This window comes from Ictidomys tridecemlineatus, chromosome 3 (genome assembly GCF_052094955.1).
Source record: "Ictidomys tridecemlineatus isolate mIctTri1 chromosome 3, mIctTri1.hap1, whole genome shotgun sequence".
Classification (NCBI taxonomy): Eukaryota; Metazoa; Chordata; class Mammalia; order Rodentia; family Sciuridae; genus Ictidomys; species Ictidomys tridecemlineatus.
Window position 1 is genome coordinate 179,003,288 of NC_135479.1, and position 243,793 is coordinate 179,247,080.

General features: G+C 34.6%; 3 protein-coding genes, 2 long non-coding RNA genes and 1 other non-coding gene across 9 annotated transcripts; 3 read left to right on the plus strand and 3 right to left on the minus strand.

Moving 5' to 3' along the window:
• Positions 1-39,751: 39,751 nt before the first annotated feature.
• LOC144376452 (uncharacterized) lies at positions 39,752-43,169 on the minus strand. The gene is made up of 2 exons (XR_013436955.1): positions 42,756-43,169; positions 39,752-41,841 (listed from the first exon to the last, which is right to left on the minus strand). It is a non-coding gene; the product is annotated as an uncharacterized LOC144376452 (long non-coding RNA).
• Positions 43,170-128,444: 85,275 nt separating this feature from the next.
• Positions 128,445-141,789, minus strand: C3H3orf38 (chromosome 3 C3orf38 homolog). 2 transcript variants are annotated; one of them, XM_040286935.2, is made up of 3 exons: positions 141,655-141,789; positions 139,217-139,458; positions 128,445-137,215 (listed from the first exon to the last, which is right to left on the minus strand). In XM_040286935.2, the coding sequence occupies exons 1-3, from the start codon at positions 141,779-141,781 to the stop codon at positions 136,553-136,555; spliced, it is 1,032 nt and encodes a 343-aa protein (XP_040142869.1). In that variant the 5' UTR covers positions 141,782-141,789; the 3' UTR covers positions 128,445-136,552. The 2 variants fall into 2 exon arrangements, with proteins under 2 accessions (XP_040142869.1, XP_005334223.2); XM_005334166.5 differs by having other exon boundaries at positions 128,445-137,218.
• Positions 141,790-142,150: 361 nt separating this feature from the next.
• On the plus strand, positions 142,151-194,796 carry LOC144376453 (uncharacterized). The gene is made up of 3 exons (XR_013436956.1): positions 142,151-142,287; positions 158,125-158,206; positions 194,203-194,796. It is a non-coding gene; the product is annotated as an uncharacterized LOC144376453 (long non-coding RNA).
• Znf654 (zinc finger protein 654) lies at positions 157,115-232,722 on the minus strand. 3 transcript variants are annotated; one of them, XM_013362343.4, is made up of 9 exons: positions 232,402-232,722; positions 208,008-208,153; positions 185,522-185,603; positions 173,781-173,916; positions 171,014-171,216; positions 170,309-170,448; positions 164,055-164,196; positions 158,155-160,501; positions 157,115-157,567 (listed from the first exon to the last, which is right to left on the minus strand). In XM_013362343.4, exons 1-9 carry the CDS (start codon positions 232,591-232,593, stop codon positions 157,560-157,562), a joined length of 3,396 nt encoding a protein of 1,131 aa, XP_013217797.1. In that variant the 5' UTR covers positions 232,594-232,722; the 3' UTR covers positions 157,115-157,559. The 3 variants fall into 3 exon arrangements, with proteins under 3 accessions (XP_013217797.1, XP_077900548.1, XP_040142867.1); XM_078044422.1 differs by having other exon boundaries at positions 164,097-164,196; positions 232,402-232,721; XM_040286933.2 differs by lacking the exons at positions 208,008-208,153; positions 232,402-232,722 and adding an exon at positions 203,665-205,415.
• On the plus strand, positions 164,959-165,094 carry LOC120890476 (small nucleolar RNA SNORA70). Its single transcript, XR_005734689.1, has one exon. It is a non-coding gene; the product is annotated as a small nucleolar RNA SNORA70 (small nucleolar RNA).
• Positions 232,723-232,881: 159 nt separating the features above from the next.
• Cggbp1 (CGG triplet repeat binding protein 1) lies at positions 232,882-239,955 on the plus strand. The gene is made up of 3 exons (XM_005334167.5): positions 232,882-233,100; positions 233,695-233,897; positions 236,054-239,955. The coding sequence occupies exon 3, from the start codon at positions 236,073-236,075 to the stop codon at positions 236,574-236,576; it is 504 nt and encodes a 167-aa protein (XP_005334224.1). The 5' UTR covers positions 232,882-233,100; positions 233,695-233,897; positions 236,054-236,072; the 3' UTR covers positions 236,577-239,955.
• Positions 239,956-243,793: the final 3,838 nt, after the last annotated feature.

A 243,793-nucleotide genomic window follows, 5' to 3' on the forward strand; every position in this document is an offset into this window, starting at 1 on the left:
ATATTTCTTTCTTTATTTTATAAATCCTAAAATTCTGACTGCTGCTCATATTTTAAAAAGATTTTTACAAATACATATGTTATTTAGCTTCTTAAAAATTCCTAATTCAATAGGACTTTTTGTAAAAAAAAAAAAATCAACTTTTTCTTAAATTATAAATTCCTCTAAATATTAGAATTCCAAATGTCTCATATCTCAAAATTGTGCTAATTATTACCAAAATTTCTTTAGGACTTCTCAACTTTGGCATAAGAACTCATGAGTACACCTACAAGTTTTAATTTAATTTGTTCTGTTCATAGCAAATAAATTTACATTCATGGTCTCAGAGGGTTATTGGCAATATTTCAATCAAAATTTCGTTGTAATTCTTCCTGTTTTAAAACTGGGAGTATCAATTTAATTTAAAACCTGAATAATCACTTATAGATTATTTTAAATTACAGGCTTAAAATTAAAACATGATTTCATAAAAAATAAGAATAACATGAGAGAACTGTAAAAGAGACAAGTAAAAACAAGGTCCTTCATTATTGCTTAAAATGTAAAATGACAAGCGGAAATCTAGGCTAGGAAATAGACTGACGTAATTCTAAGGTCAGAACCTCTTAGAATCTCACAGGCAACTATTTTTTCCAACTAAATGAAGTTTGTAGAATAACTGAAACTTCTAATTGTATACTGAAAAGTTGATCACTGTTGATTAACTTACCAAAAAAGGTGTTGGGGGAGGAGAATACATGTTTCTCATGTTTCTTATTTGCATCTAAGGCAGGTGACATTCTTTTCATATTACAACTGCAAATTAGTGTTTAAAGCCTAGTGAGCTGCAGAAACCCTGTCCTTTGATCAGACTGTGAGCATGCTGTTCTCTAGAATTGGTTAAGGCAGATCCAAGGTCCCTTACCACTCTTAATCTCCTTATCATACTTTCTTACTATCAATACTTCAAGAGAACACAAGAAGTGCCAATTAGAGTACGATTTTCTATCCACCAAGAGTCAACTTTTCAAGTATCATTTATTTGTTGGAAGGTATGATTCATACCATTTCACAATGAAAACTTTAGAGCATGATGTGATTGGACAGCACATGAGATCAGAATTTTCTGTATCTAAAGTCCATGTAGTTTCTAGGCTTCAGGGCATCTGCAATCCTAAAACAGTTAACGTGTAAGAAACCCATTGAGGAACATGTTTCAAATCAAAGAGAAGGAGAGAAAGGCAGCAGAGAAGAATGGCTCCAAGGTTTGTGGCCCAAGATGCATCTCTCAACACACCACAAACTGATAACGACAAGTGAATCAGGTTTGGAAAGGTGTTCAGAAGGTCAGGGATTCATTTTTGTATGGGTTAACTTTGAGATTCTTGTTAGGTAAAACTAAGCCATCATGACCTACCTAGGCACAGAGACACAGGCTGGTAAGAAAAATAAAATTCCAAAACATGCCTAGTTCATATAAGTAACAATGCTATAAGGATGTGCTAAAGAAATCCTGGGACACATTGTTCTTGAGTTTTGTACAAAGGCTAATTTTCTTTCCACAAGCATTTAGAGAGAAAGAAATCAGTTTTGCCTTTGAGAACTCATTTTCTTTCCATATGCATTATTTGTTGTTGTACTAGTGATATATAGCTATTAAATATGGTTATAAATATTTAAGCTATTAATGGTTGCATTACACATTACAAATAGCCCTATGAGCTCACCAAGCACTGTAAGTGATATACTCTAGTTCCCCAAGGAACTGCGGATAAAGTCACCGCCACAGTGGAAGACATAATGTGCCTTCACCAGTGACAAATGAGTGCTGTCTCAGTAACAGATACTACATGGAGTTTATTTTAGTCAGTAAAATTGTGGCACAGAGAGGATATTATGTAAACTGATAGTACACAAAGACTATGAAAAAAATTAAACTCTTTGGATTCATTTTACACCAGAATAAACCCTGAAATGAATGTAAAAGAATGCATTGATGATACCAGTTATTTAAGGACCCTGCGCACAACATTTTGAATTTTCCCACTCTTATCTCTTGCTCCTTTTTCTACCCTTACTTTTTTTTTTTTTTTTTTTTGTACTTTTCCATTCTATGGGCATTTCTTGTGCTCATACTTAGGATCATTGCCATGAGGTAAAATTAATAAGTCATCTCAGCAGACATCTATAGTATAAGGTGCAGAAGGGAAAAAAGGCCAAGTTGACAGAAGTCCAGGTTAGGTTGGTTTCTTCATTTCCATGAGTTTTGATTGTGTTACACATACCTATTAATCTCTGGGTATCAGTTTCACAGCTGATAAAGTGGAAATTAAAAACCAACCTAACAGCTATTGTGAAATTAAATGAATAAATATAGAGAGCTGTATAGCATAAGCTTCTATACTAATAATATCATATAATATGGCAATAATTACCTTTGTCTAATTGAGACAAATGTGTATACAAGTGCCTTAGGCTAATTTTATTATGGAACAGCCCTCAACTATATGTTGGCTCTGCACTGGATACCTATGGAACATTATCTTTAATTTTTATAGCAACCTTGAAAAGCAGACATTCTTTCTCCATTTTATAAGGAACTGAAACCAAGACTCAGAATAAGAGATGTGCTCAAAGTCACACTAACAGGAAGTGGCAAAGCCAGCCGGGCCTTGTCTACCTAATTTCAAAACCTGCGTTCAGTCCCAAAACCACAAGGACAACGGAGAGGTGACCAGGGCAGAAGCACTTGACTGAAAGTCACCCAACACACACCCACACCCCACCCCAGGCAAGTTACGGGAATCTGTTGAAACTCAGTGTTCTCATCTCTAAGATTATGCTAGATGATCTTCAGAAACCCGGGAAAATGATTTCCCAGAATGAGTGAAGATTCTGGGATCTGTATATTTTTTAAAATGTGGTTTGTTTTTGCAAAGTCAGTTACCTAATTGAATCCTTTGCTGTTCTCAGATTATTCTCAGGCAAGTACTGATGTCAACCCAGAGAAAGAATTTCCTTAGGTCTAAGAAGCCATGAGCAAGTCATCTAAGCTACATAAACCCTGTTTGCTCTCTCTTTATGCTGCTTTTTGTTCTAGGCCTTCCCCAGAAGAATGAAGTTCAACACTGCCACAAAGAATGACTGTATTTTCATGTACTTACATTATCCGTTTTAAATATTTTTAAAGAATACTTTATTAACTATTTTGATGATAATAAATTATTTTCTAATTATCATTTGATGATTTCTATATTAAATATAGATAAATAAACTTGATTTAATGCTTTACTCTTACACAAAGAATATGAGCATCTTCTGGGATTTAAAAATATGAAAAAGAGTTTATGTTTCCAACCTTCTCATTATTCTATACATCTGGGCTTAGAGTCAATATATTTGGACTACATCAAGCCTCTTGCAGTCACTATGGACTGATTCTAGTACATACAAAAAAATTCTTGTATTACCCAAAATCCATATTACAAAATTCTTACCCCTTATTTGATAATTGCAAACTCATTCATTAGATTTTATGATGATACAGGATAAAGTTACTACATCTCCAGCCTTCAGATATTCTTTAAAGGAGAACAACAATACTGTTGGAATTAAATTCCTAATTGATGACAGCTAAGGAGATTCCAGAATAGATTGTGGTATAAGTATTTTCAATACATAAAATTAAAATGCAAAGCTGAAGTGAAATTTTTTTCCTGATTTTGATTAAGTATGAAATTAATAATAAATACAAAATAAAACATAAATAAGTAAATTAGAATAATTGCCTAACCCATGCTGCATCTTTGTAGTTTATGAAATTTTTACTTATTTTGTGTAAAATAGTTCTAATTTCTTAAGAACCCTCACATTAACTAAATTAGTCTACTGCATTTGAAATCACAAGAGATTCTATACATCAAAACATTATGTTGATTGATTGTGATACTTAACTATGCTTAACACTTATTTAGCACTTTACCTCCTCAAAGCACTTTGCAAACATGAACTAATTAATCATCATGTCACTGTGATGTCAGAGATGTGGTAGAATTCCCATCTTTGAGATGAAGGAATTAAATGAAGTGGCCTAAAACAATGAAAGAAAAAAATCTAAACATCAACACCTTACGAAAGTTCCAACCAAATGTCTAGAGCAGAGAGTTGACTGTGTGCATATAATAAACTGAAAGCAGTGCAAGTTAATTTCATATCATAATATAATTATGGCCCCTTTCCCAACCATATGTAGGATATATGGTCATTGCCAACAATCCACATTTCCCTAATAACATTTACTGTTCACAGAAAGATTTATACAAAGTAATTCTGCCTAATGTTACACATTTTTAAAGTATAACATTTTAATAACTTAAAAATTCCTATGAATTTAAAAAAATATTTTATTCCAGAATTTTCAATTTTTCACCATTAATCGCAGTTGAGAAAATCAAGTACTAGAAAGCTTTTTAAAAATGTTTAAAAAACAACAAATATTGACTCAGAAGTCCAAGTTATTCCCAAGGCAGATTGTTATTTTTTTAAATGCTGATTTTTCTAAAATATGGTCAATAAATAATTGACAGCTTCCTAATGCCACTCAGAAAGTGTCACTATTTCAATTTTACTGAATATTTTTACTTGTCACGTTATATGGTACTGTTGATCTGACATAGATAAAACTCAGTATTCTACAGATTCCAAAAGCATATTAATTTTGGATTGAAGTATAATATACAGAGAAAAAAGGAATATACATCATACGGCTTATTAAATTTTTACCAAATTAATACAACTGGGTACCCACCAGATGGAGTGAGAAATAAAACACCAAATATTCCCAAGTTCTTCTTCTGAGTTATTGCCTTCTAAAGGCAATCTCTGCTCTGACTCCTATCACCATTCATTACTTTGCTTATTTTCAAGTTTGTCATAAATGTAACTGTACAACATGTACTGTTCACTGTTTTTGTGACTGGTCTTAATAGTTTTGTGGAAGAATTATTCGTGGTGATATATGCCGGAGTTCCTTCATTTTCATTGTCTTACAATATTTCCTAATACTGTGTGTGTATGTGTGTCTATACACATAACACAATTTACTGATGGATTCTACTGCAGATAGACATTTGGATCATTCCAGTTGAAAGCTATTATAAATAGTATGATTATGAGCACTTTGTATATATATTTTGCTGCACATAGCTATAGATTTCTATGTAAGTCTAGGAGTCATGTATGAGAGTTCCTGTTTCATTGCCTCTCCTCAAGGCCAAGAAATATTATTTTATGGATTCTTTTCTATAAACTTTATTGGCTTATTGTTCATTTCAAATTATAAAATCAGGTGAAAGGAGACCCACATCACTATACAAAATACATGTATGAAGATGTGAATTTGGTGTCAACATACCTTATATATAAACAGAGATATGATAAATTATGATATAATGGTGTATTAAGAATTTTAATGAAAAAATAAATGAATTTTTAAAAATTTTGCTTATGATGTAATTAAAAAATTGATTCCATTAGTATACAGATGACCAATTATATAATTCATTTAAGAAATCCTTTCTCCACAATACTGAAATTACCTTCATCAAAAATGAAGTGACCATGTATGTAAAGATTTGTCATGAACTCCATCTCACTTCCTGGTTGTCTATATGAATGATATGCTAGTATTCAGATTTTTGAAGTAGCACAGTTTGGAGCATATAATATACAATATACAATATACAATGTGAAACATACAATGTAATACATACAATACATACAATGTAATCCTGGCAGCTTTAAGCAAATGGCCAATTAAAAAAAATCTAGTCAATAACTAAGAAATTGGAACTCTATTAGTTAACTCATCATATTTAGAAGCACCTAAAATTAAAATTTGTGATTACATAGAAAAAACAAATCATTGCTCTTCATTCCATTTCATTATTTCTCATTATTTCTCACATAAACCACATATCTGGTCCTATTTTAGTGCTTTGATATTTTATTTCTAACAACAGGAAGATGATTACCTTTTTTTTTTATTGAGCTTTGGTAGTATGTCAATGTGATGATGCAGTGAAAGGTGTCATGGAGTAAATATACCCTAGAAGACTAAAGCCAAAAGAATTTAATGTATATGGCAGTGCTGAATGTGTGAAATTGAGCTCCAAAGCTAAAAGTTCTACAAAAACACTTTTTAGAAAATAATTCATTTTCATGTATATATTTCAAAATACATTCTACTGTCATGTATAACTATAAAATAGAATAATTCTTTACAAAATTTTTTAAAAAGAAAACAATTCATTTAGCTGGGCATGGTAGCACATGCCTATAATCCCAGTGATTCCAGAGGCTGAGGTGGGAGGAATACAAGCTCAAGGTCAGCCTCAGCAACTTAGTGGGAGGCCTAAGCAATTTAGCAAGTCCCTGTCTCAAAATAAAAAATAAAAAAGCTGGGGATAGAGCTCAGTGATTAAGCACTTCTGAGTTCAATCTGTGCTATCAAAAAGTAAAAAAATCAAAATCAAAATAATAAATTTATGTTATAGTTACATCAAAACGTCCATGAATTTGATTTTTGAAATACCAAAGACCTTTTCAAATACCAAACATCCTTTTTAGTTAATTGACAATAGATACATAGATACAGATACAAAGATATTTTTTACTACTCCTTAATCTAAATAACTATACTTTAAAATTTCTATTGAATTTTGGTACTGAAATTTTTTTTTGCTTGCTTATTCATATATCTTTGTATCTGTATCTATGTATCTATTGTCAATCTGTAATATAGATATGTAGTATGCACATATATATGTGTGTATGTTTAAACATTTTGTCTTCTTTAAAATATTGGCATTGATATATCAATTAACTATTTTGTGGTATGGGATTGAGTGTAGGGCCTTGAGCATGCTAGGAAGCACTCTACCACTGAGCTATATCTCCACTCTTTAAAACTTTTTTAAATAAAGAATATTCTTTAATGCATATTCTAAGTTCAGCTCAATAGCCATATTTTATTAATAATTCCTAAAAGAAATTCTGAAAAGATTTCTATAAGTGTGTGGGAATGCATAGATTCCATAACTATGAAAAAATAAATCAATAGATATTTTGAAGAGAAATAGTAAGTGGAAGATTTTTTTTTTCATGAAATGTCAGTAGGTTGTGTTTGTGTTAATGAGAAACATTATCTTACCAAATAATCCTGGTATCCTCATTTCCATTTATATAGGAAATTGATTAATACTTAACTAATTGGCACATGCAAATGGGGATTAACTGAATTCACTTTCTTCACAACTCAACGACTGTAATTTAGATCCTTACTTAGATTTAAATCTTTTATTATTTTTGAAGGTAATCATCTTCCTGTTGTTAGAAATAAAATATCAAAGCACCATGCTAATTATAGCTTATTTGTGTCTCACAAATTAGCTAATTAACATTACTGAAATGTGAGTAAAGTTTAAACTTCTGAATTGGAGTCAAGCCTTTTATACAATACTATGATAAGATACACGCTATCGCAGGACACTGGGTCAGGTAGACTTTGGAACTAATAACTGTAGTCAGATATTCAGTTTTACTTCAAAAGGACACATTATTCTGATGTTTCAATGCAATTACATCTGTGAACTTTTTGCAATTAGCCCTCCCAGATGCAGAAGAGGTGTAAGAAGATGGGAAAACAAAAAGATGTGCATGACTGGGAAAGCAATCTTTTAAGTAAAATCTCAAAAGGTTTATTGCATGCATGACTTGCTTAGGGAAACTATAAAATCGATTGTGTTTATGCTTTTTGTGTTAGCTGATATATTTCAAAACCTAAAATGCTGGCAACAATAATTCTTTAGGTTCAGGGGGGAAAATCTTGTTTAACAGTTCATTTAGATGGAAAAAGCTAGAAATCCAAGAGTTTCTTCATTTTTGGTCTCGCCCTGCTTTGTAAGGAATACATCAGCTGTCTCCAAAACTAGTAGCTCCCTGGCTTCCATCATTCATCTGGAAGCACACCACTCTCCTGCTCTGCCTTTTCCTCTCCTCTTTTCTGTAAATCTCTGTGTGTCCCCTGTTCATCCTTTCAGTGCCTTTCTAGATAATTCAATTAACTAATCTGTGTTCAAACTAATATGGTTTAAATCAGAGAGAATGTTAGTAGTGACCTTCTGGAAAAACACAACTCAACCAAAAGGTAAAGGGCTAACAAGGAGTTCCTTATATGTGGAAAGCAAGCACTCTGCATCCTTAAAATTATAGCAAGAAGACTGTTGCTCACCCTGCTTTGCAATGAGCCTTAGATCTTGAAAGTTAGCTTCCCAAATTACAGAATGTTTGTTCCAACAAAGAAGGTTTGCCTCAAATAAAGGGCTTTCAATCATCATGTGAGCACATAGGAAAAGAATTGTTACTGGCAAGGGAGAAAAACCTCTCCTCTTTGACCCAGTGTCCCACAGAGTGGAAAGCATTTACTTTGATTCCACACACAGGTCAATGTACCACAGAAGCCAAAATCAGTTCTTAAGAACAACAATGCTAACCACAAGCCACCCAAGAATCAGACACTTTTATATAGACCAGCTTCTTCCCTCACATGCTCCCTCATTTTCAGGGCCACATAGGTAGGAAGAACATTGTGCATCCCTGTCAAAGTGGTTTTCAACGTACATGTGAATGTGTTAGTTCTGACATATTTTCTGATTATAAGATTGTAAAAAAAAAAAAAAAAAGTAAATGTCAAGGAAAAGGAAGATGGTTTAATTTATATGTATAAAATAATTGATATCTTCAAAACATAAGAGAGAATACCTAAAGAATAATTATTTTGGTTATTTGCACTTCAATTCCCATTACCTAAAAAAAGGAAATATTGTTCAAAAATAATAAAATGGCTTTATTATAATATTTCCTAACATAAAAGGGAAATTATGTATTCTACTGACTGCTTCTTAGCCAATGTATTGTGTTCATTTCTTTCAGCTGTTGACCCCAAGAAACCTTTTCTGACCCCCATAAACCATTTGCTCTTGTAATATTACACCAATAGTACTGCTTTATTTTCTAACTGCTTTGTTCATTACATGTCTCTCCAAGTCAACTCTTCATTCAATCTTTTACTTCATTAATAGATTTTAATACAGTACTTCAAAATACCTAATGATTGAATGAGCAAATAAACGAGTAAAACGATGAATGAAAAAGTGAGCCAAGTTTTTATTTGCCAAAAATTCAGAGGAACAGCTGTTTAGATAAACATTATCCTTTGATTTAGAAGCAATATAATTGAAAATAGAAATAAAACACAGTAAGAAGAGTAGAAAGTTCAGTATTTTTTTTAAGATCATTAGATAATTCTCTTTTCTCAGTATATATATTTGGTAAGTTCTTTCAGACCAGTAAGGTACCAATTTATACACTGAACTAGAAAGTTACTGAAAATAACACCCTGTTTATGTGAAAACTCATGTAACTTTACATTGTGATAATCATAGAGCAAGTAAGATTCTAGGGAATAGCTCGGCGTGGTAGCGCCCACTTGTAATCCCAGCAGCTGGGGAGACTGAGACAGGAGGATCTCGAGTTCAAAGCCATCCTCAGCAAAAAAGTGAGGCGCTAAACAACTCAGTGAGAGCTTATCTCTAAATAAAAAATACCAAAAAATAAGGCTGGGGATGTGGCTCACTGGTCGAGTGCCCCTGAGTTCAATCCCCAGTACCCCCCGCCCAAAAAAAATAGATTCTAGGGAATAAAACTTGCATTTCTATTTCAGAACTATAGCAATAATCAACAAGTAAGGCTGGAGATATACCTCAGTAGCAAAGTGCTTCCCTGGCATGGGCAAGGCCCTGGGTTCAATCTCTAACTAACTAACTAACTAAATAAATAAATAAATAAATAAATAAATAAAATTCAGCAAGGAGCTACTTTTCCAATTTTATAGTCATGAGAGAAAAAGGTTATCTTTTGTAAAATATTAATAATGCCAAATGAACTTGTATGTTTGGTACATTCAACGAATGTTTTAGTGATCTTTTTTGCTGTTGTGACTAAAAGACCTGACCAACCAGAAAATTTTAGGGGAGGAAAAGTTTATTTGGGGGCCCACGATTTCAGAGGTCTTAGTCCATAGAAGATTGGTTCCATTCCTCGGGGCTTGAGGTGAGGCTGAACAACATGGCAGAAGAGTGTGACAGAGGGAAGCAGCTCACATGATGATCAGAGAGCAGAGAGAGAGACTCCACTCTCCAGATACAAAATATATAACCCACAGCCATGGCCCCAGTGAACCACTCACTTCCTCCTGCCACACCTCACCTGCTTCCAGTTATCACTCAGTTAATCACATCAGGGATTAATTCACTGATTAAGTTAAGGCTATCACCCAATCATTTCACCTCCAAATCTTCTTGTATTATCTCACACATGAGCTTTAGGGGGACACCACATTGAAACCATAATGATGAAGCTTCCTTATTTTGTCTGATTTTAATAAAATGTGATATTTTATGAAAATGACATGAATAATACCTTAATAATAAGTGGCATAAACTGTTCTTTGTAAGTTCTTTGCATTAGTATTGTATTATTAGTATGATTCTCTTTGAAAGCAAAAACTCATGATAAATTTAATATGCTAACTTTCAGGTGGGGAAACAATAGAATAGGGGGAAAAAGTACCTTGTCCAAACTAATCAAAATTAGACCTAACCTTTGACCCAAATTCTGTGCCATTTCTGAACTCAAGCTTATCGTAATTGTATTGTTCTTCATCATACATAATGTAGGAACGTAAGTTCCACCAATACAGGTTTATTTTTCTGGATTACCAACATGTTACAAGTTCAGATCAATGCCTATCACATATAGTGGGAACTCAATAAATATTTGTCAAATGAAAGGATGATAAATATTGATGATCATCTTTGAGGAATACTATGTTAATACTCTCTAATCAGTTCTCAACAAATCTAGAAGATTTTAACCTGAAACAAAACAGTGGTTAAGATGTATGAAGTTGGTTAAAATTTCTCCTGCCAATCATGCATTAGTAGTGCCTCATTGTCTGCATAGAGTAAAATATTTTTAGAATATTGATGGTAGTTTGGATAATTTATGATCTCGCTCTAATACTTGCACTAAACATTAGAAAGATAAGATTCTTTTGTCTATTGAAAAAATTTAATAATTCTTAGAGGAGCCTTAAAATACATGTAGTGTTAAATAATCTATTAAACACAAAATTCAATGCAATATCTAAATAACTACTGAATAGAGAAGGAATTTAATGTACTGATCAGAAGACTCATAGGTTCTTTAAGCCAAAGTAATCTACTTGCTCACATTTCTCAAAATAGTATTGGTGAAATATTTTGTATTATGCATATTATCGCAACTCTATTTTTATTATTTCACATGACCAAAGCATGAAAGAAAGAACATTAATGGACCAGCAGGGTTTTTAAGTAATAGTTGCCTAAGTGGCTTTCTGACTCATAGATTCTATCCCATGAATCTGGTATTGTTTGTGCAAAACACACCTTGTTCTTCCATGCTTCTACCTATCTTCTCATGTTTTTATCCTACTTGGAACACATTCTCAACTATCCAACTGAATTTCTAGGTTTAGCTAGTTCATACATCATTTCTACAAAGACTTTCCTAAGAAAAATATTGACTTAAAAGTTTGGGAGCAATTTAAGAACTAAAGTAACCTATCTCTCCTGCCTGAATTTAGCATAACTTTTCCTCTACTGTTAGTTGTTCTTGTAGCCTGGGCTTCTACTTCTCAAGAGACAAAAAGTTGTGAGATTATAAGCCAGGTAGTAAGCCTCCAAGTTCAGGTCTTTATCCCCAAGATGGATCGATGATAGATGATGGATGGATGGATAGATAGATAGATAGATAGATAGATCACACACATATAATTAAAGGCATGTAAATTAACAATGGTACACACACTCTTCTTGGATGGAACTTGTCTGTGACAGCTCTATCTAGGAGGTCTACTTCAGCAAGGCCTTGAAGAATATAAAAGATTTGAATAGGCAGAATGCAGATGAAAAGGCTTTGTAGATTCGAGAATGATCACATGAAAAAATTCAGAAGGGAAAACAGATAATTTTAGGTAAATATTGGTAGGAAGATAGATTATCGGCTGCAAGAGAAAATTAACATTAGGATCATAAAGTGCTGTTGATGAAAGAACTTCAGTGGCAAATGAATTGGATAGTATTCTTCGAGATAAGACATAGCAAGCAGGTTCTTAAGTAATGGGAACAGCATGATGAAAGTGACTTTGTTTGTCATCACCATTAACTTCTTGTCTTACTTTTCCATCTGAATTGTACCTTTTCTTTGATACAAAAACAAGACCAGTCAGAGGTTATTTGCAAGAATCATTTTAATGATAAAAACTTCTAAGAAACCATTCCAACCAATAAAAATCTAAATTCAATCCTATGAGAAAAAAAAAACACTTGGGTAGAACAAAAATAAATGTTAAAACTGACACATAATAAATGTAGAGAAACTCACTAATGAAAAAAGTACATTTTTTTTCCAGACAATAAAACTTAGCCAATACTTATGTGGTGGAAAATTTTAACCTACATCAATTTTGCCAGTATTATGGGGTAGTTTTAATTATTGAGACTCCAGAGACTTCCCTCATTTAAGAAAAATATTACTTAAAGATATAGGATATCAACTTTCACCTTATATATTATAATGCAAAGAAGTTATTTTTGTGGGTTTTTCACCATGAGGGAAAATCCTTTCAAACAAATTACTTTCCAGTTTAAAATATTTTTCTGTACATCAGGGACCAACTCAATAATCTTGATTGCTTTGAGGGTGAAACACAGGAAATTCTTTCATCTCTCAGTTGGCATGTTTCCTCTTCACCACCGGAACATCGCACTTTGCATTGATTGGGTAAGCCCAGGCTGGCTGTCCCACAACCATATTTGGCTTATTTGGTAGGCCAAGTTTAAGGGAAAGGTTCTCAGACCAGGTTAAAATATTCATCAGGGTGGCAAAATTGATTGTAGTAAAGTAAAATACCTTAGAGAAAAATGTTCATTTACATTGTGTTTTGATTTAAGAATAATTTCCTAAGTTAAACCAACAACTCATCCCTAACTACCAATACCACATGTAACTCGGTTCACCATGTCCAAACAATCTTTGAACTTTTGAACCATTGAATTATTGTACAATCTCAGAAATTAAATATGATATTACTAAACATCTTTATGGACATGAGGTTGATTTTTGTCAGCAACCAATATATTTTTTCAACTTTGATCATATATATATATATGTGTGTGTGTGTGTGTGTGTATGTATATATATATAATGATGTATATATATTATATATAATATATAAATATCACTCATCATTTTGATTTGATAGTTGTTACTCTAGTATTTGATCCTGTACCCTCAACCATTGTATTGTATTTCTTCTAATTATTTTTTTTAACTGTTCATGTTCTTTCTTTCATAACAAAGAAAACAGGCAAAAGAGATATACAGAATTTTACTAAAGAATACATACAGGTCACAAATATATGAAAATATGTTCAACATATGATTGCTTTATCTATTTCTACAAAAAAAAGATGATATGTTCAACATTACAAATGCTTAAGGGAATGCAGTTAAAACTACACATTTATTGATGGGGTAAGTCCTAAAGGACCATACCAAATATTGGCAGAAATGTGGAAGAACTGAAATTTCCCACAGTTCCCTAGTGGGTAGGCAAAAGCCAACGGCCACCCTGCTCACAGTCTGGTGGTTTCTTTCTTTGTTTTGTTTTATGTTTTTTTTTTAATTTTTTTTATTTGTCACCAACCAATATTGAGATGGAATTATTCTAGAGAAAATGCTTTGTTCCAAAAATTAATAAAATATTAACATTTATTTTGTATTGCAGGATAGTTCATACTAGATTATATAGAAAGCTTAGTAACTCAGTATCAGGAGGTAAACAGTTTATATTACATCTTAAGGAACCGTACCTTATCTCCCATGATATGATTATTGTACTATGTCTGAAACCTAGCACACATACAATGTTTATTCATAAACATATTGTTTAATTATGTGGTAAGAGAAAGCAAAGTAAGGAATCAAAGTCAGATTGGTATTATTTATTTTCAGGAATATTTATATTTCTTTCAGGAATATAAATATATTACCTTCAGGAATATAAATAGAACAAGATATTTTGTTGTCTAAGTTAGAAGGCTATAAGTTTCAGGACATATTGTAAATTAAAACACATAGATGCATTAGGAAGTTTCAGTCAAACACAGACCACATATATAGAGCATAGGTGTGTATTAGGCAAAGTATGTAGTATACCATCTAGATTTTGGTAAGCATACTCTGTGATGTTGCACAATGACAAAAACCACCTAATGATATATTTCTCAAAACACATCCCCAGATATATCATTATAAATTGCATGACTTCACCTATTTGTGATGTTTTTATTTCTGATATGTTATGAACTTATAACATACCCATTTACATAGACAATGAAATTTCTTCTCCTGATCATGCTCCTGAAATAAATATAAATATTCCTGAAAATAAATATCAATTTCAATGTGTACAAGTAATGCCTGACTATAAACAACTTTGGCCTGTTATCATTTGGTCATTTCTGTTTTTTTATTTTTTCTGGCCTTAATAGAATTTTATAGTTAAAAAAAAAAAGATTATCATGGAATGTATTCTAAAAATAGATAATTGCAACTCAAAATATAATCTAGAAATGGTGGCCTGAAAATATTCTTATTTTATTCCAACAAATAATGACACTCTTTCAATTTAGCTAAACATTTTATTTAAAGACTAACAAATCTCCTGGTGTGCCTTTGGAGAAGCATTAGCCATCATTAAACAAATAACATCAGGTGCATGTGTTAAATCATTTTGGCTCCATGGAGTTGCCCATTTAAGAAGCAGCTCATTTGCAAATCAATGCTAGCAATTCAGTGCATCTATCCTTGAGATTTCCCTATGAGACTCTCCTTGATTTCTGTGTCCATGTTGTCTCAACATAGGCTTCTACTATGGCCAGCCACTTGGGATTTTTGTAGTATCTCAGTTTCAGATGCTCCTATAGCTCTTAAGTACCATATAAACTACATAAAAATATGCACATAAATCTTCTATGACACATACTTGGAGAAACTCAGGGAAAAATCTAATGGAAAACACTGCTTTACCATTTTCAGTCAAAACTATTTGAACTAACGGAATGTTGAAATCTATGAAAAGATTTTGTTATTGTCCCAAACAGATCAATATCGGCAAAGGAAAAAAAAAAAAAAAAAAGAACTACCTAATACCTAATACATTCAAACATAAGTAGAGAACAAGGTTTTCCAGAGTGCAGTGTTTGTAAAAAATTTTCAACTAACAGAGAGGTTTAATTGGATAAAGAAGGAGCTGGGGGAGTTAAATATGCCTATGAGGACAGCAACTTTAAACGGGGGTATTATTAAGATTTTCTAAAGGAGAAAATCAACACATTTTCCCCCTGGATCTGCAAATTTGCAAAAATGTTTGGTGGTGAAATCAAGAGAAATTCCCCTGTATTCATCGTGGAACTATCAGGGGCCCAGTTGTTGAAGCCAGATCTCCATAATTTATCTTGGACTCTTTGTGTTCCCCATCCCCTATTTTTATTGAATTCTCACATTCTAAATCTCTTGAATTTATCTCCCATTCCCACATCCTGAAAGAACTTTCTGCCACTTCTTACATTATCAGTATTTCATACTGTCCCTTGTTTTGTTTCATTGTACCCCTTTCCTGCCCTGGAATAATATTTTATTATATTTTCTTTTTATTTCAAATAAAGTCGTGTCACTCAGATGCTTAACATTTCTCAAAAAGTCTATACCCTATTGGATAACATCTAACCCTTTGTCTTAGTGATCTATGTATTCTTCCCCCTCACCTAAAAAATTCACCTTTCATTGTTCTTTTATATCTGTATTCTCCAAACACATTAAGCCTATAATGGTTTCCCCAAAAGACATCATGTTTTTGTGTTGTGGACAAAAAAGTTTCTGTTTCTTTTACCTAAGAAGTTCCCTACTAGTCATATGCAGCTCAATTGTCACCTCATTTTGAAGCCTGCAGACTCCAGCTCTTCCCAAACTCTTTGCTCTTTCTTTGATCTTATACATAGTACTTTGTAATGGCCTAGCATGTAGTCTTCGTTCACCAGGCAGAGTGCCTGAAAAGCAGGAGTTATTTCTTTCTCTATTTTGTATGTGAATATACAGTGTCGGTAATAAATACTTGTAAATAGGGATCTGGAATTGAAAGATTTAATCTGTTGTCTCTGGTTCAGTTGCTCAGAAGCTCATACAAAGAACTGGATTTCTGTGCAAGGGATTCACATAGGGAGTGGCCTTAGGAGAGCCCTGTAGGGCAGCAAGGATATCAAGACATGGCAGAGGGAGAACCTAAGCAAAGATTAACTTTAGTTGATTTCTTGCCATAGTCTAACACCATTGGGAGCTCTGAAGTACTAATGGCATACCAGAATTGCGTTTTTTGGACCAAGTGGGTCAGGCTTTTAGACCTCTGTATTAGTCATCTATTGTACTTTGTCAAGGGTTAGAGAACAGTGCTGTAGGAATCAGGACTTACCTATCCATCTCCAGGCAAGCAGTTAGGGTTAGCACAGTCCAGGTTTTGCCCACTGAAAACAATTTTCTATAAAAAAGAAATAACTTAGCTCTTAGTAGTCTGTATTTACTGCAGGTAAATCATGGGAGGATTCTATATAGAATGTTCTGAGCTTCTATTCCAAACTTCAACACAATGTTTCATTAACATTGTATTAGAAAATTTCTGCTAACCTATTTAAAAATAGGTTATCTAAGCCAGGAATGGTGGTGTATGCCTGTAATTCCAGTGACTTTGGAGGCTGAGACAGAAGTACTGCAAGTTTGAAACCAACCTCAGCAACTTAGCAAGGCCCTAAGAACTTAGTGAGACCCTGTCTAAAAATAAAAATCATAAATAAGGGGTAGAGATAAGACTCACAGGTTAAGCAACCCTGGGTTCAATCCAGGTATAAAAAAAAAAAAAAAAAAAGAAGAAGAATATGTTATCTAGGAGTGTTTGTTGGTTTTTGTTTTTATTTCTTCCTATTTCCTGATTCCTCTTCTACTCAAGTGAATTCCTACCTTTACACCTTGAGGTACTAATTTCCCAATAAAACATATTTGGGTGCCTTCTATAACCTACCTGAAATTATGTAGCCATTTTCTGTACAAAGCCACATCCATGAATTTAATGAACTACAAATGAGTAATGTAGTAGTTCTTCCAAATGAAATTTCTAAGCAGCCCCATCAGAAAAGTCCTATGGAAACTTCTGTTTTAATATTTAGTGTTATCTGTTTATTAATAATTTCAAGCGACCCCCAAGTCACCAGAAAATACCAAGAATATTTCTCTTTTTTCCATATTTTTATTGGTGCATTATAGTTATACATTATGGTGGGATTTGCTATATATTCATACCTGCACACAATGTAACAATATCATTTGGCCAGTATAAGGAATATTTCTTAAAAGTATTTAATTTTTCAAACTCACCACAGGTATTTTTGTTGTTGAGGTGATCTTGTGTGTCATAGCTGAGGTTTGGTCCTCATTAGCCTTATCCAATTGGTCACCAAACATGCTGGTGGCCTTAGAGATCTGTTAAGTCTGTATGGAGCTTTGTAATATTTCCTAGACACTCAAAACTAAATAAACAGTACCTCATATATTCCAGGCACTTATCTTAGGATAGAAATATTTTAAAAGACTTGCATTTGCATGCCATAAGAACATTAGTTTGAATAGATGTTATTAATATTCATGCAGCACTTAGACATGCCTACCCATATACAAGTGGACAAATAAAACAAATGGAAATTATCTTTCAACTATATTTCAGTATTGTTTCATAATTAGTGCATTGTAATAAACAACTATTCCAAATATTTTCTAAAATGAATAGTACAAGGTGTCAGAGAACATTGATGATAAAACTAAGTCTCCAAAGCAAATATTTCTTCTAGCTTACAAATAAACAGAGGAATTAAAGACAAGACAGAAAATTCCGGCTAGCACACATGCAAATTTTAATCAATAGCAATGCAAAGATGCATGTAGCAATAAGAAGCTGATGACCTTTTAAAATTTAATTTTGCACATTTTCTGTTTATTGTGTTGGATTCTGACCACAGATCCCTATTAAGATCACTGAATATTAAATGAAAGAGAATTCTACTTGCTTAAAGCTAATTTTGAGAAGTATTTGTAAAAGTACAATGGCATCATATGTCACATTAGTAATGGGTGTGAAAAGGTACACAAGAAATGTCAATGGCAGTCATGTGTAACTGAGGGCAGAGAAGAGAGCATATTAATTCAGGAAATTCTGGCCCCACTCCAAGGATTTTTACAATCCCTAGACTATTTTTAAGAAGTTCTCAAAATTGAATCACACATTTAAAATGGAAAAAACAACTAACTGCATCCAACTCAGGTATGAAACTGAAGATAAGGAAATTCAGGCAGCACTTGGCAGTGTGGTTTGAGCAGATAAAAATGGAAAATGTCCAAACCCTTTGACTGTAGAAAAGTCTCAACATTTGCATTTTGTTTCATTTCATTCTTCAGGCAGTATATTAACGCACAGGGGATTACTATTATAATTTTCATTAACATTGAATGCTCTAGATTCCGGTTGAACACATAATGTATTATTGAAACCTTGATTTCCAATTTTTAATGGTTGAGAAAGCAAGTGATTATATCCTTCTCTGAAACAATTTTAAATGACCTTCTATTAAATCAGTTATACAGAAAAGCAGTAATTTAGTAATGAGAATGAAAATCAGGCTGTTTGTATCTATATGAAATGAGGAGATAGATAAAATGAAACAATAAAATTAGCAGGATTATTTAAACAAATAGATTTTGATTTAACTAAGATTGAAGTAAATGTAATCATGCCATAGATAGAGCTTAAAAAATTGTTATTTGAATAAATTAAGTTTCAGACAAGTGAGATTTGATACCTCAAGTTCTGAAACTTTCATTTAATCATGTTATAAAACATCTTTAAAATATATTGTGCTCTTCTTTATGATCTCATTTGAAGAAAGTGGTGACACCAATTTTAATGAAATAACATATCCTTAACAAATTAGGATTATTTTATAGATGTGAGATATAGTATATTCAAAGAATTTTCAGGGGCTGGAATTGTGGCTCCGTGGTAGATGGCTCGCCTAGCACGTGCGAGGCACTGGGTACAATCCTCAGCAACACATAAAAATAAAAACAAACTTTTAAAAAAGGTATAAAAAAGTATTTTTAATGTATCCCCAAACTGATTAAATACTGTTATAACATGAAGGCGGGGGTGAGTATTGGGAATTGAACTCAGGAGCACTAGACCACTGAGCCACACCCTCAGCCCTATTTTGCATTTTATTTAGAGACAGGATCTCACTGAGTTGCTTAGTGCCTCACAGTTGCTGAGACTGGCTTTGAATTTGTGATCCTTCTGCCTCAGCCTCCCGAACTGCTATGATTACAGGTGTGCGCCACCATGCTTGACTCTGTTATAACATTTAAATGTGGCCAAGTTACATGCTCAGAATTATTGAAGTAAATATGATTTTTCTTCCTTGCTAACATCCCCAGAGGGCAATACTTTTCTGGTTGCTGTTTCTTCTTTTTGTTTTTTCACATATGACCAGATTATTTTTTACAGTAGCTCTCACTGCTGTTAATTTCAGCTGTCATTTCTGTTCTCTTTCACTGTTTTCCCTTCATCTGCCCACACAATGCTTTTCTGTCTTATTTTCCTCTGTTTTTTTTTTTCCAAAAGTCCTCGTATGACTTCACTTTCATCTGACAAAAACTATCTTTGAAAGCTAGCACCACAAAAATAAATGCCAGTTATTTTTTCTCCTGTAGTTTTTCCATTGGTAACTTTTGGGGGCAATTTTAGATGATGCTCCTGCTCAGTAGCCTTATTTTCAAATTATTTCTGGTTTTTAATTATTTAAGACAGTTGAGAATGCCAAACACCTGAGGGGCTCTATGTACAGTGACGAATTTCTTACCTTTTATAATAATCTAAATCTATACTTTCCTCCAAGGGTTTTAAAGTATTTCCCAACTCTTTCCCTGCATAATTAGATTTTCTCTTATTTAAAAAAAAAATTCCATGACAATGTCCTAAATACTAATCTTTCATATAAAAATACTTAAAGAAAACTCCTTTCTCTTAATTATATTGCTTATATGAGAAGAAAGTATTCCTAAAAGATATGAATAATTCAGAAATATCATTTTGATGAGTAAGAATTTATGTCACATTCTCAGAACTACAGTAGATGGTTAAAAAGCAAAGAAGTGATTCAAAGCTACATTTGAGATTTTTTTTAAATGTCAAAATAAGATCATTTACATAGGGGTAGTTTATGCTTTTAAGAAATTATATTTCATTGATTGATATTGGTTAATTTATTAGTTGAGCTTCCTTAATGTTATTAAAGACAGGGTCATCCAACCCTAAAAACAAAATGTAGCATTATGCTCATATTATCTAGACTAAAATAATATCCTTATTTGGACACATATTTTAATGGATAGCTTCACTTCAGTGACTTTTGTTATACAATTCAAACCCATTAGTTCTTTCAAAAGTCCCATCAAAGCTGGTTTCTGCTTAACCTGTCTGGGATTCTCTTTCATCCTCACTTCTAACTCTGTGTTCCATCCTTTATTGAATCGCTTTAAAAGTGCCCTTCCATATTTATTATCTCTTCTTGAACAATCTGTTCCCTCTCTTCATTTTCATTCTCCTGTATTCCATTTTCTGTGGCTAGACTTTGGGACTTTGGGTCTCAATTCAGAAGTTATTTCTCTAAGAAACTTTCTGGATGCCCTCCATCCTGCCCCAAGTTCAGGTCACAGTACACAGAGTGTCACCAGCTCAAGACTGTACCAGTATCTTGAGTTTCATCAGTTTCTTCTTTTCAATGCCAGCACAATTAATCAAAACTGAGACCTTTCCTAAGTGCACACTTATGACAATTTACTTGGGGCCAGACTAGGTTTCATTAAAGAAAAAGAGAGACATTTATATAAATCTGTTTTTATTTTATGGTGAAATTTAATGGAAAAAGTAAATGATCTAGTTATGAGCACAAGGCAAAAATTAATATTTATCAGTAAAAACCCTGAAATAACAGGTAACTGAAAAAAAAAAAGAGTGGAGGTATTAGAAAGTGACATGGGAAATATTACTAGCAAGAGGACTTTTACCCCATTCTGATTAAATGAAGAGGGAATACATTCCATTTTCAACTGAATCATTTATATGTTAATAAGGTATCCAGAACAGTGATGTGGCTTCCAATGGAATTAATCATATGTTTTCTATTTAATCCAAAGACACTATGGGATATGCAAATGTTCAAATGTAATATTAATTGAAGCAAAAATAATATGACCTTGGGAAATTGGTCAACCAGAAATTAATGTTTATCTACCCTGAAAATCCTTTGTTTGAAAATAATACAGCAATAAGAGGAAAGGTAGAGACTTGATTTTACCACACATTTATGATTTAAAATATGAGATTCTCCAAAGGAACAACCTGAGATATGTCACAGTGCCAAAAATAAGCCAGAAAATTGAGCTTAAAAAAAGAAGAGTGAATATGGACTATGATTTCTTACCAATGAGGTATAGCTAAATGAGGCTAACAAGTGTAGCACATTTCATAGACACAAATATCATAGATGCAGAATGGAAACCTTCAAGTAAAAGATTCACTTACATCTGTGTGGGCAGTAATCTGAAAAATGAAAGAAGACCAATGGATATAATTCTTCAGAAATATACCCAGATGTTTTGGGGCTCTAGGTTAGGGCTAAGATATATACTTAATGTTATTTAATAACTGCATAGTGTGCATTTGCCTATATGTGTATGGATAGATAAATAAATGATTTATAATATACAGTTATATATTATCAATATTTGAGAGATAATATATACATAGATCAATAGGTAAATCAATAGGTAGATGTGCAAATATGGATAGAAGATATATATATAAAACAGATAACAAAGAGACAGACAAAAGGTAGATACATAGATAGATGGATATGTAGATACATAAATGGTTAAGCATATATAACATGATAGATGTATGGTACATAGATAATAAGAATGAATACATATATATTTTTTACACCCATCCATACATGCATCTTACATTTTTACAGATAATTTCCATTAGATATAGTATAAACCTCAAGAGGCTCAATGAAATAGTAAATTTTATTCATGAAGTCACTATTCAAATTAATTTATGCCTGTACAATGAAGTCTTAAAACCAAGGTTCTTTCTTTCTCTTTTACTTCACACATATCATAACTCACTACCAGCCATCAATGTATCACTGACTCCTTGGTCTATATTGCTGTTATTAAATGCACAACACTAATAAGAAGCATTACTACTCAAAGTTCATATAACCAGAATAATCTCCGAAGATTTATTTTTTTAACTTCAGTCTTTCTTCTAAAAGGTTATCACACCTGCCAAAATAAGCCCTTTGAGGGGAAGAATCATGACTTTAAGTTTACTACATCCAAATCAACCTAAGAATAGTTTTTGCTTCATAACAGGCTATTTATAAATATTTATTGACTGATGTAACTTGAAATGCCTCAAGAACCTAAGCCACAAAGTTGATCAAGGACTTAGGCACTAGAACAGAGACCCTACGCCTAATAAAAGAAAAAGTAGGCCTACATCTCCACCGTGTCAGCTTAAGAACTGACATCCTTAACAAGACTCCTAAAGTGCAAGAACTAAAATTAAGAATCAATAAATGGGATAGATTCAAACAAAAAGCTTCACAGAAAAGGAAACAATCAAGATAGAAAAGAGAAAACCTACAAAATGGGAGAAAATCTTTACCACATGCACTTCAGATAGAACACTAATCTCCAGGTAATATAAAGAACTCAAAAAACTTAACACCAAAAAAAAAGAAAAATGCAGTCAATAAATGGGCTAAAGAACTGAACAGACACTTCACAGAAGAAGAAATACAATCAATCAACAAATATATGAAAAAATGTTCAACATTTTTAGCAATTAGAGAAATGCAAATTAAAACTACACTGAGATTTCACCTCACTCCAGTCAGAATGGCAATTTTCAAGAATACAAGCAACAATAAATGTTGGGGAGGATATCAGGGAAAAAACAAACTCATACTTTGCTGGTGGAACTGCAAATTGGGGCAACTACTCTGGAAAGAGTATGGAGATTCCTTAAAAAAATTGGAATGGAATCATCATATGACCCAGCTATCCCACTCCTCAGTTTATACTCAAAGAGCATAAAATCTGCATACAGTGATATAGCCACATCAATGTTTATAGCAACTCAATTCACAATACCTAAACTATGGAACCAACCTAGGTGCCCTTCAACAGATGAATGCATAAAGAAAATGTGGTATACATACACAATGGAATATTACTCAACCTTAAGGAAGAATGAAATTATTGCATTTTCCAGTAAAAGGATGGAACTGGAGAATATCATGTTAATTAAAATAAGCTAATTCTGAAGAACCAAAGACTGAATGTTTTCTCTGATATGGAGATACTAATTCACAATAAGAGGGGACTAGGGAAGAATGGAGGAACTTTGCACTAGGCAGAGGGGAGTTAAGGGAGGGGAAGGGATATGGGGGTACAAAGGATAGCAGAATTCATCAGACATTATTACCCTTCATGCATTTATGATTACGGGACTGGTGTAATTCTACATCATGTACAACCACAAGAATGATAAGTGATAATCCATTTATTCATGATGTGTTAAATTCATTCTACCGTCATGTATAAATAAAAAAAAAATAAAGAACCTAAGCCAAACAATGAAAGATGATAAAATTTAGCAATGACTTTACTAATAAAACTATGCACCCGTGATCATAATATTATTTAAATTTTATGTCAAATATGAAGCAAATAAACCATGGGAAGTACAGTAGGAATTTGGGGGTTGGAGGAAAAAGGTAGACACAGCAGCAGTGTTTGGGGCAGGGGGAGGAAACTACATAAAAATGCATTTTTAGATTCTAAATTGAACTGTATCTTTGTGACAGTTATTTAGGAAATTCCAAGTTTTCCATGGTTTCCTAAGTATGGGGTCTGGCAATAAAAAATAATCTGGCATTTATCCTGTGGAATTCAGGCAGCCACAGAAGCCCAAATAAATCTAATTTTCATAGTTCCGTGATTTTAATAGCCATTTGCAGCATGGAAACTGTGTTTGCTATTAAATTAGAACTATAAATATCATGTAATCTGTATACTATAAATAATTCTGTAAAGACCATGTAACTTCATTTGTTACTAATGAAATCAGGTTTATGATTTCCCACTATACAGAGGAGTTAATAATTTCAGATGTTCAATGTCAAATGGGGCAAAGGTGGTGATTTTCACACACCCTTCTCTCAGAACTAAACTACCTATTTTTTAAAGCAGGGTAGAAGAATCATAAGAATGGGGTAAAATGTCACTTTCATTCAGCTTATGTTTTGGTCTATATAAAAAATTTTAATAGGTGAATTTTTTTGGAGGGGAGGGCATGCCAAAGTTTGAAGTCAGGGGCACCTGACCACTGAACCACATGCCCAGCCCTATTTTGTATTTTATTTAGAGATAGGGTCTCACTGAGTTGCTTAGGTACCTCGCTTTTGCTGAAACTAGCTTTGAACTCAGGATCCTACAGCATCAGCCTCCCAACCTGCTGGGATTATAGGCATGCACCACCACACCCAGCATAGGTGAAATTTTAATAGCAAGTATTATGCTCAGAAGAATCAGTACTAAATATAAGAGTACTTGTCATATTCCTGAGGAGATATATAAGATAGGACAAGAAGCCTATTTACAAATGTTGGAACTCATACAAAGTTCTACGCAGATAGGAAAAGTCATGTATTGAAATATGAGTCACTGATGTTTCCATAAAGCAAAAAAAGTTTCAGCTCTATGAGAGGAGATAATTACTGTTCCAAACCTCATTTTATTGTGTTGTGCTCCCATTCTAGCTCATAAATTTCTATATTTTTTAAAGCACTAACATTTTTAAATCTTTATATAGAATCTTAACATTTTAATTCTAGAAGAGATCTTGGACAATGACTATTTTAGACCACAAGAGATGGAACATACATTAGAGAAGGGAGAAGCAGGGAAAATATCATCCAGACCATCACAAGTCTAAAATCCAGAACTGTCTAAAGGAGGAGATGTAGAACATTCAACAGGAAATAGAACCCCAGGCAGGACAATCCATGTCTGTGGCAGTCTAAGAAATTTTTAGCCTGGTCTTTTCCCCTATGTGATTGTTTGAAAGAAAAAACAAAAAGGGTTTCAATTTCAGAAAAGCAGGAAATGGAGATATTGGGGAATGTAACTATTTCATCTCCTGATGTAAACCTACAAAGAATCTTCAGAAAAAGGAAAGAGAAGTGGTAATAGAAGTACTTAGCTGAAGTTCCTGCTCCAGAATAAATAGGCTCCAGATCTGAAAAGCCAGCATGGTTGGATTGTGAATGGTTGACGAACCCATGAATTGCTTTGGCAATAAATGCCCATTTCTATAATTTCTCAAAAAGAAAGTGAATGTTTTTCCTCCTTAATTCTTCTTAGGAAATTTATTAATAACAGTAATTTCTATACTCTCTCAATTTTATTATTCATGAATTCTTCCAAATTCATCTGTCCCCAGAGACACAGATGGAAGGGTTATAGTTTTGCACTACAAGTTATAATAAGTTATAAAATTACCTCAATAAAGGTTCTTTGTTAGCCCTCTTCAGAACCAAAAGAGGGTTTAGAGTTATTTTATTGGACTACAAGCTTTGGGGGATTGGAAGAAAAAAATCAGAGAAAGATTGGGGCCCTTGATATAATCTAACTCTCTAAATGAGGAAATAGAAGGCTCAAGTATCTTCCCAAGGCCACTATGATAATTAGTAACATCGCAAGATCTAGAAGCCAGTCTTTCCAAAGTGAATGTCTCTCTCCCCCAAGCATCTAAAAGTTATTAGCTCTACAGTTCAGTGATCAATCTCCCAGTTAAAATCCTGCAGAAATATACATATGCATAAGAAACTAATCAAATAATCTTCTTCCTTAGCCCCACTACTCATAAAGTTATGAAAGACAAGGTCAGAGTTCTTTTAACCATAGGCCAAAGCACAGTAATTTGCTGCCTGCTAATATTTATTTTCCATCAAATAACTCATATAAGGAGATATTAAAACCATGATTCACCCAGGTTTTCGGATTTCCTAAAAATTAGTTTCTGAGGAACATTCCATGTATCTTCATTTAATTCACTATCAACTTCACAATAAGAACTTTGAAAGTAAGTTTCCCTTCTTTCTCATTCACGAACAGCTAAGCCTAAGGATTCTAGAATGTGGCAACATGACGTAACAAGGCTGCCTCTGGAACATGCCATGTTTTGTGACTTTAGTGTTGAAACTAATATGTATAGATAAAGTATGTTCATACCAAAGTACATTTCTCCCAGTTCTTTTTCATATTTCAAGTTCTAATTCAGATTAAAACTGTTTCATAAGGTCTTTTCCTGCAGACCCATCCACAGCTATTTCTCCCTGCTAGGATAATCTGTAGAAAGGTGCATATTCTGCAGGTGGCAAACTTTGTCTTTCCTTCAGAAGTACACCATGTGAGCTCTCAGCCCCACCCCTGGGCATCCAGAAAGGTGCAACTTTCACTCTGACCCTCAGACAGTTTTGTTCTCCATGTTTAAATTTGGAGGGAAGAGGAAGAATTAAAAAAAAATAAAAATCCAGAACTCAGTTGGAATTTTCTAAAATGTCTTTCCAAAATGGAAAACAACTTTTAAAAAATGAAAAAGCAAAGCATAGTAACAAATTCATAGAAACAGTACCATTTTGTTGCACACTTTTAAACATAAACTTATAATAACCACAAACTAAGTTAGCTGGTTTAATTTTGGGTATGCAGGCCCCTGGTTCTTGATCTAATCAATCTGTCTGTTCCAGATGCCATAAATCTCATTTGGAGAATATTCACAGACTGGAGCTTTGATGTCAGTCATCTGGCTGGGTACTGGGCCACCTCCATGTTTCCTATGACTTCACACTGCCCTGTCTTTTATCTGGACAGCTACCTGAGCATATAAACCCAAGTTCTGATCTTTGGGCTCTGAGAAAAACTCTCACTTCTTGGAAAGTCAGCATGCCTCTGCAGATTCTCCGCCAACCTCCTTTCCAAAATTGAAACCTATTCATCTACCAGAGTCTAAAGGAAAACAAACACACAAAGAATATTGGAACCTCCGTCCAGGCCCTCACAAATCCTCGAAGTTCATGCACAAACCCCATATTTTAATCTAGTGACCTTGCCTCAGATGGAGAGTACGCCTCCCAGGATTTTTTCCTTATGTGGATTTATGTCTGCTCCTTCTCTGTCCCCACTGTTCCTCACCTGACAACAGCCGCAGATTTCTACCTTTTCTATTTCACGAGCCACTCATCTTCATTTGGCACTCTCATCAAGTTCTCCTCTGGAAAGATACTCTAAATTTTCTGTTAATTTGTAGAGGAGAGAAGATTGACATCTTCTAGCCCTTCTCAGAAGCTGACAATTCCCTGTTCTTTCAGATTCTCCAAGGGAGATCCCCCAGGGGGCTTGTAAAATTCTACACTTTGCAAATTTGTGATGTTAAAATGAACTTTTAATTAAAAAAATATATATATATATATACACATCTAGTAATAAAAGTTCATTTCCTTGTGCTTTATGATGTTTTTACTTTTAGCCATTGATCAAATCAAGTTATTTAGGAGAGTAACTTTTTTCTGTTTTTTTCCCCTTTCGCTTTCCTTCATTTAAAGATGCCTCTGTGGTTCACTGCTTCAGTGGAAGCAGACCAAAAAAAAAGTAGCTTGAAAACCTTCCTTATTTTGGTATTTCAAACAGTCAAAACCCAGGAGAACTTGGAAAGTTTACAAACATAAACAGAGGGGCTTTGAAGAAACCTGAAGGGAAAGTGATTCACTCCAGAGAGAGGACTTATCCTGGGAAAGAACAGACAGAGAGTACAGCTGCTTTTCTTTAGAGCACTCAGGGTCCTAGGGGACACAGCAAGACCTCGCAAACCCAGAACGCTACTGTGATAGAGCAGTCAGGCTCACAGTCTTGAGTTCCCAGTATGACACATGGAAAGGAAACAGCAAACTGTCACAGCCCCTGAGGATGCCATGCAAACAGGGACCATGAATTTCCTAACATTAACTTACATGAATTAATAACCACAAACCAGGGTGCGCCCTAGCCTGACTTTATATAAGCCTCAGATTGTGTGTGGCACAGCTCTGTTGAAGGGTAGGAACTTCCCCAAAGTCATAAAATTAAATGAAATTTTTCATACTACATTATTTCATAGAAAACAAAAATTTGCCTACATTTTTTATGCCTGAGCTTGTGGAATCGGATTCATATATTCAATTTACTCCTACACCCTATTTTTCTAACTACTTTTATAATACTTGAAAACAAAGATCAGTCTGAAACTCTTGTATCTCTAGAATCTATAAAGGACCTTGAATTTAATAAGCACTCAGTGTTAATGAATTCTGTATATATTTTTTTGTCTTTTTATTATTTTATTTCTTAATTGGTTCTTCTTAGTTATACATTACAGTAGAATCTATTTTGATAAAATTGTACAAGCACCACATAAAAATAAAATAAAGGTATTGTGTTCATCTACAACTAAAAAATAAAATAAAATATATTTTTAAAAAATTCCCTGATCTACCTAAAGTTTTATATTTGTTTACTTTCCAAAATAATTTTCATCTTCTGAAGGGTGATGGTCATATCCTCAAATACCTTCTTGAAGATTGGGACTTATTAACAGGCACACCTGTAAAGTTACTTTAAATAGATATTGCACACTTAAAATTATCTTCCCAAATACCACCATAGTGTTCCAACTACTTTTACAAATACAAAAGATATTGGTTCTGATTATTTTCAACACCACCTCCTTCCTTGAGGAAGAAGATGTGGCTTTGCCAGATGGTATAAGTAAAGGCCCTGAGTGTCATGCAAACCCTCTGTTGGGGATTATATACTATATTCAGGACAATCCTGACTTTAACCTGCATTCCTTTGTCCTCAGAATACTTGCTTCTTCCTTGCTTCCCAAGTTTTTCTTTTTTTTCCCTTCCAAGTTATGGGTGGCTTAATTTTAACCTCACTTAAACTACCTTTAAAATATTTAAGGGGTAAGAGAAATGAATTTTGAGCTCTATTCCTCATTCTTTGCCTCCTTTTCTTTTGAGTATAAGTCTAGTAGAAGCAAGTTTCCCCCAATTCTTCCACTCTTCAAGAGATTCTTCTCTTACCAGGCACAGTAGAGCATGGCTGTAATCCCAGCAGCTCGGGAGGCTGAGACAGGAGGATTGTGAGTTCAAAGCCAGACTCAGCAACTTAGTAAGGCCCTAAGCAACTTAGCAAGAACCTGTCTCCAAATAAAAATTTCTAAAAAGGGGTAGGGATGTGGCTCAGTGGTTAAGAGCTCCTGGGTTTAATCCCTGTACCAAAAACAAAGTTTTGCCTACCTTGAAATAGCAATTTCCCTGGGCACACTACCGTGGAGAATCTAACATCTCACCATATTCTTTAGACTGATTTAGCTCAAATTTTTAGGTCCATCTTAGAGCTTGAACCCCCTGCTTTGCACAGTGCAGCTTCTGTCTTCTCTATAGAACCCCAAAGAAGGTAGACCTTCTATTTCTTCATCTCCCAGATGATTATTACTAGCCACTTGTCTCTATTTTCACTAATGATATGGGGAGATCATGGCATAGGACCAAATAACAAAAAACTTTAAAAGTAATATTTAGAATATCATTTTTCTTTCAGTGTTCCTTACTTTATACAATCACTATAACTACAACAACTTTCTCACTGACATTCATCTTCTTTGACCCTTGTCTGGTAAAATTTAGTGCATTCCTGTTTTAAATGGCTTTGTGTCATTGTAACCAAAATACCCAACAAGAACAACTCAGAGGAGGTAAAATTTACTTGGCCCACAGTATCAGAGGCTCAGTCCATGGTGGGCCTATGCCATTCCTCTAGTCCCAAATGAAGCAGCACATCACTGAGAAAGGGCATGGTAGAGGAAAGCTGCTCCATTCACAGCTGGCCAGGAAACAGAGAGATGGAGAAAGGGACAGCAGGGAAGATGTACCCTTCCAGAATGCCACAATCAGCGCAGCCAAACTAGCGGGTTCTAGCGAGGGGCTATGGGAGATTGGAAGAAATAAAGAGTCAACACATGCAGATCTTGAAAATAAAACAGCTGGGGCCAGATGGAGCGCTGCTCTCTGATGGAAAAGAAGGTCTAAAGAATTACCCCAGCAATCTTTATTATAAATGTCTCTAAATCAGGTTAAAGACTATGCAAGTATTATCCTTTGTATTCATGAAAGTTACAGAGTTAGCAACAGTATGCAGCTATATCCTCAGTTACCTTCTATAGTTGCAACACACAATGTTAGGAGCATGGTGCAGCTCTCAAGAAAGTCTATTGTTTAAAGTTACTAGTTTGCTGGAAAATTCAGGAGCAGCAGAACCGGCGAAACATTGTGGTTATCTTAGCAAGGAAATTCCTTCATTCCCAAGAGCTGCCATGCCTGAGAATAAGGTCAAGACTGAGAAGACGCTAGCATGGAAGATCTCTCCATAGCAATTGGGCATCCAATGCCTTTCCACAGAAACTTTCCCAGTCACCAAGTATGCAACAGCCCCAAGTCATCAGGGACCCCAGTCTCAAACACTGGTCTCCCAGTCACTGTCACCGCTCTCCACAGCAGGGCATGCCTCCAGAGATCCACTTCCTCCAGCCATGTGCACCTGCCTACCTTCACCACCCAGTCTGTCCATTCAAACTAGGATAGACCAATCAGGTTACAGCTCTCAGAATCCAATCATTTCACTTCCAAACATTCCTGCATTAACACAGGAGCTCTGGGAGACACCTCATATCCAAATCATAGCAGTCCTACTCTCACTTTTTTCCCCCAGTACTGTCTCCTCTCAACTACCATTCCTAGGCCCCTTCAACATATCACTCTTTCCAGATGCTATATTGAGAACCCTCAACTTCTCTTACTTAATTACATAGCATAAGTTATCTCACATATATGTTATTCTTCATTTCAGACTAAGTTCTAAGGTCTATTTTTTTTTTAAAGAGAGAATGAGAGAGGAGAGAGAGAGAGAATTTTTTTTTAATATTTTTTTTTCAGTTTTCAGTGGACACGACATCTTTGTTTGTATGTGTTGCTGAGGATCAAACCCAGGGCCGCACGCATGCCAGGCGAGCGCGCTACCGCTTGAGCCACATCCCCAGCCCTAAGGTCTATTTTTATATAACCAAAAAGTCTTGTTGATGAAAAAAGGCCACATATCCTTGAAGCTTAATTATCACATTCCTATGTGACTCAGGAATAATACTAATATTGTATTATAGTAGTAACTATTTTTCCCAATATGAAAACTTTGAGTCTTTGTGTGTCTAAGAGGAACAAATTATTCTAGTCTGACTTCCAAGTGAAAAATGTCTGTTTCCAAGCCACGTGTTCCAGCTCAGGAATAATCAAACCAATGTGAATAGTCTCCATTATGGTTTAATAACTACTCTGCCTCCCAAATTTTGTTGATGGACCATGGCACAAAACAAATGCCTTAGATAATTTTAAAAGCCAGTATTTTGATGTAAATATGTCCTCCATTTTCAAAGTTTTGACATGTGTATCAGATGTCTGCACTATAATCTCTAATATAAGGTAGCATCTTCTTGAACCAAGGCCTACAGTATAGGATAGCAGTCTGTGGTTGGGATGAGCCAGGCAACACTAGCTGTCCCTAGGCAGGCCCTTTATACTGACTGAAAGCCAGACACTCTTTACCAAGTAGACTCTGAAAAATGGTGCACGTGATCAATGATGGCGGTACCATCATACCCAAGTGCAGCTTCAGGCCTTCCTAGTTAATCTGAAGCAATAATAAGCTGAGGAAATCTTGTTCTCATCATCAAGAATCCAATTTATTACCAGGTTCAATGGCACACACCTGTAATCCCAGGGACTTGGGAGGCTGAGGCAGTAGGATTGTGAGTTCAAAGCGAGTCTTAGCAGCTTAGCAAGGCTCTAAGAAACTTAGCCAGACCCTATCTCAAAATAAAAATGAAAAACAGGCTGGAGATGTAGCTCAGTGGTTAATTGCCTTGGGTTCAATCCCTGGTACAAAAAGAAAAAAAAAAAAAAAGAAGAAGAAAAGAAAAGAAATCCAACATTTTGGCAACTTTAATGCTATAGCCAAGGGCTCTCTCGCTGTTTTCACCTCTAGAACTTTTTACTGAAAAAGGAATTCTCTAACTACTCAGCTTTCCTCTTTGATGAACAGGCTGTAAAGTAATTTGGAGCATCACATGCACATGGAAATCGAACAAGGGACTATTTTGAGCAGCACTACAAATGACCTAACTCTGTGATGATGCTTTCAGGCACATGAGCATTGACATTTGCATCCCTTCTTTTGTTGTTGGTAGAGATTTTCTCCTCACTCATGAGTCCCACGACATTCACAGAGTCAGACTGTGTTCACATCAATTGAATGATCTACCAGATTGGATTTTGTTCTTAATGATCACTGGTAGGCAGTTTTACTTGAACCAGCTTAAAGATCAAGCATATGTTATTTAGTTATATAAATCATTTCAATAATAACTTCATAGAAAGTTAATTAATAGTTTATTTAATTATCCCAAAGTTACATTAATTATGAAAGAAAATTTCAATTCAAAAGGCTAAGTCAGTTATTATCAATTTTTTTCTCCGTGATCTACATCAGCCATGAATATCTTCAAAACAGTAGTGTTTTAAAGCAGCTGATTTTCTAAATTAAAAATTTCCTAGAATTTCCTTTCTGATGCCAAAAAGCATAATGTTTGCTTTTTTATTCCATTAAAAATATTCTACTATTGCTAAAAGCTAATTTTTGATGAAGCCAGAAATCCACTGCAGGATCTTTACCATGCTATAATGACTCCCTTTCATCCATTCATTTGTTCATCCATTATCTTTTATTGAGGTCCTGCTACAAACAGGTCCTAACAAGGTAATTGTGATAACTAGGTAGAACAATTTATTTTTGTCGTGATATTCACAAGATTGCTTCTTGCAAACTTCAAAGGATCAATTCTCGGTCCAAGTCTGAGCTGCAATGCTTCAATTACACTGATATAGCAAGGGTTAGTTATTCAATCAGAGCCACGGGAAATGAGAGAATGCAAGAAAAAAAAAAGTTGCTTGTACTGATCTTACTGATTCAAAGTCAATGATGACACTTACAAGCATTGAAGAAACTTCCCAATATTTTCACCTCGCCTCCCACTGAGAGTCTAAGGGGTGAGTGGTTGGGTGGTTATTTTTCCTAGACAAGTGGAAACAAGCATGGTGGCAGACTGACAAAACAATGCACTGAATTTGCCACTGTGATATACGGAACCCAGCATTTAACAAGCATTGCTTCGGAAACACAGGATCCAGGGATAAAAAGCATCTAATATTAAAGTGATAAACGATAATATGTCTGTAAATGAGAGTTTTTTTCTTTTTTTCTGCTTGTGAAATAGAAATCCCAATTAAATATATATATATATCAAACACACTGTGTGTAAACACATGAGAAAAACTGCATGGTTCCACTAAACTAGAACTGGTTTTCTATGTACATGTGAGGTGATTTAGTGCTACTGCTGCTGGATGGCTTTACCCTAATCTGTAATTGCATTTAGACAAGGATATGTGGTACAGGCCTCATGGCTAAGTAAAGTTCTGCTTGAATTAATACTCAGTACCTCAAGGTCAGATTGTTATAATAACCTCCTGATTGTCTTCCAACCTCCCCACTACAATAGATCCTCAGACCACTGCCAGACTAATCTAATTAAAACACTGCTTGCTCTAAAGTACATTCATTGAATGGCTCCCCATTGTCTAATAAATAAAGTAAGAAGTCTTCATCCTGGCATTTGAGGTTCTCCACAATACAGCACCAATGTAACTCTCTAGCTGATATGTGAGCCCTCCACTCCAGCTGCACTGGGTTTCTCATTGCTCCCCACATAAACAATGCTGATTCCCTTCTCCATAGTCTTGTTTATGCTGTGGTTCTCTACATGTAACCATGCTAGAGGTTCATGGAAAAACACAGCTCCTCAATGAAAATCTCCTGGTCTTTCCTTCCCAAAATGACTTTTACAAGGAATGTTCAAAACAGAATTTCTCAATTGCAGCTTTATTGATATTTTGGTCCAGGTAATACTTTATGTGCCAATATTCTTGGTCTCTACCCACTAGGATATCAATAGGAGTCACCCTCTAGTAGTGATCATCATACATCAATATAGAAAAGTCGATTGTGTTTCTGTACAATAAAAATGAACAATAGAAAATTGAAATTTAAAAAAATATAATTTGGAATGGTCTCAGAAAATGTGATTTACTTAAGGATAAATCTGACAAAGAAAGATCCAAGCCCTGTATACTACAAACTTTATAATATTTCCAAAAGAAATTAAAGATCTAAAATACCATGTCTATGGACCAAATGACTCAGTATTATTAAGTTGATCTTTTTCTCCAAAATCATCAATATGTAAAATGCTCTGGGCATACAGGATATATTTTGGAGATCATATGCTTGTATTTTTTTTGCTCTAAAAATATTTTTACATATGTAAAAAATTATAAAATTGTATATTGCAAATATATATAGCTTATTGTATTTCAATTATACTTCAAGGAAAAAACCTGTTACAAAATAAGTAAACATTTCTAACATGCCAATGTGTATTAATAATTTGAAATATAGTCACATACTTGACCAAGGCTTTATATTTTGGGCATCTGTTTCCATAAAACATGACTAATAAAAGGCACAATTACTATTCCCCAACTACACTTTACCAAAGGGCAATTAGGAAATTTTAAATTTCATTAAAAACATAAAAATTTTTTCCAGCTTAAATAAGAATTTTCAAAAATGCCAATGTGTATCAATAGTTTTAAATATATTCATGTATCTGATCCAGACTTCATATCTTAGGGCTCTATTCCAGTAAAACAGCTGACTAAAGATACAATTGTTCCCTAACCACACTAATTTCCAGAGAAAAGGATGTTACCGCATGAAATGAGAAATGAGGTTTGCAATTTATACTTTTCTTTCTCATCTGCTCCTCTATTTTGATAGACTTTCAAATGTTTACTTTTGAGACTACTATTTAGATTAACCAATAGTATCCTCCAATTGTTCTATACCCTACCTTTTTAATGCCGTTCACTGAGTTTTCAGCAGCAACCAAATCAGTTCTTCCCTGCTCTGGGCACTTCTGACAACATTTCTGCCACTTTGCTCATCAGCAGAAGAGCAACTCAGTACCTAGAGGGGTTCTCTAGTCCAGAAGATGCAGCTCCCAGCATCTCTGAAGTAGGACTTCACAACTTTTCTACGGTGTAAGCCAATGGGTAGACTGAGATTTTTTGCAGCCGACAGCTTTATTGGGTTTCCTTTCCTAGCAGCAATCTGGAAGCTCACCAGCTTAGTGTGATTGTAACGGGCTAGAAAGGACTGTCTGAGAAGCCAGCAATGCCAGTCAGACACATGGAAATCTTTAACTAGAGCTAAACCTATCGTGTTTCTGTTTTGTTGTGTCTCTTTCTTTGCAATCCAACTTTTGTTTATACAACAATTAGGGGCAGGGCTACCATATTATTATTGCTGTTGTTGTTATATATTTTATTATTCAGTCACAATAGGGAGACAATTCTCAAGGTCTTAAGCAGCAGATTTTTTTTTTTCAATTTCAATCAGATATTTTCTAAGACAGTGCAGGCAGCAGACTTGACACTTGCACAACCTTTAATCTATTTCCACCGAAACAATCCTTACATTGCAGATAACACCAAGAGACCTTGCCATCCTAGGACAGTGCCTTTGGTGCCATCCACATTTATCATTACTTTAGATTAAGCTTTTACCCCTAGGCTCTTGTTAAAAATCACATCTGTTACCCAGAAAGTTTAGCAGAACAGCCTATCTGCCCAGAGAGCAGGCCTGTGGCAGTCTGTCACAACATTTATTGAGAATGCAGCTGGGTGTCTGGAAAAGAAACCCCCACTTGAAAGTGAGTAGAGCAGGGTCCAGATCCTGTCTCAGCTTATTGCTTACTGATTATAAGCCTCAGTTTCTTCAGATCTGTTTCCCTACCAATAAAAAATAGAATTATACCCACTGACCTCTAAGATTTCAGCTCATCTTAAAATACGGTAATTCTATTTTCTGAACCTAAAATGTATACTCTGACACCTCAGCCAACAAGAATAAGGTCTGATATTTTAAAAGGCAAAAATATTGTATTTTAAATATCCATATAACATATCCACATAGATAAATTTTTTAAAAATTGCAAATAATTCCAGCTGGTTAAATTTAGAATGCTTATATTAAAACCAATTCAACAATACTCTCTGGCACTATTCCCAGAACATTTCCATTTGATTGGGAATTGTTTAAATTTTAATCCATTTTAAGCCTTTCTCTCTCCCAATTGTGCTCCTCTTAGAATGCCACATTTAAAATATTGACTGCAATAGCACTGGCTCTCTTATTGAATCATGTATCCCAGCAATGTTACAGCTACCCATTTGGGTTGTTTGGGGGCTACATGCAGAATGTGCAGTGGGGAGGGGAGAATGCATTTATGTGATTATGGGTGTATTTCTGTAGAATCCCTTTTCCTTCCAAGAGTGACTGCCAAATCAGCATCAAAACTCCTTCTCACAGCCCTGATCTTTTTCTTTTCCTTTAAAAACATTTAAGATAATAGCAAAACAAGCTTCCTAACCATTTTTGCTGGTACAAATCAGGAAAAAAAATTAAAAACTAATCAAATTCTGCCAATTCCTTAAATCAAACAAACTCGTTTTCTGTAAGGTCATAATCACACAGTGTTCTTCCTTTCCTTTCTAGTGCTTTCCTTCTATTCCAAAATTTTATTCATCCCAGATCTTAATCTTTATTGACCTTGGGAAGAAAAAAAAAAGGAAAGAGTGGTAGCCAAAGCTGTGACAAGGGCTTCCAGCAGGACCTCTGTTGGAAGATCAAGCCCCATCTCCCACCCAGAACCCTCCTGAGCCTTCACTTTGGGTTTTATCACTGTATGCAACAATCGACTACCACATTTTCTTAACAACTCTTTCTCTCCTCCTCCTACTCCTTTACTGACCCACATACTACTTGAGACTCTAAGATTTATAATAAGAGCTATAGTTGGATCTGAAGAGCTCTCCTCTCCTCTCCTCTCCTCTCCTCTCCTCTCCTCTCCTCTCCTCTCCTCTCCTCTCCTCTCCTCTCCTCTCCTCTCCTCTCCTCTCCTCTCCTCTCCTCTCCTCTCCTCTCCTCTCCTCTCCTCTCCTCTCCTCTCCTCTCCTCTCCTCTCCTCTCCTCTCCTCTCCTCTCCTCTCCTCTCCTCTCCTCTCCTCTCCCTTAATTCCCAGCCATGTGTTGAGTGGCTTATTCTACCACATTCTCTCTGCCATGACATACTGCCTCACCCAGGTCCAAAGCAATAAGGTCAATCAATCAGGGTTTGAAACCCTTGAAACCATGAGACAAAATATACCTGCCATCTTTATGAGTTATTTTACTTCAGGTATTTTGTTATGAATGGGAAACTGACCACCATAGATACTTAGTGAGGAGACTTCCTATGTATACCAAGCATGAGTTATTTGTTTCCTTTAAGTTTTGGCACTTAATCCTAATACAATCTTACTAGTCAAGCTTTACCTTGTTCATTTTAAAACTAAATAAACTGAAGCTAGATATGTTAAGTAATTTACTTAATGTTCACAAACAATGTGGAGTTGGGCCTAGATATATACCCAGGTCTAACTTGATTTACTATGTTTTTATATTCTTTAAAGTAATAGTAACCACAAAGTTGGAGAAAGTAGAAAGTAGCACAAGAGTAGTAAAGTATCACCAGAAAAACCTTTCCCAGAATTTTCTACTTGTATCTGTAACCTGTGTCCCATAATGACTCTTAGTCATAACAGAAGCTGAGAAAATTAGAACTTAGTTTTTTCTAATTTCCTTTGGCTGCATAACAAGAAGAAGGTTGGGTATAGAAATGTGTTTACCAACTAACTAGGACTACTCCAGAAATGATTCAAAAATAAAATGAAAAAAAATTAAAACTAATAAAAATTCCAGGAATAGTAAAATGTGGTATTCTTCATATTATAAAGTACATAGTATTTAACAAAATATTGAATAGGGCTTTCTTTCAGAATAATATCCAGCTCACTTAAATCCACTTGCTAGCTAACATATTTGTAAAAGGAGATTGTCCTTGTGGGTGTGCCCAGAAAGAGGATAATAGGACCCTGCTTCTCTCTTCTCTCTCTCTCTTAATTTCCAGCCATGTGTTGGAAAGAGAACATCAATGTGTTAGCTTTCTATTACTCTGACAAAATATCTGAGACAATCAACTTATAAGGAGGAAAAATTGCTGAAATAAACAATAAGGAAGAAAAACTTGGGGGTTCACAGTTTGAAGGTTTTAGTTCACAGTTTGTTGGCCCATTGCTTTGGAGGCTATATAAGTCCTACTTCACAGTGGAAACTGGTAGAGGAAGCTGATCACCTCATCAAGACCAGGAAGCAAAAAGAGAGAAATAAGAAGGGCTGAGATCCCAGTATCTCTTTCAAGGCCATGATCCTAATAAACCAACTAGGCCCCACATCCTAAGGGGTCCATCACTTCCCAATAGCACCACAGGCTAGTGATTAATCCTTTAAAAGAGGATCATTGAGAAACACTTTCCAGATTACAGGAGACAGGAAATGGAGAATATAAGGGAATAGTAGTTCTTGGGATATATAAACATCAATGTCCATTTCCCCACAGAGAGGTCCCTGATGAGTCTTCTTTATGAATGTGCAAGTGCACATTTTGGACACAAAATAAAACATTATTTCTACCCATTCTTATTGAACTAATGCTCTGGTTTGAATATGTCTCCAAAGTTTATGTTTTGAAAATTAATTCCCAATGCAATGGTATTGAGAGGAGCGACCATTAAGAGATGAATGGGTTTCTGCTAAAAGGAGGAGTTTGGATCCCTTCCTTTCTCTGTCTTTCACATGTGCAATCCCTTCCACATTATGAAGAGGTAAGACAAACTTCACCAGATGCAGTCCTCCAGGCCTGGATATCGCAGCTCTCATAACTTTAAGAAATAAATTTATCTTCTTTAAAAGTTTTTCAGTATCAGTTATTCTGTTATGGCACCACAAAATAAACAAAAACAGTTATGTCAGTGTTCGTTGTAATATACACAACATATGTATATGCTTCTCTGCTGTGGTTTTGGTCACTAATGTGGTCAATTAGTTGCTCGGCCACCTTGTCATGGGAGGGTAGAGACGTGGAATCAACACACAGACTCTGGGAGCTGGTGAGAGAACTGGCTGGAGACCCACCTCAGGTCATCATCCAGTAGCTCAGTTTATTTTTGGAATGCATACAATTGTTACAGGGTTCAAGTGGGGCGTGCCCATCAATCATACACAAGCAAGATAGTATCCATAAGCCAATCATGCCTAATGTAACCGCACGATGAGGATGCTCTAAATATTGCTATCATAGGAAGGGTCTTTGTCCCTAGGGGAGCAGGTTTCTAAGTTGGGAGTTCCATGCCTGAAGCTCCTGGCTATCAGTTTCCTGGCCTGGCAGCTTGGCAATGCTAACCACAAGTGCTAAGGATGTAGTTTCACTATGGGCTCCCTAGAGCAGAGCATCCCATCATGCAGGCGTTCCTATCAGGCCTGAACGAGTGTAGATTCTTCAAGCATCCGAGCTGCTCATAGCTGCTAGCTGCTAGCTGTAAACTGAAAGTTATTCCAACACTTCTCTTAACATTTATAATTCTTCCTAATCATATCTTTCGAAAACCAAATTATAGCAATAAATAGATCCAAGCTAATATAATTTTTGTTAGAAAAAAACATTAATGGAAAGGAAAAAATTAACTTCAGAAATAATAAATAAAATACAGCTCTCAAACATAAACATAAGAATTTGATTAACAAAGAATGGGAATAAATTATCTGATAATGTATACTGTTGATAGTTCAAATCCCTTGATAAGATTATACAGATAATAAATATTATGGTAAATTTAGGTGTCTCATTCTAAAACATTTCTTCTATCTGTTCTCTCTTCTCAAAAAAAATCATAAAAATAGTTCCAATTGTCTTAAACCATGAAATAGCATTACACATTTTATTTAATAGTAGAAACCAACCTATCATGAAATCATTAAATGCAATATAAATTTAAACATGCATTTATGTTGATTCAATTTTAAAATATGAGTGCAGGCACTCATATAACTAAGTCTCCAATTATTCAAACAGCCCATTAGGTCATCTCATGGTTTTGTGTAGAGCTGAGGTGTCATTAACTACAATATAGGGCACATTGCATGAGATTAGAATTATAAGCATAAAATTATACAAAATGAAATATGAATGAATTAAAAACCACCAGAGAAATTAGGTCAATAACATAGTTTTTAACTGTAATCTCCTGAGATTTGCATTTTGAAATGGAGTAGAAACCCAGGGATTCTGCATGAGAAAAAGTAATCCCATTACAATATCACTACACTGTAGCAATTGAGCTGAACTCTGTGCCACATTTTATGAAGGACCCACACTGACCTCACTAAGTCCCAGTTTCAAGAGATTTTTTTGATTGTTATTTAATGCATTCAAAACCAAATAAAAGAACAGTTTGTGCAATTTAGTATTACCACTAATACCATTAATATCACTAGAAATCCTCTTTTCTTTTCAAATGCTTGATAGGGTAACAAATGGCTGCTTAGCCACACTACATGCAACTGGATCCTGACTTCTACATTCTGTGACACAGAATAACAATAATGTCCACTATAAATCAGTCTGTGACTCCTTGGTAACATAAACTCCTTCTGTGAATTGCCAATAGATCATATTTTCTCATCATTATGGTATTGTGCAAATGTGCACTCAGGGCTGTTAACAATGCTCTCTGCTTTGACACACACCATGCAGGGTGTTGATGACCAGCCACATGAATATTGCCATTGCCACACATTCCATGGAGACATGAAAATGACCCTTGTGTCATTCCAAGATGATGCAAGATTATAGTGTTCTATAGGGAATGTTTATAGAATTTTTAATTATTTTAAAATTTAAGAGATAAAAAATGAGACAAATATTTTAATTTTAATTCATAAAAGAGAATGAGGGAGCTAATATTAAATTCAAATAATCACTTCCAGCATTTCTTTGATTAGACACATACACATAAAAGACCTTTAGTGCTATGGACTTTAATGAAGGCTTGGAGAGAGAGCAAAGATATAAAGTGTCAAAAACTTAAAATTCGATGTTGGATCCTTCTAAGAGCCCTTCACACACCTATGATGTGGCTCAATCTTTTCCACCGTCTACTCTCATTTCTTCCCTTTCTGCTCTTCTGTTAGGCCACCCTATAAAAAAGAAAAACACTGTTCTATCTTACCCAGTTAACCAGCTATCTCCAGTCTCTAAATTCAAATCAGCAAACCAACATCTTTTGCAAGTCCAAAGGCACATTAATCAATTGAGCTCACTCTTTTACTCCCTATGTATGTTTTTCAGGAAAAAAAAATGAAAAATACAATGAGTTTATGTGCCCACAATATGCCATATAATAGCATCCTTAGAAATCAAGTGTTGACAGATCTATATTTTAAATAACTAATTTTACTAGTTTAAATAGACCAAATGTTTAAGTAAACAACTTAAAATCCAACTTTTAAAGTGTATGGTTTTGTTCATTTAAAGCATATATTGGTTTTAAATGAAAGTCAATAATTGCATGACTTATAAACAAATCTAAACAAAATATAAAATAAAGTATAATGTCTATAGTCAGAGGAATTTTAAAGATCAAAATTAGAATAAAGCAAGTGATTATTCTACATCAATTTTCAGAAAACAACTCAGTCCTTTTCTGTAAATGAGATAACAAATTGAAATAACTCTTCATAACATGAAGATGGAGATCTAGGGACACTTCAAAATCTGAACTATGTATGACATCTTTACAGTCTACATCGAGTTTATTACTCTGATTATATAGAAGTAACTTTATAAATAATCCTACAAGTTCCAACCGTGATAGAATTTTAAAATCATTAGTCAGATGAGGATTCAGACAAACACTTGCCCCTATTGGTTTCTGGTGTGTCTGCATGTACCTTGTGCTTTCTGATCCCAGACATGTCCACAGGTTTTATTTTCCTTTATGAGATAAATTAAAACAAATTCCCTAATAGAATTTAATTTCTTCTGATTCCTAAGATCAGAAAACTAATTCAATCACTTGGGAAATATGTCATCTTAGGAAGGTGGTACTTACATCATCCAATTGTGAATTAGTCACTTTTCTGCAAAGGCAAAGAAGGCAAAAATAAAATTATTTTATTTAAAATATTTATATCTTTGGTAGACAGAAGGAAGTTTTAGAATGGGGAGAAGATGCAAACATGTGTAATAAGTTTGATATTTTGTAACAAATAACATTCAAAGTTATTATCTATAAAAGTGGCAAAGTTTTATTTTTAAATTCTGAATAAGAACTATACATTAGAATATAATAAATTATCTTGGGATTTAGGAAATCGTGCTATCATTATCAACTAGTAATCCAGCAAGAGTTCAAGAAATGATCTAAAATAGAGATTAATTATATTTACATCTTTTTAAAAAATTTAGAAATACCAAATCACTTGAGTTCATCAAGTTATAATATGCACTGTCTTTAAAAAAACTAACTAGCTATCCCTTAAAATTATATATATATATATATATAATAATTAACAATTATATATAAATTATTTTATAGTTTCTAACACTTGCGTCTACATGTAAAACTTGAGTTTTACATTTAATTTTGTGACTTGAAAGAAAATAAATCCAAATTCATTGCTACAAGATAAGATTTTAAATGCTTTCACCATGAAAAATGTATGAGGAGATAGATATGCTTATTCAGATTTGACCATTATGCAATGTATACATGTATTGAAATACAGAATACCCTTAAATACAATTTTTATATGTCAATATAAATTTTTAATGATAAACTAAAAATGTGTCTACCAAGTAATGGAATTAAAACCACAAACTCTAACATTTAAGCAGACTTCATACTTTTATAAATAGTGAAGTAAAAGTATATTCCCTATTATTTACTAAATTTTAGTTATTAAATTTAATATTTTGTCATAGGCAAATACATATATTTATTTAATTTTTAAAATAGTTCCATATGTTAATTACCTTTCACTTACAGATGAGTATATTGAGGCTCAGAAAGTTTAAGCCACTTTCCTACATTCAAGCCAAGGTGGGAAATCAAGTAACTAACTTCACTATTCATGTTATTAGTCATGCTTCCATAATTCCCGACTAAGATTTATAGCTGTTTGGAAAATAATTGTTATGGTTTACATATGAGGTGTCCCCTGAAAACTTCTGTGTTAATGTAGGAATGTGTAGAGGTGAAATGATTGGATTCTGAGACCTGTAACCTAGTCAGTACATCCTAGTTTGAATGCACTGACTGGGTGGTAACTGTAAGCAGGTGGGCATGGCTGGAAGGGGTGGGTCCTCCAGGCTACACTGAGTGTGTTCCCTGAAGGGGTTTATATTCTCTGTGGCCACTTCCCCTTTCCCTCTCTTTGCTTCCTGGCTGCCATGAATAGAGCAGAGCTCTTCCACTGCACCAATCCACCATTATGTTCTGCCTCATCTTGGGCCCAGAGCCATGGAGTCAGCCAACTGTGAATTAAACCTCTAGAACCATGAGCCAAAATAAACTTTCCATCCTCTAAGCCATTCTTGTCAGGTCTCTTGATCAGTGATGAAATTTTGACTAACATAGTAACACTTTCTGAATATTTATGTGTATCAGCCAGAAGTTCAAGTCCCCAGTAACTTTATGTCATCAAAGAGATACATGCATTGAAAAACTATCCTTGATTATAAATACATATTTAAAGCTCTTTTTCTGAAATTTAATTTTGTCATACAATTAACACCAAAAAAAAAATCTTTCCCTTTTCAGACAAATTACTTCTTGAGCATGTGAGAACTTATCCAGTATAAGAAGCATCTATTCATCTGAAAATGACCTTGATAGCACATGTGGTTATATCTTAAATAAAATTAGCCTTACTAACTATGAGGTTAAAAATTATCTGAATTTTTATTAAAATGCAGTACTGAAGCAAACACCACTTATTTCCTCACCTATAAAAAGGTTATAAGATAGTCATCCACAAATCATTATAATGATGAAGTGTCAAGATGCAGAACAGTGCTGGGTTTATAACAGGAACACTGTAAACTGTCCCTATTTGCTATTTGGAACAATTCTAATCAGGAGGAAGAGGAGTTGGATTCAGAAGAGTGCAAAAAAAAACTGCTAATGGATAATTTATGAAAGATTAAAAAGTATATTTCAACAGAGGAATAAACTGCTTAATTTTTTTGTATGGCAATCACCAAGGCCTTCATGGGCCCTAGAAATGGATGATGCTTCCAAGGAAACTGTTGATCCTTGAACAATGAAGAGGGAGGGGCAAGGGGTGCTAACCTGGGACCCATGTAATCAAAAATCAGTATATCACCTTTTCCTCTTTTTAAAATTATTTAAGACATTTATTAACAGGTGCTTACAATTTGCTGATTTGGGGTGCTAGTGAACAAGTTGAGAATTTTTATTACAATTTAAAAGTGAAGTTCTTAAAGATATAAACTTGAGAAGTGAAACGATTTTCAAGAATCTTAAAGCTGTCTGACAAAAATAGATAAAATAAGCCAAGTTATTCATTATTAAAAAGAGCCATCTTTAGTAAAAATAATGACTCCCATGCTGCATAGACAATGCAGATAGTTCTAGTTACTTGGTCAATGAGCAAATACTAAGAACTTAACGTCTTCTGTTCTAATTTTTTGTTCATTTGTTTTTGGTGAAATTTCATACACAATTCTTCCTGTTGCATGATTGGATGATACCAATTCTCAGCTGTGGATTAGATGCTTTTGTCACTTTGCCATCTTGTGATTTAGTGTCTTCCAGCCTCCATACTGAAGTTAGGGCAGTACCCACATGGAGGAGGCTGCTGACCTTGGGTCTCATGCCCTTGACGTTTCTTACCCTCGCCATTCTCTCTAAACTATGGAGGGCTCCTGTGGAATCATGGTACACAATTCCAGTACATATTCTGTGTTATGATTTGGATGTGAGGTGTCCCCCAAAAGCTCATGTGTGAAACAATGCAAGAAGGTTTAGAGGAGAAATGTTGGGTTGTGAGAGTCTTAACTCAATCAGTGAATTAATCCCTTGATTAGGATTGACTGAGTGATAACTAAAGTGGTAGGGTGTGGCTGCAGGAGGTGGGAACTGAGGGTGTGGCTTTGGGGTATATATTCATAACTAGCAAGTGGAATCTCTCTCTCTGTTTTCTGATCACCATGTTAGGTGCTTCCCTCTGCCAGACTCTTCTGCCATGATGTCCTGCCTTACCTTGATCCCTGAGGAATGGTACTCAGTCCATGGACTGAGATCTCTGAAACCGTGAGCCCCTATATAAACATTTCCTACTTTACAGTTGTTCTGGTCAGGTTTTTAGTCACAGCAGCGAAATACCTGACTAAAACATTCTGTCTCCATGTTCCACCTGGTTCTCCCACATGCTGGTTGTCAGCACCCTTCATCACTGCTTCTTGCATAGGGGGGTTGGCACACTGTGGTCAAGGCCCACTGAGGGGGTCTCTGCATGTGGTAAGGTGGGAGCCTGAGCATGTGGTAGGACCAGAGTAGTTCCAAAGAACACTGCTGAATGTCCCAAAGGAGCACACTCCAATTGCTCGTTCTTTTCTCCGGTCTTATGGTCATTCTGCTGGTGATTTCTTGGAGAACTTTACCACTTGGACAGTATCTATAATGGCTACATTAGGTTGTGTATCCACTGCTGAACTGAAAACACCAGAGCAGTAACACTGTGACCCTAGTAATCTTTTCTCCTTCAACAACATCAAAGTCTAGTTTCCATCTCCTCCACGGGGAGGGTATTCCTGCATTTATTTATTTTTTTTTTTTTGTAGCAGTCTGGTGCACAAATACATCTCCTTAAGTGGACTACATCTGTCTTAGCATTGAACCATTTTAATTTCCGAAACCTTCCTTGCAATCATTCTCTCATCCTTGCCAGCAGACTCCACCCTGTGGGGCTGCCCTGGTAGATTGTCCTGTAGGGTCACTGTCCCTGGCTTGGAGCCAGGCTTTGTGTCCGCAGTGCTGACAGGGGCAGTGGGCAGCTGTGGTCCATGCTGCATCTGGTGGCTGGATGGTTACTGCTCCAGCGGCAGAAGCTGTGTGGGGTGATTAGTCCAGTGGCCACTGCGGAACCTCTCAGGGCACATGAAGGCCAGCTTTCTGCTTCCAGTCCAACAGCAATATTAACTTATGATACCCAAAACCGTTACTAACCTAGCCCGCTGTGACCATAAGCCTTATATCCATGCAGTCAAATATCATGTAATTTGTATAGTACACATATTATATAGGGTGAGCAATACCTGAGGAGCAGTAAAGATATCAATTTTTGTCACAAAATATGATCTAGTGAGGCACAAGCTGCTCATCAGATGATTAGTGTCGGTTTTAAGAAGATACTCCAAACACTTGATCTCACCCAAATAGCAACAGGAGGTGGCTCCAAAATCATTACAGCAGTACAGTATGTACCACAGTTAATTTTATGCAATTATAATTGAACACTGCATCTTTAGGTCTGTTTTCATTTCTCTCTACTCCAAATGCCATTTATGGTCTATATGTGTGTGCATGACTTTTGATGAGTGTTAATTTTTTGGTTGTAGACAGACGTAATACCTTTATTTTATTTATTTTTTATGCAGTGCTGAGGATCAAAACAGTGCCTCACGCTTGCTACCACTAGCTACAATCCCAGCCCCAAGTGTTAATTTTTATAATGTATTATTTTAGATTTTATGAGATTAAATGATGCAATAAACTATTATCCGTATATATTTTATGCATTCTTGGCATACTTCTTTGATATTTCTTGTACAATTTATCAATCAGTTTTATTAAATTGTCACAAAACTCAAAAAGAAAAAGACACATGTAAGTAGACACACACAATTCAAACCCCTGTTGTTCAAAGGTGAACTACAAAGCTGTTTAATACTATCATTGGAACACATTCAAAAATATTATTTTAACTCTTGTGGTTTAAAGCACATTTTATAATTTTTCTCCCCTACTCCTCTTTCTCAAAGAGTACGGTATCTACCCCATCCACAAATCCCTTGATTGCTACCACTTACAGTGGGCTAGTAGTACCCCCCAACCTCATGGCAAAAGATATATGTGAACGTACTTGGAAATAGGGGCTGTGCAGATAATAATGAGTCAAATTAAGATGAGGCCACATAGGGTTGGGGATATGGCTCAAATGGTAGAGCACTAGCCTGGCATGCGTGAGGCACTGGGTTCAATCCTCAGCACCACATAAAAATAAAATATAGATGTTGTGTCCACCAAAAACTGAAAAATAAATATTAAAAATTTCTTTCTCAAAAAAAAGTGTCACATTAGATTGGATAGAGAGAAAGGATGGGAGAGGAGGGGAGGAGTAGGGAGGATAGAAAGGGCAGCAGAATAGACAATATGATTGATGTATGTACATTCCATGTATGTATTATATGTCAAAATATATTCTGCTATCATGTATGACTAAAAAAATAAATAAAAATTTAAAATAAAATTTAAAAAAAGATACAGAACATCTCTATCACCCCTAGAAAGATCCCTGCTGCCTGTTTCCAGTGAAACCACCCACCAGAAACAAACTTTGATATGATTTCTAATATTATAGTCTCATTTTTCATATTTTAACATCTCAAATAAGTGAAATCATACAGTGTGTACTCTTCCATTTTTTTATTCAGCATAGTATATTTGAAATTGATATGTTACACATATCAAAATAAAAAAAGGGATGGGGATGTGGTTTAATAGTTAAAAGCCCCTGGATTCAATCACTGGTACTAAAAGAAAAAAATTTACTAACTACATTCATTGCAGGTAAGACTGAAAAGTTGGATAACCTGCAGTTGTGTAAAAAGTTAAACATATGGTTTCTTTATGTCCCACCAACTCTTTTCTTAAATATTTGAAAGAAATCAAATTGATATTGATATGTGTAACATATTTCTTTTTAATGATGACTGGTATTACATTGTATGAATGGATCCCAATCTCTTTATCTGTTCTTCTGTTGAAGGACATCTTGTTTCCAGGTTTTCACTATTATAAATAACATTTTTGTAACCATTAAAAAGAAAATTTCTTTCTCTCTCTTTAAAAAAGTAAAAATAAAAGAAAAATGAGGCAACACTAGCTTGGGTGAAAATCCAATGATCGGTATCCTTATAAGAGAAAGAGGAAAGAGGTCTAGTAAAGACAGAGATTGGTATGAAGCAGGTACCAGCTGAGAAGCGCCAGGATTGTGGGGAGTCAACGGAAATAAGAAGAGGCAAGGGTGCCTCGCCTAGACACGGCAAAAGGAGCACACCTTAGTTTCAGACTTCTCAATTCCATAACTGTAAGAGAACAAATTCCTGTTGTTGTAAGTCACAAAATGTGTGGCATTTTATTATAGCAGCCCTAGAAAGCCAATACTACTTCCTTGGTATCCTAAATGCTCTTCTATCTCAGCAGAATTGTCCAACTCTTCTCTCAAATTGTACATCTCTTTGATTCCTTCTGATCTCATTAATCATCTCTCTTCTCAACAACGACAACCTGCATCCATTCCCTCTGATTTAGCTACATGTTGTAAGTTTTTCAAAGGCAGAGCCATAGTTGATATCTTTCTAGCCTCATTGTGTCCTATTCCTTATTGATGCTTATTTTTAAAAAGGCACCTGAGAAATTCAGAAATTCAGAGCACAGACTCTAAGCATCAGAGCCCAAGCTCTGGATCAGATCTTTGCTCTGCCAGCTACAACTCTATAATGTCAAACAACCTCTCATGTAAACTCTCTGGGCCTTACTTGCCCCAGGTGTAAAATGAAACCAGCAGCAGTACTTATGCTACAAATTTTTCCAAAGATTTGAGCAAGCTAATACTATAAAGCACTTAGAGCAGTCCTTAACATGTAGTGATTAAATAATTCTGGATGCTATCATTTCTATTGTAATTATTACTATATCCAAAGGAAGGTATATATTAGAATATACCTATTAGAGACTGAGCCCAAACAGATGAATAGAAAAAAGCTACAAATGAACAAAGTAAATAAAAAAGCATAATAATGATCAAGGGTTTTACCCTCTGAAAAGGTAAATGTTTTTCTATAATAATCAGTAAAGCCATTATTTTTGGATGAATCATCTAAACATTTCTTTTTTCTAAGAAAAACCATGATCCTCTCCAAAGTTATTATCCAAAATTCTGGGTATCTTCATGTGACTTATTTCTGCCAGAACCCCTTGTCTCCATTCAAGAAGTTCCTTCCCTGTGATACTGTCCTCTGCTCTCCCCAGGCAACTCCTGGCTCTCTTTTAGATCTAAATTACCACCTGTGGCATGGTTGCTTTTTCAGTGACTCAAGACCATCTTAATCCTTTCATGCTATGAAGATTTCCAAAATGCCATAAAACATAATCCAGCATGTGCATACAGATAATCAAGAATTTCTTGTGTGTGTGTGTTATCTTCTCCCAAGAATGAAAATTCTGGAGGAAAATCCTTACTTCACAATTCAGCAGATGACTAAAAAGTCTGTCTTCTGATTGCATTTCTGTGGCTCAATCCACATTTCTCACACAATTGTTAGACTTTTTATTCAGGTAAAGTGTCCTGTACTTATTATTTCTTTTTTTTTTTTTTTGTAGTAATTCAGGGACTGAACTCAGGGCTTTGTGCATGCTAGGCAAGCGCTCTACCAACTGAGCTATATCCCCAGTCAAGTGTCCTGTACTTAGTAAACTGTGGTGTGTGTGTGTGTGTGTGTGTGTGTGTGTGTGTGTGTGTGTGTGCGCGCGTGCGCGTTTGTGTTACTGGGGATCAAACCCAAGGCTTTGAACATGATAAGCAAGCAAGTAAACCTTACTTTTAAATAAATTGAGAGGGAGTAATTTACTACTTATGTCTGGCCCAAATAAAAATTCTGTTTTATAACATATACAGTGTGATATTTTGCTATATCATAAAATTATTTACAACAAAGTGACTTGAAAAACAAAGCTGTGAGAAAAAGCCTTTAAAGGAAAGTTTCAAAGAAATGAGATCATTTAGGCTGAAGAAAAGAAGTCAGATAAATGAAACAACTAAAGTTACTTCTTTTTATGATACCTGCATTTAAGTTTCTGCAGAAAACAGCCAAGTGAGAGATAAGAATTTCATAAAGATATAAATTTATATAACATAAAATCAAAAAAGGAAGAGGAAATAATTTCCCCTCTTTTAGAACTACTGAGGAGGTTAACTCTCTAGCTGAACAGATAGTTTGCAGCTCTGCCTAAAAGTCTAGATTTGGGTAATATAGTCTATTCTTTAAGTCCTGAAATTGGCTTGAAATAAACATACATTAAACACGTTTGGTTTAAAGAAAACTATCATCTGTAATTTTATTCCTGCTGTTTTTCCTCGGAGAGTGATGATTATAATCAATTCTTTAACCTTTTTAATTACAGGAAAATGGGCAGCTTAATTACACATCATGGGATAGCGTGCAGTGGGAAAGCAGCTGCAGGGGTTAGGATTCAGGTAATACAGACATTGTGAAAAGAAATACTCATCAGACAAAATAAACAGGCTGCAAGAAAAGGCAACTGGACAAGTAAAGGGAGGAAATATCTATAATAGCTTGAGAGGACAAAGGGGGAGAAAATATTGGCAATCTGTAGAGAGTGGAAAGGTGTGGAATGGACATCTCTGAGGGAGTGTATGATGGTGGTATGGGGTCCATGTAGGTGTGAGTTGATGAGAAATCACTGGGCACTGTTTGATACTTTCCTTGAGTTGCACTCAGCTACTCAGTAGAAGGCACAAGGTCAGAGGGTCAGATTTAACCAAAATTTGATTTTTATCTGACAAGTAACACAGATAGAGCAAGGGATAGACAGCCCATGTGTGATAGAAGCTTTCCTTAGATAAACATATCCTAAAATCAATTCACTGATATTTGTGTTTATTGGCTTATACTAATTCTCATCAATCAATCGATAGATAGATAATAGACAAGAGGGAGAGTTGACACCTTCTGGTATAGTAGGAAACTAACTTCGTATATACAAAAAGAGAAAAAAAGAAGTCATAAAGAGAAAGAAAATGTATACAAGTTCAACAAGAAATAGTCTCCTTTTACATGAAGTAGGAATTGAAGAAAAGAATAAAACTGAACTGCATGACAAAAGTGCTGCTTTGTGGAGAAATTCAGAAAAAAAATTAAGTTCTTTATTCAGGAACCCACATGTGAGATGGCAAGTGATCCTTCATCTAGTTTAGAATGAGCAAGAAGCTGGAGCACCAGGTGAACTTGGTAACTCGCAAAACCCTTGAGCATATCAATGGTCTTTATACAAAGAGCGAATGCTGGTTTGCAACAGTCTTCAGTAGATTTTAACACCAGAATGACATTATTTTTCCCTAGGGTTACGTGTTTAACATTTACACAATTCTGTTTACCCACAAAATAAAGATTATTCAACTAGAAGCTATCTCCTCAGTTCACTTTCAGCTTTAACATCCTAAAGGTTTTCAAGGAAAAAAAAAAAGAAAGAAAAGAAAAACCCACAAGAAATTAACCTTTGACCCCTCATCCCCAACCTAAAAGCGACAAACTGAATATAACCCAACTTGAGTTTATTGCTACATCCGTAATCATTCCCCATTCCCACTGGAATATATGCCTTAATGGAGAAAGGGCAATTCTCCAGCTGCCCCCATAAGCTTGTTTAAAGTGATTAGCACTGTGAAAGGGCCATCAGGAGGCGATCTCATGGAGAATGGCTTTCCAAGAGATGGGGATCTTCAAAGGAAGTCACACTGTCATGTGACAGGACTCTCTGCTGCTCCTAACCATTCATTTCTACATTGTAAGTATACTTTCCAAGACTTCAGTAATTAAATGAATACGAACACTATGTTCTCAAAGGTTAATCTTACAGTACAGAAATAAATGTTATATCATCGGCTCTTTGTTTATCTTGGAATTTTAACATCACTTCTTGAAAATATAAACATGCATAGTTTCCATTACTAATTAACAAAGAAGTTGATTAAAAGGCATGTTCTTCATCTACTAGATACAGCATCTGGGAGAAGGATTTAAGAATTAAGATAGTTTCCAGGTGAAATGAAACAGACCCTTTAAGGAAAGGAATCTTACACAGCTATAATATTTACAACACTTTTATCAAGACATTAAAACAGAAGCAGATGCTTCTCCATAATTCTAAAATATTAGTTACACATGGTATAATGCATTACAGAAAACATAATAATAATAGATGAGCGAAGAAGGACAGAGCAGTTTTCTCTTAGAGTTGGATACAGAGCAGATCTCAAATATTTTCTAACTTAATACAGATGGGACAATCCTAAATGTGATACAAAATAAATTTCACACTAGGGAGATAGGAGAAAGTATATATTTTTTCAAACATCAGAGTTGGGGAAAACTATACATATATCCTCATTCTTAATAAGTATGAATTATTAAAGCATCCATAATGTATTTGTGCTTAACTTTTCCTATTGATATGCTTATACTACTTGTACTTAAGTGCCGACTCCAAATCTGTTTGTGGGTTCATGCTGCAGTACAGTCTTGTAGCTCTGACTCAACTAAGACCAGACTCCATAGTCTCAGCTTTTGACTCCACTGCTTATTATCTTTACAACACAAATTGAGAAATGCTTCTATGTTGATCATTTTGTGAAGCAGAGGGGACAGACACAAAGACAAAGCTCTGTCTTGTTTAAGTCAAGAGTACACACGAGAGGACAAGATCATCTCTCACCAAATTCCCTCCATGCAGGAAATTGGGGCCAGAAGTGAACTTGAGAATTCACAAAAATCTCAAACATGCCAATAATCTTTCCACAATTTGTGAAATGGAAATATGTGGAATCAATTTTCCAGTGGAGAAAGCCATAAGCAGGAATAAGCACACAATAATGTGATAAGAACCTTGTTGCAGGTCTATATAAGGCACCACGAGGGCGGAGATAAAGCAACTAAGTGCTTCTGGAGCTGGATACCACTTTGTCAAGAAGGAAGTCATATTTCAAGGCTCTGGAGGGATGAGAAAGGAGAAATACATCCCTGGGAAAAGGGGACAGACACCATAAGTGGAAGAATGACTTGAAAGATCATGACACAGTCTACTTCATAAAACCTTCCAAAGCTATAATTTGCCAATCTAAGGGGGAAAATAGATTGAAGTGTACATACTATTTGTGTTAGATTTTTCTCACTGTAACAAATACCCGAAAAAAAAATGACTTAGATGAGGAATGATTTATTGTGGCTAACAGTTTCCAATGTTTCATCCATGGTCAGCCGACTTCAATGTGCTTTGGCTCTGAGTGAAACAGAACAACATGGCGGAAGAGCACCAGGGAGAAAAGCTGCTCAGCTCATGGTCGTCAGCAAACAGAAAAAGAAAAAGAAAGGGACCAAGTATAAAAAATATCTTTCCAGTGCACATGCTCAGAGACCTACTGCCTTCAACCAGGTTCCACCACCTATAGTTTCTATAGCCTTCCAGTCATCCACCTACCCATCAATGGTGTAATTGACAGATGAGGTCAGGGCCTTCATGGTCCACTCACTTCCAAGAAGCTCCATCTCTGAATATTGCTGTATTGGGGACCAAGTCTTCAACACATGAGTCTCTATGGCACACTTTATATCCAAACCATAACACCATTTCTAATACATATCAAATATTGTGAAGAATTTACACAGAATGCATAAGTTAACTCCTTGATATTACTTCTTTCTTGCAAAAGGCAGCTAAGCTCAGCCTCTGTATAATTAAATTTTGTTCTGAAATTAAAGCATACTTCTTTTCCCCCGAAACATAACTCTATCTTTGTTTTCTGAAAAGCAAGAGATGCTCATTGTTAAAACAATTCAAGACACATAGAAAAATATAAAGAAGAAAATTGAATCCAACGTCCTAGAAACAAACATTGTTCACATATGGGTATACAGTGTTTTAATCTCTGGGTGTGCACGTAATTGTGTGTAGCCTCAAAGTTGTTTAACAAGTATGATTTGGGGTGATCTATATATCCATGCCTGGTATTGTCAGCCAATGCCTCTTTGCCCTGTTGAATCACAATAACATCAGCTTTAACCTTAGATCCATACCCTATGGATGAACCCTTCAGTTTCCAGTTGTTTTCCTCAGATCCTCACCTTAACTCCAGACTCTAAACTTTACACAGTTTCTTCATCTGATATGAAATTCAGCTGCTTCTTTTTTTTTTCCCCCTACAAAAAAGGTCTACATTACACAAAACATCTGGAAGCAGAATAGACTTTACTTAAAGATTTACTGGAAAGATAAAAGCAGAGTTTTGTTTGTTTGTTTTGGTTTGGTTTGGTTGTTTTTGTCACAGCAACACCAATATTTAAATCAAACCTTACCCATCCACATTCCAAAAGGGTCTTTGCTTGGGGAAGCTCCCTACTAGGGAATTTGCACTGGCCTTGAAATCTAAGCAATCCCTTTTACATAATATTTAACAGCACCCCTGTCTTTTCACTACCTTCACTCTCCTCTGCTCGCACTATGAAGAGCAGAAGGAATAGGTCTTTTGATTCTTGAGTTCACTCCATTCATGTCTCCAGGTTTCCATCTTCAACCTAAGTGTTTTCACAAAGACAGTTCCTCTCCAAACAAAAAAAACTAGTACAATTTGTTATGAGTTCATTTAATATGTAGATAGGTTTAGCATCATCTCATGCTGTAACTACAGAACAACATCTTTTTAATGACTATATGATATTCCACTTATTGACTCAACAAATCATTTTATTTATTTAAATCATTTCAATTCATCCCTACTTTGGTTAACATCAGAGCTAATCAGTTTACCATTACTGCAACAAAATCCTAAGTAATCAGATAAACAGAAGAAAAGCTTTATTGTCTCACAGTTTGGGAAGTTTCTGTGATTGGCCCCACTGCTCTGGGGGCCAATTCACTGGCCTGTGATGAAGCAGCAGATCTTGGCACATGGCAAAGCCATTCACCTCATGGCCAGAAGTGAAAGAGAGAAGAAATCCGTGTCCTACAGTTCCCTTCTTTTTTGTAGAGGAAAAAAGGCACATTGCCAGTGACCTAAGACCTTTCACTAAGTTCCCCCACCTCCTAATAGTTACACAGGCTGAAGACTAAACATTGAATACATGAGCCTTTGGAGAACATTCACCCAAACCATACAACATCTTTGTAGAAATATTGCAAATATTTTATGAAGTGAATTCGGAAAGTCTATAAAATATTTATTTTATAAATTCTTGTCTTAAATTAAAATAGATGGATTTTTATTCTTCCAAATAAAATGATTCATTCAGTCACTTACACATGCCAATTTAAAAATATACTCTTTCTTCTCCCTTTCCTTTATTTTTAATCTTTTTATTGATAATAAAACCAGGCCAACTACCTGTTAGATTAGGTTTCAAACATCAGAATTCTATTTTACCAATAGTCCCATTGAAATATTGTAATATATATTATATATTTTATGTATTACATATTATATATAATATTTTATTGCTTAATTCATTTGCTAAATGGTGAAACCTTAATAACAGCAAAAAACTTAATATTAACCACTAATTTTGTTCAAGTGAGCAAAACTATTTCTTTTCAGAATGGTAAATTGATCATCTAAAAATTTAACTGATATCAATCACTGTTTAATCTGTGCTTGGATTTCTTGAGATTTCCAAGATTTATATTGCAAAAGTATCTTAATTTTTTTTTCAAAAACAATATTTACAAAGTCAATCTTCGCATTTTTATTAAATGACCTACATTAGTCAGGTTCTCCAGAGAAACAGAACCTGTAGGAGGAATGTACGTGTCTGTATATATTTATATATGAACATATATACACACACACAAAAAGAAAGATGGAGAGAAAGAGAGAGACGAGACAAAGAGAGATCAACAGAGAGAGGCAAATAGTCAGAAATGATAAGGAATTGGCTGGCATGTTTATGGAGGCTAGCAAGTTCCAAGATCTGCAGGTGAATTGGCAAGTTGAAGACTCAGGAGAATGATACTTTAGTTCCAGTTTGTGTCCAAAGACCTGAGAAATCAGAACCAATGATATAATTCCAGTCCAAAGCATGCAGGCTGGAGATCCAAGAAGAGAAGATGATTAAATCTAAAGGAAATAAAAATACTGATGTGCCAGTTAGTTTGAAGTCCCTCCAACAAGAATTCTCATTTGCTGGTGGAATGTCAGCCTTTTTTGTTTTTTCAGGCCTTCAATTGACTGGATGAAGCTCTCTTATATTAGGGAGGGCAATCTTTATCACTCAGTCTATTTATTTAAATGTTAATCTGTTAATCTAACTCAAAACCAGCCTTACACACACACTCAGAATAGTTTGACTAAATGTCTGGGTACCTTGTAGCCTAATCAAGTTGGCACATCAAATTAACCATCATATAACCCCAGTAATAAAGTATTCATCATGACCAGAATACAAGTATAAAACTACTCCATACTCTTTTCTAATTGTATTTGAAGAACAAAACAAGGTTTTAGGGTTTCCTTTCTGACCAGAGCAGAAAATCCTTCTAAATTCATTCCTATTTTTAGGACAATTGAACCATCTTTCCACAGCTATTTGTTTGACTATTCTGATCACATTAATTGCACTAAATTATAGTTTTATTTTCCGTCTTCCTCCTCACTTAACCCCCAACACCTGATTCATCTTGGTTTTCTCATGACCTACATATCATTATTGCTCAATAATGCTTGGTAGATAATTGAATAAAACCAGGTAAAAAAAAATCTCAGGGCCAGTAAGTGACAATCCAAGCCTGGTACAGAATTCATCCCTTAAATAATTTTATCTACCACAAAGGATCCTAACTTCTTCAGAAGTCATTAAAAATCTCATTTCCATTCCCCTATATTAATTTTAATTGTTTAAGAATGCTCACTTTTCAAATTTCTTCTAAACACAGAATACAAATTTAAAATAGGCAAGAGCTCATCATAGTTAATAAATAAATACCAATTTCATATTTCTTTAACTCCAATATGAAAACATCAAAAAACTAAGGTTTGAATGATTCAAGTCTATTTCTTTCTTTTTGCAAATTTTAGATATCAGTTAAATCTGACCTCAGTTTGTCCTAGGCAGTCCCCAAATTATGTCTGATTTTGAAACATGCTTATTGCATAAAGATTTTGAAGAAAATTGTATACAAAAAAATATCTCAAATTTGTTAAAAACTGTTGGTGCAATTGTGATTTTTCTAGTTACTGCTCTAAAAGTCAAAAGAAATACCCACTTGCCAATTATTCAATTAAACACAGGATTCAGAACAATTTCAAATTCAACATGGCTAAAATTAAATCAATTCTTCCCCTCCTCACCCAGTATTTTTACTTTTTCCTATGTTCCCATTTCTATGAAATGTACCATACCACTCACATTTGACAAGACAGAAAGCTGAAAATTGCCCTCTCACCAATAAGTGCTGATTACACTACTTGAGGAGTCTAAATCTGTTCTCTCGTACTCTGCGCTGACTTACTTTCTTGTTTAGGTCTGCATTATCTTTTGCCTGTATTTTAACACCATAAACTTGGCCTCCCAGTTCTAATCCTTATGCATGTTTCCCAGCCCATCCCAAATGCATTATCCTTTCTATAACCGACACATTTAAAAAAAATCAAAAACAAACAAAAAATAAACCATAAAGTCAGATAATGCAATTGTTTAAAATTCTTAAATTATTCTTCATTTTCTTACAGAGGCATTTCTAAGTTTCTTAGCACAGCAAGGAACTCCCTTGTAATGTTGCCCCTGTAACATATTCCGTCTCAACACTCAAGAATAACCATTGCTATTTGCAGTCTACTGTTATAGGGAAATATGTGTCAAAGATCAGAAGCAACTTCTTTATAATCCCAAGCTCTTATATAACTAGCTGATCCTTCTCATAATCAAAAAAGTTAAATGTACATATTGAAAAAAAAATTTTACTAACTGGATGAGCCCATTTTCTGTTGCAATAACAGAGTACCTGAAATTGTGAAGTTGAGTACTTATAAAGAAAAGAGGTTTATCAATCTCACAGTTTTGGAGGCTGAAAGTCAAAGTTCAGGTAGTCTCATTTGCTTGGTGTCTGGAAAGGAATTCTGTAACTGTGTCACAACATGGTAGACAATATTATGGCATGACTGCATGAGGAAGAAGAGAACAAACAGGAGACCACAGAGGCATCTAGGAGTCAGCCTTGCTCTTTTATAACAACTCACTGTCATGAGAAATAACTTAAAGCCTGAGACCATTATTAATCCCTTCTGAGAGTAGCATCCCCAAAGACACAATAAATGACTTCCCATAAGATCCCACCTCTTAAAGGTCCTACCTCCTCCTGACACCACCACATTGGGAACTGAACTCTCAACATGTGAACCTATGAAAGCCCCATCCCAACCAAAACACCAAAATTCAAGATAAGCTTAATAATATTTAGGTTTTATATTACCTATTTTTCATCCTATTTATCTAGTAATGTTTCTTTCCTAAAATTGTTTCCAAAGTTGAAAAGTGAAGCTACCTACCCATCTTGCAATATCTTAAGAGTTTGATAAAAGACATTATTCCCTGGAGCTATGCCTCCTCAAAGTTCTTGAATAAATATTTTTTTTCTCCATATAGTATTCCAGTTCTTTTAGGAAAGTTTAATGCCCCAGAACTAAAATGTGAAAAAAGACTTTTTAAGAATCTTTCAAAGTAGTTTCAACTCTTGGGACTATTTCATTTTGTTAAAAAAATAATAATTTACACATAATAATGATGAGTTCTATTAAAATAGTCTCCCAAAATGTACGAATTCATAAATAGTGCTGACACGTAGAAACTTCAATAAAAAGATGACAGAGTATTTTATGTGAATTAAATCCAATAAAAATGAAAGTTTCTATTCAAGTTTACTAGTAATTCATTTGCATTGTATTTTATAAGACTATCAACCCAAGACAGAAAAGATACATGGACATACAATTTTTTTAAAAAGGAGAGACCCAAAGTTTTCAAGTGGGAATATAGAGGAGGTCACTTTCCTGGCTGCTATATGGTGTGAAACCAAGAAAGCAGACAGGCAGCTTCTCTACAAGGAGTGGAACCCAGGGAAGATCCCTGGGGTACACTATAGTCTTCCGGTATGGACCAGCAATCACTGGGCTCTGGAGGTGTGCTGATTTAAAATATCCAGACCAACTGGCATTCATTGAAGAGCCTCGACCCCACCAAAGCCTAAACCCTGCCTCCAGGAATTATCCCTATGGGATTAGCTCTCTCGCTCCAGCAATCTTGAGGGTGGAGCATCACTTGCCAGACAACCTCACCTAAAACTGCTGAGAATCTTTTGAACTCCAATGGAAAGAATTCTTTAACTCTTCATCATTTTTTCCCCTTCTTTTTTCTTTCTTCCCTATTTTTAAATTCCTTTTTCTATTTAATTGTGATCTTCATGGTACATTGACATTTATACATATGCATATTTTTTTCTCATTTATAGCATTTTTAAAGCCAACAATGTGGGGCTGGGAATGTGGCTCAAGCGGTAGCGCGCTCGTATGGCATGCGTGCAGCCCGGGTTTGATCCTCAGCACCACATACCAACAAAGATGTTGTGTCCGCCGAGAACTAAAAAATAAATATTAAAAAAATTCTCTCTCTCTCTCTCTCTCCCCCCTCTCACTCTCTCAAAAAAAATAAATAAATAAAGCCAACAATGTTTCATGGATTAGTTTTTTGAGGACTAGGATGTTTGGTTAGTATATTTTAATTTTGTTTTGTATTATTTCATTTTATTTTTAACATTTTAAAATTTTTACTTTTTGTATATTTTTTTCCTCTTACCTATTTCCCTTGATTTTCTTTCTCTCTTTTCTTCCTCTAAAAGCCAAACCTCTATTGTTCTCTTTTTAACTCTTCTTTCAATTTTTTGCTTCTATCTTCTCTCTCCCTCCCGCATAATCATTTTCATTTTTGTTAAATCTTTCTGATAATTCTTTTTCTGTGGGGGGAAGGGAGTAACCAGGAATTGAACTCTGGGGCACTAGACCACTGAACCACATCCCCAGCCCCTATCTGATAATTATTAAAGTCTTGAATTCCCTTCTGCTTTAATCAGTGATTTTACATCACACTGTTGCCCCAATTTCTTATTAAAATAATTTATTAAAACATGATACAGAAATTTTGCTTTATGCTTTTTTAAATTCACGGTTCTTTTCAAATCCAATAAACGTGGGAAACTCCAAGTTCTTGTGTTTTAATAAAGTAAGTTCCAGAATGTCTAATACATTTTTGGGGACAGCTTCATAAAACACGTGTATTATGACCAAATGCACTAAGAGATCTAGTCCGTTCATTGGCTACATGTCAACTTTGTTCCAATAACTTTTCTACCACACAATCCCATTTTACACAGAGGAATGCAATGGGGGAAAATAGCAGCATTCATTGAATCCAAGCATAAGTCTACTGACTTACTCTTGTTGAAACACTAAGTCCAGAGCACACAAGAAAATCAGACAGATGGAGTGCAATGCTTAGTTTAACATCAGCACCCCAAAACATCATAGTTTCCACAATAATACCAAACCAGTATTTTAAAAAAAGGAAGAGACACTTGGAGCCTAGGAAGGAAGTCAAATAATGTCTGCTACTCAAACATTTTCTTTCTTTTTTTTTTTTTAAAAAAAAAACATTTTCTAAATATGAACTATAAGCATCTCAAGAGCAGGTACTTATCTTACTCACCTTATTCACTTATCTTATTCACCTTCATGTTTCCAGACCAAACAGGCCCAAAATATGCAAGAATGTATGGCTGAATAGATGGATAATAAAATTTTGAGGTTAATCATATCCTTCCCTTGTAAAAATGTTTTTTAAAAACCTGAGAACAGCTGGGCATGGTGGCTCATACCTGTAACCCCAGCAACTCAGGAGGCTAAGGCAGGATTGCAGGCCAGTCTCAGCAGCTAAGCAAGACCCTAAGCAACTTAGTGATCCCTGTCTCAAAATTAAGAAATAAAAGGCTGGGTATGTAGCTGAGTGGTAAAGTAGTACCCTGGATTCAGTTCCCAGTACAAAAACAAAAACAAAAAACAAAAAACAAAAACCTGGCCTTACTGATTATAAAAACTAGATAAATCCTGTTTTAACCTTGTAATTAATTGAATTTCTCAACTACAGTAGAAAAGAATCAGAATGATGAGTTTTCCACAAGCCAATTTAGACATAAATAAAGATTTAATGTCCTAACTCAATGGCTCATATAGGCCAACATTATCAGAGTTCAGAGTCCAAGATCCCACTTACACCTTATCTCATTGATTATCAGTCAAGTTGATTATCAGTCAAGGGCTTGACTAAACAAGAGACAGGAGCCATACCATACCACAGAAAATCTTGGGGTACATGAAACAACTTCTGATGTGAATACTATTAGCACAAAATATCCTGCTTTTTTGGAAAGGAAGGATCCTATCCGAAAAATAGTGACAATCTCTGGTTCATTTCAGCTGTCGTAAGAATATATAGAAACAAGCAATTCAGTCTTCACTAGGGGACCAGACTTCAGGTAGATACCAGATAACTGGTAAAACAGATTTCTTCAGGCCATTTTCAGGACCTTGATTATGCTCACATAACTTCAGAACATTGGTAACCAAAGAAAACACTTTTGTGGTAAATGTGACTCCCTTTCCTTCCTAAGTTTTCATTAAATCTGAAACTTTGTAAACACTGGCTAACCTTTGTATATAATAAAGAAGTCAGAACATTAGATAAGCAGACACTGGTTTAGAAACAAGATGTCAAGATATTAGTCTTAATATATTATTTCAGATTTCAGAAACTTACTTGAGTGACAACTATGAAATCTAACCCAATTAAAACGAATATAGTCAATATTTCTTTTAATCTTCAAAGAGATTAAAAATTAAGTTTCTTTTGACTTCAAAAACCACATTCTGATTATAAGGACATTTGCTTTCTAGGAGCGCAATACAGATTAAAAAGTATAACATTTTCATATATTTAATTCATTTTAGCTTTAGTTTTATTTTGGAAATACCATTGGAAAAAGAAGATTTAAGATTGAGGGAATGATTTAGTCATCTTTTATGCTGCTGTAAAAGGCCTGACAAGAACAATTATAAAGGAGTAAAATTTTAATTGGGGGCTCACAGTTTCAAAAGTCTCAATACCTAGACAGCCAGCTCCATTCCTCAGGGCTCAAAATGAGACAAGACATCATGGCAGAAGAGTGTGGAGGAGAGAAGTGACTCACCTGATGGTCAGGAAGCAGAGAGAGACTCCACTTACCAGATACAAAATATGTACCCCAGAGGCACGCCCCCAACCACCTACCTCCTCCAGCCACACCTGACCTGATGTCAGTTACCACTCAGTTAATCCCATCAGGGTATTAATCCACCAATTGTGTTAAGGCTCTCATAAATCCAATCATTTCTCCTCTAAACTTTCTTGTATTGTCTCACACATGAGCTTTTGAGGGACACCTCACATCCAAACCATAACAGGAAATAAATTAAAAGGCTAGTTGTGAGCTCTAAAAATATGTTCAAGATCTAATTCCCACCTAAGCCACTGGTTTGGGAAAGTTCTTGGGATAGATGAAATGAAATAGACACTGTGTTTACACAATGTGGCAATCTCAAATCCCATTAAGGCTCTTTGGGAGTTCTTGGAGTGTCAGGAATGTGAGTTTATTTCACATAATCAACATTTGTATAGATTGTGTGACACCGCCCCCCCCTCCCCCCCACACACACACAAGCTAGACAAAGCCCTTTCAAAAGACATATTCAAGACCCAAAGATCCTGATCAGGAGGGAAAACACTTCTCAGGCCTTGCCCCACTGGTGAATTATCTCCAGGGTTTAGGAAGCTGACTAAACAGTTCACAATGGACCTGAAACTTCTGTCTTCCTCACTGGGAAATCATTAAATTTAAGATTCACCCACCTGAATCACCTAACCAAAAGGTTTTTATCTCTGCAATAGTTTACAGTTCATAAAATTTATCACCACCTTTCTTCTTGCCTCAGGTGCCCTGTGATAAGTAAAGAACTGTGCAGAGTTCTATCTGAAGCAGGCAGCAAGGGTAATCGTGGTCCTTATGCTGTGACCTCCAGAGGCAGAGAGAGGATTAGCAAAGGATAGAAAGGTCAGGGTCAGAAGCCCCTAGAGCTTCCTGGGCTTCAAACTCCTTCTGGCCTGACTCTGTCTTATCCTAAAATTCAATGGTGGTGCCACTGGTTCTAAAGCTCAAATAATAGCTAAGTTTGATGTCCATCTTCCTACCAATAGTTTGGCATCTCTTTGCCTTGAGTGTCCTAATTTTGTCTCTAGCATTCACTTAGAACGTGTTCCCCTTTACTCACTGGTGGAAATCCAATAGCCATTCCCATGGGTGAAGGTCAAGTGATTTTTTTCGGCTCAACTATTAATGCCTTGAAATTCATCATCAGCACAACTCTATTTTGTATGAAGCAGGTCAAGGGGTTAATCTTATGACTCTGTAATATTGAAATAACTTCAAAATTACTAATAGCTGGTTTGATATACTATCTTATGCTTCAGAAAACTAGATTTTTTTTTTTGCAATTTACCAGTGCGATTTCTATTTCTAAAAATAAATGGATGGTTTTATTGTGTCTCTTATTACATTCATTCTGTATATAAAAATATTAAATTAGAAGTTTATCTTAAATATTTCTCTAGCAAATTCATAAAACATTAAAATCTCTAATATTCATATAGAGTAAAACAATATACTATCTGAATTTAGAGCTCTAATTTGTAAGGTAACCACTGTAATGTTTAGGGGAAAAAACTTAGACTTAATTAAAGTTGTCAGATGCTAAATGGAAAAATAACTTTGTGATAAAATTTTTAAAATTATTAATTTCAATTGGTTTGAAATGTCATGAAAAACTTGCCATAATTAATCTGAGTTTGAGGAAGAATAAAGTCAAACACCTTGTTAAGACAGCATGTGTGTGTGTGTGTGAACAAGAAATGAGTGAAAGATTCACAAATTATTGGAAAATAACCTAGAGTAATTGACTTTATTTTAAATGTTGAAACAAGAAAATCAATATTTATAAATGAAAGGAAGTACGACAAAATTTATAATACTTATGCATCTTCCTTATAGAATATAAGAGAATAAATGCAGTTTTCCCAATCTACTGCTTTTGACCAAAGAATAAACTTTATAAATGACTATCGAGATCTCAAAGAAGTTCTACAGGGATCTGCTACTTGCTTTAATTTTAATTTAAAAAATGACTAACATAATTGAAATAAAGAATCCGCATTAATCTATAAATCAAAAGGATTTACAATGAGATTATAATTAATTACATGCCAAAAATATCTTATTGAATAGGGTGGTGACCTTAGTTACTTTGTTTAATCACTAAAACAATTCAATTCCCAAACATGAATTTGGATCAATTCCAAATATATCCAATTAAGATTATCAATTCACTAAGAACAGTGACAATAAACCTCAAAAATAAACTCTTTGAAACTTTTCTTTTTGATTAATGTGTCTGTACAAATTTTTATTAGTACTTAGGTGCTTAAGAAAAACATTCTTGGCAGGAGGGCCCTGCTGGCCCCAGAATGCCTGGGGGTGAACATTTCCATAAAAAATCCTGTTGCTTTTCCGTTCCATTACCAAGCACATCTGTTTTCACCTCTAGGCCCATTTGCAGCAGAACAAAGTCAAAGAATGTTATTCTCATTGTCTTGTATACATCCTTAGAAGTCTCTCAGATTAATGGAGTTTTCTCTTAAAATGTAGAAAACTCCTTTATAATTATGATATATTCCTATATGCATGATTATATACTTTAAACTCAGACAACTTTTATTTCTCAAATTTCACAGCAACATGGTTAGAGTGTCCTAGAAAATAGACAAGTATCAAAAGGTTATAATACAGTTCCCTAGCTGAGTACTGGGCAGTTACATAGAGATGATTCAGAAACTGGAATAGGAACAAATCATGTCAGGTATGTTATAAACAAAATTTTGCTAATATTAAATAACTTACCATCAAGTGTCCTCAAAAACTATGAGAACTGTTAGTTTTTCAAAGGTACATATCTTTTGCCACATGAAATGTCTAGTACTTTGTTAGTACTCTAATAATTAGTACAAAACACTAAACCAGACAAACAAAAAGTTTTCCAAGGAGCTCCTTTGAATGTATTTCAGAGGGAAACAAAGCAAGCCTTCTCTAAGCCAGACAAGGGTTAAAGAATTTAGCTTATTTATTTTTTCAGCGTTTACACTTGCTCTGTTTACACATGCTCTGTAACTTTGAGTTTGTACCTGTTTTTTTTAAACATAATTAACATTCTCAACTAGTTAGAAAGTGAATATTTTTTGAGCTCTCATCTGTGCACAGCACTCTCATAATGTACGTCCATTGAACTTCTTCCCAGGATTCTGCCAAACTCTTTTCTTTGACCTTAGCTTCAGCCTTGGAATTTGGAGCCCCTCAGAACTACAGGACCATTGGCATCTTGGAAGTTGTGCATAAGCAATGACAGTTTTTGATAAGTTACCAATGTATCTAATCAGTATAGTAATGTAATATAATATAAATAAGATATGTCATTCTGATTTATTGTCAAGCTTTGAAAATTTACATTCAAATATAGATAAAAGCATTCTAGACGTAACCTGGACAGAAAAATCTTGTATGCTTTGTATGTTGAAATTCTGTCACTAAGTTGAAGTAAGTAAGATTTATTACCATCAGAATTAATTTCAAAAATAATCAATATTAGTGAAAGTTGAAAAACTGGTCAAAAAATGTTAAGAACTTTCCAAGGGTTGAATAAAAAATTACTGACAGATAATATTAGTATTAGGAGAGAGTACATTATTGATAACATTAGGAAAACCACATTGTTTTTGAGACAAGAAATAAGTTAAAAAAAATTTTAAATAATAATACTAGGCTTATTGGCAAAGATTAGAATAAAGCTGTATCAGCGAGTTTATCTTAAAAAGAATCAACATTAGAATTATGAGAATAGAGAATGTTATATAGATATTAGGGTTTACATAATCATCATAGATGGGTAGCGAAGATCTGGCAAGACATCAGAAAACATTTAGCTAACAACTTCAACCTGAAGCCCTGGACAATGGATAAGCTCCTACTTGTAGGGAGGATAGAGAAACCACCACTACCACAATCAGAAAAGAAAGCTCAAGAAGCAGTCTGAAACCCACCACATCTAACTACCATGATTCTCCAGAACATGACTTCTAGGGTGCTTTCACTTTTCAAATATCATGAAGATGGCTAACAGGGAATGATAACCAGAACCATCCAGCAAAGGGAATTATGAAAAGCATGGTTCTCAGCTGCAGGAGAGATGTCTCGGTGCCAAATTAATAGACAACCCATCAGTATTCATCACTTTAATCACAGTAGAATTGATTACTGCACTAACAATTAAAATATGAAAGAAAATTATCTTTAAGAACTACATTTAATTTTCAATTACTTAAGTCCATCAGAACATTAAGACTTTCAAAAAAATTCTCCTGAGGAACTTGCCTAGTTTTTGTGGATAAATTAAAATCAGAATGTCAATTTTGCAATGATGACATTTCACTAAGAGGAATAATTAAAAATTCTATATAACAACTTCCATAATAAATCATTTCCAAAATAAACATATTAAAGATTATAAGTACAAACAAAAAAGAAAGTGTTAAAGAAAAATCAGGTTCTCAGTTTACACTTTGTTCTCACTGATCAACTTCAAACTAAAAATTCCATAAGAATTCTCGAAGAAGATTTGAGTCTATTCGGTTAAACTAATTTAAATGATTGTTATTCATGTTTTGAAGATAAAGCTTTTATAAGGTTTACCTTAGGCTTACTTTATACAACATGTAACTAAAAAAAATAAATTTCTAAAATAAATTCTGTTGGATACAAAAAAGTACTAATATTACTAAGTATACCAGCTAAAAGCAGACATGCCTGTAGATAGTCATGTTGTTACAGTGACAATGGCCATCCAGAGGGTATGAGGTTGCAGAAACTATTACTCTGAATCCACAATGTTAATCTTTCAAAATTTGATTTCCCAAAATTTGAATAATCATAATCTTAAATGTCTGTATAAAACTTTAGGTACACTCCTTTATTTCACAAGTTTATTATGTTTCAGTGATATTTAAATTTAGTTTTGGCTTTGAGAAAATATTGGTCTTATTCTGCCAGTCAGCATTTGGCAAAAAAAAAAGAAATCACATTTTAGAATACATCTCTAAAATTATATCAACATAGTGCAACTATATTTTTTGAGGATTGCTTTCTGTGTGTATAAATATCCTATTCTCTTTTCTTATTAAAACAGAATAAATTTTCAAGGCCTACCACCTTTATAATACTTTCCAGTAATCATAGAGCCAGAGCTTTCTACTTTCAGAGTTCTCTCTTTTGTTTATGTCTTCTTATCTCTCCAACTAATCTGAAGATGATTTAATAGCAAGATCATCTGTTTTTATCTTTTTTCCATACCCAATAATGATTGTGAATCAGCAAACTTCATGGCATATTCAATCTACAAATGCATTTGAATTGGTAGGAATAATGTGTGCGAATGTGTGTGTGTGTGTGTGTGTGTGTGTGTGTGTGTGTGTTTCCCATGCAGTTGTTTTTTAAGTATGAATCAATCAGCTTTCCACCACTCTAATGAAATACTTGAGATAATTTACTTATACAGGTGTGTTAGTCAGATTTTCTGCACTGTGACCAAAACAACTGAGAAAAACAACTTCAAGGAAGAAAGATTTATGTTGTCTCATAGTTTCAGAGAATTTAGTACATGGTTAGCTGGATCCAAAGAAGAAAAATCATGGTGAAAGGGTGTGGAAGAGGAAAGCTGCTTAGCTCATGGCAGTTGAGAAACAGAAGGAGAGAAAAGAAGAGACCAGGAATGTTCATTCAGATTACTAAACCATCAAGTTATGAGGTTAAAGCCCTTATGATCAAATAATTTTTTTAAAAGCCTCACTTCTGAACATAGCTGCACTGCCTAGAACATGAGATTTGGGGGAACATTCCAGATCCTAACCATTAAAAAAAGAGAAAATGTTTATGTTGTCAAATAGTTTAGGAGGCCCTGCCCCCCTAAAGATTCTAATACCTCCCAATCTCACCACTGTGGGGGCTAATCTTTTAACACATGGATCTTTGGGGAACACGTATCGGAATCACAGCAAACTATATTCACAGAATTGTACAACCATCACCATGATCTGATTTTAGAAAAAAATCCATCCTCTGCAAAAGAGACATATCCATTAACAGATATTCTCTACTCCTCTTCTACAAATGTAGGCAACCACTTATCTATTTTCTACCTCCATAGATTTTACAATTTCACCATTTCATATAATGGAATGCTATCATATGGACTCATCTTTTGCTGGATTCTTTGACTCAGAATAACATGTTAAAGATCAAGAATGTAAATTAATACAACCATTATGGAAAACAGTAGGGAATTTCCCAAAAAATTCAAAAAATCATAGTTGTAACTACTATATGATCCAGGAATTCCACTATTGGATATTTATCCAAAGGAAATGAAGTCAATATATACAAGAGATATTTCCACTTGCATGTTTATTCCAGCACTATTTACAATAGCCAAGACATAGAAGTGTCCACCAAAGATGAATGGATAAAGAAAATTTTACATATTGTGTATATACTATATACATTGTATATACACAATGGAATATTTCTCAGCCATAAATAGAAATGAAATCCTATGGTTTGCAAAAAAAAAAAAAGGATGTAATCTGTTACATGAAATAAGCCAAACACACACACACACACACACACACACACACACACACTGCATGTTTACTTTAATGTGTAGAAGCTAAAATAAAGTCACCCTGAATTAATAAAATGATAACTAGAGGTTGGGAAGATGGGGAAGGAGAATAGCTAAAAGAAAGTTGAAAAATAGGTACTGGGATGACTATAGTTCTAAATTACCTGTGACACATTCTTTGAAGATCCAGAAGAGAGGAGATTGAGGTTTCAAAAATAAAGAAATGGTAAGGAAAGGAAAATGATAGTTACTGTAATTTGATCATTGCATAATGTTTACATGTGTTGAAGTATCACACTGAACCCCATTAACGTGTGCAATTACTACTTATTAATTAAAAATAAGAATCTAATTTTAAAATAAAGAGAAAATGTGGAATCAGATACTATTCACCCATAAGACCTCCAAACTGTAACACTTATTTATGAGGGGAAGAAAAAAAGAAATGTCTGGGAAACTTAAAATCTTGTTTCCTTTTTCCAAAATAAAAGAAATAATATCAAAATTACCTTATAAGTATTTTTAAAGGCTTTTTATTTTTTTAAAGAGAGGGACACATTTTCTAGTGACCACTCCTTCCAATACAATCAATCAAATAAACATGAAAAAAATGTTTAATATCTCTAGCAATTAGAGAAATGAGAAATGCAAATCAAAACTACTTTAAGACTTCATCTCACTCCAGTCAAAATGGCAATTATCAAGAACACAAGCTGGGCACTGTGATGCATGCCTGTAAAAATCCCAGCAGCTCATGAAACTTGAGGTAGGAGGATTTTGAGTTCAAACACAACCTTAGCAACAGCAAGGCACTAAGCAACTCAGTGAGACCTTGTCTCCAAATAAAATACAAAATAGGGCTGGGGATGTGGCTCAGTAGTTGAGCACCCCTGAGTTCAATCCTTGTACCCAATAAAAATAAATAAATAAATAAAATAAAGAACATAAGCAAAATAAATGTTGGCCAGGGTGTTGTGGGGAAGGTACACTTATGCATTGCTGATGGGACTGCAATGTTGTGCAACCACTATGGAAAGCAGTATGGAGATTCCTCAGAAAACTTGGAATGGAACCCCATTTGACCTAGTTATTCCATTCCTCAGTTTATACATCAAAAGACTTAAAATCAGCATACTACTGTGATGCAGCCACATCAATGTTTATAGCAACTCAATTCACAATAGCTAAACTATGGAACCAACCTAGATGCCTTTCAGCAGATGAGTGAATAAAGAAAATGTGGTGTATATACACAATGGAATATTACTCAGCCTTAAAGAAGAATGAAATTATTGCATTTGCCAATAAATGGATGGAGCTAGAGCATATCATGCTAAGTGAAATAAACCAATCCCCAAAACAGTCAAAGGCCAAATGTTTTCTCTAATATGCAGATGCTAATTCAAATTAGCAGGTGTGTGGTGCTAGGGAAGAATAGAGGTTCTTTGATTAGTCAGAGGGGAATGCAGGGAGGGGAGAGGGAATGGAGATAGGAGTGATAGTTGAATGAATTAGACATTATTATCCTATGTGTACACATGACCGCAGTGATAGTACAACATGTATAACTAGAAGAATGAGAAGCTACTCCATTTAAGTATGATGTGTCACTATGCATTCTACTGTCACACACAACTAATTAGAAAAAAATTTTTTAAAAAAACTTCGTACCTAACCTACAAGAGTAGAGTTGCCATTAGGAAATGTATGTCTATTATTTTGCTAAGAAATAGATAAACACAAAGTGAAACTGGGCTTTTATGAGGTCCATTAAAGGGTGGAGAGTGGCTGGAATCACTTGAACTACAAAGATGGTCTGAACTAGTCAACAAGACCAGGCCATTTTACTCTCTAGGAAAAGATTCTATTCTATGCTTCCTTCTAGAATGCCTTTGAAGACAGAACAGGGTACAGTGGTGGTGGAACATCTCAAAGAAACACAGTTGAAAAGTCTTAGATCTGGCTTCCTCAACCTTCCTCCCTTTGGACTTGAGTGGTGGGTTCCAGGCCAGATCACAGACTTCACCTCAAGCTAGCCCTCTCTTTAATAGAGAGAAGCCCTCATTCCCTTTTTCACCAACTGGTCCACCAAAGTTCTTGCAGGTAATTTCTCTGACCCTCAAAAAAACCAACGCAAAATGGATCAAAGACCTAGAAATTAGACCAGGAAATTTGCAACTTCTAGAAGAAAATGTAGGATTAACCCTCCAGCATATAGGCCCAGACAATGACTTCCTCAATAGGACTCCTAAAGCTCAGGAAATAATATCAAGAATTTAATCAATGTAATAGCATCAAATAAAGCAACAACATCTTCTTCACAGAAAAGAAAACAAGAGTGTGAGGAGAGAATCAACAGAATGGGAGAAAATCTTTGCTAGCTACTCTTCTGACAGAGAAGTAATATCCAGAATATATTTTAAAAACTCAGCTGAGTGTGGTGGTGCACACCTGTAATTCCAGTGATTCTGGTGGCTGAGGCAGGAGGATGGCAAGTGTAAAGCCAGCCTTAGCAACTTAGCAAGGTCCTAAGCAACATATCAAGATCCTGTCTCAAAATAAAAAAAAAATAAAAAGGTCCAGGGATGTGGCTCAGTAGTTAAGCATCCCTGGGTTCAATTCCAGGTACCAAAACAAACAAACAAAAACTCAAAAAAAAAATTATCACAAAACACACACACACACACACACACACACACACACACACACACACAAATAACCCAGTTAATAAATGGGCAAATGAACAAAACAAAGATTTCTCAAAAAAAGAAATACAATGTCCAAAAATATTTGATTTCTTTAGCAATTAGAGAAACACAAATCAAAGCCACACTGAGATTTCATTTTACTTCAGCTAGAATGGCAACCATCAAGAATATAAACAATAATAAATGTGGGAGAGGATGTGGAGAAAAAAAGGAACACTTTTACACTGTTGGTAGTATTGTAAATTAGAATGTCTACTATGGAAATCAGTATGGAAGTTCCTCAAAAGATTAGAAATGGAACAACCATGACCCAGCTACCCCACTCCTTAGAATTTATTCAAAATAATTAAAGTTATTATACTATAGTGATACATACATGCCCATATTTATAGCAGCACAATTCACAGTAGCCAAATTATGGAAACAACCTATGTGTTCATCAATGAATGAATGGATAAAGAAAATGTGGTATATATACACAATGGAGTTTTATTCAGCAATGAAGAAGAACGAAACTATGTTTTAGCAGAAAAATAAATGGATAGGCTACCTTTTCTCCAGTGAATGTTTTTGGCACCTTTGTCTAGTATGAGATAACTTTATTTATGTGTGTTTGTCTCTGTGTCCTCTATTCTGTACCATTGGTCTACAAGTCTATTTTGGTGCCAATACCATGCCATTTTATTACTATCACTCTGTAGTATATTTAAGGTCTGGTATTGTGATGTCTCCCACTTCACTAATCTTGCTAAGGATTGCTTTGCCATCAGATCTTCCTAGTCCTTAAAGATAAATGTACTGAAGTCAAACATGATACAAGCTTCAATTCACTTCTACTTCTGTCTGGGATTCATATCCTATTCATAAGTCCCTTGCTCTAAGTTCTAATCTTATTGTAAGGATTGAAGTAGTTAAGCCAATTATATTCATAGCATCTTTCTCCTATAATTACTCAAAACACATACTCCTGAAGACCTTCCTGGTATTTCATTTGAGGAAAGAAAATTATATTTGTCTTATTGGCCCACAGTCAACCACACTAAGGCAACAATAATGGTGCCATTACCCTGTTCCCCAAGCTGGTGCACACAAAAACCCTTGTCAAGGTTGGGGGCCTTGCCCTCACCATCCACATCCACTTTCTTTCACAAGACCCCCCTTCCTTTTCTTGTACCCTGAGAAAGAAGCCCTGTGTATTCAAAGGAAAGAATCTGAGGTTTTCAGTTGGTATTATTTTAACTGTGAATACAAGAGCAATATTTTGCATCTGAATCAGGTAGATATTAACAAGGAAAATGGCTCTTAGGTCCCCTGACATTGATTAAGACTTTTCTCCAATCGTTCTGCAATTACTGTGTCCAGCTGTGCTGCTTTCCTTACACTAATTTTCAACAAAGAAGCCAAACAATTACATGGTTTCAATGTCAAAGCCACTGGGATCTCCCCATAAACAGTTCACGGGAACAGTGGAGAAGATTCCCAATTTCTGGTTGAGAGATAGAAAGAAAGAATTGACTGGAGGCACCAGCTTCTCTAGAGAATCTGGAAGGTTCCTGTGGTCTCCCCAGGGCTCTGTGAGGTGGAGGTGGGTCTAGGGTACTCTAAGCTCTCAGTTTGGCAGAAGATGTCTGTCTGTGGTGATAGAAGAAAGCACCCTTGAGAGAGAATGGATGCTGCTCCTATCTGAACAGAATCATTTCTATTCTCTGAGTAGCATCTTGCTGATGGGACAACAAATGAATACTGCTTTCTTAAACTATCTACTAGGGCAATCTTCATATTGTCTTTACTGTTCAGTTACTCAAACATGTTTTTGAAGTTGTTGTTTCATTCCTCAGGGATAGAACAAATTGTTCATTATAGATTAGACACTTAAAACACGTTCGTTTTAACTGAGTCACATCTTTATGGAAACTTTCCCAGGATTGAATTTGCAAAAAAATCCATGACTGGCATTTATCATAGTTATTAAGCATAATGAAATCCAAACCAGGACGAGTTCATCTACTCTATCAGCCTCAAGGGCTCCATTTCATGTTCTGAAGGTGCAGGTTGTGAATACTGCTTTTAACTGAGACCCTGTTACCATCAGGTAAAGACTCTAGTTAAGAGAAGTTAGTTTAGTTTAGTTAGATGTTATTTTAAATTCAATTGGTCAGTTTCTGCATTTAAAATAAAACTCTTGGGCTGGGGTTGTGGTAGAGCGCTTGCCTAGCATGTGTGAGGCACTAGGTTGGATTCTCAGCACTGCATATAAATAAATAAATAAAATAAAGATCCATCAGCAACTAATAAAAATATTTTTATAAAATAAAATAAATCTCTTCAGAAACATTTAAGTTTTAAATTTTGAAGATTTTTTACTTTCAAGGAAAGAAAATGGTCAATGCCATATTTAATAAAATGAGTATCATTCTAAAACATAGTAATAAAAATTGTGCTTTATTATTTATGCATAATCCTAGAAAGAAATGGAAACCATAAAATCTCAGTCAGAACAATATTAGATATACTCTAAAGCAGTATGTCACAGCAGCAGTACTCTTGACATTGGGTACCAGGAAATCCTTATTGTGAGGGACTTTCCTGCACAGGCTGAGATTATGATGGAAAATGTACCATTCTGGAAACAGTATAGAGGATGACTGGAGAAAAATGTTTTTCTTTTTCTCTCTCTCTCTTTTTTTTTTTTCTAATGACCATGCTGTTTACTTTCATAAAGGAAATTCACCCAGAAGATTCTTGTCATGGCCTCGGTCATAGAAGACTAGAATTTCAATTGCGTCTAAATTAATGCAATTTCTCATTTACATATAAAAAAGATAACTGGACAAATGCTGCATATGTTAGCTTTTTGCTTCTGTGACCAAAATATCTGACAAGAACAACTTAGAGGATGAAATGTTTACTTTGGCTCATGGTTTCAAATATCTCAGTCCATTGATTGTCAGCCAGCTCCACTGCTCTGGGCCCAAGGTAAAGAAGAACATCACAGAGCACAGAAAGGCAGAGAAACGCTGCTCGGCCCTGCAAGCAGGAAACAGAGATGGAGAGAGGAAGGGGTCAGAAACTAGATAAACTCGTCCAGGGCACACTCACATTGGCCTACTTCCTCCAACTAAATCCATTTCCCAATTGTCTATTCAGCTATCAATAGATTGGTCTAACAAGTAAATAAATCCATTGGATGAAATCAGCCCTAGTCATTGCCCTAATTAAAGTCCCACCTTTGACTCTTTCTGTACTGGGGATCATACCTGTAACACATAAGGTTTGGGGGACATACAAGATTCCAACCATAACACTGCTCTAACAGCAAAGGAAAAGTGTGAGCATGGTGCCAATTAAGAATATGGTAAAGGGTTGGGGATGTGGCTCAGTGGTACAGTGCTTGCCTGGCATGCGTGAGGCCCTGAGTTTAAATCCCCAAGGACTATATATATACACACACGCACTCATACTCTCTTTCTCTCTCTCTCTCTCTCTCTCTCTCTCTCTCTCTCACACACACACACACACACACACACACACACACACACACACACACACAGTGAAGACGATAGTAACAGATGACATTTTTTAAATCCTGCCATTTGCAAGTCACTGATTCTAGTCACTTTCCACTCAGTAGTACTTACTCATTTCACTGTCATGTAAATTACAGCAGCAAATTACAGAAGACAAGAAGTTCAACCCATCTTTGAATGTTCCTTGAAATGTGATTTCACTCCTTCTATCAGGGATGGAATTTACCTCTTCATCCCTTCATTCTGAGCTTAACAATGGAATTTGCTTTAATTAAAGGACATAGCAAACATGACTCAAGCAGAGTCTAGGAAATGAACTTGCTCTCTATAGCTACCTTGAGATCACTATATGAGGAAACCAGGGCTAGCCTGTTAAACAGTGACAGGCTCATTGCCTTCACCAGAAATGATACCTGGCAGATATGAGTGTGGCCATCCTAGATAACTAGACTGCTAACCTCCAGACATGTAATTGAAATTATCCTAAATAATCCAGCCCAGGTCAGCCACGCCTGTCTAGATCAGACATACCTCCAAGTCAATCCATAGAGTTATGAAAAATAGTTGGTTTTGGTTTTTTGTTTGTTTGTTTGTTTTTGAAGAAAGTGGATTTGGGGTAATTTATCATATAGCAGAATCTTATTGATAAACTTTACGGCAGTGCTAGGATATGATACTGTAGTAATTAGCTTTCCATTAACAGAACAAATACTTGAGATAATTAACTTGTAAAAGAAGTTGGCTCACAGTTTTAGAGGGTTCAGTCCCCATTGTTTTGGGCCTGTGATGAACTGCACATCATGGCAGGAGTGCATGGAGAAAAGAATCTTTTTTTTCAGTATTTAGTAATGGAAGTTATTAATGCATTAATGGTAAGACATTTCTGGTTTAATATAAATTTGAGGATGTTTTCTAGTTGTGCATGAATGCTGGCAACTTAGTAAAGTTTTGACAATTGTTTAAATATGTAATGTTAAACTTACATTTAAAAAAGCTAGTAAACTGGGTGTTTGTCATTTACTTAAAAGAAAGAAAATAAATGTGAATGTGTTTGGTGTAAAAAAAAAAAAAACAAGTTGGGGAGCAGAAGAGAAAGAGATCAAGGTCCCACAGTCACCTTCCAGAGCACACTCACAATGCCCTAACTTCTTTCCACCTGACTTCACCTCCTAAAAGTTCCAGCACCTCCCAATAGCACCACCTGGGGACCAAGCTTTGTAACCCTGAGACTTGGGAGGTGGAGGAAATTAAAAATCCAAACTATAGAATATACTAAAATTACTGCTATTTCGGGGCGGGGGCGGAATTCAAACAAATGAAAGTCAGGTGATTTGACATGGTTATCAAGCTAAGAAATGATGGAGACAGGATTTGAACTCAGTTTCTAGATTGATGCAATTTCTTTGGTGTTTAGTCTGCAACACTGTAATAATCAGTATTGAGTTTTCTCAATTAAGGAAGCAGATTTCACTACTACTTTAAAAGAAAATGAGAGTGAGGAAAACATGAAAATAAGAGATCACAGGGAAAACCCCCCATCAGGTTTGTCACCAACAACTAAGTTACAACAGAATGACAATTGCATTGCAGTGATTATCAAAAATAGCAACTCATAGTCCATCAGTCAACTAAAAGACTCAGTATTCTACAGGGGCTTCTAGGGGTCCCCCTGCCAGTTCATGGATCTATGATCATGAATGACATTGCAGTTTGGCATGGATGTATTTACCATATACCTCCATGATGTGCTATCAAAATGCCTTATAATTCTTCATATTTACTCTTTCTTTCTCATTTAGTGGTGGCAAGTGAGAGGGATTTATTACCATGCCATGATCATTAGGCCTGAAATGTTTGAGACCCACAGCAACCAAGCAGATGGTGAAAGTTCTCCCAAAGCATTCCAACCTGCTGAAACAGGAAACAAGAAGTTTCATGATAATGAAAAAGATAGCAGTGGGAATGTCGTTAGGCACAGACACCACATAGAATGCAGTTATACTGTAAAGGTAAAAAGAAGCAAATTTTGATTTATTGAGCTGCAATTCCATTGAGGGTTTCTGGTGACTCCAGCTTCACACTTGTGGGTAGAGTATTCCCAGAACCCCTCAATGGACTGATTTCCTGAAATGCACACAGCTGCCTCTTATTTATTTTATTAACTTTACATAAAAACCATGGGAGCGCAGCTTTTACGGTATTTGACTATGATCAGCCTTGTCTTTTCAAGTTGGTGGTAAGAGGGAGAAAAACACAAAATGCAATGGAGAAGCATTTAAAAACTAAGAATTTTCAAAGGACTGATAAGTAGAAAGGTTTTTTTGCTTGGGGTCATAACTTAACAATGAAATTTCCTTGGACTTAACGTATGATAATTGATTATGTTTCAAAACAGATCAAGATCCAGATTTTATACCATGAAGGACAGTTGTGCAATATATAAACACCTAACTAAAAGTCAGGTGCTGAACTCAATTGTAGACTTCTTATTAAGGAGTAAAGTAATTTAATTTGTTATAGAATCTATCATGGTCCATTCTTAATTTTGTTTCAAGTGTCCAGATTACATCTAAAAAGATTCTTTAAAGTATTCATCGTTATTCAAAAATATCATTACAGACTATTAAAATAGAAACTACTAAGAGTCTGCTTCCACATTCTAGAGTTAAAACAGGACACCAGAATGCAAAAATCAGTATATTGCAAAGAAAATTTAAGTTACAAATGCACAATTATTCACTAAATTAATGGTACATTTTATAGTTTTGGAATAAATTTGCATCTTTTAATAAATTCTCTTCTATGATTGTTTTGACCATTTTTTATAATTATAGAATATTAAGTGCAAATAAACCACAATCTAGTGTTAATGCCACAATGTTTTCTTAATTGAACAAGGATATAATCAGAAATTCCTCATGAAGTCCAACATATGGAGTTTATAGCTCTTCAATTATGTCAACATTTATTAGTTAAATAGAAATCACAAATCATCCTTAAGAAAGTGATCCCAGATGCCTGCAATTAATATTTCTCAGTCCCACAGAAGATACTATAACTTAATTCCTAATGTCTTTACTTTCAAGAGCTAAAAACTCACAAATTATGTCATTAGAAACAGCAATGGCTAACCAGAGGTTTGTTGTAATGTATTTTCGTTAGCTGAAACTAATTGGAGCCAAATGAGAAGAACAATATAGTAAGGGCACATAGAGAAATCCTGGGTCTTTAGGAACTGAAATAAATGAGGGTAATCAGCAGTATATGCAGAATACAGTGCATTCAATTAATATAAATAGAATGCAGTCAGCTGCAAACTGCCACAGAGCATGATGGGTTCTGGAGGATAGCAGATGTCCTATAACACTGGGTAAATACAAACAACATGCCAGACTGAACCAGATCAAATAACAAGCAAGCAGGGAACCAGGAGCTCAAGTGGGAGTCTTTGCAAACTTTTCTGGTGCAATTTCACAGACCATGGTCTGGTCTTGATTGTCAATTTGTGTGGGTTGGCTGGTAGGAGATAGGCTGCAGACAGGTTGCCTTTTCAAAGACAAGAAAAAAAAAATGCAGCTGAATGAGATAAAGCCGCTACTGTATTTCAACCATGGCAACAATTATTTTCACCCATACAGCCATAAAATAAGCATAAGAATTATTTTAATTTCGTATTTGATTTTTACAACAAATGTTGTTCTAAAATAGAACAATTACTGAGAAATCTCCTGAGATGTTGACATTCAGTTCTTAAGGAGTTAAACTTTGCAGCTTCACTTTTGTTTGCATGGAACTTCAGAAAGATGGACTTTTAATAATGGACCTTTTTGATGAGTTCCTCTTTTACAATGAAATAACATTAAACTCATCAATTGGAGCTATTTTGAGCACAGCATATCTAAGCATTGTCAAAAAGCTCATGTGTGAGACAATGTAAAAATGTTTAGAGGTAAAATGATGGGGTTATGAAAGCCTTAGCCTAATCAGTGGATTCATCCCCTGATAGGGATTATCTGGGTGGTAGGGTGTATCGGGAGGAGGTTGGTCCCTGGAGGCAGGTCTTTAGGGCATATATTTTGTCCTAGTTGAGCAAAGCTCTCTTGCACGCACTCATTCTCTCTCTCTATTCCTCTCCCTTTTCCTCTTTCCTTCCTCCTCCTTCCCCCTCTCCCCCTCCCCTTCTTGGTGGCCTTGTTCTGACCTACTTTCCTCCACCATACTCTCAGCCATGATGTTCTACCTCACCTGGAGCCCAAATGAATGGATGTGGCCTTCTACAACCTGAGACCTCTGAAACCATCAGCCCACAAATAAACTTTTCCTCCTCTGATTGTTCTTGCCAGGTCTTTTGGTCACAACAATGAAAAAGCTGACTAAATCAGGCACATTTATATTGAAATTATCTTTCTTCCACTGTATTCTAATTTAGAAAGGCCAACCCTATTGTCATTTATCAAACATATATGTAATAGGTATGTTTTCAATAGCCACTGAAATAAAACAATGGGATTTCAAATGAGTTCATATTTTAGTCATAAAAGCCATTGTATAGTGAGATTCTTGGATTCAACCCCAACTCTGTGATTGGGGTGATTGAATGTCAGCCTCTCTGGGTTTCAGTTTACTCCCCTTAAAATGAAGGACTGGTTTGGATAACCTTTAAGGTTTCCCAGCTCTCTGAGTCTAGGTAAACTGAGAATCAGTCAAATCGTATGAAACCACTAATAATTCAGGCAGAATGGTCTGTTTTATTGTAATCTTTATAGCTAAGAATATTTCTGGGGCTTCTGAAGTCCTAATTATGAGTCATTACAGGAAGTCATATAGGAGTCATGTAATAAGGCAAATTGAAAAATTACAAAATACAGGTCAGCAGAAAGAAGAAAATATAAACCACAATCTTAAAGATTTTAAGACTTTACTAGGTAGAAGGGAAGAAGAGGAAGGTAGAAGAGTGATAGAAGAAATACTAGAAGGAAGAAGTGATAGATAGTGTGGATGTAAAGCTAAAAAATGTTGCAGCCAGTTCAGATGTGGCTATAGACATGGTACCTAGACATTAATTATACAAGAAGACGTAGGTATAACATACTCTTCTCACTTTTTTAATTGATGCTCAAAAAATCAATATTTTCTTAGGTTATTAAACTCTTCAAAATCAACATTATTAAGCACTAGCTATTAGTAAAAAGGCTAACTACATGCTAATATAGATATACTCCATATATGTGTGTGTGTGTCTGAATATATACATACATATACACTAATATTTTTAATTTTGTAATAAATATCTTATAGCTAATGTTTTACATATATCCATCATTTTAGGTTAAATTCCTAGACATAAAAATAGTATAGGAATACTATGCAAAAATTTAAGACTTCTGGCAACCATTGACAAGTCAAGCATGCATTAATAAGTACTTTATTTAGGACCTGAGGCACAGTAAGGATAATATTAGGTTGTGCCTAGTAAAAAGGGGGTGTTGGGTTTGTGGCTCAGTGGTGGAGCACTTGTCTAGCATGTGTGAGGCACCGGGTTTGATTCTCAGTACCACACATAAATAAATAAAAATAAAGTTCTATCAACAACTAAAAAATATATATATTTTTTTAAAAAAAATAGGAAAGGGTAAGTAAGGAAGACTCTTGTCCTATCTTAATCTGAATTGGTTGAAAATTAGAGATCTATCTCCTGAAGCGGGATCCAGATTGGCCCTGCTGAGGTGTGAGAAGATCCCTTGTGAAATGTTCAGATCCCAGGCAACAGCGGTTTCCTCATTTAATTCGTCCCCATCCAGTTCTAAATGGAAGAGGCAGGACAAGTAGAATGCCACCTCAGAGACCAATCTCCGGTATTGCTTTTCAGAGTTCTCCATTTCCCTCAGAAGAAGAAAGCAAGGAGGAGAACAGAAGCCAGAACTGTACAAGAATGAAGACAGTCCTTTCAATAAATTCATAAAAGAAAGCTACACTCCTGATTTTTCATTTTTAGATCCCCAACCACATAATGAATAGCTTCTCAAATTCAGTTCCTGAGTTTTCACGTTTCACCTTCGGAGACTTCTATGACTTTCCACAAAGTATATCCACTGACCTTTATTTTTCTGATTATTAAAAATCAAATATCAAGACATTTTCTGATCAGAAGGTCATTAGTATTGAATTTTGCACTTCAGGGGGACTGTAAATGTAGAGGGCATTATTCGCCTTGGGTGGCTTATTGAGAGGTTTCATTTTCTGGGATTCACCACCCACGTTGAAGGACTTCTTCTTCCCACATTCCAGTAGATATTTACAGTCCTACCTTCATTTTCTTAGAGTAAAAGAGGATCTCAAGCATCGTTGGGGATGGGCAGTGAAGGTAGAGAATAAGAGAACATTCTATTTTTTTTTCCTTTTCTTCTACCCTTCAAACCTGCATCCTATTTCTCCTGACACTAGCAGCAGTTAGTTTTCCATATTAAAAGAATCTGAGAATTCCTTTCCTGTGAGAAAAACAGTGGTGAACTTTTGTAGTAACCAGACAGTCTCAGTTGCTCCAGGGAAAGTATGCACATCGTTATTTACCGGAAGATGTGTACAAGTTAGTACTATATTCATACAGGGCACCAGGTCTGTCCAGGAAAGGATTTAGAACACCTGTTCCCTGAAAACCCAGAGGTGAGGTGGCGTTTTATAGAAGTACAGAGTGAGCCACTATGAATAAGCCAGCTCATGGATAAGATTCCAGCAATATGAGACAGCAGATCAATAATCAGATGTGCTATCCTAGGCAGGGGAGGGAAGTTGGAGAAGTGGACTGGGTGGGTGGGATGGGGTAAATTATTTTTAAGACATTTGCCTTTCTACAGAAAGAGTACAATCCCTGGCTCTGATAGGGAAGGGCTGGTGATATTTAGAGGGCTGGAAATGTTTCTGGAGGAAGCCTTAGGAAAGTCACAGTGAGCAAAGGAAACTACACTAACCACCCCCTGCAAACAAGGAACCAAGTAGCCATTCAAGGACAATGTGATGAGCAGACCACACCTGCAGAGAGCCATGTGGCAGGTCCTTCCCAGGTCCCACCCCACTGTGGAAAGATCTCCTTTTAATCAGCATGAAAATTATAAGTACTTGTTATAGGAAGCAGACAGAGACAATGGGCTATAGAGGGCTGAACATCCTCTTTCATTTTCTTGTGTGTGTGTATAGTGTCAACTATAAATACAGTCTTACATTGAAGTATTTTACCCAGTTTCGTAAAAGTAGAAAAATCGGAACTTGGCTGAATTGTCTGCTTTCTAAGAAAAGACTATTTTAGGTTTCTGAAAAATGACTAGTGTTTAAGAGGCATTTTATCCTCCAAAAACATAACCCAAAGTTCTTTGATATCAATGGCTTTTTTTTGTTTTATCATAAAAACTAATAGAAATTCAACATAATCAGAAAGGAAAACTAAACTGAAAAAAAAGTTCATGTAATTTTATGATATGAGGAACTTGAATATGTGCAAAGTGAAGTAAAAGAAAGGATCTTATAGGTTATAATAGTGAGTTTGTTAAGTAAGATGGGTAAACACATCCTGATGACTCAAAAGAGTAAAGATTGATATCATCACCTAATCTCTTACCCAAAGCAATGCAAGTACTTAAAAAAAAAAAGCGACAGCAGCTTTAAAATAAAGATGACTTAAATGAGGGAATATTATACATTTGTACTGTAAGTAAGTGAAATCCTATCAAAAACATAGCTTATATATAAGATTATCATCCCGCCCATCCCCACATCACAAGAGAAGTCTGCAGTAGGATCGGTACACCTAAGATATCAAAACTAAGGTTAGACCCATGACTCTTCACACTGACCAAAACTGACTGCAGACATTGAAGGGTTTCCATATGTTAACATCAAAGGCAGAAAAGGTCAGCATTCTTTCTTTTGTTGCTTTGAATGAATGAGGAGACCATTTCCTAGAAACTCCTCAGAGCACTCCTCTAGCACAATCGGGTGATAGAAATGAAAGTAACTGTAAGATGCTGACCAAATTAGGAGCCCATGTATTGTTGGAAAAGATATGGCTCGGCCACTGGACAGGCCAAAAGTTGGCAGGTTTAACCAGACCTGTACTGACCAGGAGTTTGTGCACACACACACACACACACACACACACACACACACACACACAAATTGTTCCCTGCCCTCTATGTAGCCCCCTCCCCCACACCACCACCCCCTACCCTGAGCCAACCCAGGGCAAAGGCTTTTAGAGTTTGTGGGCTTCAAGGAACAGCTATTCTCTGTGTGGATTGGCCTCCAGCCCCCAGCTCTTGGGTCACAAGCAGCCGCATGCCTACTAGCCAGGTTATCACCAGGCTTAAGATACAAGATCACAGAGATTATGTTCTGGGCCTGTGGCTCAGACAAATTCAATCCCACTACTCCAGATCCCCACAATCACAAGACAGATCCTCAACTCAGGCTGTATTTGCAGGGAGCCACTGCGCTGTTTTTCCAGCGCCCTCTACTGGGGAAAAATAACAAACATCACAATGACTTTCAAGAGGAAGCTGAAGAAAGTCTCTGATCAGCATATATCGAACCATGCGTTCAGAGTTGAGACAATAAATTAAGAGCTGCCCCATCCCAAGATGATTTCATATTTTATTGGCCCAAAATTCATGAAATGCACATGCTTAAACCAATAGTTGGAATTCACATCATAATGGGCTTAGACTAATCAAGATTTACCCCTAGGACTGAAAAGGAACTTTCTTTGGAGTGCTGGTGAACCACAAGGTCAATCTGGGTGGTGTCCTCAAGAAGAAACCTGCGAACTGACAGAAACCAAGAAACCATTTTCTCTTTAAAAATAATAAAATTGTTCCAGAAATATCTTAACTATAGTAAAAGTTTCTGGAATAGTAGAATTTTATAATAATGAAGTAGCTGAGGTTGGTCAGCTACTCAGAAAGCTGAAGCAGGAGACTTGCAATTTTGAGACTAGCTTTGCCAGCTGAGCAAGACCCCGTCTCAAAAAAAAAAAAAAAAGCCTCTATGTAAGTTTTTCATGGTGTGAAAAATTATCACTGTCTTGAAACCAGAAGCTTCTTTTAAGAAGGAAAAATTAATGCTTGCTTGATAGGAAAAGACAATGGTAGAAAATTTCAAGTACCCATCAATAAAATTTTCTCTAACCCTCATCTACAGAATTCTCCAGAAACTACTTGACCACCTAACTACCATCATCCCAGACCTCTGATGCAACTTGGCTTTTCCTTTTATTACTTGTTGGTCTCCACTCTTCTGTTGCACCTCTCTCAGTCTTACCCCTGTAGCACCCCATTTTGGAGCCTGTCTTGAAGGGCCCTGTCTTCCTCTCCATTACCCTGCTTCCTCCACAGGATAAATTCACACTGCCCATATAGACATGCACAACACTGTCTTCTTCCCCTTTCAAAGGGAGTTACACCAAAGGTGTGTCTGATGTTGAGGGCATTGTTAATCACAAATGTTACTCTGGAAATCATGCCTGTTTAATCTGAAACATTATTTGAAAACATTATTTTTACCTATAAAAGGAAATGTGTAGTAGACATTGTATTCCTTTTACAATTCTGTTTTTTTAAAGACATTTTAATTTCACATACTGTCACTTTCACTGGGACAAAGTCAGGCTTACATTTTTAAAAGAATTATCTCAAATTGCTTTTTCTAATGAAGAATTATCTCCTGCCAACTCAATCAGCAGTCACCTCTAACGCATAATGCTTCTCCTGGTGGGAATAATCCATTTAGAGAAAGTTACAAGAATTTGCCACTGAGAGTCATATTTCTAGGTAACACATAACAAAGCTTTGGTAGCAGTCCAGTGTCATTTCCTTGAAAGTTGATGCGGGATAATGTTGCTGAGGAATATTTGAAAGCTGCCAAGACCTTACTGAAGCACCTATATTTCAGGGATTATGTCCACTTTGAAATGTAGGGATTGTATTTATCATAAATTTGGCTTTGAATATTGAGTTAGGCATTTGTGAGACTGCAAAGCTTAGCAATTAAGTTGTATTTTGATGTGTGACAACATTCAGACATCACATAGCATAACCAAAATGTATGGGAAACTCAAAGTAAAAATGGGTCTCAGAGATTTTATATTGGAGTCCTTATGAAAGCTCAAACACATTTTAAAACTGACCCAGGCTCAGTATTTTAGAGGAAAGAGTAAGGGTTAGACTTAGACTAGATATGAAAGGGGATGCTTCTTTATGCTTATCCCTCCCAACAACCACCTCCTTGTCCTGAAGTTTGCACACACTCCACTCATGCTTAGCCTAAGAAGGGCCTGCAGTTCCAGTTTTCTTACATCTGGAGTCTCAGTGCCTTGACTGGGTATGAGCTGTACAACCTTGACAGTATCATTTAACTTCTTCATGCTTCAATTTTCTCTTCTGGAAAACATAGATAAAATGATACCTACCTGTAATGATTGTTCTTAGGTTAAAGGACTCAATACACATAAAATCTTTATAATAATGCCTGGGATGAACTAAGTGTATATGAAATCAATATAGAAAATTTTTTTCAAAATTGGAGGATCAAAAAAGAGCTGCTTTAATAATATACAAAGTTTAGATAATTTGAGGGTAAATAACAAATATAAAAATCTTCACTAATTGTGGCTAGTAAGTCAAATGATCAACTTAAATAATTGGAATGCTGAGTTATATATTATCTGGAAGTTTTATTTTGCATAGTCATGTATCAGATAATAATGTTTTGGTCAATAATGGACCACATAGATGATGGTCATCCCATAAGATTGTAATGGAGCTGAAAAATTCCTTTCACCTAATGACACCATGGCCATCATACGTGTGTCAGTGCATCATAACACAATAAATTAGTCATGATGTTTATGTGATGCTGGTGCAAACAAACCCATTCTGCTGCCAACTGTATAAAAGAAACACACATACAATTAATTATGTACAGTACACGACACTTAATAATATATTGCATAAAAGTCTAGCAGATATAAGTATCTACACATATAATACTTGATAATAATAAACAACTATGGTACTGGTTTATGGATTTACTAATACTACACTTTTATTATTTCAGAGTGTACTCCTTTTACTTGCGAAAAGAAGTTTACTGTAAAACAGTGTGCTTTGCTACGTAGCAGCCTCTGTATCACCTGTCTAACTTCTCTTGGTTGAATCATCTTCTCTTGTGCTGGATTTAGCTTGTTTGATTTTGTTCACAATCGCTGTGGAAGCGAAGGGCACATATATATGTGTGTGGAGCATCATAGCACTAGCCTTGTGTAAGTACACTACATGATGTTCCAACAATGACAAAGGAGGCAAATAATGCATTTCTCAGAACGTATTCCTCTTGCTAAGTTGCATGTGACCATAAGTAATTGTATGTCCAATTTTAAGCATATGCCTCCTGAAATTTTAAAATAAACAAAATAAAGTGAATTTTGTGAATCATAATATTAAATTCAGTGCATATTTATTGAACAGCTACTAAACATAATGTTATTCCAATTATCTTGTTGTTGAAAAAATGCAGTACTTAGTGATATAACAACTTTTATTATGTGAATTATGTAGCAGATCAGGAATTTGATTACAGTACAGTAGCAGTGGATTGTCTCTGTCTCATTACTGATGCTTCTGCAGGGTCAAGATGGTTGGGACAGCTAGACTGGGACATATGTCCCAGAACTTCATTTTGGATGGTCAGCTAGGTTTCTCAGTTTTCCTTTATACTGCATCTGCTGGGCCCTCTGTGCTCACAAATGGCTTCTCCACCCAAAGCCTATACTGCGATGGCAGGCACAGATGGATCTGTTGAGATCTCTCTCTCTTCATATGGCCTTTTCATGTGGCTAGCTGGGGCTTCCTTAGAACATGATCTTCTCCATTCTTAGACTTTTTATGTGATGATTCATGGCTCCAGGAGCAAATATTCCAAGAAGTCCAGGTGGAAACTTCAAGGGGGTTAATGATTTATATCCAGAAACCCCACAACATTATTTTGCCACATTCTATTCACGAATAAGTCACTAAGTCCAGCCCCAAATCAAGGAAAGAATAACTAGAAACCACTTCTCAATGGGAGAAAGAGCAAATAACTTGGGACCTTTTATCTACATCCAAAAGTAACTAGTCATTGACTCTTTGTGTTCCGAGCTATGCCCTTGACAGACTTCTCCAATGGTTGCTTACCCTGCTATCTCTACTCCTTAATGAACTTTAATCTCACATTAGCTCTCGTTATTCCACTAAAATTCTTCTTACACAAGCCTTCATGTTAGAAAATATAATGGTAAATGTCTGTCACCTTTTTCTTTCTTGATCTTCTCAGCAGTTTTTGACAGAGTTGAACACTTTTGTAAAACACTATCTCCCTTAGGCTTTTTGACACTGTACTCTCCAGTTTTCCTCCCATCTCTCTGTTTCTTCTTGGTCTCTTTCCATCCTCTTCTTCAACACCACCAGCATCCCTACACATATTCACATCAGTTGTTACTTCTGTTTTAACTAGAACTCAAGTTCAACATTTATCTTTATTTCTACTGCTACTAACCTAGTCAAAATCAAAATGCTCTTGAATCTGGTAGTAACATTCTAATTGGTCTTCCCCCGAGACTCCTTGCCCTTCTAATCTGCTCTTCAAATTATCTCCTGAGCATTAATTTCATGATTGGAAACTATTGGGTTATTTTCTAATGATCTTAAAATAAAACCTAAATCTTAACATCTCACCCCATTTAATTCCCTTCTCTACTTTGCTAACTTACTCAAGTTCCTCAAAAGTCCTTGCTGTTTTCATTTTATGATCTTCCTCCCTACTCATCCCTCCAGATTGAAAATGCCTACATCTCTCCTATTTTTGTCCTAGCTAACTCCCACTCACCTGACTAAATGTCTCCACTTAAACACCATTGCCTCAGAGAAATCTGCACTTGTGCCTCTACCTAACAAATGTTTTCTCATGATTGTTTCTCATAGAAAATTATTATTTTTCTTCCTGAAAGAATGTAAAATGTCATTTTTCTTCCTAAAAACTAATTTTAATGATGTATTTTCTTATTTCTTTAATGTAGTCTCTTATAAATGTTTGATGAAGTCAGAGATGCTATTTTTTCTTTCAATATTTTAAGTATGATGGTTAAAATTTGACTCTAGAATCAGACTAAATGGTATATATTCTGGATCTAGAACTGGCTATGACCTTAGCAAGCTATTTAATATCTTATGCTTCAATCCCCTTGTCACAAAATATCTTTCATTGGTAGTTCTGCTATTATTACTTTATGCACAGTGCCTAGAATATGGTTGGTGCTAAATTAGTGTTTAACAACTGAATGGATAAATAAATTATATTTCTATGTATTAGTCTATATTTTATAAGCATATTATATGCTAGTTACATTTTTTAAAATAAGGTAGTATATGTATATGAAAGAGCTGAAGAAAAATTATTCTTTTTCTACCAAGCTAAGCATTTCCCATGTCTACATGCCTAGTCCATGTAAAAATATATAAATGTCACTTATTTCTTTACAACTCAAATAAAGGTTAACTCCAATTAGTGTTACTTGAAAATTTATACTCTCTGAATTAATGACATTCTGATTAATAAGTTTTTCTGTATTTATGGCTTATTCTAAATTAGAAGTAAATTCTATGTAATGACAAATCATTCCATTTGATTTCTAAAATCATTTCCAATGATATAAATGAGTAAAAAGTTTCACAAATAAGACTATATCCATGATATTATATATCATAGAAAAAAATTATTTCAAGAACAAAAGCAAAAAGGGCTCAGAAGTAGAGCACTTGCTTAGCATGTGCAAAGCTCTGGGTTTGATCACCAGCACTGCAAAAACCAAAACAATAAATAGCAAAAAAGTATTAATGTTTATAAAATATTCCTTAAAATAATAGCACAATCCCCAAAACTTAAATTGTTTTCAATTATAATCATGTGACACATATTATGTAAGGACCATCTAATAATCCATAACTTTCCAACTTTCCTTTTTAATAAATTTTGCCATTTCTATTATGAACAAAATTCTCATGAGAAAACAGAAATGGAAATTTACTCTGTTTTAGCTCAATATCTTCAAATTTTTCAAATCATTATTCAACAGAAAATAAAGAGTCTTGGTTATGGCTAAATCCAGATATAGATTTACTTATTTTATTTTATTAATTCAATTTCATGTTTTCTTTTAAAATAGAACATTCATTAAAATCCCAAAGGATATATTCATGGAATCAAATTATGTGTGCATTTGCATGCGTCATAGATGAAATTTTGTTAAATTATATTGGTTTATATAATTAACCATAATCTGCCCCAATTTTTTCAACAAAAAAAATCTTCCTAAGAGAGTTTAAAAAAAAAAAACATTTATAAGAACATGATGTGTGTTAGGGGAGGGGAATATAAATACATTTTCCTAGGAGACTCCAAAAAGACACAGTAATTTTATTAGGAAATGTTTTTTTAAAGCAAGAAATGTTTTCAGCTGGGTGTGGTGGTGCACACCTGTAATCGCAGCTGCTTGGGAGGCTGAGGCAGGAAGATGGCAAGGTTGAGGCCAGCTTGAGCAATTTAGGAAGACTCTGTCTCAAAAAAAAAAAAAAAAAAAAAAGGAGGCTGGAGATGAAGCTTAGTGGTATAGCTCCCTTGGGTTCAATCTTCAATGCCACAAAAAAAGACAGCAATGTTTTCCAATTCACTGTTTTTATCTTGAAAAATCGTGGCAATCGAATATTGTATTCCTATGCTTCTCACTGAAATATCTAAGAATAGTAAATAATTTTATCTCACGACAATCCTTTAATTAACATATATGCATTTTTTGGCATCCTGAGAATAGTTACATAAAATGTTAGTAAGTTCACTGACTTCAATTTTACCAAAAATGTCTCCATATTCATTTTTTAATATACCATGTTGGCAAATTTTATTCTAATTCTTTGAAAATTATTAGTTGAAAAACAATTCCATTCTATCTGTTCTACTAGATCACATTGTAACTCAAAACCACAGTGTCCCATTGCTGATATCACACTGGTACAATAGATAGAATTTTTTAAATGGCATCCCTGAAAAGATCTCACCCTTGAACCCCAGTAGCTGTGAAGAAAATATCATTCTTGTGACTATGTTGTGCTACATGCACAGTTAATCTTAGATAGAGAGTTTATCCAGGTGAGCTTGAAAGCAGAGTAGCTTCTCCAGCTGATGCCAGAAGAGGAAATCAGAGAGACCCAGTGCTTGAGAAGGACTTGGTAATATATGCTGTGGCTGCTTTGAGAATAAAGGGCAGCTCCTAGGAACACAGATGGCCTTCCTGAGGTAATAAATAATCACTCATTGATGACCAGCAAAGAAAGGGTACCTCTCTTCGAAATAATGGAAATCATGGGAGATGCCCAGCTCCTAATGAGAACACAGACATCCAATACCTTGCATTCAGCCTTGTGATACCCTGAGCAGAGAACCCAGCAATGCCATCCTGGATTTCTGACTTACAGAACTAGGAGATAACAAATGGGTTTGAGTGCTAGCTTTGTGCTAACTACAGCTACAGAAAAACTAATACAACAGGGAATAAACAGTCCTAGCATCCATAAAGCCACCGAACTTAGAGTTGTATGTTAGTTAGGTCTCAAACAAATCATTTAAATTTAACATTTTTTGATATCAAAACCATTGACCAGTATGTATATTAATAAAACTATAGATTGCATTTGTCTTGTAAACTTATTTTTTGGTAATGATAAACATGGTATTGTGAAAAAAAAAACCGTGAACCAAATTCCAGTACTACTTTCAAACAACTAGACAATTTATTAATAATGTGTCTGAAGGTTGAAGAAACATTGAAGCTACTAGGTTTCTAAAGGGAGGTTCATTTCCACCCCAGACCCATATTTGGAATCATTTTTTATAGTTTGATAATACTGCTTGTCAGCAGCAGTATACATTCTTGTTCTAAAATGTACCCCTATCATCCAAAATATTATTCATGATTACCCACATATGCCTGCCACACATCTGTTTTTAGCTTTCTCTCCCTACCCCTGGATTCCACTCTAACTTTTCAAGGCATTGATTTCTCAAAATTTCATCAACCACAAATTAACCACCCTACCAACCCCTCTTCCATTTCCAAGTGACTATCAGCACCTGAAGTCTTTTAAATATCACAGTACTTTCCTTGCCTAGCATTTCTTTCAAGCCAATTTTCAATAAACCTGACACATTAAAGTAGTTTAATAAATATAGATGTGAATGACTCATTAGTAGTAGAGTTGAAAGAAATTAACAATTGGTTTAAAATGAAAGGTGAATAGAGAGAGAGATGTAAAAAGTAAAAAAAAAAAAGTTTAGGTGGCTTGAATGGGGGGAGCCTGTAATAATAACAACAAAGGAAATACAGAAGAAGTCAAATCTGGAAGGAAATGAGTTGATTTTGGATATACTGAGATGTTTATTCAAACACAAAAGGGAAAGATTTGTACCACAAGCTTTAGAATGTAGCCCTATTTTACAACTTTATACAAACTCTTAATCTCCTTTCCTGCATTTTGGACTCCTCAACCCATTATTATTAAATGAATCTATATTTTTCTTTATACCTTGAAACTTATTTTTATTTGTATATAATATGACTGTTCCTAATGTAAGTATAAGCCCACACTCTCATTTATGAAACCATCTATTATGTTTCTCTTTGTAATTCAGGGAGTAAAAATCTTCTTTAGGGAATATTCTTCCAAACTTTATAGCTAGTTTACTATTATGACCAAGCAAGGAAATTTCACTTCCAAGTGTAACCACAAACCCAACTACTTTCCTCTGTAAACTATTGTTCCAACATTTTTCAGCCTGAAATTTTCCAGCTGTGCACAAGGGCTTCTCACAACCACATGGAAACTATTTCTTGGGGCTTATTTTTAATTATAGCCTTTATTCTCCTTTGGTTCTTCAGATATTTCTGCTCCCAAGGTTACATGATGCTCCAGAGACATAACATTTGTGACACCACCACCGTATGATATTCTACAAAAATGAATATCATAGGACTGAAGGAAGCTTCACCACAGAATTTGGATTTGTTTTTGTAGTTTATTCAGAAAGATGTCCACACTACCATTAATGTATGTGCTTTGAACTCATCAGATGTTATGCATCCGGTTTGATGCCTATAAATACCACACAACTAGGATCCCACAAAATGTCATGCTAAGCAAGATCCATACCCTTAATGATAGAAGTGGTAACATACATTACACATCCTTCCAGCAGGAAAATGTACTAAAGAACATTGTGTAACTCATCCATCTTGAGAAGCAACCTCCTAATGACTGATGTGTCTTTCTGGCAAAAGCTTTCAAGTAAACTTTCTAGTGAAGCTATGTCTATTTCTCAGAAATGGCCAAGAATAAACCAGAATGTCCAGTAAGGTACATATAAATGTTTTAAATTCAGTACGAAATAATCATGGTGGGTATATTCACAATTCTGTCTCAAACAATCAGAATCTCAAAAATCTAGCTAGTTTAAAAGTAGTTGCAGAATTTGTGCATTTTAAGAAGTCATGGAAAAGATTCAAGATGTGATCTATCCAACCAGAACTCAGGGTCCACTACTTTTTAGGGACTATTTCAGAACTGTCCAAGAAAATCAGAGTGATTATTGTGCTCCAGTTATTTGATAAAGGGTCCTCTGGTCAATTGCCTTAATTGTTTGGTATTAGTTTAGTAAAAAAAAATCCATACACTATTGTCAACATAGTTTTTTCTCCTGTAAAATGGTTATGAGGTGGAAAAAAGGTAAAAGGTGGAATAAAAGTGCTATGTATTATTGAGAATTAGTTAACTTACAGAGATTAGTTGTGCAAGATAGAATCATATAATTATCTTTCTACAGATGATGAATCTGAAATCAGGATACAAAGTGGGTTTTAAAATAATGGTTGAGCAAGAAGTGAACCAAAGTATTTTGCTCTGCTTTGTTTTAACATTAGTTTCTGTAGTTCTTTTGTTATGCCACATCAGCATCTCAAATTTATCACATTATTAACACATTTTTTTTGCTTTAAAAATTGCTGTTGCCAGAGATGAAATGAATAAATAACTATGCTATAGGACAGTGATTCTAATGGTGTTTTTCCAGGACCAGTACAGCAGCAGCACCTGGGAAGCTTTAGAGATGCACATTCTTAGACCCCAATCAATTCTAATGACTCAAAGTCTCAGTGAGTGGGCCCCAGCAATCTGTGTTTTAACATGACATCCAGCTGATTTCAAGCACACTCAAATTTGAGCTCTGGAACTACCATTCTCACTGTTTGCTATGCATCAGTGCCATTCATACAACATTTGAAACTCAGGGACTCCCCAAACCTGCATCCGAGTAATTCTTTCACAAAAGTGATAGTGCTATTAATGTAGAATTTTCAAAATATTAATGAAATTCAATTGTTTAACAAATAACTTTAATATTTTCATGTGCAGTGAATCTCAAAATACATTATATCAATGTTTTTCAACTGAGAATGATTTCATCCCTTCCCAGGGAAAATTGACAATGCCTGAAAACTGCTTTTTTTGGGGGGGGGGGTGGGTACAAACTTGTGGAGATGTGCTATTAGCATCCCGCAGGCAAAAGGCTAGCGATACTAAATAATTCTGTAGTACCCAAAGCATAATCCCCTCACAGACACACAACCACACAACAAAGAATTTTTCAATCACAAATTTCAATAGTTCTGAGGTTGAGAAACCATGCTCTGTAGGATGAAGAATTCAAAGATGCAATAAACATCAAGAACATGATGCATAATTATAGCTATTCTTCACTAAAAATATTTCACCTAACTCAGGTTGGCAAAATTTCTCTATAAAGAATAACAGTCAGTGTTTGAGGTTTTGAAGACCACATAGTCTCTGTCCACCAATTCAACTCTGCTGCTGAAATGCAAAAGCAGTACAATAAGTAAGCAAATAAACATAGATGTTTTCCAATAAAACTTTATTATTGGAAACTGGCAGCTGGTAATATTTAGCCTGTGGATAATTGCCAACTCCTGGAATAGGTCATTCACATGCTTAATTATAGTATAGTGTAAGCCACATAGTTACAGTGTTATAACAAAAGAAGGAGACATGGGTGACATATCTGAGAAGGCTTCACAGTGGAAGAAGCTTTTAAACTGTCTTGAATGATCATGGAAGATAATACTTGTATTTAGGGAGAACTTAATCTCATTTTATTATTTGATTCTCACAACTGTTCTATGGCCTTAATAGGGCATCAGGAAGATGGGTTTGGGAGATGAGACTGGATTGGAGACATGGGATGAGAAAGTGGGTGTCCTAAAGAGACCTAAAAGAACATTATAAAATGAGACTTTTGTTTATAAACACTATAAAAGCTTTGAAAGATTTAAGTTAGGAAATGACCTGCTTCCATTTAGTAATGAGTCATAATCCAATGGAATTGGTTTTCTTACAAGAAGAGGAAGAGACAGCAGAGAGTGCCTGTCTCTTTTTCTCTCTCACCCACTTCCTCTCTGAGCATGCACAGAGAAAAGACCATGGAGAACAGAGTGAGCTGTCCATTTCCAAGCCTGGAAGAGAGGTTTCATCAGAACCAAACTGACCGGCACCTTGATCTTGGATGTCCAGGCTCAAGACATGTAAGCAAATTAATCTCTGGTATAAGCCACCAAGTCTATGGTATTTTATTAAGTAGCACAGTCATACCAATACATTAAGCAATCTATTGTGTCCCCAGAAGAATATCCCTTACCCTGGAAATGAACTAGTTCTAAAAAAGGTCTACATTTACCCACCCAAACATGGCTTTAAAACAAGTCCAGAAAGGATCACACTTATTTTTAAGTGGTGTAACTGACTGCAAGAACAAAGAACTTATTAAAGGAATATAACAAAATTCAACACTCAAAAATGAGAAATTAACACTGTTCAGTACCTAATCAAACATTAATAAACATGACAAGAAGCAGAAAAATGTAAACCAGATAAAAATTAATATAAAAAGGCCAATAAATGACAAATAATGAAATTAGTGAACAGAGATTTTAAGAGGTATAATAAATATTGTAATGTAACTCAGAATTTAAATAAATACAATTAAGAAAGGAATAAAAGATATAAAAAGCCAAATTAAACTTCTAGAATGAAAAATGCATTATCTGTAATGTAAACTTCACTGGCTAAGGCAGATTAAATACTTAAGGATACAAAGGAAAGAAAAGTAAATGGGAAGACACAGCAATAAAAGCTATCCATAATATAGCTCAGATGAAATAAAACAAACAAGCAGCAGAATGGGAGCACATGTGGGTAATCCCAGCAACTCAGGAGGCTGAGGCAGGAGCCTCAATTTAGTAAGAAGCCTCAATCACAATTTAGTGAGACCCCAGCAACAAAGCCTCAGCAACTCAGCAAGACCCTGTCTCAGAATAAAAAAATAAAAACTACTGAGAATGTAGCTCAGTGGCAAAGTGCCCACCAAAAACAGAAAGGGGGGGGGAAGCAAACCAACAATAGAAACCAAATTCTCAACCTAACCTATGAATTATTGGAGTCTTGGAAAGATAAAGGTGGAGAGAAAGTGTGGGATGAAACAATTGGGGAAATAATAGCAGAAATGTTTTCCAACTCTGATAAAAATGATGAACTCAAAGATTCAATGTTAAGGGTCTAGGGATACAGCTCAGTTGGTAGAGTGCTTGCCTCACATGCCCAATCCCCAGCACCACCACCAAAAAAAAAGAGAGATTCAAGATTAACAAATTCCAAGCAAAATGGAAAGAAAGAAAGCTGGGAGGTGGGGGCGGGGAACTAAACGAAGAGTATTATAATTAAATTGCTGAAATGATTAAGAAAATCTTCAAACCAGGGAAAGACATTATGCACAGAAGCAAAGAAAAGAATAACTCCAAATATCTCTTTGGCAGAAATAACAGAATGGAGCCATATCTTTAAAATGCTAGGGAAAAAAATAATAATCAGACTAGAATTCTGGACCTAGAGAAAACACATTTAGAACTGAGTGAAATAAAGAACTTTAAAAAAAAACTGATGCAATTCATAGTCAGTGGACCTGGACTAGGGAAAAAAATGCTAAGAGAAGTTCTTATAAAAGCAAAAGAAAAATGGTCCAGATGAAAACTAGAATCTACACTAAGGAAAAAAGAGAATCAAAAACAGCAAGTATTGAGTATATACAAAACATCCTTATCTCAAATTTAATCTCTTCAAAATATAATTCCAAAAAATATTAAGCAAATGAATCTTCCAAATCTGTTTATTTTTTAAACAATTTTTTTATGCACCTGTTTCTGTTAACTGTTCACTTTCTCCCCTGGGGGTAGACTGAAAACAGAGTGAGTTTGAGAGAATACCATATCTTCATTTCATCTGTCCATTAATATCTAGTCTGCATCTTTCTCTCTTTTTTTCCTTTATGTTGCAGCTTTAGAATTGATGAATATAGATGATATATAATTCATTAGAAATCACACAATTTTGATGCACTCCTATGCTGAGGGCCATTACCAAGTAGGAATGATGCATCGAAATTTCCTTGCCAAGCGTACCCCATTCTGCTTAGAGGACATTCGATGGGACATTGCATGCATGCTTTAATAAGGTGACCTTGCTCAAGGACCAAGGCGGATTCGGGTTTAGAGCTGATCAGGTTTGAGGAAGTAACCGGCTCCTTGAGTTTAAGGCGTTGCCAGTTTAAGATAATGGGTTTTAGGGAAGTTGGAGATTGAAGATTATTGCTGGGATTAGGGTGTTCCTGCTGCTTGTTCCCGTTGAGTTCTCATGAGATTAAAATGGGATTTGGAGATAGCCTTGTGGAGTAGGTGAATTGTGCGGGAGACGGCAGAAGGTGATTGCCCCTGGACCTGTGTGGAGGCGGTGTGAGAGCGGGAATAAAGAATTGCTGTTTGAACCTACAAAGGTGTGTGGTGGCTCGTGATTCTGGTGCCAAGCCGAGACATTGGCCTTGGCACCCCTAGTCACTTCAGAATATAACAGCTACTCTCCTGGACATGCCTTTCAGTAAGGAAGATGCTGGAATTCTCAGATCGAGCAAAAAATTCACAGAGAGAAATGGCAAGTTCCCTGACAGAACAGGACCCAGGCTTTCTCAGTGAAATACTATTCAGCCTTATAGACCTACATTCTCTCCAATTATGCACTGAGCACAATATTTGAGATTTTTTTCTCCTTAAAAGTAACGATAATAAACATTAGTGAAATATAATTTGAGTTTAACAGTACAATTTTTTCAAGTAAAAGTTAATTCCTTTCAACTATCATTACACAAATCCATTTCTGAATGGAGAATTACCTTGTGATACAAAAGTAAAATATAATCACCATAATAAAACATATTTTCAAAGAAGACATTTTTTTGGTGTCTTGTTATTGTTGTTACTGTTGCTATAGTTATTGTTTGTTTATTTTGTTTCTTGTGTTTACCTCCAAAGCTCAATATCTTAAATTTCACAAATCTCACATCCAAGTTCCTTTCTGGGAGAGGAAATACAAAACCAAAGGGGCGGCAGGGGGACCTATTTTTAAATCCTTAAAGTTTTTAATGTTTAGGATTAAAATTTATATAGCTAGCAGAAAGGAATATCTTCTTGCTCTCCTCTCATAAACTCCCCAACAGCTTTTCACAGAGCTTGGAAAACTTCAGGAAAGGGGAGTTGGGAAATGTACAGCAACCAATAATAAGTTATGGTTACAGGTATATAGGAACAGGAAGTTCTGTGTGCAGTTGCACAGTAGGGGGACTATAGGTAACAATAATGACCTGTACACTTCAAAAAAATAGGGCAAAGAATATTTAAAGTTCTTACCATAAAAAAGGACAAATGTTTAAGGAGACTGATAAAGCCAATCTAAACATTACACAATGCATATACATATTGAAACATCATGTTACCCTAGTAATGTGTACAACTTTTTTGTTTTTATCCATCAGTTAAAAATAAATTAAATTTTTCTCTCCACATATCCAGGAAGAGTGCCTGACACACAGTAGGCATATTCATACTTGGGACATGAATGAACAGCTAGATTTGCAGGTAAACTCATGAATGCTATTTACAAGGAGTCCCATTTGATTCTTGAATGAAAGCCATGAGCTGTAGTGGTATTTGCTATTATTTTATATGCTCTAGTGGCTCTTTCAAGAGCACTACATTTTGAAATTGGTTTAGTTAGCATTATATGGACTCTTAGTTGTTATGTGGAGAATGAGACCATTAAAAGCATCATGTTACATGTGGACATAGAGGGGTTCCAGATGCATAAACATTCTAAGTTCCCTATCCAAAGAAAGTGTGCCACACACATGTATGAACTTATATCAGGAAAGAAAACACTAATTTATGATAAGATATTATAGAATTGTAAGGAAAATCAGTGCAGGCAGAGGAAATCCATGTTCCAATATGAGAACTCCACATTCTTTGCTCATGGCAATGTGAATTTATGTTACAACATCTCCACACTGTGGCCAGACCAAGAATCGTTCACGACTCTGGGTGAATTCAAACTTTTCAGGTCATAAGGGTAATGCTCCTGAGCATTGATTCAATTCAAAATGAAACTGATTTTAAGAGTCTCTTGAAAATTAAAATTAGTCCAAAAATTTTAGTGCCCCTTAATCATCATTGCTTAGTACAATGTTAGCAAAGTTTACTGTGGCTTCTTTGTCATGGTCTATAATGATCTTTCATCCCACATACATCCAAAAACTATTTTTAAAAATTCAAATACAAAAAAATTCAAACACATTATTAAGGAAAAAAATTTTAAAGAACTATGATAAATCTCTCTGTCTCAATTCTAGCAGTACTTCCTTTATTAACCACTATGTGTTAATGATTAATAATGTTAACCAAAATGTGTCTATCTGATCTTCAATAACCTGAGATGCAAACCTGATATATGCTTAAATTATATGATAATTTTCAAAACTTCTGCCATTAGTTTAGATATCTAAGACCTACTGTTATCATGTCTTCAAAATGCCTTTGTGCATAACACTTTTTGTGGTATTGAGTGAAGAGTAGCTTAATGAAGGACAAAGAGAAAAAATCCAGCTGTACTTCCCAATCCTCCTATGTCAAGTCTTTTTGACAACCTGACTATTTTGTTTGAAGTGAACTCACAAAGCATCTGACACTTGATAACAGGTTTGATTACTTTGTTTAAAAACCTAATTCTACTTGTGTCTGGTGCTGGAAATTGAACCCAGGGCTTTGCATATTTTGGGCAAGTGTTCTACTACTAAATTACATCCTTAGCCCCTAAAAAAATATTAATCTTTAAAATCCCTTGATTAGTGTATCTGTTACTAATTTTACCACATAATAGAGAAAAGGCATCATTAACTGAAGTCATTCATTCTTCTTTCATCCAACATTGACAACTTTTTATATTTGTCTCTACAGATAGTCCAGCAATGATTATTCCCTAAATATGCACCTCTTGGAGGGCAAGAACAAAGTCAATGTCTGCAGATGTTTCCTCATCAGTTCCTAATATAGTTTGGTGTCTGTAATGAAAGTCCAATAATATTTAGAATGACTGATGCTGAGGGCCATTACCAAGTAGGAATGACGCATCGAAATTTCCTTGCCAAGCGTACCCCATTCTGCTTAGAGGACATTTGATGGAACATTGCATGCATGCTTTAATAAGGTGACCTTGCTCAAGGACCAAGGCGGATTCGGGTTTAGAGATGATCAGGTTTGAGGAAGTAACCAGCTCCTTGAGTTTAAGGCGTTGCCAGTTTAAGATAATGGGTTTTAGGGAAGTTGGAAGTTGAAGATTATTGCTGGGATTAGGGTGTTCCTGCTGCTTGTTCCCATTGAGTTCTCGTGAGATTAAAAGGGGATTTTGGAGAGAGCCTCGTGGAGTAGGTGGTTGGTGCGGGAGACGGCAGAAGGTGATTGCCCCTGGACCTGTGTGGAGGCGGTGTGAGAGCGGGAATAAAGAATTGCTGTTTGAACCTACAAAGCTGTGAGTGGCTCATGATTCTGGTGCCAAGTCGAGACATTGGCTTTGGCATTTTGGTGGTCCGTACGTGGGATGTCTGAAGCTTGGGGGTAAGTGAATTTTCTCTGATCCTGAAGGAGAGCAAAATGGGTGACCATTTCAAAAAACAACGTGTTCTTGTTTTGATTTATTTTGTTTTTATTTCAAGTTGCCTGTTCCTAGAACTTTCTCAGGCAAACTGGGGAAAATGGTTGACTCAAGGTTTGAAGTTTTTCGCCTCCGAGGAAGATAGATTGTTAGAGGAAGGAGGCACCCCAGTAAGACCAAGAAAAATTAGGGCATATGTTGATACAATACAAAAATGTAGCCCTTGGCTTTTTAAAGACGGGTTATTAAGTATATCAAAGGGGCCATCATGGTATCCTGTAGAAGGATTTTTCTTCAACAAGAAAGAGATGGCTAGTTCTGTTTACTATACTTGTCTAAGATCTTGGTTTCTACAGACATCTGATTTACAAAGCTAAAGTGTTAAAATCTCAACCACTAGATATGAAATTAAGTACTCTTTACTTATTAAGTTCCATAAGGTAATATATTTAAACATTATGTGTGTTTTCATAAATTGGTAAATAGAAAAAAGTTTATTGCTTTGGTCTGTGTCTTTGCTAAAACAAGGTTACTAAGAGTTAAGATTCTATCATGTGTAATTTATATACAAAGAGTATAAGAAGTTTCAGTTGGGTTTCAATTACAGTATAATAGTACCTTAAAAACATGAAAGTATTTCATCTTATTAAAGTGGAGTAATTTTATAAGGGTTGTTTTAGAATGTGAATTTATAAAAAGGGTTAATGGTTAAAAAAGAGATAAAAAGATTCAAGATGTGGAAATATATTTTAATATAAAAGGTTAAAGGAAAAAGAAATGTTTCTAGTTGAGATAATCTCTGTATGGTAAAGTAAAAAGTTGTAAAATGCCATTTTAAAAGATTTTGAGGAAACTAGACTTACTTTAAAAGCTTGAGAAAAGAAGAAAAGAAAAAAGGTATTTGTACATGGCAGATTGAGACAAAGCTTCTCAATGGAGTAAAAAGGAGCCTTTGGTTGAAGGGCAGCCATGTAAACTAACATTAAAGTGATTTATACAGAATCTAAGCCTCGTTTAAAAGAGTGAAGCTGTAGGTGGTGAAAAAGTACAGTATAGATGATAATTAAAAGGTTTTAAAAGGTTAAAATGAAGGTGGTTGAGATACCTTCATGGAAGAAAAAAGATTGCTTTACTCATCAAACTATTAAAATGTACTTATTAAACCAAAAAGAGGGAGATGAGATAATCTTTGTGTGGTAAAGTAAAAAGTTGTAAAATGTCTAAATAAGTTGCAAAAGGCTTTAAAAGGTTAAATTGAAGGTAGTTAAGATGCCTTCATATGGAGGAAAAAAAAAACCCATGAAAATGGGAAGATAATAAGATAAAAGATTTAGATAGAGAAGATTAAAAATTTGAAGTGAAAAACTTCAAAAACAGAAGTACAGGAAGGTAAAGAAAGAGAGAAGATGTAGAAAGATAAAAAAGATATAGGAAGATAAAAAAGATGTAGAAAGACAAGAATTTTAAACCCACAGAAAAAGAAACAACAAAAGAAAACTAGGAGAGAAAAAAGCTACTAAGGGTAAATATAAAAACCTTAGTAGAAAACTAGAAGATAGAAATAAGATAGAAAAGGTTGAAAATGTCAAGTAAAGGTATTTCAGATAGAAAATGCAAAAGGCTAAGACAACTATGGTTTAAAACCACATCTAAAAATTATAAGGACCAAAATAATTCTAAAAAGTAAGGCAGAATGCTTTTGAAAGACTTAAATTTAAAAGGATCTTTAAGGGGTATATATATCCCCCAAAGATAAACTTAAAATAACCCTTTTTTACTCTAAACTTTAAATTTGGATTTATCAGGACTTAATGCTTCGGAAAGACATATGTATCCAAAAAACGTACATAAGCCTAAGGTACTTTGGAAAGATATTCTAACAGGACAATGGAAAGGTCCCGACCCAGTTATTGTCTGGAGTCGGGGTTCCGTTTGTGTGTTCCCACAGGGAGAACAGCAGCCGATTTGGATTCCAGAGAGGTTAACCAAAACAATTTCTACAGAAAAAGAAGATGATTTGACTGAAATCCATAACAGCTGAAATCCAGAGCTCCAGCTTGGCTATTCTTACATCTGCGACAGTGATTAACCACGGTGCCTTTTTTTCAATATCTATTTTATTATTGCATTTTTCCCACATCGTAAAGTTCTATTTTATTTTTTGAGCTTATACAAACCTAGGTTAATGTTTTTCTGATCAGTTTTGTTTTTTGACTGTTTTTTATTTTTTGACTGTGGAGTTTTTAAACATTGCAATGGAGATTTTACCTAGGTAAAGCTACAAGGCCGTTATTATTGTCTTATGTGTTGTATGTTATGTCTGCACTGTTTTGTGTTGCATGTCAGTATGTGTGTATGTCCATATTTTTATATGAGGAGCGCTCATGAAAAAATGGATCCGAATTTTTTTTTTATTCACGTGATTTAAGTGGTTTAATTTAAATTAGTTAAACAGCTGTTAATGATTGCTTTCAAAGGTGATTAACAGATCTGTTTGCTTACTATTGTTTTTAAAGGTGATTAACAGATCTGTTTGTTTACTTTCACTTTTCCTTTTCATCATATTTAATAATTCTGTTCAGGATAATGTCTCTTTAACATCATTGCCAGAATTCCCATCTCCATCCCAGTGCCGGTGAAGACAAAGAAAACCAAACTACAGCTTCTATGATAGCTACCACAGTAAACTGTATAAACTGATGCATCAATGAATATAACTCAACAAGTAATGCTCAATCAAGGACTTGATTTACTTTGGGAGGAAATGGACATATTGATAGACTCCTCCGATTTGAACTGCCTGCAGAACTTGCCTGGACTATATATCAGTTGCATGCATTGTGAACTATCGTCTGGTGCAGCGAATTGTGGTACTGCTGGCATATTTTTGCTGATGGTGTCACCAGTGATGCAATTTCCTTGCCAGCGCACCCCATGTTAATTGTGGTAATGCTGACATCTTTGCTAATGGTGTCACCAGTGATGCAATTTTTCCAAAGGAGCTGTCAATTGGCTTGGTGTCGTGGCATTTCTGTATCTTCCTCCCTTCTACTAGTGATGGTCTAAAATTTGGGGGCCAACAGAGGTGAGGCAAGAACCTCACCCCCCCACTGGCACCAAGGTTAAATTTGGGGGCCAACAGAGGTGAGGCAAGAACCTCACCCCCCCACTGGTGCTTAGGCCTATCCTCAAGCATGGCTGAATGCTGGACCGGTAGTCAGCGATGGGTTGATCTGATTGCAGTGGATTCAACCTAAGACAGGAAATTGACGTGTAAAGGTCAGTTCTCCCATGACGGGTAAGAACCATATGTTGAATTGGACAACCTACCAGGCACGGTCCTAAGCCGCATTGCTTGTTGTTTAATTAATCAGAAGGGGGGAGATGCTGAGGGCCATTACCAAGTAGGAATGACGCATCGAAATTTCCTTGCCAAGCGTACCCCATGCTGCTTAGAGGACATTTGATGGAACATTGCATGCATGCTTTAATAAGGTGACCTTGCTCAAGGACCAAGGCGGATTCGGGTTTAGAGCTGATCAGGTTTGAGGAAGTAACCAGCTCCTTGAGTTTAAGGCGTTGCCAGTTTAAGATAATGGGTTTTAGGGAAGTTGGAGATTGAAGATTATTGCTGGGATTAGGGTGTTCCTGCTGCTTGTTCCCGTTGAGTTCTCGTGAGATTAAAATGGGATTTGGAGATAGCCTTGTGGAGTAGGTGAATTGTGCGGGAGACGGCAGAAGGTGATTGCCCCTGGACCTGTGTGGAGGCGGTGTGAGAGCGGGAATAAAGAATTGCTGTTTGAACCTACAAAGCTGTGAGTGCCTCGTGATTCTGGTGCCAAGCCGAGACATTGGCCTTGGCAGACTGAAATAAGCAAGTAATTTTTAAACATTATATTTGTATGTTTGTCATTGTTTAACACTGCATCATAGGTAATGGGTTAACATGCATGTGATTTTACCTTGTCCCCTAATTTTTCTAGGATTCTCATTTCTCACACATCAGATGATTAAGAAGAAATGACTTTTAATGTCTCTTCCAGATTTGAGACTCTATGATGACTCTGCATGTAAAAACAATAATTGAACAAATATAATTTTTAAAACCTAATGTCAAACATTTAGAATTTACTATCATTTTTTAGAGAAATACCTCAAGTAGAAAGCAATTATGAGTCTGTAAAGATATGAATTAGACCATATGATTGTTTCACAGAAAGAACTTGAATATGTGGACTATCAAAGCGATGCCATTGTATCTAAGGGAGAGGCTTTGTCATGTGCTTGACAGATTGATAACTTTAGTTAGAAATAAAATCATAAATGAATTCCATTATTTCAAAAGATGTAGCTGAAATAGGTAAACATTATCACTGAAATCATTGGAGCAAGTCATTTTTAAAACCTTGGGGGATTGGAAGATAGCTCTGTCAACAGAGAAAAAAATGAAGCTAGACTGTTTGACTGCACTTTGTTAGTCTTGTAAATATTTCTGGAAACTATTGTTTGGTAAATGCCCAGGAGGTGAGAAAGTCTCTGGAAGAATGATGAATAGGAAGGGAAGTAAGACAATCAACTAATTGGAACCAAATGTCACAATTAAGTAAAATAGCATTAGAAATGTTATATGTTTAAAAACTAAGTTACAACTAGAACTTCATTACAGACTTTAACAATGCATTGCATTTTTTAGACACTCTATTAAAACCAGTCTTCCAATAAGTACTGGCGATCTATGAATTATTAAATTCTGTTCTACCTCATCCATATGACTTCAGCATGATTTTGTGACCACCTACTTGGTCCCTTTCTTAGAACTGTTTATGTGACTCTTTCTGGTTCTCTTCCAGCATCCTAGTAATTGTCATTCCAGAAGATTCTCTTCCACAAATATTTTCTTCACTTGTTCTCTTTGCATGGAATCACAACTACATGGTTTCTAGTATCACCATTGAGAAGACACAGGGTTCTGAGGAACCTTCTCAACATCTTCCTAGGAAATATACCAAATTCAAAGTGTAAAACGGAACTCATTATCTTTCTTTTCAAAACCACTGTATATTGATATTGGTTCCTATGAATTCCATAAGTATTTTGCCATCTAGCTTCAAAAATTGGAATTATCTATGAAACTTACATGGCTTCCCTGTCCCTGTGCACAATCAGATGCTGATCCTTCTCATTCTTACCTCAGTAATGCTTCCATCCATTTTCTTTCCCTCTTTCAGTGCTACCATCTTAGCCACAGATGCAGCTCCCTCATCTATTACCAGAAATATTGAATATAGTTCTCTGAGGACATCTCACATACAATTCATCATTTTTACATGCTAAGGCTTGGCTTATTTTGTACCATTTTGATATTTCTAAATTCCAGACCAAATCTGTTAATTTTCTACAAAAAAAAATCCTAAATATGTTTCCATTTCATACAAAACAAAATAGAAAACACTGATGGTCAAAGCTTTTCCTAGAGCATCCTAAATTCTCATGTTCCCTGCCTGTCTCCATGTTCCAGTGAACCATTCCCATGTTCTCTCAGTTTGCTCCTAGTTTTAGTGAAGAAGTTCATGCATCTTCTGATCGGGCATGATGCTCTCTTTACTCTCATCTGTGCTTTCACTTCTTTTGCATCCTTGGCCAGCTAAATCAATATCTTCCTCCAGCCAAAGTTGATCTTGACTCTCACCTCAAATCTTATTATGTTGGAATATTTCTCATTGCAATATTATTCACAATGGGCAGAATATGTGAACAAAAGGAGTGTCCGATGATGAGTCAATGGGTAAGGAAAATGTGGCATACTGCTTCTCCTTGACTTATAATGGGGCTGCGTCCTAGTAAACCCATAGTAAGTAAAAAACAATGTATGTTTAAAATGCATTTAATGCACCTAACCTATTGAGCACCGTAGCTTAATACTTCCTATAGTGTAGAGCATCCATTGTTTATCCATAGTATCTCATGAATGAATGGGAGCTGCAGCTCTCTGTTGCTGCCAAGAGGCAAAAGGGTACTGAACCTCATGTTGCTAGCCCAGGAATAAATTAATCAAAATACACAGTACAGTTTCTACTGAAAAATATAAGTTATACCATGGTTAGTTGGGGACATCTGTATGGGAACAATAGAAGATTACTCAGCATTCAAAACAAAGGAGGTCCTACCATTTGCAATAACAGGAATGGACCTAGAGAATGTTATGCTAAGAAAAACAGGCTAAACACAGAAAATAATTCATGATTTCACATTCATTAAGAAACTTACTTGGCTTCCCTGCCCCTGTGCTCAATCAGATGTGGAATCTAAATTACATGTGGATTCTGAAGAAAAACCAAAGTTGATACACAAAGATAGACTTGCCAGGGAGGCAGAAGAGATTAGGGGTAAGGAGATGAAGATCAAAGGATACAAGGTAACAAAAGTAGGGTCAACAAGTTTTGAGATCTACAGTACAATGTATGCACTATATTTTAAAATCCCGGATGAGGATGTAGCTCAGTTGGTAGAATGCTTGCCTTCCATGCACAAAGGCCCTGGGTTCTAATCCCCAGCACCAAAAAAAAAAAAAAAAAAATGCTAATGAATCCCAAGTGGGAAGGAGTTTGAAATTTGTGAATGTACTACCTATTGGGCTGGAGATGTGGCTCAAGTGGCAGCGCGCCCGCCTGGCGTGCGTGCGGCCCGGGTTCGATTCTCAGCACCACATACAAACAAAGATATTGTGTCTGCCAATAAATATTGTAAATATTAAAAAAGTAAATAAATAAATAAATAAAAATAAAATCCCGTGTTTAGGATCTTTTGCTAAAAGTGTAGATATTTCTCTCTCTCTCTCTCTCTCTCTCTCTCTCTCTCTCACACACACACACACACAAAAAAAAACTAGTATTATAATTTAGACATGAATCCAAAAAGCTCATGTGTTAAGATAATACAAGAATATTCAGAGGTGAAAGATTAGATCATGAGAGGTGCAACCTAATGGATGGATTTATCCACTGATATGAATTAACTGGGTAATAACTGTAGGCAAATAGAATATGACTGGAGGAAGTAGGTCACTGGGAGTGTGCCTTTGGGGTTTACATTTGGTCCCTGGTGACCAGAGCTCACTCTGATTTTTTGCTGCCATGTCCTGATCTGTTTTCCTCTCCCAAACTCTTCTGCCCTGATGTTCTGCCTTACTTCAGATCCAGAGCTATGGAGTCCGCCGACCATGGACTGACCCTTTAAATCCCTGAATCAAAATAAGTTGTTCTTGTCAGGTCTTTGGTCACATTGACAAATAAACTAAAGCAATAAGTAATTTTGAAATGACAAATATGTTAAATTGTTTCTTTAAAGTAACCATTTTACTGTTTATATATATTTCAAAACATCATGTTGCACTCCTTTCTTATATATATTTATAATAGATAAGTGTAAATAAACATCTTTCAAACTTAAAAAAAGAAATATATGGAAATATGTAAGAGGATAAACAGAAGTCTATAAGTAACAGAATTTAAAACATAAAGAACTCAGTGCATCTTTCCCCAAAAGAATTCCCTCTCTCTCACACACACACAGAACAAACCATAGCCATGATTTTGGCATATTCCAAAGTGCATGCTTTATAACTTTGCCATATGTAGTTTTTTTCATTTTTAAATATATTGATTTTATGCTGCATATCTTTTTCCCAGTATTGAATAGAATACAAAGGTGCTTCCCCACTAAACTACATCCCCAGTCCTTTTCTTAACATTTATTTTTTCATTGGTGCATCATAATTATACATAATATTGGGATTTTGCCATATTCATACATGCACATAATTTGATCAATCTCATTCCACTTCTCTCTCCCCCTTATCTGCTTGCTCTCCTCTACTGATGTCCTTTCTCTTTTAATTATATATAAAAGCAGGATTCATTGTGATATATTCTTTCACAGACACAGCATAATTTGGTAGATTTCATTCCCCAGTGCTGTCCAATGCTCTCCCCTTCTCCCTCCTCTCCATCTCCTTTAGAAAACATTCAACCCTGGACTTTCTGAGTTTGGCTTATTTCACTTAGCATAATGTTATCCAGCTCCATCCATTTATCAGCAAATTACATAATTTTATGCTATCTCCTTTTAGCTACCCAGGTGTAATTATCTACTAATTCTAATTTCCCCCTGTATGATCCATTTTCACCTTTCCTAATTTATTTGTATTAGCAAACACAAAAGGATGACTTTTCTATCCTCATAATAAAGGGAAGCTCATTTTTTCTCCAGCTCCAGCTATTACTCATTTTGTTTACTTATTACCCATTTATGAAAGTTGTTGTACTCAAAAATCATTCTCATTGGTGTATTGTAATTATACATAATGTAGGGATCATTATGCCATGTTCATGCACATAATTTGTTCAATCTCATTCCCCAATTTCTTCTCTTTCCCTCCCTCTCATCAGATTGCTCTACTCTACTCTCTACTGATTTCCATGATTTATACGTGTGTACTTCCCAATGCCCTTTTCTCCTCCCTTCCTATCTCCTTCTACTCTATTTGACTTCTACCTATTTTTGTAAATCTCTCTTTCTTTATTCCTTTTTCCTCTCTTTCTCTAGCTTCCACATATGAGAGAAAATATTCAACCCTTGAATTTCTGAGCCTGACATTTCACTTAGCATGATGATCTCCAGTTTCATCCATTTATCAGTAAATGACATAATTTAAGTCTTATTCATGGCTAAGTAAAACTCCATTGTGTGTACACGTCACATATTCTTTATCTATGTGTCTGTTGATGGGCATCTGAGCTGATTCTATAACTTGGCTATTGTGAGTTGTGCTGCTATAAACACTGATGTGACAATATCACTATAATATGCTGATTTTAGTTCTTTTGGATAAATAGCTGAGTCAATAAGGTGGCTCCTTTCCTAGTCATTTGAGAAATCACCATCCTGATTTCCAAAGTAATTGTTCTAATTTGCAGTCCCAAGAACAATATAAAAGTGTACATTTTCCATGCATCCATTAGCAATTGTTATTCGTTTTCTTAATGATTACCATCCTAACTGAAATAAGATGAAATCTCAGTGTAGTTTTGATTTGCATTTTTCTGATTTCTAAGAATATTTAACATTTTTTTCATATTTTTTGGCCTTTTTTTTTTTTTTTTTTTTGTGTGTGTGTGTGTGTGTGGTGCTGGGGATTGAACTAAGGGCCTTGTGTATGGTAGACAAGCACTCTACCTCTGAGTCACATCCCCAGTCCTTATATTTCTTCTTTGGAGAAATATCTGTTTAGATCACTTGCCCACTTTGATTGTGTTAATTTTTTGGGGGGAGGGGGTGTTAAGCTTTTCAAATTTTTTATATATTCTGGATACTAATCCTCTGTCAGCTGGCAAAGATTTTCTCCCATTCTGTAAGTTTTCTCTTCACTCTCTTAAAAGTGTCCTTTGCACTGCAGAAGATTTTTAATATGATGCCATCCCATTTATTGATTCTTGGTTTTATTTTTTGAGCTTTAGGAGTTGATGCCTGCACCAATATGTCGGAGTGTTAGCAGTTGCAGACTAATTTCTAGTCTTTGATCTTCTTTGAGTTGGATTTTTGTACAAGGTAAGAGAGAAGAGTCTGGTTTCATTTTTCCACATTTAAATATCCCAATTTTCTCAGCACTGTTTGTTAAAAAAAAAAAAAAACTTCTCTGCTGTATGTTTTTGGCACCTTTGTCAAGGATCAGATGACTATATCTATGTGGATTTTTCTGTCTTCTAATCTATTCTACTGGTCTTTGGGTCTGTATTTATGCCAATACTATATATTGCTTTTAGCTCTGTAGTATAATTTGAAATCCAGTACTATGATGCTTTCAGCATCACTTTTATTGCCATCCCCAACTCTTTTTATATTTTGTTTAGGGATAGGGTCTCACCATGTTGCAGAGGTTGGCCTCAAACTTGAGATCCTCTTAGTTCAGCCTCCTGAGTATAACAGGTACGCACCCCTAAGTGCACCTTACCCTATAATTTAGGAGGATTTAGTGCAGCCGATGGGGCGGGAACATGATTAGATAAACATTCAGCCTTGCTGACATATATAATCCCAATTCATTTATTTTTACCAGTATATTCAGCTGCAATCATGTACAATTTATTCATTGTCAATGATGAAAACATTTAAATTTCTTTTCACATCTTTTATTAAGAACAATGTTGCTAAAATCACTTCCTTGTGCATGTATTTCAGGGGTTTTATTCCTCCATTTTTATACATAGATATTAAATTACTGAGTTGCAGGATTTCTTCCAAAGTCAATGCCCTGGATGACCTAAGGACCTCCCACCAGGCACCACTTCTCATAGGTCCACACCATCACCGAGGGAAGCAAGCTTTCAACACATGGACCTTTGGGTGACACCCAAACCATATTTAAGTCATAGCACACAAATTCTAAAATTTATCAACATATCTACATTTCTCCTGAAAAAAATTAAAGGAGCTTAAATATCCAATTGGTCCTATTTCCAGAAAATAATTCTAAATAGTATCTTTTCTTATAGCATGTAACTTAAACTTCCTAATAGTAAGGTTATTTGCATATTATTCAAGGTATTATTAACTTCATCTAGGGTACACATACTTCCTCCTCATTTTCTCTCCCATAGAAGGTTTTTAAAGAATACTTGCATAAAGAAAAGATACAAAATATATTTGCAGTTTTAAACTCAAGACTGGCTGTCCTAATTTCTATTGAAGAATGGCAAATCTTTAATATGCCAGTCTTTAAAAGTGATAAAAAAAATAAAACAGATTAAGCAGATTAGACTACTGTCATTACTTACCAGAGTTACCTTAGAGTCAAAGAAGTAGATTATGGTAAGCTTGTAAAACTTAGTTTTATTGTGATACTGATACTTCTCCTGTTATGAAGCTTCTGTTTGCTCCTCAGATTGGCCAAACCTGACTTTTGTTGGGAAAATAAGTTCATATCTTTTCCACTTATTTAAAAATATAATACACTGTACCTCAATAAAGTTAATTCCAAAATTATAAAAAAAAGGAAGTAGGGTGTCATGAACTTCAGAGGAACGAAAAGTTTTGAGGAAATTTACCAACCCTACTAAGTCACCAAAAATATGTAGGAAGATAAAATATTTCTAACTTTATTTTTTTGTAGTTAAATTAATCATTGATGACCCTGTTGAGAGGCATTTCAGTGGATTCATTCAAAGTGAAGCTAGATTGCCCTAGGTTGAAAGGTAAATGGGAAGTAATAAAAATAAAAAAATACTAGTACATATACAGAAGTGTATATGAAAAGAACAAAAAGAAGTAAGAAGGCAGAACTGAGAATGTCTGATAGCTTTGTTTTCAGATATTGATAAATTTTGAGTTCAGTAACCAGAACCTTTTTTAAATTTGTTCTAATTAGTTATACATGACAACAGAATGCATTTTAACTCATTGTACACAAATGGAGCACACTTCTCATTTTTTGGCCTTACAAGAGGCAGAGTCTCACCGTTAGCACAATCATACATGTACATAGACTAATAATGTCTGTCTCATTCTGCCATCCTTCTCACCCTCACAGCTCCTCCCCTCACTCCCTCTGCTGAATCCAAAATTCCTCCACTCTCCTCTAGCCTCCTCCCCCTTGCCCTCACTTTATGAATCAGCATCCACAGATCAGAGAAGACATTTGGATTTTGGTGGGGTTTTTTTTGTGATTGCTTTATTGCTTTATTTCACTTAGTATGATATTCTCCAACTCCATTCGTTTACCTGCAAATACTGTAATTTCAGTCTTCTTTAAGGCTGAGTAATATTCCTATATATATCACATTTTTTTATCCATTATCTGTTGAAGGGCGTCCTGGTTGTTTCTATAGTTTAGCTATTGTAAACTGAGCTGCTATAAACATTGATGTTACTGTGTCACTTTAGTATGCTGATTTTAAGTCCTTTGAGTATAAACCAAGGAATGGGATAGCTGGGTCAAATAACGTGAAGAGAAAGCCTACAGAATGGGAGAAAATCTTTACCACATGCACATCAGATAAAGCATTAGTCTTCAGGATATATTAAAAACTCAAAAAAAACCCCACCAAACAAACAAATAACCCAGTAAATAAATGGGTTAAGGAACTGAACAGAAGAAGATATATAATTGATCAACAAATATGTGAAAAAATGTTCAACATCTCTAGCAATTAGAGAAAAGAAAATCAAAACTACTCTAAGATTTCATCTCATTCCAGTCAGAATGGCAGCTATTAAGAATATAAGCAACAATAAATGTTGGCAAGGATGTGAAGGAAAAGGTACACTCAAACATTTCTGGTAGGACTGCAAATTGGTGCAAACACTCTGGAAAGCAGTATGGAGAATCCCTTAGAAAACTTGGAATGGAACCAGCAATGTGGAGCTCATTGAGCATGAAGATAATTTGAAGTTATTTATGCACACATTAAATCTTGTTTTCTAGTATCATGAAAACAAGATTTGTATTTCTTCATCTTTGCACACTCCATACACCTGACACAGTATCTTATATGTAAACTATGCTCATACAGATTTGATGAGGATATCAAAGTATCCTCAAAATATTCTTATTTGGGGGCTGGGATTGTGGCTCAGGGGTAGAGCACTCGCCTAGCACAGGTGGGACTCAGGTTCGATCCTCGGCACCACATAAAAATAAAGGCATTGTGTTGTGTCCATCTACACCTAAAAAAATAAATATTTTTTTAAAAAATATTCTTATTTGGAATTATTACAAAGCTGGGTTGCCAATTATCAGTAAAGGCAGTTCTTTCAGTCTTCTGATCTGTGGCTACTATACAAGGAAAGAAAACCTTGTGTAATAGGAAAGTGAAAATTTCACATATAATTTCTAATTTGTATTTTCATTCATACTTTTCAGGACAGGAAATGAGTTTCCAGAACCAAAAGCATATTGCACATATTATAGGCACTGCAATGATACCTGTATTTAAATAAATGCCAGTCTTATCAATCCAGGAGGATTTTACTACCCCAACACAATTACTTATCTATCCCACCTAAATCAGGATCAAAATTGTTGGATTTTTCTATGCCAATAATGCTATTTTCAGCTTTCATTTAACACAGCAAGAATTTCATCCTCACATATGGAAGATATACTTACTTCTGAGTTTGTGTATTAAGCTTTCTTCTCAAAGCTTGATTCAGGTGTACAGGTTGTGTGTGAAAATCCTGTAGATCTATATATGGAAATGCAGACGGATGCATGAGAACATGAAATAGAAGCTGACTTACTACCCATTTCTTATTTACTCACCTTGTGCCCTAACATTTCCTACCCCTTGTGGTCCTCAGTAATTATAGCTTTGGGTACTGAGTCACGGTCTTGGCTCAAACAGAACTTACATGGGCCAGTGATTTTCAAAGTGAGTCCCCAGACAGCAGCATCAGCACCATCATGAAAATGAGAATTGCAAATTTCTTGGAGGGGGGCAGTAGTAGGAATTTCTATTACAGCAAGACTTTCAGGTGATCTTTATGCACGTTAAAGTTCTACTTGATGTAAGATTGTTTTGTATGTTCTTTTGGCTATCTCTAGAAATACTTTTATAAAACATTTATTAGAAAAAATTTCAAGCATTCAAAAGCAGATAGTATAATGTTTCACATCACCACTGACCTGGCTAAACAATCATAATTTTAAAAAATTATTTCATTATTTCATCTTTTCCCACTTTTTAATGTTGTTTAGTTGTCAGATGGTATAATTGTTTTGCTAGCAAATCTGTCAAAAAAACTTGCTAAAATATTTAAGGGTGAAATAACATGATATCTGGGATTTGCATTATAAAGAAACATATTGTATTAATTATAGTTGCCCCCAAATTATGGGAATAGTGGCTTCTCTCTTACCCAGTGTGCTACAAATTTTGGTGACTGTGATGGTTAATTTAATGTGTCAACTTGAGTATATCATAGAGTGTTCAGATCATTGTTTCTGGGTCTGGTCTGTCTCTGTTTCTGAATGAGATTAGTGTTTCAATCAATAGACTTGATGTAGTGAATGGCCTTCCCTAATGTGGGTAGGCAACCTTCAATCTTTTGAAGGCCTGAATAGAACATACGCCAGAAAGAGGAAAAATTCTCTCCTTTTTTTCCTGCTTTACTGTTTAGAACATCTCATCTTCTCATCTTACTCTGCCATTAGACAGTATTTTTCAACTTGTTTTTGATGTTCCAACTTGTAGTTGGTAGATCATTGGACTTCTCAGCCTCCAGTATCATCTGAGCCAATTCCTCATAATGATTCTCCTCTTAGTTCTGTTTCTCTGGAGAACGTGGATGCCAGTAAATATGGTGACTACTGCAAGAAATGCTATTTGAGGAATTATGCATTACTTTTGGGGAAGAACAGATAATCTTTATGATCTCCACTAACTCTAAACCATATAATTACATGATGAAATGCATTATTTGTATTAAATGGTATTTTTAATTTAAAATATTTAAATTACTAAGATAAATTCCTCTCTGAAATCACAAGAATAATCAAATATATATTCATATGTAAATTTTAGACATAACTAATGTCACTGACATAAAAAGTCTGTTTATATGTTGTAATTATGATATTAGAAATACAGGTTTCAAATCATTGAAACAAATCTTATACATAATCACTATAATCATCATGGAGGATTTGCTGTATTATTAATCATATCCCCAAACCAGAGATGCATTAAATAAATATATCTAAACTATAAAGTACTGAAAGCTATAGTCCACATTCATGGAATACAATAAAATCCATAGCTGGAATGTAAAATAAATGTTATTAAATAACTGACCATATTTTTAAAAATGGCAATTTGTAGTCCAAGAATATGGCCTCCTTTGAAGAACATAACAAGGGGATTATATTTCTCTGAAGCACAGAAGACATCTAGAACTGAGATGATGGTTGGATTTGCTCTCTTTCTAATGCCAACTGATTAGGAATAGTGCCTAGATATAAGTATTCAAGAATGTGTGGTCCCCTTTGAGCTTAGTGGGAAAGAATAATAAGATTGATTATCCCTGCCTGAAAAGAGTTTGGGGTGAAGGAGGGAGGAGGAGTTTTGGAGTCAAGTATTTACCAACTCTCCAGTTGATCAGTAAACATTTACATTCTACTATATATCCACCCCATCACCTCTACCACCTTGTATAGCTATAAATCATTCATATTTAAATTGTTAGCAGTTCCTCCAAAATATCTCCTCTTGCAGCAAAATAATGGTTATTTTTAGTGGGCAAATCACTTTGTTTTCAAATTTGCAAAAGACCAAGTAGAATTCCAGAACTTCGTTACAGCAGACAGTCTTCATCCATCATCATATTAATAATAATGAAGAGGGATGGTTAGGCCAATCCAGAGAACATCAATTTGGAAAAGAGAAACTAGAATGGTGTGGATCACAAGAATGTTAAAAAAAATAAAAGGATCCTTAAGTGTCCCTTCCCCTATTTGGATCTACTGGCACCCCTTGACTCCTCCTGAGTGGTGATTAAAATTCCCCTTGCTGCAGCCATTAGCACAGCTGTTAACTCTCACTGCTGGCATCTGCCCCAGTACTCCTCTGGTTCTCACATAGCCAGACTGCCCTGGCATAGAAGATTCATCACAATCATAGTTGTTGCTTGTGGTGGACCTGTCATTCAACAAAGAACATAAGGAAATGTAAACTAAGAAAGACACAGCACTTCCTGGGAAAATTTGCTATGGTATGTCTTTAAATAATGGGATACTCTATTATACCTAAGTACATTTTATTTTATTTACTAAAATTATAATTATATGCAATTCCCAGGAACTCACATGCTGATAAAAGAGAAATGTGCCAATTCTTTAAAACATCGTGAAAGCAAGGCCAAGACTGTCCAAGTGAAAGTTAAACAAATCTTCAAAGCCAGTAAAGCTTTGTAACCTTGGGTTAATAGAGAATATTTCTTTGTAAATGCCACAGTAGGCCTCTTTTGTGTATGTTTTCTGTTAACCTTCTTGCTCAGGATGCAACTTGAGGATTGAGCTCCTCTGCAGCCTCTTCAAGTACAAGTTATTTTCTTTCCCTTGCTCCTCCGTCTTTATGAAGATGACCATTCCTTCCTAAAAATTCTCAGCTCAGAATCCACCATTCATCTATGTCAAACACCCTCCTCTTGTTATCATTTACAGTTACTGGGTCATTTTCCATCTTTAAGACTTTTATTTATTATCTATAATAAATGTGATTTTGATGAAATTCTAATAAGCAATAAGTGTGCAATTCCTCCTGATCCTTTTCTATTCCTTTTCTCCAATTCTCTCCTCCTTCCCACTTGCCATTGACTGAAATCATATTCTTGAAACATTTATATGTTCAAGCCCTAACTTTCAATGTGCTGATATTTGAAGATGTAATAAGATATAGGGTATGCTCATAGGAGTAGATAATATTGAACCAAAAATATGAACCCAAAAAGATGAACAGGGAAGAAGTAAATTTTAAACATCTAACTTTCAAATTTCTGTTCAACACCTCCAGTGGGTACAAAATGTTGCTAAGAAACTCTACTGCATTTTCCTAATTCGGGGACATTTCCACTCTCCTAAGCAACTATGTTATATCTCTTCCCCTTTTCCAAAATAAATAGATAGTATAGATAGATCTTATTATATCATACTACATTTGGCCTTTAGGAGGTAATTGGGTTAGATGAGGTCACAAGTGTGGGGCCCCTTATAAGAAAGGATAATGGAGAGCTTCCATCTCCTCTTCCATTCCTCTCCCTACCAGCAAGCACCAAAGAAAGGCTATGTCAGGAGGACACAGCAAGAAGGCAGTCACTTGAAACCCAAGAATGGAACTCTTACTCGCCACTGATCCTGAAGATTTCTTGATCTTGAACTTCCAGTATCCAGAAATATGAGTAATAAATTCCTGTTATTTAAGCTGCCCATTCTATGGTATTTTATGATGGCATCCATGATGACTAAAACACTATATACTCTATCAGCATACCTTATATCTTATTACATGCAACTGAAGCCCCTTCCATTTTACTTATTTATTTGTTCATTTGTTTATTAGAGACAAGGTCTTGCTGTTTTTTTCCAGGCTGAATTTGTGATCTAAAATGATCATCCCATTTCAGCCTCCCAAGAAGCTAGGACTACAGGTGTAGACCATCATACTTGGCTACAACTCCTTTTAAAAATCAATTTCAGGTATCCTGTTTTCTATTCACTACCTCTTAAATTTCTTAGTGACTTTTTTTTGAGAGAGAGGAGAGAAGAGAGATAGAGGAGGGAGAGGAGGGGGGGAAATTTTTTTGACATCTTTATTTTTATGTGGTGCTGAGGATTGAATCCAGCGCCCCGCGCATGCCAGGTGAGTGCGTTATCGCTTGAGCCACATCCCCAGCCCTTAGTGACTCTTTTTAATGCCATGATTCCAAAAATTTTTAGACCTATAGTCCATTACTCATAATATTTTCAATGTCCCATATGGCTTTTGATCCTTCAGTCCCTTTTTTGCACTATCCAGGCACCACTGTCTATCATCATCTCTCATGCATAGACCTTCAAATCTTTTTTTCTTTCATTGCACTCATCTAGAAAAACCCCAAACTCTCGTTAAATTCAACTCCATTCTTACTCCTTGATGCACCCAAAAAGATGAACATGGAAGAAGTAAGTTTTAAACATCTAACTGAAATTTCTGTTCACCACCCTAATGGGTACAAAATGTTGCTAAAAACTCTACTGCTTTCCTAATTCAGGCACATTTCCACTCTCCTAAGCAACTATGTTATATCTCTTCCCCTTTTCCAAAATAAATAAATAAATAGACCCTCACTCCTCTCCTTACTCCTTAATAATGCCCCTTACTCCCAATTTTAGTAATAAGTAAAAGCAATCAGAAAAAAAAATCCCCTCATTCTGTCTCCATCACTCTTCTGCACCTGTGCTATGCTCTTCTATTGCTGTTGACACTTACTGCTAATGGTCATTCATGTAGCTGTTTAGGGCATGCAAATGCCTGAAGCTGCAGGGTGCTCAGTAGGTTTAAGGGGCATCAAAGAGCTTTTTACTAGAAATGGTTCTAAGCATTTTAAGTCGACTAAGTGCCACATATCAATCTAATGAAACAGGAATTGTTTTTCATCCTCACTTGAAAAATGAGAGATCACAGGCACAGAGGTAAATTAATGTGTTCCCTGGTCACACAGCTAGTGAATTGACAAACTTGTTCCCTTAACTTCTTCCTGTGTCGTCTTCTGCTATGTTGCATTTATATGATTGAACTCTGCTATTTCACACTATTCCCACCCATTGTGTCCTAAATCCCATTGCCACTTGATTATCATTCCAGTAATTCTATCCCCTTACAGTGTCTTTGGTTTCGGTCTGCAGAATCATTCCCATTAGGGTACACATTTTTTCTCATCTTTAAAACCCTCCCATATCTTCCATGTCCCCGAAATTGCTACTTCATCTGTTTCCTTTAGAACAAAACCCTTATAATGAGTGCTAATTACTCCAATACCTTTCCCTCTATTCCCTCTCATAAACTTCTGACATCCTCCCTCTGTCACTGCACAAAGTCACTCCTGCCAAAGTCACCAGTGACTGATCAAGTAAAACAGTTGCTCATTCTCTTCTTGAAAACATTTTCTTCAGGAGATTTTGGTGTGACTGCCCTCTTGTGGTTTTCTTATTATCTATCTGGGCACTGTTTTCTATTTCCCTTATGGACAACCTTTCATTTCCCTTTCTCATTTCTCTTTCCAGAAATGAGAAATGAATCCAGAACTCAGTCCTCAGACCATCATCTAAATTCATACCTTGACGGTCTCAGCTATTCTCACTGTGTTCAGTTACATCTTTGTGCTAATGATTTCCAAATTTATACCTTTGGTTGGAATCAATTTTCCAGTACATGCTTTGGGTCTTCTTAGCAGTGTTTGAATGCTACTTAAGAAAATTGACAAAGGAGTAATTATTTTGTCATCAATCACAAACTTGACACCTCTATTTACAAAGCTATAAAATTAACATGTTCAAAAACAAATACATCATTCCTACCCAATTCTGCTCCTCCTGCAATTTCTTCATCCTAGTATATTACAACTCCCTCTTTCCAGGTTTTCAGGCCAGAGCTTTGGAGTCACTGTTGCCTCTTCCCTCTCTGCCCCATTGTTTCATTTCTCCTTTGAACTTATATATCTCAAATGTGAATAGTTCTCACAAACTCCACTGCAAACACCCTGATCTGATCTAAGATCATGTCTTACCTAGTTTACTGCAAACATCTTCCTAATGGGTCCTACTGTTTCCACCTACCTTTGGTCATACTTGTTCTCATCACCAGAATCCTTTTGAAATACCAGAGGATATCACTTTTCTGCTTTAAATGCTTCAGTGGCTTCTCTGTGTTTGTGGAATAAGCCCACGTTCTCCTGCTGACCTGTTAAGGCCCTGGCATTGTGTCCCTGCTACTTCTCATTTCCCAGTATTCTTCCTTTTGTTCTTATCCATGGTGGCCACACTGGTCTCCCTGATGCTCCTCAAGCCTGCTCAGCACCCTCCCACTCCAGGTTTTTGTAGTCGCTGACCTCTCTGCCTGGACAGCTACATGATCATTCCTTTATCACTTTCAGCTTTGCTTGAATATTGCTGTCTTAGGGAAGTTCACCTTCACCACTGTATGTGACAAATAACCCCTCTTCAAAATTTTTCTCTGCTTTCTTTTTTCCCTTATAGCATTCATCACCCTAGCTTTGTATGACATGTTTATTGTCTTTCTTCCCCTACTAGAATGTAAATTCCATGAGAACTGAAGACATTTTTGTGTCTTTTGCACCCTTTCTTTCATTTACCACCAAGAAGGTGTTTAGAACATAGTAGGCACAGAATAAATTCTTAAAATCAAATAAATGTTTTTATAATTGACTAAGTTGGCCAATTGGTTGGTTTAAAATTTAGAGTGGCATCTTATTTTCATGTTTCTATAGAAGAAATTTGAATCAAATCATGTTTAGTAACTTCAGATATAATCTACCTTAAGGTCTTTAAAATGATGTTGCTATTAATTGCTAATAAAAATATTGTTAATGCTTTTATGTCTCCTTTATTTATATTCCCCACTGAGCACCATGCTCCAGATACATGTAGCTTCAGATGTATACCATTGCCATAATCTGCTAACTTGCTTCTCCACCCTAGCTGTTAATATGGTATTCTATTCTATTTTACATGCTGCCACCAAATTACTCTTTATAGAGAGCAATATGGAAATCACTCCTTGGTTCAGAAAACTGTTGTGAAATCTCAATGCCTAAATGTAAAGTTCCAACTCTCTCTGGCCCTAGTTCACCTCTTGACATTTTGTCTACTACTTACCTTCCTCACTATACTCCTGCCACCTGCCTGTCACCTCACCTGCTGCAAAGTTTCTCCTCTACAGAAGAAAGAAGCAAATGTTTTCATTAAAGATCAGATCATAAATATTTGAGGCTTTATAGGGTGTGAAGTCTGTTACAACTACTCAAGCCTGACCTATTCAGACGGAAACAATTATTCCAAGAAATAAATGAATGAACATAGATGTGTTAGAATAAAATCTTGAATTTCCCACATTTTTATATGGTACCAAATATTATTAATTTTAATCACTCAAACATATTAAAAACCATTCTTAGCATAAAATTTCATAAAGAAAAAAAATTTTTAAAAATGTTGGAACAGCTTTGGTTCATGGGCCATAGTTTGCCAACCTCCTTTCTATATATTATTTTACCTAAATCCTGCTCTTCTTTCATAGTTCAATCTATTCTGTGAATGTCACCAAATTTGTTAGTACTAAGGGTTCTATCTTCTCCTTATTAAATTTCATTCTGTTTATATAAAAAATTTACCATATTGTATACCTCTTGGCCACAAGATGTCACTAAATTTCCATATTCTTGTTTAAGATATTATTATAAGTATCTTTCCTTCAAAGTAATCAGCAGCAGTATTTAAGTTCTGAACAAAAAGAGGATAAATGTGCTTTCTTTCTTAATTTCTTAATTTTAAAAGAAAAAAATGATTAGGAAAGAAGGCATGAGAGAAAGACAAAGTCATTTTGATGTATCATCTTAGTTGTTATGAGCCTTTACAAATTTATAAAATTTAATAGTAAAATGTAATACAACAAATATTTAAATGGAACTAAAATTTAATAATTTTAAATTGTACTGTAAAATGCAAAATCTATTGCAAAAATTAATTTATCAAAATCTTCAGAAAATCAGTAACTTTTGTTTATATGAACAAATCTACACATTAAAGCAAATTTACCTTAGCAAATCAAATGTTTATTCAACAGAGCTCTATGTAGCCCTAAGACTTTTTTATTTCTCAAGTAAACTTAGTCTTGAAATAATTACCTTTGCTAAGTCATTCAATATTTATAGTATTCACTACACTGTACGTATCTTGAAGAGTTGTTTATTGTAATGATGCATCTTTTATGGGTATACGTTAAATTTATACAGATTAATAATAGTTAAAAGAACTGAAATTTCTCAACATTCTGGATATTCAAGATATGCAGTCTAACTCAAATTGGACATCAAGTTATGAATATTAATTATTTCTTCAATTTTCATAAAATTTTTTAATGAAATGTTTTAAACCACATTATATGTATTTTAAGAACATTTTAAGTAATCATTCTAACTCTGGCATAAGAAGACACAAATTAAGGTCAAACTCAAAAATCCCTGGCAATTCCTAATGGTAAAATATCATTTTACCTGAAACTTAAACTAAACAAAAATTTTTGTTTCTATTTTTCTAATGTTTTACTAAGAAAAAAATTTCAAACATAATGGAAAGTTGAAAGAATTATAAGTGAGCACCTGTATATTTATAAGATTTTACTATTCACATTTCAGTGTACTGACTTTATCATGTCTATCCATTTTATCTTTCCTTGAACCCATTAATTCATCTTATTTGTATAAACATGTCAGAGTAAATTGCAGATATCAGCATATCAGCATACTTCCTGATTCATGTACCCTAAATACATCAACATGCAAATTATTAAAAGAATTAACTGAGAGGTTATTAGATGAAGGTGGTTCTGTTGCCCTAGATTCTTATGCAAACATACCAAAGTCCAAGACACATAAATGGTCCTATCCTATGAAAACAAAAAACAAAATTTGAGCTGAACCAATCAGAAACTTTCAACTAACATGTAACTAGATACACTGGTAATCAGAAATTCTCGATTAACCTCTGGCTAGAAAATTTACCAGTGAGAATCTCCCAACTAATCTTAACTAAGGCCTTTAAAGCAACTTTCACACTTTAAGCAAACAAATATTTTCTGTCTTGCTTCTATGAATACCTTGTTTACCCTTGACCCTGAGCCCCTTCAGTGGAGCCCAAAATACTTAGTTTCATGTTGCCTGACTTATAAATATCTGCTAAAATAAGCTTTTAAAATTTTAACAATATCATCAACTAGAGTTTAATACTTCTTTGTGTGTTTACATAAAATTTACATACACTACAATCCACAACTCAAATGTGTACTTGCTGAGTTTTCAAGAAATACATATAACTTCACACAATAAAACCTTATCAAAATATAGAACATGATGGTTATGATTTTGATTTGGAATGTCCTTCAAAGGTTCATATGTTGAAGAATTATCCCCAATGAGGAAGTGTTCAGAGGTGGGCTTCTGGAACATGATTGGATTATGAGGGGTCTGACCACATCAAAGAATTAATTCATTGATAGGACTCATAATTGAATGAACTATTGGAAGGTGTTAGAAACTTTTGGAGGTGGGACCCAGCTGAAGGGAGTTGTCATTGGGAGTGTTCTCTTGAGGACAATACTTCTCTCTGACTCCTTACCCCCACGCCTTTCTCTCTCCCTCTCTCCTTCCATGCCACCATGAGGAGAGCCATTTTGCTTCACCACACTCTTCTGCCATGTTCTGTCTCAACTCAGGCCCAAAGCAATGTAACCAGATGGACTGAAGCCTCGTAAAATAAACTTTTGCTGGGGCTGGAGTTGTGGCTTGTGGCTCAGTGGTACAGTGCTTGCCTAACATGTGTGAGTCACTGGGTTTGATTCTCAGCACCACCACAATAAATAATCAAAAAAAAAAAGGTCCATTGACAACTAAAAAAATCTTGAAAAAAAACAAAATAAACTTTCCTCCCTTGGAGTTGTTTTTCTCAGTTATATCATCACAGAAACAAAAAGCTAACACAACCACTATTGCCTAATGAAGTTTAAGTGATTACAATTTTTTACTCACACATTTAAATTTCACACTGCCATCAAATTTCTTTTTATTTACTGTTCTATTTGCTTTAGACCTTCTTCCTAGTCTTTTTTTTTAAGAGAGAGAGAGAGAGAATTTTAATATTTATTTTTTAGTTCTCGGCGGACACAACATCTTTGTTTGTATGTGGTGCTGAGGATGGAACCCGGGCCGCACGCATGCCAGGCGAGCACTCTACCGCTTGAGCCACATCCCCAGCCCCTAAATAGTCTTGATTTTATTTTCAAATTGGTCCTTTGTGTTAACCTGCCATAAGGCCCACTGGCCTTGGAATCCTAATTTAGAGCAGTTTCATCTCTTGACTATTAGGGATATTGTTGTAAAAGATCCTTTTTTTTTTCCTATAAAAATTTATGCCAATGAGAAAATTTCCCATTTTTGATGAGCAATTTTTTCTCTTAAACACAAAGGAATATGAGTGTGTGCAAGTACACATACAAAAGGGAAACAATATTCACCATTTTAATGGTTATGGGCTATTACCTGCTAAATCATTCCTTCCTGCAATTTCATATATTTTACCAGTACCTCAGAATGTGATTGCATTTGGAGTAAGACTTTCAAGAGGTAAGTAAGATTAGAGGAGGTATTTAGGGTGGGGCTCTAATCCAATGAGATGGTTGTTCTTATAGAAAGAATATAGGACACTTTCCCTAAGCCCCTGAATCCCTTCCTCTATCTTAAACCCAGAGATTAGGCATTTCCAACTTCCTCATGGTATGCTATCTTTAGCTCCATGTTTGGTCCAATCAAAGAAACTCTTAGAGCCCTTTCCAACACTACAAACACCAACATTAATGCAGAATCTCTGCTTTGTGGGCTTGTATCAGTAAATTTGATCTGATTCAACTTTATGTTCCTTCCATCATAGCACATCTTTAGAGTCATTCCCCACACACATTACTCAGATTTCTATTCATATAAATTAGAAAACTTATATATGATAAATTTATACATTCACGAATTATAAGTTAATAAAGCATTATTTTGGTAAGGAAATAACAAAGAATATAAAAATCATCTGATGAAAATCTCCCCTATCCTCGAAAACAAATTTTGCAAAAATATGTCCTTACGCTATATACTTCTAAAGGAAAGATCATTCACTGATAAACAATGTTATTCTGAAAATATAATTGTGTAATTCATAGAATTTGAAGCCCTCTCTCTCTCTCTCTCTCTCTCTCTCTCTCTCTCTCACACACACACACACACACACACACACACACACACACACAGGGCAAGCAAACTCTACCAATGAGTAACACCCCCAGCAGAAAATATGTTTTTAAGTTTTCTCACTCTGTACTGAAAATATTTCAAACTGAGCCTTGATTGGATGGAAAGTAAAAGCAGAAAGCGAAATGGAAACTAAATCGCCAAACACTAAGGTTATGAAAGGACAGAAAAAAGGGACCTTGAATGGCTGCTAAAATGCAATTGACAATTTCAGTTCAATTATTTATATAAAAAAACAGATTACTGATTTTTAAAAAAATACATAAAGTCAGGTCAGCAGAGGCATATAACTTGTTGAAACTTGATAAGAATGATGTATATATTACTATATCCTTATAGCAATAGGAAGCTTGTCACTCTTCTGCAAACATGCTGAGAGGAGATGTGATTTACAAACTTTCTTTATTTTTGTGTGGTACTGGGAGTGAACCCAGAGCCTCATGCATCCTGGGCAAGTGCTCCACCCTGAGCCAAATCCTCTGCCTCAATTGTGTGTGTGTTCATTTTCATTTTGAGACAGGGTCTCAGTAATTTACCAACTCTGGCCTCAAATTTGCAATCTTCCTGCCTAAGCCTCCAGAGTAGCTGAAATTATAGGCATTTGCCACCTTGTCAGGCTGATTTACAAAGCTTACTATTTTTCTTACTAATTGACCTATGTAATTCTTTTTCAGCCACATACTTTCTCTCACAATAATCCTTATGCCTACTATCACAAAAAGAAAAATCCACCTGCAGATAATGTTAAATGCATTCTCAATCTGTCCTTTGTATTTACCTCACAGGAGTATTCTTTCATGTTCCCTGCAGTATTTGGACGTGGTTTTGAATAAGCCTCAAAAAGTACTGTTTCTGAAGCAAGTGGAAACATTGAAACGGTAGGGAGAAAAATGAACCTCTGCAGAACTGAGCCATTCGAATCTTAAACTAATCCTGTCTCCTTGTCATTAAAATTCACATTATGAACCTGGAGGAATGGCTCTTCAGGACAATGGATTGGTTGAAATGTCACTTGAGCAAGGTACCTAATATCAAGGGAAAGGCCATTACTAATATATCAGAGAAATATTTTTTAATTTCATCCCTTATCTCAAAACCTCATGTGAGCACTTTTTCTCTAAGCAATCACTATCAGAAGAGAAAAATAATGTTGTAACTTCCTGCCCAGTTTTTCCCAAAGTATTATAAAATAATGCAGATTTAAGCACTCAAAACTGATTATATTTCTACTCCCTCCAACAATGCATTACCATCTTGATAGTATTTTATTACACTTCTTTTTAAGAAAGAGGGGTGTCATTGTTTTTTGTATAGTCCTTTTACCCAACAAATATCTTCAGAGCTGCCCAAGTAGCTGGTGCTTCATCATTAAAGGTAATGATCTAATCAGTCTAGTCCCAAGGACATAAGTTTTATATCTCAGGATAGTCTATAATGGGTTTTCAGGGATAAATGGAACAAGAAATTAAGAACTCCTCATATATTTAATACACATGTCAAATAATGATTTATACACTTCACATCAGTGGTTTTGTCTGAAAAATGAAATATCTTTTCTAGTACACAATAGGAATTGCTCTTCCATGTTGTCACCAAATTATGTTGTATCCTTTTGATAGAACTTTTCTAAAAGCTTGTTTTATTATATTTGTTATTAATGTTGAGACAGTTTTTACAAGCTTCTCAGCAAATGTCTTATGCTTGACTTTAAGGATATTCTGGATGATGTGTCTACAATTTTTGACTCATTTATCTTGCATGACAAATTTGAAACTGGAATGTTATTATTTAACACTTGCTCAGGAAATAAATTGTCTTAATAAATTCACTTACCAGAGAAATCAATGTTTTTAAAATAATGTGAACACTGATTGATGACATATAAATATTTGACAGACAATATGATCCGTTGATCCATAGTGAGTGGGTTGCAGAACAAAGACAATTTTATATAGTCATCATAATCTTGTTTGTTTCAGCTATTATGAAACATCAGTCACACAAAATCTGCACAGCACATACTAGTTTTTTCTACTATCTACATTGTGGTATTGTTATGAATAGTTGTATTCACTGCTATTTTTATCATTTTTCAATAAGTGAATTTAGTGAATCAGAGATGTAACAGTGTCATCTATGAAATGCAAACTTACCAAGCATTCAAATTATAGGAAAGATCATTAGTGAGAGTGATGATGAACACCCTGCCAACTTCATGTTGGCTGACCTTAAACTGACCAACCCAATGATCTACAACCAACCAATCACCTATATAAGATATTTAATTTTTAAATTTTATTTTTAAAAAAAGGTTTTTTTTTTTTTTGTTTTTTTTTCTGGTACTAGGGATTGAACACAGTGCCTCACACAGGCTAGACAAACATTCTACCACTCAGCTACATCCCTATCCCTTATAAAAACATTGTGAAACTTAATGGAATTTTCATGAAAATAGTCTTCCATTTAAATCTTTAAAAATATGTAACTTAATTACCCAAGATTTGTAAAATATATATGAATTATGTGGGAACCTACTTTTTGTGCGTTTTTCCCCCTCTCTGAAACTGCCAAACTATTAAATGTAGACTGCCAAAGACAACAATTCTTTTAGCAGCACTGATCTAATCAAGAGGGTAGGATTGTACTATCTAAGATAAACATATAAAGATGACAATAGTAGAAAAGCATCAACAAAAGATTACAAAGAAGCATTTCATAATAAAATAAACTCTTTAATAAACAGTAAACATTATTTTGTAAAAATTAAACAAAATGAGAATTGTATAGGAAACCAGAAGAAACAAACAATATACCGAATGCCTCCTGTTAAAAATACGTGGCACATATAAAGTACTCAATAAATGTTTACCAACAAGAATGTTAATAGTAAGAATGCTTAAAGCATGAATGCATTCTTCCCTACTCCTACTCTTTTCTTTTCTTGGTATGAGGATTGAACCCAGAGGCATTATACCAATGAGCTTCCCAGCTCTTTTTATCTTCTATTTTAAGACTCCGTCTCAATTGCACAGGTATTGAATTTGTGATCCTTCTTCCTCAGTCTCCTACATAGCTGGGATTATGGGTAGGCACCACCACACCCAGCCATTGATGCGTTCTTTAAAATCAACTTTCTCTATCCTAAACTCTTGCTCTAGTATAAGCTGCTCATAAAAGGCCTCTTGTATAATTTCTTCTAATTCCTAGGAGCTTAATGATGTCCAGTGATTTAATATTTACTCTACTGACAGTTCCAGCATTAAAATCCTTGGTATGTTTATATTCTGTTGTTTATTCTTGTTTCTGTACTCTGGGTTCTATCATAAATCTGACTATTCCATTTAGTGCACTAAGTGTTGCAAAACCTTCTGTTTTAATAAGCAAATGTTTTATTAAACTTCTTGAAATAACTTTAAATGATTTTATGAGCAGCACCATCCAAGGGCCATGCTTCCTACAGAAAAAGTAGGAAAAATCTGCCAATGTCAATCTTAAATATTTGCCAACTTCTATGTTAGTCTCTTAAAAGGAATTAACTATATTGGGTCATTTTCTTAATATCTTTATTTTCCTCAAGTTATAGCAACAGAGTTACATCTGGACAGACCCAGTATAAATTGAAAATATCTGAAGTCAGAAATTCATTTAATACACCTAATCGACTGAAAACAGCTTGACTTAGCCTACTCTGAATCATCCTCAGATGATTAGAACACTTACAATAGCTCCCAATAGGGCAAAATCATCTAACACCAGCCTATTTTATAATAAAGTGTTAAATATTGAATGCTGTGTGGAAAGTGAAAAACAGAATGAGTTATTCTGTGTAAGCCTGGGAAAAGATCAAAATTCAAAATCTGAAGTATAGTATCAGTTGAATGTGTATTGCTTTCACACAATCAAGTTGAAAGCTTAAGTCAAACCATCATAAGTTGGGGACCATCTGTACTGGCAGACTTTAATTTGGCTTTCTGTCAAATCATTTTGCACTTTTCTTGACTAAAACATGGAAATATTGCCAACACATGGAAATAAGGCATAAAAGTTTTAACAAAACTAGTTTCAAACAGCTTTGAAATTTCTAGTGATGAGAAAATTTTTAAATATTTAAATGTCATACCTTTTCATTTTCTATATATGATATAGAATATCTTTTATTTCATTTTGTTTTTTCCTTCCTACGGTCAAAATATACATATTACCCACATATATACATAAAATGTATTCATGTATATTTAAGGAACACAAAGGTTTTTAATGAGCATTACTGATGAGGAAGCCAGATAATAATTAATTTCTTCAACAATAGCCTACATATTCCTTTAAAGTAACATTCAATTTCCGAGGTGGTATACAATCACAAACCATGTCACTTTAAAATCATACCAGACCTCAGAAGTCATTTAACTTACATGGATCATTTTTACATATGATGAAATCGAGGATGAGTTTAAATCAGAATGAAAACAAAGTACAAGAAAGAACATTAGCTTTGCAGTTTAAAAATACGATGAATTAAAAAAAAAAAGCCAAGATGTACGATTCTCACAATAAAACTGTGTGAAGTTCAGTATGCTGCTTAACATCAGTTTTTTCATCTTTTACAACAGCATATTAAGACCTTGATAATTCTATCACAGTGTTGGTCACGTTAGAGCTCACATGTCATCATTCAGGAAGATAATTCTGTCTTTATTCATTAAAGAAATATTCATTGAGCACCTAATACATACATATGCTAGGCACTGTCTTTGACAGGGAAAAGTCTAGAAATATACAGGGCTATGAATAGAAAGCAGCACTGTTTTTTTCAGTGTTGGGGATTAAACTCAGGACTTCATGCAAGGTAAACAAGGACTCTATCACTCACTGAACTACATTTCCAGCCACTTATTTCCTTAATCTGTCTTTTAATATCTTTTGAATACCTACTTTCCATGCAAGTAATGAAAATATAACCATTACAGTCCCTGATCTCGTTTTAAAATCTAACAGAAAAGATAATTTTGTAAATTGGCAAATAATATCTAAAGTGTTAACAATAAACTAAACAAGATGCTCTGATAAACAGTAACTGAGGATTTACTTAAGAAAAAACATTTAAACAAAAAGTCCTTAAAGATGAAAATGAAGCAATCATGTAAAAAGTTTGGGAAACAATATTCTAGGTAGACATTATACTCAGAACTCCTACAGAGAAAACATGCCTGACTTATTGAAGAAACAGTATTAGATAAACAATCTAGGTCAAAGGCATTGTTGTTTTGGAAAGAAGACAACAAACCAGCAAAGGACTATCTTCATACTGAAGATAATGAGTAAAAAGGGTCCATCAAAACCTTATATATAATTTGAACTCTGGGTATAAATCTAGGCTGTAACATTATCTATGACAGTTTAGAAGTCACTCCAGTCTTGTTTTCCAATAAAAGATGGATAATAGTATCCACCGCCTACAGCTGTCTGCAGGATTGAATGAGTTAAGACACTCAATATACATAGACAAGTAACTGACATATAACTGGCATATAAAAAAAAAAATCACTTCAAATTTAGCTATTACTCATCCTATGCAAGACACTTAGGAAGAGAAGCTTGAAAATAACAATCACCAGTTCTTAATATCTACAACTTATGAAGACAAAAGTAACCTATATGTAACTATCTGAGAACAACTAAGCATAATACCAAATTTGCACAGTAAATGATGAGAGATGGAAAAGATTAATGTAAATTTATAGGCTAAATGCTTCAATGATAAGGATTTCCTCAGTAGTTATCTTTTCGAAAACACTGATTCAGAAAAGTAACACAGTTGGCAGTGGGTGATCTTTCTTTCACTTCTTAAGTATAATAATTCAAATGTAACTAATTTCATACTTGAGATTTAGAGTATCTATACAGTGCAGATGAAAATTACTAACCAACATTTCACTGAATGACTCATTAAAAATAGTAATGAGGAGATTTAGCAGTACTAAGAACAGAAAAATTCTAGTCCAATAATTTCATGACTAACACAAATGGTTCTAGAGTAAATATCACGTATAATTTAACATTTTTCTGAAAGAATGTTGGGAAGGCTCATGCCAGAAAAAAATAAAGCTAAATGCATTTAGCACATTCTGCTACAGTATGAAAACTTTTTCCTTCCAACTCTTAAGTGATTTGTCAAAATACACTGTATTCTGTGTTGACAATCTACATGTATTAGGGCAGGCAGGGTGGCACACGGTAATCTCAGTTACTGGGAAGACTGGGGCAGGAGGTTGGCATATTTGAAGCCAGTTTGGGTGATAAATATTGAGACCTGTCTCAAAATGAAAAGGGCTCGGGATGTATCTCAGTGGTAGAGGGCTCCTGGATTCAATCCCCAGAATTGGGAAGCGGAGAGAAGGTCTACATGGCTATTTGTAGCCATAGAGCTATTTGTATTTTCAGTTTTCTTCTTTCTGATCAAATAAAAGAAACTATCTGAAGCCTACAAAGGGACTAATGAACCTCTCACCATAAAAACCACCCAAACTCAGAGGTTGAGATTTGAATTCAACATAAATTTGAGCAAATGGCCTATTTAAGTATTATTTTGTCTTACATTGATTTAGTGACTTAGAAATAGATATTTAATGAATATATATCAAATAAACTTGAAAGACCTCAGATTCAGAAAGTCCTATTTCCTAGCATTGCAACTACACTGTCTGTATCATTGTAGTTAAATGAGGAAGGTGAGAGATATATAGTAAGATCATATATGTAAACTATGCATCAGCAATGTTCATATTTTAGAAATACTTCATGAGAATTATCAATATGCATTGATCCTCAGCACCATATACAAACATCATCTTAGGATAGTTTTGATAAAGATCTTGAAAGTATTACATTTTTCACACTTTATCACTTTTTCCAAGGCATGTTCAATATTTGACACTAAATTATCTTGTCAAAATAAAGTAAATCTGAATATTTTTATGCTCCACTCAACAGCATTTTGACAGGTTTTATCTTCATAGCTAACATCTTTGGAAAAGCAAAAACCATGTGAGACTACTGTACATTAACAGATTTCCTAAAGATTATCCTTTCATCTTGAATATACTCTTAAGTCCATAAGCTAGGACTTAAGACAATGCCAAAAATTTTTACTTCTGAACATGTTAAAGCAGTAATCTGAAGAAATATAACAGCGAGAATTTTTTTAACATGGAGAATAATGTCTATACTCAATGTACTTTAGAAAAGCCCATAAACTTACTGAAATATTCAAAAAATTTAATACTATGTGCTAACATATTTCTTCTGGGAAGAAACAATATATCTTTCATTTTATTTTTCATAGGACTTATTACTACCCCCTAAAACCAACTTAAGAACCAAGGGCATAGTTGAGTGGTAGAGTGTGTGTTAAGCAAGTACAAGGTCCTCAATTCAATCCTCAGCACCAAAGAACAGTGAAGAAAGTCATCTAAATATGTGAAAACAGAGATCCTGTTCAATCTTTTTTTTTTTTTTTTTGAGAGAGAGAATTTTTTTTAATATTTATTTTTTTTTCAGTTTTCAGTGGACACGACATCTTTGTTTGTATGTGTTGCTGAGGATCAAACCCAGGGCCGCACGCATGCCAGGCGAGCGTGTTACCGCTTGAGCCACATCCCCAGCCCCCCTGTTCAATCTTACCACCTATTAAGCTAAAAAAAATTTTTGTGAAAAATGGTTTCTGAAAAAAAAAATTAATTTTTTTTTCTTTATACCAGTTCTTTACATTCTTTTCTGGTGCTTTTATAACTTCTCAATGGGACTAGGTAATTAGCTTTCATTCAGAAAAAAAATGTCACCATTTGATAACACTGGAGTATTTTCCTGACCTGCCAGTGTTTGCTAGTTGCAAGTAGATGGCTTTTTCCTATAGCTTGGTATTTTAGCAAGACATATGAAATATGTATTTGGCATTTTAGGTGCTTGTATGACATCCTAATATAACCACTGCTTACAATTTAGTTTTAAAAGATTTTAAAACATTATCAATGCCGCAGTCTGGCTGGGCACAAAATCACGAGCCACTCAAGCAGGAACAAACTTTATTTCCAAAACTCCCTCGAAAATGCCAAGCATGCGGCCTTCTCCTGGGACACTACACCAACAGGAAATCCCTCCTCCGGAATTCCGTCCTACTGCACTTCCCCAACCAATGGGAACTCTCTGGGAGTTTCCCAGAGCTCCAAAGTAGCAGGCTGAGGTGGACCACTGGGGTCTAATCTCCAATTGAATGCACATCTTAACATAATCATTATCATCTCAATGGCTTGCTGGGGTCACCTTTCATCCAAAAATGCCATGCCTCATTCCTACTTGGCTATGGTCTCAGCAATTATCTAGTAAACTATTTTTAATTCTAACAAAAAAAGGTATTTAGCCATATATGCCCTATTATTAGGCTATGGTACAAACCAGCCTGAAGAAAATAAAAGTTCAAATAATCCTCAACTTTGACTACCCAATTATCAGGCATTATGTGTAGTGTTGCATTCTATACTATCTGACTGCAGACTTTCCAAATGCTATTTGGATATAACAAACCAACACAGACTTAAAACTAGTACCTCTGCCATCCCCAAACATAAACAGACTAATGTGGTGGCAGTAAAAGAAGATTTCAAAGGACATTTTTAGCCATTATTGAGGACTAAATCAAGCTCCATATTTCATGAACAGATTTTAATTCCTCCCAACATTTTCTTCCCAGTACTGCTTCTTCAATTCCCTTGTATCTTCTGTAGCATTAGTGCTCTTAAACATATCCCAATCACCCTGAGCTTTCAAGGTCAGTAGTTCTCCTCTCAAATCTATTAGTTAGGGGCCCAGAAGTTTCTGTGTATCCACATATAAAATTCAAACAGATTATATGACCAAAAAAAAACAACACTGACAAGAACAAAACGTAAATTATTTTTCCCCTAGTATGTAAGCTTTTTTTGGCTCACACATTTAACTATTCGATTCAACATGAGGCTCTACTATGTTCTCAGATGTGGGGATTCACCTCCTGGAAAAAAAAAAAAAAAACCCGTCCCAATCCACTTAAGTCTAGATTTCAATTAAAAATGTGAAGAAACTGCAGCGTTCCTTGGGCTTTCTACAAATTCAAATATGCGATCCTGAAGACAGCTAAAGGAAATCCCTGCCCACCTGAGCATCTATAGTAATATTTCTGCACTACCTGACATCAATAGCAAAAGAGATGAAGTGTTTTGAATTTTACCATTTATTTAGAATATTTATATTTTATAATGGTACTTTAAACCTAGGAAATAAGATAAAACTCTAAACCCAAGCAGTTATAGGATAGGTAAAGATGGACTTATGACCTGATTGTCTAGCTTATAAAAGTATGAGATAATTACTTTTCAGATGGCTGTTTTCGTTATTACTAATTATATTATACCAGTAGTGTAACTAGCAGCAAATTTGTTTTATTTTAGCTCAATGTCTAAAATTTTATCTAAGAGCAAGACAAATGTAAAGTAAATCTAAACAATACACTATTCTTACACAGACAAAAGGGATTTCCCTCTTTTATTCTTATTTTTATGACATATCAATTTGTATTCCTCATAAGAAGCATATCATTAAAAAAAAGTGTTTTCCTCCTGCATCCAATATTCATCTGTCTCCCCTAGATAATCATGAGCAGAGTTAAATGTAAAAACTTAACACATATAAAACATCATTATATTATCCCATTAAATTTTTTCCTAAATGTACTTTTATAAATCACAATTCCTAACTAAACCCAGTATCAGCAAATAGTTGTTGGGTGATGAGAAACTTAAACTTTAAAGCAACTACATAGTTGCTTTAAATCTGGCAACTCAAACTTATAAGTCAAATCTTATAACACAAATTAGAGGTGAAAAACTAAGTTTAAATTATACTGGGGATATATTATGCATTTGCATATATGCATGCCCATGTTCTAAGTTTGTTTTTTTGGGGGGGCGGAGGGGGTCACCTCTATCAAGATCAATCAGGAGGAAACAGTAATTCATTTTTTTAAGTTGGATCTAGGCACACCTTAAAAATTTCAACAGTTACTTTCTTTTATATGGTGCTACAATAAATGCTCTATAAAACTGTTGGCTGAAGCCTTAATAAGAATAAAGTCTGTTTTGAGAATAGCATTTATCATTCCCCAAAAAAGTTCAGAAAACAGTGCATATTAAAAGAGACTTTTAGCTTGGATCAGAGCAGCCAACTTTGAGAAATGGTTCTATACTTATATTTTTCTCCCTCTGCTAAATTTTTGGTCTTTTGAATGTTATTTGAGTTTTCTAAAAGGACAATACTGAGTTGACATCAACCATCTCTAAAATATCTAAGATTTTTTAAAACAATACTGTACTGAGATGCATTTGGAAAATATTCAATATCCAGATCTTGATCAAAGTAAATGAAAAACTTAAAGAGGATAGCCTAGAACACTACTAATCCTTTGCTGTATGGAAAATATAGATACCAATAACTACTAAGTGAAAATTAAGATATTACCTGGTTTCTAAGGCACACAGTTATATACAACATCTAAAGTGGGATTTATTTGATAAACTGCAGTAAGCTCTCCAGAACATTTGATGAAACTCAGGTAGAAATAGGCCAAGTATTCACATAATGTGTCAGTCTGTAGTCCAGAAAGCATTTGAACTAAAATATGTCAATCCTTACATCTGAAATCACTTAGAAATTACTGATGCAGTATTTGAAAAGTTTCCATGTGGAAGACTTTTTAAGCTGATATAACAGTGCTCAATGCTCTAGAGGGTTAGGTAAACTCAATTCTCTTTTTTTCTAACAATGCCTCATTTCCACTACATAAAGCTTGGTCTCCAGTCCCACTATCCACTGTTTGCCTTACAGTAAGTTTTAGTTCGTTGTCACCACACGAAGTGATTACATTATAAAAGGCCTCTAGGTCACTCTGTTCAAATTTAACAGTTGGTTTCAATGTTGTTCCAGGAGCAAGGGAACTTTCTCCAACAATTCTCAGATTGATAAATTTGATTTTCCAAGTATTTTCCACAAAAGGGCAGCGGATAAGTCCAAAAATTTGTTCAAAAATGCCCATACAAGTGTTCCCTCGATGAACAGTGCCCGCAACACCAACCATAACTAACCCATGTGCAGAAGAAGCACATTTTAGTCCACGGGAATCTAGGTTGGGACTGAGAAAAAGAAATTCTTCTTTTACTAGTGACAATAAACGAAGGCTTACAATTTCTGCTCCATAGTAGTCTATCACATTTTGTTCTGAAGTATTGTAATAAAACCTAAGTTTGACATCATGCCAGAAGTGTTGTGGTCCCCATTCACCTTGAGGTGAGCCCAGAAAAGGATTCTGAGAATTAAGAAGTTCAAAGAACCAACGGCAGAATTCTTCTCCTAAGCGACGAAAATCAACTTTTTCAGCATTTTTTCCTTCTTTTGCCTGCTGATTGAAAAAAAATAAAAATAAGATTTACTTCTTATAACAACTTTTCTATTTAGTTAATGTATTGATTACAAGAAAGGGAAATGAGCTACATGTGAACTGACTGAACTCATTATGCATAAAAAGTAATTTTCCAAAAAGGAGAAAAAATTTTCAGAAATTTCCAGCTTAACCAGCTGAAAACTCAGTAAAGTTTAATGAAGGCTAGCTGGCCTCACTGGCATGCCCCTGTGGTTCCAGCCACTGGGGAGCTTGAGGTAAGAGGATCTCTTGAGCCCAAGAGTTGTTTGAGCCCAGTCTGGGCAACATCCTGTAGCCTGTTTTTTGTTTTTTTTTTCCCCTCCCATGGAAAGATATATTAAAAAAAAAAAAAAAAAAAGATATGACAGCGGAATGCATTACAATTCTTATTACACATATAGAGCACAATTTTTTTTTCATATCTCTGGTTGTATACATAGTATATTAATGATGGTGGAATAAGTATACACACGTATGAATGATAAGGGAACACCATGTTCAATGCCCATGAATTTGACGTTTTAGATGAAATGGACAAATCCCTTGAAAAATGTCATAAACTAACAGGGCCCTTCAACATCAGCATGAACAGTCAATAATAATGACTTATACAAGCATTTTTTTTTTCTTCCAGTTTTGGCAGTGCTTTTACAGGTGTAGATTTGTCAAAGCCTTCAAGCTGTATGCTGCAAATAGATGCACTTTGTCATATATAAATCACATTCAATAAAGGTGTTAATAAGCATTTTTATGTTTTTAAACAGATACTCTAAGCTGATTGAAATAAGTCATTTTTTTCCTATGACTAGAGCTAATTTTATTATTTTTTTTTACAAAGGAAATATTACTCCAAAATTATACTTGACATACCTGCTAGTCTCGATCTCATGATGTCGTTCTCCTATGTATTCCACACATCAAAGTACCTCATTGAGATGGTAAAAAAGCCTATGCTTATTGAATGTCTGCTATCTAATATGCTAGATACAAAGCCTGGCACTTAAGTATTATTTCCTCCCATCTTCACAATATGCCTTAACACAGATATTACTATAATTTTTTTTTGTGTGTGCATGCTGGGAATTTAACACAGGTCTTCATACTTGCTAATTTTACACTATAAACACACCCAGAACTAACCCCATCCAGCCCTATTATAACCATTTTATAGATGAAGAAAACAAGGCTCAGAAAGATCAAGTTATTTGCCTAAGCTCATGACCTATTACATGCCAGACCTTAATATTAAGTTCCATGTGCATGATTTCAAAATTCATTCTCTTGTTAGTATGTTAAGTAAAAAAAGTCTTTAGAAGATTCCTAATGTGAAGGCAAAGGAATCACCTACAATTCACTGAATAAGTATTTAAATACTCTCTATAAAATGCTCAGTGGATACACAAGAAATAGGAATAGCCAATGTCAGATGAAGAAAATCACCACAGGACTTTTTCTAGTCAAAAACTTTAAATTTCTTTCATTTTGCATTGATATCAAAGAAACTCTTAAAAATGAAAAAGAATTTGCCAACCCCAGTGATATATACCTGTAATCTCAGCAATATGGGAGGCTGAGGCAGGAGGATCACAAATTCAAAGCCAGCTTAGTAACTTAGTGAAGCCCTAAGAAACTCAGTGAGACCCTGCTTCAAAATAAAAAATAAAAAGGGCTGGAAATGTAGCTCAGTGGTAAAGAAAACCTAGTTTCAATTCCCAGTAGCAAAAAAAAAAAAAAAAAGAAAAAAAGGATTTATAATGGGTTTTTTTTAAAAAAAAAATATTAGAGAACTAGAGTCCAAATTCAAATTAAATAAAACTTACAGTTTATACTCTGAAAGTCTATTAGTCTTCATTGATAATAAATGAAGAAAACATTTTTTTTCTCTAATAAGTCAATAGACTATTATACATGGGATTATCTACATAGTTTTAAACGGAAAAAAAAAGGTTCAGAATGTAACCACAATATCTGATTTACCTGCTGAAAGAGTCCGAGGTCCTCTGTCTTTGTAACTGGCTCCTGTGTTTCCTTCAGTTTCAGTTGCAATTGCTTTTCCCAGTAATCTTTTGTATGCTGAATTAGATTGTGTTTTTCAGTAGTTGGAGGTATTACCACCCCCTGTGTTGCCAAGTACTTAAATATGACTTCTCGGTGGACTTTTTTACGTTTAAGAAGCTCTTCTACACTTTGACTATACACTAATATTGCACGAATAGCATCTAGAAGAAATTGCAATGATTAACAGAAAATCATGAGGTACTTGTAAATGTGACTAATGTCAGCAGAAATTCTATCAAAAAACATTTAAGCTCTTGTCATGTTATTTGCTTTTGCATGAGATAGCTATTATTTTTAAAAAATAGGAAGTGGATTGTCGTTTTTGTTTTTTTAAATTCATTTATGCTTTAAACTTCCCTTATCCCTCAAAAAATATCATTGCTTACTATTGTTTCCCAAAAGTAACAGTAAAATATTCAGATTATTTTAAAAATTCATCTTTTAAGAAAAAAATTGAGCCAGAAAATTTTTTTCAATAAAGCCAAGAGATATAAATTTATATCAACCTCTAAAAATCAGTAAAATTACAGTATTTTAGGTGTCAAATAATTTTAGTTCAATTTCCTTATTCCACAAACAAAACTGAAAACAGGAGGTATCAATAACCATATTTCTAAGATATGGCAGATCCAGGACTTCTTTTTTAATTAAAAAAAAAAACTGCATATAAAGCAAACCAAAGAATATTTGTGATGTGTTAGGTATACAGAAAGGCAATATACTATACTCCCAAATACATACCTTATAAAGGTCTTGAGACAGGAAATTACAAGTATTTTTAAGGCCCTACCTCACTCCTCCCTGATGCTACTACTCTCTCTTCTCATCCATCTCAAAGTAGCTACTATCTTAGATATTTTCATTTCCTGCTGTTTTCTATATAATTGTATAGAATATGTATTCCTAAACAATATATTTACAATATTTTTAAATGTTATAAATTCAATCCATTAATAGATGTAGTTTTCTATAATCATCTTTTCACTTAATGCTTTTTAAAATTAATCTGTGGACACATGTAGCCCTACTTAATTCATTTTCACTGCTTTATTATAGCTAATTATGATTATACTACAAGGTTTCTATTCTTGTTTAGAGACTTTACTGTGCCTGTCCTATACAAACACTGCAACTTTGAACATTCTCATACATATCTCCCACTACAGACAGGGGTTAAGTAATCTCTGGGAGCTTGCTAGAAATGCAGAATTTAGAGCATACCCCAAAACTACTGAATCAAAAACCTACATTTTAATAAAATCCTTAAGGAATGGTACATTTAAAAATTTGAGAAGCCGAGGTTTAGAGGATGTCTCTCATCTTTCATTTTAAGAGATAATGTCAAAATCCTTTTCCAAAGTCATATTCTAATTTACATTCCTCCATTACTTGTCAAAGAGTTGCTGCACCTGGCACCAACACTTGTGATTTGTATTGCTAATGTTTTGTCAACCTGGTACACAGAAAAGACACACTGTGTTTTCGACTTTTATTACTTTGTTTTTTACAGAGGTTGAATGTTTTTCTTTCCTGGAATGTCTTCAAATCATGCAAACAATTTTGAACAGGGACGTTTTTATTTTTTTTTACTTATTTGCTTTACTACCAATTATATCTAGCAATTTTAATCTATTACAATTTTGAAGTTAAAACTCACCATGATTGTTAAGAAGGCAATTAACAGGCAAATATAAACGATGAAGAAGTATGTTAGTCTAAAACTATTTTCAGTCTAAATTCTTAGGTGTATTCCTTTAACGTTAAACCTAGAAATATCTACCAAAATGTGTACTACCTGGCTCTGAGAGTAATTCTTAGTACACAAAATATTCTCGGGAAAATTTTGGCTCCTGAGAGACAGGCATTCAAACCATTTTCCTTTTCATTACAGTGACTTGTTTTACGTAAAAGAAGAATCCAAAGCGTCTGTAATACCGGCCCCACTCCTGGAGAGCTTGAAGAAAAAAAGCCTGAGAAATAGCAGCTGCCTCCTCAGGAAATTGAAACTGAGAATAGAAAACAGTCTGGCTCCCCGGAAACGTGAAAAATGATTACTGCCATGCTCCAAATCCTCGAACCAACCAGCATTTGCTCACAACATCAAGGATGAAAACCTGCAAGCTGTTCCATTGCCAGCGCCACCACGTACCTCCAGGACCAGGCGGCCGGGGTCTGTGTGTGGTTCCAGAGCCGCTGAGAAGCGGCCGTGACCCGGATCCGCAGAATTCCGCCCAAGCAAGACTAGAGGACCAATACCAGGCGGGCTAGGCTTCCAATCCCTTCCACTCCCACGCTCCCACAAGCTTGGAGTCTGGGTGAGGTCTGGGCCGCCCTCGGGAAGAAGGGTCTGTCCTTACCTTGGCGGTCCTCAGGGTACACTAGGCGGTTGGTGACGGTGTCGCATAGGGCCATGATCTCGTCGTTGTCCAGTAAGCCGAGCAGGTGACGACAGCCCTCCATCTCTAAACGGCTAAGACCCGACATCTCGACCCCCGGGAAGGGGGGAGAGGACGACGCCAATACTGTTGTCTCTACCGCCCACCGGGCCCGCGCCTTAGCAACAGAAACCGGAAGTGCCTTGCCCGTCGTTCGCCGCCGAAGGGTCTCAGGTATTCCAGGCCCCTGGGCGGAAGTGAACGCTAAAGAGGTCAATTAGGAAACGCTGTGCTCCCGACTAGTGGTTCCGGGCTGTCTGGGAGCAAAGTTCCACCTATCCCGTTTAAGAGAAGCTCAGCGTTTCCACGGAGAACATCGACCTTCCATAAGAGAGCTGGGTGCAAAAAGAATCCCTGAATGCGTCGGGAGTCCTTCCTCTGAAAGAGCGCCTAGGAGGGCTACGCAGGTGCAAGTGCGTGGAAAGCCGGAGGCTGCCAGGCGCAGGGTGAGCTCCCGTGATGCCGTGGGGCGGTCCAATGGAGGCGGCTCCTCCCCGCCCACGGGCCCGGCCCCCGGGAGCGCTTGAATGTCTTCTGTGGCCACTTCAGAGCTGGGTGAGCCGATAGTTTAATATTCTTAAGTTACATAAATTAAAATAATCGTTAACATTATACTTTGAAAAGTTGAAAAAAAATGACAGTCACCTGTCGAATCCCACGTCTGACCACTTCCCAGCTGACTCCCCTTTCCAGCTGGCTGGGATCTAATACTGCCTTCATTCCACTAGTCGCCAGCTCCATCCTAGGCAGTTTAAGGTTAGGAGTTCTGGAAGGCTGGTGGCCAGGTTTTACTTCGCCATTTACTTAATTGATTGTGAGCTAGCTCCTTAAACTTTTTGACCCCCCCCAGTTTCCTGTCTCTAAATGAATCTAGTAGAGATACAGTGTCTGGCTCCTAATAGAAGCTTAGTATATGTATATTAGCTGTTAGTAGTAATAGTATGACAACTCACATATACCGAGAGAAAAAACAGCCATGCTCTGCTAGATTCAGGAATCACACTTAAACACATTCCTTGCTTCTGCCTTCTGGGTTTTATCTATACTTTAGATGAGTTAACGTTTAGCGTCTTCTCATTTAGTAGATGAAATGTGCAGCTTCTAAATGCCAATATGTGAGGATCCAGGTGAGCAAATGTTAGCACTTTTAAACAATAGCTAAATGTCATAAAATACACCGTGTGGTCTTTAAAACAAGGCACGGTTAAATTACCAATGGATGTTATTTGGTGTACCATTTACCCATTATACACCAATTCGGTTTTTTATTAAGCATTGATGAATTTCTATTTTATTACTTAAGATTGTGAAAAATCAATATCTCTCTCTCTCTCTCTCTCTCTCTCTCTCTCTCTCTCTCTCTCTCTCTCTCTCTCTCAGCTTTCAGGAGTTTTTCTAGCAAAGAGCTGTAGCCAGGCATCCTGTCACAGGTCTGTAATCCCAGCAACCTAGGAGCTGAGGCAGGAGAATCACAATTTTGAGGCCAGCCTGGGCACCTTAGAGAGTCCCTGAATTCAATTCCCAGTAAATAAGGGGGAAAAGAGAGATAAAATTAAGCGCTTATTTCTACTGGTGTGGGACCTCATGGAAGTCATGCCTGATTGTCTTTTTATTCATTCATTACTTCATTTAAAAATAATATTTATTATGCAGCCAAATGTCAATTTGCCAGGTATTGTTCTTTCTACTGAGGATAAACACAAGGCCTTTGGGGCTTGCATTCCAGTGGGAGGAAACAGAATATAGACATGTAAGAAACTGTATACTCTGCTGGTAGATGTTATGAAGAAAAATAAATCAAGAAGTTGTAAGGAAAGGCTTCTCAAAGTGACATTGAAAGAAATGTCAGAAGGAAGAGAGAACATTCCTAGGAATAATCTAGGAAAAAGAAATAGTACAGATTTTGTAGATAAAGGGATGTTCTTGGCACAAAGGAAGGAGGTATACGAGGCTGGAGTAGCTCAATCCTTAAGGAAGACAGTGATTTTATATTTATTTTGATTTTTATCAATGGTTTGTAAATCTCTCCCCAGAGTAGGCCATAGAAACTAGAATTTTTCTTCCCCAACATGGATCATAAAACCTCTAATCTTCTGCCTCTCTGTCTTAGAACTGGTCATAAAGAAATTCTTTGACCTACCCTTGTCTGAAAGTTGTTGGTAAGACCTTCCTCATTCAAAAGGGGTCTTGTCCCATACCCTGGAGGAAGGAGTGCTGCACAGAGTGGCCAAGAAGAATGCTTAGCAGACAAACCAACCCCACTCCATCTGTTAGCATTAGATCACACCTCTTTTGTTGAGTTATGCTTCAGTCATGTTTGTGCAGTGAAGTCTCCAAAAAACAAGTTTCCATAAATAGTACACATTCCATAGAGCTTGTGACTAGCTGAACAAATGAAACTTCCTGGAGGTTGGCACATCTGGAGAGGACATGGAAGCTCTGAGCCTCTTCTCCCAAAGTTAGACCTTTACAGTTCATCTGTATCCTTTGTATATCCTTTGTAATATCCTTTGTAATCAACTAGTAAATTTAAGTGTTTTCCTGAGTTCTGCAAACTACTAGAGCAAATTAATCAAACATAGGAAGAGGTTATGAGAACCTGATTTATAGCTAATCAGTCTGAAGCAAAGATAAAACTGGGGCTTCAGACTGGTTTCTAAAGTGGATCAGGGAGCAAATAATCTTGGAACTGAGCTTCAACCTGTGGGACCTGATTCTATCTCTAGGTATAAGGTATTAGCATTGAATAGAGGACACCCAGCTGGTGTCCTCTACAACCAATCAATTAATTTTGCCACTACAAAATTAATTGATTGGTTGTCACAGGGGTCTGGGGAAGGATCTACTGTTGAAAGTAATCTGTATTGTGAATATATTAGGAGAAATAGTTTGAATTAGACTTTATTTTTCCTGAATGTAGCACTATTGACATATCTTGGGAAGGATAATTTTTTTGTCATAGGAATTGACTAGTGCATTGCAGGATGCTTTTGAGCATCCCTACCTTCTATCAACAAGGTGTTAGTAACCACCTCCTTTTAGTTGAGATAATCAAAAATACCTCTATTGTTGCCATATGTTAAAATCACCCTCAGTTGAGAACCTCTGATATAAAATAACCTGTCAAAGTGTTATCTGAGATAAAGAAAACGTTCTGTGTATGTACTGCCAAATAATAGTAGTCATCAGCTACTGATAGCTGTTGAGATCTTATAATGTGGCTAGTACAACTGAAGAACAGAACTTAAAGTCTTATTTGAATTTCAGTTAAATCATAATAGCCACATGTGGCTAGTGGCTATTGTATTGGATGATACTTATACTGTATTGTTTGTTGACACCAGTAGAAGATGAGTTCTGTGAAGCAAGGATGTTTGTTTTGTTCCAAAGACCGACACATAGTAGGTATGCAATGAATATTTGTTAAATAAATGAGTGAGTTGTAAAGTCACTTGAGGGTTTTAAGCTGAGGCATGGAGTAATCTGACTTATTTCAAAGAGGATCACACTTTGGTGGTGAGAAGAATAGAATGAAGGAAGGCAAGAGTGGAAGAGCCAAGCCCAGTGGCCCATACTATTCCAGCTATTCAGGAAGCTGAGGCAGGAAGACCATAAATTCAAGTTACACCTGGACAACTTAGTGAATTATAAAACAAAAAGGTCTAGGGATGTAGCTCAGTTATAGAACAACTGGGTTCAATCTCCAATACCACAATTTAAAAAAAGTAGAGGATAAGAGTCCTCCAATTAGGATACTACCATAGTAGTCCAGGTGAGAGAAGATGGTGGCTTGAGTGGAGGATGTCATAGGAATGACTACAAGATTTTAATTGGTTTGTACCACAAGCACAAACCATTTACTGAGAGAAGGAACACTGGACAAAGTATATTTTAATAGGAATACAGAATAATCAAGGTCAGGCTTGTGGAGCAATGGTGATACCTAAGAAAGATTGAATTAGTAAAGGTGGTGCAGGAGGAGGCTGAAGAATTACCTGCGAGGGAGAGCAGTAGTGAAAAATGCATAGAACAAAATGGCATGATGAGGACAGTTGCCGTTGTCAACATGACTGGAGCCAAAATTGGGACAGTAACCATAACAAGAGAAATTTAGCAAAATCATGACAAAAATCAGCACCATGCCCCTAACAGACTTAATTCTTATAACCTTGCAATTCTTTATGAACTTTTATAGATAAGGAAGTCTGATTTCAGTGGAATATCCTTAATTCCTTAGGTTTATACTATCATAAAACTATGGTGCTAGAATTTTAGTACAACAAATCTTATTGCCTGTTTGACTGTTTTCAGTAAACATTACACTGAATTCTTTCTTGAACAAAAATAAAAAATATTCTCCAAGTTTGAGCAGTTTGAGTTATTAGGTCTTACTAGTTAAATATCTATTCACCCAACTGTAGTTATTTAAGTACCAACTAATGGGAAAATTTGAATGTCTTAGAAACAGTTCCTGAGAAGGATCTTATTAATATAAGAGGAAACAGATTACTTTCTGGTGAAATAAAATTAACTATATTACTCTAGATCTGTGGTTTTCAAACCTTAGCTTACACAAGAATTACTTGGAAGACTTACTTGTTAAATGTCAGATTGGTTCTCAACCTGACCAATATTTAGCATTTCTAACAATTTCCCCAGTGATGCTGATTCTGCTGTTCCAGGGTCCACACTTTTATGAATCACTGCTAGTAGAAGATAATGAAATATCAGTCAGACAATGAAATATCTGTATCAGACTTTATTCTGACTCTGAAATTACTGATCCTCAGGCCATGCTAGCCCTTTCTATTTGCATATATTAGATTCACCCATATTCTATATTTGTAGGGAAACTTACATGGCAGAATGGAAATATGGTTTTAGGACACTTATGATTTTCATTCCCACCTCTCCATTTATTAACTGTGTAATTTTAGTTGGTCTTTGAGTCTTGGTGTCTGAAAAGCAGTGTTTATGTTTATGCTTGAGTTAACAAGCATAAATTATAGAGGTACTACTACATAGAAAGTAGCTGATACACAGTAATTTAGTAGAATAAAAGAATTTCTTCCCAATTTAGAGGACCTATCAAAAAAGAATGAACCTCTTATTTTTTAAATTTTTATTCCATATAATATTGGATTGACTCCACTTAAAATTGATATATAGCCCCAACTTCTGTTGCTGTTATCCACTGAGTATTGAAATCAATAAAAATCTGATATTATGCTAGGTGCTTTGGTATTGATATGATTTGATTGTGTCCCCCAAATGCTCATACCAACACCAAAGCATCTAGCATAATATAAGATTTATATTGATTTCAAAATCAGTGGATAACAGCAATGGGGGGGGGAGTTCCATCCTTGGTTTAATGATACCAAGGTAGTTGAACTCTTATGAAATGATCAGTACCCCATGAGGGGGTACCACTTTTTTTTTGGAAGGAATCAATGTAATTCTCAAAGGAGTTGGTTGGCTCCTGAGATACATTTATTATAAGAGTGAGCCTGGACCCCCTCCCCTCTCTTTTGTTTCCTTGCTGGCACATATGCCTCCTTTACACACTGGTTCCATTTCTGCCTCTCCACATGTTGTGATATATCCAGGTGTGGCACCATGCTGTTTAGTGCTTCCAACCACTAGAATTGTGAACCAAATGAACCTCTTTTAGACTTTATCCAGTGTCAGATATTCTATTAAAACAACACAAAATAGACTAAGACACAGTGAAAAGCAATTTAATTGAGTTATCGTTAAAGCATACTTAGTAACTAGAATTCTTCAATTCTAGAAACTTGGAAGTTTCTGGAAACTTCAAGAAAGTTATATAAATTCCAATAATTTGCCCAAATATCTTAGTACATTCATTATTCAAAAATAGTTCACATTTAATCTAAGATTATATTAATGTAATTATGTCACATTTTATTTTATATGACACAATTTTTCTCCACATTTCTTATGGGTACATTACAGTTTTATATACTGGTGGCTTGTTGTTACTTAATGTGAATTTGTACATTCACACAATACATAATATAATAATATAATTTGCCCAATATCACCAGCACTTTCCCCCTTCCTTACCACCTCCCACCTCTTGGTTCCTTCCCTCTTTTGATATCCCTTTGATTTTCTTGTGAATTGCATCCATTTTTCCATTTTTCTTTTCCTTTTTCCCTTCTAGCTTTCTCATGAGAGAAAACATACAGCCCTTAACCTTCTGAGTTTGACTTATTTCACTTAACATAATAGTCCCTAGTTCCGGCCATTTGCCTGGAAATGACATAATTTCATTTTTATTTATGGCTGAATAAAACTCCATTGTGTATATATACCAGATTTTCTTTATCCATTCATCTGTTGATGGACACTTAGGTTGACTGTGCTACAATAAACATGGGTATGCATGTATCACTGTAGTATGATGATTTTAATTCTTCAGCATAAATACCAAGGAGTGGTATAGCTAAATCATATGGTGGTTCCATACCTAATGTTTTGAAGAACCTCCATATTAAATACCAAGGAGTGGCATAGCTGAGTCATATGGTGGTTCCATGCCTAGTGTTTTGAAGAACCTCCATACTGATTTCCATAATGGTTATTTTCATTTACAATCCCATCAACAATGAAAAAGTGTTCCTTTTTCTCCACATCCTCTCTAGCATTTATTATTATTTGTATTCTTGATGACCGCTATTCTGACTGGTGTGAGATGAAATCTCAGTGTAGTTTTGATTTGCACTTCCCTAAAGTTGTTGAACATATTTATGGGGAAGCAGCCATAACCTTGCCAGGGGTTCCTTTATTTTCCAGAGAAAATAAGTCAGAAATAATTGAAGTTTTCAAGTAGAGCACCTGATAGATCCAGCCTACACAGGAGCTGGAGCTGGACAAATAAAAAATGGCTCCTGTAGTTTTTCTAACAGAGTACATCAAAGGCAGAGATAAGGTTTCAGGGTTGGAGTTGGAGTCTTGCTTCTTGATGTCTTGCAGTCAACAGGTTGATTGGCATCTTGGCAAGTCACATCCATCTCTGAGAGGCTATGTGGCTGCAGTAGGTCACCCCCATCTTCGTTGCTGTGTGGGACCTGGGAAAGAGCTTGGATAGGGCTCATAATATGTCTGAGTGGTCTTGGCCAGAGGAAATTTCCACTGGAAGTTCCCAGATGCCAGATTCTCCTATTCAGTAAGCTGTGATGCCAAGATAGTTCTCTCTTCACATTCCTAATTATTTCCTTTGCTGTACAGAAGCATTTTAATTTGATGCCATCCCATGTATTAACACATGACACTATTTCCTGAGCTTTAGGGGTCCAATTATTGAGAAGATGTTGCCTGTGCCTCTATGTTGGAATGTTGACCCTACATTTTCTTCTAGGAGTTTCATAATTTCTGGCTTAATTCCTAGGTCTCTGATCCATTTTGACTTGATTTTGGTGCAAGGTGAAAGATAAGGGTGTAGTTTCATTCTTCTACATGTGCATAACCATTTTTTCCTGGCCCAGTTTTTTTAAAGGCTGTCTTTTTACCAATGTATGTTTTTGACATCTTTGTCACGGATCAGATGACTATTGATGTGTGGGTTTGTCTCTCTCTATATATATTCTATTCTGTAATTTTGGTCTATATGTGTGTTGTTATGTCAGTAGCATGCAGTTTTTGTTTTTATAGCTCTGTAGTATAAATTGAAGTCAGGTATTGTGACTGTAGCTTTTTTCTTTTTTTTCTTTCTTCTTTTTTTTTTTTTTTTGGCTTAGAATTGCTTTGGGTATTCTGGGCCTTTTAAATTCATCCAAATGAATTTTAGGATTTTTTTTCTAGTTCTGTGAAGAATGTCATTGATATTTTGATGGGGATTGCATTAAATCTGTATATTGCTTTTTGTAGTAAGTCCGTTTTAACAATATTAATTCTGCCTATTTACAAACATGGGAGTCTTTCCTTGTTCTCAGGTTTTCTTCAATTTCTTTCTTCCTTCAGTGTTCTATAGTTTTCATTGTAGAGGTCTTTCACTTTCTTGGCTAGATTTTATTTATTTATTTATTTATTGGCTATTGTGAATGCAATTGTTTTTCTGATTTTTTTGCATAAATAGATTTATGTGATGAATTACATTTATTGGTTTGTATATATTAAACCATTCTTGTGTCTTTGGAATAAAACCAACTTGATCCTTTTTACAGTCTTCTTAATATTGAACATGACTTGCTAGTATTTTACAAAGTACTTTTGCATCTAAAGTTCATCAGGGATATTTGTCTATAATTGTTTTCTTGTATTGATGCGTCCTTATCTGGTTTTGGTATGAGTGTGATATTGGCTTTATAGAATGAATTTCGAGCCTGTAGGATGTGACTTTTACAAACAATTTACAGTTGGGTCTCATTTTTTAATCCATTCTGCCAGCCTATGGCTTCTAATTAGAGTTGAGACCACTTACATTACTACAGAGAGATGTTTATTAATTCCTGGCATTTTTATTTATTTATAATGAGTTAGATTCTTATTTTTTTAGCTACTCTTCAAATGGAAGTTGTTCATCTGTGAACTCTTTTGAGTTTGTTTTTGGTTTCTACTGTATGGAGTATTTCACTAAGTGAATTTTGTAGTACTTGTTTAGTTGCCATGAATTCTTTTAATCTCTGTTTATCTTGGAAATTTTATATTTCTCTTCAATTTTGAAGGATAACCTTGCTGAATATAACAGCCTTGATTGAGTTATTTTCTTTTGGGACTTGGAATATATCATTACAAGCCCTACTGCCTTTGAGAGTTTGCACTCAGAAATCAGAAATGATTCTGATTGGCTTACCTCTAAATGTGACCTAATCTTTTTGCTTGAGGCTTTTAAAATTCTATTTTTGTTCTGTATATTAGGCATTTTAATTATAATGTGTCATGAAAAGGTTTTTATTTTGATTTCGGGGTTCTGAGTGCCTTCTGTATCTGGAAGTCTATCTCATTCTGAAGGTTCAGAACATTTTCTGTTGTTATTTTCCTGAAGATATTAATTTATTTCATTGGCCTACATCTCAAAACCCTCCTCAATTTCAGTGATTGTTAAATTTGCTTTCTTAATGTTGCCCCAGAGTTCTTGTATATTCTGATCATGGTCACTTTTTTCCTTTAATAATGACTGGCTGTTCAAGGCTGCCACATTGTCCTCCAGCTCTGAGATTCCTTCTTCAACATAGCCTACTATAGTAGAGAAACTTTCAACTGAACATTTTATTTGATTTATTGTGTCTTTCATTTCCAAGATTTCTGGGGGTTTCCCCTAATATTTCTATCTCCTTATTGAATTTCTCATTCATATCCTGTACTTACTTCCTTATCATAAAGTTGTTATTCTGCATTCTCTTGATCACTTTTTAAATGATTCTTTGAATTCTTTATTTGATATTTCATCCACATCAGTATCTTTGGGTCAGTTACTGGTGAATTATGAACTCTAGGAAGTGTCATATAACATTGTGTGCTCATGTTTCTTGTATTTCTGTTTTTGAATCTGTTGGGAGGCATTTCTCTTCTGCTCTTATGTATGGGCCTTTTTAGGGCACAGTCTTCACTTGCCAAAATGTCCTAGAATAATCTAGATTGAGACTCCCCTTGTAAGTGTGGTATCCATAGCCTTGGTGTTAATTCTGTTTTTGTTGTCAGTGGATGTCTGTAGGTGGGACCTGGGGACCTACCCCTGTCTCTTTCTACTTGGGGTCTGGTCATCAATTTGGATTTTCATCTTTTGTATTCTTTGTATTAAAGGGTAACTAAAGATTGAGTGTCATTAATTTGTGTGTGCAGCAAGGTGCACTACCAAAAGGTTGAGTTTAGTCCAACAGCAGAGTCTCTAACCTTTGAACTTACAGTGTCCATGTAGGTTCCCAGAACCTCACAGAATAGGGCAAAACAAATAATAGAACCAATGCAAACTATATATAGCATTAAAATAAATACCCAGTTCCTATTATGACATGTATAATATTATTGCCAACAAAACAGGAATGTGAGGTCAGCAATTGTCAGTAGTAAAAACAATAGCCATGAACTAAATCTGGCTTTAAAGCATACTACTGTCAACTGTATCATCCACAGCACTACTAATTTCATCATCAATGATGACAGGGACAGGAGTTACATAAATCAGTTTTAAAAGATAATCAAGATACAGTTAAGAGAAAATAAAAAATTGAACAGAGACTGCAAAAGAGATGTAGCATGTGATGGTAATAAAGAAGGAAGAGAACAAATACCAGAAACAAAGGAGAGAAAAAGAGAGAATAATAGAATTTGGCTGTTAATAGAAAAAATACAGTGAAAACATGCAAACCAACAAAAGATAAAGCAAGGAAAAATAACTACAGTAAAAATTGAAAATGCGAAAATTGAAGGAAAAAAGAAACAAATATATATGTATATGTCTCTGAACCAATCAGCACATCAAGAAAACACACACACACACACACACACACACACACACACATACACACACATACACACACGGGTTGGGTGCGGGGAGACCTTAGTTTCCACTAATGGTGGTCAAAATAGTCACCAAAGATGTATGGGTATTGACTATGCCCACCTGTCTTTCCATGTCATCTTGAGCTATGTCCTGAAAGCAAAAGCAAGGGCTGTGGGTTGTTAAACTCTTACTCTTTTTATATTGCTCTCTGAGCTGCGAGTTGTAGTAGCTTAAGTCTGAATCTCACTCAAATAATTCTCAGCTTTCCTTCTCAGCAGTATAAGGTAGAATGGAGTGGAATATACTGTCAGTTGGAATTTTGTCAACACAGACCAGATCAGTGCACTCCTAGTGTGCAGCTGCTTCAGAGTTAAGGGAATGGACTTCTGAGGGGCGGGGCTTAGGTCTAATCAGGCCTCAGGGACTGTTTTGAGTGGTATCTGCTCTAGAGAAATTTGATCAACACACCCTTAGGGCCTGAAAGTTGCTCCTATCTTTTGGGGTTCTTGATCTAAGGAGCATCCCAAGAATGGGAGCCAGTTCTCCACACATGATGGTACCCAGAACACCGCCTTCCCAGAATTAATCTCTAAGTGTATTCATACTCCCATTCATATTTCCGGCCTGCTTCTGCTGGTCACTCGAGCCTCCAGACTAAAAGAGAAGTAAGCTGGACTCCCCCTTCCTTTTTCAACATGAATCCTCCTAGTTACAATCTTCTCTATGCCTGTTTCACTCATGTTCTTCTAGGTACACCTTACGCCGCACAGTAAGCGCTTGCGGACAGAATTTGGCTGTTAACGGAAGAAACTAAACAAATACACTGAAAAATATAAATCAAAGAATCCTAACTCTCAAAAGAGAAGGCAAGGAAAATAACTATATTAAAAATGCTAAAATTGCTGATACCCTAGCTCTGCAACAACAGCCGCAGCATGGCCACTTCAAGATGGCTCTGCCTCAGTTCTCTGAGGCCAGTTGGGAAACAGCCCTTTTCTTTTCAAACACTAGTGCTTAGGGCAGCCTCCGGATCAGTTAAGTTCAGGCCTCTTTTCTGATCTCAGGTTTTTATGTACCAAATCTATTTCTGTATTCTCCCTCCCTCTGTGGTAAACCAGTGCCATTACAGCTGCAACTGGCTCAGCTCCAAGATACTCTGTCATCTTTGGTTAATATACCCAAATTTGATTATGACATTCTGATTGTCCAGTATTGAATTTTAGCAAAATCTCTTTCACCCATCTCACTGAGGAGCAGTACTGGCTGCTTGAATCCCATGCTGCAGAGCAGCTAACAATGTAGCCTTCCTCTAAACTGCTGTCTTGAATCCCCAATCAGAATTTTACACCTCAGAACTATACTGTTTCAACAACTTTCTCATTTGTGTAATATGTGCAAATCATGATAAATCATTATCTATACTTTCACTTGCAGTTCTATCTCATTGCATTAAAAGTGGCTATTTTTCTACACAAAGCCTCATTTTTCCCACTTAAGTGTTATGCCCAACAACTTCATTTTTGGTTACACATTATTAATTGACCTAAACATTTCCCCACTGAAATACTTTTGTAAGAATGTACTTCATTGTGATTTATATTTTAATATTTGTATGTGCTGGGGATTCAAACCAGAGCTTCACACATGCTAAGCGTGTGCCCTACCACTGAGCTACACATCTAGATCTCCCTGGACAAGAGATTGAGTCTCCCCATTTCTCAGGCTTGCTCCAAACTCCTGTGCTCAAATGGTCCTTCTGCTGGGACCACAGGCCTGTGCCACCATGCCCAGGATATCCTAATATTTTAACATGACTTCAGTCTACTTTTTTTTTTATTTTTTAGCTCAACCACAAGTTCATCTTTGTAGAATTACAAATATAGACATGTCCATATCATTAGACAGTGAATGAATGGGTAAGCCTTTGGTGGAGAATTCTGGTATTTCTTTACCCCCGCTAAGCAGAGTTCTTTATCACACTGAAACCACTTACCTGAAGTGTCTTTAATAATAGAATTCTGTCATCTGTTGTTCCTGCATATGGACATTTGTTAAAATAATGTTTAAAAATGTCTATTTTGTGTAAACTGTTAGATTTTTCTGTATTATAATGTTTATAAAAAATCATACAATCTGATTGTGGTAATGACAGTAACTGAAATAACCCATTCCTTTAATGATGAGATATAAAATATTTTACCTTAAATAAGCCTAATTCCTTTGGAAAGCATGTACTACATAAAACTGAACACTTGCATTATCAACAAGGACAATGTTTTATTGAACAAATCTATGTACAGTACAAAAAATTTCTTGAAATGAGACACTATTGTTGATTTATTGCAGTTCAATGGCTCAGTTTTAATTTGTACTCTTATAAAATGCAAAGTAAAATAATTTAATGTTCAACAAGGAAGCACAAATTTCCTTTCTTGCTGAATCGGTAATATCTTTCACATATTACATTTCCAAAATGCGTATGCAGCATTTACTCATTCCAAAAAGGTGTTTTACAGTACCAAATAAATTAAAAAATAAACACTATCATCCCTTTTAGGGTTTTTCACCCATACAATAGTATTAAACCAAACGTGAAAGGAGTACAGCTGAACCTTCTGTGTGATTTGAAAAGAATCACAAGTTCAATGATATAAATTATGTATGCGTTATATAGTTGGTGGTTTTTTAAAAAAAGGAATATGGCTAAAGCCCAAAGTACCAGTGTCCTTGTCCACGGAGATTCCCCTTTTCAGTATAGTCTATGGTGAGCAGCAAAAATTCAGACTTGCTCTTTTCTTGACCTCGCTGACACAGCAGAAAGTTAATATTTAATTTTTTGAAGGAAATTTTTATTCAAAACAAAGATTTGAAACTTGATTCATGTAAGATGTCATATCCTCAAGAGAAGTAGAAAAGAAGAAAACGAAAATAATCTGAGGAGTAAAAAGACATTTTCCTTTTTTTCTGAATCCCAAATTAAAACTGTTAGAACTTTATGGACTCCATAAAAGCAAAAAGATGTAGGTTTACATTTTAGAAGACAGAAGAAATACATTCATTCAACAGGTGTTACTTGAGAAGTGTATAAATAAAAAGAATAATGTAGTTAAGTAGAACTTTATGACATTTGATTTATATCAACCAATTTGATCTCTTGCAGAAAATTTTCTAACACAAAAGTAGGAGTAAAACTTTGGAGTAAAAACAAAATAATACCATGTGGAATATGTTTGAAACATCTTAGCATGAACTTCAAAATCAGTGAAAATATTAACACTTTGTGGGCATATATTTATGTCAATGATTACAACTTATAAAAAAATTAAAAGTAAAAAAATGTGGCAAAATTCTATTTTAAATTTCTGGAATGTACAAAGCAGAAACTTTATTTCAAAAAAACTTCATTGTCCAGATGAACCAGTTTCCAAACAAAATTTTTATTACAAGATGTATTTTTAGAATGAACTGAAATAAAACTCAATTATTACATTTTCAGTATCACGAAGTATGGAAAACATTGTCCTTTAAAGAAAGGATTTAAAACCTTGATTAGGAGTTGTTTTTATTTATTTGTTATCTACATGTAAATTCCACAGCCTAATGTAGGCTACATAACAAAACAAACTTAAATTTCATTGGAATGGACGTAATGACCATCATTGCATAGTAGTGAATGCCCATGATAAATAAACTAATATAACTGAGAAGTAGTTTTTAGATCATCTGATCTAATATGACCTGGAAATCAAATTTAATAAAAGTTTGGATGCTACTCTGGAAGAAATGTCCCATTTTTTCCTAATAATCTTACTCAAAAAGCTCCAGTATTCCTAAAATTTATAGTAGTAGGATCTGATGAGATTGTCTGCCTTGAAAAAAAAATTTAACAGCTGAAATAATTGGAATAGTTGGCTGACATCTGTATGTTAGTAGGTCAGTTTTTAAAGAATTTGCCTTTGCATTTTACCTTTTTACTCCTGTTTTACATTAACATACTATTAGGTAAAAGATCTTTAAGCATCCTCCTTTCAACAATGGGACAAATGGAAAACATCTGAGAGGGTATTTTAAAAAATTTTAAAATGTATGTTTTAATAATTTATTAAGTTAAATCTTCCTTAGGAAAATTACTGGTCACCAAGGAAAATAATGCATTAATATATCTCTTATTATGTTCCTGCTGTGCAAATTTTTGTGTAAATACTTCCTTTTATATATAAACATTACTATGCAGACCAAATTCATCACTAGTGAATAAAAAACATAAGTAGTATGGCTTATTTTGGAATTAATTGTAACTAAATAAAATGAATGAATTCTCAACCTGATTCTTAGCTGACATTTTTTAAGCCAGTTATTTTCATAGGACTGTACTTAGATAACTCATACTAATGTCTGAAGGACCTTACTATGAATCATCAAGCAATGTCCTAACATTATATACAAATAAAATATCCCAGTGTGCTTTTACCATTATTCACATTGAAGAATTTGCAATTCAGTGTTTTCCTTCAACTACGTAGCCTGTAATGGTCTTAGATTCCTCCCATAACACCCCCAAATTACCAATGGTACTTTTCCATTTAACTGACACTGATGTCTTTTAAAATATAATCAATTTATATTACAAAAGTGGAAAGTGGAAGGTTCTATCAAGAGCTCATTAGCAAAGCATTGTTTTTTTATTGTTTTTTAATTTTAAATGCTGGTATCATCATTCATTGAGGTTTGGTCTGTCTAATCAATCTGGAAACAATTACAATCTTTAATAGATAGCACGGTGATAAAGCAAGCTTTTTTCTATGTATCAGCTACTAAATTATATCACAAACCAAATAGCAGTGGTTCCTTAAAAGGTTGACCAGAAAGAAGGACATAATCTGATTATGCATGACAAAAAAACAAATTCCATTTGTAGAATGATTTACATTGTTTATTATTTTAAACCAGCTCTCCCTCCACCTCCTTTTTTATACTGGGTTAACTTTTCCTTTTCTGTAAGGCCATAGCTGGGTTATTTTTTTTCCTCCGATTTGTTGCCCAAACATGTTTTCACATAAGCAAAACTGAACATGCTGCTATTAATCATCGTAAAGTTTTTGAAAATGTGGTTTTCTGGATAACTGGTACTTTGGGAGTTTTATAATAACCCTTTTGGAGTCTAAAACCAGCACATCTCCTCTGCAAGTTCATTCTAGAAAATGTGCTTTGTCTTTCATCTTTAGTAATCCGAGACCACTCTAAAATTAAGGCCATCAGGGAAATAGCAAACTGATGATGCGTTTTCTTGAAGTAGTGTTTTGTGTTTTTTTTTCACACTACTGCTTGATCGACAGATCTTTCTGAAACATTTTTATCAGGCACCTGTAAAACAGAACATGTCTATTAATTCAAATTTTATATGTGTTCAAAAGGAATTCTAAGTCAGATTCCCATTTAACTCATACCCTTAGTCAAAGGATATTACATTAATAGAAAGGCAAGCTCTTTTTTTTACTCCTTTTTGTTTTCTTTCAACTATTTTCTTCTGTTTTTTATAATACTCAACTTCACTTGATTTATATTCTGGCATGCAGCTGAAAAAGCATTTCCATAAAAATTATTTTGTTTCTAGAAATTTTATTACATGAAATTTTAATGAAGAAAAGCCTGTGATATAGTGGAAAAAGTAGGATAAAATATACAAAACTTTTATTCAAGTCCTGGCTTCCCCAAATTACTTTCCTATGCCTATGCAAAACTTGTGAATTTCAGTTATGTGATCTATAAAACAGGAATAGAATATCACCTAACAGTGCTTGTGAATTAAAGGAAGTAATGTGTGGGGTGGTGCTTTATTACATATGTTGTGCAAATGTTAATTATTTTAGCCCCATAAAGATGTATTATACCTATATTTATGGAACTTCATATTTCTACAGATACATCTACTGAGAACATAGAAGACTTACTTTCATCATCTGAATCAAATCCAAAGAGTGTCTGACATTTCTTTTGTGCAAGGTGAGCCTCAAGTGCTTCTGCATTACAGTAGGTGGTCAGGCATTTGCCACATCTTAATCTTTTCACTGATTTTTTATAAATGTTATCTTGATCAGAACAGGCATCTACTCTATCAGTCAGAAATTTTCTGCGTTTTGGCATACTAAGGTACCGTTCATCAAGGTAACTAGGAGGCAATGGTCTAACATATGGCTTTGTTAAAATTAAGCCATATGAAGTATGTTCACTTGCAAGATTTGGTTTGGATGGTGCCTGAGATACTGGCAGGGTATTATGTTCTTGTGGTACAACAGAGGGTAAAATAGAACCATTTTCTGTCCTGATTCTGTTTCCATCAGTTTTCAAAGCAGGATCTGATGAAACTAGAGGTGCTTGCTCTATTTCACTGTGTCCATTGACTAAATCACTAATACTACAACTATTCTCTGAATTTGGCTCTATGTCAGGCATCTTTTGGTCTATCAAGCTTATATTTGAAACAGTGTCATCAGAATGTTCATTTCCATTCTGGACTAAACTGTCTGATTTGTTTTCCATACTTTCTATACATGTCTTTGGTTCTGTAGAATCTCTCCTTGATTTGCTAGTAGGAACTGGCAGACTAACAGTTTGTTTCTCATTACTAGATGAGTCTTTCTCCTGATGAATAGAATTTGAATCTGTATGAACATCCAAAAGAACTGCTTCACTTGGTTGTGCAGATGATTCTGGTGTTTTACTTAAATAATGTTGAGCCTCATGTTCATATAGCAGAGGAAGATCTTCAAAAAGCTCATGGCATTCTGGAAAACTACACTGAGCTTGAAATATCCTGTGACTTTTCGTATGCTGGGCAAGTTGGAATGGCAACTTAAACGACTCGTTGCAATTAAAATGCAAACAAAAGTACACATTTGGATAGCTGTGTCTATTAAGGTGATCTATAAAATGTTGAGAATCTTCAAACTGCCTTTGGCAAAATTTGCACTTTCCTTTGCTCCACTTCATTACTGTTTGTCGCACATTTAAGTCAGTTGGATGTACAGTCCTTGCATGTGTGTTTAGAAATCCAATTCTCTTAAATATTCTGACACAGCCAAGAGCAGGACACTTAAAATTTCCTTCTTGATCTGTAGCATATATGTCTTTTGGATGGCACACAGTTCCATTGATTTTATGAAGTACTGAAGTTTCTTGATTCAGGTCATAATCATCATCTTCATAATCACCTTCTTCATCTTCTTCCTCCCCATAGTCATCCTCACATTGAGGTAAAGGCTCTGAAACATTATTTAAAGAAGTATCAGGATTGCCATTTTCAATAATGTTTTCAATCACATCTTCTGGTACACTTAGGGGAATTTCAATGAATTCAGCCACATGCTCAGGAATGACTTCTTTGTTTCCATCACTGGAAGCAGTCAGAGTTCCTACTTCCAAATCCTTGTTATCAGAATTTCCATTTTCAAATGAAATGGAAGGACTGGAATAATTTATTTCTTCCAAAGCAGTGATTTCCTGATCATCTTGTTGAGCTGCAGCAATTTGCTGTCTCTGTATCTTCTTAACATGATTCTTTAAATGCTTCTGCATAAGTCCTCTGTTTCTAAATTTCCTACCACATATTACACATGAAAAACTGCCTTTCTTCTGATGAGCCTGGGCATGCCTTACAATATGACCACCAAGAAATTCCTTGTTGCATAGCATACACCGATGCCTAGGAACATTGTGATCCACTTTGGAAGTGTTAAGGGCTGTAAGGTTTTTCTTTGTATTAACATGACCTCTAGGTTGCACTCCAGACAGATCATCAACATCAGTCTCTCCAGTGCTCTGATCTGTAAGAGAGTCAAGCCCTTCATCTAAACTTTGCTGTTCCACTGTCTTTTTTAGATTACCTGTAGAATTTTCCAGTGTACTTTCATTTAGAAATCTAACTGCTGATTTATCATTCAGTAATGCCACACAGTTCTTCTTAATCATTACAAAGTTCCAAAATTCAGGATCAAAAAACAATCCCTTTTTCAAAATTGGAAGTAATTCAAAACGAACACGATTTTGAACACTACTTGTGCCTTCATTATATTCTTCATCTGGACGTTTGTAAAGCTCTTCAACAGTATGATAAGCTTCTAAGGAGCGCTCTAGAAAAAATATTGAAAGCGCACAAATCCTGAGGATCTCCAAATCATTTGGCAAAAAATGTGCAATTGTTTTATAAATTAGACATTTAGTCTTAGGATCATCATGAAGGTCAAGTTGTAGAGCACAACCACAAATTTCAACACAAATTTGTAAGCCTTCTTCTTCAACCTGTAAAAAGAAAAATATTACTACTAAATAACTTTTTTAAAAAAGTGACTATAGCAACTTTTTAAAAAAAATACAATTATAAAGGGAAACCTTTTAGTACACAGTATTTCAAGGTGAAATTTTCCTTAATTGGTAGCTTTAACTCCTGTTTATTATTATCTTTCTTTTTTTAAAACAAGAAATCTGAAATAGATAGGACATTAGTTTTCACTTTAATTTTCAAGTTTAACAAACTCAGTAACCACAACAAAATATTTCATAAGTTTCTAGTTATTACAATGGCTTACAAATGCAAGCTTGATCACTTTATTACTTTAAATACCACTCTTACATTCTTTGACAGAAGGGTTAACTTGGAAATAGTGTTAAGAAATAAATAATTTTATGCCAGGCATGCCTGTAATTCCAGTGACTGGGGATACTGAGGCAGGAGGAACACAAGTTCCAGGCCATCCTCAGTAACTTAGCAAGCTTTTTCTCAAAATTTAAAAGTAAAAAAAAATGGTGAGTACCTCAGTCGTAAAGCACCCCTAGATTCAATCTACAGTTCCAAAACCAAAAAACAAAACTATTATGGAAATTTTTATAATGGTATATTAAACATTACGTATTTTACTGTTAATATTATTTATTTTCAGTACTAGGAATCAAAGCTAGGGCTTCATGCATGCTGAGTAAGTGCTCTATAACTGAACTACCACCCCACCCCAAGAAATGTTTATCCAAATAAAGGGGAAATGCAGTGTACATGAACAGAGTAGTTATCATTTGGCAATCTAACAGAATATCAGAATATTAAGCCTACTGGAAAATATCTAAAAATAACTCAAACTTTAAAACTTTTATTAATTACTCAAAGACAAATGTAACAGCCTTTATTTAGGAATCTGTTGTTGATCCATCTTAAGTTATAAATAAATAATTCCTCTAATAATTTGAAAGAATCTATAAATACTTAAAATCATACACACACACACACACACACACATATACAATGTACATACATATATGGTGCATATGTTACATAGTCATACTGCCTGCATATGATTATAGATGACAGAAAAGAGTACTATCTTGCCAGCATCATGACCTCTTAATTCCTTACATGATGTCAAACCCTGCTTAACTAATTACAGTTCCAAAAACAGGCCTTAACTTCAGAGACTGTTCCCACTTTATCTGGGTGATAAATTCCTACTGATCTATTCCTTATTTTAGTATCAATTCTACTCTGTAATCAGTTCTCTCCATTCATCTTGGCTCCTGCCCTAAGGTAATCACTATTCTTTCCACTAAGAAAGACTTAACAGTTTATATCTAAAAGGCATTTACATATTGTTTTGTAATTCTCTACGTATATGCCTACCTTTGAATTCCTAAATCACAGGCACAGTATCTCATTTTTTGTATCTTCCTATGGTTAGCAGGGAAGTTTGGTACATAGTGACCACTGAATAAATGTTTGCACAATGAATGGTAATCAAATTTATTCTGCTATCTTTTGATTGCTCCTATAAATCCATCATCTATGGCTTGAAGTACTTTCTGAATTAAAAATTTTTAAGTCTATTACAATTAATTTTCCCACCTACATTTTCCAAGTATAACAAATTCAAGATCCACTAGTTTAAAACATAATTCCTTCTCTACCTTTCTCTTAAGTTCTGTATACATCCTCTGTCTTGACTTGTAAGATTATAAAGTATTCAAATGCACAAGTTTTTTAAAATTTTAAGATCATCAGAAAAGTAAATAGGCTATTTCCTTACCTGAAATCCTTTAGTGGTTTCAGAATGATAAACTGAAGTTACAATGTTTAGTGAAGCATTCAAGTCCCTTTAGGAACAACCCCTAACCCCTAAAATCTCAACTCCCATCCACTTCACCATGCTTCTTGTTCCCCCATTAATGCCACCAGACAGTTGTGAAAAATAAATAATAAAATGAGGAACAAGTGTTCTATAAACTACAAAATTTTCTACAAATATTAGTACTGTCCTCATCTGTTAAAACCCAACCTAAAGCATCTTCCCTTCTTTATGAAGCCTTGGCGGATACACTATTTGTGATACCTTCTTCCGAATTCACTGTTAACTATGCTTTTTCTCATAGCACTGAAACACTTGAATGATCTACTCTATCAGATAAAAGCTTTTTTAGTAGGGCATAAACCATTAAGCATCATATTTTTAATGTTTATTTTATCTTTGAATTTTTCCTCATAATTATGTATTCTTAGGTTAACCAGACACACGAAAGTAAGAAAGCTCTATAAATAATCAGAAAAATCAACGTAATATAAACTTCCTATAACACAGGCTCTCAACTTTTGGTACAAATGAAAACTATATATAAACATAGAGATAAATAGATGCATATGGATACATCTTGATTTTTTAATATGAAGTCTTATCAGTGGACTCAGATACTCATCATATGTTAAGTGTTCTATACCATAGTTTGTTTCTATACAGGAGAGGTAACTCTGACAATACATTTGAGTAATAGTTAACTATTCAGTAAGGACACTATAAATGCAATTTAAAAATTAGAAATAAAAAAGCAAAGCAAAAACCAAACAATGCTGCCAACTTTATATCATGGGAACACAATTACTATATGGTCATACATCTAATGAGTGATGTGATAATGTGATAAATACATAAATAAGAAAAAATCAAAATATATTATTGAACAGCTGTCTCCTTACATATTTAAGAGTAACTTACATAAATACTGAATTAAGTGGAGCTAGAAAATGGAGGATAGCTTTATCTTTCCTGACTTTGTATTGAAAGTCTTGTTAGTATTTCGAGTGAAAGTCATTAAAAAAAAACAACATATTATTTAATTGATGCCTCTTTATGTATTTAAAAGTAACCCACAAAAAGTTAATTAAATAGAGCTACAAAATAAAGGGTGGCTTTATCTTCCCTATCTTTGTATTCAAGATCATGTTAATAAAATTTGAAGGGAAAAGTACAGAATTCACTTTCATAACTATGTAAAATTCATATATAGAATTATGATCATTTGCAAGTGACCCAAGAAAAACTTGATTCAGGACTATTTTTAAAACCAGGCAATGAGTTTTTATAATTACTTTAGATAAATACTTTAAATATTGTCCTTAAGTTTCAAAACATGCCAGAATTCATTGTTCCTTTTGATATAAAAACCAGTGTTAAACTATAAACTAAGCTTCTCTGTGACAGTGAACGGGTGTTCCCTATAGACGTGTAAAGGTCATTTGCAAATTAATATTTTACAGTTGGAATTTAGGATAATGTCAAAAGTGACAACATATTTAGTCATAAGAGATAATAGCTTCTTATTGAAGCAACTGTTCCCAAATTTTTAGTAAACTGACTTTTTTCCCACATGGGGAGTTTGGAGTTAGGGGAGAGGAGGATGTAATATATGGAGAATAAAGTCTTAAAATCCTCCTTATTTTTAATTTTATAGTCAAATAAATTTTATAAGAGATTCGAGTTTCAGTGAATTGTCATTTAAATTTAATTTAAAATTCAAGGGATAAATATATCCTATTTACCTCATCTTTAATGATTTTCATGAAAGGAAATATGACTCTCACATTAGTTGCTGTTCTTAAAAGCTGGTAGCATTGATCTACAAAAACTTGTTTTGAAGGATTAGATTTAAGCTGTAGTTTACTCCATATGAAAATCAACTCCCTGTAAATGAGAAAAAAAAGAGAAATATCAAAAATACAGTTTATTCAAATACAGACATTAGCTATCTTTCCCTGATTCTACAATGCCGATGCCCTGGCAAAGATATGCACGAAGTGGGTGTAAATGTGTATGTTGACCCCCAAACTACTTCTGCTATCTATCTAAGACTAATAGAAGCTAAGATAAAGAGACCAAAAGGTACAATTTTGCAATGAAGGAATGAATTCCAATCATATGTTGGCATACTAGAATTAGATCAAAAGAGAAATTGTAATCCCAATATACCAATACTGATATAATTTCAAAAAGCCATAAACTTTGGTTTATCCTACTTATAAATTTAGAAACCAATGTTGTAGATTATCTTAATCTATTAAGGTACCAAAAGTAATATACATTAAAATTCTGAATAATCGTATTGATTCTGAAATTGTTTTGTATGTTTTAAATCATTTTTTTTTAGGTTCTAATACTTTTAAGCAGATAAGCTATGTACCATTTAAAGTATTTCAGAGGTAGATTCCTTTCTAAAATATAGCCAAGCTTACAGGATAAATAAGGCTAGAAACAGTGGGGTTTGAGGCAAAGGTAGAAGATATAATTGATATATTTGATTATCTCATTTTAACAAATTAGAATTTTTTAAAACTTGTCATAAAAGTTAGGCAAAGCATCATAATCTAACTGATAAAAAAATTTTTTGAGTGATTTAACTGAATATGTACTTTAAGCCGAGCACATAGGTATTCAATCTGTGGAAATTTGCAGCCATTTAAGCTGACTGGGCACCTTTCTTCTTGGGGCCCCAGGGTATAATACTTGCAAACAGCAGCATCCTCAGTGATAACTCAAGTGTGTTGCTTGTTTAGATTACCCTAAGGGTCCTTTGAAAACAGGATCCAATGGACCTTCCTGTCTCCTAGGCTGTTCATAATCGAGGGCTCCAGACAGGTATTTGAAATGCTGTTGGAAGTCCCCAGGGCACAGTGATCAGAAATTATACTGACCAAATCATCACGTCCATCTGCACCAAGCTGCAGAACAAGGAGCATGATGTGATCAAAGTCTTAGCCAGGGCTCAAGTTCAAACTCCCTGGTCACAGAAGATTCACATCTTAAAGAAGTAGGGCTTTACTAAGTTTAATGCAGATGAATTTGAAGACATGGTGGCTGAGAAGTGGTTCATCTTGAATGGCTATGGGTCTTATTCATCCTTAATCATGGTCCCTGGACAAGTGGCAAGCCCTGCACTTGTGAGGGCTTCCCCTGTGCTTCCTGTCCCCTCTTTAGTCATGCCCACCAATAAATCCTACTTCCTACCCCTCTCTCCAAATCTAAGGACACTTTGATTACCATATAGTCTACTTAAGAGATAAAATAAAGAAAACACAACACAGAAAATAATAGCAAGTAAAGAAGTAAAACCAAAATTCCATTTCGATTTAATACTAGCTGTGTGGATGCTCTTAAGTTTCAGTTCACCACACATCCTCCTTTAGAACATTCACCAGGTTTCACACCTTCCTTCCAAATCTCTAGCTCTCAATTCTTTCCAATCACAATAACCTAGTTAGAATTAATCATATTCCTGGCAAATTGTTGATCTTTTTCTGGATCAGTAACACTAAATATTCCTCAATCCTGTTAGGTCCAAACTTGTTTATTTTCTAGCACATTTACATTTCAATTATATTTTTGCTCTCAGCTCTATCCTTCTTTCTCAGTGCTATCTTAGGCCCTTTAATTTTACAGATGTACTACTACAGTGGTTGCTAACCTGATTTGTTTCCAGCCTCCCTGATCATTATACTTGGTGCTTATTCAATGATACTCAGTGTTAACAGCAACAGAAACATGGGTGAGTGAAAAGGATCAATACTTGAGCCTTAGGTAGTCTTCTAGGGTAATCTCCTCATTGTCGGTAAAACTGCTTCATTTATTTTCACTGTTGTTTTGTTGTTTATCCTGATTGTACTCCTCATTTCAAAGATCAGCCATCTTTCAAAATTTCTCTTCATGAATACCCCAAACTAAAGTGAAAACTATTTCAGAACAGATCTCATCCCTCTTACTTTTTATTCCCTTCATACCTTTCATATGCTTCCTTGTATATGTTTTATAGGTTGCATTTCCCCACTTTTAATACATTATAAATCACCTCAATGACATGTTGTACAGTGGTAATAGTGGCAAGAACACGTAATTGGGGATGAAACCCCTAAATTTCAATATCACATTAAATACTAATTGGAGGTAACAGTGAGCCATAAGTTTCTGGGAATGGCTCTAATATTATAAGGGTGAAACTCCCATCATCATGTCTCCTATGTGACCTCTCTTCCCACTTAAGATATTAATTCAGGAGTGGGAAACTGACCCCAATCAAGCCAGAGTCCCTGGGGTATTAACTCTAAATTATGAAACTTGGGGACTCTTGGTGTTCTGCTGTCAAGAGCAGGAGACACTGAAGCAAAATGACAGAGAAAACAAATTTTTAAGTCCTTTTAGTGGCTGTGTCCTTAAGTGGATGAATGGATATAAAAAATGTGGCATTTATACACAACAGAATACTACTCAGCAATAAAAAAGAAAAAAATCATGGCATTTGCAGGTAAATGGATGGCATTAGAGAAGATTATGCTAAGTGAAGTTAGCCAATCCAAAAAAAAAAAAAAAAAAAAACCAAATGCCAAATACCGAATGTTTTCTCTGATATAAGCGGGGTGACTCAAAGTGGGGTGACTCAAAGTGGGGTAGGGAAGGAGAGCATGGGAGGATGATTATTTCTAGATAGGGAAGAGGGGTGGGAGGGAAAAGGAGGGGGAAGGGGATTAGCAAGGATGTAGGAATGTTATGGTCATCATTATACAAAATACATGTTATGAAGATTTGAATTTGGTGTTAACATACCTTATATACAAACAGAGATATGAAAAACTGGTATATATGTGTATTAAGAATTGTAATGCAAAAAAAAAAGAGTACACATATAATGGCATAATTTTGGCGTGAACATACATTATATACAGAGTTACGAAAAACTGTGCTGTAAATGGATAATATGAGTGTAAGGCATTCCACTATTGTCATGTATGTAAAAAATAACTAAATAAATTGGGGGGGGGGGACAAATTTTTTAGGAACACTAGCAATCTCCCTGTCCCTGATAGCAGTTATCTTGAGGACTGATTGTATTTCTGCTCTTCTTATTTCTCATGTCACATTCCAGTATGCTTTCAATAAATATTATCTTTCCTCTATGCTAGTGAAACACATCTCTTACTCCCAGACTAGTGTAAATTACAACTCCATTTTTTATTAGCTTTGTGACTTTTATCTCTTTCAGCTACAGGTTCCTTATACATAAAAACTGAGATTACTATTCAACATTTTTAAAAAATTTTTTTTAAATATTATTTTAGTGTTTGAAAAGAAAGACTGAAGATATATTAATTTCATTAAATGCTTTGGTTTCAGAAGTTATCAAAAGGGACATCAGATGTAGTAACTGAAATTTCAAAAATAAGATTAAAAAGCCAATGCTCACTTAACTTTTATTCAGTATTTTTATTAAAAGAATTAAGGGAGATAAATGAAACACATAAATGAAATGTCTAGCATATATTGACATTTAATCGCTAATTTCTTATGTTCATTTCTTGTCTTTGTAATTTTATAGTGCCAAGCACTAAGATTTAGTCAACAACCATTTTTATGTTGATAATCTGGTAATCTGTGTATGTGTTAGGGGCGTGGGGATAGGGAACTGAATCAGGGCCTCACACATGATAACATGAGGCAAGTACACTACCACTGAGCTATACCCCTAGCCTGATAATATGGCAACTATTGTATTCCTAAATGCTGAACCTTCTTGAAGGACTGACTATAGTAAGAGAAACTACACATGGAATGAGATAAGAGATGATGGTGGACATTACAAATAAGAAGTGTTTTATGAAAAGACGGATATGAATGAAGGGGAACAGATCAACTAACTATATTTAAAAAGACATACCATAGCTCTTCAACAAATTTTAAAACAAATGACAGTTGAAAATCATGGGAGAGATACTCTACTCAATATCATACAAATGAATATTTAACATATTGGAAATGTATATTTTTTACTTTACAGCTTGTTTAAGAAAATAATTTGAGGTCCTTACAGACAGTCTTAGGGCACAAAATGAAGGGAATTTTTTTCTTTTTGTTTTATGACAAAAATCTTTATTTCCCTTTTATTTCATTAAGTCATAATTAAGTCATAAGAAAACTTGATAAGCAAAATAAATATTCTAAGATCCTAATAAGTTTGCCAGAATGGGTTACCAGATGGATTTAGTTGTGTAACTGGCAAAGCAGAAATCTTGGCATGCAGTTGTAAAACTCCATTTTGAATGAATTTATGAGATCTTATTTTTACTTGTATGTTGGATTTTGAGGGAAAACAAGAAAAAACACCTTAAAAACCACCGATAGTCCTCATTTAGAAATCCATAAAGTCAAGTTAATAAAGCTCAGTTTTCCTTTAATCAGAAGGTCCATTCAGTATACAAACACTTCCCAGGTAGCTTATAAAGGGCCCTATTAACTACTAATATAATCAACAAGTTACTTAATTTCTAAGACAAAGCTATAACAGAGTCTACAGTCACCCTAACAACATGGGGTTTTTCCCTTAATTTGATGCTTATTTAGTAGGTAATGTTTAACAGCACAAGCTGTTGTGTGAAACTGCCTAGGTTTGAATCCTGCCTTTACTTCCAAACTGAAAGGCTTGAACATAGTATTATCTACTCCATAAGACTATGGATTAAATGAGATAATGCATATATCAAACATAAGAAGCACTCACTAAATGTTGGACATTTTTGTTATTGTTGTTATTATTAATGACAATGAAAAAGAAATGGGGATAGTAGCTTGCCCTGTTGGCTTGAGATAGAATAAAACTAGATTGTGGACCAGATGCAGCAGGGTACATCTGTAATCCCAGCCATTCAGGGAGCTGAAATGATGCAAGAGGATGGCAAGTTTGAGGCCAGCCTCAACAACTTAGTAAGGTTCTAAGCAACTTAGCAAGGTCCTGTCTCGAAATTAAAAATAAAAAGGAATGGGAATATAGTTCAGTGGTAAAGCATTCCTGGGTTCAATCCTTGGTACAAAAAAAAAAAAAATTAGGTTTTTCAGAAAGAAGGGTCAAAAAGAAAGACTCTTTTCTGGTTAGAAAGCAGGAGTCACACACACACACACTGCTTCCAGGATAGGCATTATTCCATTTTAAGCTCCCTCTTTAAAGAATAAACATTTAACAAAGAAAAGAACAAAATAAAGCAGATCTTTCTGTTTGTTTGTTTACACTTGATTCCATTCACTTCTGAATAAATTAAAAGACTAAAGATACCCTATTTAAATAGTTTTCTAGAGCTAAGGGCAGAGAACATTCTTATCCTCATCGGAAAAGATCTACTATTATCAGTCATGACTATAGTCCATTTCAGAATACAAAACATGATAATACTTTTAAAACTACTTAAAAGTTCATGTGTCTCACCACCATCTCCTTGTTCTCTTCCACTATTTGCAATTCCAGTTGACATGGTCAATTTTTCAAATAAAAATAAAAAATTTAACTAAGAAAAGTATACTACTCGCCTAGAAGACAAGTGCACTTCTTCCTAGGTCCCTTTCTCTAAGCTATATGAAAATTTTAATCTATAAAACAAAAATGTTCAAATATAATTTGGAACTATATGCCTTCAATATATTGTTTTAAAGAACTTAAAATTTGAAAGCACTTTTTAAAAACCCTACTTAAAACTTTTAAATAGTTTTCAAATGTTTTTTAAAAATTCATGCTCCAAAACCTAATTTCAAACATTGTTTCACTATAACACATACCTTGAAAATTTAAACAATGAGTTACACATGATTATTTTCTTTTTAAGATATTTAATTCTTATAATATACTGTTGTTCTTTGCACAAAATTTTTAAAATAGCTTAATATTTTCACACAATATTAAAATAGCTATTAAGTCCAAACTGCTAATCATTTCTCCCTCTGGTACCCATCTTACCATTTTAATTTCTGTATTAGGAATACTTACCATATACAGTACATATCACCATTCTGGAGCTGTGGAATAAGAAAGGATTCACAAAGTTGCAAAGCTAACATAGTCTTGCCTTCTTTTTCAGTGTTACAGATGATATCAATTCCACTCTTACAGTCTGTTTTCAATAAATGCTGTGAGAAAGGAAAAATCAGTTCATCTCATTAAAAATGTCTAAAAAGCTAATTTCATTAAGTATTTAAACAGAAGAAACTACTGGCAATGATGAATTATAGAGAAATATTTTAATGTTTCTTATTTTTACTGCATAGCACCTTCATTTTATAATGAGTGCTTGTAATCTCATTAATGCCTAGAACCTGCAGGCAAGTAGTTTCCATATTGGGAAAAGATTCATTCTTTAATCTTGAAAAATAAATAAATATGAGCATTTAGCATTTTAGTACATTAGGTAAAAGGCAAAATCACAGTGATTTTTGCTTTTTATTTGACCCTTTCTGTCACACCAAAAGGTAAAGTAATGTTTATTAGAGAATATATTTTATTAATTTCATTATTTGTTAATATCAGATTCTAATTCAACATGTATTTAAAGAATGGTGCCAAAAGAAAACACATCTAGATAATGTGATCTTTAAATCATTGGTATAATGAAAAAAAAAATTCAATAATAATGAGCTATCCCACCCCGCTTTGGTAAGGTTAAAATGGTAATTGGCAAAAATCTCAAAACAATACCTCACGGAATAGCTGGTCTTCCACAGGTGACATAAACAGACATGTGAAGAATGCTTGATGGAAGTACAAGTCTTTACTGATTTCTGGGTGATTTATACAAGATTTAATAAGAGCCATTGCTTCAGGTATGCGTTCACAAGCAATTAGGTATCTGGCACGTAGTTCAAAGAAGAGTGGATTTTCAGAACTTAAATATTTGTTCACTATATTAAAAAAAAACACTCTGTTACCCTCAAGAAAAGATTCTCTAAAACTTTGTTTGAAACTTTACCACTAAAATATGATATCTAATGAGATTAACAAGTTATTTAACTAACATTTTCTTTAGTAAACTTTATTTATGAAAAGAATTTTCAGTTATATGGTTGGAAAAATGAAAATAAGAACAATACCAAAACAGCACTCAAGAAATATTTGCTGATTTCTTCTCAGTCTAAAGAGTTAAAAAACAAAAACAAAAACAAAAAAAACCCTAAAATTTAAGAAAGGGAAAAAAATTAAATTTCCTCTTTAGTTTGATAATTTGTTTCAAAGGGTACTGGCTATGATGCCTTTCTAGTCTCAGATTACATAGTTTCTCTTCCTATAGCCCATTATTTTAATTACTATAAGATTAAAAAGCTGAATCCTAAATTATCACATTAAACCACACTAATTCAGATTAATTAGAAAAGCAATATGTTAGTGAAAAAACAATAATGAGATATCTTTTATTTTAAAATAAAATTTATCCAAAATAGTGCCAAATAGAACTGCTTGTTAAAATGCTCACGTATTACATAAGGATAATTACTAATTTATACCTATATTCACACAGTTTGAAATATATAAGCACTCTTAACTACACAAGTTTATTTAGACCTAACAACAACCTTATGACAGGTCTTAGGATATTTGTGTTATAGGTGACATTTCTTGAGTCTCAGAGAGGTCAAATAACTTGCCCAAGGAAAAAGAATTTTTAAGTGGCAGGACCAAAACTGGAACCTTTATTTTATGACTTTGAATCCAAAACTGTTTGATTACTTACATATGTTTAATCAATGAAGGGCTTATAAGTAATGTTTTATTTTGGCTTAAACATTAGCCTTGTTAATTCTGGTTATGATATGATGGGCAAACACTGATTTGTAGTTAATACATAAACAAACTTCACCCTAATCTTTACTGTAATGATCACTAACTAAAGAAAAGTTTTCCATATTAATGAGGCTCTAGAGCAGCTTTTCCAGAAGCTTGCTAGTGTAGTTATGAAAGGAATATTTATTATTCTAATGTGATATGCAGTCTAAAGGGCCATTATCCCTTAGAACAACCAACAATAGGTTTGCTTTAGCTTCTACTCAGAGGCTAAAAATTCCTGTAGAAGTCCAAACTTTCTTCTCCCTTTTCCTCCCTCCTTTTGAAGCTTTTGTCTATTTCCTATCTCCACTGGCCACATTTCCCAGTAAACTTTGCCTTTCCTATATTAGACACTTTATACTTTTCCTAAATAATCTAACTCTTTCTCCTTAGTTTCAACTGTCTCCCTCTCCTATTTTCTCTTCTATTTTAATCCCTTTCCAATATCCACACACATCTCTTTTGTATCTGTTGGGTTCTCTACCACTGTCATATATACCTTAGTCCTTTTCTTAAAGTCTTATCTCAAATACCCCACTTTGTACTTATTCTCCTGGTTTTCTCTCTTCATCTTCTCTCACTCTCATAGTTCTACATTTGTATCTGCAGGTGGTTTATTCTTAAATATGAGAATCACAGCCTCCTCCCTCCTTCAGCTCCACTTACAACCTACTCCACACTTAACCTGACGTAAATGGAAATATCCTAACCTGCTCAGCATAATCTATAGTATAAAGTATCTTTCTCACCAGTCAAGGACTAACTGGTTCCAGGGTTGTGAGCTCTTTTTTCTCTGGCTTTCCTATAACTTCGCTTTATAGGCTCCCTCCCCACTTTCAAATGTTTCCCACACCTTTGTGCTTATATTCACAGCTTCCAAACAAACATTCTATGTTTGGTGACACAAAATATTCTTAAGTTCAGAACAGTTTAATAATAGGTGACCCACACACACCAAAAACAAAAAAGGATTAAGTAGCTGACAGACTCTCCTGACTCAAAAAGAAATTTTGGCCCACAAGGGTCACAGGAGGATTACTATTTGACAGGAGGTGATGTCAAAGAAGGATATTGGTAGTAAGGGAATGAAATAAAACTAAACTTCTATTAGTAGATGAAGTTTAGAGAAATACTGCCTATGGTATTTGGAATTAGTATTAAAATGTATTTATTCATTTAGTTAGTCATTCATTTATTCAACAAATACTTTTATTAAATAGTTACTCTACACCAGGCACTGGACTAATTGCAGAATATACAGTGTTGGTGAGAATAAATTCAGAGTTCCAGCCTTTATGGAGTTTCGTGTAAGGGAGATCCCATGTGGTTTCATGAAAAGTTTTTTTTTTTTCTTTTAAACAGATTTAAAACTATAACTGAAGTGATAAACTCCCTATAAATAAGTAATATTCAGTAAATACATTCTCAATTCCCATTAGTTGAACTAAATGTACCTAATCTAATGTCAAAAATCAGTCTAGGCCAGATCGGAATAACAATTTAAACATTCTTCATTTGAAAATAAATTACTCCATTATTCAGTATTATAAAATAAAGAGAAATGACTACTGCTGCTCTGATAAGGAAACAAAATTGTGTTTGCTTTTCACAAATGTTGGTTTTGATTTTGAATCTCCTGAAGTACCTATCTCCTGAGATGCTGGCTGGGCTTTAAGAACAGCTTGCAACACTGGATCTTCCCATGGGCCACCATCTCTAATGATTCGCGTCACCAGTTCCAGATTCACATTTCCATATCTGCGGAGGTGATTCTGGCATTCCTAGGAAAGAAAAATCATTTTGGCTTTGTGAATTTAAAGGGATAAAAACTAAACTTGATAATCACTGCCAGTAAAAATCATTAATGACCAAATGAGACAGCTATTAAATTATAAAAGAGAAAGGGGTACTACTGTAACATGTAGGGTGACAAAATCCCATTAGTACACAAACTGGCCTTAATGCCAAAAGTTACACAGAATGTACATAATTGGACTTGTAAAATCCCATTAAAACAAAGATGAAGTGTAACCCAAGGGAAAAACTTACAGAATGCATCATTTCTAGGAAAAGAACCAGATTGCAAAGAAACTGAAAATTAAATGTTTGGTTAAAATTGTATTAGTACTCAAAACTTCAAATGGCAGGCAAGAGCCGAACAAGAAGATGTAGAGTAAGCCCTGCTCAGTATGCACACTCTGGTTTGCAGGTAGAAATAGGTCCCCTGCCCTGTCCTGAATTTATGCCAGATTCTAAGTTGTGGTAGAAAGCTGGAAGATGGAGAGTTCTATTCTGTCTTGTTCAGTAATTAGATATGTAGTTTGGGGATGAAAAAAAGACAAGTTGAAGAAAATTCAACCTATAATGTGAAAAATTTGTATGAGGTTTAAGATATATGTTGGAAAAAAGATACATATTGATAAAGGGTAATTTGTCTACATATCTGTTTTCTTAAGGATATGTAAAATGTTTTGGAGAATCATTATACTATGGAATTTGCAATAGAAGTTAAATTTGTAAGCAACATTTAATATTTAAGAGAACCTGGTTTACTGAACTTGATTCTAATAAATTTGATTAGATTGAAATTTACAAGATTTGTTCGGCTGATTGTGCTTTTTGAATCATTATACTGTACTGTTAAGTATTGTTTTTTAAGATGTTTCAGGAAATTTAGTCTGATAATTTCAAGATTAATTGAAGTCCCAGTGAAAGTATTATTTTTTAAAATACTGAGCTTGACACCTTAAGAAAAAAAAAAGACAACTGACAAGTTAAATTTTTAAATATTAACTGTGTATCAATTAAAATACAGACAATTGCCTGAATTTTTTTCTATGCTCACAAATACCTCAGACATTAAAAACTTAGTAAGGTTATAAAGCAAAGATTCATTATCAGATGAACTATCAAGCTACATATTCAAAGTGACTATAAATATTTTACTTGTATTAAATAATCAGATTCTATCATTTGAACATTCCATATTAGACTAAAAAGTGATTTCTGTATGCCACCTTAACTTCCTGGCTAAAAAAGGAGGTTTCATTTGTTTCAAAAGAAAACATGATAGAAGAAATCAAATTTTAAGCAAATGAATAATTCAGTCATATAAGTCAAAGGATTGTTAAGTCTAAACATCATGAAATAAATCTTAAGTGTTACTTAAGGATGTCCCCAAATTAAAATAAGCAGGCAAACAAAAAATCTTATAAACAGTGGGCAAGTTACTTAAGCTCTCTGTGCTCCATCATTAATCAACAGCACCTATTTCGTATGATTGTTTTGGGGATTAAATAATAATATATGGTATTAAAAAAGTGCTTGGGACAGTGCTTCATTATTAAGCATTCAAAGAATGTTAACTTTTATTTCTTTTAGTGTTTTTTAACATTTTGAAAAGGTATTTTATTTCACAACACCCAGTCACCTTAACATTAAAAAAAGAGACTTCACTATTTCCACATGTGAGAGAATACATAAAAAATAAGTATAAAGTTATTGATCAGCATAACAGTTGTGAAACATAATAATGATCTATGGCAGAAGTTTCATGGTTAAAAATAATCATGAATTTTAAGCCTCACAAGGTAGACAAATACTATACACACACACACACACACACACACACACACACACACACACACACACACACACACACACACTATTGCCCTTAAAGTTAAACTATTAGGAAGCTGGCCTTTGGTCCAATCAAAGCAAGAAATAAGGTAAACTGGACACTACCCCTGAGTCACTGGTTAGCCTAGTTCTGTTGCTGAACCCTCAGACAGTCCATTTTTCTAGCTATCTAATGGTAATTGAGGCACAAATTATATAACTATTAGTGTTGAACTTAGAACTGAACTTAGGCCCAAGTCAAAGTGTACTGCCTATTTCCTAAACTTGGCTAAAAAAAAGAAATGTTTGGAGGTTTTGCTTAAAAATATTCTGGATCCTAACTTAAACCATTGAATCAGAATTTGTAGGGGAAAGCCGTGACAATCTATTTATTTAGTAATTCCCACTTAAAGGCAACTTTGGGATAGTTGGATTTTGGAGTCTTTTTAGAGATAGGATCTCACTGTGTTACAAAGGCTGACCCCAAACTCTGGACCCAAGAAATCCTCCTGCTTCAGCCTCTTCGGTTACTGGGACTATAGACACATGAAACCATGACAGTTGCATTTGTTTTTGATGCCTACATTTAATGTACACTGCATAAATGTTGTTATAAATTATATACTATCAGTCCTTCTAATAAAAATTAGTAAATTAGCTTGTATTCAAGTTTTCTAAAATAAAATAAATTCTAAATTGTAGCTTTGTTTTGTTTTTTGTGTACATACTTTTTCTTTTTCTTTCTTTCTTTTTTTTTTTTTTTTTTTTTGAGACCAGGTCTTGCTCAGTTGTTGAGACTAGCTTCAAACTTGCGAACCTCCTCCCTCAGCCCCTGCTTCACTGGGACAGTATGCATCACCATGCCCAACCTCATATAAGGACTTCTTACATCAGTATACCATTATTTTGGAAACCACTCCTATGGAAATAGCTCTTAATAGGAAATAGGAATGAAATAAAGATTTTATTGTGGTTTATTTAAATGGACAAGATAAAAGAGAACAAGTAAATTTGAAAATGTTTTTTGATTCCTTCTTCCTTAAATAGTATGTTGGCTCTTTTTGTATGGTATTCAATTTAACACCTCCAAAGTGAATGAGAAAGAACTTAAAGTCACTGTAGAATTCAGTTTATTCTCTCCTGGGATATATATGCAAATTAATGTTTACTTAAATAATGGTTGGGCATGTAATATTGACTTGATCTTTTTTAAGTCATCTATCATTGTTATTACCTGCTACACTATGCTAAATATAATCTCCTCAGATGCTTCCAATCAACCTAGTGTCTTTACCAATGTAGAAAGAAAACACAACTCTTTACCTTACTCTTCTTTTAGAATTGACTGTGGGATGGGATTTCTATTTTATTCCAGAAGTAAGACTTTTTTTCCTTGAACTGGCTGCCATTGTAATATGGCAACATGCATCTGTAAAGCCGTAGACTGATGTTAGGATCCTTCAGAATGTTGTCTTGAACCCTTATCATAGAATGAAATTCTTAATACTTTCAGCTTATATAAAAGACCTCCAAGTACCTACTCATGCACCTATTACACATTAGGAATCCTTTTCTCCAACCTGGTATCTGCCCTGTATCCAGATTCAACTTGTATTTTCTTGCCTATGCCTTTTTCTTGTGTCATTCTCTCCTACAACATCTATAAACCTCTCTAAACCCTATCTTTCCATAGTCCCACTTCCCTGAGAAGCCTACACTACTTTAGCCCATAACAAATTAATTGTTCTCCTGAAGCAAAGTGTATATCAGTCCACTTTCTGGTACCTCTCTTATATGAGAGCCATGCATCATTATCCTAAGTGTTAACATCTTATTTTCTTAGGTTGTTAAAAAAAATTTTTCAGTCAGGAAATGTGCCAAAGATACCTTCTTAATAAATTTTTCATGAAAAGAGTGTTTTGTGGAAATCTGTGTGAAGTGGAAGCATTATGGAACACCTATGTTATTTTGAATTAAATACAGATTCCAAAGTTGCAGAATACCACATTTATCAAATTCATCAGTTAGTTACTGTAGCAAATAGAAGCAAAAATGTTAAAAGGTCTTCAATATGGTTAATTTTATGAAATGCAGCCTTTAAATTAAAGCAAAATCTTGATAAAGCTTTGAAATGAAATGAGAATGATCATATCATCTTTCATTATTATACTTTCACTGGTTATTTTATGGCAAAGCACTTCAAAAAGTTGTAAAATTTGGACTGGGGATGTAGTTCAGTGGTAGAACACTTGCTTGTCATACCCAAAAGCTGCACCCCCCGCCTTCAAAAAAAAAGTTGTAAAACTTACGGACGTTGTCATTTTTTCAAAGGAACAATTATATTAATTTTCTGTTCTTTTCTATGATGAATTCATGAGGAATATTTACCTGATGTTTTTTTGGGGGAAAAAAGTTCTGAGTTTGCCCACATAAAATGAAGGGAAGACTTAACAATGAAAAAGTTATTTGTTTTTCCAAAGAAAGCTGTTATGGAGAAAATTAGTTTAAAATGAATATTTGAAAGTATTTGTATCATTACATGATCACTGTTGCCAAAAACCATTATGTCACATATAAAAACTTAAAATCTTTCATTTGGAACATTTTAATGAGTTTTTAATTCATTTTTAAAAATTGATAAGTATTAGATTGGAAATACGTATAGCTCAATGATAGACAGCTTGCCTAGCATGAGGCATTGGGTTCAATCCCCAGCATGTGAGAAAAAGTGAGAAAGTTAGTATTCAAACCACTGATTTCAGGAATACATAGACATATCCTAGTCAAATTTCAATAAAACTTTTTGAATTACTGGCAAAGGTATTTTAAACTGAGTATTATGATTTAGAGTAGAACATTTTTCCATTTGAATGTACCAAACATATCCTCATTCTCTTCACCTGTGAGAGCAGTTTAAAATCAACCATCAAACCAGAGGCTAGGGAAGCTGAGGCAGGAGGATTGCAAGTTCAAAGCCAGAGTCAGCAAAAGCAAGGCACTAAGCAACTCAGTGAGACCCTGTCTCTAAATAAAATACAAAATAGGGCTGGGGATGTGGCTCCATGGTTAAGCACCCCTGAGTTCCAATCCCTGGTACCCAACCCCCCACCAAAAAAAAAAAAAAATCAACCATCAAAGTAAACTGAACCTAAAAATCACTATATGAAACAAAAGGACATAACACCTAACAGGTCTCATTGCTATCTATGCTAGAAATTAGGCAACTTACTTAATCTATAAATTTTATTTGAGTGAAAAATGTATGAGTCTTTCTGGTCATTTGTTTCACTATTTAAAAATGAGACTGGACTTGGTACCTCCTGCAATTCTTTACTGCTCAAATTTTCTATGGCATATTTGATCTGGATAAACAAAAACTGCTTCAAGCACTAATATGCTGAGAATTCTCCTTATTTGTGTTAGGACACTCTTAGACAATCTGCTTTCGGTGAATACTGAATGCTTGATATGGTTAACACTTTGAAACTAGCTTTGACATCACTGATTTTGAAGGCAATTTACATGCCTACTCCTAAGAACACTAGACTATAAGAAGCTAATAATATAAAATCTCCCTTTATGGTTGGATATTATATGTGAATAACTATTACTGCACAATGCTTAATATCCTTTTTTGAGATGACTGCTCTTTTCTGTGTCAGGGTATACTGGCCTTTCCTATAATAAATACAACCTACTAATGCTGGTAGGTTATATTTATTGTAGGAAATATTTTGGGAGGCTTGCTCTTGGCTCCTTGAGCATACCTGTCTCAAATTTATTTACTCTAAATTTCATCCTTGAAGTAATTTTGCCTCTAGTACCTCCTCAAATTATACCTGTTTAACAGTTGAAGATGTTTCTTTTTCAAATAGATTATTTTTAAAAATACACAAAGTGTAAAGATTTCTGAGGTGTGATATACAATTATTACAGAAGCAGGATTAACTATGTCAATGACAAAATACCAAACTTTACCCATTCAAAGTTTTTCCAAAGAATAGAATCTCAAAATGATTTGAGAATCAAAACCTTTTTTTGGAGTGGGTGGCACAATACTGGGAATCAGACCCAAGACTTCACACATGCTAGGCAAGTGCTTTGCCACTGAGCTACATACATCCCCAGCCACTTAAAATTTAAACGGTATGCATCACCATACCCAACCTCATATAAGTACTTCTTACATCAATATACCATTATTTTGGAAACCACTCCTATGGAAATAGCTCTTAATAGGAAACAGGAATGAAATAAAGTGCTAACTGTATGGTGCACTAATCAAATATGTTTCTTTCATAGACAGTGAAATCCTTTCCCTACACTTTTCTCATAATTAAGCATATTTCAATTTCCCTTTTTCTTACACATTGTCAAAGTAGAGTCTAAGTAAATATTTGATATTTTTATCCAACAACCTTGATTGATTTTCCCATTTTAGTGTACATGGTGGTAACCAATGGACTAAAATAGTTTCAAACAGTATACCTAATTGTTTTATGTTTACATTTGCTCAGCAAGGATGATCTCTAAAAGGGGGTTAGTTTTTGTTTTTCTTTTTAAAGAAAGGAATGACTAGACATCAGAAATAACTGTGAACATATTTATTATTTGTTTTGGCAAACATTCGTATCAGGACTAAGGGATTAAGACTACTAAGTATTGGGATGAAAGGGATGAAAGTCAGTTTCTGCCTACTAGAGAGAGAATATAAGTGGATTAGTACTTTGGTAATGGTAGAAAAAAAAAAGAAGGGGAACAGTCATATGTAGTCAAGATGGATTTGAGCAGAGTCAGATAAGAACTTCTATTTAAGAAAATAGAAATTTCAAATATAAATATTTGAAACTGCTCTTTCCAAATGCCTTGCTAAACAAAACAAAAACAAAAACAAAACAACAAAAAAAAAAAGATCTCTGATTTTGACTTATACACTAACTCCAAAGTAAGGGGGATAATGTTTTCTCAAAGATTAGGGCAGGCTCATTTGCAGAGCTGGATCAGTAAAAGACTTTTAGATTACTGTTTTGGTTAACATTTTAGTCACTATCTGAGTCTTTTAATTTTTAATTAATTTTAAAAATCCTAACATCTGTTTTTCTCTCGATTAATAAAAGTAATATATGTTCTTGGTTTAAAAAAAATTAGGAAAATGCAAACAGAATCATGAGTTTAACCATTTATTTGTCATTAATACTTGGATGTTCCAGTGATATTTAATAAAGCAAGTCTGGAATGGGACTAATATCCTTCTATAGCCTGTTTGTATCTGTATAATCACTGCCCACTTAGCAAAGGATACCACTTTACACGGTTACTTCAGCTTAGCTTTCCCCAGAATATACTTGATTCTTCCCTATCTTACTTATCCCCATTTAGTTAATACTATAATCTGAGACTTTAGTTCCAGATTATTGTGGGTTTTTTTTTAACAATTTATATTTTTTCCAGAATCAGTTGGCATTAATACAATCTTCACAATAGTCATAATAACAATAGTTTACAAACTCTTATTTCCTCAGGTTAGTCCCATTTCTTTTATTGTGTAAGGATCCTAACTGTAAATTCTTTGTTTAATCATATAGGATGCTTCTTTGTTATCCTGATAGAAGTCCTGTAGAAACTTTGTTTTCCAACTATTTAACTACATATTTTTGTTGACCTCTCATAAACTATAGGGCTTGGCAGCTATATTATTAAATGTTTTTTTCTCCTTCGAAAATCTCCACAGATATTATTTATTTATTCTGGCATTTGTTACCATATGAGTTCATTGCCAGCCTATTTTCCCCCCTTTGTGGAAATCCTGTGGGAACTTTTATTTTGAAAACTGAAAACTATAAAAACATATGCCTGAATAAAAATTATAAATTTTTTAAAAAATAATTTTCACTGATTATTTCACAGCACTTTCAATTTAGTAGTTTTATCTCCATGCAATATTTTATGTTCATAAAACTTCATGGAAGATTATTTGAACTTAACCTCAGCAAGAACATAACATCCTTTTTAAAATTTTTACCATTTTATCTTACAATGTAACTGATGAAAGTGGTATTTATTCTCTTTAATCATCTCTGTGTGTATATATGTATGTACTACTGGACATACATATATACACACATTTAACCCAGGTTGCTCTCCCACTGAGTTTCTCCCCTTCCCTTTTTTAAAAATGTTTTTATTTTGAGAAGGGTCTTGCTATGTTGTCAAGTCTGGCCTTCAACTTGCAGATTCCCTGCATCAGTCTTCAAGTCACTGGGATTACAAGCCTGCACTACCACATTCAATTCTTTGGTCACGTTTATCTAGAACTTTTAGAACAGAGAGGTGTTTTACTAGTGGACAGATATGTCTGTATTAATTCCTTCAGATCCAAAAAAACCCCCAAAAGGGCAAGGTTTGTATACACAACAGTAATTTTGTTAATTCAGTGGCATATAAGGGAGTAAGCAGAAAGTTTCAGTGGGAGTTAACCACATTTCCTCCCCATAAGACTATCCCTCAGTATTAGAACAGGGAGAGTTTCATTTGGGTCATACTCTCATTTTCTCAATGGTAAGAAGTCTTTTAGGCAGACCCATACATTCCATTTTTAATGTGAGTATAACAGTTACACTAGGATTCCTGCTTCTGGGTCTCAACTATATTCCTGATACACTTTTCAGAAACACCAACAAAGATGAGATTGGCCACATACCATATCCCCAGGATCTGCTATTTCATCCAGTCCCTGTTACATGCTAATGGTGGGGGATAGGATCACTGGATACCCCTGAAAGCTTTTTCTTTTTTTCTCTTTCTCATATATTTCCCTATTTTATCATATTCAGTCAACAAAGTATTGTTTGAACCATCACTCAATATGATTTTCAAGTCTGAGTACTTCACAAAAGGCCTTTATCCTAGTTTCCAAAATTCACAATGATTTTTCCCCTCATTTTTGCAATGTAATTTTGCTGGGTATCTAGAAGATTTTTTTAATGATAATGATGCTTCATGAAGCAGGTTCACCATTTGAGAAGTGTGTCATCTTATGTTGAGATAAAGAAACTTATTAGAAATCAAAGCTAAAAAGAAACTTAGAAGTCAGGAAATGGAATAGCTGGCTATAAGAATGGAAGTTCATCTTGCAATAGTGCAAACAAAAATTTCAAAGAGAAATTAAAATTCTTAACTGTACAACTCAGATTTTAGGAGATCCGAAATTGATAAAATAACAGAATAAGCTTAAGAGTTAGGTTTTGGTTTTACTGTAAAATCTGAAATTAAGGCATTAAGACTTGAGAATCTACATCCTGCACCAGACAGACCTTCAGAACAATGACATGGTCATTTTGCATGGAATGCTATCAAGCACTTTACTAACTATTCAATGACACTATGCATGAAGTACAATTATCATCACCAATTTACAAATAAGGAAAACATTACAGAAATTACGTAACTTTCACAAAATGACAGAGTGGTGAAGCTGGGATTTTCACAATTGAAATACGGGAGGGAAAAACAAGAAAGTAAACTCAAATCTCGTAAAGAATATTAGTATACTGCAACTCCGTATGGTCCAGGAATGGCACCAGCAATATCACCTGGGAGCTTGTTAGGATGCACACTATCAGGTCTTACCTCACATTATACCTTTCCTATTTGATTATAATCTGAATTTTAACAAAATCCTAAAGTGATCTAATATACATTAAAGTATCAACAACAGGTGTTTGCCCCATTTATGGAAGACAAAAAAAGAACTCCATCTTAATCTGGTATAATTCTACAAACAATGGATAGGAATCACTTAGAAAAATAAGACTTACACAAGTATAGTACATAAAAATATTTCAGCCGGGCACAGTGGCGCATGCCTTTTATCCCAGTGGCTCGGGAAGCTGAGACAGGACAATCACAAGTTCAAAGCCACCCTCAGCACAAAACATAAAGGCGTTAAGCAACTCAGACCCTGTCTCTAAATAAAATACAAAATAGGACTGGGGATGTGGCTCAGTGGTTGAGTGCCCCCTGAGTTCAATCCCCGGTATCAAAAAAAAAAAAAAAATTTTTTTCAAAAGGTGACATTAGAATTTGCATTGCCTTTTTCAAAGATCAGACAAAAGACTGGATAATTTTCAAGCTTAGCAATACAAAGTTTTAGGGAGGTATACATGGATTACATGTTGACCTTTGCTAGATTTCCAGAGTTGGAGGCCTAAGAAGCAACAACGGCAGTAAACTCAATTTAGAAAATGAAGCATGATTCCCTAAGTAAAACTAAAATGGGAAGAAAAGGTGAAACCTCTCCTAGGTGTAGGAGTTAGAAAACTCAAAAGAAATTCACAGTAGGAAGAAGCCACAACCACAAAAGGGGCAGAGATTTTTTTTAAAAGCAATAGGTTAGGTTTTAGTCTTTAGAATTCAGCTGGGATTAGAGCAAGAAATAAAAAATTTAAAAAATGTGGAAAACCACAAATTCTCCCTTGAGGGATTATTTTAATAACAGAATGGAAATCCTGCTTCTAAGAGAATAAGGATGTTCCCTTTGTAAATGTTATGTTTTTGTACTTTTAAAATAGAAATACTGTCTCTCCATAACTCCAATACACTTAGGTGATTCCCATTATCAGTGCTCAGTTGACATCTCCATGAGGTATTTCCTGATCACACCATTTAAAACATTTAATTTGTGTTTTCCTGAATACTACCAGGTCAATGCTCTCTTAATTTCCTTAATTGTTCTTTTCTAAAATACTCTTCATTTACAAAGATCTTAGTTACTGTCTTTCCCTATATTAGAATTAAACTCTCTAATACAGAGTCTTTCTATTTTGTTTACTACTGGTTTCCCCAGAGCTTAGTGCCTGGCACATTATGGTGAAACAATACATATCTGAGTAAAAGTTCAAGAATGGATTGCCAATAACACAAGTGTCAAAGGAAAAGTGGAATGGAAAATTACAAAGTGCCAGACACTAGAATACATACTCTAATTAGATCTTGAGTTCCATAAGAACAGATATATTGATCTTCTACTATGGTAAGAATGGATGAAATAATTTATATAATACAGCAATATTCCTGTATACCATAAGCTTTTATTTTAACACCACAGTAATACATATACAATATGTTGGAGACTGCCACTGATGAAGTTCAAATCATATTTTCCTTTATTCCAGCCAAGAGAAGTACTGTCAAGATAAAGGACACATGAGTAAGCCAGGGAACTAGTTTGTTGCTACCCAGGTAGATGATAAAAAAGATCAAATATTCTTTTCGTCTACAGGAGGGGTCTTGAAATATTCTGTCATTCTTATCTGGATTTATTCTCTCCTACACCAGATGCATCAAATAAAAAAAAAAGCGAAAAGTTTTGCTAGGAAGGTTATTTTGAGATGAGAAAATCAAGGTATAGCTAAAGGAAAAAGGGGCATATAACAGTCAGTACTTTACTTCTATTCTAGCCAAAAATGCTTTTCACCATGGATAAGTTCTATATATTACAGCAATAAAAAGTGAGATATATGCCAAAATGTGCATCAGAATCTACAAGGACAGTAGCAGCTCTGACCTAGCAAATGTGAAACTGGAATCTTGGCTATGAACTGCTTTGGAATACAGTTAAAAATTAATTTTAAGACCTTTCTTTATCTGCCAGTAGTCTTAAACACCATCAACTAAGTGATCATAAAAACTTGCAAACAATAAATAACCAATAAACCATTTTTAGGCTAGAATAAATGTGTACTAAATGTATGTAAAAATATGTTTTACCTGGAATGATCCAAGAATATCTTTTAGGGGCTCTTCATAAAACTCATCTCTTCCAAAGAACAGCAGCAACTCAAAGAAACTCCTAGAAAGAATAAATGAATGATAAATTTCAATGCTTGAATTTTTGATCCAGTTTAGATGAATATCAAGTGATAATAGCTGTCTAATGCTAAGCATTTTATTTTAAACCATCTGGTTTTAGAAAAAACTATCATTTATAATTCAAATTATGTTTTCAGTTAGATTTTAAAAGAGGTAGCCTAAAAATATATGCAAAAAAAAATACTAAAGTTGCTATAGAATGGAACAATTACAATATTACGTATGCCCACAACTGCAATCAAATTTAATAGACTAGAGGGAGGTAAAAATGATGACCATGCATGGCAGGGCAATCCAAAATAGGCATAAAAGTTCAGCCCTACTCTAGTATAATGGGCCCTAAGAAAAAATTCAAAATTTTTCAGAAAGATACAAGGAATGGGTAAAACTGACACAACAGCATAAAGCAAGAGAGTCACCCTGAAGTTCTTAGCCAACATTTATATTAGAAAATATATATTACCAACCAAATCAAGTAAATAGCACTTTTCCTCAGACTCTAGGCTTACCTGGATTATCCAACTTATAGCAGAACTGCTCAAATACTGTTACTAAATACTTTATGTCCTTTTAAAAATTCATGATGTCATAAAGAAAAAAATATGCACTATTTAGGAATCATGAACATAGAAGATTATAAAATTACTTAATATTTTTGACAATCCTAAAGTAATGCATACAAATGACTGGCCTTTCCAAATCATAGATTCTAATTCATTTACCATATACTCAACTAGAAATATCTAAGATGTCATTATTATAAATGTTTGCCTTTAATAAAAATAAATCTTTAATAAAGACTCAAACTTGGAGCTGTAACTATGAGAATAGTTTTAAATTAAAAACAGTTAAAAGTAAAAATGATACAGAAAGAAATAATCTTTGCTGATTTTCCTAATAAAAAGCTTCCATAAACCATTTTTTTAAAAGTCAGCACACTAGAAAATTGGGAGAGAAAATTATTTCACAGAAAATACAGTCAAGTAGACTTTTTTCCAAATATGAAAAAAAAATGAAAAATTAAATGAAAAAGAAAACTAAAAAGACAAAAATCCATTTTTCCTATTCTGTTTACAAAAATAAAACTGTCAATGTCTTCTATGATGGCTCCAGTATACAGAAGCACACTGTGATACCTTGTGGAAGAGAAAGTAAATGGTAAATGGCTTTTAAGAGAAATGCATTAAAATCATCAGAATTTAAAACACAAACATACCATTTAATCTAGCTGTTTCACTTAGGAGTTTCATCCTCCAAATACACAACACATAAATTCAATGATATATTGTTGTGGTTTAAATCTGAAATATCCCCCAAAGTTTCATGTGTTGAAGGTTTAGTCCTCAATGCAGCAAGTTCATAAGAAGGGTTTTGGGGAATGGATTGGATCTTGATGTTTCTAAAGTCATCAATGATTAATCTATTGAGGGATTCATAGCTGGATAGCATTAATGGTAGGTAGTGGAAAGTAAAAGAAGAGGCCTACTTAGAAGAGGCAGGTCACTGGAGCAGCATCTTGGAAGGGCATTTCTGTTCCTAGGCTCCTTCCTAGATTGTTCTCTGATTCCTGGCTGCCATGAGGTGAGCAGCTTTCCTATGCCATGTGTTTCTACCATGATGTTTTGTCTCACCTCAGGCCCAAAGCAAAGGAGACAGCTGACCATGGACTAAAATCTGAAACTGTAGCCAAAACAAATCTTTCATCCTCTAAGTTACTTTTCTCAGGTATTTGTCCCAGCAACAGAAAACTGACTAACACATATACATACAAGGATATACATCAAACATGCCTTTTTGTAAAAAGAGACTAGAAATCTCTTAAATATCCACAATAGGGGCCTGAATAAATCAAATATAACCATATCTATACAATGAGATACAATCTAAATGATAATGAGAATAGGTTACATTTATATGATAAAGAAAAATTCCTAAGCTATATTGCTAAACAAAGATGCAGACATATATTCATTAAAATAGTACCTTTTATCACAATTTTGCTTTCTACGATCAACTACAGTCCAAAAATATTAAACGGAAAATCCCAGAAACAAACCATTTAAGTTTTAAATTATGTACCACAATGGATACACAGTGAACCCAAAAAACTCAGAATGTTTAGAGGTGAAATGATTAGATTATGAGATGGCCTCAGCCACTTGAATGAATTAACAGGGCTGTAACAGTAGGCAGGTAGGTTGTGGTTGGAAAAATAGGTAACTGGGGGCATGCCTTTGAAGTTTACATTTCAGCTCACTCTCTGCTTCCTGGTTGCCATGTTCTGAGCTGCTTTTTCCCTGCCACACCATTCCACCATAATATTCTGTCTCATCTTGAGTCCAGAGCTATGGAATCAGCCAACAATGGACTGAACCTCTGAAACCGTAAACCAAAATAAACATTTCCTCTTCTAAGTTGTTCTTTTAGTCACAGTGATGCAAAAGTCGACTAAAACAAGTAGCATGATGAAATCTTACACTGTCTCATTCTATCCCAAATAGGACATGAATCATCCATCCTTTTATCCCCTATATCCATACTGTATATGCTATCTGTACCTTAGTCACTTAATAGTTGGTTATCAGATCATCTGTCAAGTTACTGTAATGCTTGTGTTCAAGTAACCCTTATTTTACTTAATAACTGCCCCAAAGCACAAAAGTACTGATGCAAAGAGGTATCTGGAGACAAAACAGAAAGACAGAATACCTCTGATATTATATGACAACACTGCAGGACATGCAGACATATTTTTTTAAAAAAATAAGTATGTATGAGGTTTGTTACTATCCAAGGTTTCAGGTGTATACTGGGTGTCTTGGAATGTACCCCTCAGAGAAAGGGGTCTAACTGTGCATTATTTTTGTGCAGGAACATTTGTAACACTGTCAGATTACCTTCAGATATACCCTACAACCTAGTAAAACCAGTTGCCTCTACATAGGGTGAATAAAGATTAGGGATAAGGGATGAAAACGAGAACTATTTTTCATTACTGATCAATTTGTATTTATTTTACTATTAGTATGTATGGGAAGAACCTTATCTATTCCCATTATAATAAAGTACTACTAATAATTCATATCACTCTCATCTTTAAAGTTCTATTGTACCTGTCTCCACTCCAGCTATTCCACACTTGCCCAAAATCCATGTTCAACACAGCTACCATTGTTATCACCCTAAACATGAAAATGATCCCACTACTTAAGAGATTACAAACTACTGTTTAAACTGTACCATCTAACACATGGAGCTTCACAGGACACACTGGTTTTGTATGGATAACACATTTGAAAAGCATTTTAACTGGTTGTCAATATTTTTAAATTGTGATATTTCTAATCAACCTAGATTTCTCTTGAGTTTTTGAAAGACAGAAACCTTAAAACACAAAACTTGTATTTTTCTAGGAGAGTAAGCTGAGAAGCAACCGCAAATAGGGCATGAACGTGGCCCTTCAATTTGTCAGTCTCCATCCACCTCTCTTACTTCTTTAATACACTGCCTATTTAACTTTTTACTTACTTACATTCTCTTCCTGTTTTAGTTAGGATTTGAGATCACTGATCTACAAAAACTCCATATTTCTTATCACAATATCAGAACCTTTCTGTGATCCAAATCTGTCCTTATACACTAAGTTTTTACCATAATGTTTATGCTCTCCAACCATAAGAAACTTCTCTCTATTTCTTTAAAAAATACTTATGTACTTTCAGATCTTCCAATTTATAACTTCCTCGAGATCATGCTTACATGATTTCACCTAGGAACATAACAAACCCCCTCTCTCTTCAAACATACACCATATTCTTCTGTACATCTATTCTCCTTGCACGTATCTCTATAATACCATGTCAAAATATGAGGAAGTTGTTTGTACTAAATAGAATACAGTGAGATTACATCATAATATTGAGTAAATCATATTAACTGATGAACCGATTAATTACAAAGGAGAAAGCTATATAAAGGTTATTAGTGGAAATGATATGTGTAGTGATAGGCAGTAAATTTAGAAATTAGTATGAAGATCAATATGACCTTATAAATAATCAAAATATGGAGGAGAATATATCAGTCTTTTTGTTAATATAACAAAATACCCAAGGCAGGCTAATTTACAAGGAAAAGGGGTTTATTTTGGCTCATGATTCTTAGGTTGCAAGGTCTAAGGGCCACATGTGATGAAGGTCACCAAGGGTATTTTGTTTTGGAGGAATGTCCCCAAAGTTTGATGTTGAAAGTACGGTCCACAGGGCTTGGGTTGTGGCTCAATGCTAGAGTACTTGCCTAGCATGTGTGAGGCACTGGGTTCAATTCTCAGCACTGCATATAAATAAATAAAATAAAAAAGGTCCATTGACAATTAAAAAAAAATAAAGTATGATCCCCAATATTCAGAAGAGAGGCTTTGGGGATGTGTTTGGCTCATGAGGGCTCTGATCTCAACCCTGTGTTAATTCACTGAGGGATTCACAGCTGGATGGCTCTACTGGGAATTAGTAAAAACTACAGACCCTAGGGCATGGCTGGAGGAAGTAGGTCCCTGGTGGTGTTTCCTGGAAGGATATTTCTTCTCTCATAAGAAATCTTCTCCTCTCACCCTCATCCTCCCTTTTATCTTCCCTCCCTACCTCTTTCCCCCTCTCTCTCTCTGGTTGCCATCTGCTATAAGATGAAGAGCTTTGCCCTACCACACCTTTCCACATATTTCAGTCCACCATGGACTGAAACTTCTGAAACTGTGAGCCAAAATAAAACTTTCAAAAGTTGATTTTTCTCAGGCATTTGTCTCACAACAGCAGAAAGCTGACTAAATCACAGGACATCATATGGCAAGACAGAGGGAGAATGCATGGTTGGTGTGTGTCTGTGTTGTCTCTCTCCATTTTTATAAAGCTATCTAGATTCAATTATAGAGACTCTAATAACCTTATCTAATCCAAATCACTTTCCAAAGGCCCCACCCCTAAGAATCATAGTTAATTAAATTTCTACCCTCTTAAGTCCTCACAATGGGAATTAAATTTCAATACACAAAGACTTGGGGGACACTCCAACTAAATCTGAACCATGGCAAAAATGTAGAATTATTGTTTGCATTATGTGAACATGAATGTGGACTTGTGTATGCTCCACCACTAGCTACTTCAATAATAAAACCCAACTCAACTATAATATTTAAATGTGAAAAATACACATGGTAAATAAATAAAAGTAAATAAAAGCAAAACAAAATGGTCTAGCTATTTCTGCGTGAGGGAAAGATTCAGGAAACTCATGAAACATTTGGGGAAAAAGCCAAAATCATCAAAGGAAAACTCTAGATTATATGTAGAAGTAGAAATGTCAAGTTTCAATGTCATTTACTAACTCACGCAAAGCATGAAATAAATGTTTAGGGATAAACTTATCTAGTCCTCATGGAAGAAAACGTCACAGGGTACAGGTATTTTCAAAAGTCAGAAAAACATTTTATGACAAGTAAATATTACTTGAAATTCAGATAAATAAGGTATTAATGGGACATGGTCACATCCATTTGTTTACATACTGACTATGAGTGCTTTCACACTACAATGGTGGAATTAAGTTGTGGCAATAGAGACATTATAGGTAAGAACCTAAAATATTTACTCTCTTTACACTTTCATGGTCTAGAGGGTGTAGAATCACATCATATGAATTTGAATCTTAGCTCCAACATTTATTTACTTGATGTGTAATCCTGGGAAAATTACTTAGTATTTCAATACCTCAGTTTTAGCTATAATATAGAAATAATAATAATAGCTGCCTCTTGAAAGAAAAGCACTTGAAACAATCCCTGGAATTTAGTCCTAAAGATGTTTGCTGACAATAGTACAGGCATAATAGGAGATGATTCAGTTCAAAATAAAACAAATCATAAAATAAAGCCAGTCACACATTTTTTTGGTTTCCTCATACATATGAAAGTTATGTTTATAGTATACTCAGTGTGGTGTGTGATAACAGTATTCTAAAAATCAATGTACAGGGTTTGGTATATAGTTCAGTTGGTAGAGTGCTTGCTTCCCATGCACAAGGCCCTACGTTCAATTCCCAGCATTACAGAAACAAACAAAAAAATCAATGAACATACCTTAATGAAAAAATATTTTTTAAAAAAATATTTATTTTTTATGTGTAGATGGACACAACATAATGCCTTTCTTTTTTTTATGTGGTGCTGAGGATTGAACCTGGGTCCCGCCTGCATGCTAGGCGAGTGCTCTACTGCTGAGCCACAATCCCAGCCCATGAAAAAATATTTCTATTGCTAAAAATTTTTAATGGTAATCTTAGACTTCAGTGATTCATTCTTTTTGCTGATGTGAGGGTCATGTCTCAATGTTGAATGTTATTGGACAGATCAGGCCAGTAGTTGCAGAGGTAAGGTGGCTATGGCAATTTTTTTTTTTAAGAGAGAGAGGAGAGAGGAGAGAGAGGAGAGAGAGGGAGAGAGAGAGAGAGAGAGAGAGAGAGAGAGAGAGAGAGAGAGAGAGAGAGAGAGAGAGAGAATTTTTTAATATTTATTTTTTAGTTTTCGGCGGACACAACATCTTTGTTTGTATGTGGTGCTGAGGATCAAACCCGGGCCGCATGCATGCCAGGCAAGCGCGCTACCACTTGAGCCACATCCCCAGCCCCTGGCAATTTTTAAATATAAGACCATAATGAAGTTTGCCACATCAAGTGGCTCTCCTTTTCATTCAGAAAAGAGGTCATTGTAGCATGTAATGTTGTTTGATAGCACTTTACCTATCAAAATATATCACATGGTATAACACGAAGTAGAATTGTTGTCAGTATTGGAATTAATTCCCTCAAACCTAGCTTTTATCAACTACATTTACATAATATTTTAAATCCTTTGTTGTCATTTCAAATATGGCAGCAGTATTATAACAAGAAGAGATTCCATCTCAAAAAATCACTCTGTGGGCTGGGGTTGTGGCTCAGTGGCAGAGTGCTTGCCTAGCATATGTAAGGCACTATGTTTGATTCTCAGTACTGCATATAAATAAATAAAATAAAGGTCCATTGACAACTAAAAAATTTTTTTTTATTAAAAAAAAAAAAGCATTCTTTCCTTTCCTTTTATTTTCCCCCTCCTCCTTCAAGACAGGGTCTTCCTATGCTGCCCAGGATGACTTTGAAATTCTGGACTCAAGCAATCCTCCTACCTCAACTTCTGCAACCTGACTAGAAACCACTTTATTTATTCATAAGAAGCAACTCTCCATTCATTAAAATTTTACCATGAGATTGTACCAATGTAGCCATATCTTCAGGTTCCAAGTTTAATTCTAGTTTTCTTGTTCTTTCCACACATTTGCAGTTACTTCAACTACTGAAGTACTGAACCTTTCAAATTCATTCATAAGTTAGATTCAGCCTGTTCAAAACTCCTATTAATGTTGCTATTTTGATCTCCTCCCATTTATTGCAAATGTTTTTAATGGCATCTAGAATGCTAAATCCTTTTTAGAAGGTTTTCAATTTACTTTGTCCAGATTCATCAGAGGAACCACTGCCTACAGCAGAAAGCCTTATAAAATATATTTCTTGAATGATAAGACTTTAAAGTCAAAATTACTCCTTGAATGATGGGCTACAGAATGGCTGGTATGTTAGCAAGCATGAAAACATTAATCTCATCATATGGTTCTCTACCAAAGCTCTTGGGTAAATGAGTGCAATTAATGAGCAGTGATTTTAAAAGGAATATTTTTTTTACCAGGCAGTGGTTCTCAAGAGTGGGCTTAAAATATTCAGTAAACCTTGTTGTAAATAGACATGCTGTCATCCATTGTTGTTACACAGATAAAGCAAGAAGAGTAGATTGAGTAGAATTCTTAAGGGCCCTTGGACTTTCAAAATGGTAAATGATCTTCAACTGAAACTCACCAGCCAAATTAGCCCTAACAATATTAAATCTGTGCTTTGAAGCCTGGTACTTTTCTTCCCTAAGAGTTCAAGATATCTTCTTTCATTACAAAGTTGATTCATCTACACTGGAAATCTGTTCTTTGGTACAGCCAGTGCTGTAGTTTTTAACTTAAGTGTCCCACAAAGGCTTGTATGTTAAAGGTCTGGCCTCCAGCCTATAGCAATATTGGGAGGTGGTAGAACTTTTAAAAAGGAGGCTGATTCATAGTGGGGTAGGGAGGGGGAGCATGGGAGGAACAGATAAACTCTACATAGGGAAGAGGGGTGGGAAGGGAAGGGAGAGGGGCAGGGAGTTAGCAAGGATGATGGAATGTGATGGACATGAATTGGTGTGAATATACTTTATATACAGAGATATGAAAAATTGTGCTGCATATGTGTAATAAGAATTGTAATGCATTCCGTTGTCATTTATTTTTTAAAAATCAATTAAAAATTAAAATAAAATAAATGAATTAATAAAATAAAGGTCCAACAACAACTAGAAAAAAAAAAAAAAAGGTGGCACCTAGTGGGAAGTCTTAGCCACTGAGAGTGTGTCCTTGAATGGGATTATGGGACACTATTCTCTTTTCCTTTATTTCCTGGCCACCATGAAGTGAACAGCTTCTTCGTATGCCATGTACTCCTGCAATAATGTTACTGCCTTGTCATAGCCTCAAAGCAACAGGAACAACTGACCATGGACTGAAACCTCTAAAACTGTGAGTCAAATGGGAGGGGAGGGGAGGGGGGATAGTAGGGGATAGGAAAGGTAGCAGAATACAACAATTACTAATTGGGCATTATGTAAAATTGTGGATGTGTAACCGACGTGATTCTGCAATCTGCATTTGGGGTAAAATTGGGAGTTCATAACCCACTTCAATCTAATGTATGAAATATGATATGTCAAGAGCTTTGTAATGTTGTGAACAACCAATAAAAAAAATTAAAAAAAAAAAAACTGTGAGTCAAAGTAAACCTTCCCTCTTTTAAATTTGATTATTTTAGGTATTCTGTGTTAGGGTCTGTAAACAAGTCTGGATGGCGCCTGGCATTTTGCCAGAGGGAGTAATTTGTGAAGTGGAGATTCCTTATTGGTTGACTGCTGTATCTAGTTAATGTTAATTAAGATAAGCTGTGTGTAAGATATATATACCCCTCCTGTCCTACAATAAATGGCTCCCACTCCTGCTGTATCAATCTACACAAGTTGCTCGTCACCCCCCGGTTATTTTGCTGCAGCCAGACTGCAGCATTCTGTTTCAGGAATAGAAAACTAACTAACACAATCACCTTCTAGATAACTTGCTATAGCTTCTATATCAGCACTTACTGCTTCACCTTGCACTTCTGTTATTAGGACAGCTTCTTTCCTGAAACCTCCTCAACCAACCTCTATTAGCCTCAATCTTTCTTCTGAAGCTTCCTTACTCAAATTTGAATCTTAGTTCCAACATTAGTCTTAGTCTTCCTTACTAAAGCCTTTCAGAGAACTGAACCGATGAGAGTCTTCCTCCAGATTCGCCTTTGGTGTAAGGGAACGTTGTAGCTGTTTTGATTTTCTATCCAGACCACTAAAATTTCTCCTCATGAGCACCTGTGTGTTAACTGCAATAGCACTTTTAATTTCCTTCAAGAACTTTTCCTTTGCATTTACAACTTGGTAAACTAGAACAAGAATCCTAGATTTTGGCCTATCTCAGCTTCCTTTACTACTATTAATTGACATTATTATCCAAGTTTCCTTCAAAAAACTATTTAAGTTACTCTGAGATTTGCTCTTCTCCACTATACATGTCAGTTTTGTTGAAATATTACATCGATTTTGCTTCTTAAATTATGAAAATTTTTTTAAATATCTGGTTACTTTTCAAAAATTTCCAAAATACTATTATCACTAATATTTATATCAGCTTTTATTTTTATTTAATAATTTGTTCCTCTAACATATTTAACATAATGTTTAATATGTTAGTAGTCTATACATTAATTAATTGTACTCTTGAGCAAAATCATAGCTTACCTAGAGTCATTTACTTTAATTAAGAATTATCCAAGATGAAATTACCTAAATAAAATGAACAAAAATGATTTGTAGTGGGACAAATACTTATAAATGGTGTGGTTTTTGAACTAAAAAATAGATATCCCATACATAACCATAATACCATTTACAACTTAATTTCCTGTCATCAACCAATATATTCCTATTAGCTATGCAAGCTTAACTATGTTACTGAAATCCTTATTGAAAATACTAACTATAATCTGTCTTTTGTATGCTCAGAATTTAGGCCATACTTTTCCATATCTTACAAATATGGTATCAGACTTCCTTAAATTTATAGACAAACACAAAGTATTTGGTAATTATAACCAGAACTACTCTTTCTTTCTGGATCTCTACAGTCCATCAGTAATTTCCACATAAAAGTACAAGAATGAGGATTTGCACATTTACCTACCATAGGAAATTCCATTAAATCATAATACATAATTATTCAAATATAAGATATCAATTTTCCAATTTAAGTCAAAGAAAATTAGGTCTAAATAAGTCAGTAATAGAATAAAATTTCACTATCCACGCTTTATAACACTCAATACTTAAGAATCTCTTCTATATGTATTAACTCTAAACCATTGCTCTCTTATAGATATTTCTACTCAGTGCTACTTAACATGAACAAAGAGCATTTACTTTGACATATTCAACCTTCCATCTTTAACATATTTTCACATGTTTACTGGGGAAGGAAAAGATTCTAGGTTCTATTAATGATTATGCCCCTAAGAATAATTTAAAAACTAAATAAAATAGTGGCCTTTGCCTTGACTAAAAATTCAAATATATTCAATATACTCTTCTCACCGCATTTCTAGACTAGGGAAAATGGCCTGTCTGTTCTTGGGGTTTATGTGGTGTGAAAATTCTCAAGCCAGGAATTTAGTTAAAACTGGTCCTGAGCTAGTAATATCCCCCCAGAACCTGGTTTAAAATAAAAAAGCAAATCCTTTCTCTAGAGCTCTTGTTCAATCCAGGCTTCAATTACTAACATATTCACTAAAAATGTACACATTCACCTTGTCAATAAAATAGCAACAACAAAACCCACAAAATACAAGGAAACACAGCACCATTAGCAAGTGTCAACAGAGAAAAGTTAATTTACAAGGACTTAATTTATTAAAATCAAAGAATATAAAATTTGAGTATCACAAAGTTTAAGAAATAAAAGCCAGGCACATTGGACTACAACTGTAATCCCACGTAATCAATCCCAGCAACTTGGTACACTGAGCCCAGAGGATGGCAAGTTCAAGGCTAGCCTCAGCAAATTAGGAAGGCCCTCGCAACTTAGTGAGACCCTGTCTCAAAATTAAAAACTAAAAGGACTGGGGATGTAACTCAGTGGTGAAGCAACCCTGGGTTCAATCCCCCATTACAAAAACAAAAAAGAAACAAGCAAAAAACCTGTGGTGAGATCAGAGGCAAACAAAGCCCATTTTCTGAGTGAAATTTAGATGTGTAATCCTATACCATGGATTATAAATGGCATAATTTATACCAGTGGAATAAACACTAGGAATACTTAGCAAAATTACAACCTGCTCATCCTTTTGCCCAGATTCTTATCAATCTAATGACAGAAAAAGCAGAAGGATAAATGCAAAAAGATATTAATCATAGCACTATTTTCAGTACGAGAAGGATGGAAAATACCCAAATATTTCAGTAAAAGACAAGCTGAATACAGTATGATACATCTACACAAAATGGTATGAACTATAAAAATGAATTTTGAATAGTCTGTGTTGTTATAATAAGTGTAAAAGAGCAGGAGAAAGTATATACATGTGTTTATCCAAAAGGACACAGAAATAGTCTTATAATTTTTAAGTTGGATCTTATTTTTCCATCCAACTAATTTGTGTTTTTAATAGGAATTTATATCATTTATATTTTATGTAATTTGTGATGTTAAATTTAAAACTTAATGTTTTGTCTGTCTTATCTGTTCATATGAATCTACAGACACATTCATTTTGACTTTTTCTTTCACCTTCTTTTACACTTAGTAATTTTATTCCATTTTTTCCTCCTTTTTGGCTTAATGTATCCACTAGCCCAGGTTAATGTAGCATAGGTTTTACAAATATATATATCGTTTAAAATCCCAGCCTGCCCACAAATAATACCATGCTATTTTAGGTACAATAATCCAGGTGTTACTTTTATCATTTATTTAGTATGCTATAAACTAACAATCCTTCACTACAATTTTGCTTTATTTCCAGCATTTATAAACATGTTCTAGGGCTGGAGTTGTGGCTCAGCGATAGAGCTCTTGCCTAGCATATGCGAGACCGTCGGTTTGATCCTTAGCACCACATGAAAATAAATAAATCAAATAAAAGGTGTCCAACTACAACTAAAAAATAAATATTAAAGAAAAAGAAAACATGTTCTGTAGGTTGACCTTAAGTTTTGTAAAATTTGCCAGGTGCATACCTGTGTAATCCCAGCCACTTGGAAAAGCTAAGGCAGGAGGATCACAAGTTAAAGGCCAGTCTTAGCAAATTAGCAAGACTCTGTCTCAAAATAAAAAAGAGCTTGGGATGAAGTTCAGCAGTATAGTGCCCCTGGGTTCAATCCCTAGTACCTTCAAAAGAAGGAATTTTTATAAAACTTATACGGGAATGTAGCCACACCCATTCATTTATATATTTTCTATGAATACTTTTGTGCAAAACAGAGTTTAAAACAGAGATCTTATGGGTCATGAGTCTAATATTTGTTTTCCTAAAAGATTTTTTTCCTTCATCATTCCTCTTTGGAAAGTTGTTATTTCATTGTATTCTGACTTGTATAGTTTCTAAAGAAATATCTGCAATACTTCTTTAGTTTGAATATGATGCCTCTAGATGATTTATTGCTAAGTCCTTAAGTGTATGATAGGGTGGAGGGTTTTAAAAATGATCCTGCTTGGTGTTCTCTGAATTCCTGGATCTGTGAATTGATTTCTCCCCTTATTTTAGAAAATTCACAGACATTATTTTGTTAGTCTTGCTTCTGCCTCATTTTCTCTTTTCCTTATGAGATTCTTTAGTAGACATAGTTAACAGTTTTGTATTTTCCCAAAGTTCTTAGTAGCTATATTCTGGTTTCTTTTCTCTTTGCCTTTTAGTTTGGATGATTAATCCACATTCAAAATTCATTTTTTCCTCCACTGTATCATATCTACTAATGAACCAGGAGATTCATCTATTGCTGGTTTGTTTGTTTGTTTCCAGCATTTCCATTTAAATCTTTCCTAAAGTTTCTCTCTGGTTAAATCCCCAATCTGTTCAAGCACACTGACCATCATTTCCACCAGAGTCCTTACAGCTTAATCTGGTTCTATTAATTGCTTTGTCTCTTGATAGTTGGATAAGATGGTAGAGAATGAGATACATACTATTTGTGCTTAGAAACAGGAGTATCTTTTCTTCTCCTGTGCCTTTTATTATGAAACATTTGAGTTAAACTAGTCATGAGTTTAACTGGCTTCACATTGCTGTTTTATTGTTTTTAGAGTGGAGATTAGGTTGCCAGATAATATATTTTTTAGGCTCATCCCACAGGCCACAGCTTGTCAACCCCTAAGGTAAAGATGAATGATATTAAGTAAAGAAAAGGAATGTATAAAAGATCTCAAACTTTTATACATAAGAAATACAATGTCTAAGATACAAAGTATATTACAAGGGACTAACAGCAGATTAAAAACAGAAGATACTATTCATAAAAGCAAGACAGAGAAATAGAAACTTTTAAATAAAACACAAAAAAGAAAAATAAAACTAAAAAAAAAAAAAGCCATCAATAAGCTATAGGAAAAGTGCTAGTTCCCTTCAAATGGTATTTCTGAAGAAAGTATAGTAGTGGTTTCTAAAAAATGGATTTTGAAGAAATTTTGAAGTTGAAAAATACTATAACCTCTCAGAACAAAGAAGCTTAAGATCAGGAAAAACTATATAAGACATGTTAGAGATTCCTTAAAATCAGCAATAAACTTCAAACACCAACAAGAACATGAAAATGCCTGCTGCATGATGGTAAAAAAATTTATATTATCACAGACATGATAAAAAATATATAATAGCAGACAGCACATAAAAAGATGCTTAGCATGAAGAGCACTGAGGTAATACAAACTAAAACCAAAAGAAAAAGATAAATAATAAATGTTAAGTGTAGGTGTGGAGAAACTAGACATTCCGTAAGTATTCGGTTAGAATTTTAAACAGTACAGTCACTTTGAATAGAGTTTAGAATTTTATAAATGTTAAACATAAACTTACACATCTAACAATTACATTTCTAGCTATCTAAGAGAAATGATCTGTTGACACAAGACATATATATAAATGCTTAAAACCAAAAATATCCAAATAGCCATCAATTGGTTAATGCATAAACAATTAATACCTATTCAAAAGAATATCACTTAGGACAAATAGAAATGAACTATTGATATATGTTACAACATGGGTAAGCCTCACAGAACTTTCTGTGGCAGAAGATCTAGTTCAAGGGTAGAACAATTGCCCAGGATGTGAAAGCCTTGGGTCCCATCCCAGCATCACACACGTTATTCTAAATGAAAGCAGTCATATTAGACAGCTTTACAAAACTCTCCCAAATATTTTCACTTGTGCATAAAAGCACATTATATGACATGAAGAGAAACAGCAACTCTAGAGAAAGAAAGTAACTGTGGTTTCCCTGAGCTGGATAGGCACTGGTAACTGCAGATGAACATGAGGGAGAGCTTTGGAGGTTCATAAAAATGTGGTAAAACTAGATTGTGCTGATGGCTGCACAACTCTATAGATTTACTACTATATCGTAAAATTATATACTTACAATGGAAAAAATTAAGTATATGAAAATTACATTACTTAGTAAAATTAGGAATAAAGTGATAACTAGTAAGAGGTAAGGAGTAGGGAGGCATAATCAAAACAAGATTGGAAGTATACTGCTAATTGCTGAAGCTGGGTGAGAGGTAAGGATGGTTCTTTATATTGTTCCTTCTACTTTGGCATATGTTTGAAAATAATCATAATAAAGTTTTGTTTTAAGACACTATATTGACAAAGGTGTGAGGAAATGGGTGATCTCTTAAATTGCTGGCAACAATATAAATAAGAAATTTACTCAACCTTTACAGAGGAAACTTGGCAATATTTACAAAAATGACAAATCTCATCTCTGATCTTGAATTTCACTCCTAGGCTAGGCAAATGAATAATAATTCATTAAAGGATAATTGATTATAGCAAAAGATTGGAACAAAACTAAATATCCATTAGTTAGGGACTAGTTATAAGACAGACACTCTATAGCCAATTTAATGACTGATGAAGCTCTTTCTACACCTATAGGGAACAATATCCAAGTCTTAAAAACAGGTTCAAAATAAAATGCATAGTATATCAATATCTGCCTAAAATGATGAAAAGAATATTATCAACACTTTTCTTCTGTAAGCATACAGTATCTCTGGAAGGAAATGAAAATAATTACATCAGTTTACTACTATAATGGAAACTCACATAAATGTAAATGGCAAGGATTTATCACTGCATATTAAGCACTCTTCTCGAATTATAAACAGATATTATCTACACAAAATTTAATAAAAAGTAACAGAAATAATATGTCAAGCCTATCAAACTAAATTTGAGACTCTGATTTACTTCTAGAGCAGTCAATCTGATCTCCGATATTTCTCATTCTTTAGTTAATTTTAGCTTTTCACTTGTATGCCCCTGGTTGTACTATTTGAGATTAAAGAACTACATGGAGAATAAAAGTAAAAGAGCAGAATCGTTTATGAAAGGGAAAAAAAAAAAGCAATAGAAAATCTTTAAAGCAGCCACTTCAAAATACCACATCATATACATGGAAACAGCCAAGAATGACAGCTGATAGTTCATCAAAAAAAAAAAAAAAATGCAAACTAAAAAGACAGTAAATGGACATCTTTAAAATCCTGGAAGAAAAAGGTAAACAAAACAAAACTATCAAACTAGAATGCAATAATTAGTGGAAATGTCTTTTTTTAAAAAAAAGTCTTGTCAGTTATACTGAAATCAGTGTACTTTGATAATTGGTAAACGAAGGTCATAGCAGAAAATTGGAATCAGGAGGAAGGAAGAAATGAGAGTCTTTCTTGTTTTTTCCTTATTCTCATTTCTCCCTTGCCCCTATGTTTCAGGATTCCCTTATATCTCTTCATAGATTCCCTTTCACACAAATTGGTGCTGCTTCTCCTCCTCAACCATCTCCTGGTCTCTAGGGTCTCATAACTTCTCTTTGTCCTCCTATTCAAGAGCTAAAGCAATTTGAATAGTTGCTAATATCTAGGTTCATCACCCTCTGTCTCTAGATCTTCTAATACCTTTAAAACTGGTTCTAAGAATTTAATTCCCTCTACTGAATCACCTTGCACTGGCATATCTTACATTTTCCTAACTAGGTATTTACTGAAATCATAATTTTAAAAAAATGAAAAAGAAAACAAAAATGAACAGGAGGAAATAGTTTCTTTGCCCAATTCTATAACTAAAATGAAAACCTTTTTCAAGATATCAAGGCTTAAGAAAACTGTAGCCTATAGACTTTAACTAGCACTTAAACATTAAAAGCATATATAAATTTGATGACTTGACCAAGATGGAATGCCTGGAAACATTTCTGTATAAGCAATGATGAGCAAAATCTTATCATTTATTAATAATCACAAAAGCATTTCTTTTTTTCTTTTTATTTGTCTTACTTCCTTCTACAGTGAAAGCTAATAGTATCTCATTCTAGTTCTAGAAACAAAAAAATATTAGTGGAAAAGAAGACTGTACTTTTTTAGTAATCTGAATTAGCACAAGATTAAGGCATTCAAATATCAGAAAAATTCAGAAATAGATTCATACCCTTATAACTATATACATCATCTTCTAAAGAATAATTGTTCTTCCTAATAGCAATAGCTTTTAGCCTACTTTTTTGCTGTCATTATTTTGTATCTACACTGACCAACAGAATTGTCAAACTTTTCTTCCTTTAGTTATAGCAGAAAAACAATAAATATCATTTTTCCAAAACTGTACATGTACATTCCTCTAGATTTTGATGTACACATATCCTGTTCCTATCCATATTTAGTATATCTAATCACATGATCATTTTCCATCCCTGCCAACACAAATTTACCACTAGATTATCCCCCTCTCTGTGCCCATAAAAATGACTACAGTCTCAACTACTTAGAAAAATTAACAGAAGAGGCAAAAAATAAATAAATAAATACAGAAATAAAGATGTTTGTTACAACTAGCACTAATTGAAATTTTGAGCTTCTAAACATGACCAATACAAACAAATGTACATAGGTTTATCTAATATTACCTTAAGCAATAATACATCCTGAAAACAAAATGTCAATGTAATAGTAAAGAACAAAACAATAAGATTTTGTTAAAAAAATAAATAAATAAATAAGGTCACCTAAATTAGTCCTAAATAAAAGAAAAATATCTTTCTTCTCAGAGAAAACAAAAACAGGCTACACAATCTGTATTTCTCTCTCTCTCTCTCAAAAAAAAAAAATGACACCTGCCACAAATAATCAGTAAAGATAATGGATGCAAATTGAAAAAGGTGTTGAATAGAAGTTGGTCAATATAATTAAAAAGAGTCAAGAAGCATTAAGAATATTCTATGTGGTGATGAGGGGATATAGTGATTAGTATCTACCTCCCCCACCCAACTCCACACCCCACACTCAAACAAATGTACCTATAAAACTAGTTCTTCTCCCTTTAATTTCTAGGCTATTTCCTAAATTGGTTGAAGCCTAGATCTAAGTTGTATATGCAAATAAAACTTCATTGCAGTATAGCAGAAACTAAAGTTATGCATAAATGCTACGTTCGAAATATAGTACAATTAAGCAGTATAATCAGAAAAGATTAATGATCTACCATTACATGCATGGAGTAGCCCAAAAATGCTAAGAGATTAAATATACCTCCTTACTTCCGTGAAAGAGAAGGGTCTTTGGTCTTCTAAGCACATGATACATCAGGACATGAACTTTTTTGTCTTTGCCACTGCACATACAAATGCTACTAGCTGAACTAGTTTCCTCATTCAGTGATGCTTGTAGACTAATGGCTTTCAGGCAAATATCTACTGTTCCATCACTCATCTCTGACTGGAATGTTGAAATCTGTGAACATTTACTTTCCTTTGGGCAAAAGAAAGCTAGGAAAAGAGCATTAAAATTTGCTTTTATTTTATATAAAATGAATAAGCTCTATGGTCTCTGCCTAAGGGTCCACAGGTTCAAAATGTTTGGCTTCCTTTTACCTGTGAAACTTACAGTACTCAATCAATCTAAAACAAAAAGAAAGAAAAAAAGGAATTTAATTAACTCAGTTTTGCAAAAGTAGCCCAATTTCTCAAACCTCCGTTTCTTATCTATAAACATGAATCTTCATTTCTTTAGAAAATACAGCTTACAAAGAACCAGAAAGTTAGACAATTACACTTAAAGAGAATTCTCTACATGACTATTCATTCCAAATCATTTGAAAAAAAATACTCTGATAATAAATAAAAATATAATCCACTTTCCTTCCCTGTAAAGAACACCTTAATAGAAGCTTTGTTTTTAAAGTCTTCTAGCCTACAGAAGGATGATCTTCATATAAATGTAATTACAAACTGGGCAAAGGATTTTATGAAAGTGGGGCAAAATACAGTAACTTCCATATTTTACATACAACAAGTATTTTATATGTATAAAATAATTACATAAGACAGAAACTTAAGATATTATGTAATAAGTTAATTCCTTGGCATACTTATATACTTCTACTATAAGTATATAAAAATTTGAATATAATGATGCAAATTATAAAAAAGAATTCTACAAACACATTCTAAATTTAATAAATTGTTAACATTTGACTTCCTGGTCCAGGTGCCTTGAATGCTGAATGTGATTCTGCAGCTCCTTCATCTAAGTTATTCCTATCATTCCTTCAGAGCTCAGCAAGTGTTCTTTCACCCAGAAAATTTTCCCTGACATCCTAGACCAGATCAAGTTCTTTGTTTTGTTCTCTGATTACTGAAAGTATATCAAAATTGCAAGTATTTTATCACTTGAACCAAGCACAGAGTTTTAGAGAAAATAAATGAATGGGTAATTATGGAATAATTGTTAAATAAATCTTTGACCAGAAAATTCATCTAGGTAAAATCTGCCATTACAAACTTACTACTCTTTTAATACAACCAGCATTTAGCTAATTCTCCATCTTTCTTCTGACATGGAAAATATAGTTCACTAGAAAACTGGAAGTTAAAGTAAATCCTAAGAATACAGAACATTTTCCTTTTAAGAAATATTACTACTGCTAGGTGTGGTGGCACATGCCTGTAATCCCAGTGGCTCTTGGGAGGCTGAAACAGGAGAATTATGAGTTCAAAACCAGCCTCAGCAATTTAGCAAGGCCCTAAGCAATTCAGTGAAACCCTGTCATGTGACTCAGAAGTTAAGCACCCCTGGGTTCAATCCTCAGTACCAAATAAAATAAAATAAAATAAAATTACTACTTAGTAATCCAGATTACTAATTTCTTTCACCAAGCATTCTCCATCTTAAGTAAAATTTGATTTTGCTTAATATTACTTATTACATGAGCAGTAGTAAATAATCTAGCAATAAAACAGAAGTCAGTATATGATATTTTAAATAAAAGTAAACTTTTGAAAGGTCTAAAAGCATTTTTACATTACAACACTATAACAAAGATAAGGAGGGAATCCTAATGGGCACTGAAAAAACATAATAATTTATTTCTTTTATACTTATTTTCCTCAAAAATCAGTAGAGAATAAATAGAACTATTTTAGTAGCCTGTATAAGATCATATAAAAATGTTCTTTGAACATCTATTTTTGTCTACCTAGCTAGCCTTCTTTTACACAGCCTCCCATATTTCTTGAGGAAACTGCTTATTTCTCTAACATCTTTGTGATTGGGGGCTACTAATGTAGTATCCTTGTTTTCCCCAACCATGGGGTGGACTTGTCATTAGAACAAGTCAAAAACTTTACCGATTCTTAACTGAGTGATTAATCCAAGTGGTGGACACATAATACAGGTTGGGCCAGGTATTTTCCCAAGACACTTGATTGGAAGTAGTGGGGTAAAGGTATTTCTTCTCCCTTGTTTAATAAACTAAGCTTAATCTTCTTTTGTTGTTGTTTGCTTGTTGTATCAGAGCACTTAAACCACTAAGCCATATCCTTACCACTTTTTGTTTATTTTGAGACAAGGTCTTGCTAAGTTGCTTAGGGCCTCTCTAAGTTACTAAGGCTGACTTCAAATTTGTGATCCTCCTGCCGCAACCTCCTATACCACTGGGGATTATAGGCATGTACCAACATGCCTAGCAAAATTCAACCTAGAAGTGTCAGCAGCTCTGAAAAAATTAAGCCAAAAGAGCAAAGATGAAAAAGGAAAACAGAGTTCTAAATGATATTTTATTTCCTAAACTCATAAGATCCTGAAATGAATTCTAGTTCTTACTTTTCCATGGTTTAGTAATCTAATAAATCATTTTTTTTATTTGCTTAGTTAGTTTGAGTAAGGTTTTTCAGTTACAATCACAAAGTCCTAATATAGTCCCATATTCCTTTAGGCATCACAAAATGAATACAAAGAAAAAAATTTTTAAGTGATTTTTTTTAAATACTGTCTCAATTTTACAAATGTAAGCAATGTTATACTCTAAATTCTTCCCTTTTACAATTTTAAATATATACAGATCAATTAAACATGTACTGTTAAATTTTGTTTGTTTTATATTTTTGATTATTTATTATTTCTTTATATCTTTATTTCTTCCAACCTTAAATGTTAACCATATTTTCTTAATTTCAGTCTCATTTTTGCTATCTCATTATTCCTTTCACATAGCACAATGTTGTTTTAATGTTTATATATATATACACATATATATGTATCTTCTCAAATCTCTTAAAATGTTAATTACAGATTTTATATTTCATTTTAATATTTTAGTTTTTGAAGCATTAACAATATTCTTCCAGACTCTTTTTGGTTTGCCTTCATTGTATTTTTTTTCATGTTATTCTTCAAATGTCTGATGATTCCTGAATATCCATTAATATTTAAAAATAGGGCCATAAGCAAGTAATTAGAAGCCTTATGAGCATATCTAGGTTCCTTGACTAATAATTTTTTTCTTTGTGGTTTTAAGTAATTAGCTATTTCAATGAAGTATACTTAAATGCCAGAATGTACAAGTCTATGCTCCAGTATCATTTAATTTCTTTGGGAGAAAATAAAAGTAATAAATACAGTTCCCTACTCTACCCTGGCCCTAAAGCCTAGTGACTGAGCTAAATGAAAAACCTGCAATTCCTTTACTGCACACTCCTAAAATATCTCATTCTCCATAAAATTTTATATCCACCATGTTCCAATTCCATCCCTGTTGGTGGAAGGAGGAAAGACAGAAAGGATTCCTACTTACAGAACAGGGAAATCTTATTTTAATTGATACACATAGTTTTTTAAAAAAAAAAATGTTTTATAAATAACCAATATGTACATACAAAAAATAAATAAAAATTAATACTAATCCTATAAGACATTCCCTGATATTTTCTATTGCCTAAGTAATGGTGATAAATACTTTCACTATTATTGTGAGTAAAACTGAAAGCTAAATAAATATAAACAAATAAAAGTTGTAACTTGTTTCCGTGGTTTCAATTATCTCTCTTCTATCTGCTTTCTGAACTCAAGAAAATTGTAGTTATCTTTCATTTGATAATGATCCTTCTCTATTCTTTACACTCTTTCTCTTTTACTTCTTTGCGATAATTTTAATGGACACTTGGGAGGACAAAGACAAGAAATTCAAGTGCCCAGTTTGTAATCTTCAATTCACTATTCCCACATTTAAAAAAAAAAAAAAAAACACATTTTCCTAACCTCTTTCTGGCATATCTTAAGGTCTCTCTGCTAATTACCATGGCCTCAGTTGCTGGGACTTACTATTTGATTGCAAAGGCAATCTGGGGAATTAAAAAGCAAATCCGAGTGCTTATAGTGATCAGAAGAATCTGTGTCAAAATTCGATTTAACTCTAACACTAAAATAAATTTTTGTTTAAATATTCAAAATTAAACCTAAATACCTCAGTGAGGAAATGAAAAAAAAATTTAGGGTGCATTAAGGAAAATTTTCTTCAGAAGAAGAAATAATCAAAATCAATCTCTCAAATACATCAATAAAAATAATATACTTATTTGAAATAAAAGAGTACTTACACAGCAAGACTACTCAAAACATACTGTACGTGCTCACATTCATCTGGGAATGATGCACTGGCGGATGTAAAACAACAAAGTGCTGTCTGAAGAACCTGAAGTTGTGGCAATGGGACCTGCCATCTTCCAGCATAATCTTCAACCACCTGAAAGGGAAGCAATCCAAAAAGTACGTTACTGTAGAAAATGTTCTCAACTTTTCAAATTTAAAGATGTGAAGAAAATTTACTGGATAAAGTAAAACTTTAGTTCAGCATGAACACAGATGACCTGAAGGATGGGGGAAAGTCCTGTACTATTTATTTTCATGGCATACATCTGAAAATAAAATCAATTACTAACTTTAAAAACATGTAAACAAAACAGCATATGAATGACTACTATTCAACTGTTAAACTTTACCAAATTTCTAACAAATGCTCTTCATGTCCTATATCCAGCTATTTAATAACATCTAGCTATTTAATAATTGGTTAAACACCAATTATTAAATATTAAAATAGCTACAATATAGTAATAAAGAAAATGAGGAGTGTGTGTTACTACCATCATTATTATTTATAAGGCTCTAAGCATTCTGTCAACAAATGAATGTTATACACTGGTTGTGAATATTTAACAGATGTCCTATTATTAGGAAGAGTCCAGAATACAGTCATTCATTTTTTTCTTTTGCACTTTAATTTTCCTTTATTATATTTATAATTTACTGTGGATGACTAATACTTATCAATATTCCTTCTGTTGCAATCAGCACTGAAAGCTGCTTTGTGTCTGGGTCTCTCCAAACCACGAAAGTAAATAATTCTTTAAGTTCAACTGAATTTGGAGGTACTGAAATTCTGATTTATTTTCCATTTATCTTATACAGAGACCTGATCTGTATGAGGTATCAGGGAAATGAAAATTAATTTTTAGAATCACAATATATATAAATCATCTAACCAAGCTCTCCAGGCCAGATGGCTTTTATGTATTTATTCATTTATTCTAATTAGGTATATATGACAGAAGAATGCATTTTGATACATTGCACACAATTGCAGAACAACTTTTCATTTCTATGATTGTACAGGATGTAGCATCCACCATATGTGCAGTCATACGTGTACCTAGGGTAATGATATCCATCTCACTCCACCATCTTTCCTGTCTCCAGGCCCCCTCCTCACTCCTCCCTTCCCTTTGCCAATCAAAGTTTCTCCATTTTTCCCATGCCCCTCCCCTGTTATGGATCAGCATCCACTTATCAGAGAGAACATTTGGCCTTTGTGTTTTGGGGAGATTGGCTTACTTTCCTTAGCATGATATTCTCCAACTCCATCCATTTACCTGCAAATGCCATTATTTTATTTTCTTTTAATGTTGTGTAATATTCCATTGTGTATATATACCACAGTTTCTTTATCCATTCATCTACTGAAGGGCTTCTAGGTTGGTTCCACAGTTTAGCTATTGTGAATTGAGCGGCTATAAATGTTGATGTGGCTGTGTTACTATAGTATGCTGATTTTAAGTGTTTTGGGTATAGACCGAGGAGTGAGATAGTTGGGTCAAATGGTGGTTCCATTCCAAGTTTTCTAAGGAATTTCCATACTGTTTTCCAGATTGGTTGCACCGATTTGCAATCCTATTTGCAATGTATGAGAGTGTGCCTTTTCCCCCACATCCATGCCAACATTTACTGTTGTTTGTATTCTTGATAACTGCCATTCTGACTGGAGTGAGATGAAATCTTAGAGTAGGGTGATTTGTATTTCCTAATTACTATGGAAGTTGAACATTTTTTCATATATTTATTGATCAATTGTATATCTTCTGAGAAGTGTCTGTTCAGCTCCTTAGCCCATTTATTGACTGGGTCGTTTGTTTTTTTTGTTTGTTTGTTTGTTTGGTGTTAAGTTTTTTTGAGTTCTTTATATATCCTAGAGATTAGTGCTTTGACGTGCGTGTGGCAAAAATTTGCTCCCAAAATGTAGGCTCTTTCATCACTTTATTGATTGTTTCTTTTTCTGAGAAGAAGCTTTTTAGTTTGAATTCATCCAATTTGTTGATTCCTGATTTTATTTCTTGTGCTTTAGGAGTCTTGTTAAGGAAGTTGGGGCCTAATCTGATGTGATAAAGATGTGGGCCTACTTTTTCCTCTATTAGGCGCAGCGTCTCTGTTCTAATTCCTAGGTCCTTGATCCACTTTGAGTTGAGTTTTGTGCATGGTGAGAGATAGGGGTTTAGTTTCATTTTGATGCATATGGTTTTCCAGTTTTCCTAGCACCATTTGTTGAAGAGGCTATCTTTTCTCCATATGTTTTTGGCACCTTTGTCTATGAAATAACTATATTTATGTGGGTTTATGTCCGTGTCTTCTATTCTGTACCATTGGTCTATTTTGGTGCCAATACCATGCCATTTTTATTACTATAGCTTTATAGTATAGTTCAAGGTCTGGTATTGTGATGCCTCCAGTCTTGGCTGTCAATTAATTTCATGAAGTTCTTTTCAAAATTATTCATCTTTTCAAAGACACATGTAGGGAACAACCTTGAAAATAAGAGATGATGTTTCCCTCCAGAGCAGTAAGCCTCAACTGTCCAGAATAAAAAGTCAGACTCTTCCGCTGAGGCAAGGTCAGAAGACATGCTTACAGAACATTATATAAGATTAGGGTTCCTTAAGTTTGAGGTTCCTCAGATGGATGGAAACCTACTCAATTCATTATCCATCTGGGCCACTCACATCAACCACATGAGACTTGAAGGGCAAGAGCAACCATCATAAACATGAAGATCAAGCTGTTTGCTGGGCCATGATTAATAAGAGTCCTTTTTTCCTGAGCAAATGTTTTAAGTCTTCTGCCAGCATTCATGAAATTGTGGAAGGCTTACCTGGATAAAATCTCAGAATCTATATAATTTTCAACAATTCCAAATGGTAATACTTGGTACCCTGAACATTTTCTACAATTATCTGGGAACATATTCAGATAAAAAGTAAAGTAAAGCTAGAGGGGATTATTTCTGAAAATCTGTATCTCTTCTAGATCTTGTGATTCTCACTAGCTATGAAAAAATAAAAAGTACTCCTAGCTATGCTTGCCCCAAGTAGGATCTTTCCAAACCATTAAAGTCCAGTAAAGAATGAATGTCAAATAAACAATATGACCTTGTTTCCAAATTTTCTCTTCTCTAGGATCTCTGGCTAACTTTTTTGTCTCTTTCAGGCCACCATACCACTTTGGTGCCACATTAAAAAAAAAAAATAGATTTTTGACAACCTCACAACTTTCTATCTCCAATCCCAAATAGTTTCCCCTAATTTATGTCTACTTACACCTTATTCATTTCCAATTTATGGACTTCATTTCTCCCTTAGAAGACTTCTATTTTCTCAGGTTATGTTTCTCATTATAGCCACCCTTATTTACCACTACCTTGCCTGATCTAGCTGAACCCAAACCTAACATTAAAAAAAAAAAAAGTCCTGGTGAGCAACATCTCCAATAGGTTTGCTACAATACCCTTGAGGAGGCATAAAAAAAAAAATTAAATGACATTTCAATGTATTTTTACACTAATGTCATTCAGTGCTAATTCACTGTAACACTATCTCTCTTTGAAATATTTTCCTTAAAATATATAAACAATTACACTGCCCTATTACTTGGAAACTTTTCTCCTACTTTGAGTGCTACCATAAGCTTTCAGCAAATGGGAGCTGATACTATGACATCAGAATGTGCATGTGCTTTACCAGGCCACAATGCAGAAAACAACATATCTTCCAATTTCTTTTTCATATTTTAATAACTAACAGTCTTAACATAATGATAGATAAGAATAATGCTGAAGTTGCTATAAACAATAGGAATGATATTTACCTAGATCTTAAAAATCTGTCCTTACTACAGTTCTCGATTCTTAAAGAAAATGGTGTTTAAAAGTGGAAAATCAAAGTCTGCAGTCCTTTAGGGATTGGAAGAAACCCTTTCCTCAGCCAGGAATGGTACTGCACACCTAAACACAGTGACATAGGATGGAGATGTAAGAGGATGGCAAGTTTGAGGCCAGCCTCAGCAATTTATCAAGACACTATTCTCAAAATTTAAAAAGGAGTATGGATGTAGCTCATTCATTCAAACCCCAGTCGTCTGCCCCCAACACACACACAAAAGAAACAAACATTTTTGTGTTATTTTTGGAGACCATATGAACACTTTTGAAAGAACTTACAGCTAAGGGTAGAAGCAAGCCATGATATAAGGGGCAATGAAGAGAAGGGCAAAGCTTCTTCCAAAAAAAGATGCTGGAATAGTCAAGTGGTATTGCAGTGCTTTCTCAGCATTCCCATTTACAGGCATATATACACCTCCCCCCCCAAAAGTGATACAATGTGTACTATATAGTGTCACATCTTAATTTACCAGCATAAATTTAATGTAAGAATGAACACAGACTCAGTCTTTCAAAATAGTCAAAATACTGATTTAATGTAAACCTTTTAGAAAGTAAAAATTATATTACTAATTTAACATCACTGAAATACACCATGTAGGGACTGGCATTGTGGCTCAGTGGTGGAATGCTTGCCTGGCATGTGTGAGGCACTAGGTTCAATCTTCAGCACCACATAAAAATAAATAAGTAAAATAAAGGCATCGTGTCCATCTACAACTAATATATTTTAAAAAGCAAGGCCATTTAAACTGTTATGGACTAAATTGTGTCCATCTAAAATCCCATATGATGAAGTCCTAATCTCCCATGTGACTGTATTTAGACATAGTTTTAGGAAGTAATTAAGGTTAAATGAGATCATGTGGAAACTCATTATGATAGGATTAGTAGTCTTAGAAAAAAGAAATGGGAAAGAGATCTCTCTTCTACAAGCATGCACCAAAGAAAAGTCACATCACAGCCAGAAGGATACCATCTACAAACTAAGAAGACATTTCTCACAAGGACCTGACCATGCTGGTACCCTGATCTGGAACTTCTAGCCTTCAGCACTATTAAACAACAAATTTTTGTTGTTTAAGATACCCAGCTTAAGGCATTTTGTTGTGGCAGCCTAAGCTAATTCACACATGTACAAAAATATGGAAATGTAATAGTTCAGAAACAACCAAAAAATCTCTTAATGTGATCAACTGAAACATGGTTATCTATTTAAGTGGGCTCTCCTTTTTTTAATCTTATATAACAAGGAAGGACACCAAATATTAGTTTGTTGTTGAGCAAACAATGATCCTGATATCTAAACTCAGGTAATGATTAATAGACTAGATCATTAACAATTTTATTTCTCTTAGTTTGAAAAGCTGTCATCCTCCTTGAAATCTCCATTGTCATCAGCCTTCATTATTTTGAATAGTTCACAGTCAAGGTGTTCACTAATATTAATTTCACCACTTGTTTACAATGAAATCATTCAGAAGACATGTTGCAATTATCTTCCATTCTAAAAGCTTCAAAGAATGTCTCTAACACATATCTCTATTTGTTCAACACAGATCACTACCATCTATGCATTTATAAGCTGCTATTTTCTTTGGAATCATACAGACCTAGTTTGAGTTCCAGCTCTCATTTATCAGCTGTGTAATCTAACAAATATAAAAACTCTTTAGTAAAATGAATTTAATATTGCCTTAATCACAGGCCTACTGAAGAACTAAGATTTTAGTGTCTATATTATAGCAAAGTTATGACATGGTTAATTATTTGTTTCCAAACATGATTAAGTACAATAAACTTTAAACTTTTAGCAAGGAAACAGGTCACTCTCAAAATCTACTCAAAAACCACTGCTGAGTTTCAACTATTTAGTTCTATACTTATCTAACAAATGAAGCATATTCTAGATAAAGCAAAACAAATAAAATGTCTCATGCCTGAAATATACCTAAGTATTCATTGTTTTTACAATTTACAATGGTCAATGAAGATTAAAAAAGAAGAAAGAAAGAAAGAAAAAACTCTACAATCAAAAATAAATTGGGTGGCTCAGTGGTGGCTCAGCAGTAGAATGCTTGCCTAGAACATGCAAGGCCCTGGGTTTGAGCCTCAGCACCACATATAAATACATAAAATAAAGGTACTGACAACTAAAAAAAAAAAAAAAAAATGTTTTTTTGTCATTTTGGCTTGTTCTATCAGGATAACTCTGTAAACAAAAATCTAAAAACTCATATTTTAAAAACTATCAAAATGGTTTAGAAATACATTCTAATAAAGTTAAAGTTGTTTAGATCTGTGGTAGCAAACAACCTAAAACCTAGTACTTTCCAATGCTTAATAAAGGATGTTCTTTTTTTAATAACTTTATATATTCATTTCTATGTGGTGCTGAGGATCAAACCTAGTGCCTTACAAACATGCCAGGCAAGCACTCCACCACTGAGCCACAACCCCAGCCCTAAAGGAGCATTCTTTATTCTTTACTCCTTAAGTTTATATTTCTAAAATATGAAGATCTATGCAGGTGGTAAAACTAAACCTTTACTAATTGGAAGATGGAGTTATGTAATTAAATTAAGATTTAATTACATATATTACAGTTATGTAATTAAATCTTAATAATCCTTACAATCTTACTGTTAAAAAGTATATAGAAGATTTTCTAGTCCAACCTACCAATCAAAGCATGAAAACCCATTATTATATCACTCTTAGAAGGGTAAACAATATTAATACTGCTACTAATGAATAATTCATTTCCTCAAAAGACAAATGTACTCGATTTAACAGATCAGACTCATTTATTGGAAAATTCTTTATTATTAAACAAAAGCTATGGACATCCTTTAGTTCTAGTTTAAATTTCTAAAATTATATAAACAAACAGAACACTGTGTCAAACTTTATAAACCAGCCATCATTCACATTTTCAGACTCTTCTCTCTCTTCTCTAAATTAAACACATGCTTTCAACCATTTCAAATATTTCCCAATAGTCTCCAAAATTTTCACAGTTCTCACTAGTATATCCTGCTTATGCTCCAAACTGTCATCCATGTTCCTTTTAAATATAGTTCCCAGAATGGAACATAAGACTCTAGACAATTCAATCAGAATCAGTGGGCTTATTGCATCCCTGTTTTTGACCCTATGATTATATTTATACAGTTTAAAAATAGGTTTTCCAAAAATGCTATACATTTTCCATCCAGATTACTATTAAATCAGTTCTTCTGTATCCCATAACTTTCATTTTTCCCTTTCCTGGTGTCTGGCCCACACCTTCAGTCCTACCTACATATCTAGCTAATACATTAGTTTTTACTCCTAGTTTGTGTTGCCAGTTACACAAACTCTGAAAAGGAGAATTTTATTATCTTGACACATCAAGGTTGTATATAAAAAAAATAATTCACACATAATAGAGCCAAATTCAGATCCTTCAGTATATATTAAGGACAATTAACAAATATCTTTTTAGCAAGAGTGATCAATTACTAACACTAATCCACCTCCTCATATCTCCTTCTTTCCATAAGAATGTCCTGAAAAACTTTTGTAAAATAAAAAACTGATGAAATCTATATATCCCAAGGTTGTCACATCTCCTATATCTATTACCAGTAATCCTATTTTTTTAAAGAGAGAGGAGAGAGAGAGAGAGAGAGAGAGAGAGAGAGAATTTTAATATTTTTTTTTTTTCAGTTTTCGGCGGACACAGCATCTTTGTATGTGGTGCTGAGGATCAAACCCAGGCTGCAGCATGCCAGGCGAGCGTAGCTACAGCTTGAGCCACATCCTCAGCCTATAGTAATCCTATTTTTTAAGAAGTAGAAATAAAAACTTTCAATGATCTGATTTAATGATCCTGAAATGACCAGTGATCAAAAAAAAACCCTTTTCTAAGTACTGACTTCCTTTTATTTAATAAACTTTAGTATTCTACTCCATGTTATACTACTTTTAATAGTCTTCGTCATTCCCAAAACCACCTTTTAAAAAAGCAGAGTATTTACCCATAGATTTATGACATCTAGATTTATGACATCTCTTCAGTTTTCTGTTTCTTCAAACATTACTATAATTTTATACAAAATGTTCCTTGTTCCCCACAGTATACTAAGTTGTCATTTACCTGAGAGATTTACACTTATTTTGAAACTCATACCAGATTTACTTACATACTTTGGTCTTTAATTCTTTTAGCCACAGTTAGTTCCTAACTTGAAAATCATTCACCTTGTGAGAAAACATTTTTTAAATGAAGTAGTTATATTTTTCTACCCAAAGCATTCATATTCATTGATTTAACAGAAGATAATGAACACACACAGGAAAGAACAAAATTCAATAAAGTCATACCAAAGGAACTCATTCCATCCAAGAGGAAAGAATCCTACTAAATTAGTTTAGCACAAAAATCAATCAAATATACATAAAAGTTTAAAACAAAGGGTATTATACTTGCTAATACAAGAATTCTAGATTTAGCATTACCATATTAAACGCAAATTCACTTAATAAAATAATTCAGCCCATGAAGTAGTTTTTACTGTCACAATATCCACTTAAAATTCAATACATAAACAAAATAAAGGGTTTCTGGTAAGTCATGAAAAAAATACAGTACAGTTATATGCTACAAAGAATTACCTCCACATTAAAAATCAACCTTGGCTTTACAGCAGATTGCCATTAAACACACTGTAAATAAGACTTTGAACAAAGATATTTAGTATTAGTATTTAAAACTAATTGTGACTTCTGTTTTTCCAATATTCTGCTAAGCTGTAGTTTTGTCAGTCTGTACTTGAACAATATACAGCATTTTTCATTTATTTTTCATCCCTGTTATTTCAATAAAGAAAAGGTATCTCTATCTCAGAAGCAGTGTATTTTTATATTATTCTCACAATGGGAAGTTTTTGTATGCTTTATGAATAAAATGAGGGACAATGACTTCCCATAAAACATAAGTACATAACTTTTCCTTCTTATTGTGCCTATCAACTTCATCTATAAGCCAAGGCAAAGAATTAGAAAGCAGAATTCCTATACTGGTAAGTGAAAGAGAGGTGAGAAGGGACCAGTAAACCACAAAAACCCATTAAGTATTCTTCTCCTCTATCTCAATTCTTCTTTTTTTGTCCTCTTCCTAAATTCTGGATATTTAGGAAACTACTTCTCTTTTTTTCTCTACACTCTCACATTCATAAAATAAGAACTTAGTACTTTCTCAAAAGTTATCACTGTGAGAACAAATTTCATCCTCCCCTAAAATTCCCTTACCATGATCATATAAGTAAAACAAACTCAACAATACTAGTGAAAACCCACTAGCTCCAGGACAAGGTTAATGTACAGGTTTTATTTGTCTTTTTCTTGAGTTTTCTGCATTCATTGCATGTGAGGCAGCTTAAGACCTACACATGGTAGCCTGGGAATCTGTTTGAAAATTTGACTTTCCTCTTATGAATACATCATTTTAAAGGCTTTAAATAAACTTTGACCCCTGTCAATTATGTGAGTTCCCATTTGTTTTGAAAATAGAGGTGAGAGTATATAGTAGTTAATGTTTTCTTCATAAACATTATAATTGGTACCTGAATAGGGAAATCTAAGAATACATACATAAGGAGAAAGGGATGATCAAATTAAAATGAGAGGTGAACAAACACTAAGTACCAGGTTTGCTCAGTCTCAAGATGAACTAAATCTGTTTTAAAAATAAAAGATATACTTACATTAAAATAACAGAAGAAATAAAGAAAAATAAGATTAAGGTAGGGAAAGGTAGGAATTTCCTTAGGAATATGAGTTCGCTCAAAAGCTACATTAGAAAGATACCAAAAGAGAAAAATGAGTTATATACCAAACTAACTGGTCTTAAAAATGGAACAGGGAGGAAAAGAAACATTATAGTTGTTATTTATAAGAAAGGAAGAATAATTGGTTCCGATGGTACCTGACTGAGAGACAGAAGTTAATTGTAGGATGGAAATATCAAGATTGAACCAGACCAGAAATCTAAGTGTGGTAAAATGCTCTTTTAAAGGCAGATGGAAAAAATGATAATAAGAGAAAGCAAAAAAACCGCACCTTGAAAACTGAGACTACCATACAAGGTAACATAAAATCTGTACAGCTTTGAGAAGTAAAAAAGAAGGGAGAGGGCTGGGGCTGTAGCTCAGTTGCAAAGAGCTTGCCTAGCATGTGTGAGGCATTGGGTTCAATTAACAAATAAAGTAAAGGCATTCAGTCCATCTACAACCACAAAAAAAAAAAAAAAAAAAAAAAAAAAATTTAAAGGGAGGGAGATTATCTTAAAATACTGAACCATTTCAGGTACATTTCTTGTTAACAATTATTACAAATGGCAACATCATACAGCAAGGTACTATAAAGGAAAGTGCACCAGAAAGTTAGGTCTCAGGAGTGAACAAGAAAGGCAAATGTTAAAGAGAAACAAAGAGGTCAGTCCTAGGTTTAATGTTTGGGCTACCAAGATTTTCTAAAGTAAGGAAGATGACAGTGGGCAAAAGTTTTTGGTACTGAAAGCTTTTGGATAAATTGAGGACTCCTTGACTTTCATCTCTGTATTATGGAAGATACTGTAAGAGACTGAAAGAGCAAAAAGAAAAGAGAAAGGAAAAGAAAGAGGCCAGCCAGACTTAAGAATAGCCTAAAATGTAAACAAAAATAAAAAACAGCTATGTTTATCTAAAATGACATGACATATCCTACTACTGCTGAAAGCAATGTGATAAGCAGTGTAAAAGAAATGTTTACACTGCCAATAAAGTTTAACAAATTATGAAAGACCTAGAGCAAATAAAAGCAGAGTTTTTAAAAAGGACTAAGAAAAAGAAAAGACCAGATATTATCTTCACTGGGCTCTAAAAAGCATAAACTTCAGAAACAATAATAGGTAATTGTTGATGAGTTTTATTGGTAAAATTAAGGTACAAGTTATGATGTCTGCAAGTTGGTACAAAAGATTGGCACCATGCTAAGGTTGAAGAGAAAAACTGACTAGTTACCCTATTTCCAGGGCATTCTCCCTCTTCCCTCCAATATCATGAAATCATACTGGCAAAAGTAATGAGAGTCAACTGTACTATATGTTAAATTCAGGGAATTACTAGTGTTTCTAGATTTAATGAGTATTGGACTGCATTCAATAATAAATATTTCACCTACTGACCTTCTGAACTCTTAAAAAAAAAAGATTGGCATTTAAATAATTATCCTTTAGTGAGGTGAAGGAAGCCACCCAAAACAGAGGAAGACAACCTAAGCTACAGCTTGAAAAATCCCCACCTCTAAACCATAGAGGCACACAAGAGACCCTTTGGTTTAGATGAGGCAACATTCTAGAAAGGAAGGAATTTGAGATTTTAATCTTTGGACTCTAGATTTTCTTCTTGTAAAACAGGAAACATTCACTAAATCAAATTTGATATACTGCCTTTCAATTGACTAAATATGATACATTTAGTCTCCTGTACCAAAGCTACTTACATCCCCAAATTACAACTTAAAAGAAAACTTTAAACTTAAAAACTATCATGAGGAAGAGATGTAGCTCAGTAGTAGAGCACATACTAAACATACAAGGGGCCCTGGATTTAATCCCCAGCACTGAAGGAACAAAAAAACAAAACAAAACAAAAAAAAATCATACCTAAATTAACTAAAACAGAAAAGCAGCCTCTATTCAAAGTCCATTTAAGTTTTATAGTTCAATAAACTTAATTATCAGTTACCTTAAAATTAATTGTTCTAAATAGGAAAGATATCCTCAAGATTAATTAATGTACATTATGGCTAATTATTAACAAATTCTGTTATTCCTTTCTTTTTTAAAGAAACTTAATAACTTTTCTAATCCAATAGAATGAAAATCATAGTGTTAATTTAGATGTCTTAATTGTTCCCTCTACCATCTACTATTTATTGCTAATATTACTACCATATACCGATATTCAGATAAAAAACTCAATGTAATTTAATAGAAATCTTAGAATTTCTTAGAATTCTTTTGTCTTGTTTTTACAATCAACAAGATTCAGCTAAATTCTTTATTTCCACTATATTTCTTGAAACTATTCCTGCCACTCCATTTTCACTGCAATCATTCACCCAGGCCCTTAGTCACTCCATTTCTAAATAATTAATAAAGTTTCCTTTCTTTGTGTAGGTAGTTCATTCTTTAACTCCTCTAGTCTACCTTAAAACATTTTAAGATTAATTAATGATGACACTACTTTGCTCTACAAATTTTAAAACCCTAAGCCAAGATCCAGACCAATACTTTTTCCCCAATCTAATACCTACCAATAATTTCTACGTTCTAGTTCAGTGGATCTTAAAACTTTAGTATGCATTAGAATTAGTATCAGAACCTAGAAGGCTTGTGTAAAACATAAATTGCTGGACCCTCGCCCCAGGGCTTCAAATCATCTGCCATTGTGGGAAACAAAAATTGCATACACACTCTATATAAACACAGCATAACGTGTAGGAAATCAAATAAATTAAATAGCATCTTGACATATTTCCCCTTTCCTAGCTACATATTTTGGGAGTAGGTACTTAACCTGAGTCTCAACTGCATCATTCATAAAATTAAGATAAAAATAGTACTTATAAAATGGTTGCAAAGAATAAATGAGAATCTACGACAGGAATTGACATATTTTTTTCTTAAAGAACCAGAAAATAGTTTATGGGTCATACATCCTTCACCCCAATTACTCAATCCAGCTATATCATGAAAGCAGTCACTGAAAAATATAGAAATGAATGGGCAAATTCCAATGAAGCTTACTTACAAAAATAGGCAGCACTACCTATGGATTACAGCAAAGGTTTACAACTTTTGGTGTGTCTGGATTGTTGTTGCCTTATTTGTTTGTATGGCAAGTTTTAAAATTAAGAGAATCATAAAAAATCTTGGACTAGCTCACAAAAGAAAATGATGGCTTATCATCAAGAAATGGATTATCATCAAGAAATCCTGTTCTAGTGAAATAATTCATCTGATTTTTCTTCAAAACACTTTTCCTCTAAATTTGGGATGTGACTATGTTGGGAATGGATTGAACCATAGTCAAATTATAGAATTCCTGTTACAAACAAATTTTTACTCTAGTTCTTTGTGTTTTTTGTAGTTACCATTATATTTTTTCTAGATCATCACACAGTTACTAAAAACAGTTTTATGGCTGAATAATATTTTAGTTTTTGGAAGTTAAAATTATACTCAATTATTTTAAAGATTCTGGTTGCTTTCCCATTTTTAACTCATTATTTCATTAATTATAATTAATCTTATAATAAAAAGCTTTATTTCCAAATTTATATTTTCTAATATAAAGTTCTACAAGAAAATACACATTAATATAACATAATATATAATATATAGTTTGATAAGAATGATTATGTCAAAAGGTATAAATTATTATTCAGATTTCTAATATACTGTGATGAATTGTAGGACAAAAGGTTGTGATTTGTTTTTTACTCCCCCAACTGAAAATGAGATAGGCATTTTTTAAACACACTTTCATGAGCATGGAATATACAAATTTTAAACTTTACTAATTCTATAATCTGGGAGAGCTCTGGGAAGTTTTTCAAAGGATGGTAATAGAACAAATTAAATAAAATCCAAAAATGTATTATCCATTTTGATTTTGTAGGATTACTCAGTGTTAAATCTAAAATATGGGAAAGTAAAAATTTAATCATTTATAAACATTTAAAACGTATCCCATACCCTCCTGCATTCAAAACACAAATAATTTCTACTGTTTGTAATCAGAGCTTTAACCAGAGAATAACTGCTATAGTAAGTCACTGCTTCTAAGCATATCCCATTTAAATGGGTTAAGGAGGAATATTCAAAGAACTGAGAATCACTTCCTGCCAGGAACTTCTAATATCTTTAATTTTTTTTTATCTTTCTTTCATGTTCATGAACATCTTCAGTTTTTGCTGCTATGGGTCTTTTTTACTGTTTAATCAATATCCATTCCACTACTTCAGCTCAATCAATATTAATATGCTACAATATGAAATAGATGCATATCTATAATATGCAGATACTATAATACATACCAAGTAGATATTCCCAGGTATAATACAATGTATATGTGTATTGTACTAGGGAAGTACACAGGCTGATTCTTGGCAGACTAGCCAGGTTCCAGTCTGATTATCACAATACTAGCTACATGACTTAGTCAAGCCACTTAATTTCTTATCTTAGTTTCCTGATCTGTAAAGTGAGAATAATGTCATATTCCACATGGGTATGTGGCAGATTAAAAAAAAAAAAAGGCTAAGTACTTTTCATACTTTTCAAGGCATAGAAAACACTGAAACTATGAGTTATAGTTATATGTTTGTATACATACAAAACATCCCAATATAATTTCCAGATATTAAAAACATAATATACACACATCAATCATCAGTGCTATAGTTTGAATATTTCCCCCACAATTTCATATGTTGAGAACTTAATGCCCAAACCCATTTATTGATGGTATTTGGAGACAGTGCTTTTGGGAAGTATAAGATCACAAGGATAAGACAATCATTATGGAATTAGGAGTTTTTATAAGAAGAGAAAAACATAAGGATACTCCCATCATTGCTCTTTCGATGTGATGCTTTCCATCTTGTTTTACCTCAGCAAGAAGGCCCACACCAAAAGCAGCCCATCAATACTGGACTCCTAGCCTCCAGAACTGACAGAAATATTTCTTTCCTTTTTAAATTACCAAATCTATAGTATTCTATTTTAAACACAGAAAATAGTCTCAGACAATTAGCAGTAGTAAGAATTTAAGAATTTAGAACACTGAAACTTTAGAGTAGCAAAAATACTGGTAATGTCATTTAATTCTAATTGTAGAAATATGTTAATAAATTGACTACACATATTTTGAGGATAGTACATACATACATATAAATACATATTTTCACAGTACACACAGCAGGGCTTTGACCTGTCTGCTAATATCTACTCATATAACGACTTTTCCTTCTGTCTTTTCTCCCTTCACTTCTCTGTGCTGTTTGGCCACAATGGGACCAGAAAATTATTCTTTTTTCCTCGTCAAAGTTAACTAACCAATTAATTGCAGAGTATCACTCAACCCTGAATGAATGAGTCATGTTCTCCATGTCTTCACCTAGTAAGCACTGATAAACAAAGGTACAAACTAGTGGTCACTCTACAATCATAATTACCAAACTCTAATAGTGCTGGTATCAGTTCAATCTACTTCTCAAATAAGTTATCATCTTAGACCTCCATTCTCTTTAATCTCCAACCATCTAATGCACTCTTAAAGGATGAACTATTTTCTGTAAAGCTCATATAAAAGCAATCCCTCCATGTATGTTTTGAAACTTGTACTTCCTTCCTTTCAGGAATTTTCTATTATTATCACTTAATTCTTCTCCTCCTTTCAAATGGCTCATTCTAAAGGTGTTTAACGAACCCAATTTATTTAGTTTAGATTTCTTCCATTCAATCCACAATCCTTCTCATTACTACCCATATCCTTCCTTCTCCTTTACACATTATGTATACTGCCTCTATTTCTTTATCTCCCATGCCTCACTAAGTCCTTTCTTGGAGTTGCGAAAGATTCCATGTTAATATAACTGAATCTCAACAGCTTCCATTGCAGGTTACCACTCACTCTATCCTGATACATTGTCTCACCTTGCCTTCAGTGAAACTATAGTTCCCTGGTTTTCTCTAATCTCTTCAATCCTTCTCAAACTTCATTTGAAGCCTCATCCACTCCTACTAGGCCGTTTAATTTTGGAGTTCCTCAAGCTTCAGTATTAATTCCTCTTATTTCCCTACTTGATTGTTTTTGTCCCTTGTGAGTGCATTCACACATCTGGCTTCAGATAACAATCACACAGCTCAAACCTCCCTTATGAGCTATAATTTCTGTAAGTCCAACTATCTTTAAAATCTCCTTGTTCAAAGCAAAAGTACTTTAAATTCAACATGTTCAAACTAAACCAAAGAATCTCAGCAGAGCTCAACTTGTCCAAATATCCACATTAGCATATCTACTATGTATCCCCAAAGTCTTATATAAGTGACAAGCCTCAACCCTCACATCAATGATTTTATTACTGCTCAGATAAAGAGTCTGGGTTATTTTCATATTCACTGCTGCTTTTGAGAGTTGAAGATATAGAGTCTTAATGTGCTAGACTTTAGGAATAGGAACACAAATCACTCTCCTTTCATATTTAGGTTGCTACAGTATCTTCACTAGCCCTAAAATCCTGAGGAGTACATATTAATATACATTAAAATGGCATTCAATCAAACAGATTTTTATGATCAAATTCTTTCAAATACTTCACCAGACACATATTTTATCATAAATTTCTTGAATTTAAAGTTCTTTCTTGTTTGTAACTATTAAGGTATAGTTTAGCACATTTTGGCAGGAAAAAAAATCAGTGCCAACATTAACAGTACAACTGGTGCCTTACTTCTTTTTGGCAGAACTACAAAATGATGGTATCATTAAAAATCTTAAAAGTAACAAATTCCACTTAAAATATTTTCTTCTACCATTTTATCTACAAAATTAAAACTGGGGATAGGACCTTATACATACTATGCAAGCACTTTACCACAGAGCTATACCCTTAGCCTGAGGGGTTTTGTTTTGTTTTTGAGTTTTTTGTTTTGTTTTGTTTTTTAGTACCAGGTTTTAAATCCAGGGGCACCCTACCCTTATGCTACCTCCCCAGTTCTATTTTTTATATTTTGAGATATGGTCTAGCTAAGCTGCTGAAGCAGGCCTCTATCTTGATCCTCTTGCCTTAGTCTCCCAAAGGGCTGAGAATACAGGCATGTACCCCCACCCTTGGCCTGGGACAGATTTTTTTAAGAAATGCAATGAATAGTTATTTAGAATGGTAGATATATATCTAATGCAAGTTTTTGTATAAATAAGTTATTTAAGTTTAGGATCTAATTAGTCAACCTAAATGACCTTTATTAAGTTCACTTAACCAATTCTTTAATTAAAAAAAAAGGCAGTTCACATATTTGGGGGAAATAACAAAATTTCATCATACTCAAAATGACTGAATTGTAGAAAATAATCTGTGAAGCAGAAAAAGAAAAAAAAATATTACTTTATACCTTATTTTTCCTTTGATTATAACAGAAGTAGGTTTAATCAAAAAAAATCTAAGGAAATAAACAGGTTTAAGAAAATATATGGTATAAGAAAAAGAATGATCTAGAGATGTAGCTCAGTAGTAAAGCAGTTGATATATAGGGCCCTGGATTCAATCCCCAGGACCACAAAGAAAAAAATTTTAAAAGCAAGAAAAATAAAATTCAGTAATAAATGTACCACTAAGAAGTCACCCACTGCTAACAATTAGGCATAATGTTTTTCAGTCTTTTTTATTAACAAAATTTAAATCATCTGTGTCCTGTCTTTGCAGAAATTAAAATGACATTCAATCAAACTAGAGGTTGAAGATCCTTAAATCAAAAATTCAAAATCCAGTGCTCCAAAACCTGAAACTTTCTAAGTGCCAAAATAGTACCATAAGTCAAAAATTCAACATCTGACCTCAGGTAACAGATCAAAATAAAAAATGCAAGATGCACCAAAAATATCAAATAAAATTACCTTCAGTCTACACGAATGAAGTTTATATTGGGTGTTGGGTCCCCCAAGATATCTTATTATGTACATGCAAATATTACAAAATCTAAAAAATTCCAAAATCCAAAATACTTTTGGTAACAAGCATTTCAGATAAAGGATATTCAACTTGCATAAAAAATTTCCCATATGAAAAAATATTATTTGTCTTTGGGGGTGGGGAACACAGAATTCCATTATATGTAAAGCTCTTCTACCATTTCTCATTAAGATTATTTTTTTCAATGATTTGTTATTATAAATAATATCATTGTGAACAGTTAGAATTCAACCTGAAAAGCACTAAAAAACAATAATACTTAGTTCCCCAAATATAATCATCATGACCTAAGATTCATTTAAATTTTTTTCCTAGTAAAAAAGTTCATGGTTTTCCATGAAATTCACCTTTTATGAACTGGAAGTATCCAAATGTGCCAAATTTTAAAAACAATTTTTTAAAAATCACTTTAAAAAAAACAGCTAAAAATTTTACTTTGCAATTTAGAAATAAAAATAAAATAACTCTGCCAAAGGAATACATAAAGTAAATGGATGCAATGAAATTATTTCTAGCTCTGAATACAGAACAGGTCAAGAACACTCTTGCAAAAGTAATAAATCACTGTAGTTACTTTTAATATTTTTTCTTTTCATCATCTTTCGTGTCTATTATTCTTTACTGAGCTAGAAAACTAATTTGAGACTTCTAGTTAAGTATGGCAGATTGAACACACATTTACTTCTGTTCCCACTTGCAAACTCCACTAAAATAACAGTAAAATATTTTTGTTTTAAAAGACCTAAATCCACAAGGACAAAAGGAATTAGAAAGGAGATGACTATATTTGGGTAGCTAGAAATTAGATGGATGGGTGGTAACTGGCTAAACAGACCTAAGAAACTGAAACCCATTCCATGAGTGGAGAGAATTTAGGAATTGATTTGTGCCTCAAGAGCCTCAGAACCCCAGAAAATCTCAGGAATTTGAGGCACCACATACCTCTAAAAATGGAAATAAAAGCAAAATGAAAGAGAGAGAGAGATCAATTTAAAATGTTCCCAAGACTCCCTTCATAGCAAAACAATGGAAACTACCTCCTAATTCTCTAGGGAGGCTGAAAACTAATTTTCTGGAGAGAAAGAAATGAAGTGCAGAGGGAAGTTTGAAAGAAAGGAAGTATGGAGAAAACAAGATAAAATCAAAGTGTACATACTGAATATCCTGAAAGTCAATGGACATGTAGTCCCTACCTTCCTCAATTAAGTCTACTGATCAAATGCACAATTAAAGAAAAAACAGTCAGGTGTGGTGGGGCACACCTGTAATCCCAGCCACTTAGGAAGCTGAGACAGGGAGGATCCTAAATTGAAGGCCAGCCTCAATAACTTGGGGAGGCCCTCAGCAACTTAATTGAGACCCTGTCTAAAAATAAAAAATAGAAAAGACTGGGAATGTAGGTCAATAGTAAAGTGCCTCTGGGTTAAATCCCTCCTTTTTAAATAAAGAAATATATTTATAAACATGAAGGTAAATACTAAAAGAACTAAGAATTATACGGATTGCCTTTGAAAAGTAAGAAGTAGAGAAGGAAAGAGAGCATGACTGCTAGTTTTTGTACGCTATGACTCTTCCCATCATGAAAAGTTAGTTATATCTATAATTCCTATTCTTATTTTCTTTCTTCCCTACTAGCAAAATCATAACACGTGCACTAATCAGGAAAACACAAAAATTTGAACAAAAAATTTCCTAACATTCTTTTCAGATGGGGATAGTTAAACAACCTGGAAGAAGTCAATAAGTAGGATTTGAGGCAAATGGTTTTTTTGTTTATCCCACAGAGATGCCTATTCCTACCACTTGGAAGTCATATGTGATGGCCTGAATTTTAACAACAATTTTGGGTCAAGAGACAAACTCAGGCTAGGAAGGTAAGGATGACTAATATGTGTAAATGACAATACAATAATGATAAGACTACTATACCATCCCTCTACTTACTATATAAGACTTTTTACATAAGAAATAAATGCCTACCTTGTTTAAGCTACTTAAGTCAGATTTTTATTAGCAGAAAAATTCAAGTCCTGATATTTGGCCTAGTATTTTTTAAATAATGTACATGGATAAAACTAAAGATACATTAAAAGATAATTTCAATTAATAGCAAAAATTGGTAAAAACTTATTATACAACTTAAGAAACTACTTCCTTTTTTAATTTTTTTTTATTTTAAAGAGAGAGTGAGAGAGGGGAGAGAGAGAGAGAGAATTTTTAATATTTATTTTTTAGTTCTCGGCGGACACAACATCTTTGTTGGTATGTGGTGCTGAGGATCGAACCCGGGCCGCACGCATGCCAGGCCAGCGTGCTACCGCTTGAGCCACATCCCCAGCCCCAAGAAACTACTTCCAAACTGGAAGTATTATGTAAATTCTATACAAAAACTAAGAGGTTTTCCCCCTAATTAATACCTCTAAAGAGACATACAAGTTATTTTATAGAAATAATAAAATTTTTTCTGTTAAGTATGTGTTACAGTGCCTACAAGAGTTCATCAAAATTTTTTTAAAGAATCATTAATTACCCTTTGCCACATGGAGCATTAAACATATAAAATATCCACTAAGCGTCTCAAAAGTATATCAGAATTTCTCCACATAAGCATTATTAATATTTTAGACCAAATTATTATTTATTGGAACTCTTCTGTGCATTATAGGACATTCTCTGACCTCTACTTACTTGCTGCCAATAATGACAATTGAAAATTTCAAGGTTCGCCATATGTAGTGGTGCACAACTGTAATCTCAGCAACTTGGGAGGCTGAGGCAGGAGAATAGCAAGTTAAAAGCCAACCTCAGCAGCTTAGCAAGACCCTATCTCAAAATAAAAAATAGAAAGAGCTGGGGATGTAGCTGTGGTAAAGCCCCCCCAGGGTTCAACCACCAGTACCCAAAGATAGACAGGTAGGTAGGTAGGTAGGTAGGGAAATAGGTAGGTAGACAACCATTCAAATGCCTACCCCCACAAGATGCAAAATTTCTAACAGAGAAAATGTAGTTGCTCTGCAAATCATTGGTTTCACCAGGAGCATCTGGTTATAAACAGAAATAGAACAGAATTTAAGAATTGTAACATTTCTAAATTTTCTCTTAAGTGTATTGTAGGATACAAACTATAAACTACCTTCATATTAGATTATCTCTAATGCCCCTTTTAAACTCAGTCGATTTCATATGACAGAAATATTAATAGCTTCTATTTAAGCCTATTTATGTACTAAGTATTGTACTAAGCACTTTATGTGCACTGACTCATTTTATACTCATGACATCCTCATGGGATGCCTATTAAGACAACTGTAGTACAAAATAAATTTAAGGTCCACTTTAATTAACATTTAAATGTGTTTCCAGAAATATTTATTATTTACTGTATTCATTCTGCCACCTAAGAAGAAAGTACCTTAACTTGTTTACAATTTTTCAATATATCTGGTAACAAAATAAGTTTAATTATTATAACCTTCAGGAATTCAGGAAATGTTCATAGCACCTAATAAGTCAGAGAAACAATAATGATCTGTTTCTTTAAATATTTTTTCCCATTATGGCATAATGAAACAATACTTTTTAAACTTTTTATCCATGATTCCTTGAGTACTTGCAGGAACATTTTTTTCTTCCCTTTGTACCAACTTGCCAAAAATAATTTTTTTCACTTTATAATTATTTGAAGATTATCTGTAATTTTAATCTGCTTTTCAGTATATACTGATGACTAGATCCAAATCTCATCTTGCCCACCTGCTGGAACCTACAAAAGTTAACTTGTTCAGGCCTAAATTTCAACTAAAGGCTAAGAGTTAAATGTCTTTAAAAAAAAAAAAAGTTACTTTCCCTTACTTTTCATCATCGAAGCAAATTAAGTATGTTAAGAGCCTATTTTATGTAAACATTTGTTTAGAATCTACTCATAAAGGCAAAAGGGAGTATGTGATAGGGCAGTTCAATGTTACAGATATCTTCTGTTTTAATTCTCATTATGATGACAGACATAGGACCTCTCTTCAAAAGAAATGTTCCTTCCTCTCTCCTTTCACCCACAAAACTAACTGCCAAGCATTTTGATTCATATTTCCCTCTAAAAGGAGAAAGATAAATTGGAGCTTTTCTTCTCAATACCATGGGGCTGTGAGTATATTTCATATATTGAGTTAACTGACACCTACCAAGTGCATGTTATCCATTTTAAAGATTACCCGTGATTAAGTCATTTTCTAATGAATACATATTATTTAATATTACTCTCAGTAGTAGAAATCCACATCTTTAAAAAGAAACAATTTAGGAAATTAGGTTATATAATCTAGTTTTCATACTGATAAAACAGAAGTCCTAAAGTAGAACTTTATTAATCAGTAGACAAAATCCAACTTAATACAGGTGATTCTTTTTACTCCATCTACTAGTCTGAATATAAAAAAATAACTTCACAAAACTCACTGCAAGGTAGAACCAAAACAGAAATTCAAGAACAGACTCTATTGGTAATCTAGAGTATTATAAAATAAGTAGTACGATTTCAGATAAAAATTGTTAACATGAAAGTATGTCATTATAACATTCACAATTTAACAGTACAAACAAAAGCCCATTAGGTTTTTCTTTCTTAGCTTTATCTTCTAGGATATTCAGCAGATAGCAGAATTTTATAAAATAGTCAACTTTGTTCTTAACATTTTTACTGTCAATGATCTGCCAGTTTCTCACACGCTAAATTTGTTCATTTGTTCTTAAAATTGATTTCAAGAAACAAAATAAGAGTAGTTAGAAGTTCTCAAAATACTCTGTTACAGTTTCAAATTCTTCAGCAATTAAGGGTTATTTGATCAAGTAAGTAATAACAATAATATGAGCAAAACTGTGCTGTAGCTCAGTGGTAGAGCTCAAACCCTAAGTTCAATCTTCAGCCTTTAGCGCGACACACACACACACACACACACACACACACACAGAGGCACACAAGGCCAAGTTGCTTTCTAATGACATAAAAAGCAAAACAGAAAAAATTGGAGCAACTTTTTTGCCCCTGAATACATTAACAACATCAACTGTACACTAATTTTCAAAAGTTTAAAATTCCTGCTGATAAAGTCTACCATTAATATGGTTTCTAGAGGTAAAACAAGTGCTCTGAAAATAAGACATTGAACTTCTAAATCCAGTGACTGTCAATTATCAAAATAAAAATACATTTTCAAGAAAATCACTAAACTCAGAACAATGCCAAAAAAATTTGACACACCCTTTATACCAAGACAATTTCAATTTTCAAATTATCAATTACACTAAAAGTAAAAAAAAAAAAAAAGACAACTTAAACTCAAGCATTAAAAACTTACCTGAATATGCCAACTTCATCCTTTTTCTTTCAATGTTTAGAGGGGTATAAGTAAAAATGATATCCACTTGTTAGCTTTATTTCATGCCCATTACTAGAAAGAGATTAAATTATCTGATCCAAATCCTTACATATTTACTCATTTAACCACTATCCCTAATTGACATAGGAGGAAACTGAAGCACAGAGGGGTTAAGAAACTTACACAAGGCAAAACAGCTAAGAAGTGGTGGAGCAAGGATTTGAACCCTGTGCATCCAAGATATAAATTTTAAAAGGAGTAGGATGAACAAGGAATATTTTTTTTCAAAGTAGTTTGCAAAATAACGGTATTATAAATGAGAACAAAACATTTAAATAGTAAATGTATGAAGGTAAGACTACAGATTATCCAAACTTTACTCGTGAACAAGTAGGTTAGTACATATATATTAACAGTCAAATACTAACCTATATCCAATCCTAATGGCAGTCTAATTGAGTAAGGGAAATAATTTACTGTCACTGTTTGGACACTGAATTTTATAGGCTAAACAAAACACACCGTAATTTAAAGGACGATGGGGATGGTGATGGTGATGTAACTAGAGCAATAGTTTAAGGAAAACGACTTTCTCCATGAGCAGTTAATTAGTAAAGAGTGCGTGTGTCATGAGAGGGAGGTAAGAAAAGGAACGATGACAATCACACTCCTTTAAAGCCCCCCACCCCGGGGGTGGGGGTGGAGGGGGGACTAAATCACTGAGGGTCAGAGCCAAAACAAACTGGATGACTGACCCAGCGGGATCTAGGGAAGGGATGACAGGGAGACCCCCAACAGAGGGGGAGGGGTGGCGGTGACAGGAGAGGCAAGAGAGAAATGACATGCCTCCTAACCCCTTAAAAGAGGAGTACACAGAAGGCAAAGGGCGGAGAGGGAAGACAAAATGTTACCCGAGGTTCCAATGAAGTGAGAAGGAACAGGGTAGAAAACAAGAAAGGCGGGACCCTCGGGCAGGAAGGGGTCTGTTTGGGGCAGAGAAGGCACGTCAGAACAGAGCTTTCCGTCCAGCTGACCCTCCTTCTCCCCAGTCTCTTCTCACCCCCAAAACTCTCACTTTCCCAACAACCGTAAACCCACAAGTCACTCTTCTCCCCGTCCCCCACCCAGAGCCTGATAGGTACAGGCGGGGGAGGGGGGTCACCCTCACCCTCCTGCTGGACTGCAGAAGTGATTACCGAACATAGCGCAGATTGGTGGACCAGAAGGCCACGAGACGCAGAGAGGCCCAGAACCCGGGTGACAAGTCCGGGCGGCCGACGGGCGCCTCACCTGACAGAAGCGTCGGCAATAATCCCGACTGCTGATCCCGACGCCGTCGCCGCCGCCACAGCTGCCGCCACCAGCGCCACCTCTGCCGTCGCCCACAGCTCTAAGCCCTATGGGGCCCGGCGGCGATTCCACAATGGCCACGAGCTCTTCTCCGAGGCGCTCGGCCTCCTGGTCGCTCTCTTCCTCCGCCATGAGGCTCTCGCCGCCCAGCGCGTACCAGCCCCTGCGCCGCCGCCGCTGTAGCTGCCTCGGCTAACCTCCTCCTCCTTTAGTTCCCTCCCCCTTCCCTCCGCCCCTGCCGGACAGGGGCCACTCGGATGGGCTCTACTTCCGGCTCCGCCCACCCACGCCCCCAGTTGTCATTGGAGAAATATAACCGCCAATCATACTCATTCCCGCCCTTCCACAGCTATTGGTTAAGTCAGCCGTCTGTTTGATACAGCCGTGGTCTGTTGGTCAATGCTGCTCGGCGGTTGCTGGGGACCGCCTACGGGCTCTGCCATAGGCGGTGCAGGAGGACGGGGCGCGGCGGGGGACACGGCGGCCGCCGCGGGGCTCGAGCGGGCAACGGCGTCGGCGGCGACGGGTCCTCCTCCTCCTCCTCCTCCTCCTCCCTCACCCCCTTGCACCTCCTTTTCTTCCTCTTTACTTTCCGGCCGGATCTCGTCCACTTCCCCTAACAGCGGCCCGGATCTTACGGTACCGTAAGCTTGGGAGGCCAAGGGTGGGCCCGGCCGTTGGTGTGGGCTGTGGGCCCGGGGCCTTGGGTCCCGAAGCGGGAGCCGGGGGCGGGGCCGGGTGCCGTTGTCGGCGGGAGGAAGAGGGAGGAGACGGGAAGCCTGACAGCGGCCGCCTCCGCCAGGCGACTACCGCCTCCTCCCCTGAGACGGCCGCCAACTCGGCTGTCGAGTTCCTGGGCCCACAGCCGGCAGCTGAGACACGGCCCTACCCAGCTAGCGGGTGGGCGCGGTGGGGCGCCAGTGTGCTGAGCTCGGCGCGGGAGAACTGAGTCTAGACGCCAGGAACGTCCCGCGCCCCGCCTCTCCCCACCCCCGCCGGAACCCAGGGGCCTGGGGAGCTCGAGGAGATGTAGAGCGGGACGGAAAACCTAGAAGATACGGGGCTGAGAAGTGTGGGGGTAAACGTGAGGATCGAGTTGGTGGCGTGGAATTAACTAAACAGAGGTTTTAGAGACACCTGCGTTGTAGCCGTTGATTTTCTTTTTCATATTTTTATCCACCTTTCTTTCCCCTCCCCCATTTTTCTTTTCCATTTGTTTTCCGTGTTTTACAGTAAAGGCATGACTTCCCAGCACCTCAGGGAAAATAGGGTGCAAGCCCAGAAACTATTTCCCCACCACCACTTGTTGAAAAACTGATTTGAAGGCGTCTCCGGGTGTGAATAAACGGAAAGTGCCAGGATTTGATGTGTCTCAGGTTTTGCGCTGGAGACCCTTCACTACTAAGTATCAAGAAAAAAAACTGGAAACTAATCCGGTAAACATTTAAACTTGAAAACTTCTAATGAGCTTCATTTTGATCTAGTAAATTAGTTGCTGTTTTTCTTTTTTTCGCTAATTTCTACTGTCAACTTTTTAAACTTCATCGTTTGTTTAGAATATCCTTATCTTCTATTAAATACATTTGTTGTTTGGGTCTGTCAACTGGAGCATCCTCTGCTGGGTGAATAGCTGCCTCTAGAGTAACAGAAACGGACTTTTTAAAAGTTCCAGGACGTTGGAAAGTGTAGGCCTTTCACCTTAGCACAAATGATTGAACACTTTATACTGCAAACAATTGCATGTTTGTGTATTGTTTCAAAATTTGAAATCAAATATTTAAAAGTAGAATACTTTTCACATAGAAAATAGAATTTAAAACATAACTGGGTACAGATATTTAACGTTTTTCATGACTACCTTAAAGACATTGATCATAATCAGGATTAGTTTGTTATAGGAGTGTAAAATACATACCATTAACTTAAGGTATAAACATGTAATGATAACTTAGTAAATACTGAGCAGGAATCTTATCTGTCTTCTTTGCCATTACAAACCTATAACCTAATACTGTACCTGACAAATGAGAGTTGTACACTAAAACTTATCAATGCAAAAAAATACAATTTAAGCTTATTAAAACCTAGATTTTATCATAATTTTCAGAATTTCTGCGAAATGTTAAGTCCTCTGGATTGTGTCCAGAGATGTCCAACACACTGACAGTTTAAAGTTCTTTGGAGTGAAAATTCATGTTACTCAGCTATTAATTCTGTACTGTGGAGTAATACAATGTACTAGTACATTGTTTGTGATTATTCTTATAAAACATAATTCTTCAGAATATACTTGGGAATCTTTTTCTTAACATAGTTATACAGAACAGAGTTCCGATTCAGTTTTCTCAAATTTATTTTAATATCTTATAAACAGGGAAAAAATAAGACTTAGCTAATCATTTTTCACCAACTAAAGTATATTGGTTATCTCAGGTCACCAATGCCTTTAATTTATGTTTTTAACATTTAGTCCAATGGTCATAAAAGTTTTTAATTAGGATAAGTTGATAAATTATTAAGTTGCTTCTAAATTGAGTAACTATTTGGACAAATAGTTAAGATGCTCATTTGCTTTTTTTCCCCCCTCCTTTTTTGGTGTTTAGAATTAAACACAGGTCTTCACTCCTGCTAGGCAGGTGCTCTACCATGGAGCTACATCCCTAGTCTTTCATTTACTTTTTCCATCATCCACTTTTGAATGATCATCTATCCTATTGGACACTATATTAAGTCTTTGATTTTATCTAAATTATTGTTAATAGTGAAATAAATATTATCTAATACAGTTGTTCATGGCATATTGGCAAAAGGAAACCAAGCATGGAAAATAGAGCACTTTGCATATCTTGGATTATCATCTTTCAGAAAACTTAGGAGTTGTATACACGCATTAGCAAATAACTTACTTCAAGCTCTATATAGAGTACATCCCTCTTCATATAGAGTTATTCCAATTTAATGGCCCACATGTTAGAAGAAACTTTGTACACGGTTGAGTTCCTAAAATAATTTGCCCCAAAGTTCAACTTTTTATACTTGTCCCGGAAAGAAGCTCTTTTTTTTTTTTTTTTTTAATTTTTTTTTAGCTGTAGATGGACATTATGCCTTTCTTTGGGTTTTTTTTTTTCTTTCATGTGATTCTGGGGATCAAACCCAGTGCCTCACACATGCTAGGCAAGCGCTCTACCACTGAGCCACAACCCCAGCCCAAGAAGCTCTTTTAAACTCGAACACAGATCTAAATTGGATAAGATTAATATAATTAGTACTCGCAAAGTTTACTTTGATTAGGTTTTCCTGAAAGATAGTGACATATGGGATAGTTTGAGTTCTTCCATAGTTTTAATTTATTCAAATATCATTAATAAACAAAGAATTAACCTAGTTGTTAGTGTAACTTTCTCTAGTTTTGCCTTTCTGTAACATTGAGTGTTTAGTTAAGATTTAATGGAGTCTTTTAATTTGAATTAAGTTTTATGAAGACTTTAATTTTAAAATGTTTATACTGAAATGTTTATACTTTGCCTTTTATTGTCAGTTACTTCTAAAATAAACTTTGTCATATACTTATTTTTGTTTTTTGTCTTGAAAGAACCTAATTCAGGATTAAAATGGAACGATTTGTAGTAACAGCACCACCTGCCCGAAACCGTTCTAAGACTGCTTTGTATGTGACACCCCTGGATCGTGTCACTGAGTTTGGAGGTGAGCTTCACGAAGATGGAGGAAAACTCTTCTGCACTTCTTGCAATGTGGTTCTGAATCATGTTCGCAAGTCTGCAATCAGTGACCACCTCAAGTCAAAGACCCATACCAAGAGGAAGGCAGAATTTGAAGAGCAGAATGTGAGAAAGAAGCAGAGGCCCCTAACTGCATCTCTTCAGTGCAACAGTACTGCGCAAACAGAGAAAGTCAGTGTTATCCAGGACTTTGTGAAAATGTGCCTGGAAGCCAACATCCCCCTTGAGAAGGCCGATCACCCAGCAGTCCGTGCTTTCCTGTCTCGCCATGTGAAGAATGGAGGCTCCATACCTAAGTCAGACCAGCTGAGGAGAGCATATCTGCCTGATGGATATGAGAATGAGAATCAGCTCCTCAACTCACAAGATTGTTGACAAGGAGGTTACCACCGTTGTGATCAAGATAATAATGTGGAGTATTAAAGTTATGTGTTGATTGTGTGGTTCATTTTTATATTTATTTCATTTAAAATCATGTGATGCAGAATAGTTTTGCAATGTGTATATAGTTGCAGGCAAAAAAAAAAGAAAGAAAAAAAACCTCACTGCAAAACTTACTATTAATTAATTTTAGTCACCAATGGTATAAAGCAAAACTTAGGTATAAGAGTGTGCTAGGATACCTGAAGTCTGATGGTTATCTTTAAAATTGATGGTTTTTCTCCTGAAATGTTTGTGCATGAAAGAACAGCCCTGCTTTTTTAACCCTGTTGCCATATATGATTATTCCTTGTGAGATTACTTAATTATTTGGATTGATGACTAGCCTAGGAAATTGAAGCTGCTGCCAGGCAACACCACTTACAGTAACTTAAAGAAATTATTTCTGATTAGAGGATCCTCTTCAAAATGGAAGAGATGGTGGGAAACTGTTCTTATATCTTCAGATCCCTAGTAGAAACGATTGTTTATTTTGAACAGTTTTATTTGTATATGAAATACTTACCTAAGTACCCTTCAATTCCTCATTCTTTTCTCCCCCCTTTTTCAGGCTTGTATTTAGTTAGCAGCTTCTAGTGACCAAAAGACTAAAATCTTTCTTTTAATGTCAGTGCCAAAAAAAATATTGGGGATTTTGCAGTGACAAGATTTTAGTCTCTTATTATAAACACAAACTTTTGAACCATAGCTTTCATTTTAAGCATCATCTTAAATTTGTCTTGGTGTCACTTCAGGACTGATGTTTTAATTTAAACTGGTAGATATTTCGTGGTTGAGTTTCCTTTTTTTATGGAGAATTAGTAGTAACTTTTTGGCTGACAGATAAATAATAAAGAAATTGCTTTCTACACTTTTAATTTTTCCATAAAATTTTATAAGAGTTTATTTAGGTAAATAGACTAGACTAGAAACAAGTTTACTTACTTTCGTTTTTATCTGCTTTGCCTCTGGTGGTATAAGGTTTTTAAACATGAATGGTAAACAATTGTCTAGGAAAATCTGGTGAGACTTTGTAGTGGAGATCTAGCAGTATCCTGCATAGCTGTTTGGGTGAGGAAATAATCAGTTCTGTTAAAGGTCAACCATGTTCAGAAAATGATCTCTTCCTGAACCTCACTGTCCTATAGGATTGTCAGAGTACTGTAGCCCAGCTAAGTTCTCTCCATCAGAGATCCAAATTATAGTTTTTAAAAATTTAACAGCTGAAAACTTGAACCAGAGCTTTATTAAAAATTGTTAGTTGTTTGAAAACATTCAAGTTAAAAATATTGATAAAATTTATTTCTATTACAAAGCAGTGACAAATGATGCCCTATGTTACTTTTAGAGGGAGTTATCTTTGAGGTCATTTTTACCATATATCTTCATTTAAAAAAAGAAAAAAACAAAGTGAGTAAGAAAATACTAAACATCTTAAATGTCTTAAAAATTTAAGTTCCTAATTCAAATGGTCAGAGTGGCTATCTAATATTAAATTTTCTTTTCATTTTTAAAAGCCTGCTACCAAAATCACTTTGTCAAAATTTGAACTTTTAATTTTTCTCATGTTTGGTTATGTTAAAGTAGCACAATAAATGCTTAGAGTAGTGCTCTTATTGGTAAAGCACATACACAAGGAGACCAGCAGCAAAACAACCAAAATGTGTTTTGCTTTTACTTCTTGAAAAGAATTTGCAGGCAACCATGTTTAATTTGAATTTTTTAATATGGTAGAAGATCTAAGAAGCTAGGAAAATAATTGAGTTATCTAGAACATTTTCAGAATACAAAAATAAATTTATATATACAATCATTCCAATTTTTTGAAACTCCTTGTGATTTAGACTACTCCCTGTTGTTTGGGTATTATTTGCACTACTATTAACTATGTAGTGGAAGACCAAATTAGACCCCAGCAAACTGACTGATGTTACACTAGAAAAATCAGTAATTCACATTTGAGTTTCTAGCAGTTATTTCTTATTTGATGATAATTTAGGTCCTGTGTATTTTATTGTGTTCTTTCAGGCTCCTGACTGTTCCCACATTCACTGTATCTAGGGACTTAGTCCATTCTGTTAAGATTATATCATGTCCTTAGAAGACTTTTCCATCCTAAAGTGGGGGGAAGGGGTAATATTAGTGTTTCTTTACTGATTATGAACCGTTCATTCCCTGAAACTGGTTAACTTTGTCTTGTGGTTAAATAAGAATGATTGTTTTAGCCTGCTCAAACTGATAAAGATCCATGAAACCATGATTGGCATATGTTAGGTAACAAATGAGAATGTCCAAGAGGCTCTGGAGGTAGAGTGAACATGTGTACAGAAGCTTTCAATCTTAACTATATAGTGTTAGTGTGATGCTATCCTATTGGAAAAATAGCAACTTTTTTCTGTTTTATAAGTTGTATGCATAAACATAAGATTTGTAATGTTTCATTTATAAACTGCCTTCAACACATGCTTACATGTCAGTAGTATTTTCCCAAAGTATGGTAGTATGTCTTCCAGAATCTCACTATATGCTTACAGTAAATAGTTCCTAGCTTGTTGAAATGTTGAACATTTAATTGGTTTCTTTTTGATTATATGGGGCATATAACAAGCCTGAAGGACATTGTAATCATTTTTACAGGGTGAAAATTCAGAAAGATTTTGTATGAGAGCCTATATATATAGTTACTTTATCCATTATCATCTTTGATTAAGGCTTTTTTTTTCTCCCTCAAATGCTACTTCCAGTTAATGCATTTGACCTACCGAATTTTCAGGGACCAGCAAACCTTAAAAAAGTTCTGCATCTTACCTGTTGTAATCACCTAAGTATCAGTTTGGGATTATTCTGAAGTATTAATTTTTTAAAAGCTATTTTAAGTACAATTGGTAAGATGGCCACTCTGAAAGTTCCGTGTTAAAACTTTTGCCTAAAAGAATTTGTGTGTGTATCTTAATGGAAAATACCTACAAGCAAAATAAAATTTAAGATGGCCCAAAACAAAAGCCACAGTTTACCATTGATGCTTAGTCTTTGTAAGGGCTCTCTGTTTTGACTCACTTCAACTGCCATTTAATGAGGGCAGATAACCTTTAAACATGTTAATTTGATTGATTTACATGGAAGGTTAGTTCTGTAATTTCATTTAAAATATTACCTAAAATTGCTTTAGCTTCTGGTCAGCACTGATTAAAATGTGAATAGTCAAGTGGCTCTTTTAAACCTTGGTTTATATCAACCCTTACTATCATAGATTTCTGAGGTAAATACAGTTCTTATCTAGTGGTATTTTACTTGTATCCGGAATACTGTATTAATTAAAATTTTACTATGTTAATTTTTGTATTCCTGTGCTTATTTTTTGTTGTTGTTTTGCTTATGCATGTATCCTTAGTATAAATGTATTGCTTTTTAATGAGGTTTTGTCTTTGTGACTTTTAGAAATAAATTTCAAAAAGTTGTTTCAGAAGGTTTTGGAAGCACATTTTATTTTGCAAGCCAATGACAAATATAGTTCATAATTTCAAAAAATCAACAGATTTTATTAATTGACTTATTTTTCTCCCAGTTAAATCTTCCCTTTTTAGTTTTAGTCCTTATATTTATTATGTCAAACCACACATCATAGCTACAGACCTTTTTTACCCAAAATAATACAGGTAAGATTTAAAATTAACCAGTGCTTTAGTAGGAAACATTTCAATTCTCTTTTTAGGAATGGTGATTAGAAAACAAAGGGCTTCATTTGCATCTTAGAAAAAAAAATTTTTGATTTTTGAAAGATCTGCTTTATTTTGACCACTTGAATTAGGAAATTTTTCAAAAGAAATTTGAGGGGGTAGTGGGTATTTCCAGGGGTTGAACTCAGAGGCACTCAACCACTGAGCCATATTCCCAGCCCTATTTTATATTTAAATAGAGACAGGGTCTCACTGAATTGCTTAGTGCCCTGCTTTTGCTGAGGCTGGTTTTGAAGTCAAGATTCTCCTGCCTCAGCCTCCCTAGCCCTGCTGGAATTATAGGCATGCACCTCCACACCAGGCAGACAAATTGTTTTTTAATAGTTTTAATACCTCTGCCACTTAGATTTCTCAAGAAAAAACAATTTTTTAACTAATTTTTTCCTGGAATCGGTGATAAAAAAAATCTACATCTGGTTTAATATCACTAAACCATCCTGATCTTTATTTTTCCTAAGGAATTTCTTCACAACTACTAATAAAATGTGAAACAATTGGATGTATATGTCTCCGGGTTACATACTGTTTTTACTTTTCTTTGTGTACATTTGAGTTGTATCATGTGTCTGTACTATTGTATGTCATTCTGCAAGATTCTCTGTCAAGACAAGCTAATGTTTCACTGAGAAAGCTAAAACTAGAAAGGAATCGTGTGAAATTTATCTTATGTCCTTCACTGTGTTAACTTGAATTCAGTGGTTTAATATCCATATTATTGAGAGTGAATGCTCCTAGCTCACTTTTTTTAAAAGTGTTTTTTTTTTTTAAACATGACAGCAGAATCCATTTTGATATAATTTACAAGCATGGAATCCCATTCTTTCAGATGTGTATGTGTCATTTTCATACATGTACATGAGAAAATATGTCAGCTTCATTCCACTGTCTTTCCTTTTCTTGTACCCCCTCCCTTCCCTACATTCCCATTGTCTAGTCAATTGTATTTCTATTCTTCCCTCACCTGTTTCCCCTTATTATGGGTTAGCTTCCACATATTAGAGAAAACATTCAACCTTTGATTTGGGGGAAATGGCTTTCTTCACTTAGCATGATAGTCCATCCATTGCAGACACATATTAATAAGTAATTCTTTAATTTATGGCTGATTAATACTCTTGTATATATATATGTCACATTTTCTTATCCATTCATCATCATTCAAGACTATGTTGAATGGAAGTGGTGAAAGTGGGCATCCCTGTCTTGTTCCAGTTTTAGAGGGGATGTTTTTAATTCTTCATTTACAATGATGTTAGCCTTTGTTTTGCCATATATAGCTTTTAATGTTGAGGTATGATCCTTTTATCCCTATTTCTTCTAGTGTTTTAATGATGCATGGATGTTGTATTTTGTCAAATGCTTTTTCTGCATCTGTTAAGATAATCATGTGATTCTTGACTTTAAAGTCTATTTATGTGATGTGTTATATATATTCATTTCCATATTTTGAACCAAGCTTGCCTCCCTGGAATGAAACTCACTTGGTCATGGTGCAATGTCTTTTTAATATGTTTTTATATATGGTTTGCCAGTATTTTATTGAGAATCTTCGCATCTATTGGTTTGATGTTTTCTTTCCTTGATGTGTCTGTCTGGTTTTGGTATCAGGGTGATATTGGCTTCATAGAATGAGTTTGGAAGAGTCTCACCCTCCCCCCCAAAGAATTCCAGATCATATGTCTCCATGAATTTATTAATATCTTCAAGATTTTACAACTTATTGGAGTATGTATTTTCAAAATAGCTTCTGATTATCCTCTGTATTTGAGAATGTCTCTGTTATCTCCATTTTCATCATGGATTTTAGTAATTTGCCTATTTTCTCTCTTTCTCTTGGTTAGCTTGGCTAAGGGTTTATCAATTTTGTTTATTTTCTCAAAGAACCAATTGATTTTTTGAATTTTTTAAAATTTTGATTTTATCTGTTTTAGTTCTGATTTTAATTATTTCCTGTCCTCAGCTGATTTTGGTGTTAATTTGATTTTCTTGGGACTTAAGATGTAATGTTAGCTTATTTATTTGGCATCTTTCTATTTTGTTAATGTATGAGCCCAGTACTATGAACTTACCTTTGAGAATAGCCTTTATAGTATCCCAGGGATTTTGATATGCTGTATCATTATTCTCATTATTTTCATTTATCTCTATTTTTTTCAATTTTATCCCTGATTTCTTCTGCTATCCACTCATCATTCAATAATGACTTGTCTCCAGGTATTAAAGCAATTTCTATTTTCATCTTATCATTGATTTTTAATTTTATTCCATTAATATCAAATATAATGCAGGGTATTATCTATATTTTTTTGTATTTGCTAAGAGTCGCTTTGTATCCTAAAATATGCTCTATTTTAGAAAATGTTCCATGTGTGGCTAAGAAGAAAGTGTATTCAGTTACTGATGGATGAAATAGTCTATATACGTCTGTTAAGTCTAAATTATTGTGTTTTTTAGTTCTTAACTTTTTAATTTAGTTTTTCTTTGGATGTTCTATCTATTCATGAAAGAGGCATGTTAAAGTCACCAAGTAGTATTGTGTTGTGGTCTGACTGATTCTTAATATTGAGAAGGGCTTGTTTGATGTATATAGATTCTCCATTGTTTGAAGCATAGATATTTACAACTCTTATTTCTTGTTGTTTTATGACTGCCTTAAGCAGTATAAAATGGCCTTCTTTGTCTCTTCTGATTAACTTTGGCCTAAAGCTCACTTTATCAGATATTAGAATATAAACCCTGCTTATTTATGAGATCCCTGTGAATTATAGGTTTTTTCCCATCCTTTCATCTTTAGTCTGTTTATGTCTTTACCTATGGGGTGAGTCTCCTAGAGGCAGCATATTGTTGGAGCTTTTTTTTTTTAAATCCAGTATGCCATCCTATGTCTTTTCATTGATGAATTGAGTTCATTAACATTCCAGGTTATTGTTGAGACATGATTTTTATTTCCTGTCATTTTTATTTATTTCTAGTTAATAAGTTGGATTAGAGTCTTCTATGCTATTCTTCTAGTATAGTTTTACCCTCATTTCTGTTCTCCATTTCTTCCTTATGAAATATTTTGTTGAGTATGTTTTGTAGTGCCAGCTTTCTCTTTGTGAATTTTTTAAAAATTTTGTTTATTATTAAAGGTTTTAACCTCATCTTCAAATCTGAAGCTTAATTTTGCTGGATATAGTATTCTTGGTTGGCATCCATTTTTTTTTTCAGAGCTTGGAATATAGTATTCCAAGACTTCCTAGCTTTTAGGGTCTGTATTGAAAATTCAGCTGAGATCCAGATAGGTTTACCTCTAAATGTAACCAGTTGCTTTTCTCTGTATGCTTTTGAAATTCTATCCTTATTCTGTATGTTAGGCATTTTTATAATAATGTGCCTAGGAGGGACCTTTTGTAATTTTGGATATTTGGAGTCCTGTATGATTCCTGTATTTGA

Coding starts and splice junctions, on each gene's coding strand:
- C3H3orf38 (XM_005334166.5), bottom strand. CDS start 141,781: ATGTCGGGTCTTAGCCGTTTAGAGATGGAGGGCTGTCGTCACCTGCTC. Junction 139,459..141,654: donor GTACCCTGAGGACCGCCAAG/GTAAGGACAGAC, acceptor AATTTCTTCTAG/ATGCTATTCGTGCAATATTA. Junction 137,219..139,216: donor ACCTCGGACTCTTTCAGCAG/GTAAATCAGATA, acceptor TTTTTCAATCAG/CAGGCAAAAGAAGGAAAAAA.
- Znf654 (XM_013362343.4), bottom strand. CDS start 232,593: ATGGCGGAGGAAGAGAGCGACCAGGAGGCCGAGCGCCTCGGAGAAGAG. Junction 208,154..232,401: donor ATTGCCGACGCTTCTGTCAG/GTGAGGCGCCCG, acceptor CTTCCCTTTCAG/GTGGTTGAAGATTATGCTGG. Junction 173,917..185,521: donor ATATTCTTGGATCATTCCAG/GTAAAACATATT, acceptor TTTCTTTCCTAG/GAATGCCAGAATCACCTCCG.
- Cggbp1 (XM_005334167.5), top strand. CDS start 236,073: ATGGAACGATTTGTAGTAACAGCACCACCTGCCCGAAACCGTTCTAAG.